This window comes from Mytilus galloprovincialis, chromosome 14 (assembly GCF_965363235.1).
Source record: "Mytilus galloprovincialis chromosome 14, xbMytGall1.hap1.1, whole genome shotgun sequence".
NCBI classification, from domain to species: domain Eukaryota; kingdom Metazoa; phylum Mollusca; class Bivalvia; order Mytilida; family Mytilidae; genus Mytilus; species Mytilus galloprovincialis.
In genome coordinates, this window is record NC_134851.1 from 14,060,207 (window position 1) to 14,328,256 (window position 268,050).

General features: G+C 32.5%; 4 protein-coding genes and 5 long non-coding RNA genes across 13 annotated transcripts in view; 4 read left to right on the top strand and 5 right to left on the bottom strand.

Annotated features, from left to right (window-relative positions):
- LOC143058460 (uncharacterized) overlaps positions 1-4,049 on the bottom strand; it is a 6,801-nt gene extending 2,752 nt beyond the window's left edge. Inside the window, exon 1 of one of the 2 annotated variants that reach the window (XR_012973072.1) lies at positions 3,970-4,049. This is a non-coding gene — a long non-coding RNA (uncharacterized LOC143058460). Of the gene's footprint in view, positions 58-3,969 lie in introns of those variants that run through there. The other variant, XR_012973071.1, reaches the window with a different exon arrangement.
- Positions 4,050-11,137: 7,088 nt separating this feature from the next.
- On the bottom strand, positions 11,138-21,019 carry LOC143058045 (innexin unc-9-like). Of its 3 annotated transcripts, none has more exons than XM_076231509.1 (3): positions 20,967-21,019; positions 13,892-13,994; positions 11,138-13,206 (listed from the first exon to the last, which is right to left on the bottom strand). In XM_076231509.1, the coding sequence occupies exons 2-3, from the start codon at positions 13,897-13,899 to the stop codon at positions 12,042-12,044; spliced, it is 1,173 nt and encodes a 390-aa protein (XP_076087624.1). In that variant the 5' UTR covers positions 13,900-13,994; positions 20,967-21,019; the 3' UTR covers positions 11,138-12,041. The 3 variants fall into 3 exon arrangements, with proteins under 3 accessions (XP_076087624.1, XP_076087623.1, XP_076087625.1); XM_076231508.1 differs by lacking the exon at positions 20,967-21,019 and adding an exon at positions 17,441-17,567; XM_076231510.1 differs by lacking the exon at positions 20,967-21,019 and adding an exon at positions 17,464-17,558.
- Positions 21,020-27,596: 6,577 nt separating this feature from the next.
- LOC143059367 (uncharacterized) lies at positions 27,597-40,497 on the top strand. Its single transcript, XM_076232853.1, has 8 exons — positions 27,597-27,893; positions 30,370-30,502; positions 32,852-32,953; positions 33,406-33,576; positions 35,294-35,466; positions 36,151-36,394; positions 37,783-37,879; positions 38,587-40,497. Exons 1-8 carry the CDS (start codon positions 27,636-27,638, stop codon positions 39,563-39,565), a joined length of 2,157 nt encoding a protein of 718 aa, XP_076088968.1. The 5' UTR covers positions 27,597-27,635; the 3' UTR covers positions 39,566-40,497.
- Positions 40,498-41,949: 1,452 nt separating this feature from the next.
- Positions 41,950-85,893, bottom strand: LOC143058409 (transcription initiation factor TFIID subunit 5-like). The gene is made up of 18 exons (XM_076231904.1): positions 85,731-85,893; positions 82,202-82,314; positions 79,888-79,966; positions 77,767-77,845; positions 77,088-77,211; positions 74,999-75,117; positions 71,845-71,922; positions 70,306-70,406; positions 69,762-69,853; positions 68,276-68,395; positions 67,738-67,883; positions 48,717-48,854; positions 47,691-47,772; positions 47,075-47,186; positions 46,144-46,257; positions 45,558-45,612; positions 44,445-44,664; positions 41,950-42,393 (listed from the first exon to the last, which is right to left on the bottom strand). The coding sequence occupies exons 1-18, from the start codon at positions 85,827-85,829 to the stop codon at positions 42,279-42,281; spliced, it is 1,986 nt and encodes a 661-aa protein (XP_076088019.1). The 5' UTR covers positions 85,830-85,893; the 3' UTR covers positions 41,950-42,278.
- LOC143059162 (uncharacterized) lies at positions 50,105-65,616 on the bottom strand. The gene is made up of 4 exons (XR_012973407.1): positions 64,956-65,616; positions 63,128-63,334; positions 54,583-54,746; positions 50,105-51,066 (listed from the first exon to the last, which is right to left on the bottom strand). It is a non-coding gene; the product is annotated as an uncharacterized LOC143059162 (long non-coding RNA).
- Positions 56,439-61,621, top strand: LOC143059849 (uncharacterized). The gene is made up of 3 exons (XR_012973633.1): positions 56,439-56,726; positions 59,878-59,940; positions 61,014-61,621. It is a non-coding gene; the product is annotated as an uncharacterized LOC143059849 (long non-coding RNA).
- Positions 85,894-86,105: 212 nt separating the features above from the next.
- LOC143058410 (uncharacterized) lies at positions 86,106-88,607 on the top strand. The gene is made up of 3 exons (XR_012973048.1): positions 86,106-86,254; positions 87,237-87,292; positions 88,060-88,607. It is a non-coding gene; the product is annotated as an uncharacterized LOC143058410 (long non-coding RNA).
- A 9,728-nt stretch (positions 88,608-98,335) lies between these two features.
- LOC143058411 (transient receptor potential cation channel subfamily M member-like 2) lies at positions 98,336-136,929 on the top strand. 2 transcript variants are annotated; one of them, XM_076231905.1, is made up of 25 exons: positions 98,336-98,490; positions 104,814-104,941; positions 105,711-105,748; positions 106,836-106,920; positions 107,831-108,014; positions 110,265-110,395; positions 110,972-111,101; positions 112,631-112,799; positions 113,280-113,418; positions 113,733-113,814; positions 114,449-114,564; positions 115,046-115,204; positions 115,828-115,899; positions 116,853-116,976; positions 118,244-118,342; positions 118,782-118,881; positions 119,430-119,655; positions 120,786-121,073; positions 122,991-123,131; positions 125,634-125,879; positions 126,812-127,016; positions 128,621-128,747; positions 129,981-130,171; positions 133,539-133,668; positions 134,916-136,929. In XM_076231905.1, exons 2-25 carry the CDS (start codon positions 104,828-104,830, stop codon positions 135,130-135,132), a joined length of 3,513 nt encoding a protein of 1,170 aa, XP_076088020.1. In that variant the 5' UTR covers positions 98,336-98,490; positions 104,814-104,827; the 3' UTR covers positions 135,133-136,929. The 2 variants fall into 2 exon arrangements, with proteins under 2 accessions (XP_076088020.1, XP_076088021.1); XM_076231906.1 differs by having other exon boundaries at positions 98,339-98,490; positions 104,794-104,941.
- Positions 136,930-201,267: 64,338 nt separating this feature from the next.
- On the bottom strand, positions 201,268-205,507 carry LOC143058353 (uncharacterized). Its single transcript, XR_012973021.1, has 4 exons — positions 205,434-205,507; positions 204,127-204,252; positions 202,005-202,172; positions 201,268-201,357 (listed from the first exon to the last, which is right to left on the bottom strand). It is a non-coding gene; the product is annotated as an uncharacterized LOC143058353 (long non-coding RNA).
- Between the last annotated feature and the right edge of the window lie 62,543 nt (positions 205,508-268,050).

Below are 268,050 nucleotides of genomic sequence, written 5' to 3' on the forward strand. Positions count from 1 at the left end.
ATCGTTATATTTAACTTACGATACTTCTAGTTAAATATTAACTAAAAGTAATAATAAATTCGATGCAATCTGTGAAACCCCAGTGATAACCCGAAATGATAGGGGTTTGTTTAAAATTCTAGAACGCATTTAAAACATTACATAACAGTTCATTAATCTTGTCATAGGTACAAATAACTAGAAAATTACAAGTATACGTTAAGATTCCTTAAATTTTATAGTACTATATTTGAAAAACTCAGCTTATGCCATAACAATACAATTGTACTAAAAGTATTCAAAATTATTCATTTATAATATTTTGGAAGTGTCCACTGTAATTGCACATTTATGTTTTCGGTAACTCTGAGCGTACAAAATAGTAATCCAAATATCTATGACATGTATGATGAGTTATTTTACCAACAGTAGAATTGACAAAATACGCCATCCAATTAAACGGGGCATTTGTTATTTACTGTTCTTAAATGTGCATGCAAAGTTATATCGAGCACGATATTTTATATTATTCAAATACAGATATTTTAAAACAATTAGAAATAAATATATTCGCTCAAGCTAACAATGCATACAAATGGTGTAAAATACATAATAATTTACGTAATTATGATAAATTTTTCGTGTTATTTTTAAAAGCGTTGTCAAAATGTATGACATACTTATTAGCAGATAACCTCTGTAAAAGGTTAAAACTGTAATATGGGAAAAATTTGATTTTACTACATGTGCTCCATTTTTAGAAGTACATGTACAAGGAAATCAAATTTGTAATTTATGTATAGACAGCTTGCAAAACTTCAAATAGAATACTATCTTATTTTCAATGCAACTGAAATAAAATCATTAATTTTCAAATCCCTTACACACGGTTGCATCTACACGGACATTACCAACCCATCAATCAGGGATCAGATACTAGAAAAGGTGTGAACTTATCAAATCAAAATGAACGTTACAAACATGTATTTATATTTATTGAGTATTTCTAGATAAGCCGAAAATAGATACGATTTAATAATTGGTCGATAAAAGGGCTATATTATAGATTACAAAGAAAATGGACATTATGGAAATTCCCGCAGGCTATCTTGAAAAATCTTGTACAACTTTAAAGTGCGCAATGCATTCGAAGTACTGTAAATAGACTTTGATCTATTGGTATCTTTTCGTCTTCATAATGCAAAATTCAATTAACAATTTTTTTATTTTTATTTAGTCGAAGTACTTCCGAGTATTCATTCAACTCTGAACTGTGGGTATTCTCTTTAATCAAATAACTCGAAGAAGAAAAACAAAAACAAGAATATGTACAACCAGAAAAGGTTAAGCCGCTAAATCTCTCTCTCTCTCTCTTTTTAAGAGTAACGATTAAAACATTTGTATTTACAACAATATATAAACACGCGTATAGACATGAACAGTATACTGGGATGAACGAAGTCTGAATAATTTTCAGTACATCTTAGTCAGCCTAATAAACATTTCATTTTAAAATATTTTTTTCTATACTAAGACATTAAAAACACATCTTGAATAATTTAATTATGACGTATTCTAATTAGAAATCGGAAGTTCGACAAAAGTCAACCAGTTTGACAAATTAAAGGAAATAGGAAAAATACTAATAAACAAATTATGAATTGAGAAGTCAAAACGTAATAAACAAAACAACTGGAATAGAAACCGAAGATGAAAAATAATATAAGTATCTCGAGATCATATAGTACGGTGACCACGTAAGGAAAAGCCTCTTATTTAAGGATTTAAATCGTCATTCGGACTATACGGCTATAAATCACAGTATTAATAGTTCAAAGGTTACACTTCACATTTTGACTTGTCGTAAAAAAATCGTAATGTGCAATTTTTGTAAAATGGGCTTTGAAGTACACTTCCTTACTTTAAAGAAAAATTGACATTCAAAAGTTTTAAGGTCTTCATTTTAAAAGAACATTCGTGATATGCTTTCTGTTATAAGAAACACTGTTGTTACACCTTATTTTAACAAATATCAAACAAAGTTTAGCAAAATAATCCGTTATTGAAAAGTTTTTGTAAAAATTGAAAACGACAAATATTTTGCATTTAAAAGAGTACGTTTCAATTCTTTTTCATCATCTATTTTTCGTTAAATGTAAAATAATCAACATTTATTTGATTTTTCAAACATTTATTAAACAACATTATCAAAATCATTTATCTCAGAAGCATTACTTCGACTTGTGCATTGAAACAAAATATACACTACAAATCGAAGATACAGGTTTTCTCTGGAAATTCGACTTGTACAAAAATGTTGAACCGGACCGATAGTATAATGTTAATCTGTAAATGATATTTCGTATCACAACGATTTTTACGGTAGGCGAAAATTAAAAAATCATTACATCCCGTGTATTTTGAAGTGCATATGTCAGCAGAATTCTTGCAGGATCTTGTGTGATCATGTAAGGAAAAATCTCCATTTAAAAAGTCATGTGTTTTTTTTTAAACAAAACCTTATACAAGTACGGAGCTTTGCTCCTTTCAAGGGTCATAATTATGTAAAAATTCCTTGACAGATGAACCAGATGATACTCCTAGATGAAATCTGTTTTGTGGATCATTTTGATTGGATTTTTTATTGTAATTGTTTTCGAGGTAATTAGTGGTTTTTGGTTGTAATGAATTACATGCAAGAGCTTTTGCAAAATAAACAATTGAAAACAACATTTATCATTTATTGCTAAGGTTGAATGTCACCCGGCAAGGTAACTACTGTAACTATACCGGAATTTGTATTGATCTTGTATAATAGAACAAGTGTTTGAAAAACGCCAGTTTTCAGAATTAATCGATTACTAAGTAATAAGTTCCTTTTTTTTAAATTTTCGAGATAATTCGTCTGGGTTTTGATATAAATGGGCAGGTAGGTAGATCTCCATAACCTGTCATTATAATATAAATTCCACTTGGTATTCTTTCCGCAAATGAAATAAACTTGTTTATTGTTTTAAATGTCTGTATCTGAAATTAAACACAAGATGATGCTTATATATATTTCAATTTTGAAAATATAGAAGTAAAAAAAAACCAGTATGTTGATCTTTGACCTTAATGTATTCAAAACTGTTACTACATTTCTTTTGGACGACATCGATATTCCAAAAGTACTCATTTTGCCGAATACAATGATATATAATATAGCCATATAGTATGTTTGACGATAAAATTAAAAAAAAATGAATCTGGTCACCGTACTTATAACTTCAATCTTGATTTCTTCCGCCTCTTTCTACTTCATTCATACTTATCTTAATATATCGTTTAATGCTAAGGGAAAGTTATAGAATGTATTATTGCACTAATAATTCAGTTGCATTATTCGCATAAATAAAACCCTCGCAATCATTCCTTGATTTACATTTGTTTCAAATGCTAACCATTATTTGTCATAAATATAAAATAATCAAACTAGAAACATATCTTACAAAAGAGAGGCGGAAGACACTAAATGAATATTCTAACGCATGAGTAGAACACAAACTGACAAAACAAAGACCAAAAACGACCAACGACCAACGAACAATCATAAGTACACAAGACAAGAAACAATACAATATCTTTATTTTCTCATAACCATTGCAGAACCATAGGTACAGAAAGGGTGCAAAATATGTACATAAATATGCATCTATTTACAAAACATATATACAATACATTGGTTTCAAAATATTATACATTTTAACCAAGAGGACCCACATGTTTATTTACACACTCATTACACTTACATAATCTTTTTAGCTATGTCTTTTTGTTCAATTTGCTCATCAATTTTCCTGGTACTTTTGATAACTAATTCCAAACTTTAGTGTATTAACACGAGCCAAATAGTACATATCACGGTATAATGTTCTACTGCCGTTAAAAAAATGGACATTCTAACAGATAATGAAACCGATGTATATACGTCATAACACATGTACTCACATGATCTCTCTTTCATATAATTTTATTCACGTTGATGTCCAGCGATACACCTTTATACTTAAATCTAAAATGGTTGTCTATCAACGAAGTATTGATAAAAAAAATATTATAAAATTATATGGTTCTACAAAACTTGAAAGAATAGTTATCTTTTTTTTATCTGGAAACCACTCTGGATAAGATAGGATTCTCGCTGAATATATTTCACACTTTGGCCATTTTGAAAATATTCTGTAATTGATACTAAAACGTTTAGGTAACACAGCTTGGATATGTGATAGAAACACCATCGTGTCGTACTTCTGAATTTATAGTATGTACAAGGTTTAGTCAAATAAAAAATGCAATTTGAAACACAGCAGTTAATTTCAAGTATGTAGAAAACAACGGGCAAAATGACAGCTTCAGTTTTTGTCAAATTTTGAGCCATCATGTAACAAAACCCCAACAAAACTCTATCTAGAGCACACAGTTAACACCCGGTTTATGAAGGGGTACGTTGTGAATCGACTTTTAGTTTTCTATGAAGTGTTTTTGTGGACTTTTGTCATTTGCGATGGCGTTGTCGCTTTGTCTTCGACTATGTAATTTTCGCCTTTTTATCAAATGTTTTCCTTTTACCTTATTTGTATATTACATACACATACATTTGGTTAATTATGTATACAACAAGGTAGACTTAATTATTCTTTCAAATGTACATACTGTAATTGTATGATACTTTTATTTGAACTAGTAAGACACGTGTTTAAAGGGTTTTAGGTGATTGTCCCACTTTTGTTTAAAAGTTTATGTCTAACAATTTGTAACTTCGCAATAATTGATATAAAAAAAAACATTGTGATATCTCATTGTTTATTATAGATATATAAATATAGATATATAAATAATATATATATTCATCAAAATGCATATTTAGTAACACCATAACAAGAGAAGTCTATACTGAACGTTTAAAAACATAATGAAATAAAAACATATACATGTGTATTGTTGATTATACACTAGAAATAGAAAAAAAAACATTTTTGTAACACTGTCTGTATCCCTCTGCTCAGCTCTTCATAAAATTGAATATCAAGGCTTTGTGACGTCACATCCGGTAACCCGGTCTTATTTATTAATAACTTTTACCTGACATATCAACGACGTCATAATGTATGAACCGACGTGGATAATTTTGACTCGAACTAATCAAGCTATATTCGTTTTTTTTTGTGAAAGAATGAAAACACATCTATTTCGATCATGCAAAATTCGCAAATAAAACCACATTATTCGATTTTCTGATCGTCTTCATATTTATATTTTAAAATATCAATACAAAGGTATCAAAATAAGTACATATAGATAACAGTATATGTAGAACAGTCGACATACTTTTGAAACTAAACGGTACATAATCATGATAATAACTGAAGTATCTAACCGGATATCCTTGTTTATTTAACTGACCGAAGTGTGTAAGTCTGTGTTGTAGTTCATTCTATTTAAATTTGTTTTTCGTTATCTCTTTAAGCATATACACAGTGTAGATACTATTCTGTACGCTATCCAAAAGTCGCGATTTTCGAAGCAATGATTTCCAACTGGCTAACAGGACGGTTTTGCCTACGGTAACTTTTCTCATCATTTGTTTACTCCTATATCTACAAAGTGCTTTGAACATCTTCAAGGTATATATAGCATCATAAATATGAGTAACTGTAACAAAAACATGCATTAGAATATAAAATATACGTGTGCATCACATCAACTTGGTAGAAAAAAGTGAAATCGATGGACAATTTTGCTCTCGTAGTACAAAGCAAATAATCTTTTATTTCAAATATGTGCATCAGTTTACAGTTAAATATATACTGTTTCAATATTCTTTTCGTATTTAAGTAGAATATTCGTATTTCCCATAAAAAATATGTTTTCGTTTAGGATCCCAAAATAAATACTGTACGATCAGTCTAGAACTGACTGTATTCTAGAAGCGATTTCAGATTTTTTGACTGTATGACCAGTCGTGATTTTGAAGAAAAAACAACAGCAGTTTGAAGGTATATACGTGTATATGTGATATTATGAACTATCCAGGGAACTATAACGTGTAATTACTTTCATCAGACAATACAAATATATTTCTGATGATTTTTTTAGACGGCAAAATAATTGTATTTTTGTTCCATCAGTCTTATTTAAAATCAAATGCCTAAAAAGTAATACATGATTCGCTTGTGGACTTTGTAATATTGTATCGTTACAGTTATCTGTGTAGCTATTACATTTTTAAAGATTATTTACACCGTCCGCCGTTGACCAATTGATGATAACATAAATCAAGCTTGTCTTTTAAAATAACAAAAAATGGATAAAGACAGCTTTGCGTAGGGGGATAATTCATGTGATATAATTTTGGTAAGTTTACAGAAATAGAAGGTCCTTAATGCATTAATCGAGTAAAAATGAAGCAATTTCAGAAAACTTTAAGGATTGGTTTAGGAAGTGTTGGAAATACCTGATGGGTGCCCCCATATAATGTAATGTTCAAGTCCGTATCTTATATAAAGTAACCCCATAAAAGATTTTTACTAAAATTCGAAATAGACGGTACACAATACAGTCATTATCATTTATGATAAGGAATCCGAATAAGATTAATTAATAGTTATATCAGAGACGGATTCAAAAAAAGGGGATCCGGCATTTTGAAACCCTTTTTTAACTATCAATTCATTTGTATGGGAACATATATTTGGAATCCCCTTTTCTCCTGGATTGGACCCCCTCTCCATTTAAAAATGGCCGGAACCCCCAATGTATATTAAGTCGTTTATGAGGAGATGCGCTTACAAAACCGGCGAAACATATTGTACCGGTCCAACGGACGAACGGAAAGACGGACTTCTTTATCACTATAACCCCCCGCTTGACAAAGTGGTGTACAATTGAGTGTCAAAAAGACAGTTTTCTCGTTTGAATTGTTTTAAATTGTCTTATCGGGGCCTTTTATAGCTCACTATGCGGTATGGGCTTTGCTCATTGTTGAAGGCCGTACGGTGACTTATAGTTGTTAATGTCTGTGTCATTTTGGTCTTTTGTGGATAGTTGTCTCATTGGCAATCATACCACATCATTTTTATATAGCTCTACATCTTAAACAAAGTGAAGGAACTTTATAGGCTACAGTACGGCCTCGAATGTGTGTAAATACATGCATTTTTATATAACAACTAAATCTGTGTGTTTGTACAATTTTTAGTATAACGGAGGACATTTCTGAAACTTATATACTAGTATACATCAAACCTTCCTCTTATTTTAGCAACATTTAAACATCCTTATACTTAATGTAGTAAGTTGAGTACACCCTATCAAGCTAAAACATGTTTCATAAGTTTTTAGGATGTGAATGTATTGAAATATATTTGTGTTATTTAGAAAAATGCCACCTTCTAATGTATCGTAAATAACATTGAAATCACCACTAGAATACAGTGACATAAAGACTGATCATACAGTTTTAAAATAAACAAGCGAGACTGATCGTACAGTGATAAATTCAAACAAGTGTAATTTTCTTATTTCTGGCTTCAAAGATCTGGTTGAAACTTTGACCACCACTTGAAATATACTTCATTGAGTTAATTAAGTCTGGTTTTTACGTTAATTTGTACACTAAGAGGGCAAATAGGTATCAAAGGTACCAGGATTATAATTTAGTACGCCAGACGCGCGTTTCGTCTACATAAAAAAAGATTGTTTTTAGGTTCGCCGACTGATTTTTCTTAGTGATTCACTTGAAAATCTCTTGATTAAGGCAAAGACACGAATATTGAATGTGCGGAATTTAATTCTAAACCATTTGAGAATATCGATGTCGGCTGAATTAATCATTAAGCAATGTACAGATGATCAACTTACCGTTTAATTCAGTATACCCATCAAATTTAAAATGTGATCTAAAAAAGTTCTCGTTTCGAAAATCGCGACTTCCGGATAGCGTACAGAATAGTATCTACACTGTGATATAGCTACTATTGGTTTTCTCGTTTAAAGGATCACCATAACAAATGGACTAAAATGACTGTTTTTGCATATCACAAATGACTCCGAGTACAAAGTTAACTGTGGAGTCTGAAAAATGTTATGGCCGTGCATTTATTAGATATATATAAGGTTTTAGTGCATTTTGTGTTTCAAAAAGATAGAATGGTTTTGGAATTGTAATGGCGATTTATTTTTCGTTCCAGCTGTTGGTGTGAAAATTAGCAAACACCTTAATTATATTTGATGCTGTCTTGTCTGTCAAACCCTTTAATTGTCTTATCATTTAGGAGATATCTATGGTTCCTCTATTGTCCATATCAATCAAGGACAAAAAATACAATATAATGCAGTTGTTATCTAAGAGGAACAATTTAAAAGATTTAATTCAACTTAGTCTATTGTAGCACCTTCAGCAAAAACAAAAATAAAATGTTCATCAAATTATAAAACAGATTGTGTATTTCTGCTTATATGTTTATTGGATGTCAGGTCTAAAAACTTCCCTAACTAGACAGCTAATTATGTTACTAGACTTTTTTTTGGTGTTTAGACACAGCCAATATGTCTATGATGATCTTTAATTGTTTCCCATTTTTTAATTCTGGCGCTTTTAAATGTTTACTATTCTTTGTTGAAAGTTGTAAGGCGACATTATTTTATTCTCAGGTGAACAGTTATTACAATTTAAATAAGTCCACTTTCCCTTTTTTTCAATATAAATAAAATTGAGAATGGAAATGGGGAATGTTTCAAAGAGACAACAACCCGACCAAATAAAAAACAACAGCAGAGGGTCACCAACAGGTCTTCAATGTAGCGAGAAATTCCCGCACCCGGAGGCGTCCCTCAGCTGGCCCCTAAACAAATATATACTAGTCCAGTGATAATGAACGCCATATTAATTTCCAAATTGTACACAAGAAACTAAAATTAAAATAATACAAGACTAACAAAGGCCAGAGGCTCCTGACTTGGGACAGGCGCAAAAATGCGGCGGGGTTAAACATGTTTGTGAGATCTCAACCCTCCCCCTATACCTCTAACCAATGTAGAAAAGTAAACGCATAACAATACGCACATTAAAATTCAGTTCAAGAGAAGTCCGAGTCTGATGTCAGAAGATGTAACCAAAGAAAATAAACAAAATGACAATAATACATAAATAACAACAGACTACTAGCAGTTAACTGACATGCCAGCTCCAGACTTCAATTATGAGAAGAACATAACCCGTGTCATGCCAACAACTGTTTTTAGAATAAATGTGTTTAGTTCCGATGCAAAGACCTTATCAGTGACTCAATATTAACGCCAAAATATGCAATATGCAATCTTTAATGACTTGACAACAGTATCGTAATTATATCCCTTCTTAATAAGTCTATTCAAAGGTTTTGTAAGTTTCTGAGGTGAATACTGACACCTTTGTGCTTTATAAAGAATATTTCCATAAAAAATTGGATGTGAAATACCTGAACGTATTAGAAAATAGCTAGTTTTGATGTAGATTAAATTGCAGTGGTTACTTCTTCTTTAGATGTTGATCTGTTTACATGTGTTGTGTTGGTAGTACTTCAGTAGTTCTATACGGATTTCAAAAAGTGATATTAAAAACTGATACGACAAAGAATAAATGACGACGACCTTCTGGTGGTACTCGTCAAGAGTTCATTGACTTATCATTATATAGTAACTTTTACTTCAGAAGTAAAACCTGGTGGCCATTGTACTATGTTTTATGTTCTAAGAAACATTTAATCATATAGGTTCGTGTATATAATGATTTTGTCGCAATAAGATAAGCTATAATTGTACCAGTGGCTCTTTTGTCCTGATCACTTCGGTTGTTTATTAAGCATAGTGAACGGAAAACCACTGGGTGATATTACCAGGAAAAACTGCGCTTGCTCAATTCTAAACATTTTAATTGGTGACAAGGTAACCACCATAGGTTTTGAGATAAATATGTTTGTGGTTGAAGTTTTATATATAGTCCACTTTAATCCTAAGGAGTAAAAATGCAATGACCTAGAATGACTATTCGCTGTAGTTTGCGTGGGTGTTTTTGACATATATTTATATATGAAATTTATCAATTTCATTTGCATGTTTCAAGTAATAATGGATCATTCTCTGTGCTCTTCATATGAGTAACTGCTATCAATTTCACTAGTTTTCTTGTTTAATGGACAATGTGTTAGCTATCATTTGCGTGTTGAAACATCTATGATATAAAACAAACATAGCATATTAGAGTATAAAAGTGTTTATGATTCTATGAATGCTTGTTTTTGTTGGTTTTTGTCTTCTTTAATGTAAGAGTCTAAGATGGACCAATTTATATTTCTGTACCTATCCAACATCGCCTCAAGATGAAGTTGCATCTATTACCTTTAATACCGTCTTATCTGCTGTGTATAACATATCTACTAATTCTTTTCTTGTTTCAAGTCAAGACTATGACAGCTGTTTTCTATTCGTTTGATGTGTTCGGGGTTTTTAGTTTGCCATATGATTAGAGATTTTCCGTTTTGAATTTTCCTTGATTTTTTTGTTTTTTAATTGGGAGTGGGGGGGGGGGGGGGGGTGGTATTTTACTTTTTTCCTTACAATTACAATGTGCCATGTGTATTTATTTTCAAAGGCTGCACGATTTCAACTAAATTTCTTTTCCTTAATGTTGTCGTCGGGTTCTTGTCTTAAAGACGTATACAACATCTTATTTTATTTATATGAAAAACGTTTATCTAATTTCAACTTACCGGAAATTTTCCCACAATACGTCGTTATGCTTTCTTTAATCACACGGGTTAAAGGTGAAGATTTATTTCCCCGAGGGTATCACCAGCCCAGTAGTCAGCACTTTTGTGTTGACTTGAGTTATCATTGATATGTTCATAATTATAAATTAATTATTAACAAAACTTTGAATTTTTGAAATACTAAGGCTTTTCTACCTCAGAAATAGATTACCTTAGCTGTATTTGGCAAATATTTCAGGAATTTTTGGTCTCAATGCTCTTTAACTTCGACCTTTATTTGGCCTTTTTAACTTTTTTGTATTCGAGCGTCACTGATGAGTCTTTTGTAGACGAAACGCTCGTCTGGCATAATAAAATTTAAATCCTGGTATCTATGATGAGTTAATTTATTAACAAATTCAAACATAGAATTGTATGTGCTATAATTTAATGATGAAATTATCGTTGTGCTAAAATCATTATATGTGCTAAATCACTTTATGTGCTAAAATCAGTTTGGTGAATGAATTAAAATGGAAAAAAAAAAAAAACCGATTGATTATTTTGTGTAGAAATGTAAACATTGAATGTGATACCCTATGCTATAATCATTATTACATGTATACTCATTGTAAAATTTACAGAATAGTGATAGATATTGACCGGTGCATTACGGTTACGCGCATTACCATTACATTTGCGTGCAAAAATCATTACGTTTGCGCACAGCTTTTCATTACAATTGCGAGCATTTATTTGATAGGTAAACTCATGTAAGCTTAGGCAAAAACTCTTATTTATCTATGAATTTATTTAATTATTTTAAGTAAAAGTACCCTTTCCGTTAGACTAAGTCACCTATTCACCCACGAGGATGTGGAAGTGAAATACAAGCAGGATAAGTTGGTTGCATTATATTCTATCAATTCGGAAATTTTAATACTCATCACCTACTGATGATTTTCTCCCCCGATTTGCTATTAAAAAAAAAACTTCAAATGTTCGTTACTTGAAAAAACTTTACAATCTAACTTACAATAGATTATTTACGAATTTTAAAGAGATAACTATTCAGGGTACTTGATCACCCTGAAAAATTCGCAATGAAGTTACAGGTATGCCTTAAGTTATAACAAAATTTATCACGCACACGTTTTGAATCGCAGCAATGTAAAGGACTTATTTCAATTTTCGCTGATTGCATTATAATCTAAAAACTTATAATTAGCGATTATGAATGGTCAATGTTTTGACTTTACGTAAATCTTTATCATGATTTTTGATTGGACGAAATCATTCTGACTGATAGTTTTTCCATAATCTGTTGACTATTTCCCCAGCTAAAACTTGATTAACTTTATTGCTCATCAACCATATCAGAAAAACACCATCCCTACGCAAGTAACAATGGATAAAGTCCCTTTGTTTTTCAAGGTCATGTTCAGGAATCTTCTGATTTTTTGACACATGCTCTTTGTCCACTTCCATGAATTTTTGAATATAGATTTCTGACCGATATGGCAGTATGGTTGAGACAAGATGGTATATAAAGTAGGTAAAGTTTAAGAATGTCATAAAAACCAGAATGAACCAGTCGATTATAAAAATCATCTCACTGTACAGGTTCATTGGCAGCGAGCACTGTACAGTCCAGCTTTGTATATTTGTCATTTGTCTTATATGAAAATCACAAAAGGTTACGATAGGAAATTGTTGATGATCAAAAATTGTTTTATCCTTATACACACGTGACAAGACATCGACACCTAAAGTTTTGAAATCTACTCCTAGTAAAATATCTACCATTACTATTTGTCCGACAGTTGAAATAACGTACAGCAATGTTGTCATCAAAAAGATAAACACCAAAAAGTTTCCTTTGTGGAATCCGTACGTTACTAAAAGTTCCCGAGGTCCTTCCCATGTTTTGTACTGTATGTTAAGTCGGTTTCGAATTTTCAGATATTTTTGTAAATACTGTACAGTCCCTTGAACTTTATCTTTTCTATCGTTTCCATATGAAAAAGTAATATTGTCGGTCATTTGAAGGAGCTTCTTGATATTTAAAGAAGAATAACCACTAAATGCTAGCCAAAACATTCGTGGCGCGTAAAAGAATAAGGCTTGAAAAACCAAGATCAAAGGTATCCATTGATAATATTGAATTGTCCTTGTCTCCTTTATGCTTGAAACTGTCGATAAACTTTCATTGAAATCTACTACATAAGTATTCCGAACCCAACAGTAGTCGTTGATGTATTTTACTTGAAAACCAGGAAACTGGGCAGGACACCAGCAACGCATAGGTGAAGTCGCCAAACCACGAGTACTTAAAAATATTGCAACACTTAAACAAATCACTAAACATCCCAATCGATTGGCCTGGTGCACCAAAGGATCGTCGGATCCACCGATTTTTATATACAAGATATTTTTTCCTGAATCGTACTTTTTAATTCTAAAAGAAAAGTAAAAGATCACATGAAATCAACGGGAATGCATTTATTTACTATACATAGACTACTGTATTAAGGTTCGTGTTGCCTATTCTTTAGTTTATTATTTGTGTCATTTGTACTATTGTTTGTCTGTTTGTCTTTTTCATTTTTAGCCATGGCGTTTTCAGTTAATTTTCGTTTTATGAGTTTGACTGTCCCTCTGGTATCTTTCGTCCCTCTTCTATTAGTGTCAATATTTAATTTTTCTAGATTTAGTTGAGTGATTATATTATCTGTGAGTCATAATCATTAGATGTATTTTACTTTTTTTTTCTTTGTTTACAATTTGCAGGAAAAAAATCTGATAGCGCAGAAGCACCGATAATATATTTGTAGAACACTGTAAGATGTGTCACCCGAAGTTGTCAATCGAAAAAGTTAATCAATGCATTTACAATTGTAAGATGATGATTTTGTATTATATACTAGTATATGAGAATAAACTGTTTGACTAACGTCCAAAACGATTATTTCTTACATATGAAGGCAGACCGAATGAAACATGAGTGCAACAGGTAGGTTCAGTAAGGTAGTAAAAAGGGTTGTGAGATTGCTGAAAACCTAGGTTATATTCGATAACAGGCATTTACCCCACAGCGAGTGTAGCAAGGAATTTTTAACTTCATAAACGAACTCAATACTTACCCTCCCATGGTACAAATGGAGTGGACAGCTTAATAACACGTGACTATTTAGGGAAACTACACAATTTAGGCAGTGACGTAGTAATCAAAACACAATTTACATCCTGAAAATTAACAGTTATACTTAATGCAATTTTAAAACATTAAAGCATACAATCAACATAATCAATATGTTTGGTTTCAGGCAATTTGCAATTACAACAATTTTGTCTCGCCTTGACGAAGCCAAAAGAAAGACATAGGTATGCTGTTTCCGGCGTCGTCGTCGGCGGCATCACCAATGTATTAGTTTTTGATTAGGTTTTGTTTATTGTGAAGCACAAGTGGTAGATCAATGATACTTGGTATGCAGTTGTATTAGCATTGGCACATCTCATTCAATGGAGAGTAGTTGGCGCTGTTTGTTCAGTCCCGGTCTATTGTCTCCGTAACTTTTGCTTAGTTAACATATATTAATGTGTGAGTGAGTCAGTTGATTGGTAACCACTAGTGGTAGGTCAATGATATTTGGTATGCAGTTGTATAAGCATTGGCATATCTCATTTCCTTGGAGATTGTTTGGCTATACCTCCTTAGGTATGTTCTAATGACTTCGAAATTTTGCTCAGTTTATGTGTACTAGTAAGTGATTATGTTGTTACAAGGGCAAACATTTGTGGTAGGCCACTGTTAATTGGTATTATCTCAACTTTGAACATGTTTGGTTTTATAAATATTTTGATTTGAGCGTCACTGGTGAGTCTTATGTAGACGAAACGCGCGTCTGGCGTACTTAATTATAATCCTGGTACCTTTGATAACTATTTACACCACTGGGTTGATGACACTGCTGGTGGACTTTTCGTCCCCGAGGGTATCACCAGCCCAGTAGTCAACACTTTGGTGTTGACATGAATATCAATAATGTGGTCAATTTTATAAATTTCTTGATTACAAACTTTTCGAAAAAACTAAGGATTTTCTTATCCCAGGCATAGATTACCTTAGCCGTATTTGTCACAACTTTTTAGAATTTTGGATCCTCAATGCTCTTTAACTTTGAACTTGTTCGGCTTTATAAATATTTTGATTTGAGAGTCACTGATGAGTCTTATGTAGACGAAACGCGCGTCTGGCGTTCTTAATTATAATCCTGGTACATTTGATAACTTCATTTGTTTAAGCCTTATCATATCTAATTGCCATTGAGAATGTTTGGCCTCGCCCTCTCAGTCATTTTCTATTGACTTTGAAACTCTTGCTTAGTTAACCTGTATATAAGTTTGTGATTAAATTAGTTTAAGATGAAATTTATTGGCATTTGCAGGTATTTATTCCATGGAGATTATATATCCCCACCCCACATTATGGTTCATTGCATTGACTTTGAAACTGTTACATAGTTTACAAGTTGATGTTTGTGTTTAGATATAAGAAGATGGTGATATGAGTGCCAACTAGACAATTCTCCATCCAAGTAACAATTTATAAAAGTAAACCATTAGAGGTCAAAGTACGGTCTTCAACACGCAGCCTTGGATCACACCGAACAGCACTTCCTATGGAAATTTACAATGAAAATGGGAGATTGATTCTTGATATTTTAGTCGTCTTTAGAGTACAACAAACAACTCTTAGTATATTTTCATATATTTTATCAAGCTACAATCTAGATGTCGTGATTTTTTAGTTGACAATTTTAATATTAAATTTTTAAATATGTCAAGGTAAAGAAACTCAAATTTATAGAAATAGTTAAGCATATATTCTCCTTTCTGTAGTTTTAAAGTTTCTTTAAACAAGGTCGATACTGGACATATGTCAACCAAAAACTGACTCATTTTTGCAGAGTTATCTCCCCTTTCTAATGTCAATATTGATTTTCAGATTTCCTCAAGTTAGATTTTATGTGGCTTTTTCTGTGTACATTTGGGGCTTTATGCTATAGATAAGAGCTAAAACATTTTCTGTTGCAACTAGTTTGGCTGAACTATTAGGAGTTTTAAAACCACTTTTCAGGTAAAAATGAACATGGGTGTGTCTTTATACATCCCGTTTGAAAAGAAGACAAATTTTGTGATGCTTTAATATGCTGATGACAAAATCGATATTAGTGCCAATATAACTATATTCAAAATTCTTATTACAACATTGGTAAGATAACCTTTACTATTAAGTTTGTTTAAAGGGAACGACCTACAATAAGTTAATTGCATTTGGTATGCAGTTGTATTAACATTGGCACATTTAATTTCCATGGAGATTGTTTATGCATGTACCTTCAGTCATGGTCCATTGACTTTGAATATTTGCATAACTTACATGTTAAAGTATTGCTATTTTAATTTCAACATTTGAAAAATTAAAATAACAAAAAGGCGAGACATATATCTGTGACAAACAGTTCATTAACATATGTATCATAGCTAAAAATAACCAACTTTGAAATATTTAAAAAAAAAACATTATGGTTGAAAGACTCGAACCGAATACAAGAAGTTACCCTAAATGAAAGAATGACTTCGTCAGTTTATAAGTGAAATTCATTGTACGAAATTTATTTGATATTCAATGTTGTATTGCGAATTTAAATTTCAAATGTGTTCTAGTTTTTATGAGATAATCAAGTGCTTCTTAAAATACAAATTAGAAAAGTTAAATTTTAAATTCATGATTAAATCAGTAGTTAAAAAGTAAAATTACAAAAATACAGAACTCCAAGGAGAAATTCAAGTGGCTTGATTAAAACTCAAACAAATAAAACGGAAGAAAACAACTGCCATATTCCTGGTTTGGTACGCACATTGCCTATGCAGAAAATTGTGGATTGATACTGGTTTTATAGCTAGCTACATATCTCGCTTGTATGACATCATTGGACTTTCCTATATAGAAATAAATGCTAGCAAACAGTAAAAACGCAAAAATACTGAACTCCGAGGAAAATTCAAAAAGGAAAGTCCAAAATCAAATGGCAAAATCAAACGTTCAAACACATTAAACGAATAGATAACAACTGTCATATTCCTGACTTGGTACAGGCATTTTTTTATGTAGAAAATGGTGGATTGAACCTGGTTTTATAGCTAGCTATACCTCTCACTTGTATGACAGTCGTATCAAATTCCATTATATTGTCAACGATACGTGAACAAAACAAACAAACACTATAGGTAAAAATGTCAACAATAGGGGTACAGCAGTCAACATTGTGTTATCATCGTAATCACTATAAAAACAACAAATGTAACGAAAAAGCACAAAAAGGCATACATTAAATTTAACATCATCTTTTTGCTTATATTATACGATTTTATTTATCTATGTAAAATTCACCCATAAAGGATGGAAGGTTTTAAGTACTGGTGTAAAATTGCTCGTTTGAAATTCGCACAGGTAGACATAAAATAATTTTGTCGTTTAAAGTATGACGGGATACATAAATACAGAGTCACGTAAAGTAGATATAACAAAAACAGACTTAACAGCAAAAGTAATAATAATAAATAAAATAATTGTGAGGTTCAAAGTATGCATCCTCAGTAGATGAAATTTTTAAGAAACTACTTACATGTTACATGCTAGTATAGTTACCATTTTGATCCAATGTACTTTTGATTTGGAAAGAATTGTTAAATTTAACATTAAGTCTTTCCAGCCATACATAGAAATAAACACTATGAAATAAGTAAAAACCCATTGATAAGCACTAAGTTTATCAACTTTATCTTTAAAATTTGCACAACGAATTTAAGATTATATAACAAGTACATTACGATATCTTTTCACAGGTATTAATAACGTGGACATATTCAATGAAGTTCATACTGTATTTGACCAATTTTGCCGTCGTCAATGGGGATTTGACAAATGCAACTCTTTACATGCTGTACTAACAATCCTATGGTAATCCAATTTAAGTTAAATTTTAGAAATTAAGCATTTATAGCATTTCGGAAACGTCGACTGCGATTGTATATTTTCGTTGCCAATAACTCTTAGCGTACAAAAATTAAAAGTATCTTTCATGAGTTGATTTCCCCGACAGTTAACAGGAGAATTGAAAACAGACGCCGTCCAAATTAAACGGGGTATCCGTTATTTTTTATTCTTAAATATTCCACCACGCAAAATAGATTGCTTGTGAAATATAAGTATTATTATACTATATAAGCTGCATCGCGTAGAAATCGACTTTAGGCAAGTGCATGTATACATGTTTAAGTATAAGACTTTAATTGATTTGAAAAATTCAAATAGGAAGTAAATGATAAACTATGATCTGCTCTGTATGGTTCTTATAACAATTCAATTTTCAAACAGTTACAGACTTTCTGAAGATATGTTCAGCCCGAGATATGTTAATAGTTATCAAAGGTACCAGAATTATAATTTAGTACGCCAGATGCGCGTTTCGTCTACATAAGACTCATCAGTGACGCTCATATCAAAATATTTATAAAGCCAAACAAGTACAAAGTTGAAGAGCATTGAGGATTCAAAATTCCCAAAAAGTTGTGCCAAATACCGCTAAGGTAATCTTTGCCTGGGATAAGAAAATCCTTCGTTTTTCGTAAAATATAAGTTTTTGTTAACAGGAAATTTATAAAAATGACCACATTATTGATATTGATGTCAACACCGAAGTGTTGACTACTGGGGTGGTGATACCCTCGGGGACGAAACGTCCACCAGCAGTGGCATCGACCCAGTGGTGTAAATAGTTATCAAAGGTACCAGGATTATAATTTAGTACGCCAGACGCGCTAAATGTTAACAGATGTATTGATTTCATTTGCAATAGTTCAATTTCTTTCCGACACAGCTTATTTATTAGTGCAAACGTACAATGGATATAAATGGTGAAAAATACAACAATGATTATTCAAAATATATTTTAGTGGTATTTTTTAAAAAAACGGTGTCAAAACGTATTGCACAATTGTTATCAGATAACCTTTTATAAAAGTTTAACTGTAGTGAGGGAACATTTTGATTTGACTACTTTATATGTGCCATTTACAGAAATCAAGGACATCGGATTAATACCTTTAAGCGTAAACAGTCATAACACTCGGAACAGTCAATTAAACAATTAAATTGAAATCATTACACAGAACATTAAATATAAATGTGTAAAAACGCTAGTTGATGTAATTTTAAAATATATGTCTGCACTAACACTTCAAATATGTAATCAGTAAAACAGGAGTTCGCCATCGATTTAGAAAGAGTTAATGTGTTGTTCAGTCTTTAGTGTTTTGTGAAGTGTTTGAGGACTACTGTTTTTTTTCGCTATAGTGTTGTCTATCACCTTGGAAATTTCCCCCATTTTGTTTTTTTAACTTCAATGAAGTTACCATAAGTTATATACTTGAAGTACAGACGGAGTTAGAGTTGTCTTCTTTCTATATCCTAAATCTCTTTACACTTTCCGAGTTTGAAAGATTTGAAATATAATATAGCTGCTAAAATATTTAGCAATGTTTGACTTTAACCGTAGATGGTAAAAAAACGACATGGCCATCCAACACACAAAAAAACACCAGCCCATCAAACTGTCAACATAATTATGAATTTTCAAATCTTTTACACGAGGATTACATCTGCGCTCACAATAATAACCCGTCAATCGTGAATCAGATACCCGAAACTGTGTGATCTTATAAAATCAAAGTGAACGTTACAAACATGTATCTATATTTATTAAGTATTTCTAGATAAGCCGAAAAGAGATACGATTTCATAGTTGGCTGATAAAAGGATATACTTTAGAATACGAAGAAAACGTATACCGTGGAAAATCCCTTAGACTATCTTGAAAAAAAAATTTCAACTTATAACTGTGCAATATTTTAATACGATGTACGTGTGAATAAAATTTCACCTGTTGGTATATTTTCGTCATCTTAAAACTAAATTTATTTTTCTAAGAGTACATATCAATCGCATTGTCAATAGTCTTGTTTTAAAATTTTGTTTTTAGAACAATCCTCCCGACAAGATGATAATCTTATATTTTCGATTACTATGAGAATGTTCTTCAATCGAAAAACATGTATAAGAAAAAAACAAACAAAAGAAATTTTACAGTCAGAAAAGGTCAAACCGCTTCATCTCTATTATTTAAGAATAACATGAATAACTGAATAACGATGAGGCAAGTACTAAAACAATTGTAATAACAAAATATGTGCACATGCGTATAGCCATGAAAAGTTAATCTGGATGAATGAAATCGCCAATAATTTAAAGTACGTTTATGTCAGAATAATATACATTCAATTTTGAAATATTTTTTACCAAATAATTTATAGGTTAAAAGACATCTTGAATAATTTAATTATGATGTATTCTAATTAGAAAACGGAAGTTCGACAAAAGTCAATCAGTTTGACAAATTAAAGGAAATAGGAACAATAATAATAAACAAATAAACTAATGAAGTAAAAGTCAGTAATGAAAAGACCTTGAATAAAAAGTAAAAATAATATATAAGTATCGGGAGAACATGACTTCAATCTTTATTATTCCGTCTCTTTTTACTTCATTCATACCATAGATGTAATCTTAATATAACGTTTAATGCTAAGAGAACTATGTAGAATTTCATGCATTTCTAGATTCCCTTTATCAGGAAATTCCAGAGAAAGCCAAATATAACAATTTACATAATAAAAATTTAAAAGCCAACATCCAATGCACAATGGAAACGAAAATTCAGAAATTATTGGCTTCATCTATTATTGCGAATTTTTAATAATGAGGAAAAATTTGGATAAGTTTTTGCGATTTCCGTAAAATCTACAAACAGATATATGCATTATCTGCAATAACAAAACATCAGAATAATTGCTGAGTTTACAATATTATGTAAAATGTTAACCATAAAATATAATACACCGTAATATTATCAAACTAGACACTTATATTATAAAGGATAAGCGGCAGATAATATGGAATATTGAAACTGATAAGTAACACACAAACTGACAATTCAATGACAAATAACGATCAACAGCCAAAGAACAACCAACAGTACACAAACCAAAACCAATTGATACTGATCGATGTTATAAATACGTTAAAATACTCACATGATTTATTTTTCTTTTGATTTTGTATCATGTTGATGATCAGTGATACACCTTTATACTTTAATCTAAAATGGTTGTTTATCAACGATGTCTTGATAATAAAAGAGGGATGAAAGAGGGAGAGGGAGAGTCAAACGCACAGATAGAAAATAAAATTGCCAGGAGCCTGTAATTCAGTGTTTGTCGTTTGTTTATGTGTTACATATTTGTTTTTCGTTCATTTTTTTATATAAATAAGGCCGTTAGTTTTCTCGTTTGAATTGTTTTACATTGTCATATCGGAGCCTTTTATAGCTGACTTTGCGGCATGGGCTTTGCTAATTGTTGACGGCCGTACGGTGACCTATAGTTGTTAATGTCTGTGTCATTTTTGGTCTCTTGTGGACAGTTGTCTCATTGGCAATCATACCACATTTTCTTTTTTATATTTGAAACGCCATGGCTAAAAATAAAAAGACAAACAGACAAATGATAGTACAGAAGACACAACATAGAAAACTAAAGACTAAGCAACACGAACCCCACCAAAAACTAGGGACGATCGCAGGTGCTCCGGAAGGGTAAAATATTATGAGATTAGATGGTTCTATAAAACTTGAAGGAATAGTTATCTTTTTATTATCTAGAAACCACTCTGGATAAGATATGTCCGTTTCCTTTATGAATAAATTTCACTTTGGGACAATTTTCAAAATTGTTTTAGTATCATTGTTTGCAATTTGCATGTATATGTGTTCATGTGTTTATACCAACATTATGTCGTATGTTAGAATATAAAGTCTGGTCGCAAATGCATAACAAGAACGTGTCCCCAGTACACGGATGCCCAACTCGCACTATCATTTTATATGTTCAGTGGACCGTGAAATTGGGGTCAAACTCTTATTTGGCATTATAATTAGTAAGATCATATCATATAGAACATGTGTACCAAGTTTCAAGTTGATTGGACTTCAACTTCATCAAAAACAACCTTGACCAAAAACTTTAACCTGAAGCGGGACGAACGGACGCACGGACGAACGAACGGACGAACGAACAAACAGACGAACGAACGGACGTACAGACCAGAAAACATAATGCCCCTCTACTATCGTAGGTTGGGCATAAAAAAGTAATTTAAGACATACATGTATTTATTTCAAGTATCTGTCAAAAACATAAATCAAAGTGAGTATTTCAGCAAAATGTAAATTGATGACAAGTCCATCTGAAGCACCAGAATTGATCCCCCTTGTATGGGGTACATGTTGTTCAGTCTTGAGTCATCTTTGAAGTGTATTGTAGACGTGGTCGTGTTTTCTGCTTTATTCAATTTTTGCGATAGTGTTGTCAGTTTGTCTTCAACTTGGTAGTGATGAATGTCCCGTCCCTTTTGTATCCCTTTTTTATGTAATGTTTGTTTTTATTGTTTTACCTTATTTTTATAATACATACACATACATTGGTTAATTATGTATACAATAAGGTAGACTTAATTATTCTTTAAAATGTACATACTGTAATTGTATGATACCTTTATTTGAACTAGTAAGACACGTGTTTCAAGGGTGTCAGGTGATTGTCCCACTTTCGATTAAAAGGTAATAACGAACAGTTTTGGAATTTTAATAGAAAACAACATTTGGATATTTCTTTTATCTTAGAGAAATAGCCATACTATATTCAATGTAATTATCAAAATGCCTACTAGGTAATGCAATGATAAGATACATAGATTATTTAAAAAAACATAACAAAATAAAAATCAATATTATAAATTATACATTAGAAACAGAAAAAAATATACAATACTATATAATAATTGGTCGACCCACTATCATTATCACTCTGTCCAGATTTAAAAACAAAATATGAATGTCACTGCCTTCTGAGGTGAAATACGTTGACCCGGACATATCACCGACGTCATAAGGTACAAACCGACGTGGATAAATTTGTCCCAGATGTTTTCAAGGCATCTTTCGGTTAGCTAGTTAAACATAAAAAAATATTTATATCACGCATAGTGCGCAAAATACGCAAATCATTTTGTTGAAATGACAAAACGTGTTAATTCTTATATTTACATCGTTTAGTGTCAATATGCAGACAACCTGATAATCGGTACATATAGATATTAGCATAGAGCCAACGACATATTTGTGAAAAATAACGGTAAGTAATCATGAAAGTAAGAATTAAACCGGATATCCTTGTTAATCTTACTGTTTCAAATGCGTCTGTCCGTTATTTAGTTCATTCTATGTAAGGGAGTAGGCAAGATAAGACTCCTTTTTGACCCCAAGATATAAAGTTTTTAAAAAGGTGTTAATTGTAAACTTTAACTCATTAATTTTACTTTTGTTACATAAATATACAGAAAATACATTTAAATTTTATATGTTAAGTCGGTCTCATTAAGTTTCCACACAGAGTAGATTTTAGGGTGAAAACACAGGCCTTTTTGTCCATCTGTTATGATTGACCTTAACTATTTCCAATGTTTTAATTAATATCCTGGTACCATTGATAACTATTAATTCCGGCGCTTTTTTGTGAATATACGATTTCGGATGTACTTTTTATTGAAAGTCCTAAGGGGTACAACAACGCATAAATTAATTTAATTTCTTCTCACGTGGATAATTGTCACAATAAAAATCATACCCCCTCTCCCTTTTTTACATATGAATAGCTGGTTTTAATGTAGATTATAATGCTGTAGTTACTTTTCTTGTTGGGTGTGATCTGTTCTCGTGTGTTGTTTGTTCAGTATTTCACTAGCTATATACTGATTTGAAAAAGGTGACATCCAAGGCTCAGAAGACGAAGAATAAATGACGACGGCCTTCAGATGGTACTCGTCAATTTTTTCATGGAATGTATCGTTATTTAAAAATCCGTGCTTTAAAGTTTTACTTCAGAAATATTACTTGTTATTCACTGTATAAAGTTTAAAAAACTATTTAAATATTGGTGTTCGTTTAATGATTATGGCGCAACAAACGTACCCCATGGCTCCATGGCTCTATTGACATGACCACTGGGGTCATATGTCGAGCAAAGTGAAAGAAGTAATTACCAGAAAAGACTGTGGTAGCTCAATTCTGAACAGTTTCATAGTTGAAAAGGTAACCACAAAAGGTATTGAGATGAATATGTTTGTGGTTTAAGTTTTTATATATAGTCCACTCTAATCCTAAGAAGGAAAAATGCAATAACCTACAATGATGTTCTGTTGTAGTTTGCGTCGGTGTTTAGCGGTTTATTTGACATAGATATATGTAGTATATCAATTATATGTGCATGTTTCAAGTGATAATGAAGTCAGCCTTTGTGCTCTTCATTTGCATAACTGCTATCAATTTCCCTAGTTTCCTTGTTCAGTGGACTAAGTGTTACTGAAACATTGGTTTGTTGAAACATCTATGATATAAAACAAGCATAGCATATATAAGTGTTTAAGTGTTTATAATTTTATGAATGCCTGTTATTTTCTTTTTTTCTTTTTTTCTTTTTCTCTATTTGTCCAAGAGGGGCAAATACTCTGCCTCAAAATTCAGTTGCATGTCATATCTTTAATCCCGTAATATCACTAAGCAAAACGTACTTATTAATTTTACTCTTGTTCCAAGTCAAAACTATGACAGTTGTTTTGCATTCGTTTGATGTGTTCGGGGTTTTATTTGGTCGTTTAATAATTTATTTCCTTTATGTTCGTTTTTTATTTTATCTATTTTAATTTACTTTTCCCCAATGTACTGTTTTCAAAGACAGCTTGTTTCCCATTAAATGTCTTTTTGTTAATGTTGTCGTCGGGGAGTTGTCTTTAAGCCGTATACAATATTTTATTTCCTTTATATGAATATCTAATATATAGTATCAGCTTATAGAAAAAATGTTGTCACTGTTGTGTTTTAAACCCATAGTTGAAAACCTCTTTTGCTTTAGAGAGACTAAAGATAATGCTTGGACATTCAAACTCATAAGTCGAAAATAAACTGACAACGCAATGACGAAATAAAGGACAAAACCAAAACATAACATAATAAAAGACTTTGCCACACGAACCCTGCCAAAAATCGGAGTTATCGCAAGTGTTCTTGTTCCCCTTGTGGTATTCGCCGTGTTCATGTTAGTTTAAAAAGAAAATCACAAAAATACTGAACTAAGAGGAAATTCAAATCGGAAAGTCCCTAATCACATGGCAAAATCAAATGATAAAACACATAAAAAACTAATGGACAAGAACTGTCATATTCCTGACTTGGTACAGGCATTTTCAAATGTGGAAAATGGTGGATTAAACCTGGTGTCATAGCGCTAAACCTCTCACTTTGTTGACAGTATCATCAAATTCCGTTATATTTACAATGATGCGTGAACTGAACAGACCAGACATAATAAATAAAATAGTCAAAATATTGGTACAGCAGTCACCATCGTCTAACAATTTAAAAAGGAACAGTTTAACAGAACATACAAACATCTATCTACAAACATACTCATTGCTTTGCGTGTCTGACGTCAGAAAATTGTATACTACGTCACACATTTTTGTCGTTTAATGTTTATACAAACAATTTTAAAAATTCACATGGGCAATGTTAGCATACAGGGTTAAAAAAATCAAAAGTATGCAAGAATTAATTTCAGAAATAGACCGAGTGATAAGTCAAATTCGGTAAGTCGCACTCGGGGGAAAGGAGGGGATTGTGGTTACGACAATCATTATTTACATTAACCACTGTAATGCTCTCGCACCTGTTGTAACGTATTGAATGATCCCAATCTCGGACACAGATTGAATATTTTTGTTGAGAACTAAATGTCAGATTTGTGATCCTAAAAAAAGAGGAGAAGGATGTTAAGGGGTTATTCCATCTCATAAGTAAAGAATACACTGACAATGTCGTGGCTGGAAAAAAGACAAACGACAGTACACAAAACACAACATAAACAAAAACTCAAGACTGAGCAACTAAATCCTATTAAAAGTGGGGGTTTTCTCGGGTGCTCTGGAACGGTGAGAATATCCTGCTCGACATGTAGCATCCGTCGTATCTATCATGCCAGTTTATGTAAATAAACTCATCATTGAAACTAGAATTGAAATTTTATAACGGCTTTCATTCTTTTAAACACTATTAAACCAAATTGTTTAAAATGATTTTTTACAAGAGAAAGAGCTGTTACAGTACCACTGTGACCTTTACACAATAATACAGATTCCTATGTTCGCACATCGATCGCGCTTAGTTAAAAATAAAAGTCCCTTGATAATAATTTCAAGAAATAAGACGATACCACAGACATGGAAAACATTGTCTACGTTGACATAGCCCGAGCTAATGATAAACCTTGCTCATGTTGTGTTCTAGTTATATAGATATATTTAATTTGTACAAGATCAAATACAATGACATAAAAAGATGTTCCGTTCTAATTTGCGTTGGTGGTTAGAGGGCGTTAATCAGTTACACAAGTGGAATATGTCAGCTTTATTTGTAATTTTCAAATTATAATGGATCCAACCTTGTGTCGTTCATTGAATAACTGTTATCAATTTCCGAAGTATTCATATTTCCTGGGCGATGACTGATGTAGGGTCGAAAACATATATAAAAATAATGTACAATTAACATATATATCAAAGTATATATCAAAGTGCTGTGTATTCCCTCAGGCAAGGCTGACCTTAGTACTATTTCGTCTATTCTTTTTATGTCACATTTTGGTCATTTAATTTCTCACGTATACAAGTGCTTGTGCATAAAAATTAATGGGTGTGAGCGTTCCTGAAAAGGTGAAGTTAGTGTCTTTCGAATCTAAAAAGTAAAATGCTAATTGAAATATAAACCTGAAAAGCATTGAAGATTCATAATTTCGACAATTATAGCCAAGGTTATCCTTCGTTTTGGCTTTTGATTGTTCTATTGTTTAACATTTTCCTTGTAGTGCGGTTTTTCTTTTGTATACTTTTTGCATTCCGATATGAAGAAAATCTAAGTATTCTAACAATTCCAAAGATTGAAAAAAAGTCATTTATATATAATATATAATTATATCTGTATAATGATCGTTATATCAGAGCGTAACGAGACGACCAGGATATTATATATATATTGAAATAAAGAATGATTTGAAACATATGCAAAATTAACTTTGTTATGTAAATCAATGCAAATCTTTCATACAAATTTATTATTTTATTCTAATTATCATAAAAATTAAATCATTGCGGTTTGTTTATCACTTGTAAATACAAATGTCTAATTGACACCATGATAAATAGAGGAGAAACAGTAACACTTGTCATGTAGAAATAACTCTTATTAAATTATGCGTTTTTAAAGGAAATGAGGTGTTCTGAAAATAAGCAATTTTAATCATGTATATAATTGACGCAATTAAATTTGTTCTCAATTGTAAGGTCATGACTTACTCAATAAAGAACCGTTCACAGACAAAGAATTAGATATTGGTGAAAAATTGTTTCAAAAGACAGAATGACCTCCTATAGATGCCTCTTTATGATCTCTTCCTCATTCCTTTGATGTAGGATAAGAGGTTATATTGACATAAAAGTAATGCGGCAGAGGTTACTAGTGATACAAGTGAATTGCAGTTCTTAAAATGGGTCTAACAGCTGTAGAAGGTAACCTGTGATATCATTGACAAATTGAAATGCATAGTGGGAAGAACATAGTTGATTTTTCGTTTTGTTTTCAATACGATAGACAATTTTGGATTCCAATTATATTTTTGTTGTTACAAGTCATTGATACAAACTGCTGGCCATCGTATCGATTTAATATTCCTAATGGAAACATTGTTCCAAATCCGTGTAATCCAACCGAAATGTGGACGGCTGTAGGACATGGAAAACCTAAAGTATTTGCTCCAAGAAATCCTTTTGGAGAAGACTTCTTACGAAGTAGAATGGTAAGTAAATATTTCAAACCGTTCAACAGATCTTTATTACTGTGGATTCATTTTTTTCGTGTGTATCCATTTTCATGGATTAAGAACATTTTGCAATTTCAGCATACACACCAATATAAATTTTGTAAATCGTTGAACATTTACATTCGTGGTTAGCCTTTACCCACAAAATCTAAGAAAATTCGTATCCATAGAATAATAATAAATCCGCCGTATTAGAAACTGGACGGATATTATCATGCAAGACTGTTATCAGTTGACACAAGAAAGGACAAATTTTTATTTTTATTTTCATCCTTCGCTTCTTTAATGAAACAGATTTTTATTTTATTTGATAAAACTTTCGATATACTTAAAACTACATTTCCACATGTTTTATTCTACATATTTTTTCAACAGAATTTCTATCTTTTTCCGGTGAGAAATGTCGTTAAAATGAAACGATTAAATAATGATAATAAGGATGAAGTTATTCATTCGAAGTGTGTGCAATTTTCAAGACAAGAAGTGAAGTAGTCTCAAATGGACATTGCACGAGGTATCATCTCGACATAAAATAGATATGTAGTTGAAGAATGTAGGTCACCTATTATCATACAAATAACAGTGATTTTTTTTATTCAACTATACATAATCATAAATATTTGTCATACCTAATTAATAACATAAAAAGAATAAAACAGAAATATGTCAATTTTTTATATTTCTGTTTTTTTTTTATATTATATATTGCTGACATGAATTATCATTTATATGGTCATAATTATAAATTAATTACAACTTTGATTTTTTGAAATACTTAGGTTTTTCCAACTCAGGAATACATTACCTTAGATGTGTTAGCAAAACTTTTAGGGATTTTTTTATCCTCAATACTCTTCAACTTCGTACTTTATTTGGCCTTTTAAACCTTATTTTTATCCGAGCGTCACTGATGAGTCTTTTCTAGACGAAACGCGCGTCTGGCACAAATACAAATTGTTACCCTTTTATTTATATCTTACTCTGCAGTTATAAAAGTATTTCATGTAAGCTTTGAAACCACTTTTCATAGAAAAAAATATACTTGTTTACCACAGAAGGATAAATTCAAATTACTATATGCATTTTGCGCATTTTGTGGTAAAGATTGGTACTGTGTCGATACTTCAAGGGGTTGGTACTTGCAGACTAGCCCGGATATTGTTATTTAAAATTTTGCGGTTTTGAAATTTTTGAAATTATTTGAATTTAAATATTTTGAATATCTGCCTCGTGTAAAGCTCTGATTCCTTGCCTGACTTTGACTAAATTTTTTTCCTTTTTGGGTTAATAAAAAGTTCTTATTTTATTAATCTTTTATAATCTGTCGATTTCAAATATATTTGCCTCGAGCATTACTAATGCGACATATGTTTTAGAAAAGCACATCTGGTGCAGAATATTGGTAACATTTTTATGTTATTTATATTTCATTTTTTATTCATTCTGTGCAGTACTGTAGAATAGCTTTATTTGTTGAAGACTGATTGTTTTTGTTTTTTTTTTATCAAAACCTATATCACAATTTTCGATTTTAAAAAAAAGAGGTTGAAATTTGTTTGCATTGTAGATTTCTTTCATCTCTTCGTTAGACATACTTGTTGTCGTCCTTTCTCAATTATGCAATGTCACATCAAATTTGATTTTTGTTGGGTTTTTTAAACGTATCTTGCATGTGTTGATTCGTTGGCAAGTTATTTTTAATTTAATGAATAAGTATATATGCAAGATATCATAATACATCAAGTTAGATTGTCAGCTAAGACTTCAAATTATCTACTTATAAAGAAAAATATGCTGATCATGCAGAAAAACGTGCCGACTGCAAACTACAACTTCCGCATAGGCGACAATAGTATCATTTTTCGAGATACAGACTTAAGAAAGTTAATTTTAGAACGAAACATAGCTAGAATGAATGAAAATATAAAAGAACAGTATGTTTATGATCTATAAGTATAGGTTCGTCAAATATATTAAACCGATGAAAAGAAATTCACAAAAATCTTTCAAAACAAAACATAATTGTTATTACCACGATTTACTAGTACTGAAAGACTTGAAAACTTGAAATGTGTTATTAATGTTTTATTCAATTTGGTTTTTCAAATGGTGGTGTTGCCATATCAGAGTAAAGCATATTTCATATGTGATGCTCATAATAATCATGAACATTGAAAAAATGAAATAACTATTGTAAGTTTCTACTTTTGGTAATGAAGGTTCATTTACCGATTGATTAGTGACAAAGTCTTTATTCATGGTTTCATTTTAAACATGTTTAAGATATCTGTAATCATTATTTAAAATGTTGACTTATATAACCCAATTGTTTATGAAAGCAAGGGACCAAATACCTTAAAGCAATATTCAACTTAAGTCATTATTTGATAATGGACATTCCATTTTGAATTTTTCTCGGAGTTCAGTATTTTTGTGATTTTACATTTTGCAGACATGGACCAGACAGCTTTGTATGATGGATTCTGATGGAGATGGTCGAACTAATGGGGAGGAGCTCGGCGATCCAACCTGTGAATGGCAACAAAAAAATCATACACCTTTATCAAAGACAGTTTCACATCCAGGTAATACATATTCTGTTAATATTTGAAGGTCTGTAATTACTTCAATTTTTAAGTCATTTTAATTATCCAATTCTTTTTATTTCAGCACCTCATTATTCTCTACTTTTTTTTTTAATTTCAGCTCCCCATTATTCTAAATTTTTTATAATTAAGCTCTCCATTATTCTATTTTTTTATAATTTAGCTCCCATTATTCTAAAAAAAAATATAATTTAGCTCCCCATTATTCTAATTTTTTTATAATTCAGCTCTCCATTATTCTAAAAAAAAATATAATTTAGCTCCCCATTATTCTATTTTTTTTTTATAATTTAGCTCCCCATTATTTCTAAAAGCTCCCAATTATTCTATTTTTTTTTATAATTGAGCTCTCCATTATTCTAAAAAAAAAATTATAATTAAGCTCCCCATTATTCTAATTTTTTTTATAATTTAGCTCCCCATTATTTCTAAAAAATTCTATAATTTAGCTCCCCATTATTCTCGTTTATTTATACTATAGCACCCCATTATTCTCAATTCTTTATACTTAAGCTCTCCATTATTCTTTATTTTTTATTCTTTAGCACCCCATTATTCTCAATTCTTTATATTTTAACTCTACATTATTCTTTATTTTTTATTCCTTAGCACTCCATTATTCTCAATTCTTTATATTTTAGCTCTCCATTATTCTTTATTTTTTATTCCTTACCACTCCATTATTCTCAACTCTTTATATTTTAGCTCTCCATTATTCTTTATATTTTAACTCTACATTATTCTTTATTTTTTATTCCTTAGCACTCCATTATTCTCAATTCTTTATATTTTAGCTCTCCATTATTCTTTATTTTTATTCCTTAGCACTCCATTATTCTCAACTCTTTATATTTTAGCTCTCCATTATTCTTTATTTTTTATTCCTTAGCACTCCATTATTCTCAATTCTTTATATTTTAGCTCTCCATTATTCTTTATTTTTTATTCCTTAGCACTCCATTATTCTCAATTCTTTATATTTTAGCTCTCCATTATTCTTTATTTTTTATTCCTTAGCACTCCATTATTCTCAACTCTTTATATTTTAGCTCTCCATTATTCTTTATTTTTTATTCCCTAGCACTCCATTATTCTCAATTCTTTATATTTTAGCTCTCCATTATTCTTTATTTTTTATTCCTTAGCACTCCATTATTCTCAATTCTTTATATTTTAGCTCTCCATTATTCTTTATTTTTCATTCCTTAGCACTCCATTATTCTCAACTCTTTATATTTTAGCTCTCCATTATTCTTTATATTTTATTCCTTAGCACTCCATTATTCTCAATTCTTTATATTTTAGCTCCAAATTATTCTTTATTTTTTATTCCTTAGCACCCCATTATTCTCAACTCTTTATATTTTAGCACCTCATTATTCTCAATTCTTTATATTTCAGCTCTCCATTATTCTCTATTATTTATACTATAGCACCCCATTATTCTGAATTCTTTATATTTTGACTCCCAATTATTCTCAATTCTTAATACTATAGCACCCCATTATTCTCAATTCTTTATAATTTAGCTCTCCATCATTTTCTATTATTTATACTATAGCACCCCATTATTCTCAATTCTTTATATTTAAGTTCCCAATTATTCTCAACTCTTTATATTTAGCACTCCATTATTCTCTATTCTTCAATTGTGCACCCCATTATTCTCTATCCTATATATTTTGACATATCATTTTTCACAATTCTTTAACTTTGCACTCCTTTATTTTCTTTATTTGTGAACACCCCATTATTATCTGTTCTCAATATTGGGTCTTTTTTTCAGCTTTTGATCTTTTATAATTTATTGCCTATTCTTTTCTATTCTGTTAACCACATTTAGACGTTCAAATATGAGACAGTGACTTCATAAAAAACAAATACAAAACAAAGAATCCCCATAACTGTCAATTAAAGTACATATTTAACATTTATGTAGACCGAAATTAACACTTTATTACTTTCTTTAAGTATCCAAGGTCTTTCACCGTCTAAAGTTAAATGTTGCATACAAATAGCATACACAAATTCGTATTTGGCGTCTTTTCTTTTAGCCGAGACAAAATATAAAAGAGAACCGAACGCACGAAGAATATCAAAATCGTGAAAAGCTATCATACAAATGTAACCAAGAAAATTTTCAAGGTCTTGTTCAGTTGAATCAATAAGAATAAAATTGAATTTTATCAGTTCATAAGTTACGGCACACTAATACTAATCAGTCTTTTGAAGACAAAACGCGCGTCTTGTGCAAATACTAAATTTTAATCCTGGTTTCTGTGATGAGTTTATTTACAACAATTAAAGAATCCTCGATTTGTATTTTAGGAGTTTGCGAACCGATAGGTAGTCCAGTATGTGCACAGAAACCCAATAGTTATGTATGTCCTGGTCAAAGAAATCTTGATTGTCCTTCGTTTGCAAGGAATGGTAAGTATCTAACCTATTTAACATATAAGGATATCATGTTCCCCTCACCATATGTTGGAAATGTTAGGTCTTTTGTTTCTGCGTGTCTATTAATTTGAGATACCTCTAGATAACTTTTGATTTGAACGCGAGCAGATTACGGAGCTCTACTTGATTGTTCATTTCTAGTGCATTTCAACAAAATAATATTTTGAAATGTCAAATGGTAAGAGAAAACAAATGTTACATCCGTGCATCATTAAACAATTTAAATTTATTTAAACTAGAGTGGGTTTTTGGTTTGTCAAGTTTTCACCGCTGCCTGATCCTTCAGCAGATTGAGACTTTAAAGACAAAAACAGAAACAAAGATAAACGTTAAGTTTTAACTTATTTGTGTCTGGTTTTACTATTTTGCATTTAATCGATGTTTTTGTTATATTTCAATTACTTGATTGTTCTTGCCTTTTACAGATACAGAAAAGTTACATATCAATATGACTAATGCGCATGTTCCAATAAAAGCATCATCATATGTATGTTTGGAAGTCAGATTACCATTTGACCAGGATTATCATCTACTTGCTGCAGAACCAATCATAGACCAGTCCAAAATAGTGGACCAAATACAGATATTTGCCTGCGGTAATCTCAATATTTTATTCACGAATTGCAGTTTGAAAATTTTATACCAAAATTGCATAGAACACTCAAAATTTAGGCAAAGTTTCCGGAGTAACATACAAACCGACTCAAAATAATGGGTTAACAAAGCTCTATTGATAAAAACTACAGTTGCAACTATTGGTCAGAATCCGTTTAAATAGTACCTAAGTTAAGTGTGCAACAACTGAAATACATTATATATGTATTGTGTTTTAAACCGAAAGATCTTTAAAAAATAGATTATAAAAAAGCATGATTATTTTTAACAGCAAACTTTCGATGCAGAATTAGTTTGAGTATATCTTGTGTAAGATCTTTCGATTCTTAAAACTTTTCCTTTTTCTGAAGTTTAATATAACCTTAAACATATTATAATAATGTATATGTTGTGCAAAAGTTTTAATTATGTACAAATTATAATTTGTACAGATTTTTTGTACAAGTTATCAGTGTTTTATGAACTGCTTAACACAAATGGATGATACAAGCACACAGTCTTGTTTCGCAGATTTCTGTCATATTTTCACAACTTCATCATACAGTCTAATACGGAGCATTGATACAAAAAACATTAAAAGACCACAAAAAGACTTTTTATGGGTTTGAATATGGTATAAGGAGAAAAATAAAATTAGAATTTAAACCATTCAGGTAACCTCATTTCCAGTTTGAAGACAATTGATTGATTGATTGTTGGTTGTTTAACGTCCAGTGGCAAATATTTCATGCATATTCAGGACGAGAACAAGTTCACAATAAATACAATAGGTAGGTCTTGTCATAATACAGATGATGGTCGGGAAAATTTAGACTGCCACTGGAAAATAAGGGTATATTGGATAGGGACAGAAATTTTGCCTTGCAACAGGCCACCTACGGGCCCTCAAAAGAGTTGTTGCAATGGTTCTTAACGTGCAAAGAGCGTGGCACTCTCTTTACACGAGACATCGGATTTAACGTCCCCATTCTGACCGGACGTGACTGCGAACTTGATACATCCCGCACAGCCAAACGGACGCCCCACTTCGGCAAGCGTTTTACTGCCGGTCGGAAGAAGACCAAGCGACCATATTTCTATTCCCCAGTCACCCTTGGGGATTTGTTTGGAGTTTGAAGACAAGGAGATCTGCACTAAATGTTAGGTTGAAGTATATAAATTTGAATTTAAAACATTAAACTAGTACATTTTAGAAGATAAACCTGCATTACCTGTTGTAAGAAGGTATGTGTAAAAAAACTTATAACTTTTACAAAAACCCTGTACAAATTAAATTTGTACAAACTAACATCTTATACACAACATATATTCAACGAGCAGTGGCAATCAGATTTGAACTAAATAATATTAAGATCTACTCCATGATCTTCAATCACATTTTTTTGCCATTTGCTTTTGTACGTTTGGTTTAGAATTTTCCTCGGAGTGCTGTATGTTTGTCCTTTCTACATTTTACTATTTTGCATTTATATCAAAACGTCATTATTGTCTTCGCTTTACACTTTAACAGTTTCCCACGCTCAATTGAAAGATCGACAACATACTCAAAGTTTTCAGTTCTTTGTTTATGTATATCTCAATTAATTGAATTTTAAAAATAAATGTGTTTGGCCTAATGTTTTTAAGCTCTGAATAAACAACCATGGCATTTAATTTTAACATTTATCATACGTTTTAGTTTTCTTGCTTTCATTACAGATTCTGGTCTTCACTCCCGAGTGTATAACCATCCATTTGAATGTGGCGAGAAACCCCGTGGCGATTGCCAAAGTCTAATAGGTGGTTACTCAAGGCATGAGAATGGAATTTGTTTCCCGCCTAAATCAGGTTATAGAATAGGCGAGAATGGGTGCAGGCAAATGATTTTCCAGGTATTGTTTTATTTCATAAGGTTGTACCCCAAATATAAGAAAAACAAAAATCACTTCGGACAGTTAAATACTTGCATTAACGATTCTCTATATTATAGTTTTGAGTAGCTAGGAAAATATTTTGTAAAATCTTTATAAGTTAAAAATTTTATTGATAAAAAAGGAAGAAAACACAAATCTTATTGTATTCTGAAAATCATTTACACCCGCTTACTTGAATTTGTGTTATACTGATCTAGGTTTTGTGTAAAGTTTTCGACAGGTGACCATATCGCATACAAATTGACAGCAATAACTAAAATGTTCGTCTTGTAAGCAAATCAATTTCAAATAAGTCGTTGTTTTACTTCGGTTGGTTAACAGGGACAAAATTAGCAAAATATTATTCAAAACAGCATTCTTGTAAAAAGTACAATGATGTAAGCAAGTTTAGAACATTTGCATTGATATCAAACGGATGACTTATGAACTAATATTTAATTTAATTATAACTTTACATGTTGAATTTTGTCCTAGCCAATATCATTTTCGATTTACATCATACATAGATGTATACAGTTTTGAAAGACAGAAGCGCGCTTGGTTAGATTAATCAATTAACATCCAATCAAAATTGAACTTAAATTTTGATTTTATCGAAACCACTTTTATGTATAACACTAATCCTTTTGACACTACTTTCAGATAAGATATAAGAACCCATATTTGAATCCAGCACTGTATGACAGCTCAGGGATAACTTTGTACTACACTAGTTACCTTCAACGTTATGAACTTGGAAATAAATTGATTTCGGTTACCCATTTTACACTACCTACTGGACAGAAAACAACCACAATAACATCTGAGTATCCTGGAGAATGTTCTACCATGCAAATGTCCAAACCAATATATATAACAGGCGCATTCATTCATATGCACAGCTATGGTAAGTGTTATTTTGTGGTAATTGTTATTAACAACATTGCTGTTGTCAATTTGCTTATATTGCAATCAAGACATTATCAGTATATTTAGTAATAAATACCAGGATAAAAATCTCATTGAGGACCTCATTGAATTCGTATTCATGTGAACTACAATTGAATTTCTTATCTAGATATGGTTTAGCAACAAACTAGGCGTGTGTCAAAAGGAAAAGTATGTCAACATTGAAAATAAAACAAGGACAAACCATTTAATTCACTGATTATATCTACAACATTTCGTTGGTATACAGGATAAAACGATTATTAACATTATTTTAACCGTTAATATGAAATCAAACAGACCTAGAAAAATCCACTTGCTCGTGTTCGCTGTCTCTTTATACATGTTCTACATTTGTGTATGTTTATATCGGGTTTATATGGCGTCTGGACTAATTAGTTATCAAGTGTACAAGGCTTATAATTTGAAATGCCAGACGCGCGTTTCGTCCACATAAGACTCATCGGTGACGCTAAGATCTACAATACACACAAATTGCTGATACATAGTTTATGCATGCCTGTATACTTTTTTATATCGTTATATACGATTTAATATGGTATAAGTCGAATAAAAGAATTTGAATCAAATCTATGAACATGATTTTTTGACAACTAGTGTCCCTTTAAGGTAGATGGGGTGTCTAAATTATAATCCATAGAATCTTTTAATAATTTGCCAAAACGTAGTTCATATCCTGCTTGTTTAAAAACATTAATAAAAAGAATGGGTCACCGGACTTATTTTCACACTTCAGGTTGTGCAAAATTGTCAAGATTTTATATAGATTATGCATGGAAAACCCATTTTTTCCGCCATAAAACGCAAACCACACCATAGAATTTTGAGATAAAATATGAAAAGATAGCTCCAATATTATGCTTTCAGATAAGAAAAAGAAAAAATGGGGTCACCGGACTCGTTTTCTTGCTACGTGTAAAAATTGGTAAATTCCTAACACATTCTATTGTAAAAGTAACACTATCTGAATTATCTGCCCTTGCATTTGAGTTGCCTCCCCTTATTTGACAAAGTTGGGAAAAAATGAATCAAACAAAAGAATTCTTATTGTTGTAAAATACAATCATAAATATGATCAAACATGGCATTTTCTATATTATAATGAAAATTCTTACACATGAATTACCTACTACTATAAAAATTTGCACATTTCATCAAAGAATTAGACCTCGTTTTCTAGTATTTCAAAATCCAAAATGGAGGAAGACACCCTATCTACCTTAAGTAAGATCTATTTCATTTGAGTTGGTATGGCTGGAAAAAGTACGTTAACGTTTACCCATTGCAACATTTAATGTCGTGAGTAAAACTTAGTTGCTGTTTCAGGCCGTCAACAGATCGTTGAATTAATAAGAGACGGCGTTCCCGTTGAAGTCATAGCCGATGGAACCGGATTCAAAGCACATAATCTAAAGGGAACACAGTAAGTAAACAAAATATCCGTCCGTCTTAAACTTCGGATATTTTTTTTTTCAAATCCTGAATAATTAGGATTTTATATCACGGGAATTTATAACCTTAGCTGAATTTGTCAAAAAGATTCGGAAGTTGGGATCCTAAATGATCTCAAACTTCGTTCTTTATCAGGTTTTTGTTTAACTTTTCTGTTTCGAAGTACACTTATGAGTTTCTTCTAGACGAAACACGTGTCTATCTTTTATGCATAACATGGTGATAATATTGGTTCTGTTAGAATACACATTTCAACTGGTTTTATACATCTACTGTTGGACTGTTAGTCGCCAAGGGTATCAACATCCCAGTATCCGAAACATCTGTACTGGCAAGCAAATAGAACAGATATTGCTTTATTGAAATTTGCTGTTATGAATTAAAGAATCATTGTTTTATGTGGAATGTTTCTCTTTCATACAAAGCTCTGATTCGATGAACCGGTTTGGCTGCATTCACCTCTTTTCGGGGTTTAATCAGCCCTTACATGTTTGCTTGGATTGGATTTTCAAATAAATTGGCAACTATCATCATTTGAGATATAAATCGTCGAAATACGCATCTAGTGCAATAGCAGTGGTATCATGAATGTTATTAACATATCCTATACACAATGGGAATTCCGCGTACAAATGATGTTTTCTGGTAAATTGTATTGTGACCTTCTTTTCATTTCAGTCTAAAAAAGCCGATTCGAATGTTTCCTGGTGACAGTATAAGGACGGTGTGCTGGTATGACACTACAACAGCGAAGACACCAATCAAGTGGGGTTTACTTTCAACCAATGAAATGTGCTCAACAAGTCTCATGTATTATCCACGAGATGATTGGTTGGATGCCACTGCTACTTCCTTCAAGCAGATTCCTCTCTGTAAGCTGCAGACGACAGGGGAAGCAAACGGTTGTCATTTTGGTCGTTTGTTTGATGCTGTTCGTCAACCAGACGCCACTTCAGTTGCCTTGGACCACTGCGCCACTGAGAAAATTTGCACCAATGCGTGTGCTTCAATAGCATCAGTTGCGTTCACTCATCCATGTCTTAGGGGAGACAACTATGAATTACTACAATCCCGACTGACAAGAAAGTTCGAAAGATTGAAAAATTTTATGGATGCTTTAAAGCTATGTCGAGTGGAATATATTAATAATACAAATGATCAGGAGACAATTACTACTACGACAGAAATTCCGCCTACCGTTCATTCAAACATTGATTTATCAAATTTTCAGATTCCAACAGGTGGAAAGACTCAGTACAACAACCCAGGTATTCCAATACCATTTCAAAAGACTAGACAAAGCACATCAAGAATGGGTTCAATGCAAAATCGACGAGTACGTCCTGTCAGGACAAATAGTCAAGTCAGGAAAAACAGTATACATCCACAACATGTTATAGAAGCAATGGAGTTAAAACAACAATCCGAAAAACGTTTAACTCTTGCTCATATACAATCAGTGCCTTCAAGACGTAATTCAGTTAGAGCAACCCCATTTCCAACGCCAGTATTTCCAAAACAAATAAATACGAGAGGGACTAGGACTTTTTCACCTCAGGGAGAACATAACGTCCCTTCTTTAGCACCCAGGGAAAATCCTTTAGTAGCAAAGTTGGCGAACTTAATCCATACAATTCACAATCCATCAAGCGCGTAATCTCTGAAACGTTTATCCTACATTTTAAACTTTGATGTTGGCTTATTATGATACTAATTGGGCTGTCTGTCTATGACTTATAGTTTACATGGGGAGTTTTATTTATTGTTTAATAAAATAGAGAAACTACAAAACAAAACGCCATATATCTACCAATGAAAACTGAAAACGAAAACTCGAAAGGACAATACCAGTTTCATAAACAAACGGAGAAAAACCAAAACAAATTACAAAAGTATTAAAGAAAATTAAAAAAGACAGGACTCAACAGAGACGTTCTATTTGGTGAGTGAAAAAAATACGATCCTGAATATGACTTTTTTTTTGCTGTTGAAAAGAAATTTAGAATTGAAATAAACTCAAATATCTGATGAAAACAAATGGCAATTAGCAAGAAATGCCAAACATTGGGTACAGCCAATTAATAGGCTATCGGCTAAAATACAATCTAAACTTTCGCAGTATAACTGTATACATGTATGATGTATTTGTTTGTACTGAAATCTGCATTAATGAATTATAAATGTGATTGTTTTCCCCTGGTCTTGTTAGTAGTACATAGTTCAAAATACAAATAAAATAAACGTATTTCCTTAGGAAATGTTAGCTTGTATTTAGTTTTAAAGTTAGGAATTAAAGATTGTCATATAGCATATATATTCAGAAATCCATATTACACACACAAACAGTGTTTTACTACTAAAACTTAACCATCTTACAATGATATCCTTATTCATTCAATGTCAGCATGCAATCCAATGTTCAAACATTAGAAAAAGAGTTCTTTAATAAATAAAATGCAACTTGCACAAAATAATAACCGACTTTCCTATTTTTCATGCGTATGTGTTACTTATCTTTCTTATAAAATAAACTTGTGAAAATCAACATGTTCTTTATATTTTAAACAATATTTAAAGCTTTCTACACTGGTTTGGATCATATTTAACAGGGTTTTAAAGTGGTATATATATATGTTACCATATGCATACTTAAAAAGATTTGTCTTTTCACAATACCATTTTGTTTAAACGTTTTACAAAATTGCGGTTCAGTTATCTTTCAAATGGAACAATATGGCAAAAATATTGGCCAATTGCTAGTGAACATTGTGAATAATGATTAAATAAAGAAATTGCAGTGAAGTAAAACTTACGAACCATTAAAATCCAGCGAATTTCACTGATTTTTTTCATACCTGTGATATGTGTACTGTGTGCAAACTTATCGATACTTTAACATGTTTAAGTAAAAAGTTCAACATTGTAATTTTATCTTTGAATGTTATTTTGGTATAAATATTGATTTCTAAAATAAAGAAACAACTAAATATTATTTTAAGATAAATATGCACATGGCTGTAGAATTATTTTCAATTCATAAATACATGATTTTTATAAGTTGTTATGAGCTTTAAACTGGCTGAAAGTAAATGAGGGTGCTCTTAGATCTGGTATCTGTGTCTTTTTGTTATTGGGATGTATAAATACAGGGTCAAGCACAGTCTGTGTTTTGTTTTGTTTTTTTCTGCTTTACATCACTCTGATGAGTCAAGCCTTTTTCAACAAATTTTTATAGTTTGTTCTTATGTTGTACTGTAACACCACTGTCCTGGGTTAGAGATTTGAAAATGCCTGTACCAAGTCAGGAATATGACAGTTCTTGTCCATTCGTTTTTGATGTGTTTTGTTATTCGATTTTGCCATGTGATTATGGACTTTCAGAATTGATTTTCCTCTAAGTTCAGTATTTTTGTGATTTTACTTTTTAGAGAAGGATTTGGTGCAATGAACTATAATTTATTTATTTGATTAACAGCTCATCATGAATCATTGAACAATAAAAATATGGTCAAGGTCATATGAATTCTGCTGGACAAACATGCAAACCTTACAATCGTTCCAAACACAATATATAATTGACCTATTGCTTAATAAAATATCTGAGAAACAGACCAAACCACAAGAACTTAAAATTGTCTAATGAACCATAAAATTGAGGTACAGGTCAGATTAAAACTGCCAGCCAGACTTGAACACTTTACAATCAAACTATACACTAAGTAAAATTGACCTAAATAAGCTTAGTTTATGAGATACTGACTTTACTTAGATACTGACTTTACTCTAACCTCGATTGCCACTCCATACAATGTTGTTGAGGTCAGACATGTGAACACTACCTGACATACATGCGGATGGTGCAAGAAACCTATAGACCAAATGTATATTCCAGTTACTCAATATAAGTGAGTATTTGGGTTGACAAAAAAAACTCATATTTTAACAAGAAGTCACTGAACCCAAAAGGTGTCAAATTACCACAACATCAGAGTTTTTGGTTTTTCACATGACTTTCGCTTGATGTCCAAAATAAGAATATAATGAACATTAGTTTGTAATCAAATACATGGTATGTGTAGTAGTAAGATAGGCATGGATTATGCATTTATTCTTCAACCTAGTGATCTACATTCAATATCTAATAAATATCAGTATGTTTTCAAAAGACTCTTTCACATTTCTCTTTCTTTTCATAAAGGTTCTCATACTTTGCACAATGTTCCTCACTTGACTGAGTGTATACCATCTCTTTTCACAAAGATCTTAACTTTTCATGAACTTCAAATCATGTCAATAATCTTTGCAACATTTCCCTCTGACAAAAATGTACTTGTCCTCAATTTTACAGTCAACAAGATGGTAGTTTAATGTCATATGGCTACAGGTCCACTTGCTAATAAAAGGTTCTTCCTTGTAAAGTGAACACATAAAACTGATGTCTGTTTTGTTGGAAAGGATCCTAGTAACAAATTAGCATTATCATTCCTGTAAATATATAAGGTAAAACTATTAATTATATACTGTCTGATTAAGACTTTTCAACAAATACAATATAAATTGATATAAAGGGTAAGGTGGTATGGGAGTCTAAATTGAAAATGATAGAATTTGTTCATATTATGCCATGCCAAAACATAGATATAAAAAATATAATAAAAATGCTGTTACCGTGCATTTTCTCAAGCTATAGGTTGTGACAAAATGACACATTTTGTATAGATTATACAGGAAAATATCAATATGTGATAAGAAGCTAAACTAAATGATAGAATTGTAAAATAAAATACAAGAAGGTAGCATTTAGAAAATGCTTTGAGAATATCAAAAGAAAAGATAGGATCACCGTCATGACCGTGCGTTTTTTCTCAGATAAAATAAAAAATATCAAATACCATGCAGATTCCTTCAGAAAATGCACTATTTCAGAGTTACCTCCCCTTTAAATGCCATTTAAACACATTAAAAATCAAGCAAAAATTAATCTACACTTGTAAAATATTTAAGGAATTAATGTAATATTTTTTTCTGTCTATGAAGAAACAACAAAAATGTGGTGAACACTATTTATTCCCTGTAGCTTATAATTTAATTTTTAATTCTAATTTAACCTGGAGTAAATTACGAAAAGGCTGTTGATGACGTCACAGTCATATGACAAAATTATGTCTAGGAGCTGATAGACAAAACAGTGTCAGCCAATCAGAAGACATGTTACATCCAAAATTGACTATTTATATTTATCATGTTTATAAAAGAGGGACGAAAGATACCAAAGGGACAGTCAAACTCATAAATCTAAAACAAACTGACAACGCCATGGCTAAAAATGAAAAAGACAAACAGAAAATACAATAGTACACATGACACAACATAGAAAACTAAAGAATAAACAACACAAACCCCACCAAAAACTAGGGGTGATCTCAGGTGCTCCGGAAGGGTAGGCAGATCCTGCTCCACATGTGGCACCCGTCGTGTTGCTTATGTGATTACAAATCCGGTAAATAGACTAATTCGGTAGGTCACATTCATGAAAGGGAAGGGGATGGTAGTTACGACATATCTGATATCATTTGTGAAACGGTTATTCCATAACGGTCAACCAACTCGTGATGGCGTCCGTAAAATTTACGAAGGGATGATTTCAACTTCACCATTTGGAACTCTTGGTTTAATAGCTTCCTTGTGAGCAGTAACCCTCTATCAAGAAAATCATGATAGGAAATGCAAGCACGGGAATATCGTATCAATTGGGAGATATATACCCCGTATGCAGGTGCTGCTGGAATGTTGCTACTTAGAAATGGAAAGTTCACAATTGGAAAGCTGAAATCATCTCTTTTGTCGTAAAGTTTTGTTTTCAACCGACCCTCATTGTCAATTTCTAGATGTAAGTCAAGATATGAAGCCGACTTAACTGTATCTGTAGTATCCTTTATCTCCAATTCGATGTGTTATAAGTGATGATCTTATTTTGTTCTTTTGAATGCAAATTCACATTAGTTATTTGCATTCTTACATCAAATTTTGCTAACTTGACAATCTGGACCTTAAATTCAATGTTTTTTTACAATTCAAGATGCTGAAAGATATCCATACCACCATAAATTACACAACTGGTGTGATTCAGATTATTCAAATTAAAAAGAAACTTGACATAGTAAACTTCTGAGTGGTTTAATTCGGGTTACTATACATGTTAAAACTATGGTGAAACTAGACACAAAATACTTCTGAGTTTCATTGGCAATCATACAACATCTGATTTTTATACATTAAAATATGTCGATTTTTATAATTCATAATAGCCTTTAACCTTATACATGTTATAATTATGATCAATTACTATCAAATAAATGAATTATGGTTCCTCATAGTTATAAAAATAAGATGTGTTATGATTGCCAACAAGGAAACTATCCATCAGGGATCAAAGGAGATTTACAACTACAGGGCAGTGTTCAGCCTTCCACAATGAGCAAAATTCATGTAGTATTTTAACCTATAATTTGTCCTGTGAAAAGGGAAATACTTACACCTGAAGTGAACTTGGTATGGTGGCATCAGAATCTGTATCGTATTCCTGTAGAACTCTGTTGACGTCCCAGATCTTAACACAACTGTCCAAACCTCCTGACGATAAAACACTTCCTTCTCGACTAAACATGAGAGAATACACAGCCTGTGTGTGTCCTTTTAACTGTGCTAACATATTACCACTTGCAATATCCCATAATAAAATCGTCTTATCAACACCTGAAAATATAACAAATACAATACAATAATTTCTTTTTTTACACCTGAAAAATATATTACGGTACATTTGCTTTGCCTTTTTTTGTTTCTACTGAAGCGAATGTTTATTTATTCAGAAATTAATGCATGCATTCATTTTTGCATATCCTTGAACACTAGCAAGAGAAGAATAAATGTGCTTGCAAAAAATAATTTAAAATAAATCACTGCTGATATTATAAAATGTTAATTTTATCATACCTAATCAGGCACTACTAAATAATTGACAATTAGAAAAAAACATGGCATTAATTTCAGAATTTACAGTATCTACATGGGTAAGGAAAGGAGGTTGTTCATTTAAGGAATGACTGTAATATTTTTTCTGTCTATGAAGAAATAACATAAAAAATTTGGTGCACACCGAATAACACGCGTAGCGTGTTATTTAACATTGTGCACCACATTTTTTATGTTATTTCAAATAGACAGAAAAAATATTACAGACATTTCTTATAATTTAATTCTAAATTCTATTTCAAACCGTAGAAAACCATGAAAAAACGTTGATGACGTCACGGTCACATGACTAAATTATGTCTATGGGCTGATAACAAAATAACGTCAGCCAATCAGAAGATGTGTTACATTCAAAACTAAATTATTACTAATTGAACAAGAATGTAAGAATTGTCATGTTTAGATATACCTTATTTGAAATTAAAAGTATTTCTGACAAATCAAAAAGTGGTAACACATTTACAACTCACCTCTATCAAGCTTTTTTGAAAATTCTGGATTATGAACCTTAATGTTGAAACTACCATGACAGAATCTAGAATCTGTATGTCACTCTAGATATACTTGTTGCAGACTCGACAAAAAGGTAATAACTGTAAACATCTATAACTTACCACCTGTGGCTATAAATCTACCATCAGGAGAAAAGCACATCTTGTGAATTGGTCCCTACAATAAACAAAAAATAAACTTCAGTAATGACAGCATGGAAGATTGGATGTGGAATACTTCATATCATCTGTTCTTTATTGCTCAGAAACACCATCTTCATATTTATCAACAAGAGAATTTATCAACAGTTTTTGCTGTCTCTTCACATTTTTTCATACATCCTTGTCAATATATTGAAATGTTATGTAACTGTCATACAAGTGAGAGATTTAGCTAGCTATAAAACCAGGTTGAATTTGCCATTTTACATATAAGGAAATGACTGTACCTTGTAAGTAATATATGACAGTTGTTCTCCATTCATTTGATGTTTTTGAGCATTTGATTAGGGACTTTCCCTTTCAAACTTTTCTCGGAGTTCAGTATTTTTGTTAGTTTACTTTTTTCTTCAACTTTGTACGTTGTTTTGCATTTAAGCATTTGTGACTCAAGAGCATCACTGATGAGTCTTTTGTAGACCAAACATGCATCTAGTGAACAAAATTTTAAGACTGTAATCTATGATAAGTTTATATACTGTAATTATACCTTGTGTCCTGTGAAAGTTCTGACACAGTTCCCGGATTGATTGTCCCACATTCTAACCACACGATCACTGGAGCCTGTTACAATGTAGTTACTGTTTGGGTGAAACTCTACACACTTAAAATAGAAAAGTTAGATCAAAAATCAATTTGTAAGGAAAAAACACCTAAACAAGAAATCAACTAGGTCTTTTTCTTATCTATTTTTTAAGAATACATATTTTATAACAACTTTGAACTTAAAAGTTTGAAAAACCAAATAATTACAAATAAATATTCATTACAAATAAGTGTAGCCTTAAATTTTTTTTCAATTATGCATTAAGAGCACCATTTAAGGTGGTACCCAACACTTTCACTAAAATTAATTTGGCTCGTTTAATTTTCATAAAATTTTGACAACGTATTTACTTTGACCCTTTGGCAAAAATATAAAAATTTCAAAAAAATTGAACCAACCAATTTATCAGAATATTACACTGGTTATATAGCAGTTTAACAAACACTAATTTTGATAATTGAGAAGCTTAATATCCCTTAACAACACAACGTAATTAAAATGTGTAGCTGATTTTACAGAGTTATCTCCCTGTAGTGTTAGGTACCACCTTAACTGGTCTTTTAAGGTTGTTACATAAATAAATGTTATGGAAACATATCCTTTTTATTTTACCATGCCCTGAATAAATTCTAGTTAATTATAATGATTATTTCTTATGGTAATTGTTATAACTGTTCAAGACTACCTATCTAATTTTACCACCACTCAACAAATTTAATAGAAGGAGCCTAGTGAAACAATACTTCATCTAACAAATCCAAAATCAGTCTCTCTTTTCATAACAAATTCATTTAAAATTAATTTAAAGATTGCAATTCAATAAAACATATATATGAAACATCAACCTCAACCTTTGCTCTCATGTTATACTCACATCAACATCTGATAGATGACCAGCATATATCCTGAGTGGCTGGTAATGATCTGTTGACCACAATCTGGCTGTTCTATCATGGCCACAGGATACAAAATAATGACCATGAGGGCTGTATATAAAGAATGAAAAATTCAAATAAACTGTTAACACAGAGATATGTTCGGCTTTTTTGTAATTTTGATAATGCAAATGTTGAAATAAAAAAAAACAATACTTCAACATGTCTTATGCAAATATCAAAGTGGATGAACCATGACTGAAGGTACATGACTGAACAATCTCCATGGAAATAAGATGTGCCAATGCTAATACAACTGCATAATAAATACCATTGACTAATCATAAGTTTTTTCCTTTAAACAAATTTCTTTTGGACTTCAAACAGTTCAGTAACTAACGAAAAGTGTTTTATTTTCCATGCTGTAAAATTGCACATTTCTAGTGCATGCTGGCTAAACCTGACCGCCAGGTAATACTTTCAGATTTCCTTGTCATTGATTCTAATGTTCATTAACTAACAACTTTACACAACTGAATATATTCACGATTTATTTTAATTATGAAATAAGCGGATGAAAATCTTACAAGAATTTTCCACTTGAAAGTATTTTACCTGAATTTAGCATCCCACACTGGGTACTGGTGACCTTTGTAACACACTAGGTTACTCCATGTCTGTAAACTCCATAATCGTACTGTAAAATATAGTGTTTTGGTCATTATTTATTATATGAGGGGAATTCATCTTTCTGGATTTTGTCTAGATCTTGTTTTGTTCATTATTTATTATTTGTAGTGAACTTATCTTTCTGCATTTGTCTAGATCTGTTAGGTGAACCAAGAACTTAAGGGTTTAATAGCATAAATATAATACAAACCATGAAGGACATTCACAAAAATAATAGTCTCCTTTTTTTGTGGAACAACAAAAACACTGCAGTTGTGAGGGGAATCCTGAACTTGTCAATTACAATGTATATAGCTAACTAGGATTATTTGTTACCAGATAATTAGTTTTCATTCAGCTTGGTCCATTTTTAAAATCTGACCTTTATGCCAAATAAAAATATATGTGTGGTTCCAGTTACCCTACCTTTCCTTCTTTTTCGCCTAAAAAATAGCCTACCCTAAAGATTTTATTGTAATTTTTTAGTAAGCACTGTTAAAGTCAGAATGTTGCTCCCATAGACTCAATGTAAAAAAAAACATAAAATAAAAAAAAAATCCCTACCTACCTACCCTAACTTTTTTTCAGATGTAACTGGAACCACACATTCTTTTTTATTTGGCCTTATGAAATAGCAAGTGTAAAAAGTGACAGTTAAAACCAAACAATAAATCAATTGATTAAAATAAATGGAGAATGTTTCCGTTGGACAAAGATGATCCCCCCATTTACATAAAACATTATAAACGGGCATAACTCCTGAACAGAAGTAGTCTTGCCACCTAAATTTGAATTTGATCTGAATTTTGTGGTAATTAGCATTGTGTATAAGTTTGATATCATCTGGTTTACACAAACTGATGTTGAAGAACAGAAACCAAGGACATATCTAAAGACAAGGGTAAATCTTAATATCCTATCCTCTGGGGCATAAAAAAAATATTTTTTACCAAATTCTGTTTGTAAACTTACCACTTCCATCCTCTGAAGATGAAATAAGAAATTTTTTGTCATGACTAATATCTGTAGCATAAACTGGGCCACTGTGACCTACTAATGACTTCACCTCTGAACTTGATCTATCATCCATCATTCTTTCTAACACATCATCTATAAATAGAAACTATACATTTTAATCAATTGTGTAAGCCTTTTACACCTTAATTATACATTAAGTACAGGTCCATGTAAGAATCAGGCAAACAGTGATAAGTCCATGTTGGCAAATTGATCAAATTTCATATTCTAGATATGGATTTACATAATTAGAACTTGAATATGAAATTCTTTTTAAAAAAAAATAATTTTTGTGTTCAAAATATTCATTTTCAAATTCCCCCTTGATGGCCCCTAAAAATGAGCAAGGAAAACTACAAAAAGGCACGTTTTTAAAGTAATTTATCTTGCTTTAATAATATAATTTTTGTTGCTAGTATATACTTTATATAGAGTTCATATGTATAGTGATATGAAAACAGATTTCAAATTGATTTCAAATATTTTCTTCCCTAGCAACCGTAACCATGGAAATGTGATCAAAATGAATTTTAGAAAAATGCAAATTTCATCTAATTTCATTTTATTTTTTTAAGAAACAGCAACAGTATACACACTTTTATTATATATTCCCTTTTAGTAGAAGCCCTATAGAATAAATCGAAACAAAAAAAAGTTCGGAAATATTTCGCTGTTGTAGGTGGCAGCACCATCAAAATCGTCAATTTTTCAGGTTTTTGTTTTATTATTTATGATTTTTACGCCCCATGTTGATCAAATTTAGGTGAAATATTCACTTATGTCATGCCAATTCCTATACATATGATATACCAGGGTTTAAAGGGTTAATATTTTTCATTTTGAGTGGAACAATATATAGCTTGTTTGTGTATGATTGGGGAGGAGGGTCGCTTGAACTATTTCCAAGGGGGAAAATGTTATGATTTACATTAGTAATGAGCCAAAGTCCACAATAACTGTGTTGTTACCTTGCAAGCATCAATGGGGTCTGAATTGATATAAATGAAGGATTTGATTTCTTAGAACCAAATAGTTTTCTCAAAATATTGCTCCAAATATCACACAGCACTTTAGTGAAGAAATTTTAGCAAACGATTACTATGTTTTGTGTCGCCCATATTGATTTTTTTCATTTAAGATGTGATAAACAGGTACTCCTACAAAATATTTGTTCAGTGGTACAAGCAGTTAAATAAAAAATAAACAGGTGTCTGTGGCACAAAAGTGTCCCCATTTTCTTCCTCAATATGTAAATATGCAAGAGTCAATGGTCTTGCATACATAATTTTTTCCCTTTAGAACAGAACATATCTAGTGAACTTACATGTATAAAGTGAAACCACCCTTATTTGCATATCGATAATATTGAACTTAAATTCAATGTTTACTACAAGGAAGAAAGTCAATTGGAGATAATGGAAGTAAAGAATAAAAAAAAAGATAGATAATAAGTTGTTCAAATGTTTAATTTTCTAAAAACTAAATAATTATATGGTCATGATGGTACAAGCAAAATTATTTTAACATATATATTTTAATAGCAATTAGTTTTCATTGATCAAATATGTATCTTAACCTTCTATTCAAAAGAGTGATTGCTTAGTACTTGAATACTATGTGACAAATACTTTTATAAAAAAATAATGAGGAAATCTTTATATTCTCCTGTCTTTCTTTAAAGCCCATCTCATATTACTTGTAGAAAATTCATTTTCAGTCCCATCTGTTGATGTTGGTTTATTTTTTGGTTGTAAATACCACTTCATTGCACAACCTGGCCCACTGGTGTCAGGTTGTTTCCTGTTGCAACTGTTAAAAATGCTTTCCTATATATATATAGCTATCAATAGATGGTTTTCAAGTCCATTTAAGGTAGCAAATCTAATGACACAGCCAACTTTTGAGCAAAAGAACAGCATTTAATCAGAACTTTCTGAGTGATGCGAGGATAATCTGGATGAGTCTTCACCATTTTCTGTTTTTATTTCTGGTCCTTCCTGGAGATTAACTGCACCAACTGTTTTAGGTGTTTTGATTTTTCCAGTTACATTAACAGGTAAATCAAATCCTGATATTAACACACATTATTCTGTTTTATTTTCCTGCCCTTTACCAAAACCTATTTGGTCTATGGATTTATTAGGAATAAATTTTACTTTGCCGATGTTGTAGGCCTTCCTCAGTAGTATACCATCTTCTTCAACTCACAACTCATTAAAATCATTTATTCCTTTTAACTTGTGTGTTATCAGTTTGTGTTATGAGGTGTCGTTAGCACATTCAGATGTTTGACATCCAGCAACACCTGTGGAAAGAAATAATAATGAGGGGAATTATAAACCGATTCGAAGGTCATGTTTTCAACTTCAACTAAATGTGTGTACATTACTACATAGGTCAACATGATATTTTGAAGAAAAGAAAATAATTTTAAACTAGAGGCTCCAAGAAGCATGTGTTGCTCACATGATATTTTTATTTACAATGGATAGATGGAATAATGCAACCGTTATACTTTTGCTCTAGTTTTAGAGATACATGTATGGACAAGTCAAAAACTGCATTTTTCACAATGTTCTATTTTTAGCCATGTCTGCCATGTTTTAGGCAGACAGGGTCACTGGACACATTTTTAAAAACTAAATACCCTAATGTTTATTTTGGGCCAAGTTTATTTAAATTCGTCTCAATTGTTTCAGGAAAGACTTTTGTAAAAGATTGCACAAATTTACAAAAAATTGTAAAATTTGACTTTAAAGGGCAATAACTCCTTATGAAGTCAATTGACAATTTTGATCCTGTTAACTTATTTGTAGAGCTTACTTTGCTGAACATTATTGTTTACAGTTTATCTCTATCCATAACATTATTCAAACTAGAGGCTCTAAAGAGCCTGTGTTGCTCACCTTGGTCTATGTGAATATTAAACAAATGAAGCAGATGGATTCATGGCAAAATTGTGTTTTGGTGATGGTGATGCGTTTGTACATCTTACTTTATTGAAAATTCTTGCTGCTTACAATTATCTCTCTCTATAATGAACTTGGCCCAGTAGTTTCAGTGAAAAATGTTAGTAAAAATTTACAAATTTTATGAAAATTGTTAAAAATTGACTATAAAGGACAATAACTCCTTAGGGGGTCAAATTGACCATTTCAGTCATGTTGAATTATTTGTAAATCTTACTTTGCTGAACATGATTGCTGTTTACAGTTTATCTCTATCTTTAATAATATTCAAGATAACCAAAAAACAGCAAAATTTCCTTAAAATTGTCAATTCAGGGGCAGCAACCCAACAACGGGTTGTCCGATTCATCTGAAAATTTCAGGGCAGATAGATCATGACCTAATAAACAATTTTACCACCCCATGTCTAATTTGCTCTAAATGCTTTGGTTTTTGATTTATAAGCCAAAAACTGCATTTTACCCCTACGATATATTTTTAGCCATGGCGGCCATCTTGGTTGGTTGGCCGGGTCACCGGACACATTTTTTAAACTAGATACCCCAATGATGATTGTGGCCAAGTTTGGTTTAATTTGGCCCAGTAATTTCTAAGGAGAAGATTTTTGTAAAGTTAACGAAGGACGCAAAGGGATGGGAAAAGCTCACTTGGCCCTTCGGGCCAGGTGAGCTAATAAACAACCAAAAACAACAAAATTTCCTTAAAATTACTAGTTCAGGGGAAGCAACCTAATAAGTTTGTCTGAATGATTTAAGGACGCATATATCTTAGCCTAATGAACATTTCTGCTTATGTCAAATTTGCTCTAAATGCTTTAGTTTCAGAGATATAAGCCTAAATTTACATTTTACCCCTATTTTCCTATGGTGGCCATCTTGGTTGGTTAGCCGGGTCATTGGACACAGTTTTCAAGTTAATACCCCAATGATAGTTATTTTCGTCAGACAATGAAAACAGACGCCAAGTGATGAGAAAAGCCTTATGGCCATGTGAGCTAAAAAAGTAAAATAAAAGTTGCAGTGCATGATGTGCTGTTTGCACTATCATTTCAAGGGTTCAGTTTAAAGTTTGATATTGAGACAGATAACATTATAAGGAAATTATGCACTAAATTTAAAACTATTCTGAGTTTTTACTATGACCAAAACCTTTACCCTGAAAAAAAACTGTTTTAACGTTGATTATATTTTTATGATATGGTCCTAATCTGGCATACAATTTGATTTGTACTAAACTTCTATTGATGTGACTTGAAACTTCAATCAAACTAACTTTGACCAAATTAAACAACCTTAGCGAGCACGATCACATAGCCCACGTCCCCAAATTATCATTAAAGAAATATAATAAGTGTAAGTAAAAAAACAAGAGGCTCTCAAGAGCCTGAATCGCTCACCTTAAATTTTTTGCTTAAATCTTCCATGAATGATTATTTTGGGTTTTCAATTTATATAAATGGTTCTTCGATTCTGTCAAATCTTTTCTAAAGCAAAAACAAGAGTGGACACACTGAAATGTCTCGTTTGTCTCGTGTTCATAATATAATTTATGATGAAAGTATAAAAAAACATTGTTTACCCCAAGCATTACATTATTGCTGTTTACAGTTTATCTACATCTATAATAATATTCAAGATAATAACCAAAAACAGCAAAATTTCCTTAAAATTACCTATTCAGGGGCGGCAACCCAACAACGGGTTGTCCGATTCATCTGAAAATTTCAGGGCAGATAGATCTTGACCTGATAAGCAATTTTAACCCATGTCAGATTTGCTCTAAATGCTTTGGTTTGTGAGTTATAAGCTAAAAACTGCATTTTACCCCTATGTTCTATTTTTAGCCATGGCGGCCATCTTGGTTGGTTAGCCAGATCACCGGACACAATTTTTAAACTAGATACCCTAATAATGATTTTGGCCATGTTTGGTTAAATTTGGCCCAGTAGTTTCAGAAAAGAAGATTTTTGTAAAAACTATTGTGTAGTTTCAGAGGAGTTGCAATGACACTTTTGCAGAAGTACATTAAAGCAAATAAGTTCAAAGGAGCGTAATTCCTAGAAAAAAAATCGAATCTTAATTTCCTGTTGATATGCACATCTACATAGTATGTCCTTATTATCTATAAGTAACATAAAATTCTGTTGTGTGGTTTCAGAGGAGTTGCGATGACAAACTGTTAAAGTAGTACATTACTGCAAATAATTTCAAAGGGGCATAACTCCTAGAAGACTAGAAAATCATAATTTCCTGTCCATATGCATAACTCCGGACTGACAGTCGGATCAAATACATTATACCCTACGCAACTTTGTTGTGTGGGGGTATAATAAGGAACAGACAGACAAACAGTCAAGAAGATGGATACACAGACCAGAAAAATTATGTTAATATAATATCACACATGGGCTTCAAACAACATGCAATGGATCATTTTAACCAATGCTTTAATTTTTTCTGTTTGATATGGGTGATGTTACATGTGCATTGGCGGATCCCGGGGGGGTCTCGGGTTGGAACCCTCCTTTTTTTGACCGAATAATGCATTTGAATGGGGACATATAGTTGGAAAAACCACCCCCCCCTTTTGTCCTGGGTTGGGAACCCCCCCCCCCCCCCCCTTTTTAAAATGGCTGGATCCGCCCCTGATGTGTATGTGAGCCTCAGCCTGTGACTCAAGTCTAACAGATTTATTTGTGAAATGAAATTTTCTTCTAAGAATCAGAGTCAGACTGTCTCTGAAACTGTGTACAGAACCAGATTTGCTTATTTTAACAGGGCACATTTAGTTCGCAGTGGGTTTGTGTTGTAATTATGTTTATTGTTTGAACAATGTACAATTTGTTAGTTTACCTGTTCTAGAGTCAAGGGCAGTTTTCATATCAGCTGCTGTTACAATGTTTTTTTTCCACTTGCAACCCAACTTTTCATCTTTTTGCGCATATTTGCCATCTTTGAATCATAGTATGACTTCCCTACATGGGCCTCAGAGTAGCAATATCCCTGAATATTGATCCCTATGAAATATAAGATATTCATTACTCTGCAATTTAAATATAAAATTGAGAATGGAAATGGGGAATGTGTCAAAGAGACAACAACCCGACCAAATAAAAAACAACAGCAGAGGGTCACCAACAGGTCTTCAATGTAGCGAGAAATTCCCGCACCCGGAGGCGTCCCTCAGCTGGCCCACAAAATAACTAAAAAGTATTGTGTATAAGTTTTGTTACATTAGATTAAGGCAAACTACAGAAAGAGGAAGAAAACTAAAAATTTTGCAATTTTACCATTTGTAAAGGGGCATAACTTTAGAACGGCTAAAGTGACGCCCCCAAAATTCAAACTTGATTGTGTTTAATGGTAATAAGCATTGTATAACAGTTTACTAATATTTGGTTAAGGCAAACTAAAAGTTATCTATAGTTGTTAATTTCTGTGTCATTTTGGTCTCTTGTGGCGAGTTATCTCATTGGCAATCATACCACGTCTTCTTTTTTGTATATAAAGTTAGAGTACAGACATACAGTGGTTGTTGTTTGTTTATGTGTTACATATTTGTTTTTCTTTCATTATTGGTTCATTTATCAGGCTGTTAGTTTTCTCTTTTGAATTGATTTTTTATGTGTCATCTGGTCCCTTGTGGAGAGTTTTCTTATTGGCAATCATACGACATCTTCTTTTTTTATAAACAAGGGTTAAACTTACAGCCCCTCCGCTATGGCAGGGGGCATAAAATAAGTTTATGAGATACATTTGTACATCTAGAATAATATCAAGGTTATAACAAAATGCACCCAAATTTCCTTTAGAAAAAGGGCAATAACCCTTCAAGTGTTGTCTGATTCATCAGAAAATTACTTGTTAGATAGCTTTTGACATGGTGAACAATTTTAATACTTTAGTTTTCCCAAAACTATAATTATATTATTTTATAGATATAAATTAAATGATATCTCTAGGTAGTTTTTTCCAAAGCAATGTCTCAAGAAACATATGTGCTTTAATAAAAATAAAGATTATAGCTAATTTCCTAATGCATGTAGAGCAAGACTTTCTTACTTTGTTCGTATACTGTGCAATAGTAATTTAGATAACATCCAATTGCTTTTAACCATTATATTTACAGGTTTAAGTTTGCCTATATTTATTGTATGAAGATGTCAGTCTTAATTACAAAGCTTGGGTTAACGTTTCAAAATCAAAATTTTACCCTACAAGCATAAAGAAATTAGCTGTAAGATAAACATTAAACTACTGTCACTTAGGGAATACATAAAAAAAAATCAATGAAGGATAATAAACTTAATTCAAATAGTTTGGGGTGGGGGTAAACATTTCTTTAATTGAAATGATTTTATACTTTCCTGTGGTCAATCATTTTTTCCCAAATTAAGTTAAGAGGAGAGTAAGGGGGTTAGTCAAAAATATATATATATATATATAAATTAGGTTTTTTATCCTACATTGAAATTTTGATGTCGTCCCTAATTCTGATATTGTTATCTTCTGCTTTTATCTTATATTTACTTAGCCCAATTTTTATTGTTTTTTTTTAATTTTTATTCAACAACAAATTGCACTTTCTGCTGTTAACAATATACCTCACCAGTCCAGCATACCAGTGAAGAGTCCCTGTTTGTTAATACCAGAAATCCAGGGTTGTTTTCTGGTAAGCATCAATATATTAAATCAACATTAGTATTATAATCTAACAGCTAAGTTATAAAATAATCAGCAATGAAATAATAAACAAGTAAATATCAGCGAGATTTATTTGTTTACCTATACATATAAATAGGAAAAAATACTATTTGGATATCATCTAGCAATATAAATGATTTTTGAGTATAGTTTCCGGAAACTTTCCATATTTTCTCCGTTAACGTGTGCATTGTTTTTCTATCGAATAACTTCCTGGTTTGAAACAAAATTGTCACACCGGTTTATGCGACTTTAAAAATAGAACAAACAGATGTGATATAGCATTATAACAGGTATGTCTAAATCAAAATTTATCAATAGTGTAAAGAAGATCAAGAGTAAGACTGGTTTCTTTTTCAAATCTTCTTTTTGTAACGGTAAATTGATATAAATAGCCTCGATATTAATCTTAACATGTGGCGGTGAACAGTAAAATTTATATTACTTCATCAGTTCCTGATGTGTAATTTTAAAAAATTTATATCTTTAATTAAGTTCTTTCATTTATTTTTGCTAGATCATATATTTCTCAAACAAACAAAAAATTATTTCAACAATTTGAAAGCTTTTTCTAGGAAACAATTACAATGTGTAGTCTTACATTTTGCCTGTAATTTGTAACTATACATAAATTCTGCTTTGAATACAGCATAAACATTTATAGCTTCTGTTTTCTGTTCAGACATGTAGTAAGCTTTATATATACAAAACATTATTAATGTAATCAAATAATTTATTTCATAATATTGTTCATCATTAATTTTATAACCAAATACTAGATTTTTCAATGTTAGAATATTATTATCAATATTCAGTTTTCCAAAAAGATTTTTAATTTTACTAAAGAAGTCATCAAGAAAATGACATTTCAGAAACATGTGATCATAATCTTCAGTGGTATTGCAAAAATTACAATTTGAAGTATTGCAGATATTCCACTGTTTTAATAAAGTTTTACAAGGTAGAATAAAGTGTAACAATTTCCAACGAAACACTTTATACTTATTTTCTTTCAAATAATGGTGAACAAATTTCAATATATTACAGACTGAACTCTTAATATACTCAATATTTAACACTGTTTTCCATCGGTTAAAACCAACAGGAATTTGAATCTCATTCTGAATGAATGTGTTATAAATTTTTTTTGTTTCTAACTTGTCTAATGTTTCTGTATAATTACAATTTCTCTTAATAAATAAAACATAATCTGTTTTTACTTGAGTTTTCTTTGAATTTTCTTGTCTTAAAATGTTTATCCATTCTTTTGGTAAAGCTTTCTTCAATTGAGAAAATTCTGACAACCAATTACATTTAATATTGAGTTTTTGTAAAATATATTTCTCTGATATGTTACCATTTTCATCTATAATGTCATTTACATATATGATTTTGCTATTTATCCAGTTTTGAAATATAAGGCTTTTTTTTTTAATCTTGATAAATTGATTTCCCCAGATTACTTGTTGTCGAATAGTTCTAAAGTTTTCTGGTTGCTCTATTTTTTTGTTTTTTACCCATGCTTTTAATATATTCAAATAAAATTCTGGCAGCTTATTTAAACCAGGAATTGAGTTAATACCATCAATGTTCATATGAAAGATAAGGAAATTCTTGCCAAATTTATTAAAATAAAATAATGGTATTACTTTCCAGTTGGCAAAATCTCCATATATTAATCTTTTAATCCACCCAATTTTTAAAGATTCTATGTATTTATCTATGTCAATCATTTTTAAACCACCATCTAGCAATTCATAGCTTAATACATTACGTTTAACTTTTTCTGTTTTGCTTTTCCATAAGAATTGAAATACAATTTTTTTAAATTTATCAATATATTCTTTTTCTATGTGAGAAACAGATGCTAAAAAAGTAATATTGGGTAGAATCAGTGATTTAATAACTGTTATTTTTCCCAATAAGGTTAGATTTCTTTTCTCCCAGTTTTTAATTATCTTCTCAGATTTTTCTAATTGTTTTTCAGCATTGAGCTTTTGACAATCATTTTTATTACAACCAAAAAAAACTCCTAAACATTTTACTGGTTTGTTTGTAAAGTTAATGTTTTCATATTTTTCTTTACAATGTTTGTGTTTTCCTAACCATATGCCTTCTGTTTTTGATCTGTTTAATTTAAGTCCTGATAATGTGCCAAAGATTTCAATCATATTTAAAACTTTTGAAATGTCTTTTTGTGATTTTAGAAAAAGTGTTGTATCGTCTGCAAGTTGGCTGACTTTTAATGAATGTGTTTTCCCATCTATCTTAATTTCAAAGCCTTTAATGTTATGGTCTTGCCTTATGTTACAGGCTAATATCTCTACTGCAATAACAAAAATTAATGCACTGCACGGACACCCTTGTCGTATACCGCGTTGAATGTTTATGGGTTCAGATATCCATCCATTATTTATTACTGAGCTTTTTATATCTGTATATAAAGTTTTAATCCATTTAAGCATAGAGTTTTGGAATCCAAATTTTTTTAAAGCTGAAAACATAAAATCCCATTCTAAAGAGTCAAATGCTTTAGAGAAATCTAAAAAAAGTAGTGCCCCCTCTATGTTAAATCTTTCTGCATAATCAATTATATCTTGGATTTGTCTAATATTATAACCTATATATCTATTTTTAACATACCCATTTTGATCCTTATGTATAATATTTGGAAGTATATTTTTAATGCGTTGAGCCAATGAATATGCAATTAATTTTGTATCAATATTTAATAAAGTTATGGGTCTATAATTATTTAAGCAAAGTGGATCATTCTTTTTATGTATTAGAGAAATAACTCCTAGTTTTTGAGAACTTGTTAACTCCCCTTTTTTATATGAATAATTAAATGTAGATACAGCAAATTCTTTTAAATCATTCCAAAAAGTCCTATAGAACTGAACACTAAGTCCATCAATTCCAGGTGATTTATTAAGTTTCATCTTGAATAACGAACTAGTACATTCTTCAATGGTTAACGTACCTTCCATTATCTCACTCTCTTGTTTATTTAATTTATGATCAATATTTATATCATTAATATATTTATCTATGGATTTTACATTTGGACATGTGCTATTATAAATATTTTGATAGAATTCTTTTTCTATTTGTAAAATTTTAGAAGACTCTGTATGTATATCTCCTTTTTCATCTTTTAAAGCAGTTATAGTCTTTCTGGTCTGTCTAGCTTTTTCTAGTCCCAAAAAAAATTTAGTATTTTTCTCTCCTTCTTCTACCCATTTAATCCTTGACCTTATTTGAGCTCCTTTACTTTTTATTTCATAAATTTTTCTTAGTTTACATTCATTATAAGTTAATTCTTCTTGATAATGTTTAATAACATCATCTTTACAGTTTCTGTTTATATTTTCATTTAATTTTTTTATCTTATTTTCCAATATATGTATTTCACTTTTATTTTTATTTGCATTTCTTTTACAGTATGCAACAGTATGTTCTCGAACTTCAATTTTGAACAGATCCCATTGATGGCCTATTTTATCAGTAAGTTTTGTTTTATTTTTATATTTCATGATAAGGCCTTTTATTATATTTTTATACTCTGTATTATCTAAGATACTGTTATTAATTTTAAAATAACCTTTCCCTTTTGATTGTGATCTCCCTTTTACCTTTAAAGATATAGCTTGGTGATCTGTATGTGAAATAAGTGCAGGTCTTATATCTGTTGAATAAATATGTGACCTTATTTCTGGACAAACAAGAAAGTAGTCTATGCGTGAAGCTTCGTTTATCTTATTTTTCCGTCTCCATGTAAATTGTATATTATTTCTATGTATGTCTCTCCAAATATCTATCAGTTTGTGTGTTTTGATTAACCCCTTTAAACTGTTGACTGGTTTTTGTTTTCTTTTATTATTTCTGTTGTTTTTTTTGTTGTCAATATTAGATAATGTATCATTCATATCTCCCCCTACTATGACCATACCTAAACTGTTTTTCTGTATCATGTCATTTACTTTTTTGAAGAAAACATTCCTATTTTTAGGTAGATTTGGTGCATAAATATTAACTAGAGTATATATACTTTCTGAAATTTCTATGTTAATCAAAATTATGCGCCCCTCCTCATCTTGAAATTTATCAATTAATTGATAATCAGTGTGATCACTTATAAAAATAGATACCCCTCTTGATTGAGAATTTCCATAACTGTGGTATGTATCACCTTTGAATTCATTTTTAAATTTTTCCTCTAAAGTAGAAGTAAAATGACTCTCTTGTACAAATAAAATATTACAATTCTGATACTTCATCCACATATGAAGCCTTTGTCTTTTATCTTTTGAACCAAGACCTTGGCAGTTTAATGAACATATATGTATTGTTTCACTCATTGTTTACCATAGATTTCTAGTTAAAAAAAGTAAAGTTTCTTATATATAATATAACCATAATTTGTTTACAACATGGTATATACAGCTAGTATTAATATTAATATACACATTGTACATAACATTGCCAATAGTGCTTACAATAATATTGCAAATAATCATTTTAACATTTATAGTATGATAACTACATTGTTTACTTTTTATTTCATTGTCTATTTTCAGACCGCATATGGCCTTGACATTACTCAGACACTGACCCAGATTCTGATTAGCAAATTGAAGTGGTATGTCTGAACACCAGATGTTATTAAAAGAAAAGTTAAACAATTTCAGTGATGGTTTTGTGATATACCATATTCCAAATATTAGCCAGAATAGAAATATATCATTATTGGATTTACCTGTGAATGTTAAAAAAACGTGGATGGCTATACATTTAGTGACATGTTCTAAAAATAGATTAGGATTTTCCTTTTCTATACATTGAAAACAAGTGTGAAGAATATTACCACTCTGGATTATAAACGTGGCATAAATGACTGATGGATTTTTTTTCACATGGAGAAAAAAATGTTGGATATAGATATGTGTATTTCTTGCAATTTCAATATCAATGATGTGGTTTTTACCAAAGATACATTCAAATTCTAATGTTCTATTTATAGCGTACCATACTAACAGGTGATTGTTTGAAACATAAACATTTTTTATGATAAACATATATTTGACATTCAAATAGTCATAATCTTTTGAAAGTATGCAATCTTGCATTGCATCACAATCATTTTTTTGTTTTTTTTTAATTAATAAAATAAAAATAATAAATTCTATGTACATATATTTATATTTGAGCATTGTAGTGTTTTAATTATTTAACAATTGCATTGTAATGGATTTACATATCGTACTGGCCCTACGGTTTAAATGTCTTTTGTGCAGGACCTGTACGTTCTTGATACTCTTCTGTTGGGGTTGTTGCATTTCTCTTATCGGTTTTATTTCTTGGAGTTTGGTTCGTTCCTTGGAAATATTGGCTTATATCTCCTAGTGTTTTCTTTTGATTATTAGTCAGTTTTTTTTTCTTCTTTTTTTTGTGCGAACCATCTATTGGAGTGTTGGTGTTTATAGCTTCCAATCCTGAGTCATGATTGTTCATGTATGTATTGTCGTTGTCTGCACTTTTGTTGGTAGAAGTGTCTGTTTGATCATTACTGAGTGGAGCTATAGCTGATACTGTTTGACTGTCATTGGGGATTGGTTGCAGTATTGATTGTGATGTCTGCACTGAGTCTTCTGTTTCTGACTTATCCTCATCTGAATTGTCGTCTTCTGTGTCGTCACTTTCACTTAGATGCGAATTACACTCTGCTTGTCTGTGTCCTTGTTTGTTACAATGAAGACAAACCCAGTCATTTGGACACTGCGAAAATTTGTGACCTTTGTTTAGGCATTTATTGCATGAGATTTCAGCTTGATTGTGATTTTCTTGTCCTTGGTGAATAACTGTTGCTCTGTATTTACCAATAAGGACAGATCTCGGTAAAGCTTTACTTAAAGGAGCTACCATTGCGATTCTGTCTCCAGTTTGGCAATTTGATAACAGGCCATCTACTCGCAATCGTTCTCTGTACATTTTAATAACCTCGCATCCGTGGTATTCTAAGCTTCGTTCAATCTGTCCGTCCTCAGCGGAACAGGGCACATTTTTTACACGTACTTTCAGGTAAGTTGGTCTTTCATTAACAATTATCCTTGGGTTTCTACTGTAAACCTGGATATATTTATTCCGAATTGTTATGCCAGACGTAATGAGGGATTCTCTATCGATATCAGAATCAAAATAGATTCTCCACAAACCTCGAACACGCTGCAACCCTTTGAGATGACTGGCTGGGCATATTGTAGCGTCAATGGTTTTGTACAGTTCTATGTGTGTTAGAAACTGGTCTCTGCTTGGTTTAGTGTTGCCAAACAAGTCAGTTTCTAATATGAAAACTGGTTTTACATCCTCAACATCATAATTGTTTTTTGTGTTTTGTTTTTGCAATATAGAAGAGTAAGTCTCGATGGTGTCCGCCATATTGTTTTTGTCATTGGTTTGGTTTACCTCTGAATTTTCAATTGTAGTATTTGTATTATTTGCTGAATTTGACATCTTACGACTGTAAAAGTTTCCAACTTCTATTACAACTTCGTCTGATTAAAAATTAGTTATCAAACCACATCTGATACACATTAAATCATACTTTTTGTGGGAGCCGTGACATAAAACCGCCTTAGCAATCAAGCCCCGGATGTCCTATCCAATTTTTATTGTAATATATATTGTATGTTACCTGTTCTTTCACTTATTTCTTGTAAGCATAACCAGATATGTCCACAGTGGTACATGTTGATGTAGCATGCTGCATTATCTGATAGAAGATCTAACTTCTTACTTTAAGGAAGTTGATCTTTCTAGTCATTATAAAATTCTCAAGAAGTGAAGCCACACAAAACCAATCCTGTTTCACAGATTTTAAAACATGGGTGAAAATTCTATGCTGAAAAAGAAATGCACAAGATAATTTTTATAGATTTTGATACTGAATTCATTCCAAATAAAAGACTACATGTAAATTTATACATATTCATTTCATAAGAATCTATTTCATTAGAATCTTTATAAATCAATGATTTTTTTGTTTTTTTATAGTCAGTGTGATACATGTAAATGTAAGTACACAATGAAAAATTATATAAAGTTGCAATTGATCATGCTTTATACATAAAAAAATTGCTAAACAGTCTCAAACTCAGAACAACCTTATACATGTTTTACAAATAAGCATATTTTGGTTTTCCTGTTTGAATGGTTTTACACTAGTAATTTTGGGGTCCTCTATAGCTTGTTGTTCGGTGTGAGCCAAGGCTCTGTGTTGAAGGCCGTATATTGACCTATAATGGTTTACTTTTTAAAACTGTTATTTGGATGGAGAGTTGTCTCATTGGCACTCACACCACATCTTCCTATATCTATATGTGGTATGATTGCAAATGAAGTAACTCAGGGTTCTCATTACAGACTTTTCAAATTTTCACGAGTCCAAAACTCACAGACTACTGAGAGTTACATGTATGAAATTTTCCACAAGAGAGCAAATCTCTTAGAGGTTAATTATAGGTCAGGGATAAATAAAATAAATAAGTTTTATTTAGAGTCGGCAAGGTATATAAACATATGGATCTCAGAATCCAGGATTGTGTACCTAATTTTTAAAAAAATGGGGGGGGGGGGCCTTACCATAGACCCCCTTTGAATGTTGCACAGGCTGATGTAACAATGTGCAGTGTGCCCTTCGAATAACCAAATTAAATGGTTTCCTCAAAGCCAATTGCAACATTTCACGAACTTTATTCCCAATTGCATGGGCCCCTTCACCTAAACTCTAGGAAAATCACTGAATAGGTAAAGGACGGTTAGCAATGAGCAAAATATTTACTGCATAGTATAAATGGCCCTGAAATACTGACTGTGATATTTTCCATATTCTGCATCATACTTTGAAAAAGGCAGGGCAGGAGTTTTGATTATCAAAAAAAATGGCAAAAATAAAGGCAGGATGACAATTTAAGTAAAAAAAGGATAACCCAATTAATATTGGCAAGACCTAATAGACATGTCGATGATAGAGTGGGGGAAAAAATGCAAGACAGAGATTACAACTAAAAAAAAATGCAAGGCAATATTTTTTATCCTACCCCCCCCTAAAACAATTAAACGGTAGCTCCCTTAACAGCTTGATGGATGGGTGCGCTGCCTATTTAGCAATAAGACTACAGTTAAGAAACCCTTTGACTGTAGTTACATTTGTAGTACGGTGGAACTGGAAAAATAACAAAATATACCAGGCACAAGGGCATGATGTAATGTGTATCATGGGTGTTATCACTTGTTCTATCTTTGTTGGTATTAATGGTATTACTCAGTGGCAGATCCAGGGGGAGGGTTCCGGGGGTTGGAACCCCCCTTTTTTTTAAACAATCAATGCATTTGAATGGGGACATATAGTTGGAACCCGCCTTGTCCTGGGTTGGGAACCCCCCTTTTGCAAATGGCTGGATCTGCCACTGTTACTTATTGTGCAAACAGAGTGTGGGGACAGAGGCAGCATATTGATTTACCTGAAAATACCACATCGCAGTGCTATCATAATAAACTATCTTTTATTGGCATTGTCCACGGCTGGATCATGTAGTCTGGCAACCTCCACGCAGTCTGAGATCTGTCAATGCCGCGGCGTTATGTCTTTATTACATTCAGCGAGCTTTCGTAAACTTTTATCTTGACTACATACAGGATTAAACCCCACATGAATGGGTTAAAACAGACTTATACTGCCCTTTATGTCCGGCGGGACCAACTCGTCTGCCATTTGTTATTGTTGTTGTGCAGACTACGCGCCTTTTTTTAAAAGAGGTAACCAAGCAAGGGAGATAAACAATACGGTAAATGACGCGTTTCGATGATTTTACTTTAGTGAATAACATTTTTTAAATAAAAATTTCCAAACTTTTTATTCATTGAAAGAGAAGATATGTATCAAATGATTTCAAATATAAAAAAAATTGTGTGCTAGGCATCTGCTGTTTACAGAAAATCAATATCGAAGTTGACCTACTTTCAATGCATTACACTGTTGTATATGCGGACGGCGAATGCATTCAATTTATTTTTTCTAGACAAATATGGCATACATCCACGTAATACTATGGTTTTGTCACTTTTAATAATGGATTACAAAGTTCACAAAATTTCACCATATTCCGTGTATATGGACTTATCAGTTTTTATTTGATTTGCCTGATTCTTACACGGACCTGTACTTAAGAGTCAACACACAAATTGTTTCATTTTCTAATCCTGTTGTTGTTCGGTTGTGACATTTTTCAACAGGCTATATTTATTTCAGATTTTCCATTGAAGTTGATCACATAATCACTAAAATGTACTACATGTATTAAAGAACAAAGTTTTAAACAAGGGTTTGATAATAACTCAGTACCAAGGTTCACGAATGGTTAATATTGGCCCTAAATTTTTGTGGTTTTTTAAATCGAGCCAAAAAATTACAAATGTAACAAAGAAATACTTGAGATAAGACTATTAATACAAAAATATTTTTGTTTTATTCATAATTATATTTGGCTGCCATCTACGATCTACAATCCGAATTTTTTTTTGTATAGATGAATTCCATATCAAAATTGGAATATTTTGGTTCCAACATATTATAGATCGTAGGCGGCAGCCAAGTTGTTTCTAAAAGCTTTTAGGTCGGAACATTGCACAAAATAATCAGATGCTGACAAAATGTCCAATATGGGCTTACTTTGGAGAATACTATGCTCGTTTATGAAAATAACTAACTTATTTAGCATTAAATAGGCTATTATTTGAACTTGGAATTATTTTTAACTATGGAATTTGCAAAGTTTCTTGTGTTTGAAATTTTTTGATAAATTCTATGTTTATTCTGTATCATAATGTTTTGAGCGGTGCCTAACACTTTCCACACAATGTATTTTGTATAGATAGTGTTATGCGCGGCACAGTACATTCTAGTGTTGTGCGTGGCACAGTACATTCTATGAAAATGTGTTATAGATAGTGTTGTGCGGGGCACAGTACATTCTATGAAAATGTGTTATAGATAGTGTTGTGCGCGGCACAGTACATTCTATTGGAAATGTGTTATCTTCTTTGTAATAGAAAGTGTTGTTTGCAGCACAGAACATTTTAATACAGAATATAAAACATAGAATTCATTAAATATTTCGATCACAGGAAATTATGAAAATTCCATCATTAAAAAAAATTCCAAGTTCAAACAATAGCCAATAATAATACTTTTGAAATAGATCCATTTACGAACCAAGTTGTGACCTTTTTGATGTTTTATGATAAAGTTGATATTTTAGGCCATTTTGTGCCATAAGTGAACCTTGTTCTTTACTGCACCAGATGTGCATTTCAAATATAAATGTTTCTTGAGTGATATTGAAGAATAGGATCAAACTTTAGAAACCATACAGAGATATTCAAATGCATGTTTTAATAATCTCTTAAGCTTACATGAAACATATAACTAAAACTTTGGAAACAGCTGATAATCATTAAAAATAGAATGTTTAAGTAGAAAATCTTTAATGGAATATCACTTGTCATATAATAGTGATGTCCAACATTGGAGACATTTTGTAATTTTTCTTTACAACTAATCAGAATGTTTTTCTCTCATGGTATTTTAATTTTTTTTTTTTCTATAAAGTTGACCTTTTCAATATTTCTAGTTGGTTTTTTTTATTTTGTCAGCTCATGTCATTTTGGATAATAATAACTCTGGATATTTCAAACTTTGGAAGGGATTTCTATTTTTTTTTTTTGTACAGTAAAATTCTACATTGCCACCCCTATATGGTTACCCAATTTTCAATGGCTTCACCTAGGTACAAAGTAAGGTTTGAATAGAACAGCCCTGGAGCTAGCATGTCAGCAACTGTTATTAGCCCTTTTTAATGTATGTATTGTTGTCATTTTGCTTAGTTTCTTTTGTTACCTATTCTTCCTTCTTTTAAACTAAGTTTTAATGTGCATATTGCTGCGTGTTTAACCACGCTGCATTATTTGCGCCTTTTCCAAGCCATGTCAGAGCCTTGTACCTTTCTTGGTCTTGTATGATTTTTAAATTAAGTTCCTTTATGTTTTGAAATTAAGAGTGACATTCATTTTCACTGAACTAGTACACAATTTTGTTTAGAGGCCAGCTGAAGCCTGCCACCAAAAACTGGATTTTTCTTCTGTGTTGAAGACCCATTGGTGGTCTCCGGCTGTTTTCTGCTTTGGTCGGGTTGTTATCTCTTTGACACATGCCCCATTTCCATTCTCAATTTTAATATTAAATACCTGAATCCTTGTCTATAATTTCCAAGTCGTCACCAGACTTCATTCCTCTTAATTTACTTGGTGTCAGTGTAAACACTCGAATAGTAGAATCAGCAAAACCAGCAGACATCAAACTGGAGTCTTCACAGACATTCACTGTGGTTACTCTATAAATATGTATGTTGTAATCAGCAGAAGGTAAATCTATAAAAGTGGCTTATTTTTTGCACAGATTACATTTCCAATTTCAAATACCCAATGTTACTCTAAAAATTGTACATTGTTATTATAATCAGTGTCAATAAGATAAAAAATGTCAAGTGGCATATATTATGCACAGAATAAATTCCAATATCAAATGCCCTTCAAGCATTTAGCTAATGCATGTAAATAACTTTGAAAAAGAAGTGAAAACAGAGCAAAACAATATTTTATTTGGTTTATATGGAAAAATTTCATAGAGAACATAATTTGCACTGCAGACAACAATAGGTTTAATTGGACTTATCCTTCAACATTTATAGATTATTATTACAATAAGCTACATTGTTTTACATACCCTTGGTGAGCATTTGTAATGGAATAAAAACAAACTGTAGGCATCTGATCTGGACCTATTCTCACTCGTTTAATAGCCTCTCGAAAAGAATTTATCTTCTCCAACTTATCTTGGTCTTTCCTGTGAACAAAGAAAGATAACCCTAGCTTCTTTAACAACACAAACTTCTAGAAAAGGAAAATTACAGGTGTTTTTTCACAATCCTATAAATAAAGAATTGTGTACCTTGCTAAACAAACTTTATACTTGTTGTTCAAACATTATTTTTTTCCTTCTATATTATGTTCTTGGGGTTAAAAATTATATGTACTGAAGTTAGCATTGTTTGTTGAAAATGTTTTATATGCATGTGTTGAAAATGTTTTATATATCATGACATTAAAATACTAAATCCCTGGGATGTGTTTTAGTTGATTTTAGTCTCTGATGCATGATTTTTTTATTATTAATTGTTTTTGGCTTTTAACTAGCTGTCAGTAACTGCGAGTACTCTCAAATTGTATTTTCTTGTTAATTCGACCTGTTGATACTGTTTATAATGCTTTTTTTTTAAATTTTATATTTATATGGATCTTGTCTATATACCAGCTTTGATTATTTGGAATATATTCTAAGTTTCACTTCTGCTTACTACATTTGTATAAACTTCAAGATTTACCTGTATTTTTTTAAAACCATTTTTTTTTTCTAAAGTGAATATTTTCGAAGGGTTAAATATTTCGCAGTGGTGACTTGCCATGGCTTTGTTTGGACTTGTTTGTTTGCTTTTTGGCCTTGAATGTTTGTCCCTAATATTTTATTAAATGCATTTGCATTCAGATATCGCAATTCAAGTTAATTCGTTTAGAGTGTAGTAATGTACGTTTTTTTATTGAGTTAACCCTGCCAATTGATATTTTACCGTGTGTTTTTCTATGTTGTGATGTTATGCTATTGTCTCAGAAAAAGGGAGAAGGTTTGGATCCATTAAAACGTTTAATCCCGCTGCAATGATTGCACCTGTCCTAAGTCAGGAATCTGATGTACAGTAGTTGTCAATTGTTTATGTAATTTATACGTGTTTCTCGTTTTTTAAAATTTTTATATAGATTAGACCGTTGGTTTTCCCGTTTGAATGGTTTTATACTAGTAATTTTGGGGCCCTTTATAGCTTGTTGTTCGGTGTGAGCCAAGGTTCCGTGTTAAAGACTGTACATTGACCTATAACGGTTTACTTTTTTGAATTGTTATTTGGATGGAGAGTTGTCTCATTGGCACTCACACCACATCTTCCTACATGTATATCTATGTGCATTGAACTGATTGATTCAATAATTATCAACAATTATTTCTGACTTGATTTGTAAGCTTTTTTCTAATTCATTATAGGACATGAGGTAAATAAATTTCAGTAGCTTATTATATTCAATTTTCAAAGTATACATGTAACTTGAACATGATTTTTTTATCATTTTTAATTCAATTGTGCTTATTTCAAATAACTTACAGTTCAGGTAATGGTATCCTGTTACTTTGTGGTGCATGTGGATCATTCTTGGACTTCCTCATTAAAAGTGGATCTTTCTTTGCTTTCTTTTTCTGAAATTCATATTAAAAAATAAAATATTTTTATATAATGTCATTAATTAATAGATGGTTCACCATAGAAACAAGGAAACAAACTGAACACAATTTGCGTCAGAAAAAAACAGTACAATAAAACAAGCTTAACTTATCAATTGTAGAAAAAAAAACATATTTTCAAAAGGCTTTCTTGAAATTCTTTGAAAAATTGTAAACATTCAAAAACTCCAGTGTTAAAACTTTTATGCTACGGTCCTCTGTTCTTCAAATCAGCACAAAATGTTAGGCTTCATATAAAAATAGGAAGATGCGGTATGATTGCAAATGTGACTACTCTCCAACCAAGACCAAATAATGTAGAAGTTGTTAAAAACAGCAATATGTCCAATATCACTATATACATAGAAATTAGTTTGTTTATGAGGCTCATTAGGGATATTGATCTAGTGATTTGTACCCAATCTAACCTTAGGTTTGTCCTCTCCTTCAGGTGCCTCATCATCATCATCTACAGGTATATTGATATCAGGCTCCTTTAGTAAACCATAAAATACTTTTGCTTTATTTGCTGAAATTAAAGTATCCTTTTAATTAAAATTAACCATTGTAAATAATATATGTTTATATTATTCTTCCAGTACATTCCTAGCCAGAGAGTCACAACATTTTTTCTTCTCAAGATGGCTAAATCTTGGATGTTGAAGTATGATATTTAAATGTGGTGATGATAACAAACTATGCGGAGTGGAGAACTATGTGAACTACTGAGATAACACATCATGAACATAGAATATATTTTTGGTCTCCCTGTGTTATAATCTTCTGCAGTAACAGCAAATGATATGCCTGTTCCCAGTAATAATTCCAAGCAATTGGTAAAGAAATTTAATGTGCTTGTTATACAAGTGAGAGATTTAGAAAGCTTTCAAACCAGATTTAATCCACAATTTTTTATAAGACTCTTTTTTTTGTTTTGCTATTTCACTGTTTAAGGAGGCTAGCGGGTACAAAAATTTCAGCAAAAAATTAAACATATATGTATTTTCCTTACAAATCTTATTTATCACACTTTGTTATTACTTTAAGATATGGTACAAAAAAAACCCAAAAAAATCGATTTGGTCCCCAGATGACTTTTAAAATGAACATATATAGTTATCAAAGGTAACAGGATTATAATTTAGTACGCCAGACGTGCATTTCATCTACATAAGACTTATCAGTGACACTCATTTAAAATATCAATGACAAAGCTCCAAATTATCTCCATTTGGTGCAAAAATGCCATTTTTTGGCATTAAAATTGAAATATCATTTTTAACTCAGCGGTGACCCATATTTTTTATTATTGTTTTCAAATAAGCTGTACATAAACAAAATAATTGTAAAATTTAAGCGATTTCTGTAATTTAGTTCTTTTTTTATTTCGTTATTACCTCTATTTCTCCTGTAAGTTCAACAGAAAAAAAGGACATTCACAAATTTGTATGCTTCTTTCGGAGGCAGATTGTGAGCTTAAATGAACGGTGACCCCATTTTTTTATTTCATTTTTCTATCAAGTATATGATAAAGTTTATTTCTAGAAAATTTAGCAAAATCTTATATTAAAAAAAAAAATTGATTTATACCCGCGAGCCCCTTAAAGTTTTGTGAACTATCTCGTACCAGACAAATGCATATTAGAATGTGTAAAGACTCTCATTTTTTCAAAGAGTAGAGTCCAATAACTTTTTGAAGCAAAAAATGTAATGAAGTATAGATTTCCCAGGTCATTAAAATTCCATTAAAAAACAGTGACTCATTTCACAAAAACTTGTACAAGAAAAAGACCCTGTAAGTCATGATTGTTTCAATATGACGTATTATCAGTCTTTTTCTAAACAAAATTGAAAAAAGAGCCCTTGGCATTAATTCTTTGCTAGAATTGCATAATTGGACCTAAAATTAATTTGCTTAGTGTTTAACTTAGCCTCTGCTTTTGAATAACTTTATCATGTATCCATACCATCTCTCTCTGCCTCTCCTAACAATCCACCACCAGTTGCTGTTATCTGTTGTTTATTTCTAGGAACTCCATCAAAAACTATAAATAGATCATAGGTAATATCATATAATGGTTTATACATTTAAACACAATTATTAAATGGCTTATACATTTACAGTTAAAATATTAAAGCATGCAATCCAAGAGTTTAAATGCCTTGCTTGCCAACTTTGTTTGGATGTTTGCTCATGTATTGTAATTTAGATTGCCACCCTAATTCAATGGGTTGGTGGAGTATTAGTGTCTGTTTACTATACACGAAGGTTTGATTGGTCAATGAATATTAAACTTGTTTCCAATATAATATCCATTGTCCAATCAACTCTTTTTTTATATAGTAAACAAACTGTTACTCCGCCTCTCCATTGAATTTAGGTGTCAATCTTAATTACAATGCATTCGCATGAGCATACAACCAAACAAAGTTGCCAAGCAAGGCATTGAACTCTTGGATTGCATGCTTTAATAGTTTAACTGTAAACACACATCATTGCAAAGGACATACTTAGGTGAAACAAAATACAAAATATTTAACACTTGTATGAGGTTCACTTATATATGTATCAAAAATGAATTTCTAATGAATAATGATTCCAGATTACTTTTGTTTCTTTATTAACCTCTTGCCGAAGACAACAAAATTACAATATGTGTCAATAGGACACCATGCCTCACTTGCTTATCATATGTTCACATTCAGTGAACTGTAACCAGATGCTCTGCAGGGCTCAGCTTTATACGACCGCAGAGGTTGAACCCTGAACGGTTGGGGCAAGTATGGACATAACATTAAAGCTGGATTCAGCTCTAAATTTGGATTATGATTAAATATTTGACACAGCATAGGTTTCTGACACAGAATGAATGTGGTCTAATGAACTTAAATTTTTTTTTTTGCCTTTGAGCATGTTGAGCAATTCACTATGCTGTTGAATATTAATCCTCTCAAAAAAATGTTTGAAGAAATTTTCTTTTTATTTATGAAATCTAAAATGAGAAAAATTGAACCCCCCCCCCCCCCAATTTTTTTTTTCACATCCCCTTTTCCCTTATTCCAAAACTGATCTCAATTCAAATTTCTAATGGAGTTTGCAACAATAACTACTCATTTAAATACATCATAAAATATTAAAATGTAAAAAAGGGCTTGTTATCACTGAATGGTAAAGATTGTTTAATTTATCAGTTGGTAGTAAAAGTGAATATACATTGTATATTGTGTAAAACAATGATTTAAGTTGATTCAACTACTATTCTGGACAAAGAAAGATAACTCCAATTGAAAATTTCTTGCTAATGTGCAATATTGTGCAATTAGATATTTCTTGCTATTGCGCAATACTGTACAATTGAAAATACTTGCTATTGCACATTACTGTGCAATTGAAGATTTCTAGCTATTGCGCAATACTGTGCAATTGAAAATTTCTTGTTACTGCACAATACTTAATATAATAATTTTGGATCCTGATTTGGACCAACTTGAAAACTGGGCCCATAATCAAAAATCTAAGTACATGTTTAGATTCAGCATATCAAAGAAGCCCAAGAATTCAATTTTTGTTAAAATCAAACTTAGTTTAATTTTGGACCCTTTGGACTTTAATGTAGACCAATTTGAAAACGGGATCAAAAATTAAGAATCTACATACACAGTTAGATTCGGCATATCAAAGAACCCCAAATAATCAATTTTTGATAAAATCAAACTTAGTTTAATTTTGGACCCTTTGGACTTTAATGTAGACCAATTTGAAAACGAGACCAAAAATTAAGAATCTACATACACAGTTAGATTCGGCATATCAATGAACCCCAAATAATCAATTTTTGATGAAATCAAACAAAGTTTAATTTTGGACCCTTTGGGCCCCTTATTCCTAAACTGTTGGGACCAAAACTCTCATAAACCTTGTGTTTAAATTTCATAGATTTCTATTTACTTATACTAAAGTTATGGTGCAAAAACCAAGGAAAATGCTTATTTGGGCCCCTTTTTGGCCCCTAATTCCTAAACTGTTGGGATCTTACCTCCAAAAATCAATCCCAACCTTCCTTTTGTGGTCATAAACCTTGTGTTTAAATTTCAATGATTTCTATTTACTTATACTAAAGTTATTGTGCAAAAACCAAGAATAATGCTTATTTGGGCCCTTTTTGGCCCCTTATTCCTAAACTGTTGGAACCAAAACACCCAAAATCAATCCCAACCTTCCTTTTGTGGTCATCAACCTTGTGTTTAAATTTTAATGACTTCTATTTACTTATACTAAAGTAATTGTGCAAAAACCAAGAATAATGCTTATTTGGGCCCTTTTTGGCCCCTAATTCCTCAACTATTGGAACCAAAACACCCAAAATCAATCCCAACCTTCCTTTTGTGGTCATAAACCTTGTGTCAAAATATCATTGATTTCTATTAACTTAAACTAAAGTTATAGTGTGAAAACCTAGAAAATGCTTATTTGGGCCCTTTTTGGCCCCTAATTCCTAAACTGTTGGGACTAAAACTTCCAAAATCAATCCCAACCTTCCTTTTATGGTCATAAACTTTGTGTTTAAATTTCATAGATTTCTATTTACTTAAACTAAAGTTATAGTGCGAAAACCAAAAATATTCCGACGACGCCAACGTGATACAAATATAAGACCAAAAAATTTTCAATTTTTGCAGTCGTATAAAAATGGGGTAAATGAAACATTGTCATATATTCTCATAAGTTTACATCAAAATGACCATGTGTAATAAGTTTCAAGTTGATGTGACCATACATTCATGGTAACTAAGATCACCCCAAGTTTCTGATGAGGTTTGTGTTGCTTTTATTTTTTGTGTACTTTTGTTTGTCTGTTTGTCTTTTTCTTTTTTAGCCATCATGCATGGCGTTGTTAGTTTTTGGTTGAATGTTTCTCTGCTATCTTTGCCTCTTTTTTCTGAATCAAATACTTTAACATGGAGAGAACAAACAGACAGTAATATGCACTATTACAGCAACATAAAAACTTGTATCATCTGGTCAAGCCTTGTAGATGTGTAATGCCCATCCACTATTAGGGGTACAGCAACATAAAAACTTGTATCATCTGGTCCAACCTTGTAGATGTGTAATCTTACCATCAATAAATAAGTGTTCCTGGATTATGGTCAGTAGTGGTTTCATCTGATTCTCCTGTAGATACCTCTTCAGATGATTGTAGGAATCACGGGACATTTTAATTATAAATCTGCTGGCCCTAAAATATTTATAGAAATGGATAGGACAAACTTTTCTATGCTAATATATTAAGTCCTTAAAATATCATGTGCAAAAATAACACAACAAATTCATTTGCATCTGGGAATGTGAGGTAATTTTTACTAAACCCCAACCACTCATAAAAAAAAAAATTTCACTTACAATTCTCATTCTTACAAAATTCTAATAAAAATACAAACAAAAATATTTTTTATATGATGTCAACTGAAATATGGGCAATACCAATGCAGGAAGAAGGTAGATGGTTAGTATTTTTTTTTCTGAGGGATATATTGAGCAATAAATTTTGTATTTCTTTATCAAACAAGAGTGCACACGCTGAAATGTCTCGCCTTTATACTAATCATTGATATTATGTTGATAGTCCTAAGTATAAAGTTAAGCTTTATAACAACTGTCACATAAACTTAACATTAACCAAGATAACTAAACAAAGACCAATGAACCTTGAAAATGAGGTCAAGGTCAGATGAACCATGCCAGACAGACATGTACAGCTAACAATGCTTCTATACAACATATATAGTTGACCTATTACTTATAGTTTAAGAAAAATAGACCAAAACACAAAAACTTAACACTGTGCAATGAACCGTGAAAATGAGGTCACGGTCAAATAAAACCTGCACGACTGACACCAAATATAGTTGACCTATAGCATATAGTATTAGATAAAAAGACCAAAACTCAAAAACTTAATATTGACCACTGAACCATGAAAATGAGGTCAAGGTCACATGACATCTGCCCGCTAGACATGTACACCTTACAATCATTCCATACAACAAATATAGTAGACCTATTGCATATAGTATGAGAAAAACAGACCAAAACACAAAAAATTAACTATAACCACTGAACCATGAAAATGAGGTCAAGGTCAGATGACACCTGCCAGTTGGACATGTACACCTTACAGTCCTTCCATACACCGAATATACTAGTCCTATTGCTTATAGTATCTGAGATATGGACTTAACCACCAAAACTTAACCTTGTTCACTGATCCATGAAATGAGGTCGAGGTCAAGTGAAAACTGTCTGACAGACATGAGGACCTTGCAAGGTACGCACATATGAAATATAGTTATCCTATTACTTATAATAAGAGAGAATTCAACATTACAAAAAATTTGAACTTTTATTCCAAGTGGTCACTGAACCATGAAAATGAGGTCAAGGACATTGGACATGTGACTGACTAAAACTTCGTAACATGAGGCATCTATATACAAAGTATGAAGCATCCAGGTCTTCCACCTTCTAAAATATAAAGCTTTTAAAAAGTTAGCTAACACCGCCGCCGTAGCCGCCGGATCACTATCCCTATGTCGAGCTTGCTGCAACAAAAGTTGCAGGCTCGACAAAAACTAAATGTTACCATATATTAATGAGCATTGACTGGCTATTGCAAACTACATTGATACCCCAATTTAAAATATTTTAACTAGCTAGAACAGTCAAGTCAACGATAAAGGAAGAAATAAGAGATGTGGAATATTGTAATTAAGACACAAAGACAAAGATCATTAGATGTAAACAATAACAGGTCACTGTACTTTTTCAACTATGCGGAAAATCAATATTGTATAGTAAGCTACAAAAAAACCTAAGATAACAAATTTGAGTTAAGTTAATTTTTTATTTAACTTGGAGCTATCCCCAGTATTTTAAGATGGCAACTTTGGAATTTGAAATAGCAAATTTCTAAAAACAAAAGCACTTTACTTAAAGTCTATTAAATGTAGAAAATAAAGATCAATTCATTTATGGTTCTATAACATGTAAAAGTCATTTGGTGAACATTGCTTGAAAAATAGTTTGAAGTTCAAAATTATTTTTATCCACAAGTGAATTTAATCTTTTTATTACACTACATAAACTTGTCCAAGAAATATTTCCTTTCAGAAACTATTGTCTAACAAATTTATAATTATTGTAACTTACTTAAAATTATCCATGAGTTGATTGCCTCTCATGTGTTCTCTTTTGGTTACTGATGATAATTGTCTTAAGTCATCTTGGTAATAATATTCTTGTTCTCCTGAAAACTTGTGGAAGAATTCCATAGCTAAAAATATAGAATACAAACATGACAAATACATAAGGTAAAACATTATCTTACCTCCTATACATTTCTAGGAATGTGATTGGTTAAAAGCGCCCTTGTGGAGACTGTGTATATTTCATATTAGGTTAGTAGGGAGGCAGGGCTTATCTCATATAAGATAAAACATTTTCAGACTTGAATATTAAAAAAAAATTGTTTCCATTGATGTTGGATGCATAAAAACACATTTCTAACAATTTTACCTATTTCTCATTTTTACATGTAGTACACTTTTTGTCTGTTTGTTGTTTTCTTTTTTAGTCATGGTGTTGTCAGTTAATTTTTCAATCTATCATGTCTATGAGTTTGACTGTCTCTCTGGTATCTTTTGTCTCTCTTTGATAAAGCAAAACATCAATGCAATCAGTAAACATCAGTTTTTTTAAGTAGATTTTGACTTGTTTTACAATCTGGATAATGGGATTCAGGACAATTTCAAGTTGAGGCATGAAAATCAGCATGATTCCGCCAAAATTTGGATAGTTGGCGAGTCTGCATTTGTTAAAGTAAACTTACCATGTCTTTCATGCTGGTTGTATACAAGTTCTAAGTACATGTGGACAAACACAGGGTACAATATCAAATACAGTTCAACCTAAAATACCAATATTTCAATGTCAGTCAATAGCCTTTACAAGTAAAAAATATTTCTTATCCATTTTCTAAAAATCACGAATTACCTCCCCTTAATTTTTTGGGCAAATTTACTTTAAAACTTAAAGTTATATATGTTTTGTTAAACCATGAAAATTTTGATAATATAAAAAATTTTATATCAGGAATTACCTCCCCTTTATTTTTCTAGAAAATTTATTTGAAACTCAATAAAAAAATTTAAATTGCAATAAATTCTTAAAATAAGTTTCTTGGGTTTATTTAATTAATTTTCATACTTTTCATCCTTATAAAATATGAAACAAGACTGTCCAAAGTACATGGATGCCCCATCTGCACTATCATTTTCTATGTTCAGTGGACCGTGAAAATGGGATAAAATCTCTAATTTGACATTAAAATTAGAAAGATCATATCATAGGGAACATGTTTACTAAGTTTCAAGTTGATCGGACTTCATCTTCATCAAAAACTACCTCAACCAAAAAATTTAACCATAACTTTAACCTGAAACGGGACAGACGGACAAACAAACAGATGGACCACAGACCAGAAAACATAATGACCATAAATAATAAATTGGGCATGAAAATAAAAAAATAATGTTTCTTATTAAAGTGTTATTGCATCAATTACATGGCCTTTTCCATATCAGCCTGGGTATCATCCCGAGACCCCCATATCAGCCCGAGACGGAGTAGAGGTGCTGATATGGGTCGAGGGATGATACCCAGGCTGATATGGAAAAGGCCATGTATTAATCGCTTTATCATATACTTCCGACAATAGTTTTATGTCATGAAGGCAAATAAACAAATGCAATAACTAAAACAGTCAAAAACTTAATAAAGAAGTTAAATTATGAATCAAATATACTATAATTGTCCAACAACAGCATCACTATCTCCATATATATGTATGGTAACATTTCCTTTAAAGGCAATTTGAAACATTGAAAATTTGGAAGAGTTTTATGATCATTATTACTCATGTTTGTTGTATTATAAAATGATTCATAATTGTCAATAGCATTTGTTAGCAAGTACTAAACTATCCCCACAAAAGTTCCCGTAAATGTTGACGTCGTCATAAAAAATATCTGACGTCACAATGAAAAAGTAAACAATCAATACCGGAAACACCGGAAGTGACTTGCACGAGAGGCACTATTATGGGTTTTGTGCACGAGATGCACCTGATATGGGTTATCAGCCCGGTTGGGAAATTATGGCTTGTGTACTTCCGCTCATTACACATATGCAAAAGCTATCATATCAATGCTAAGTATATGATAAATGTAAATAGTTAACATAGTGAAGCTTAAAATATGATAATACATGTATATCCCACTTCAAATAGTCAGGTCATTGATTCCATAGCAAAAGTATAAAGTTATATTTTTCCATATGTTGTGACCAAAAGGTAAAAAAAAATATTGGCTGAGTTATTTCCCTTAGACATTCAGATTTTTTTACTTGTAGAATAAAAAAGTCATCCTATCTTCTTTTATTGAATTCTTATAATTTCTTTGCTCTAATAGAATTTTAAATTATCTGGCCTTTGCAAATGTCTTTACTAATCATTTAAGTGTATTTTTATGGACAATGAAAATCCCATTTGTCTGTTATCTTCAGAACACTGCTCATTTACAAGCCCCCAAGGAGCAATTTTTAAAGGCCATGCGCAAATAATACTTAAGATCTTTGCGCAATCAGTTTCTTTGTTGAATTAATGAGACGAAACATTGAACTCTTATGAAAAAAATTGAGCAAAAGCTGGGAAAAATCATTAAAGGCATGAATTGACATCTCAAAACTTTTGTGGGATTGTAAGAAAAATTTACTTACACTTGTAAGTAAATTTTTGAGAAAATTAAGGGGAGATTATTTAAACATTATTTATTTACTTAATGTGTATATTTTTTTTTACTTCTTCAAGTAAATAAAAATAACTTGTACAAGTAGTACCCCTGACTGTCAGACTAACTTAGAGTGAATTTTAATTGTTTTTGTTAATATTTACCTTATGTACATCAAGACATGACTCTATAAATGTTTTCAGATCTGTGTAGTAATCTGTGTAACGCGTAGGATCATCTGAACTGAAATAATCAAATAATTCATGAGTTATTAACAATGATTAAGATACATTTTTTACACTCACTGTGTTGAAGACCTATTGGTGGCAGCAGGATATATTATGCTCTTTGGTCAGGTTGTTGTCTCTTTGACATATTCCCCATTCCCATTCTCAATTTTATGTACTTGATTTATCTAGTTGTAAATACATTTAAGTTTTGTAAAAATGTTAGAAATCAATGTAGATTTATAAATACTTTTCATCTAGAATACAGGATATTGATAGGCAATCTGTCATTTATATAATTATATAAAAGAAAAAACACATTTTTTTTCAGCAAAATGATGAGTGTGTGTATTCGTGGAATTAGGAGTTTGTCATCTGGTTTGTGTTTTCTATCCAATACAGAATGATATAGGATAGTCCTATTTATCATATACTTAGACTTAATAACATATGATTTTTACTGTATGATAATAGCAATAAATTAACGTAAATTCCATACTTTTCGAATTGGTGCTTAGCGGGCTGATATGAAAAGTTGATCACATGCTTTGATTGTTATCACATGCCTTTCCGTAACGTTATCCCATGGCATTCCGGTGATACTCGGCAAATTCCGGAAAATACACCTCAATGCTACATTTTCAGTGAAAAACATTACAAAGAAGTGCACACAACAATTATTTGGATAATGAAAAGTATATTGTGTAAAAAAATAATAATAAATAAATAAAAAACAAATTATCAAATAAATGCATTTTTTAAAAGTATAATACATAATTTAGAAAGTTACTTTGAAAAAGGTTGACTTTTCCAAACAGTGTTCATTATGCATGTTATGTATATTGTTGATTTTTTGTCTTGTCGATTCGTCCAATTAAAAAAAAAATCTTCTCTGTCGAGTCATATGGTAGAAAGATTTCATATTGAATGCACTAAATTTGGGGTCTGATGTCTGTGAACTTTTCACTATTTGAACTTCTATTTGGGAACCACGTAAAAGGATCAATATATAAATCTGTTATTTTTCTCCATTGTTGAAGCATATGATAAAAAGATCATAACATGTCATTTTTCACATCGCATGTATTATCAGCTCTCGAATCATGCAGCTCTTGGGCTGATATTGAACCTAGGGCTGATAATACATGCGATATGAAAAATGTAATAATCTGATATTATCACATATTTGTTACAAATACGTAGGGTTTTGCACATGTAATAACATCATAATTGCTCGGGGCAAAAAAATGGTTATTGGTTATTGTGCCCTGATTCCAAATGACGTGCCATAATTGCCTCCATTGTAACCAGCTGTTATCAATTTATCCCCAGTTATGCCAAATTCTCACGTTTATGTCTTGCTATACATGCTATATTCAAAAAATAAGTGAAAATGTTACAATAAATTTCTGCTGAGTAAATTAAATGATAAAAACTGAATTTGAAAATGAGATAAAGGTTTTGTGATAATTGAACATTTCCTTTCTCTTTTCTGCAGAACTTAAATATGTGATAAATAGATTATAACATATTTTCGAGAATCCAGTCCTGTCCATATTGAAAATAATAGGCAGTTATATTAAAGGGAAAATGTTCTTATTGCCTATAAATCACTGTTCCAGGTTAGGGGAGGTTTAAGCATTCACAAACATTTTACACAGCTATATACTAGTGTTTCCTTTATTTATTCACCCCTTATTTTATTGATTTTGTAGTTACATTGTTCATTGTTGTTTAATAGATCAAACTTATTCGTTCAGTGTATAGCTAGTGTTAAGATGTCTTTTGATTGAGTTACATGTAAGTCATTTCCATTGATATTTTATAGTGTGCCTTTCTATGTTGTGTATGTTGTGATGTTACACTATTGTTTTAGATAAGGGTGAAGGTTGCATTGGTACCTATTAAAACGTTTAAACCCGCTGCATTTGTTTGCACCTGTCTTAAGTCAGAAATCTTATGTTCAGTAGCTATAGTTTGTTGATGCGATTCATAAGTGTTTCTCGTTTTTGATATATAGATTAAACCATTAGTTTTCCTGTTTGAATGGTTTTACACTTATTATTTAAGGTTCTGTGCTGAAGACTCTACTTCAATCTACATTTGTTATTGGTTTACTTTTACAAATTGTGACTTGGATGGAGAGTTGTCTCATTGGAACTCTTCTTATATCTAGTAACTCTTATTTCCATAAGCAACTTATGTATTGGCAATATAATTTCACTTGCAAGGTTTTGTAGTTTGCCTTTACCTCTTATAAGCAGCTAATGCATTGGCGACATCACTTTCACTTTGCCCAGCACTTTGTGGTTTAACATCATCATCTGTGACCCCAGCCTCTTTCTTTAACAACTCTTCTGTACACTACAACAATAAAAGCGAACAACTTTGCACAACTCAGTTCAACATCTCCTTATTTTTATATAGGGTTTTTACCACTTACAATAGTAAATGTTTGTAATGTTTTACTAGTCTTGGAAATTGAACTATTTGATAACGATGCTGACTGGTAGACCAGTAAAAACCTGATATTGACCTTTGGACTGAAGGTTCACATGACGTACAATATATGCCCTGATTAATTTTTTTAAAATTTTCAGAAATCTTTCAGAAACCTTTCTTCATAGCAAACTTCCAACATTCAGGAGAATTAATGAACACATGCTAAAATAAGTGATTTATTAAACATGTTAAATGCATGTCTTTTTGTTTCTGTGTAATGTATTATAATGTCAATTTTAAAAGCTTACCAGAGCTTGTGTTTATTTGTTTGCAATGTATGGACAATAAATAAAATTTTGATTTACACAGAATGTTTACACAAATGTTTTGAACCAGGAATTATTACATTAGTGATTTTGTACAATGTACCTGGAATGATTGCGCTAGTTACTTTGAACAGGGATGTATTACACTAGTATTTTACATTCATACATTGATGCAGTGTTTTAGTTCTCGCTTTGAACACATGAAAACACAGAATAATGCTTTATTTACAAATTAAATCAAAAAAAAACAAAATCCCCTATGCAAATCCATCTTATCATATGTGCTTTTAAATTGTCACTAATTAAAATATTCATATATACTGGATTGCCGAAGTTTTTCTGAGCATTTGCATTTTGGTCATGTTGGTAGACCTACATGTAGATAAAATCATATATTCTATGTCAATATCTAATAATCAAACTGGTTCCTTGAAGATTATTCTAATTTTATTGAATCTTATTCTAATGAAAATTTCAGGGACTGAATTTTCGGCTCTCCCTTGACACCATTTGCGAGTATGATTTTAAGGAAATGATGATAATACGTCAGAAGGGGACGATAAATGGCTGACCCGTGTTAAGAGAGAGCCATATCTCTTGCACGTAAAAAGACACCCTTGTAGATTTCGAAAAAGAGCAGGCTAATACTCTACAAGGCAGCACTCGCAACCGCAAAGTGGAAAGGGATTAATATAAGTTACCATAACTTGTTTCCCAATCCACTATAAATCAATATGTTTAAACTAATATTATTCTAATTTTAGCTTATTTATTCATGTAAACAATAAACTGGTCTAATATAAACTAAAAAAGATATTAAGATCATCATAGTGACGTCACACCATATACAAGTTTTAAGAAACGTAATTTTCTTTCTTTCTCACATTTTATACCTTCAGCGTTAATTTCCGTTTATTTTCTCTTTTCGTAAGTTATATAAATTGCCGATATAAAAAAAAAACCGAGGTCATAATCAAGTACAGATTTTTTTTATATAAAACTTTAATGCAATTGAAAGGATTAACAACAACCTTTTGCTTTTTAAAACTTTTATTTTGTAATCGTAAAATGGAAATGGCGTAGACTTATTAGCATCACAGATAGTGAATAATATTTTCTTTTTTACTTGTATAAAAAACTTTGAGGCGTGTCACTTTTCTTTAAACTACCCTAATTTATTCAACGTTAGTCTCCGTTTAATGTTACACAATTATATCTCTTTTAGTAAATTAAATATTTATTTACTGATAAAAAACGGAAGTCAAAATCAAATATAGTTGTTTTTAAAAATTGATTTAAATGTACAGAGTAATTAAAAGAATTAACAACAACGTTTTGATTTTTATTTTAATCTTTCATTTGTTTCAAGCAATCAGATATAAACTGATAATCAATAGACAGGAAATACAATTGTTTAATTACATTAGAAATCTCGCATACCTTGACTGTCGCGTGCCGGCATAGATCAGAAGGATTAGGGCAATTAATTACCTGGTGTGACACCGCGTCACTCCAGACTGGGAGAGATGTCGCTAATACAATAAACAAAAGGTAACGGATTTACGCGGAAGTCGGAGGGAATACTCCCAAATTTCTCCGAGAATTTTGGGAGTGATGTCGGAGTTTCCTGGTGTCACACCATGAAAAAACTCGGTGTATGGAGTTTGGGATAGCTTTCGCGAAAATTGTACTGTATCTTACAATTGTGTATTATGTATGTGGACTTGACCTTCTTTTCGAGCTAAGTTTTGTTTACATTTGAAAATGTGCTATTTATGAACCGAGGGGATGAAGTAGGGGTTGTTTTGGGAATAAGGAAAAGTAGGCTAAAATCGGAAAATATTATTTTTACTGTTGTAAAATGTTTGAAAACTTGAAATGTTGAAATTAATGCTTGCTTGAAGCAAGTTTTATTCTGTCCTTGAAATACCCACAAATAGAAAACATTTGCGATTTTGCGTACTACTTTTATTTTAACCACGCACATACACCTTCGTGCTATTTGTCCGCCATTGCTGGATATCACACAGGTTCCCGTAAAATGTTGACGTCATAAAACAAAATATCTGACACCACAATGGAAAAGTGATTGTTGTTGACGTCAAAAGTACAAGTGGCCGGGTAAGCTGGGATTAGCGATAAGGTGTATTGCTATCCAGAAATGATTACTATCGAGAACAGTTGACTATTGTCGCCGTCACGTAAAATTGGCACCATGTTTTTTGTCAAAATTTTCTTAAATATCGACCGCGTTTACTAAAGATCATGTTTTCAATTAGCGGAATCAAATATCATTCCAAAAATCAACTACTGTCCTACCTTTTATTGTGTTTGCACTGTATAATCCTGACCTTCACATAATCCAAGATTAATTTGTATGGTGGAATCCGACATTGTTATTACCGGAAGTGTTGCCGTGGAGTTCCACGTGCTCTCAATTTTCTTGTGTCTCTCGGAGCTTTTCGTCATCTTTACGTAAAAAGCGCGGGAAATTGTATCATCAATGACAATGATATTACCGGAGAGTAACGAATGTTATGGAATAAGGGACCCTCATGGAAACCAAGATGGCGGTTATACAATGTAAATAATCTTGAAAAATGTGAAGGTCGGGATTATACAGTGCAAACACAATAAAAGGTAGGACAGTAGTGGATATTTGGAGAGGATTTTACTTCCGCTAAAAGAAAAACATCATCTTGAGTAAACACGGCTGATATTTAAAATTTTTTTAACAAAAAACATGGTGCCAATTTTACATGACGGCGACTATACACAATACTTTAGGCCTATGGCTCATCTTTTTTGTTGTGGTTTGTTTAACTGTTTATGGTAAAAAATTTAGTTCAGTTAGGATAAAAGGTAATGTACTGTTTATACCTGTATTGCCTATTCAGGCTATTGGTTTGGGAAACATACTCCAGAGTATTTTCAAGTTAACAATAACAGGGGCGAAATAGCATGCATAATTAATTATATACGAAGTTGATCAAGATATATAGATTGGTCGACCTTTAAGTTGTTTTTCTTTAGAAATTGTAAAACAGCTAATAGTGTCTGTTTGTCTGAAACATCTGATTTAGGAGAAGACTGTGATTGTAAGCTATTCATTTTAAAAGTGGTTTTCGCTTAATCTGTTAACCGTCCGCATCTTCACACACCATAGGGAAGATAGCAATATGATTGGAAGGTACCAGTCAATAGTCTTTAAACTTTTCTATAAAAATAAAATGAACAAATAAATAAACTTAAAGTAGATGCATAAAATATTTCATAAAAATATTTATTGTTTTGAATTCGCATGTGATTGATATCATTTACATGTTTATTTTATAGATTATTCCTAATGTTAAATTACCCATTTTGAACATAGGCTATGTCCTTTCTTCCGCTTTCGTGTTGCTGGTAGGTCGCATGAAATTTTTGAAAAACAAATCCATTTGAATCACTTTAACTTTTTGTCATCTTCTGTTAATTTGTTATTCTACAGTTGTATTTTCATCTCTTTCAGATAATATAGCAAGATGAGAGCAAAGGTAAGCATGTAACTTAATATTTTTTATCGAATTAGTCTTGCACATAAACATGTCGGATAACACGCATTTACGTCCGACCATTGATGTATGTTGTTTGTTACGGGGAGAAAGTTAATTTGTGACACTTAGTGAATTGCAACATACTGCAAATTAGAGTTCTAATGATGTGTGGCAAAACTGTTCGTGATGTATAAATTTGAATTTGAGGTCCTTGAACGTAAAACTTGGACCATGTGGACTGCTGGTGCAGCATGCGAAGCCGAAGTCCGTGGGTGTCTGTCAACACATCTCCCGTCTTGTAGTAATCAATTGTTCAGTAATATCTAATATATTTATTATTCATATTTACAATGCGTGTGCTTAAATTGAATACTAAGATAGCCTAGCAATTCCAGAAATTACCCCCTCCCCCAAAAATTTTCAATGGAAGCCATATAATTTACAAAGTTGAATTGTTTCACATGTTTCAAAAGTAACTGGATTCCCACCTTATTGCTGAACCAATTTTGAGTCGGGCAAGTACCAAAAAACTTCCCAAACCCAGTATCTTTCATATTGGCTGCGGAACCTTACATGTACTGTAGGCTGTAGCTCATGGACATGGGTCTGAATGTTATATTTTTACTATTAGAGCTACAGATTTTTCCTGTTCGAAACGTTTGGAATTGCACTTATTTTCCAAAATTGTATTGTTAATCCATGCCAATGAGACAACTCTCCACAAAAGACCAAAATGATGTAGCAATTATTAACTATGGGTCACCCTATGGCTTTCAACAATATAGTTTGTTTCGTTTGATATTTTTTCTAGGATATGACGTACCTATGTATGTTAAGAGTATTTATTTCCTTAACATTATCTTTTTTACATTTGTAAACCTCCGCCGATTTTGTTCAGCCACATTGAATCTCGTTATGACGTCATTTATTTGTTGAGTGGTAAAATTTTATATCAAGTTTACATTGGACTTCTCTTTTTCAGTGGCGTAAGAAGCGTATGAGGAGGTTGAAGCGTAAAAGGAGGAAGATGAGGGCAAGGTAATTATATTAGCTTGTATAAGTAGTGATTTAATTTGGTCCTGCTGAAAAAGGTTATAAATAAGAACTTGAGAAGCTGTCAATATTTCAGGTTGGAGCCTATTTCTATAATTTTGTTATAATTATACCCCCGCTTTGAAAAAAAAGGGGGTATGCTGTTTTACCTCTGTCCGTCCGTCCCATGAATATTTTTCGTCACATTTTTCTCAGGAACTACAATACAAGGATTTCTGAAATTTGGTGTAAGGGTTAATATAAGTCAGCTATACCGTGTGATGCGTTTTCAGATTCATCACTCGACAACTTCCTGTTTACCGAACACTTGCATATTTTTACACAATTAATATTATCCACTTGCGGCGGGGGTATCATCAGTGAGCAGTAGCTCGCAGTTTCACTGAAATTAGGCTCCTGACTTTGGACAGGCACTTGCAGAATAAGGCAGGTTTAAACATGCTCCCAATCATGTGACAAGTGGTTCATCAGAATAGTACAAGACATTCCTGAAAAAATCTCAAATGAAAACATCATTTTGCCTGTTCCAACCCCCAAGTTTCTTGATTTGTAGTCTTAGACCTTTAAAGTAATTGAAATGAAGACTGAACATGATTAAATTTTGTTTAACTGTACAATAATTGTGATTGAAAATATGAAACAATATTATACTCCACTCAATTGCATTCTGTTTTGTCATTGAACGCAAGATATCCATAAGTATTAACGTTCTTAGGGTGAATGGTTTATCAACTACATTTGTTTACTTTCAGGTCTAAGTAGACGTTGCCATCGTTTATTTTTAAGACTCCAATTGATGTGTTCAGCTATAGACCAAGGTATTGCAACCATGTGTTCAGTTGAGAACTCCTATTGATGATGATGAAGATGATGAAAATGATGATGATGAATTAGCGTGGTCACGTGATCAAAGTCTTAGTTTGACCAGGTACCATGCTTTCGACTGAAAACATGGCTGTTTTAACAACAATATGTTGTCATGGTGAACCAACACGACTTACAACAACAGCAACACAAAGCAACAACAACATTTTGTCATCGAGGGCTCAACTTTGGGAACTATCTTTACAAGAAGAAAGAGGAAGAAGAAGAATTGGTGTCTACTGCGTGGAAGTCTCCATGGTGACCAGGCTAGGCATCTGTATGGTAACCACTGTTGAGGCTTTGGTGGCTCCTCTATGAGAACATATTTTGTAATATCTTAGACTTGGCAATGATCCAATTTATCCAAAGACATGAAATTGCATGGATTGAATTGTTCAGTTGAGGTTTTGAAAATATTAAAAGAAAAAAATCAAAATTTGTATTTTTAGTCTGATGGTTGTTCGAGTGCTATCACTTGGCATTGGTTGTTGTAAAATCTCTGAAACTCCTGCATCAATGGCATCCATTATACGGCTGAATTATTCTTTGAAAGTTCATGAAATTAGCCATGTCGTCTGGTAAAACAGTGATAAACAGATTATTATTTCAACTCTTGCTCTTCTCATTGTTGTCTTGACAGCTTAAGAGAAAATTTCTCTTCTTGAAGGCAAATGGTAATCTAAATAGATTTCATGATTACTTGGCAGTCTGCACCAAAAGCTTTTTCAACTACTAGTCCGAAGACCAATATTCTGACATTTTTCTTATTAATCCAAACAGTTTTGCAAAAACTCGCTAGTCCAAATTAAATTTTACTAGTCTGGGGCATCAGACTAGTGGCTAACCGTGCAGACTGCTTGGTAATAATTTGTCAATTTGGGCTTTACTTCTCTTGACAGTATTATAGAAGGGTAAAACTACTGGGTTCCTCTTTCTGATGAACAGCCTAAATATGGTAAAAACCATAATAGATTATTTTATAAGGCAGTTGGGCAAATATCAGATTCATTATGGCCCTACAATTTACTTACCTCTAAAATCACCACTTGGACTATACTATAATCATTTTATTTTTGTATGCGATTCCCATTATCTTGGTCATAGTAAAGTTCTATTTCGAAGGTTTATACTATGCGTTGTATATTTGGAAGATTCTCGCTGAATACAATGCAATTGAAATTAAACTGGAAAGTGAAAAAACAAAACTCCATGGAAAGTTTGAAAACAAAAGCAAAACAACTCTTTGACTTGACCTGGTACATTTACAAGCATTTCCTTGGATAATTGTGGAATAAACATGGTTTTATAGCTAGCTTAACCTCTTGAAAGTCTCTTAATATTTCATTGATTGACCATGTTTGAATCCAGCAAAGACGATGGGTATAATAAACTATCCATAGGTACCAGGATTAAAAATGTTATTTTTATGCCAGACGCACGATTCGTCCACAAAAGACCCATCAGTAACGCTCGAATCAAAAAATGTTTAAAAGGCCGAATAGAGTAGAGGAAGTGTTAAAATGGAAATACAAGACAACAAAGAAAATTGACATTCAGTACAATAACGAGATTTGATGAATTTTCCAAAGAAATGCACTTACTTGATCAAGTAATCAACAATGAGCACAATCAAGTTATAAAAGATCTAGATGTATTGATTTTTATGCCCCACCTACGATAGTAGAGGGGCATTATGTTTTCTGGTCTGTGGCTCCGTTCGCCCGTCCAGGTTAAAGTTTTTGGTCAAGGTAGTTTTTGATGAAGCTGAAGTCCAATCAACTTGAAACTTAGTACACTTGTCCACTGAACATAGAAAATGAAAGTGGGAGTGTCGGGTTAAAGTTTTTGGTCAAGGTAGTTTTTGATGAAGCTGAAGTCCAATCAACTTGAAACTTAGTACACTTGTTGCTTATGATATGATCTTTCTAATTTTAATGCCAAATTAGATAATTACCCAATTTCACGGTCCATGGAACATAGAAAAGGATAGTGCGAGTGGGGCATCCGTCTACTTTGGACACATTCTTATTAAATTCTGTATAGTTTCGGTAATGGTGATCATGATTCAGACTGAGTATTGCAATGATTAAAAAAAAATATTTATGATTGATTGTACAGATTATGGTCTTGAAGTTACGATTTTGAATTGTGTGCCTCGTTATTGAATTGTTCTTTAAATAGTCCTACTTGATAATATTACATTTTCATCAAAAATTGAAATATTCGAAAGTTCTTTTGAAGAGTTGAATAGACCAAAAGTGGAAAAGCTGCCAGCTTTTTATTAATACACTCTCAGTTATTATCAATGTATGAATGAAATAGAATAGAATACATACATTTTTCATATTAGCCAAAAACTAACAATATCAAAATTAAACACTTACAAAAAAACCATGCATTTTTAAAGAGTTCTCTAGAAGTGGTGGTCCTACAGATTTGACCACTGCATTTTTGGAAAGGACCAACACAATGATGGTAATTGGCAATAGAAATCATAATGAGGAGCTGCATATTTTCTGATGGGACCACCAGAGAAAAAAAGATGTTGAGAACTGATAAAAAAATAAACACATAATTGCGTACTATTTGAAATATGTTGACATTGATGTACCAGATCTGAAAAGTGTATTTTGAAGGCACAAGTAGTTGGTACCTTATGGTGAAAATCACCTGTAATACAGCAGTGCTATATATAAGACAATTTGTTATAATACAAATTTGGGTCACCGTTCTTTATTGCTAGGGATTATAGACACTGGCCTACTAAATAGATATTTGATATTACTTCAACCAGATGGCATCGAATTTCTGGGGTAATCATTCCTAAAGGTCGAAAATTTCGTGTGAAACATCGAAATACAGCCAAATTCGATAAAATACGCATTGGGGCCACACACTTTCAAACCTATTATCTCGGTAGTTCTAAATGCCTAGGGATTGAATACACTGCCCTAATGAATAGCTATGATGTAATACTACAACGTGAGGGTCAAGAATTTCTGGGATAAGCATTCTTAAAGGCCGAAAATTTCGTTCGTAACACGGAAAAATGGTCAAATGTGATAAAATACGCATTGGGGTCATCCACTTGTTCAAACCCATGGCCTCGGGATTTCGGAATGGCTAAGGATTATAGACTGCTCTTACAAATAGCTATTTGATATAACTACAACGAGACTGCAAAGAATTTCTGGGTTAAGCATTTCTAAAGGTCGAAAATTTCTAGCGAAACCGGTAAATAAGGCCAAATTTGATAAAAATGCAATGCCCACCCTCTTTCCAACCAATTGTCTGGGTAGTTCTTTATGGCTTGGGATTATAGACGCCGCCTTTATAAAGAGAATTGTTGAAAAGCTTGGCACTTGTACGACATAAGCAGTGCGCATCAAGAATACGTACGGACTTGTGAATTTCATTATATTTTCTATTGAACAATTTATAATGTGAATTTAAATCATGTTTTGCAAAAAAAGGAATTCTTTGATGATATTAAACCATAGTGGGACAAATCAACACTTGTTTATAAATTAATAGATTTAACCCATGGACACTTTATTTCTATTGTTGAGAAGTATTTTGACCTATAAAAATGTTCATCCCCTTCTTTGTGACACACATTTGTACGGTAATCATTAGCTGTCTCGACTCTTGCACGAGAAATAATCTCTATTGTTTAAAGAATAATCATAGCTGTATAATAGAAAAATACCACGTGTTTCGTTCAATTTCAGCATTGTTCCCTCTCGTTATAATGAAGAATCATGTCTTCCTTATTACCATTTAATAAATAAATTTGATGTATTTACTGTCTTCTGATTGGTTAAAATAATTAGCTTTATTTTCAATGTTATCAATTTTTATGGCGACACGCCCACTCTAACCTTGTGTATTCATACGCAAACATCTGTGTACGTTGTTATTTGTATTAATATATATCTTTGAGCCTTATTTTTGATAGAAATTTATTTATAATGAATGGCAATAATTTATTTTGAATTTATTGAACCATAAAATTAATTTTTGACTCCTCACATTTAACATAATCCGCTTCGCGGATTATTCAATGTGAAGAGTCAAAAATTAATTTTATGGTTCAATAAATTCAAAATAAATAACAGCCATTCATTAAATAAGTTTTTATACGTTCGTCATGGACGTGACGTTTTATGGTATCCGTATTTCCGTCCGTTCACATGTATACGCATGCAAATTAATGCTTAAATCAAATTCATGAAACTCGTTTTAAATATTTGAATAAGACTCGTTTGGTTTAGATTTTTTACATTTTAGATCAACTTACAGGATTCAATCGTCAGATAAAAGTAACTTTTTCATGCACATCGCCCTCTAAATCAAGTATGCCGTTGAAAATTTGGACTTGTTATACATTATGTATTATAAATGTATAGATGAGATCCTACCTGGATTTTCGTTTCGGATCTAGAGTAAAAGTAAGCTATAAAAAAACTGGACACATTCATGAGTTAAGAATAACATATTTCATCAAATAGGACCTAACATTAGTTTTTGACAATGTTTAAAACAAAATGTGTTTCTATATGATATAATAGGGGATTTCCCGATACTAGACATAAGACGGTGAACGTTTCGATTTGGTGACACGTGTTCCTGTGGATTGTTACCCTGTGATAAGGTTTTATTCAGAATGTGTTTTATATAGTACAACATTACTGAAGTAGGACAACAAACTCAATGAAAACAAAACACAAAATAGAAAACAAAAAAAACAAAATATTTTCAATGGGCTACATGACGCTAATTGTAAGTTAACCCAGGTGCTTCGGATGAATAATTAAGCAGTTCATATATGTAAGCTGTTAAAACAAGACAGGAATAAATCTGAAGGTAACTGAGGTGCTTTGCACCAGTAAGAAGATCCTATATACTCTCCTATTTAAAGATATCATGATGAGGCGTAATCCGTATCACATGCCGTATCGGCACCCTCGACCAATATATTCCTCGGGCTAATATTGGTATCTGGGGATGATACGGCATGTCATATAGATTTCGCCATGTATTATTCTCTATATAATAGCACAAGTAATCAGCAAAACAAGATTAACAAATAAGTACTGATCGAAATTGTCAGTCGACGCGTTTATGGAGTTATTGCCCTTTAATAATATTTTTTACATTTTTATTTACATTTTGTTGCTTATTATCTTAAAGACTGTTAATGATTGAAAGAAAATTTAGAGGATGAAAATTGTCAGCACGATATACGATCTACAAATATGTAATTATACATCACAGAAATTGTTATTTAACTCTAAATGGAGTTGTTCCATTTAATAATGAGGGTTTTTACTAAACAGCCATGATAGATCATGATAGATGAAGATGCAGGTGAACGAAACCGGCTCTTTAAAGCCTCTTGTTTAATTCAGTAGAAGAAACGCTTTATTCTTATACTTTTTTTTAGATTGAATGCCTCGCAAGGTTTATTGGGCGATCTGGTAGAGCAACTGAATTTAAGGACTGAATTATTCTCGTTACAATTTTCTCGAACACAGAATTATCAATTGTATATGAATTGCAAATACTGAACACAAATTTCAGACTGCTAATGCCAAAATTTCAGACAAACAAGAACGTCCTGTTTCAAATATTTCATACCGTTTTCAGAACGTCCGGTGTCAAGTATTTCATACGTTTTTAGAACGTCCTATGTGAAGTATTTCATACGTTTTCAGAATGTCCTGTGTCAAGTATTTCATACGTTTTCAGAATGTCCTATGTGAAGTATTTCATACGTTTTCAGAATGTCCTGTGTCAAGTATTTCATACGTTTTCAGACTGTCCTATGTGAAGTATTTCATACGTTTTCAGAATGTACTGTGTCAAGTATTTCATACGTTTTCAGAATGTCCTATGTGAAGTATTTCATACGTTTTCAGAATGTCCTGTGTCAAATATTTCATACGTTTTCAGAATGTCCTATGTGAAGTATTTCATACGTTTTCAGAATGTCCTGTGTCAAGTATTTCATACGTTTTTAGAATGTCCTATGTGAAGTATTTCATACGTTTTCAGAATGTCCTGTGTCAAGTATTTCATACGTTTTCAGAATGTCCTATGTGAAGTATTTCATACGTTTTCAGAATGTCCTGTGTCAAGTATTTCATACGTTTTCAGAATGTCCTATGTGAAGTATTTCATACATTTTCAGAATGTCCTGTGTCAAGTATTTCATACGTTTTCAGAATGTCCTGTGTCAAGTATTTCATACGTTTTCAGAATGTCCTGTGTGAAGTATTTCATACGTTTTCAGAACGTCCTGTGTCAAGTATTTCAGACGTTTTCAGAACGTCCTGTGTGAAGTATTACGATATTCATACATGCATAACCACAACATAATTAATCCTCGGTCCGTTAAGAATCGGGAAATGCGATCAGATACAAGTTTAGGAGTGGATATCACTCAATGAATTGCTATTATTTAGTTTGAATTTATTGAACCATTAAATATTTTTCACATTGAATAATCCGCAAAGCTAAGAGTTAAAAATTAATTTTATGGTTCAATAAATTCAAAACAAATAATTGCCATTCATTATAGATTAATTTCTATCAAAAAATAAGGCTCTTGGAACTTTTTATATTATTTATATTAACAATAACAACGTACACACATGTTGGCGTATGAATACACAACGTCAGATTGGGCGTGTCGCCATAAAAATTGACAACATTGAAAATAAAAGTAATACTTTGACCAATCAGAAGACAGTATTAACTCAAAATTTATTTAATTCCTAATATGTGTAATTTTCGGTTTTGATCTTGTTCGTGATTTAAATTTGATATAAATTCACTTAAAACAGATGCCAATTTGGACATTCTGGATTACTTGTTTAGATCAATATTTTAAAAATGATTTCCTAAGAAATTTTATACCCTTTTTACTGAGAAAAAGGTGTTGAAGATCATATTGATGATAATTATTGTCTTTCGATCAAAACTAATTAACACATAATTGTTTTGCTAAATTTAAAGTGTCACGTCAACAACCGTGTAAATACAATCATTTATGTAACAATGAAGTGGAATAGAACACGGACAATAATAGTATTGATCAAGTGTGCATTGAATAATCTTGATATACAGTGAAACCTTTTAAAACCGAATCTCTTCGACACTTCAGCCAAAATCAGTTAAATGGAACCAATACCACATAAACGAGTCCAGCGCATATCGTTGATGCTTTAGATCAAATAACAAACTAGTTGGTCTAACAACGGTGTGTATTCTTATAAAATAAAAAAAATAGAAAAAAGTCCTCAAATTATGTGATATTCTGATGACAGACTAAAAAGTTATGATATTTTGAAGTTTGAAGGCCAACTCAAAACGCTGTGTCCAAAAGCGGTTGCAAAAAAGGACATTGCATGTTACGAAGCAAAGTATGATCGATAACGGTACAATTTGCGCGCTGTTTACCTTTCTACAGTTACAAAATCAGATAAAAATAGCAAGGTACGTGTATAAGTTAAAATTCCATCAAAAATAGTTTTTTATCGAATGTCCAGTCATTTTATGTGAACTACGTTACGGACATGAAGAATTCATGTCTACCATCAAATATCGCCGAGAACATTTGTCTTAAAAGAACGACATAATAGCCATATACCCTTTTAAAAACAGGTGTATCATGTAATGTGTAATATAGATATGTGTCTATATATAAACAAACTTATTTGAACATTTTTTCTTTATTTATTTAAGAATGTGAACTACGTTACGTCAATATTTCATAATAAGGTATTCACAAGACATAAAACTAACCCAGTATTTAAACAATACCATAATCCTAATAAAAAATATGTATGGTTGACATTGTTCAAGGCAATTATTCATGAAAAAAATCTTGTTCCATCATAAAATGTGAAATACGTGATGTGAACTTCGTTACCATGGCAAAACTAAATCTTTCTTTTAACCTTGTGTTTGGTGCAAAAATATTTCCTTTATTCATAACTCAAAACCGGAAACTGTAGCAGACGAAATTTGTGCTTCGGGAAAATGCAAAAACACACTATTAAAACTCAAAGCACTGAAAGTTCTGTAAGGTGATGGTTCATATTCATTTATCTAGAAAACGTAATTCACACTTCTTGTAACGTAGAAACAAGTAACATAACTTACATTTTCGTTCCTAAATCCAAATGTCAGAGCGCAAACAACGAAATGAAAGAATGGAATGCCGTTGCAGTGAAAGGCACCATGGAACTACATGCTGTTGTTCCTATTACAAGAAATTGAATAAGCATAAGAAACACCTCATGTTTCTGTCTACTTTGTTTTAGTGACGGACGCTTTCATCCTGCTTGTGACGACTGGCGATCTGTTTCTCTGGAGGGAAAACAAAAAAGAAATGCACCTGGGACTGAAACCAATGAGATTGAATTACAAGCAAATGAACCACAGGAAGAAGAAGTAGAGCGACATGTAGAAGGAGGAGAGTCATTACAAGCACAACCGCCAATAGTGTTTGAGCAGAGCTACCAAAAGGACACGTTTGTGGCGAGTGTATATGACAATGTTTGGTACATTTGTAAGGTGCTTGATTTTGATAACAATGATAATGAATATCAATTGGCATTTATAACCAAGAGCAATCCTGTATTCCACACCATGAAGTGGCCAACAAGACCTGAAGAACTGTGGGTTACAGAGACAGACATCGTTTGTCAGGTCAAAAACCCGGCTCCAGTAGGCAGAAAACCTGTCAGGATGTACAAATTATTACCGGATGATGTAAGAAAAATAGAAAGTCTACTATAAAAACAAACATTCCATGTGCTTTATTTATTAAATTGTGGTAACGTAATTCACAAAAAGTGAATGTTGATGATTATCTGTTCATTTATGAATGCTAAATTAAGTGTAATATCGACCATTTATCAAATTTATCCCTAAATACATTGAGATATTTGGCGTTTTTGCTGAATTTGTTACTATTTTGTCTAAATGAATTTGAGTGAATTACGTTACCACTGACTCACGAATATTGTTTCTGTGCATTTGTCGTATAATATAGATAATATATATGTTAAATGGTTTAAATTTTCAAATTCTATCTTATACGTTATGAATTTCATATTTTGATTGTTGATATAAAGTTTGTTTCTTGAATTTTGTTGATTAAATCAAATTAGAATACTATTTGTTTATTCATTTATGATACTGTAAAACCAGAACACATTCCAGACACCCACCATTCATTATATATTCATAAAACAAAGAATCAAACTTCATAATACATTGCTACACACACATATATATATATATATATATACTTCATTTTTGTCAAACATTGCAATTTAAAAACATTTTAGTATTCGTGTGAATTACGTTACCTGATTGATGCTTTTCCAATGCAGAATATTTCAGTTAATGCAATGAAATTATGGACAGATTTCTTTTTTAAATGGAATAAAATATATACTTATATTGATTTGAAAAATATTTCTAGCATTCAATTGCGATTATAATATTATATATTCAAACGTCAAAAATATGTATTTCAATTTCAAGAAAAACATCAGAAGATAATTTATTATGATGTCGGAAAAAACCTGGGAAAAAAATTAGAAATGCAAAATGTCTACAAAGATCGATGTTTTTCGAAAACTTATATGTGATTGAAGTTTTTAATATCTCGATTTATGATTATCTCGGATTGTCATATTGGTTATTTCTGTAGAAAGATTAGAGCAGAGCAAGTAACGTAATTCACACCACGTAATAACGTGGTTTAAGTGAGTTGCTGAAATTTTTTTCAAATAATACTATTTGGTGCTCATAATCAAGAAATAAGAAGTTGAAATATACCACTTTAAGAAAAAATAAGTTATAACTGTGAAAGTGTTAGGCTGATTCTCGCCGTTTTAGTAATTGCTATGGTCCCATTTAACTGATTTTGGCTGACTTAAGATTTTGTTCCGTTTTCGCAGATTTTTGGTTTAATTCGGTTCACGACGCATACAATTTGATACGACTGAACTTATGAACATGCTTGGTTTGAACAGGTTTTCGGTTTATGCAAGATTCGGTTTAGACAGGTTTCACTGTATTTAAATTCGTTGAGGACAAATCTACAAAGTGTGGTTATAATAGACCAATTCCAAATTACTAGTATTAGATCACAGTTAACAAGGAAATATCAAGTATATCTTTCATGGAATTTCATTGGAAAGGTTCCCAAGCATGTTACTTAGTTTTATATTTGATTGTTCTATCAAATTTTGTCCTGTTCAAGTGGGATATTAAATGAGTGACGATTGTAACAAGTAGTGAGTATTTCTTTAGTATAGGACACAGTATTTTAAATAATATGAAACTTTGAATCGGAAATAGACGTAGTAAAATCAAAAGATGTTGACTATTCATGTTCCGAAGGAAAAATTGTTTATGGTTGGGTTTTTTTTTCTGACCGCGATTTTGTTATAGTTGAGTATTTTAAAGACCTTTCCAACCGTTTGACAAAAAATATGTGTTAAGTGATGCCATGTTTTGCAGTACACACAAACCTGTGCAACAGGTAAAGTTTTTAAGCATTGCGAGGCATAGCTTAACTACGTTTTTTATATTGAGTTCAGTCATTCCAATTGATATTTTATAGTGTGTCTTTCTATGTTGTGATGTTATACTATTGTTTCAGAAAAGGGAGAAGGTTTGGTACCATTAAAACGTTTAATCCCGCTGTAATTGTTTGCACCTGTCCTAAGTCAGGAATCTGATGTACAGTGGTTGTCGTCTGTTTATGTGGTTCTAAAGAGTTTCTCGTGTCTCGTTTTTATATAGATTAGACCGTTGGTTTTCCGTTTGAATGGTTTTACACTAGTAATTGTTGGGGCCATTTATACCTTGCTGTTTGGTGTGAGCCTAGGCTCCGTTTTGAATACCGTACATTGACTTATAATGGTTTAACTTTATAAATGTAACTTGGATGGAGAGTTGTCTCATTGGTACTCATACCACATCTTCCTATATCTACAGATTTTTACTGTGTATTTCAAATGGTATATCTCCCGTAATTCATTAGAATTCAACTGAGGAAAAAATCATTCACAAAGGTTTTTTTTATTTACACTAAAGGATTATTCGAAAAAAAAGAAAAAAAAAACAAAAGGTATGCTGTTTGGGAATGCGTCATCAAGTGCCTCCTTTGATGCTCTATGGGGTCCGAATCCAGCGATCATGAGTGCATGCACAATCCATTAGTGTTTCTCTTGTCCGAATTCCACGTTGACAAAGCCTGTTTCAAACTGTCTTGGTGGAAATCCTCCGCATAAACCTGGAATACAAGCAGCAGTATTTGTTTCTGGACTAATAGCTTATTTACTATTATCTAATTATTTACACCACTTTCCCAGGTTAGGGGGAGGGTTGGGATACCGCTAACATGTTTAACCCCGTCACATTATGTATGTATGTGCCTGGCCCAAGTCAGGAGCCTGTAATTCAGTGGTTGTCATTTGTTTATGTGTTACATATTTGTTTTTCGTTCATTTTGTGTACACAAATTAGGCCGTTAGTTTTCTCGTTTTAATTGTTTTACATTGTCATTTCGGGGCCTTTTGTAGCTGACTATGTGGTATGGACTTTGCTCATTGTTGAAGGCCGTACGGTGACCTATAGTTGTTAAATTCTGTGTCATCTGGTCTCTTGTGGAGTGTTGTCTCATTGGGAATCATACCACATCTTGTTTTATTAATATATAATATACTGTAAATTCAGAAATTATTGCGATGTTTTTATTATTGCGAAACTCGAATTTTGATTTTTTTTAAATGAATTAAGCGCTATTTTTTCTCAATATCGCAAAAATTAAAATCGCATTTTTGTGTAAAATGACAAAAACCAAAAAATAAATGCACACAATAATTTCTAAATTTACAGTATGTGTTTCTTTTTTCCAAAGGAAAGATAAAAGTTGATCGCTCTTTGTGTTTCACTTTCCGGACTTTTTAACTGTTTTTCAAATGGTGTATAAATACTAAACTTAATTAGTTTAATTGAATTCGGTTACAAGTTCAATGCAGTTTTTTAAATTATAAGGTTAAAGCTTATAAGTTATGTCTTTGTTTTGTAAACAATGCCGACTACAAATAAATCTTATTTATAATATACCTATTATTGTCTTAAGTTAACAATTGTACACGATCTTGTATTTGATATGGATAACCGAGCGACAATAGAGATCTGCACAATGCCAATAGGTGTTTACAGGTGCACAATTCTAATTACGGAAAATGCAGGTTCCGCCAGGCGATCGTATTCAGCATGTTTATTACCTTGATTGAATTTACCACTCGAAGTTTCGTATTAAATATCATTTCCGTGTATTAAGTAACGAAGCATAAATGAACATAAGGCTATAAGAATTCATTAGTATATTATTACAACTCCTCGGCCAATCAAATTGATTGCATTTGCATTTTAAATTTCATAGTAAATTACTTTCTCTGTTTACTCAGAAACTATGCATAAATGGCGACAAGGGTAAGATTCCATTGTATTTTGTACAATTTTGTGTCCCATTTAAAAATGAAAATGTGTATGAGTGTTTTCACAATGATTTTTACATAAACTGCTATTGAAATTCTTAGTTTTAGAATCATAAATTTTGTGGCTCATCGTTCCGAACGAACTGTGAGCTTTTGTCATCACTTGGCGTCCGTCGTCGTCGTCGTCCGTTCAGTGTAAAATATTTCAAACATCTCCTCTGAAACTACTGAACCAATTCAAACCGAACTTAAGTGAATGGTCCTTAGAATATCTAGAATAAAGTTTGTGTTTATTTTTCTGTTTCAGAAAATCTATAGAGGCCAATGTGCTAAGCTTGCTTTCGAGATATATATGGCCATTGAAAGTTTGGCGGGAACATGTTCTCTCTTGATTTTTCATAGCTTTATCATTGACAAGTTAAAGTTCTCAAAAACTATTAAAAAATGAATAAGATTGTACAAGAATTTTACAAATGACTTATGCATGCAAAAGATTTATAAAAAGAACGGGCAAATTTTTTAAGGCATTCAAATGGATAATACCAGAGGATTCCGAAAATCTGACAAAACATCTTAAACATGACAAGCAAACATCCTTAAGGAGTTATTGCCCCTTAATGACAATTTTACACAACACAATTTCATCATGTTTTTTTAACTTTAAAAAATCTTCAACTGAACCAATTCTAACCAAACTTAAGCTGAATGATCCTTAGGGTATCTCGAATAAACTTTGTGTTTCCTCAGAAAACATGGTTGCCATTGCTAAAAATAGAACATAGGGTAAAATGCAGTTTTGGACTTAACTCTCAAAAACTAAAGCATTTAGAGAAAATCAGACAAGTACTAGTTAAAGTATTCATTAGGTCAAGGTCTACCTTAAATTATCAGCCAAATCGGGTATCTGATTTGTAGGTTATTGCCCTAAATTGTTGAGTTATTTTGCAGTTTTCGGTTATTATATTAATATAGATAAAGATAAACTGTAAGCAGCAGAAATGTTTAGCAAAGTGAGATATGTAAATAAGTTGAAATGACCAAAATTGTCAATTGACACCTTATGAAGTTTTTGCCCTTTAAAGGTAATTTTTCACAATTTGTTCATCTTGTTTTCTTGTTTTAAAATATCTTCTCCATTGAAACTGCTGAATCAATTTCAGCCAAACTTGGGCTGAATGAGTTTCAGAATATCTAGTATAAATTTTGTATTTGATTTCCTTGTACGTCAAGAAACATAACCACTATGGCTAAAATGGAACGTAGGAGAAACATGCAATTTATCTTTTGCTATTGTAGAAAATAGGACAGATACAAAAAACATTTAAATGGAATTTAAAAGCCACTCATTAATATATTATATTAAAAAGCATAAATAATCATTGATGAGATTTTAGCAAAAAATTACAGGTGAGCGATTTAGGTTCTGGGGAGCCTCTTGTTTAAAGACAAATTACTATCACGCAAGTTTACATCATTTTGTTTATGACACTAATGAGGAAAGAACAATATCCCCAGAATTCATTACAAATAGATTATCTAAGACTCTCTTAGTTTTCTTAAAATTTGCAATATCATTAATTCAAATGTGTTCTCCATTTTTTTATTTTTTTTTACAACATATATATGCAGTGTAGCGATATATTCTTCCAGACTGCTGTACCCCTATTTTGACAATTTTACCTATTATATCTGTTTTGTTCACACATCGTTGTAAATATAATGGAATTTGATGCGACTGTCATACTAGTGAGATGTTTAGCGCTATAAAACAAGGTTTAATCTACCATTTTCTACATTTGATTTTGCCTGTACCAAGTCATTCGTTTGAGGTGTTTTATCAATTGATTTTGCCATTTGATTATGGACTTTCCGTTTTGAATTTCCTCGGAGTTCAGTATTTTTGTGATTTCACTTTTTTCTTCAACATGATCCTTGACATTAGAAGAATATTGCTACAATGTACAACATTGGAGTATGTTTGTGACCAACTTTAAATGCCTGAATATGGCACCAGACTGCAATTTTTACAGATATTGGCAAATGTTGCGAAAGGTATAAGGATATCCTTAATCAAAAATTATGTTGGAAGTCAATCTTCAAATTAATAACTAAAAGTTAGAGACATCTTTCATATTCTTAAAAAAACCTGTATAGTGACTGTGTTTTAACAGCAATTTTCTTCGCTTAATAACAATTGTGTGATTATATTATAAAGGCCCTTTTATATTCGATTGTTTAATATGTGAAACATCTCGTTAGAAAAAAAAACTACCTATAAATAAATGAAATTTTTCTTTGGATGTAAATTATCCAGCAGCGCCTGCATACGAAGTATATATCTCCTAATTGATACGATATTCCCCTGCTTGTGTTTCTTATCATGATTTCCTTGATAGAGGATTGCTGCTCACAAGGAAGCTATAAGGTCCAAATGGTGAAATTGAAATCATTCCTTCGTAAATTTATTTGGACGAGTTGGTTGACCGTTATGGATTAACCGTTTCACAGAGGATATCAGATATGTTCCTTACATCGTAACTATAACCCCCTTCCCTTTTCACGAATGTGACCTACCAACTCAGACAATTTACTCGGTTTGTAATAACATGAGCAACACGACGGGTAGCACATGTAGAGCACGATCTGCCTACCCTTTTGGCGCACCTGGGATTACCCCCAGTTTTTGGTGTGGTTAGTGTTGCTTAGTCTTTAGTTTTCTATGTTGTGTCATGTGTACTTTTATCTGTCTGTTTGTCTTTTTCATTTTAGCCATGGCGTTGTCAGTATTTTTTATCTATGAGTTTTCTGTCTCTCTGGCATATTTTATGGAAGATAAACAGGGCAACAAGGAGCTAGCATAGTGCATTATTTGTGATACCCTCCCCCAAATCAAACCCATTTCTATAATGTGCATAAACAGTTAATAATCCATTTTAGGTAATCCCTTTATCACTATCAAATTAGGTTTAGTTTGAAACGGTTATTTTGATCTGAAAAGTAAAACAATAAATTAATCATCCATGTTCTGCTTTTCAGTCTATTTTCAGACGTTTCCTCTACGTTAATTTCTGTTCTGTTTAGACAGTTGATGTGTTCATATGAATAACAGATGTTAAACAGTCTAAACAATGTAAAAAATTTAATCAGTTGACTCTGGATTATGTGGTGATTGAAATTGCTTACAAATATGAGGCAAACATCCCATTAATACCGATTACTTTCCCAGATGAATACTGGAATTAAAATCGCAGCTAATAACACGAAAATTCAGTCTTGATCCATAGTTAACCGTTTTCCTTTTTAGCTCACCTGGCTCGAAGGGCCAAATGAGCTTTTCACATCACTTGGCGTCCGTCGTCCGTCGTCGTTAACTTTTACAAAAATCTTCTCCTCTGAAACTACTGGGCCAATTTAAACCAAACTTGGCCACAATCATTATTTGGGGTATCTAGTTTAAAAATGTGTCCGGTGACCCATACAACCAACCAAGATGGCCGCCACGGCTAAAAATAGAATAAAGGGGTAAAATGCAGTTTTTGGCTTATAACTCAAAAACTATAGCATTTAAAGCAAATCTGACGGCGGTATAATTGTTCATCAGGTCAAGATCTATCTGTCCTGAAATTTTCAGATGAATTGGACAACCTGTTGTTGGGTTGCTGCCCCTGAATCGATAATTTTAAGGAAATTTTGCTGTTTTTGGTTATTACCTTGAATATTATTATAGATAGAGATAACCTGTAAAGAGCAATAATGTTCAGCAAGGTAAGATTTACAAATAAGTCAACATAACCGATATGGTAAAGTCACCCCCTAAGGAGTTATTGTCCTTTATAGTCAATTTTTAACAATTTTCATAAAATTTGTAAATTTTTATTATCATTTTCCACTGAAGCAACTGGGCCAAGTTCATTTTCGATAGAGATAATTGTAAGCAGCAAGACTGTTTATAAAAATGTAAGATGTACAAACACATCACCATCACCAAAACACAATTTTGTCATGAATCCATCTGCTTCCTTTGTTTAATATTCACATAGACCAAGGTGAGCGACACAGGCTCTTTAGAGCCTCTAGTTTAATTAGTTGTATATTAAAATTAATAGATGAGATATTCTGAATGATGGACACTGAGACAAATACTAGGAGCCACATCTCAAGAAAGAACAAAGTTATTATTGACAGATGGTTAAACCATTCTTCAAAGCAACATGACACAAAAAGAAAACCGGAGGTAAATATGACGGACGTATTGCCAATGTTATTTCAACTGATCGGGCGGAGCTTATGTTTTAATTTGGACAGTCTATGTATAGATGTGTATGATAAGAATGATTGTCGTTATAATTATTAATGATTTCTAGTCACCTTTCACTGTCATCAAAGGAATTTACAAAACAATGACTGGACTTCATTGATGAGTTTATCCTAAAACACATATCTATAGATGGTTTATTGTGAGCGAATCGGTTAAACTTCGCCCATTCAAGTGAAATACATCGAGTAATAGCAGATCGGTTATTAAACCTGCTATAGCCTTCGGCGAGGCAGGTAAAAAGTAAACAAAAACAAAAGGCCATCTTTAAAACAAATTTGTCATATTTGGTGATATAGCTGTTCAACTATTTCTGTTCCTATGCTCGCACGGCTTTCGAAAATATTCGACTTTAAGCGTTCCTCATGAAAGTTAATCCAGTTAAGCATTTGTAAGACACGCATTTAAACCTTATAATTTCTTTTAAAATCCCCATTGACTAGGAGTAACAAGCAGAGTTCCAAGAAATCCGAATGGTTTAACTTTTTTTCTTAAATCTGAATGGTCATTTCATGCATTTCATCTCATAACCGGAAACAAATATCAATAAAATCTAAAGAGGAGGCCTGCAAAAAATAGATAATAAATAAATGCCTTTGCGTACACAATCAATGTAATAATTTAATAGACTATTTTATAATTCAAACTGTTTCTGCTTGTGATATTGAATTTTCGCTTTTTTTTTCAGGAAAAGTCAAAGGAAATAAGTAGAAAATATAAATACACGTAAGAAAAGTCACCTTACTTATATTGTCAATTAAAAAGCTTTATACAAGTTTGTGATATGGCAGGGCGTTCAGTTATCGCTTGGCATAACTTTTTGGAACTTTGGATCCTCATTGCTCTTCAACTTTGTACTTGTTTGGCTTTATACATATTTTGATATATGAGTGTCACTGATGAGTCATATGTAGACGAAACACGCGTCTGGCGTAGTAAATTATAATCGTGGTACGTTTGATAACTATTATGCAAGTGTATTGACACATAAGATCCAATGCACAAATCATTTAAAACCATTTTTTATTCTGAAAAAAAATCTCGTTTTTAAACATACCCATTTTCAGAATCATGATATGAAGATAATGCTTTGTAAAATTGTCAACTTTAACCTGTTTAGTTGTTTTGCAGTTAGAAAACAACTATATGAACACTTTATAATAGGGTACAAAAAGAACAAATGTATAAAACACGTTCAACATGTTCAACAATGTTACACGATATCTACTAAACCTACATGATATTTTTATGGAAATAAATAATTGAATTTAGAGAAAAAAAAAATGTTAACGAATATAACTCAATGTGCACAATAATTGTAAAAGATGCACGTGTATCTAAATATCAACTCTCTACCTCTCGCGTTCAGACTGCTTTAACCTCTTATTTAAATACGTACATTTAGACCAAAAAAATACATCTTATAAAGTCTGTTTATTTTCTTCTCACATTGGTGTCAATACAATGAAATTTTATGCGACTGTCATACAAGTTTGAGGTTTCGGTAGCTGCAAAATAAGGTTCAATCCACCATCTACATAAGAAAATGCCTGTATTAAGTTAGGAATGTGACAGTTGTTATCTATTCGTTTAATGTGTTTGAGCTCTTGATTTTGCCATTTGATTAGGGACTTTCCGTTTTGAATTTTCGTCAGAGTTCGATATTTTTGTTATTTTACGTTTAAGATAAATATTGTAAGATTCTAAATTAAGTATTGCTGTTAGCTTTTAGTATATTATGTTGTAAATTGATAGTTTTAAATACTAATCAATATAATAATAAGAAAATATCTTTTCTTTTAAAATTTGTTAGGCGTGGAGGTGAGACACAGAACAACCTTAAACATGGAATTATCAGATTGAATTCAGAAGACACCGAGGAGCAAATAAAAATTCCAGTATGTTTTTTAAAATATATTAAAATTTGTACTTTGAAAGAACAAATATGTTATGCATAGAAATCCAGTAGAGGAAATTCAACTGTACTTTCAACTTGTGAAAACATGTAGCTTTATTTTGGAATTTCTAGTACAGAACCGTTTTATACAAAAATAGAAACTGCAACTTAATTTAACCTTCCGATGTTGTTTAGTGGTAATCAAGATGCCGTCATACCATTTAGAATTAACTTTCCAAACATAATATCTCGAACAAATATATCCGTAAAATAGTAGGTTGTTATAGGAATACTGATTATGTTTACTGCAATCGTGTGGACAGATTGGATAATGGGTCTGAAACGGAAAAGATTGGAAGGGACAACCCGCTTTATGTGACTGAAAATACGAGATTTAGTGTAATGTTTTGATAATGGAAGCCATTTTTGAAAATACTTGATTCGCCACTGATCGCTTCGACGTGAAAATAAAAATAAATGTAGATAATTGTAAAATTGAGAGTGGAAATGGGGAATGTGTCAGAGAGACAACAACCCGACCAAATGCATATAGATATAAAACCAAATATATATATATATATATATATATGGGTACGAATCTCGGCGAGGGAAGAACCAAAAATTTGCGAAAGCAAATTTACAGATCTAACATTGTTGGGTTGATGTTTAGACGAGTTTGGTTTCTTTTCCAATATTACAGGATTGACATTAGGTAAACATGTCCTAATATAAGATATCTTTACGCTGATTTGAAAAAAAAACACCTTTGAAATCGTCAGTCTGAGAGAACTTATACACACTGATAATCAGTACAATTTTTAAAATCAAGAGACAATTACAAGCACGCCAAGATCGAGATCAGTCTTTCAGTTATTTTTCATATGTCCATTTGTAGTCCTATACCTTTTCAGTGTATCATAGCGCCTGCTGACACTGACTGTAAGATTTTATATGAGGAGATGCGCAAATGGGTTCCTTTTAACAAAGCACCAAAGGCAGTTCTATCCCTTACTGGAGGATCAGCACATTTTTTAAACAATGAAACACTTGCAAGTCGATTGAAAAGTGGCTTACTGGATCTTATCACCACCACAAGTAAGAAAGAATGTTGCATCCCTACGCTCTCTCTCTCTCTCTCTCTCTCTCCCGCTCTTTTTTGTTGTTTTAGACAAATGAACTTAAAAAGTAAACTCACAAAATTACTGAACTTAGAGGAAAATCAAATCGGAAAGTCCATATACAAATGCAAAATCAAATAACAAAATACACAAAAAACGAATGGACAAGAGCTGTCATATTCCTGACTTGGTACAGGCATTTTCAAATGTAGAAAATGGTGGATTAAACCTGGTTTGATAGCGCTAACCCTCTCACTTTGATGACACTCTAATCAAATTCCGTTATATTTACAATGATGCGTGAACTAAACGGACACAATAAATAAAAATAGTCGAAATATAGGTTCATAAGTCATTATCGTGTTACAATTTTTTCGTTTGTTTTCTCTTATATTTGAGTGTGAATTCACATTACTATTAGACGTGTCACGGTACTTTTCTATCCCAAATTCATGCATTTGGTTTTGATGTTATATTTGTTATTCTCATCGGATTTCGTCTAATGCTTAGTCCGTTTCTGTGTGTGTTACATTTTAATGTTGTGTCGTTGATCTCCTCTTATATATAATGCGTTTCCCCCAGTTTTAGTTTGTTACCCCAATTTTGTTTTTTGTCCATAGATTTACGAGTTTTGAACAGCGGTATTCTTCTGTTGCCTTCATTTAAAAGGGACAATTTAACAGATCACAAAAACATCTACCTACAAACACATTCATTGATTCGCGTGTCTGACGTCAGAAAATTTTATACGTCACATATATGTGTCGTTCAATGTACATACACACAATTTTAAAATTTCACATAGGCAATGTTAGTATGCAGGGTAAGAAGTATGTAAGAATAAATTTCAAAAAGAGACCGTGATTTAAAATAGTCCGAAAGTTGTAAAGAATTTATAAGAATCCACAAATAGTTAATTCCACTACTCGATTGAATGATTTTGACGTTTGTGGTTCAACGTATTTTGTAATTCATAATAGAAATATATCACAATGACTTAAAATAGAACAATATCATACTGGCGGGATCTTTTAATGTACAGAGTCACGTTATAAGAACCAAAGCGGCTCACACTCTTTTTGTTAATATAACGTAACTTCAGACAATCATCATACAAGTTGGAGATAAGCTATCGGTAAAACAAGGTTCAACTCACCATTTCTTAACAAATGCTTGTGAAAAGGAAGGTGCCAGTCGTTTTACAGGCCCGTATGCTGATTTTGTCAAGTGTTGGTTGTGTCTGTTTCTATGGGTTTTGGCCTTACCGAATTTACCTTGAAGTTCGGTATGTTTTTTGGTTCTTTTTCGCCTGACACGAGATATTTTCCCAGAAATGTACGTACATATTTTATCACTGAACGCTACGCAATAAACAATCAATAAATTAATCGATCTTTTTCCTGTTGTTGAAAAATCTTGAAGTACGTTCATTTGTTTCTCTTTTATTTGAACTTCTCCAAAGGTATCACGCCGTACGGGCTTTGAAAGCTGTCATCACCATAAAAATACACATTTAAAGATTTTTCAGCGATCCCTAAAAAATTATCAAAAAGAGAACACTTCAATAAGATTCAAACAATATCGGAAGTGGGAAATTTAATGCAAACCTCGTGGCCAAACAGATCTACTACACTATTTAGATTGTCTAATAGAGAAAGACTTTATATATATATATATATATAGAGAGAGAATTCATATGACCAGTTATCAGTTGCCAAGACATCTAAAAGGTAGTCAACAAATCAGTAAATTAACCCTTGGCACGGAGCAATATAGGAAAATAAAATAAATTCAGAAATATTGCAAGGTTTTTATTCATGCAACAAGGTAGCGTATTCTGACATCTGTTAAATAAAATTAACGGTACCAATTTTCTTGCACCAGATGCGCATTTCGACAATACATTTGTCTTCAGTGATGCTCGTGGCCAAAATATTTGAAATCCAAAGCTTATATAAAAGATGAAGAGCTCTAATCCAAAAGGTCCAAAAAGTATAGCCAAATCCGTGAAAGGAATCAGAGCTTTGCATGAGGGAGATACATTTCTTAATTTATAATAATTTCTGACATCTGTTAAAATATCAATATACAGATTTTATCGCAATAATTAAACCAGCATTTTGTTCAGTCTCCTAAGATCGCAATAATAAAACCACACAATAATTTCTGAATTTACAGTATTTTATTTGCTGCAATATTGTTATACTGTTTGGTGTATATCTTTTAGGTCTCTGGCTCATTACTGGAGCAACGAACACAGGAATTACAACTTCTGTAGGAGAAGCAATTCAGGAATACAGGGATAAACATGAAAACAAAGATCATATTCCGGCTTTTGGATTTTCCGAATGGGGCAAGGTAAGAGTATACAGTAAATAATTTACTTCGTCAAAATTATTTGTCCATTTGTACGCCATCTAATTTTTCAATTGCGATAATTGGAGACACTATAGGGATGACGCGGTATCAATTAAGTTTTATAATTTTTGAAGTATTAAGATGTTCCTCTGCCCCTGCAACCGTTGTTTCGGGAATAAATCCTCAAAATGCGTAAAAAGTTCATCGAAAAGGAGAAATCGATTCTTTATACTACTGGGAGAAGAGACCGAATTCATTAATCCGCAATTCCTCTGAAACCATACCTAAGTCGGAATCTTTTTTTCTATATGATGTATAAATGTAGTGTTTTGTTGTTCCTAATTTTGTCTTTGGAATAATATTTTTTTTCCACCGGTAACGCCAATTTTTTTGGAGAATATCCCAATTTGGAGACTGCTAACAATACGAGTATTATACACCTTTCCACACAATCAGTCGACTTTTATTTTATTTTTCATCCGTGTTAAATGGATTTTTTTCCATTTAGTTTTCCTTTTTTATCCCTATTTAACATATTTAACGTGGCTCATAAAGTTATTGTGATTGTGTTTTCAGGTTGTTAAAGGTTATTACCAAACCTGCAATGGGAAGGATTTAGAACCAAACCATACACACTTAATAATGGTCGATGGCAGCGAGGAAAAGGTATTGAAGCTAAGAACAGACCTTAGATGTTATCTTGCAAGTAAGAACAATACTTTAAGTTTAATGCCTCGTTTACACGTACATTTCTTGCAAATAGAATTTGAATCGAATTCGCTAATCGCGTTCACGCACTCTTCGTTTTTAATTCAAATTGATTTAAATCGGCTATATCACATTATCAAATTCGCAATAGAAATGCGTTTTTATTAATACGATTTAAAAGTAAACGTCGTTCGGACAGTAAAGCGAATTTGACGCGCATTGCAATTCAAATTAGAACTTACGTTTGAACTTAAAACGTTTCGTATGAGAATAAAACTAATTCGAATTAGTTAATACGATTCGAATACGAATGACGTGTAAATTGGTGATTGGTAACAGATGTTCCATAATCTTCCAGGATTTCGTTTATTCTTTTGAGTTTTGTCACGAGTAAATTGTTCTTGACTTTAAATGATGCATCTTGTACTGCTGATTTTAATCTGTTTTAAATTTTACGTAAAAAGTTGTGATATACTAATAGAATGAAATCTTGACAAAAGCAATAAAGGTATCAAATAGATTATAATAAAGGTAGTATCTGTTGTATTTATATTACGCTTACATTTTGAAGAAATAAAGAAAACCATGTTCTTTGCGTTTATATTATCTAATGCATAACCATTTGTAAAGGACAATTCATACATCTAGAATTTACTAGTCCGTTAGGCATTGATTGAACTGTTATTCGCATTAGCTTTTATAGTGATTTTTAGAGTTTGATTCGAACGTAGTTAAGGATGTACTTTGGTGAGGTTTTGGAATGCGTGTCAAATGTTCGGAATCCTTGGTGTTTTTTCATACAATTCAAAGTAAAATGTTTTGCCCCATAACACCTGATTATTTTTTTATTTAAGACTTAATAGCACATGAAAGGTCAAAATTTCAAAAGATTCTTGATTTTCTTTCTTTTGTTTCGAGACCCAAATAATACCACTGAAATATAAGTTAAAAGTCTGAGTCAGCCTTTTCCCGCCATATTCTAAATCTCAAATATCTCGAAAAGGAGGTCCATGACCTATCGATATTTTTAGCTTATTTTTATCTTTAAAGAATGCTCTACCAGATTAAAGTATCAATTTTAAATTATTAATTTATTAATTATCACCTAAACTCACCTTAGTACATCCTTAAGTGAATCATATTTTCAAAGACACTTAGTGTGATATATTTGATTTATCATGTACAAAAATATGAAGGTAAAAAATTCTGAAAAGTGTATGACAACGTATTTTAAGGTATGATTGTATAGTATTGAACTATTCTGCGATTGGCTCAAGAAATGATAAACATTGACCATTTTGGCTCAGAGATTATTAGCTATGTGTTGATCTGTTGAAATAAATTGTATTCCTATGTTTGATACACACTACAATTTGAAATGCACCATTTATAATCAAAGTTTACACATCATTAATACACTGGAAGCTATGAATGCAATTGGCTTAAACAGAACACAAACTTCGTTTTAGGTCTTTGTTTTGTCTATTTTCCCTGCATTACTCAATCTATTTCTTGTCATTCGTGTAGCACATATGCAGATTCCGGTGATACTGTTGATTGTAGAAGGTGGACCAAAAACATTTGAAATAGCATTGGAGTCTGTCAGAAAGAATATTCCTGTTTTAGTAATAGAAGGGTCGGGTAAAGCAGCGGACTTCATATCTAAAGGTTATAAATTGAGCGAGGATAAAACCAGGTTGGTGGTAAAAAGTATTATCTGATATTGTAATAATGATCACACCTATATTAGCTAAAGCTGTAATTAGTCAACGCAATATGTGCATCGGGTATAATGTTTTTGACTCGTCCGTTCCTCCGTCAGTCCATCAGCACTATTCTTGTCACCGTAACTCCGCTGAAATCACACACCAGAATTTCATGCATCTTTATAGATAATAAGGATATTCTATGTAGACATGGTAAATGTGCATATTGACAGGAAGTAGTGATTCAATTTTTCTTGTTTTTCCCCTTTGCACTGATTGGCTTGTCCACTGACAATGTGGGGGAGTGGGGTATATGAATGTAACAAAGGTTCTTTAATTGTTATTTTATGTAACTGATTATAATTAAAAGTGTTTATTTTTATATACATTCTCAATGGGATATTTTTGTTGTTTTTGGTTTTGTTTGCTTTTTCATAATTTGAAGAAAACTTTTTAATATTTTTATATAGTGAAGGAAATAGCGTTTTTACTGAAACATTTGGACCAGAAATGTTTCAGTCAGCAAAAAACATGTCAGACACAAGCAAAGATGATCCTAACAAGTATGTAAGCCAACTGAAGGACTGTCTGAAGGAAAAGAGGAAAATGGTAAGGAAACATTAATTTGGGCATTCCATAGTTGTCTAACTTTTTTACGATATCATATAATGTCGACCCGTTTTATTTATATAACTTTTATTAAATTCACATATCCTATCTGCTTCAACATTTGTTTTAAAGAATCCAAGATGAAGATCGATCTAAAACGTGCATCGAACATATCCAATTTTGTTTTTGAATATGGATATATAAAGAGATGTGAACAATTAAAGGCAATCAAAAGGTCTTCAATACTTCAACAGGTTACTTTGTTTCAATTGGATGTTAGTTTATCTAATTCTGACATTTTTTTTTTCACGTAGATATACGTTTTCTCGTTAGACGACACAAGTGAAACTTTGGACAGGCATATCCAAGATATGATTTTCACCATAAGAAATAAAGGTATATTTGTTAATAAATACTTAAACTTACTATTTAACCTTTATTTACAGAGACAAAACTGTATTCTTTGAGATCGTTTCGTTGTCTAGTATTTACCACTGTGGTAAAAAGAAAATGACAGCTAAGCGATCAGGAGTGCTGGAAAATCTTCCTTTTGCATAGTAACATTGAAATTTAGTTAATGCATGTTCTCATTTTTATGTAATGAATAAAGATCAAAACTTATTAATTTTCATTTCATTTCAATTTTAATCACTGGTAAACAAATTTGGATCTGAAACGTCATTTCGTCTGAAAGACTGAAAATTGATAATTACGGTTATTTCGTAAAATTCACTTCCAGTCAATTAATATCTGTTAAGTCTGTGTGTAGATTGTTAATATACAGTACTATTACTGAATTGTCTCAGAAACTGAAAAAAAGTGAAAGAACACACAACAAAAATTAATAACGAAACCAAACCCTCAACTATTTCATTGATATAATCTTACTTTGTTTGTTTTTCATAGTTATTTTAAATCAAAAGAGTAAGACAATGTCTTTATAGAATTCAACAGAATACTAAAACTTTACTTATGGGAATATATTTTATATAAGTATAATTGTGAATACTTTTATACATCCATTTTGCAGATAATAAAATGGATACCGAGAAAAAAATTCGTTTGGTCAATATCTGGAATAGACCTGATATAGCTGAAAACCACATTTTTAACATGCAGAATAGACAGGACATTGCGTATTTACGGGTAATAACTTACTTCAATTGACAAATTATAGTATTAGTATTAGCCAAAAAAACAGGTTCAACCCACCATTTTTTTCTTAAAATGTCAATATGAAGATATGATAAAACTGCCAATGAGACAAATTTCCAGGGGAAAATATTAAATATAAAAGCATCTGTTAGACTGACATTAAGGCTTGAAACAATCATTGTTAACAATTGGTATACAAATTTGAAATAAAAATACATATCTAAATCTATAAGAGCAATTGAATACATTAAGTAATGTTTTTTATATTTAGTCCCTTTGCTTTTCAACTTCGTACTTTATTTGGCCTTTTTAAAATTTTGATTCTAACGTTACTGATGAATCTTTTGTAGACGAAATGTGCGTCTGGCATAAACATAAATTTCAATCCTTGTATCTATGATGAATTTATTTACCATGAATTTAAACAGTTATTTTATTTAACATGTTTAAACAATTGGTTTATTATTTGCAGGAATCGTTGAAAAAGAAAGATAGTGCAGTATCAGAGCTGTTTAAAAAATCTTTGGTGAACAACAGGGTCGAATTTGTAACCCTTGTGTTGAAATACATATTAGCACCAGAATGTTATCAACAATTTGTGACAGACAATCTTTCTTTACTATACAGAGAGGTATGTTCAGAACTTGTAAATTTCATTCTGAATTTACCCGCCGAAAGTTTAAAAGATAACAGCTGGTGGATTAGCTTCAACCCCAACCTTGACAGGAATCCATCATTCATTGGAATCCAGATTCAATAAAACAAACAAAACGATTGGCAATATGAACAAAAAATACACAAAATTTAGTATTCATGCAACCAAATTTTTTGAAATTCGTTCGCAAACTAGAATTATTATTGAGTTTTTGTTCTATTTTCAAAAGAACTTTTAGTATCCCACTTCGCATTAAATAAAATTCTGAAATATATTTATACAGGCATTATCTATGATTGAGATTTTATAAAAAGTGCATATACTTGGAATCACATTTGTATTTGTACCCTTCACGGAAAGACACGCTCCCTAAAATCTTAAGATTTTCAATTTTAAATTATCTGGCATTAATTTGTTAAGGTTAATTTTGTTATATATGTATTTGATGCTGGACTCTTTGTGTGTCATTGTAGTATTCAGCTGTAATTATAGAATATGCAAAAACGAAAATACCAAGAAACAAATCTAAAATACTGATGATTTGTTATTTAGAGGATTGATTTTTTTTTACAATAATCCTTTTTTTTTTTAATTTATAGTGTATGGATCCAGAAAAGGAGAGTAGTTGTACCGCAGGACAGTTCCTACACGAGTATTTACAGTCATCAAAAGTAAGATGATATTTCATTTCATAATTGTGTTACTTCAATAATGTTGATAAAGAATAAAACGAAATTATAAAAAAGCTTGGTTTATCCTACTTGCAAACTACCGACGTTGTAACAAATACGATTTTTAATATTTAATTGCCAAATAGATATAAAAAAGGCAGTAAATATCTGACTAGAGATCAATAATGATTGTCTGGGAACATTTCATAATTGTGTTACTTTAATAATGTTGATAAAGAAAAAACAAATTATAAAAAAAAGCTTTGCTTGTCCTACTTGCAAACTTCAAAGTAACGTTATCATATGATTTCATACCGATAATATTTTTTTAATATTAAAATAAATAAAAAAATATATCTTACTAAAAATGAATAATGATCGACTGGGAAAATTTGTTTATTATTAAACATGAAACCATCTAAACCTTGAAAATGATCTGACACTGATGGAGTTTTTTTGATGTACCGACTTCATGCAGGGGCGTTTATCAAAAAGAAAAAAAAGAGCTCGCATTATCTTTTATTTCATGTTCAGCCTTATTAATTCTACCACTGAATAATTCAACATTTGGTGAATATTTTGATCCCAGCTTTCCCATTGAACTGGAAATAAAAAATAACACAAAGACATGGAAGTCTGCTTAATATCTTGAATCACATCTATGATAAGGATCGGCTTAGGACGTAAATTAATCGAAATTGTTAGGCAATTCATAACACTGGAGAAATTACCCTATTTTTTCATCGACTTGGACTGTTCCTAGATATTGGCACGACATAGTTGTAATTCTGATTTTTAAGTAGATAAGAATAAGTAAAATCAGAAAAATACTGAACTTTGAGCTATTAGTCACCGAAGTCGATAGGTGTTTTCTTTTAATGTAAAATACATTAATCTGTAAATCATACAAATGTTTGAAACACTTAAAATAATAAAATATATTTCCAAAACAGCAATCAATGTTGAAGAGAGGTAACTGGAAAAACGATCGCAGTGACCTTAAATATCTAGACGATATAAATCAAGCTGTTATACTGCTACTTGGCAATAGACAACTCAAGCCTATTGAGACTATGGGTAATTTAATCGCATTTCATGTCGTTCTTATAAAAAAAGGAGATGTGGTATGAATACTAATGAGACAACTATCCACCGAAGTTCAAAATAAGTGGATGTAAATAAATGCAACAGTATTATACTGCTGTTTGACAGCCATAATTCGATAAAACAAATACCAATCCGAGTAAAAAAATCAAATCGAGAGAAACACATAAGTAAATTATATGAGGAAAACAATGGAATAACAGAAAAACTGAACTACAACAAAAGCAAACACTAATATACATTGATACGGACTGTTGATACAATGTCTTTGATATGTTCATTTGCTGTCAATTTACTATTTTAAAATGTAAAATTATTCTTGACACTAAGTGGTATCTACGTCAGGCAGAGATTGCCATACCGTATTATCGTAATTTTCAGTTTTTTAATGCTGTTCAACTCATTTTGTTTATTTGACCTCCCAACTTAGACGATTCGATCATCATCGATGTGTTTCATGTAGACAAAACGCGCGACTGGGTTACCAAATTATATCTATATTATAGTTGTACTCACCTATGTTGCAGAACCAACAAGCGCATGGAAATTTGAGATTTTGTTTTGTCAGATCGGAATTCTGAGTACATAACTTTCACAAATGTCCAAAAACACATTTATATTTGAACAATACTTACCTCGTTATCATTGAAAAGATTAAGAAAAAAAAATAAAACTTATAACTTGTATAGTCAGTGTTGTTATGCATTTTCTGTGTTCATTTCGACAGAACGAATACGCGTTTGAATGAGGAACAAGATTAAACTTGAGAATTAAAATAGGGAATGTGTCAAAGAGAAAACAACGTGACCATAGAACAAACAGCTGAATGGTACCAATGGGTCTTTAATGCAGAGAGAAACTCCCGCACCGGAGGAGTCGTTTTATTTAAGAAGTAAACAACTGGAATATAGAAATCAGATTATGTTACCATTAACAATTCAACTGCAAAACTCCTGGGGATGAAAAAATATCATATGTCAGAGCGGTAGCTGGTATTGTCATGATAAAATTGTGACTCTCGGGGCTGCAGAAGTGTAGCAGGCCGTCTCATTATCCGAGGGCAGATAGATTCCTTTTATCAGTTTTGCTAGTTAAGTACTTATTTGCCTGAGAGCTGTGACCCCATGTATTGCTTTAAATGATATGTTGTACATTATATAAAGTATTTCAAGCAATATCGTTATGCACAGATAAAAATGATAACCTACTCATACATTTTTTATTGTGCTTTGCTTTTTAGGGACCATATTTCCCTTTAAAGCACTTTTTATTTGGGCAGTGCTTATGAATCGAAGGGAGATGGCTGAGCTATTTTGGAAAAAGGATAGTGATTTTATATGTAAGATTTTCATATTATGTATGCATGGTTTGTGTAACTTGCAACTATTTAAATTATCGTCCTTTAAATATGCGTTGCAATCATACGTTGAAATATGAAAAACAACACATTTGACTTTTTTCTGTATATACCTTCACCACGAACAATTAGAGCCGAATATTTGAAAGCCAAGGATGTATAAGAACCGAAAAAGTTAAAGAGCTTTATTACTATTAAACAGTAAAATAACAAAATTACCGAACTCCAAGAAAAATTAAATTAAATAGTCGCGAATATATGTAAAACTTGGATTTTCCAATATCTATCTACATCATGTAAGTTTGAAAATGGCGTACTTAATTCGCCGCGAAATCTATTAGATCGGGATAATCGCAGAAAAACGTATACGCGAAAATAAGTTTGCTTACAGTACATGATAGATTGAGTACATGTTATTTAGGTGCAGCGTTGTATGCAAGTTCATTGGCCAAGAAGCTAGCAGAGAGCGCTTGCTCAGAAGAAAATATGGAATTGATAACATCGTTTGCAGAGAATTCCAAGTGAGTGTAAAATGCCTCTATTAAAACAATTAAAGATTAAAAAATATCTGTCAATTAATGTACAAGACATAATTCGCTCTTCGAATATAGTATTACATTGACATCTATATCATGTATATAGATTATTATATAAAATAAGAATAGCGTGACAGATGCTGATAGCGCATATTTCTTGTCTATCTATTTGCTTAAAATGTATGCACATTTTACGCGGTATGTAAAAAGGATTCGGGGAATAAATATAGCTACGATGTAGGAAAGATAGATTAAAATGTTTATGATTTGTTATGTGTTTTCTTCCATCATTATTTTCAAATAATGACATTAATATCTACTACCATAATTGTTAAAAAAAACAATAAAGATTTAATCGAAAATGTGTGGAAAAAATTACAACAGCAACATTTACAGTTCGTGCTTTTGAATCACTTTTTCTGGATTTACCTTCATCGGGAATTTTCGGGGATATAGGTAAGCCAGAAATGTATAGATACGTAGCCCAGGTAGGAACTATCTAATCAAATTGAATTGTCAACAATATTTTACAGATATTATGAAACCCTTGCATACAATGTGATGACAGAACTGTATTGTAAAGATAAATCCAAGGCTAGACAACTGTTGGTGAAAAAAGTTGAAAGATATGGTAATGCAACAATATTTGAATTAACAGAACACAACAACCTAATGAAGTTTATTGGACACACTGCATGCCAAACAAAGTTGAATATAATTTGGAAGGGACGAATTGCTACTTATACTTCACACATGAAGGTATTTTCAAATAACTCTTATAATAGTTAACTTAAAAGATATTGTGTTTTCTTTTTTCTGTTCCGATAAGATATATATTTATATTTAGCCTTTTCCAAAACCGCGAAAATCAAGTTTTCACAAAAGAGTTTTTCTGAATGCAGGAAAACTGATACCAACAAAAAATATATGAATTAACAGTAACTAACCTCTATTAGCTTTTCTAGTGGAATACTCCTTTTGTTCAGCAACTATATTGGCAACTTTCTATGCCAGGGGTCCTATGTTCGACCAGCAGCGTGTACAGCGATATTGTTTGAAGACACATCTTGCTCTACTTTTATATTTGGAACTCACATTGTTAGAGTTGTATTAATTTGTAAAAAATTTATAAGATTAAACGATTCTGTTGAACATGTTGAAGCAGTTATGATTATTGAATGATGTACGTCTAATATAAGTTGATATATAAACAAAATGACACATTTGAATAGGAAGCGAATGTGACCGTTTTTGTGGTTAATGTTATCATTTATTATTTATATTATTTCCACTTGCTCTGTTGATTAATTAATAAGTACACGAAATATGATTTTGTCATTTTTTATGGACTTTTATGTCCTATAGGTTTTTTTGTTATACGTTTATAAAATAATGTAAACACCATCGTTTCTATGCATAGGCTAGCCTACTTTATCGTGGTCATTCTTGTAGATCATAATTGATACTGTTGGCCATAATGCAATTATAAATCGTGGAAATAGGATTGAGTTGTATTGATTAAAGTTAATCTAGTTTGGTAATTTAATCACCAAAAAATGGACGTTTGACGTTGTTTGTCAGAATAAGATAATTTTTGTGTTTATGGTAATATCATTTCCAGATTTCATCAAATTAATGATGACATAGTGTATCTTGTGTCTTATTCTAACTCGTTGTAAAAGAAATTAAGGGTATGTATGTTAATGTTTTAGGCCGTTGAAAATTCAAAACGGAAAGTCCCTAATCAAACGACAAAACCAAAAGCTAAAACACATCAAACGAATGGATAACAACTGTCATTTTTCTGACTTGGAACAAGCATTGTTCCCATTTATAAAATGGTGGATTGTTTGGTATGACTAAATTAGATTAAAATTCCTATTTTGAAGGTAATTTTTGGCGCTTTCCTACCCTTTTTGATACAAAGCATGATGATTCAAGACGACAAAGAAAAGAAATCTACTTATGAGACGCCCAAAACCCGGTATGCATTAGACATACACAAAGGTTTGCCAAACGGTATTCACAACGGGTCGACAAAGCATGGACCTGAATTTCTTACTGAGCAACACCAATCTAAACGAGCAGAAAACTGGAATGGTATAGCATTTCATAAAAGAATAAGAAATATTTATTACTTTTACAACGCACCTGCAACTAAATTCATTTTTAATGTAGTAAGTACTTTATATACATATATATTAGTAGTTGCAGTATCTAGGTGTTTCACTTTAAAAGATGAAGATGAACCACAATGTGTACCTTGCAACTGCAAGTATACTATTAAACATGTTTTAATTAATTGTATTGACTTTGCTGATATTCGTAAGAAGCATTTCAATGTCAATAATATGTATGATTTATGTAATAATGTTCCATTTACAAATATTGTTGCATTTTTAAAAGAAATTGAAATTTATTATAGAATAAAAAATGTTATTATATTTAAGTCGTTTGTTAATTTTTATCACGTTATCTTACTGTTGATTTTTATTTGTAAATAATCAATTTGCTTTAGTCTAGAATTTTAATGTATTGAAGGACTTTTTGTCTTATTTTAAAAATATGCTTTAAATTGTAAAAATATTCGAATTAGCTCTCGCCGCGATATAGCCTTTTTGTGCAAATGCGGCGTAAAGAAACCAACAATCAATCAATCATTCACTTTAAATAAAACAAATCACCGAAAAAAAAAATTCAACTGACTAAAATGGGTTTGTATAATAAACATGTTAAATGGGGTTTATCCTGTAAGTTGAACTTTGAATATGCTTAAGTAAATAATTATCTTATTTAAACTAGAGAACGGAACGTTTATAATACATTTTGATTAATTTAATGGTATGACACGCACACCATACAACCATGAACACATGCTCTTCAACAACAGACAGACAGTTGCCTTTATGATACTACAAGCTCTTAAAATAGAAACATTGTAAAGCTGGTAAATCATTTTTATCGTTTATTTGTCCATTTGTCTCCATGAATGTGTACCTTTCATTCATCCACTATCCACTTGTGTTTAAAAGAGGGACGAAAGATACCAAAGGGACAGTCAAACTCATAAATCTAAAACAAACTGACAACGCCATGGCTAAAAATGAAAAAAGACAAACAGAAAAACAATAGTTCACATGACACAACATAGAAAACTAAAGAATAAACAACACGAACCCCAACAAAAACTAGGGGTGATCTCAGGTGCTCCGGAAGGGTAAGCAGATCTTGCTCCACATGTGGCACCCGTCGTGTTGCTTATTTGATTACAAATCCGGTAAATAGTCTAATTCGGTAGGTCACATTCATGTTAGGTCACATTTAAGTTTAGTTGCAAATCTACTGAGTCAAATTCAAATTCTTTGTGATTGAATATAATCAGTTTTTCAGACATTAAAGGTTGTTTTCTAACTTGTAAATCATGCTCGGTTCTCATGTTATTTTCACAAACAGATACTCGATCAGGAGTTTGTGTTTTTTCGAAAACAAGTGATAAGTTATAACTTTTCGAATAGGGTGTATAAGGTTACACTGAATTCAGTATCAGAAACATGTGCATCATAAAAACATCATGTATAAAATTATTTTACAATATTTTATCAAGTCTTAAGGATGTACTTAGAAAAAATTAAAAAGTCAAGAATTTAAAATCAATACTGTCAGTTTAAGAGTATTAGTTAAATAACAAAATAAGCTATAAATAGTGAAAGGTTATGGAGCTCCTTTCTTTTCGAGATGTTTATTTTTAAAAAATCGCGGGAAAAAACTGACTCGGACTTTTACCTTATACTTGTATTAGTATTTTGTGGGTTTCAAATCGAAAGAAAAGAAATATAGAATCTGCTAAAATTGTGGGAAATGACCATTTAACAGCTATTGTACATGTTGAAGTCTTATATAAAAAGAAAAATGGGTGTTATGGGGCAAAACGCTTTAATGTAAAATGAGAAGTCCCAATATTTGACACAGATTCCTAAACCTCACCTCAGTACATCCTTAAACAGCCTTTTATAAATTTGTTAACAATAAAATGCATATACTGATTTGATAATACTATTTCAGTGTACGATAATACATTATGCGTTTGTTTTCAGTTGGCGTACACAGCTTTCTTAGTGGTTTTCTGTTTGTTTGTGCTGACAGATTTACATTCAATGGTTAAGGGTGGCATATCTACTTATGAATATGTCACATGGGGATGGGCAGCATCTATGATGACAGAAGAAATCAGACAGGTAAAACAACTTATTTACATGGAACTCCAATTCTTAGCCTACAGATTCCAAATCTAATACTAGTATTATGTATTGGATTGCGTACCTTACTCTAATATACAAACACTAGAACACACCCGCGAAATCGCGGGGAAATAGAGCGTATGTAAACTGTAAAAAAAAAATATACTGACTGGAGAATTTCAGGAGAGGTATCAACATTCAAAGGTACTTAGGGACCTGGCACATTTTTTTTTGCCCTCCTCCTATTTTCCAAATACCGATTTTTATACCTTCTGTTTTTCTGCACTCTATGAACATGCATATATACTTTAATTACTCAATACAGAGAATTTCAGGAGAGGTATCAAAAGTCAAAGGTACTTATATATATACATCAGTGAACGCCATGAATAGTAAAGAGTCCCCCCCCAAGATAACCATTGGAATTTATAGTAAATTATAACAAATACAGTAATTCATAGTAAATGTCTGTAAGTATATAGAAATATATCCGCAGTGACCTCCGTTAATAGTAAACCATAGGCGGATCCCAAGGGGGGGGGGGGGGGCCCTGCCCCCCATTTCGTTGAAAAAAAATTTGTTGATTATATGGGGAAGCATGAGAGTAACGCCCCCTTTTTAGGTCAGTCAACGCCCCCCTCCCTTACGAAAAGTTCTGGATCCGCCACTGTAAACTAATTGATAGTAAATAGCAAATATTATTCATTTTCGTTTTCCTCCCAAAATAACCCAAACTGAAACACGTTAAGCAAGGATGATACATGCTAGAACTCAAAATGATAGCATAAAGCAAATTCATATACTTTATTTCATAGTCTTTGTATGTTCGAAGTACAGAAAAACACAAACCGGAAGTCTAATCTGACTTAAAGTTTTGTCCAATGACGGGAAAATATCCGGACGCATTCTTTTTCGTTTTTATCCCAAAATAACCCAATCTTAATGATCATAAGAATGGATGACAAATGCGACTATACATGTTACCTATAGGACACAGAGGCAAGATGATTAATTTATTGTGAAAGGAGGAGAAGCGACACCAAAAATGAGGTCTTCTCGTTTAATAGTATAGATAATAATTGCCTGATTCGTTCATATTTAATGTAAAACCAAAACAATAGACTTACATTTGTTAATACAAGCTTTTGTAGACGCCAAATCAATTACTAGGATTTATGGCTACATGCATAATGAGAGAGAATCCCTTTTAAATTTATTAAATGTAAACGAAGAAGTGAGTAATGTTACTTTCAATACTAAATACGTTATGAAAACTGTAACCGAGAAAATCAACTTTCTTGACAATGATGAATGATATAACATACTTTTAAACAGCTATTGTTATAACCGTGGACACCCAAACGGTAATAAATTAAGCACTGATAGACAATTTAAACAGGAACGAAATATTGAACCGTATGTCTTATTGTAAATACCTAGACAACTCAAACGCGTTATGGCTCCGTTCCGCGCCGCATCACTACTGCTACATTCGGGTCTTTTTGTCCTTTTAATGGGGAAATAGGGTATGTGAGTTTGCTCAAGAAAAGAGAGGCAAAATAGATAAAAAATTGTAAACTGATAAGTCGATGATATATTGACAAAACAATGGCAAACACTAAAAACGATAGAATGAAAAACAGACCACAACAGTAAAATAATAAAAGAAACATTATCGCCTATGAGCAAGTATATATGATAGTATCTTTTTAAATCGATATTTAAAGTGCTACTGGTAAAAAAGAAATAAACAATTATGTTTAAATTAAAAATCGAATAATTCGAATCCATCTGAACACTTGATGAACGATGAGTGTTTGGAAGCAGGTGAGTCCATGTTTAGTATATCATTATCACAGGACATATGTATTAAAGAAAATACAGACGTAAAAATAATCTTTAATCGACAAGTTATTCCTTGACAACATTCTTTTTTTAACTCTAAATATGAAGGGAGATGTAGGGTAAACGTCAATGAAAATCCAATCAACGACACAAACAGCCACAAGGAGGCAAGATATAGTGTCCAACAATATACATGTGTGTGTTAAGTTTTGATAGAATCTGTAGCACAAACCATCAGTGCCTTAATATCGTATGACTCAAATACCCGTATCAAATTTACTTTTCGTGCATATACCATATTAATCCACTGATGTACAGTAGGATATAAACATTTATATTTCTCCAACAATCGGATACATTTGGAAAACATAAGTGTCTATTTCTAATTTTGCAAAGTGATATAAAAAAGAAGATGTGGTAAGATTGCCAATGAGACAACTGTCCACAAGAGACCAAAATGAGAGAGAAATTAACAACTATATATAAGTCACCGAATAGTGATGCCTTCTTTTATCAGGCAATGTCAATAACCAGAAATCTTGTACACACATTTATATTTTTTAACAAGCACGGTCAGCAAGTGACATCGCACAACTATTTGAGTTCTTTGATATCTATATAATAGAAATTAACTACACGAAACTAATTTTTCAGGCTTTAGTTATGTCAAAGGCGCCGTTCAGGTATGTGACTTGGTTCAATTTTTGGACAGTATACGAAGTAATCATGTTTTGTCTGTTTATTGCATCTGTTCTCCTTCGACTAACCTTGTCAGATGTTGATTTTAATTATGCACGTGCGATGTACGCATTGACGCTTGGATTGTATATTGTGAACATCATGCAATTTTTTCTTGTTTCGAAGACAATTGGTCCAAAGGTCATCATGTTGGGGAAATTGGTGAGTATTTGTTTTTAAATTCTTTATATTCCTATCATTTTATGTATGACCACCTGACTCTTCTTACATTTATTCTCGATAATTCAATGTTTTACCCCCTGCTGCAACCCGGAGAAGGAAAATAGACATATCATACCACCTGGTTTTTAAGCGTACTAATGTCAACATTTCCAGTTGGATTTTTATGAATTTAATATCAAATATAACATAGAAGATGTGGTATAATTGCCAATGAAACCTTGTTATACAAACTGCTTCAGTTGATGTCAACTGTTGAAAAGAATTTGAAAATTAAGATTCAAAACTACTAAGCATCGCTGACAAGCTATTGTAATTGCTGATACATGCAAGTTCAATTAACAACAGAATGTCATAAAACACACCGAAGAAACTTCTATTAGAATTATTTTTCATTAATACACACGTACATAGATTCAGTTTTAAACAGTACAGGAATTAAACTTTGGAAGCAGACGTTTTTGTTTTATCCAATCATAAAACGTAATGGATTTGGTGCCTCTGAGGCACTATACTGGGTTGACCTTTGTCAGTGTACTCATAACTAGACGATCAAAATATTTGAGCTAGGTATCGTCATCTTAATTTATAAATACGTGATGTGTGCCGTTATAATAATTGTTTTTGTAAAAAATCAGAATTTTGGATTCAAATTTTACATTCTATCATATTTTTTACCGTGCCTTTTTTTCTTAGCATACTGTATTTCTTACTGCTGAATGCCTCACATTAACCTTAGGTTGTATTCATCATGTATTCTAGGCTTAATGTTTTGTCAAAACAAAACACTATAATAAACCGCTTTGAAAACCCAAACAAACAAATAAACACACAATTTTGGTTTAAATTACTTTAGTACTGAATACACAGATAGTAAATTTTAGATATATTGAGTCATGTTTTGTCTCTTACAGATCTATGACATCATTTTCTTTGTGTTGCTATTTGCCGTGTTTGTATTTAGCTTTGGTGTCTTTTACCATGCAAACATGTACCCTAACAACTTATACCATAACAACGGTACATTGACCAAGAGAACTGCATATGGACTTTTCAAAAATATCATATATATGCCATACTGGCAGTTATATGGGGAACTGAATTTAGATACCTACGGAGGTAATGCTTTGATTTTTTTTATCAACATTAAATTCATATCACATAAAACAGATATTTTAACACGTTTCCGTTTGAATTGATCCAAGAAATGTAGGTCGTCGAATTTGTTTTCTAGGCTTTTGACCCACAGATTTTTTTCACCTATGTACATGCACTTATCCAAATAATAATCACCTTGAGAGAACTATCCAATATATATAGACGCAACTTTTAACTAAACTTATATAATAAGCAAATCTAAAATCATTCATTTTTGATAGGCATAGGTGATCGAGTAGTAGGAAGTTATTTCGGGTACAATAGCTTCTCCTCGTCATGATATAGTTGATAGCGGGAAGCGACATTTACACCAACAAGCAATCAATAATAATCATTTTCCCCTCGAACAAAACAACGTAAATCGATAATTTATTTCAATGATTGATTGATTGTCTAATCGGAAATATATCATGGCATTTCTTTCTGATTTGTTTTCTTCAAAATGTATTAAATAATAAAAAGAAACATAGTTATAGAGTTGTATCAGTTTATCTCTAAGCCATTTGCATTTTTTTTTAGTATTAGCGTATTCAACTTACTGTGTGTAACAGTTGTATAAATTTATCGTTAACACATGAAATATTTAAAAAAATAAAATAAATGAAGAATTAAAGGTATTCGTAGTAAGATTTTTGTAATAAAGGGTTTGATAGAACATTTCCTATAGACGAAAATAAAAGCATCTAGAAGGATTCATATGTCTACATTTCAGAAATATTGAAGCTCAACATTACTCAATATCTAAATTAGTCTTATTTCCTACCTGTGAATATAAATCATGGATATATGAGGCACAAGACACAAGACTTGATGGACAACTGTAAAACTAAGATCTACGCACAACCCGGTGATTTCCGTTTTCCTATCTATCGTCGACTTTATTGCGTTAAAAATATAAAAAAAAACTTTCTTTCAAAGTTTATGGCCTATACAGTCATAATTAAAATGATAAAATTGAGATGGTTTTTACTAAATCAAAAGAGGTATATTTTTTTGTGAAAAAAAAGGTAAAGAAAAGAAAATATTGAAATTTCTTTGGCCGTCTTCATGAAGTGGAAGATTGTCTCAGTGCTTGCACTCACTAGCAACATTATACTGCCATGATCGGAGATACCCTGCTACCATTGATTATAACATTTATCAAGTTCAAGTAAACATGAGTGATATGCATAGTGCTTAAGCAGATGCAGGTTGTCAGTTATTGGATACACGAATACGCAATGCATACATTGGTGAACCAAGTACCCTGAAAGATATGAAAATTAATAGAGTAACTTATAAGCCGGGGCAAATGACATGCATTTTGAAATGCATGTTAAGTTACATGCAAGCTAATGTTCCCCAGTTCACACTTGCAATAAGGAGAAAATTGCATGAAAGGCTTAAGATCAATTTTTTCCTTCACTTTTATGAAATCAATCGAATGACAAAAAATCCTAATTTAAACAAAACGTATTAAGGGTAGATTTAACAGTCACAAATAAGTCATTATTTTCAATTATTGATGTGTTTTGCAAATATCAAATTGTATGTGTTTACAATTCAATTAATGTTCTGATTAAAAGGGGGTACAGAAGAGGAAAGAGATACAGGAACTGGCCCAGAAATCAGTGAGATAAATATAGTGTTGCTAGCTCTTTACATGGTATTGACGCAAACTATTCTCATCAATTTTCTTATAGCAATGTTTTCGTAAGTATTTGATTAAAAAAAACCAAGATACATATTAAAAGACACATCTTTCAAAAACAATGTCTACACAATTCAAAACACAAATTGATCAGATATTTGTTTATTGCAAATGAGACAAGAGAGAGGCGGAGGATACACACTTAACGTAATAGAAAAACTGACAATTTTGTGTCCGATCAACTTTCCAGTGACGAAACATTTATGTGACCTACCGAATTAGACTATTTACCCGTCACATAAGCAACACGACGGATGCCACATGTAGAGCAGGATCTGCTTACCCTCCCGGAGCACATGGGATCACCCCTAGTTTTTGGTGGTGTTCCTGTTGCTTATTCTTTAGTTTTCTATGTTGTGTCATGTGTACTATTGTTTGTCTGTTTGTCTTTTTCATTTTTAACCATGGCGTTGTCAGTTTATTTTCGATTTATGAGTTTGATTGTACCTTTGTAATCTTTCGTCCCTCTTTAGACGCAATGAGATATTGTCAATTCTACAAGCGCTATAACTCCTTATATCCAATTTCCAGTTGAAGTAAGATTGGCTTAAGTTTGTATCGGACAGGCTTATATATCTATCTTGCACGTTATTGTAACGTGACTATGTAATCGACTTAACCCCGCCACATTATGTATGTATGTGCCTGTCCAAAGTCAGGAATCTGTAATTCAGTGGTTGTTGTTTGTTTATGTGTTGAATATTTGTTTTTTTGTTCATTTTTTATATAAATAAGGCCGTTGTTTTACATTGTCATTTCGGGGATTTTTATTGCTGACTATTCGGTATGGGCTTTGCTCATTGTTGAAGGTCGTACGATGACCCTACAATTGTTAATTTCTTTGTCATTATGGTCTCTTGTGGAGAGTTGTCTCATTGGCAATCATACCATATCTTTTTTTTTACATTTGCCATAGTGACCATATGATTTTGTTTAATTATAACAGATTGGTCAAGTTCTTTACTCTACATTTGAACGCGCCTATTGTAACATTTGGGAGTATTCATATATGTATGATTTATTTTACCAACGCAACAGTGGGTTTATAATGCAATATAAATGGTTCAAATTTATATGACATGAAGATAATTGTTTATCAGACTAAACATTATATATATTCGGAAATTTCTTGTGATCACTGGCCTAAAGTATTCTCAATTCAATAGCCAGCATTTTAACAATTTCACAAAAGAACAATATACTTTTCTAAACCTGTCTTGTTTTTTTTATGACAGGCACACATTTAATAAGTTTCAGGAGAACAATGAACTCGTTTGGAAATTTCACAGATTTTCGCTTGTCCAAGAGTATTACGACAGATGTGTGTTGGTGCCACCACTTATAATTATAAACCACATAAAGAGGGCCTTCTTTTATATCTTGTACAAATGTTGTGACAGTAAAACAAATCAAGTAAATGTTTTCAGTAAGTATATATCTATTAGCTAAACAAATCAATCATACACTGTTGATTCATTCATTTTCGTGGGTAATATTTTTGTGGAATGCAGAAAACTTGCCTTTTCGAGGTTTGCCAAAGTCTGCAGAAAACCTGTTGAAAATTTAAATTCGTGGTTCACCTGTAACCATGAAAACCACAAAAATTGAAATTCATGGTTTCAGAGATTACTTGAGAAGCTTAACACTTTACACGGTCTCACAAGGAAGACCCAATGTCCGTGTGGCTATATGGTAAGCACGAATTTAAATGTTCGAGGAAATGCAGATTTTAACAAAAACAAGAAAACAATATCGCATAAATACAATTGTCTTCAATCCACGAAAATAACTGAAAATTGATGATTTTTCGTATCATTATTATAAAAAGTGTTTGTCAGCGAAGAAATCGAAAACGAAATATCATCCTCTTCCATATGATATACTGTATACATGATTGATGAAAATAGTTGAACAAAAATGGCTTACAAGGAATTCATAAATCACCAAATGGTCAAGTTGAAGTTGCTCCTTTGAAATTGTACGGACGCCATCACAAGTTGATTGACAATTATAGAAAATCTGTTTCGCAGATGATGACGGATAAGTTGTAATTGTCATAATCATAACGTCGTCCTCTATATTCCTCAAATACTTATCAACGGATTTGCTGTTACACAAGCAACACAATTGGCGTCACAGGTGGAGCAGGAAAAGCTTTCCCTTTCTTGTTACCTGATATCAACCAAGGCTCTTGTGTAGGGTTATTGTTCCCCAGTAATTAGTTTTCTATAATGTGATTTGTTTTTTGATAGTTTTGCTGAGTTAATATATCCCTTATTTTTCACTCGTCCCTCTTATAGAAACTTTCAAATATATCTGTAAGCATGCAAATACCACAAAATGACGTATGACCATGTAACTTTAAAATGTATAATGTATAATATAAAAAAAAACCATACGGCCTTCAACACTAATGTATTGATATTGCAGAAAATATCAGAATGCAATCCGTGAAAAAAAGTTGTTCGTGCATCTTCTTTATGTAAAAATAGTACAGATGCATGCACGTGATGTAAAACAGAGAGATTATTTCCTTCTATACAGATAAGAATCACAGCAGTGATTGTACGTTATATCAGTACCTGTTTTGTCAGTAATAGAATTATGGTGGCGGTACCCAAAGTACACATATTTAAGGTAGATCATAAGTAAATGTTTTTTGAGACAGAATTTTCTTATAATTTGACAAAATGAAGATTTTCCTATGCTGTTTTCAAAAATATAATAAAAAGTATTGGTCACCGTGCTATTTTTCAAGCTATGAGTCGTTGAAAATTGCCTAAATTTGGTTAGTTTGTTCATGAAAAAACACATAACAGTGAATAAAAAAAATTCTATGAGATAGAATTTTGAAAAAAATTGTGAGAAGATAGGTTTTATAATATGTTTTAAGAAAATAAAAAGAAAACATGGTGTCACCGAACTTGTTTTCTTGCCACAAGTAAAAATAAAAAAAAATCCCTATTAGCCCAGTATGAATTTTGTGCTGAAAGAGTTATCTCCCCTTAAATGGCTCATTTGAAAAAAAAATGATTTTAAAAACCAAAAAGGTTGATATTTGTTAAAATATTTTGAATAATACAATAAATTAGCAAGTTTTCTTTATATAAATAAACAGTCTGACCATTAAATTGCAAATCTGTTTCCAAATTTGCTGATTTGGGCAAATAACTAGACCGATTTTGTACTGTGATTGTACAATCCAAGATGGCGGTATACCATGAATCTACCTTAATAGTTTTTTCACCTACGTGTTTTTATGATAAAGTCGAAAATTGCCATTCTGTGTTTATTTTTATAGCCGTATCCTTCTTTATTATATAGGTATACCAATTTGGTTTTTAATCCCTATTAAAAGTCATCGAAAAATGGGTTTGAATTGACCTCCAAAATATCCATGATTCCGTAATGGGGAGTACAGAAAATGCATCTATGCTTAAATTCCCTTCATTAAAAATGAAATAACTTTTAATAATTTGTTTTATTTTTTTCAAATGTTTAGAACAATTTGACATTAGAACATCGCCACTATTTTTTTTTAAATGGATGCTTGTAACATGATTTTTTTTTGTTCATTTTAAAAGATGACTTTTTGTGAACGTCGCATGGCGGCGTTTTCGTACATTTTTCTTTCCCAGTGAAAGCTTGGTCTGTAAAACGTGTATAATAATAATAACATGTATTATGTCAAATAACAAAAATAAATATTGTTAAGTCTCAAAAACAACTTTTAAGAATTTCTCAGCTGTTTATATTTAATATGTGCATTTTAGGTACCGTATCGTTAGGTATAAATGTGGTATTGTAATAGTCAGTTTTGAATTTGTTCACATATTTTTGAGACTAATTGGATACTTGAAGCTTGATGTATTGTATATATACATATGTATTGTTGAATCGATCCCGTTAATATCTTGTTGACTACGGACGTATTGTGTTGTTTGGCTTAAACTTCAAATCTAATTTTGTTCCTGATTCGAGTACACTAGAAACGCTACGTTATTATGAACAGTCAAGAACGATATTCAATTAAATCGTATTTACATTGTGGCATTCAGCGTAAATGTTGACTTTACACTGTAATAACCTATGGTAAATATACATTTACAAATAGAAACACTCATGTTACTTGAGACAAAATCCTAATCAATTGCATATGAAATATATATTAGTATTTACATTCCAGCTTGTTGTTATTTATTTTTTGTAAAAAGTTATCAAAGGTACTAGGATTATTATATAGTACGCCAGACGCGCCTTTCGTCTACATAAGACTCATCAGTGAAGCTCATATCAAATAGGTATATAGCCAAACAAATACAAAGTTGAAAAACATTGAGGATCAAAAATTCCAAAAAGTTGTACCAAATACGGCTAAGGTTATCTATTACTGGGATAAGAAAATCCTTAGTTTTTGGAAAACAATTTGTTGTATCTTTGGATATATTTATTCATCGGTCAAAATGTAACCCAATCTGATCTGACAGGATATGGGAGCGCTAATGTCACAAATAACATATACTTTTTTTGAAATGTACCTTGATTATACATATAGTAGATCTAAACATTTGGGGTATCAAATAATGTCTTTTGTCGGATCTGAACGCATTTTTTTTGCCATCACATATATAGCTCCTTTTACAGTTGGTCAAATACAAGGACTAGTCATATTCTTGTTTTTATGAGCATAACTCAATTATTATTATTATTCAAATACAAACACATTTGAATGACAAACATGATTATGTGTTAAAAAGTATGTAAGACTGTTCTAAATCAATTGTTTATTTTAGGAATCGAGATTAAAGGCAAAGAAAAGAAAAGACTGGATTTATTGGAAAAAGATGCAGTTAAAAGCTACTTGAATTCGTCAATTCGGTTACGTAGATCTCGCGCTAAGACTATATCAAGTGATGATGGAAGGTATGGGATGTTTTTATTGTATCATGTGTTCAAACTGTTTATATCATTTTACTCAGATGCTATTTGCTTATCACGGCTTTGTGATGTTTACAATGCAGGACATAACAACTTTGATCATCGATGTCATCATAAACGAACCGACATTGATAAATTTGACATATTTTTTTCGGGCAAAACAAGGAAACACACTTGTAATATCTTGTTACAAATACAATCCGATAAATTGATTATCTAACTGTCCTAAACTGTATATTCAAACACAATATGAAGCTTTTCTTTTTAACTCGATTGCTGACCTCAGTCGACAAAAAGCTTTATATTGTGACTCATATTGATATATTGATTTTGTTTGCTTAATGTCCAGTGGTCAATATTTTATGTATGCTCAGGACGATATATATTTAAGGAATACAAAATTTGGTGCACACTGAATAACGCGCGTAGCGGGTTATTTAACAGTGTGCACCACATTTTTTATGTTATTTCGAATAGATAGAAAAAATATTACAGTCATTTCTTATAATTTAATTCTAAATTCCATTTTAAACTGGGCTCATAACAAAATAACGTCAGCCAATCAGACGACGCGTTACATCCAAAATTAAATTATATATATGTATTGGGGAAACAGGAATTGTTGTACAACAGATTTAATCAGCAACCAGCACGTGATCCCGCAGAAATAAAAGACGTACCACCAAAAAAAAAGCCATAAAGAACAACATATGTCAAGATAGTTTGACTTTGTAAATGCATACAATTTAAGTAGTTTTATCAAGCTCAGAAGATCAAAAGCTTCCTCTAAACATGTACTGGTTAAATATAACTCACCTAGATACATTAGTGGTTCAGAACATTGATACTTGCATTACAATACGGATGTTTTTTTTTACATTTGCTATTATTAAACTTATAAAATCAATAATAATGAAAAACTGCATCTTCCGCATGCACAGTTCTGGTTGCTCTTTTGTTGTTTGCTATACACGTGATACATTAACTCGTGTTTTTGTTACTGGTATTAGGTTATGGTTGGTTTGATAACCCTGTTTTGTCAAATCAGTTCTTAATTAGTTTGAAACGAAAACATTTCTTTCTTAAAAACAAAAACCTTTTTACTAAGCTTTACCAGTAAACCAAAATCGGATCAAACAAATCATAAACAATTTATTACCTAATCCAGAATCTAATAAAAAGTGTGGCTGCAACAAATGTGCCCATGGATTATCATTGTTCTTATTTTACAGCTTGGAAGACCGTTATAAACACGATGCAGAACTAAGCTTACAAGAACAAGTTGAGGTAGTAACAGCTGATGTTGGACAGATCCAAAATCACCTCAAAGAGATCACACAGAATATTAAAGACATAAAAGCATATAAACAGAAAATATTGCTAGTTGAACTTCCGCGGGGTGTACAAAGCGGAACACATGTTCCAGATGAGGTGACCATGTTTGAATAGAACGCATGAACAATTAAACTTTAAATGCTTACTGGAAAACAATTTATGTAAAGTGATGTCAGTGTATATTCACTTGTTTGTGTTCATAAGTCTTTTGATTGAGTTAAGCCATTTTAATTTATTTTTTATAGTGTGTCTTGGTATAGTGTGATGTTACATCTTTGTTTCAGGTAAGGGTAATAACTTCGTTTCTTATTAAATAAAGGCAACAGTAGTTTACCGCTGCTCGAAATTCATAAATCGATTGAGATAAAAACAAATCCAGTTTACAAACTTAAACTGAAGGAAATGTCAAATATAAGAGGAGAACTACGACACAACAGAAACACACCATTATAATGTTACACATACAGAAACGAACTATATTATAACAATTTTATTCCCGCTGCATCTGTATTTTCTCAGGAACCTGATGTTCAGTGGTTGTCGGTTCTTGGTGTGGTTAATAAGCGTTCATCGCTCATATTTTTTATATATAAAATAGACAATAAGTTTTCCCGTTTGGATGTTTTACACTAGTTATTTCTGGGACCCTTTATAGCCTACTGTCCGGTATCATCCAAGGCTCTGTATTGCCCTATAATGGTTTACTATTATGAATTGTGACTTAGATGGAGAGTTGTCACAATGCCACTTATATCACATCTTCTAATATCTATTCACATTAGCAGATAAGGCGTAAAAATCTTGCATTTTACTACAGCCTCTAATCAACTTACAGTACAAATAATTGTGAAAAGAAACAGTACTTTAAATACATGAAATAAGTGACATTGAGGCATAATTCTATCTTTGGATTGCGTTTCAGTTTTGTTTAACTCGTTTGATTAATTTTACATGCAGATTTTTGTAGATTTATGTTCCTCACCTCAACACAATTTTGTTTTGTTTCCTTGAAATTGGCCGTTTCAGAAACTAAAGGACTGTGGGTAATTCAATTGTTTGTACCCCAAAATAAAAATAACGTCACGTCATTGGTTGAATTTCCATTGTTAAGGACGTGTTTAACCAATCACGATGCTTTGGTATACGCTTTTGAAAATATTACCCAGAATGCATTAGATTCTGAAAAGGCGAATTTGCATTGACATTGTTGATTGAATGATGATTATTTATACTTGTGACTGATTAGAATATAAAAATATTTTTACAACATGATTTGACAAATTTCATGATTTCTATTTGTTGCATACTATTTTGACAAATTTAATGACACTAGTGATTCAATTAAACAATTTAATTGAAACGTTTAGTAAATAGATAAGATTTTGTACATCCGTAAGCATGTTATGATAAACATAGATCCAGCTCCTGGTTGTATTTATAGGGGAAGTAGTTATTCATTTTTTCTTGCATTAGATAAGCATTTGTGTTCCCTACTAGGGTGATCGAAGTGAAGTTTGAAATGTTCGATGTTCGTGTATATTGTTGTTGACTACAGTGTGTATATTTACAAAAAGTATTTGAAACACATTTTTGTATAAGTGTTTTGTGTAGCATCACTTATCCCGTCACAGATTTGTTTTCTTTATGCAATAAAGCTCCGATAATATCAGAAGCTCTGTCAGTCTAGTATCTGTTCAGATAAAAGTGTATCTATAAATGTGATCCAACAAAAATAATAAAACAAGGCAAAATACACGTGTTAATTTGTTTAAGTTAAAGTACATTTAAACTGTGTACGGCCTGGTTTTTCGACACGACTAGACAATATATTACAGATAACAAGATAGATGGGAAGAATATGAATATTGTCAGTAGAAATCCATTCTTAATAAAATATATCATTGTCTTGGATTGATTGTTTTTTTATTGGAACTTCCAGTAAATGCAAATACTCACATATCGATTCTTTGTGTATTTGTTTCTATGTGAATTTATCATGGGGAGAGTTGGGAGCTAGCAAGTATTTAAACCATGCCATATTTGGTATGTGTCAGTCTCAAGGGTATACATTACAGTTTCGATTTGTAGGTGTATATTTTACCTAAATTAGCACACAAGCTGTTATGACGTAAATAATACAAATATGTATAAAAAATTTATATATTCATCTGATAAGTTCGGTCAAAATTTTAGAGATTTACTCAACATTTCGTGTTATAAAAGATAAACACCCGCTTGGTGGATTTTTGTAAAAACATTTGGAAAATCTTCTTTACATAAGTATGCTCGTATTACAAATGCATTATGTGTAATATTTCTTAATGATTATTTTTATCCAAGTTTAAGGAGTTTGGAATAAAGTATTGTATGTGAAGTTAGCAGCCGGTTCGTTTTCGATATTCGATATTCAATATCCAACCGGCTGCTGGCTGTCGGTTCGATATTCAAAATTATTTGAAAATCATACGAAAAAATATTTGATACCATTAAAAGGATGATTTTCATAGTTAAGAGGACTGATAAGATATGTAGGAAATCGTTTAATTATCTCTTCAAGCTATCGTCAATTCGATTGTCCTCGAATATAAACCCTTTTCTAAGTTGCATATTTGTTTTTATGTAATATAGATTTTTTATCAATACAACGACTTGAAAGATGAACTTTTATATATGATATTGTAACGTGTCTGGGGTCCGTACCCGAGTTGATTCTCGATATCTGAGACTTGTGTTTATATTTATTTAGTTTATAATTTCTCTGTAACTCTCTATCTGCTCTTTAAAGCTCCTCCAGCTCAATGATTATCCAGCCTTACTGGCTTACTGACTCTATAGGTCAATTAAATAGCAAGATCTACTTGCGCACTAACTCTGTAGCTCTTAGCTCAACAGACTCACTAGCGCTGTAGCTCCACTGACTCACAATATTGTCGCTCTTTCCGCTATATCTTTATCAACGAGGCTCTCTTAGCTCTCTAGCTCTTCTGTTTCTCTCGATGCAGCTCACTTAAAGCTTTAGGTAATTCTTCTGCTAAGCTTCAGTTATTGGAAAGACTTGAGCAGTGAATGCAATGTTTGGAACAATAAGCAGGTATTTATCTTATCACTTATACGTGTGATTTGATCGTAATACCGACCCTGACTGACTGCTGACGGCTGTTTATATACCCCTGAATGATTGGGATATACCACTATTGGACAATACCATTACCCTGTATTGCCTAGTAACGAGGGTGTATCAACCCTGGATGAGTCCACCTTTATTGGACTGTGCCATATTGAGCATATCATAGTAACAAGGGATGTCAAGTAATCAAACGATAATATCTTATCTCAAGGAAGATATTATGGTACCCGATGACCATAAAAATACCAATTATATTGTTTTTACATCTCACGCTGTAGATTCTTCATACACTTTCACTCATTTTCCAGTTTATAAAATAGTCAGAGATATGCATACATTGTTTCCTGTTTTCAATACTTTGAATTTTTCGGAAAACTAAGTATTTTCTTATCCCAGACATAGATTACCTAAGCCGTATTTGGCAGATCTTTTTGGAATTTTGGATCCTCTATGCTCTTCAATTTTGTACTTGTTTGACTTTAAATATTTTGATATGAGCGTCACTGATGAGTGTTATGTAGACAAAACGCGCGTCTGGCGTACTAAATTTGGTACCTTTGATAACTATTGTAACTCCTTGAATTGGAAAGTAAAATGTAGTCCGAAATAATGCAAGTTATCAAATGATTAAACTCACTGTAACTTTAATAAAATGTAACTTATTAATACGATTAAGTTTAATGTAAGTATTAAGACAGATAAAGAAATTGTAACTGTACCTTTTAATTCCAATGTTTTGATGTTTAGGGTTCAAATACGTAACGAAAGGGGACAGTAACTACTGACTTCGCCCTTGTTAATGCATAGTCGTCCCAAAGTTATTCGTCACAATATTTCTTAAAACAAAAAGAAAAACCGATAACTCTAGAAACATTTAGAAATATAAATAGACATATTTATTGAAAGCCCCAAAAAGAAATATATAGTGAAAACCTACCTGACACCTCTTAAATTAAAGTGAACTTGTCTTTCAACGTTCATACAATTGGAGGAAATCATAGACACTGTCTATATGAAGGTTGTATTAGAAAGATTTCCCAGAATAATGTCATATTCGATATCTACGGTGGGCTCAGATTGTCATTTTTCAACAACAAATTGTCAAAAGTTTAGGACAAAGAACACAAGGCAATTGCGAGAACCCCATGATCTCTCAATCTTTCTAATATTATGCAGAAATTTATTTAATAGGTAGATACAAATGTGACTAAAAGGAATTTGGGTAGACTTCCTGTCTTCTGTATTTACAGAGGGCCAAAAGTGCCAGTCGGATATTCAAAATTCATAGTTAAAATCTACCTGAGACCGCTTATATGAGGGTGAGACTCCACTGGTCTTTAAATGACCATAAAATTCGACTAGATCATAGACGCTGTATGTATAAAGATTGTATCAGAAGCATTTCCTAGAATAATGTCATCTTCGATATCTACGGAGGGCTTAGATTGTCACTTTTTAGCAGAAAGTTGTCAAAAGTTCAGGATAAAGGGCACAGGGCAATAGTGAGAGCTCCTGATCTCACAATCTTTCTAATATTATGCAGACATTCAGTTTATGCGTAGATACAAACGTGTATAAAAGTAATTTGGATAGACTTCCTAACTGATATATTGACGGATGGTTCAAAGTACCAGTTGTATATTCAAAATTTATAGTGAAAACCTACCTGAGATCGCTTAAGTCGAATGAAGATGACAAAGTGATATGACATCATAAAGAGTCAGAGAAAAACATGACCTTGTGCAATGCCGAGATACGGGAGTCGACAGATTGTCATTCCATGAAAGGGCATATGCATATAATAGTACTAGTAACATTTAGTTAGACGGTCTTCAATGCAAAGTGGAACTCCCTCACCCTGATGCATCCTTCAGCTGGCCTCTAAATGTGTATACTAGTTCAGCGATAATAGATGTCATACTAAACTCCTGATTATACACAAGAAACTAAAATTTAAAATCATATAGGACTAACAAAGACCAGAGGCTCCTGACTTCGGACAGGCGCAAAATTGCGGCGGGGTTAAAAATGTTTTTTTTTGAAATCACAAATCTCCCCCTATACATGAGACAATGTAGAAAAAAACCAAACGCACAACAATACGCACAGTAAAACTCAGATGAGGAGAAGTCCAAGTCCGATGTGAGAATATGAAACCAAAGAGAAAAAACAAAATGACAATAATACATAAATGACAACAGACTACTAACAGTTACTGGCATGCACGCCATTTATAGATTTGACTACAACTATTTGCACGCGTGAGTGTTGTACATGATGTTTGAAAGGTTTAAAAGATCTATATGAACTAGATATATCATAATTTTTCATTTCGTTTATAACTATCGTCCTTTTCAAGAATTTCAAAAACCTCCTGCCCATAACAATACTTTGATGAAAAGGAATATACGATATGATCACATAAACAAACGGTCCGGAATTTGAATTATTCTTTTACACTTTACAAAATCTGAACACACAATCCTTAATAGTAAAGGTGGTATATTATACAAGTATATTATACCTATAAAGTACTTTAAAATGTCATTGAGTTATTGTAATTTTGTCACGTTGTATAATCAGAAATAATTACATCATGTATATGTAATCAATTGATTTTTTCATGTTCTGTAACATATTTGTGAATAATAATGATGATTATTAATTTTCTTTATTGGCAGAAAAAGTACATTTAGCATACCACTAGAATAAAACTATACTGAAATTATGAAAAGCGATAAAGATATATTTTAAATGCAAAATCATTTCCGAAAAAAACCCCGTGATATTCAAATAGTGATTGTGTTGTTTCAAATTGTTGATTAAGGTAACCCTACAGAGAGAATTTTCTGACTCTAACCAACAGTATTTAAAGATCAATTTTCTTCTAAACATTCTCAATGGATTTTTAGACTCTTTAAATCATTTGAAAGCTGAAATAGTATTCTTTCTTTATATATAGATCTTAATTTATTTTGGTTTTATTAATCTCAAAATATAGCTCATTATGTGCCAAAAATGTCTTTCAACTTGGATAAAAATGGCACATTTAGGTCATATGGAATAAAAATTTGTTTTCATCCCTTTAATCAACCATACACAAACGAAAAAAATGTGTGTTGGATTTTTGATATCTGCCTCCATTAAGACGGAATTTTTATTTAACTGCTGGGTGCTAAACCTCATTTCACCTTATATCTTTGGAGACCTACACATTCATTTTGAAACAAAACATTCTAAAACTGGGACATAGTATTGTATTAACTTGTGGTCAGGGATAAACAGCTGGACACAGATGATTGACATATTAGCCCCTCCTAAATGTCTATATATTTAGATTATTTACCATGTGCTTTTATTTACATAAGTTCATTATCAATTTATTCCCTGTGTTATATGATAATGACTTTGTACGTTTTACAAACTGTGCAGGGTTTGGTTTATTCTTGTAATCTTCAAAATTATGTTTTAAAAAAATCATAAAAAAATCAGGGTTAGACTGTAGTGCTACCTTGTGATAAAATCAGTCTTAAGATATAACCGATTGTATCGTATACAACACGAAGGATTTACTTATAGCAGCCAATAGTGACCAGTGTCAAGCTATCTAGTAATTCATATCCCGCAGTTCTTTTATATATAAGCAACCCTGCAACTCGTCATTCTGCAATTGCGTTTGGAAAACTACTAGAGCGACAATTTCATTTTACCTCAAAGTCATAGTTTTTTTGTTGCTTTTTTTGTTCGAAAACACGATATGTGCGTCACTGATGAGTCTTATGTAGAAAAAAAAAAACACAAGGCAATTGCGAGAACCCCTTGATCTCTCAATCTTTCTAATATAATGCAGAAATTTATTTAATATGTAGATACATATGTGACTAAAAGGAATTTGGGTAGACTTTCTGTCTTCTGTATTTACATTATTATACTATGTCCCAGTTTTAGAACGTTTTGTTTCAGTAGCTTATCTCATACGATAATCTTACAGTAGCTTATCTCATAGAAAATCAGAGATTGTTCTGTGCCATGTACCCTCCCGTTGTAGTACTATCCAATAGCTATTTATTAGAGCAGAGATTTTTTATAATAGCCGTTATGTACTACCGAAAAAATGGGTCGGAAATTAAAGTGGGTACCCAATGCGTATTTTACTCCCCTTTGTAATACTATCCAGTTGATATTTATCAGAGCAGTATATAATCCCTAGCCATAATGATCTACTCAGACAATGGTTGGAAAGATGACCCTAGTGTTTTTAAATTGTTTTTTAATATCGAATTTGGCTCTATGTTCCGTGTTTCTAATGGTATTTTGAGCCTTTACGAAAGCTTACCCTAAAAATACTTGACCATCCCGTTGTAGTAATAGCTGTTTAGTAGAGAAGAGTCTATAATCCGTAGCCATTAAAAACTACCGTGACAATTTGTTGGGAAGTTGTAATCCGAATACGAATTTTATACAAAAAAAAAAAACAGGTTTCGTCTACATAAAAGTCATCAATTGCTTTAGACTGTTTGTCATAGTATGTTAACTTTTTTAACGGCAGTACGATACTTATAATTTTACTTGTTGGCAAATCGACGCCACAATGTGCATTCTACCTGTTTAGTTATGTTTGTTTGACTCTTTTTGTTTTCTAATTAACATTTACAGAATCTCGAATATAATTGCTAACTTTCTTATCATACAATCTTCATTAATGTCAAAATTACTTTAAGTGTTAATTTTTTTAATTTTCTTTTTATCAGAAAATACATTTTTACATTCATGTATTTTTCCATGGTTGTTGCATATGTTGCTTACATATTTCTATTGATATTTTGTTCATTTTGTTTTTTAATAAATTGTGCACTTCCGTGTACTTCTTGTCGAGCCATTGCAATCAAAGCGCTATTGCATCATTTTTTCTCAAGCTCAGAGACTTGTGTGCATTCAGTCTTTGAAGTATATATTAGCGAAGGTGTAGGAAATTGATAGTATTTGCTTAGTTTATATCAGCAACTTTTACGTCAGATTTTATTGTAATAAATGCTATTTTAGATTTTTTTTTAGTGTAATACTTTACATGTTTGGTTAAGTACATCATTAGATGTTGTTGCAATTTCATTGTTAAAATTTATATATTTTTTAAACGGTAGGGTATTTCTCGGCTACAGTCTCTCCACGATTGCATAACAATGGAGTATTAGAAACCTGTTTTGAAATTAACATAAATAAAACTTACGCTTCAAAACGTTAAGCTAGCTATTATCCGATATGTAATACGATCAGGTTTGGTATTCCACTAGCTGTTTTTATCGGATCGTATTTTCAACCCCTTGATTCTAAGAGGGTGTACCTGATTAGTCATGCCTGATTGACTTTTAATAAATTGAATCTCAACTGAAAGACCTACACTGGGTTAATTAGTTCGGGGTACAATAAGTAAACAAAAGAGATTCTTTCTGGAATGGGATCGTACAAGGTATCTTACATTACTATTTTGCGTTGATTTACAATAGAAAATGCACAAACAGGTTTGTAAGAGTGGGTAAAAAAAGAGAAGTTTTTTTTTTATAATTATTTTATTTTTCAAGATGAAACATGTGAAATAACATGATACAGTATTAGACACACAGTATAAAAAGTTAAGTAACACTTGTAAGATCGATTATATAATAAAAAAATGGTACAATAAGATATAAATATTACAATTCATTTCGTTAATTAAATGCTGCTTCTAACAATTGCCACTTCTGATCTATTTTTATTTTTATTTCAGGGACAGAGTATTTTTCTATATTAATCCAATACTTGAAATATTTTATCCCACCATAATTTGTGGGAAACATGTGTTGCCTATCTGTTTTTCGTTCATGTTTTTCCTTATAAATAAGGCCATTAGTTTTCTCGTTTGAATTGTTTTACATTGAATTTCGAGGCCTTTTATAGCGGACTATGCGGTATGGGCTTTGCTCATTGTTGAATGCCGTACGGTTACCTATAATTGTTAATTTCTGTGTCATTTTCACCCTCACCCTCTTGTGGAAGGTTGTATCATTTGCAATCATACCACATCTTTTTTTTTTTTTTTTTTTTTTTATTAAATTGAAAATTTTGTAAAAACGAATTTCTGGTTATTATGAAGGGCATAAATTATATAGCATTCCAATCTTCAATCATTATATTTCAATCTATTTCCAATTTATTAAAGGAATTTTATTATACTCCAAAAATAATATATAGAAAAAATTACAATATTTTGGTTCTTTTTTAACTTTATCTACTTTTGTATTTTCAATATAATCAAGTTTAGATCTACCTTCTATCATACTTTTCCAACTATTCGGAATATCACTTTAAATAACACAAAACACCACAAAATTGGTATTGATATTAAACTTAAATTTTTTATACGAGAACAATGTATTATTATTTGACACCAGATCATTGATACAAAATATACTTCCAATATATTTAGCCTTCACAATCATCTTGCAATCCCCTTTGATGTTTGGGTTTAGCCATATGGACTGGGCCAGAATATCTGTATTGTTTCAACTTTCAAACTTATTTTTCAACTTGAAAAAATGTACCAGGATATCATGCCACAAGTGATTGACTTTATTCTGGTAAATTAAGCAACCCTTTCTTACTTAAGTGTAAAATGTTGTCCCCCCCTACCCCCACCCCCTAAAAAAATTGTATATGACTAAGCAACAATTTTTCTCGAAGAGAGTAATTTTAGGGATCTAATACATTATACAGCCAGGACGACATTTTTACACTATATCAAAACTGGTAAATATTAGGCATTTTAAGATCGCCATCACAGTGATCGGACAAAACCACTGTTCTTTTCACTTTATCAGGGTTTCCTTTCCATAAAAAAAACCTAGGAATGTGTCCCAAGATGCCCCATTCGCGCTATCATTTTCTATGTTCAGATGTCAGTGGACCGTGAAAATGAGATAAAATCACTAATTTGGCATTCCAATTAGAAAGATCATATCATAGGGAACATGTTTACTAAGTTTCAGTTTGATTGGAGATCAACTTCATCAAAAACTACCTTGACCAAAAACTTTAACCTGAAGTGGAACGAACGGACGGACGAACGGACAAATGGACGGAAGAACAAACGATCGGACGCACAGCCCAGAAAACATAATGCCAATGAATGGGGCATGAAAATTAAAAAATATGTGTCTAGGGGATTAGGAAAGACAGTTAGAACTTGAACAAAAATGGGAAGTGCTTAAGTTTTAATCACTACAACCCTTCCAATATATGTTAGTTCTCTATAAGCCTATGTAGTTAATAGTGACTTGAATACAAAGCAAAATTGCATAGAGTCTTATCCATTTCCATACTTCCCCTTTTTAACCATATCCATATGGCGTCAGCTTCGACATTACAACTAAGTCCAGCACATTCTGAAAATTTATCAAACTTATTTTAACATTGATTTAGAGACTGTTTGTCATCATTTAGGACTAGCGATGAATCGTCAGTATATTGACTCAACAAACATTCTGATTAATTAATTGTTACACCAGCAACATCAGGGTAATTTTTAATAGCTGTACTGAGTAATTCCAACACGAAACTAAATACATACGGAGAGAAAGGATTCCCTTGACGAACCCATTTTTTCAATAAAAAAAAGTCTGAAATATATCCGTTGTTTAACACTGCACTAGAGGCTTCACAGTAGCATGTCCTTTTCCAACTAATAAATGTATCATAAAAGCCAAAATAAAGGCAAAGCCTCTAGTATAAAAGACCATTCGACCGTTTCGATCGAATAATAGTTAAAATCCAGAAATGTCGTCTTCTTCGATCTTATCCATCAGATCATAAATAAATGTAGTACATTTGCTTATATACTACTTTTTTGTTTTTGACTCGGGGTGTCAGGATTGCTCAAAGATAGACCCCCTACAATCGGTCTTTCGTTTAATCAATTCCGACACACCTCGGTGTGTTCTGCGAAAAGAACAATCATGCATTATCTATAACTGAAACACTCAAACAAATTAACCCATGGTTATCGGATTTAAAATCTGTGAACTCAGATTATCTATCGGTGATCTCGGATTGATTATCTGTGTTCATGAATTGCCAATATGTTCTCATAATTTGATAATTTGGTAATCCTGAACTGAATAACCATGACAATTGAATCACCTTTTTATTTGATTCATGTAATACAACTTTTAATCAAGACATATCGGGGCCTTTTATAGCTGACTATGCGGTATGGGCTTTACTCATTGTTGAAGGCCGTACGGTGACCTATAGTTGTTAATGTCTGTGTCATTTTGGTCTCTTGTGGACAGTTGTCTCATTGGCATTCATACCACATCTTCTTTTTTTTTTTATATTAAACAAATTATTTGTAGAATTAGTTGACATTGTTTCCCGCAGCTACTATCGTAAACCTTATAACGGGCTTTCATTCATGTAAATACACTAACTTTTCGTTCCCCCTTTCCCCACTCTATTGCCATAATTCAAAATAACATGTGTCTGCATTTCCAATTTAAATGGTTTTTATCCTCTCGCTTACAAAATTGAAGTGGATCTTGTATTGAGATCGTCTGTCCGTCCGTTTGTCCACTTCGTCCGTAGCACACTTGTTAACACTTTATAGTCAATCGTTCCAGGATTTTGTCAAATTTGGTAATACGTAGTTCTCATGAATATCTAAAATCCCATATTTTTTAAGCCAAATGTCAGGGTTACTGTTAGACTTGTTATTTATTTGACATCATTGCTAACACCCTGACTTGATTTTGACTTAACTTGGAATATACTTTACCCTCATGAATAACTAGAACCCATTTTCAAGTTCAGCGGTAAAAAGTCAAATGACCACAAATTAGTACACCATGTAAGAGACATCACTTACGACAGAAAACGCCGAGCCAAAATTGAAATGTAAAAATGTAAATTAAAGAACATCAGAGTGTTATGTGTATGTCGAACACGCAATGAGGCGTTTAAAAATAAACAGATTCGTTTGAAACCTTTTCGAACTAAATCAAATTGTTGAAATTTGTGCCAGACTTGTCGAGAGACAAACCCAGATAATTTCGTATTTAACCAATGTAACTGAATGCTAATGTTAATAAGCACGTAACCACAAAATTTCAAATTTGCATAAGACATAAGATATAAGAAATTTTATTTCACTGAAGCCATCACATGGGGTATGTTAGTACAACATTGTTTTTACCTTTTTAACAAACAATAAAAGTGTAAACATATTTACATTAGAACAACATGGTAAACAAAGTTGCAATTAGAGTATATATAATTAATACTGACATTTGACAGGAAGTATACATTATGGTAACCTGAGTAATCACATGTATTAAAAGGTTTTAATTACACTTTTGCAAAATTTTGCTATTCCTGTAAGTGTAAATAAATATGATGTATTAATCAGTTCTTTCAATTTTAAAATATTTGGGCTATAACATATATTTAAAGGTAAACAATTACCTCTTACATTGTTGAAAAAGGTACGTTTGAATAAGTAATGAAACTCAACACCAAGTTCATAAGCATTACAAAGATTACAAGGCTTTTCAGTACTGTCAACATTAAAAATCTGCTCGTTTTAAGGGGCAATTTATTACTAAGGCAACGGAATTAACATAAATACATTTTAAGATCAGATGGTTACACCGATATATATTTCTCAAAACAAAAATCAGAATTCTATATTCGGTATTTAAGACATTTTGCAGAATTCATAACTTTATTTATACTCCAGTTTAACATAAATGTATCACTCAAACATTTCCTGACATTCTTACTAATATTATCAGATTAAGCAATTATTTTACATCAAATTAAAACCCCATTCATATAAAGTTTTTTTAATTTCTAATTTCTTATAACTATTTTGGGTGGTTGATACCCTCTGTACTAAGCTGATACAATCTACCCAATTCTCCACAAATCATACAATGAGCAGTTCTTTTTAAACCTTCACAATTGTTTTACATAATTGCACATGTTAGTTTTTTTTTTTTTTATAATATTACAATTTTCAAAAAAACCCATACTTCTGCACCATATAACAAAATAGGTATAATCATTGTATCAAATAGCTCTAATTGCATATCAATTAGTAAATTCAACTTCCTAGTATAGACATGACTTTTCTTGCTTGCTGTACAAGATGTGCTTTGGCGTCATTGAAATTACAATTTCATGAAAATACAATACAAAGGTACTGAAAATTTGTTACACTATTTAGGCTTTCACCACTATATTTAAAGTTCATATTATCAGTGTTAAGTCTACACTTTGAAAACATAACAACTTTTGTCTTAGATATGTTTACTTGCATTTTCCAGGTTTGACAATATAAATACATGGCATTTAATGAGACTTGTAACTCTGCTGTAGATTCGGCTAAAATTACAGTATCATCTGCATACAATAACAAATATAAACGAAAATATACAGCGACTTCATCAGTATCAAGAAGATGTGATACATTACTTATATCATCTAGACCATTATATGAATGTGACATAAATTCGACCAAATCATTTAAAAAATGGCAAACATTACAGGAGACATATTTTCTCCTTGGCGTACACCAACATTGAAAAACAAGTTTGAACAAGAGTTGTCTTGTCTCACACAAGACTTTGCGTTGTTATACATACTGTTGTATTTTAGAATAAATCATCGAGCATTTATCTTGTGTAAAATGGGAAGTTGTGTCTAGTTTCCAAATTTGTTTTATTCTCATTCCTATTTTTAAATCGTTCCAGATAGTAAAACGATGTTTTTGTTTCCATTAGGAGATGTACATGTATAAGGCGGGACTGATAAAACTGTTGTTTCTTTATTTGTTGTAAGAATTTTGTGATTTTGAAAAACATGCCCCCCCCCCCTATATAATTATTTTCAATAAAAGTATCCCACGTAATTTATTTTAAAATTCACATTAAGCTATTAATGCTGGGTCTATAAAAATGATTGTTTTGCATACTATTAATAAAGTATTCCAGTGGTTATACAGGTATTAAAAACGATATAATATTTAAACTTTTGGGGATGACCTCCTCCTCATATTGTATTCATCTTCCGTCCAACACGTGCGCCAGCAGTAGTGTCGACTTTCTCTTCTATTAGAAACTAATATTCATGGTCAACATTTACCCGCAAATGATATTAAAACAAGCATGATACTCTCCATCCACGTCATCATTAGTAAAGTTAAATGTCCTTTAGTTCTTATCTGTAAAATTATTCTCTTTTGTAGATAGTTGCTGTGTAAAACTAACTCACAAGAACAATAAATCAATAATATAATGCAACGGAACAAAAGAACAGCCCTAAGAAATCAAACTTTTCAAAAAACGTTGAAATTCCCGCAGCCAGATGCGTCCTTCAGCTGGCCCCTAAACACATATGTATACTAGTTCAGTGATAATGAACGTCATACTAAACTCCAAATTAAACACAAGAAACTGAAATTAAAAAAATACAAGACTAACAAAGGCCAGAGGCTCCTGACTTGGGACACGCACAAAAATGCGGGGTTAAACAAGTTGATGAGATCTCAACCCTCCCCCTATACATCTAGCCAATGTAGAAAAGTAAATGCATAACAATACGCACATAAAAAAATCAGTCCAAGAGAAGTATGAGTCTGGTGTCAGAAGTTGTAACAAAAGAAAATAAACAAAATGACAATAATAATTGCGTATACAAACGTGCTTTACTAGTTCTAAAATTTCATGACAATAAGTATATATTAATAGTGTGGTTTAGTTGTTAGTTGAGTTTATATCACATTGACGTATATTTTTATAAAGCACACGTGTGCCGTTACGAAAGGCATAGGGATAGTTGTTATATTTTCTTAATCATGTTGTATTCATAAGATTAGTTTTACACTTAAATTTTTCTGTTATATTTTCAGAATTATGTCAAGATTTTATTGTGTTGTCGCTGTTATCTTCACCATATGTCACGTGGTAAATGCAGGAAGTAAGAAGTTTGTCATATTTCTTTACTATAAATACACAAATATGAGTCTATATATATCTCATTCCCACAACTCATATCCCGTAAGAATTGGACTTAATGTAAATTATTATTCTGTATTCTCATTTTGGTATATCCGTTTTTATGTAGCACTTTAAGAGGTCAACTAAACGCGGGTGTGTCTTATATACACAGTTTCATGTTTTTATTTCTGATAAGGATTTTCTTCTCTTAATTATTGATTTTTGTTATTAGACTTATTTAATTTAAGGCAGGATTGTTTCAAAGTAGAAATCGTCAAGATGAGAGTGGCACCACCATGAATTAAAATGGTCTGACACCCTTTACGGAATATAGATGACCACTAGTCATGATACAGTCCTTCCTTACTGTTTAACTATATCACATATTGATGGTGATTGACATTGATACACAGCAGAGGGTATTATATTACATAGTGAATGCCACTAGTGAAAGAGGAAAGGGTATTATATAACAAACTGGATGTCATTTTTGAAACTGCAAATAGTATAATATTACATATTGGATGCCACAAGTGAAACAGCAAAGGGTATTATGTTACATATCGGATGACACTAATGAAAGAGCAAAGGATAAAATATTACATACTGGATGCAACTATTGAAACAGTAAATAATATTATGATTCAAACCTTTTATATTGTAAAGGTAATTTTTTAAAGCTTATACAAAAGTCTTAATACAGTTCTGATGTAAATGAGCACAAATCTAACAAAAACAGACAAACAATAGTACTCAAAATACATGATAGAAAAATGAAGACGGAGAAACACGCATGACACAAAAAAAAAAAAGACGATCCGAGGTGCTGCAGAAGGGTAAACAGATACTCACATGTGGCATCCCTTATTGCTTATTTTGTAGTACGCACATAGTAATAAGTCTTATTTTGTAGAAAAGGGGTAGGGATTGTAGTAACGGTATAATGAACATATATGCTATTATCTTTGGAACGAACCTACAGTTTATATTTCATAATTGTATGATATATTCATCAATTTGTTTGATAACTTTCTCACCAATTGAATGTTGCGTAATTTATCAATCTGTTTAATTATCAAATTTAAATTTGATGGTAACATATTTTCTAAAGGTCTTACTCGGCAATGTCATGCTTCGAATGGAACATGCGCAAAGAAAGCATCTACTTGTGAAACGAATTTTGGATCAGGATGGAGAAATATAGGAAAATGTTGTAGAGGTGTACCCTGTTGCAAATGTGAGTATAAACATTATATATGTACTTTAGCTAATACGGTACAATTTTGAAATAGTTTCTTTCCGCCTCCAACAAGTGTCACTTTTCAATGCTTCGAAAAGTCGAAAAATTCAATTAAAGTCAAATTTGTGAATTCTAATGCCAATTTAAATGGTATTGCAATCAGTTATATACATAGTTATACGATTGATACTATATTCACCTAGTAAGAGAAATCAAATCACTGTTTTAATATATTTGAAAGTTGCATTGAATTATTCAATGTGTGTAACAGAGTTAATAAACTCATAATAGATATAAGGACTAAATTTTGTATAAACGCCAGACGCGCGTTTCGTCTACAGACGACTCATCAGTGACGCTCAAATCCCAAAAAGTTAAAAAGGCCAAGTAATGTATGAAGTTGAATAGCATTGAGTACCAAAATTCCTAAATGATAGAAAAGCCTTAGTATTTCAAAAATGCAAAATTTTGTAAACAATAAAATTTATAAATATAACCATATTAATGATAATTCTTGCCAGCACAAAAAGTGCTGAGTACTGGGTTGGTGAAACCCTCGCGGAAATAAATCTCCACCAGCAGCGGTATCGACCCTATAGTTGTAAATAAAGTTATAGACTATGTCTGAACTGTATATAATGTTTTGACGACAATTGTCCCCAACATACTTAAAATAATCTATTTGTACGATATTGACATCTATTTATATCAATATCTATGTTTACATCACTGGTATGGTCATCGAACGTCGTCGCAGGTCAACTTGATGGTAAATAATTAGGCGTCTAGATTAAAATATACATAAGACTTAACTACATCTAATTAATCCCATGCCCTGTTAATTTATTATTTTAGAATTTTTATTGTTTGGATAATAGTTATCAAAGGTACCAGGATTATAATTTAGTACCCCAGACGCGCGTGTCGTCTAGATAAGACTCATTAGTGACGATAAATGTTACACATGGTTATACATCTAATATGAGAATTAAAATCACAAAAATACTGAACTCAGAGGAAAATCAAATCGGAACGTCCCTAATGAACACGAATCAGGCAACATGTGCCCTTTAAAATCAAACGCGCGTTTACTGAAAGAAAACTGCAAGATGGTGCATAGTTTTGGGGTTCGTGTTATTTATTCTTTAGTTTTCTATGTTGTGTCATGTGTACAATTGTCTGTTTGTCCTATTCAATTTAAGCCATGGCGTTGTCAGTTTATTTTCGATTTATGAGTTTGACTGTCCCTATGGGGTCTTTTGTTTCTCATTTATGATATTGAAAAGTTATTCGGCTTTTGAAACCGACCTAGTTAAGTTTAAGACCTCTTATTGTTACTGAACACTGTTTGTATTGTCCATGTGCATGTATTTCCTCTGTTATCGTAAAAGAAAGCAATTTTTGATTGCCAAAGTGATTATATGAGAGTTATTTCCCCTTCTGTATTTTACGTAAGTTATCTATAAATGTATAACATGATTGGTAGTTAGATGAGACCGGTATTTTGGTTAGAAATCTTTGGCGCACTAATTTGAAATTAAGGTTAAGGTTCTCAGGTCAAGATCGTATACCGAATTTGGACTTTTCCTTGTTTTATGATCTACTCTGGCACTCACAAGATATAAATAAAATGGTTGGTGCAAAATATTCACCTCATTGTGATGAATATCTTACACATTTCAATTAAACGGCATCTTATAGAAGAAAGAGTCCTTAAATTGGTTAAATTTAAGGTTAATTATTTATTTCACAAACTTGGGACAAGGTAAAGTCATATAGTCTGTTGCAAGCTTTTGGGTGACATATGACCGTGACAATATCAATCGGAAAAGTTCAAAATTTTCAACTGACAGGTTGAAGCAATGTCCACTTCTTTTTATAAAAAAAGTAATAAGAAACGATGAAATTAAGGAAATTATAACAGCCAAGCTTATTTATTTGGAATCTTTGTAAATAATGCTCTAATATGATACATGAAGTCATATTCTAAAACCGGAAGTAGCAAATTAAATCCTCAATTCAGAGAAAGATATATGTATATATATCCCGTATATTTATTGAATCAATATGGAAAAATTCATGCTAGGACGCCAAAAGTAACTTTGAGTAAACCAAAGTAGCTTCTCATCAATCATTTAGAAAATGATGAGTTAAGAGCTTCAATTGTCTCTGAACAATTTTATATTTATTTTTTCTTCTTTCGCCTCGTTTTTTTAAAGTTAACAGAACCATATATTTAGAAATCAATATCATATAATATATTAAATAATCCCAAAATTGACATTGTTCAACCCGGAGTAACAAGTTGCATAACTTACTTCAAACAAAATGTAATGAAACCATTGGCGTTCAATAAGCTATAAATTCAATGACAGATTTAAAAGAGATATTAAGATTTCGATACCAAATTTCATCATCTCGAGTAGAAAAACCTTCTCCTGTTCTCTGAATAAATGTTTTTTTATTTATATTTTTTTCAATGTTATTCTGGAAAGACCTTCTATATTTTGTAAGATCTTTCCACATATCTGTAGAAATTGTTTGATGCAGTATATAGTGGTTTTGCAAGACGGTGCTTTGATATTTTGCATAATAATGATATTGAAATTTTTTTGCGTTTTTGAGACCGACCTTGTGAAGTTGAAGACTTCTTATTATTTTCGAACACTGTTTTTATTGTTTGATCTCCTCTGTAATCATTAAAGAAATCGAATAAAATATTTTACCAAAGTGACAACATAAGAGTTATTTCCCCTTCTGTATTTTACATTAGTTATCTATAAATTTATAACATGATTGGTAGGTTGAAGAGACTAGGTTAATGTTCTTGGTTCACTAATTCGAAATTGAGGTTAAGACCACAGTTCAAGATCATATACCGAATTTGGACTTTTCCTTGTTTCATGATCTACTCTGGCACTTACAAGATATAAATGAAGTGTTTAGACCAAAATGTTTACCTCATTGTGACGAATATATGATACATTTTAATTTGACAGCTTCTTATAGGTGAAAGAGTCTCAAAATTGGTTAAATTCATGATTAACTATTGTCCAACTTTGAACATAGTAAAGCCATATGGTTTGTTGCAAATTGTTGGTTGAAATATGACCCTAAAAATTTTAACTGGAAAAGACATGGAATTGACAGGTTGAAGCCATTTCCACTTATTTTTATGAAAAAGTAATAAGAAACAATATAATTTAGGAAAAAGGATACATTAACTTATCAATTGAGACAGTGAATTAGCTGCAATACACAGAAGGTACCCAAATATCCCCAATATATTTAAAATCTTTGTGAATAATGCTTTAATATTATACCGGAAGTCATATTTTAAAACTGGAAGTTGCAATTTAAAAAAAATCCTTATTTCAGAAAAAGATCTATTTATATATATATATATCCCGTATATTTTTTAAATCAGTATGAAGAAACTTATGCGAGAAGCCAAAAGTAACTTTGAGTAAACCAAAGTAGCTTCTCGTCAATCATTAAGAAAATGATGTGTAAAGATCTTCAATTGTCTGTGGACAGTCATATCATATTTTTTTCTTCATTCAATTTTTTTTTCTTCTTAGGTGCATAGTGGTTTGGAAGATGTCTTTTAGATTTTTTGCATATGGTTTCAAATAGTTATTGCACTGTTAAACCGAGCACTTATCTTAGGATAAAACTCATGGTCCCCTCCAATAGTGGAGACTAAGTGTCAATTGATTTTAAGACCTAGCTTAATAACCTCAAAATTAGGTCAAAGGTGACATTCTAGATATCAACTTTTACTATAAATTTAAATTTATATTTGAAAAACAAGTCTTGTGATCTTTTACATTCGGTGAGTAGACAAATGACATTGAACATGTAAAACAAAGGACATTTTTTAAAACCGAAAGAGGCCATTTTTTCCCTATTTCAAGCGATAGTACACAAAACTATATAAATTTTTAATATCAGGGAAAAGTATGCATTAGGTTGCAATTTATTTGACCTTGATAAAAGGAACCGAAAGTGAGCTTATGTAATCCGGAAGTATAGATTTGTTTGCACGTCTTTAATGTTGAAGTAAAAAAAAACATATAGTTTTGGAAAAGTAATAAGCGAGTATTTTTGGCAAGTTAATACTATTCAAACAGAAAGTTATAGAAACCACATATTTTTTTAAATCAGTATACAACTCTCTATAAGTTGACACTGAAAGTGAAACGTTTAACAAGATTTTACAATTTTTCATAATTTTATTAAAAATAAAAATTTTAATTAAAAAAAAAACCGAAAAAGTAGAAACACCTATTGTTTTTTTTCTCTGAAATTTATAATTTTTCTTCCACCAAAACATTTTTCCTCCGCTGTCTGTCTTTTTTGCAAGCTGTCGTTTAGTTATTTGGTATATGACATCGAACAGTTAATACGCTTTTGAAACAAATACCACTTACTTGAATACTTTTCATGTAAGAGTTATCTCTTTGAACACTGTTTTTTCTAAGACTTTGAAAAGAAAACAACAAATGTATTGTACCAAATTGCCTCTGATATCCGTAGGATGTTTTGATTTTTTTACCAAAGCGGTATAGAGATTTTAAGTTAGAGTTAATTCAATTGATGCATTTGATATAAGTGATATGCATTTGTAACTAAAAGAAACGTATTTGGGAAGGGGGAGCGTTGTCTTTTGACTTATGGTTCTTGGTCCAAAAATATTAAGAAAAAAAATCAAAGATTCAGGTCATATTCAAAATTTTAAATATTGGCTTTTTTCACTTCTTTTCAAAAACCGTAAATGATATCGACCATATGATTTTGTCGTTAGTTGCGACATGTCGTAACACATACACTTTAGTTGAAAGAGATGTCGACATTGGAAAGGTGTTTTGATTGGAGGTCTTTGACTTATGACTTTGAAATTGAGGTCGAAATCATAGGTAAACTTAACGTTCTAAATTCATTTAAGTTGTATGCAGAATAAAACTGTGGAAATGACCTTGCGTTAACCAGAAGTAGGTTGTTTTTGTACTTGTAAAAAGTATATAAAACCATACATTTTTTTGATTATTGTCAAGTAACCTATCATATAATACCAGAAATATTTTTTTTCAAACCCGGGAGAACACATTATGTTTCTTATTTAAAGTAAGCCATCATATGGCACGGGACATGATATTTGTATTCAAATTATAATATTAATCGGATCAAAATATATCGTATCTAGTGGAAAGACCTTCAGTTGTTCTCTGAAAAATTGATTAATAATTCTTAGTATTATTATTATTTTTATCATTATTATTATATAGAGTTATTGCATAAATATTGGGGAATATTGTCCCGAGTAGAATTTTATATTGCACGAGCTTGCGAGCGATATATATATATTCTACGAGGGACAATAATCTCCAATATTCATGCAATAACCCTTTAATTGTATAGAAATATAATATTTGAAAGTAAAAATTGGTTTAAACTAAGATTATGTCGTTGATGACGTCATGAATTTTGAAGATTTATTGCACAAGTACACTGTTTATTATTATTAACCAACTAAGTACATTATTGACAAAAATGACTGTTTATTAAAAATTACATATTTTCTGTAATGGCCCTATTTTCTGTAATGGCTCTGTTTTTTTCTGTATTGGCAATGTTTTTTCTGTAATGGCCCTGTTTTTCTGTAATGGCCCTGGTTTCTTTTCTGTATTGGCTCTGTTTTTCTGTAATGGGCCTGTATTAATGCCCAGTTTGTCTGTATTAAGCCCAGTAAAGGTTTTTAATTAAGTTAATAAAATTAAGTTGTTAAGAGTATAATACCTTTATTTATTAACCAACTAAGTGCGTTATTGCCAAAAGTGACTGTTTATTAAAAATTACATATTTTCTGTAATGGCCCTTTTATTTTTCTGTAATGGCCCTGTTTTTTTCTGTAATGGCCCTGTTTTTCTGTAATGGCCCTTTTATTTTTCTGTAATGGCCCTGTTTTTCTGTAATGGCCCTGTATTAATGCCCAGTTTGTCTGTATTAAGCCCTGTTAGGGTTTTTAATAAAGTTAATAAAACTAAGTTGTAAAGAGTATAATACCTTTTTGTATTTTATTTAATTTAGTAAACAGCAACCAACATTAAAGAATCATATAAAGGGATCACTGTTCATCCTGTTTTTTAACACATATCTCTTTCAACTTAATATCTTGGATATTTGGTATATTTAAAGCTTTATAATGGTGAAGTACAAATTATTTTGTTTAAACTAAACTGTCATTAAAAGAGTAAGACAGTACATCAAGTTAGCACCAACACATACACTTTAGTTCAGTTGGTTAATAAATGTATTAAGAAATGGGTGTTTTTATAATGGCCCTGTTATATTGCCTCGGGCCATTACAGACTTCCGCAACCATTAATACAGACCTTGAAAATATAACAGGGCCATTATAAAAACACCCATTCATTAATACTTTATTATTATTATTATTATTATTATTATTATTATTATTATTATTATTATTATTATTATCATGATTATAATTATTATTATTATTATTAATATTACAATTAACTATATTATTTGTATTATTATAATCATTATAATTATTACATTGGGTCTTTTGTAGACGAAACGCGCGTCTTCGTATATACAAAATTTAATCCTGGTATCTATGATGTGTTTATTTCTTACGCTTACAATTGTCAGTTCAATCAGTTCAATGTGAAGATCTTCAACCTCAACCCAATGGAATGGTTTCTGTGAATGGTAGAGACATTGGGGATGTTGCAAACTTTTCATGTAAAAGCCGATATACTTTACTGGAAAGTCAATCTCTAAGATGTACAGACTCCGGGTGGGATGGTGATATTCCGATATGTGATGGTACGTTAAACATTTAGTTAATGTTCATTCAAAGGGTTAGCTGATTTTTGTTTTATCATCTGAATGCATATGATTTAATATCGTGAACAACTATTCTCACATTTTTTCTTATCTTAATTGTGAGATTTACAGGATTATGGGACTTTAAGGGAAACAAAAGAGTGGTCAAAATCTTTTTACGTTTTAAACTATTTTTTCATTTTATTTAAAATTGTATAAACTTTCACAAGCGGGTGTATGCTGATGAACTTTATATAAAGGTTGGTAGGGAGTCTTAATCAAAATTGAATATTTTGATAACTTGTCAAAATGAAGTTTCTTTAATGCTTTTTTGCAAAAATATTGAAAAGTATGGGTCACCGGACTTTTTTCCACGCTACAGGTTGTGCAAAATTATCAGATTTTGTATAGGTTATGCATGGAACATCTTATTTTGTGTGCTAAAAAGAAAACTTTCTATCAGAACTTTTAGATAAAATGTGAGAAGATTGCTCTTATAACATGCTTTCAGATAAGAAAAGAAAAAAATGGGATCACCGATCTTGTTTTCTTGCTACATATTAAAATAGGTAAATTCATTACACTTTCTATTATAAAAATTAGTTTATCTGAGTTATCTCTCCTTATTTGGCAAAGTTGAAAAAAATCAAACCAAACACAAACGAGGTGTTTGAGAAATTACAGCTATAATTATGATAAAACACACAATTTTCTATATTGATATCAAAAGTCTTTTACATAAATTACATAAAACTCTCAAAATTTCCACATTTAAAATATTTTTTTGGGTCTATTATGGGGAAAAAAATTACACTTCAAAGTTGACTGCTGTATCCAAAGTGTTTTACATTCTAGCATTTTGTGTGTTTATTTTGCTCACATATTGTTTTCAATTTAATGTAAATAGGTGTTCTTGTAATACAGTGCGAGGCTAAGTAAAAAAATAATCTACCATTTTCTGCATAACGAAATGTATGTATCAAACCAGGAATGTGACAGTTGCTTTCCCTTTGTTGGATTTTGCCATTTGAAAATGGAATTTCCGTTTTTAATCTTAGAAAAAGAAATTTAATAAGCTCATTATGATTAATCAACAAAACGAAAGAAGATCATACAAAAAAGCGAATTTCCTTTTGGTAAATTAAACGGGAACTAAAATGTGATACGATCATACGGATAAATGGTTAATGATCTTTTTATTAATTTATCTATTATAGGATGTCCAGCTACCCAATTTTCTTTTCATGACACAATATACACTTTAATTTGTGGTCGCGCATCTATGTAGAGTGCATTGGTAAGTATTACAATATGAAATTTGTCATGCTTAACATATTAAAAGCGTGTTGAAATCAATCAAAACTAAAAGAATTAAGACAGCTATACTTTAGTAATTAGCTGATAAAACATTAAAACTTATGAAAGAATTTGAGATATCTACCTGTTTGGATTTCATAAGTTTTTTCTTGTACATTTTGGTTGAAAGTTGTTGTAATGCTTTCTAATTGTAACTGTATCACCTTATTACGTGTCTTTCATTAGTGTCAAGAGCTAATTGCACAAAAACGATGACGTCAAACAGATATGACTGCATACCAATGACTGCTTGTCGTCTGCTGTACCACCAGCTCGGAAGCCATAATAAGTTCACTTTTTTTTTACAAAAAATCATTTGAAATTCGAGGATTAACGTTCAATTATAGACTACCTAAATTTATCTGTATTTGGCAAATTTTTCGGATTTTAATGGTTCTCATCGGTCTTCAACTTCATACTTAACTTTTATCTTGTTTTCCTTGTTTTTATATGAGCGTCAAATCGTTTGTAAACAAAACAAAACATCCTGCGTAAAAATCGGTCCTGGAATCTATAATAATTTTACTGTTGTGCAATGTATATACCAACACTGTTTGGTGTAATTTTTAGACTTATAAAAATATTTGTATTAACCATTTATCTTATCACTCTGAGATCCAGTGGGTCACAAGTTGTGACACTTGAAGAAGGCCATTTGTTGAGCCGAAATATTTGTCAACACGATTTAATAACAACATTTTCGTATAATAACATCTTATATAAGTACCGTTGTGCAAATCTTTAGACTGATATATATATAGTATATATATACAACTCGTTTAAACATCAACCCAACAATGGTTGATCTGTAAATTTGATTTCGCAAATTTTTTATTCTTCCTACGCGGGGATTCGAACCCATGCTGCTGTGAGATCTGGACACTAAATTGCCTCCACTGTAGCCATCCCGCTAGACCACAAGACCACCGGGGCTTCATAAAATGAAACTTTCGGTGGCCGGGTGGTACCTTCCAACGTCAGTTTTAATCTAGCGTCGTACTACAGTACATGATATATAAGGCATGGATATGTTATTTTTACAGATCAGCTAAATTATTTATAGTACAGTATCGTACAAATTAATGAAAGATACAGTCACAGAAAATAAATATATTTATAAGTGCGTCTGAGCTAGTTACAACTATACAACAGATTTATCCATCGGACCACCAGCAGTGATGGTGGTACATGGCTGTGTGCATTATGTATACACAACTCGTCTTAACTTCAACCCAACAATGTTAGATCAGAAAATTTGCTTTCGCAAATTTTTTGTTCTTCCCTCGCCGGGATTCGAACCCATGCTACTGAGATATCTTGACACCAAATCGCATGACCTGTAGCCGTCCCGCTAGACCACATGACCTCCTGGGCTTCATACAGAAAAAGTAATGGTACCGTGTGGAAGTAAATGCCATCCTTAGCGTAAATCTAAGATTTCGATTCGCGATAAAAACTAACTGTGGCATCTATATTTGATTTTTGTATAACCTTTTTTTTTTTCTTTCGATAAAGTTTATTAATATTTGAAAAAAATACCTATATGGTCCAAATACTCATATGGTCCGGCCTGTAAATAAGCAAACTAGTATAGATGTAATACCACCAAATCATGGTACGTCACATCCGGTTGTATACAAAAGTAGGTCTAAAACATATTCCCTTGAATTTGAAAGTTGTTGAAAATTAACCCTGCATTACAATGCACTTAAATTTTTCTGAATCATAAACATGTATGTTGGATGTCTGAAAGCATTATTCTTTTTTTATTTGATGGTCTTATAAAATATTTTGGATAGTTTAGGTTACATAGTTATCAAAGCCGGTAACCAGTAAATAACAATGTAAAAATTGGGTTGTTTACTTCCGGTGATGGTTACTTCCTTATATGCAATGAAATGTTGTGTGAAATTTTCACTGTAGCACTTAAAACGATTAAACTTTATTCATGCAAAGTATTTCGTTGGTTGAAATAAAGGTAAATACTGTACAATTGTTTTTTAAATGCCAATTTAACAAAGACTAATAGGGGAAAATCAATTATTATTATTATTATATTGATATTTTGGGAGGCGACTTTCCGGATATGGAACTTGCGCCCTATTTACAATTATCGTGATTGTTTTTTGGAAGAACCAAAAAAAAAAAAATCAAAAAAATCTTAGTGTTTGTGGTTTGTTTACTACACGTGAGTTCTTAAGTTGTGAGTTTTTTTTCCCCAAAGTCTTAAATGTGTTGTGGTTTTACTTTTGTACAATAAAAGTGTTTATTTTGTCGTTCTTGCTTTTGTTTCGTTGCATTGCTAATTACATAGATGATTGCTTTGATGTGTAAGGTAGTAGTAGCTAATAAATATACACAAGTGTATAAATGAATCTTAATGTCCATCGCTGAAGATAGAGATTAGATACTGCTTCCCGATAGCCCGGTGGCAATTATTTAATGAAAAATTGCCAAAAATTATGTATGCGCCAGAAAAAAAGACTGTCGCATACTTTTGTAACCTACATTGGGATAATTAAAAGAAACAAAAATATTATATATGAAATTCCCACAGATACCAAGAGACCAGTTTGAGTCATGGTTCCTTTGTTCAGTGAGGATTGTCGTGGTCTGTGTATTGACCCCGACTGCCCTCACTGACCATGAGACCACCGAATAATCAATCTGGTAATCAAATTTTGAACTGTATCCCATTATTGACACCGTGACCTCGGGAACTACTAATACCATACGTTTTGGACCCAGAGATTGGTAGTATTATTTTCACTTATCTTGCTGCATTTTATTTTTTAAAATCTAAAATAAGTTTAACAAACATTTTATCCATTAACAAGTTTTCTTGGTTTTTTTTTGTGGGGACAGATCTCAATGAGTTCTTCCTAATGTAGGTAAACCCCTTTTATTTTATGTAAAAAAATAAAATCAAGTTATTGTACAAGTATTATAAAAGTAATACGTTTATAGTATCATTCTATCGTGCTTTTTACGTATGTATCAATTGGTAAAAAATTATATCCAGTTAGGATATTTTTTAATTGAAAATTCTGTATTTGTAATTTTCTTAAACTATCAAATAAAATAGATCGTTCTGCGTTATATAATTTGCAGTGTAGTAAGAAATGTTCTACTGTTTCTTCAACACGACACGGGGAAAATCAATGGTGGTATTACACCTTTATATACTCATACGGTCCGACCATACGCGTGCGGTCGCACCATACGCGTATGGTCGGATTATATGAGTATACGCATATGGTCATATATATAATATATATGTTCCGGACTATATGAGTACTTGGACTATACCCGTATGGTCATGACCGTATGGGTATATACTCATATGGTCGCGGTAATTAAAAAAATTATAGTTAATATACTTTAACTCTTCATAAGGTATGACCCTTCTATTTGTCACGATATTAAAAAAAACGATACCAAAGGTCATTTTATTATATGATAATGATAAAAAGAGTAACTAAATAATAATAAGCAGTTTCACACATTTGATTTTACACATTTTATACCTTATTATCGTTTTTTTTTCATTACGCTTAAATGGCAACAAGCCGACCTTTAAAGATATTTTCAGAATTTTTTTAAAAGAACCGTTATGGAATTCATCACTGCTTGAAGCTGCTAAGAAGGGTAACTTTCACTAAAAAGCAAAAAAGTGTAACTACGGAGAATCATGCATAATCAAGACGAGTTAATGCAGACAAATAATGGGACGACGAATAGTACTGTGAAGAAATAATTTCACCCTACGCATTAATATAAGAATGCGAGTAGTGATGAAAACATACGTGTCAAAATACTCATTTGTTCCGGAACATAGATATATATATATATTTATGCATTATATTTTTGTCAAAAATTAAGATAAATTATAATTTTATTTTTCACAAATGTAGATGTTTCTTGTAAAAAGATGTTTCTTCGTGGAAATCTTTCACTGAATCTAATTTACCACAAATCCAATTTCTTTTACATTAGAATATTCTTGAATTCTAATTAACAGCAACAATAACAAAAAACGATATCCGAAAATGTGCTGACATGTTTTAAAGGTAAAAATAACATGTGTCTGTACCCCTTTGTCGATAAATTGTCTGTAATAATAATAATAACTAGAATTGCCATTGCAAGCAATAGCGGATGTCACCCTTCCCCTATTGCCACTAAGCGGCAACCATTTGAAAACAATTTAACAGTGAATGCAGATCAACACATTGCGATATATCTTTCTGTAAATTTTCAGTACATTTTGAGCACTGTCAAAAGTTTCACATTTCTTCTGTTTCCATGGCAACGGCAGCCATTTTGAAAATTCTGAAGTCAAAAGTCTCATCTATACATGCCATTTAACAATAATATAAAGTTTCATTAAATTTGGGGCATTTTGAAAATATTTGACATTTCTGCAGTTTCCACGGCAACGGTGGCCATTTTGGAAATTCCAACTTCAAAAGTCTCATGCAGACTTGACAGTCAACAAATATATTAAGTTTCATCAATTTTGGACCATTTTGAAATTTTTGAAATTTTTGACATTTTGGCTGGTTTCTATGGTAACAGATACCATTCCAAATTTCAAATGGCAGATACCTTATTGGTACATGGGAGGGAACCTACCATCAAAGTTTCAATGGATTTGACCTACCATTTTAAGAAAGTAACTGCCGCTTTAGGGTTTTTGAAGCATTTTGACCATTTTTGACTTGTTTCCATGGCAACGGTGGCCATTTTGGAAATTCCAAAGTCAAAAGTCTCATCCAGACTTGCCAGTCAACTATCATATTAAGTTTCATCAATTTTGGAGCATTTTGAAATTTTTGAAATATTTGATCCTGTATCCATGGTAACAGAGTAGTTCCAATGATTGTCAAAATCAATCAAAACCTGTATATAGTGGATTACTATATTGTGTAAAAATTTGATGATTTCAAGTTCAAGCATATCAAAATTATTCACCAAACCCTGAAGTTTTTAGAGCATTTTGACACTTATGCTCAGTTTCCATGGTAACGGCAGACATTTTGGAAATTCCAACGCCAAATTCCACATCTACCAATGTTGCTCATCGTTACCATGAAGTTTCAAAAAATTTGGAGCATTTTGATATTTTTGAAATTTTTGATGCAGTTTCCATGGCAACATAGTAGTTCCAATAATTGCCAAAATCATCCAAAACCAGTATATGGCTGACACCTACATTGTATCAAAATATGATGATTCTGAGTTTAAGAATCTCCAAATTATTCACCAAAACCAAAAAACTGGAATTTTTCACAATTATTCTGTTTCCATGGAAACGGCAGCCATTTTTTATGGTCTTAGACCCACCTGCACCCCGAAATTTTTTATTCCACCTTATAGTGAACTATCATTAAGATTGGTTCCATTTCACTCCAAAAAACATGCCGGACAAAATAGGTGGAAGTATAATAATAATAATAACTAGATTTGTAATTGCTAGCAATAACGGATGGCACCCTCGTCCCCCTATTGCCAGGCGAGCGGCAGCCATTTTGAAAATTTTAAAGTCAAAGAGTGCATCTACACATGCAAGTCATCATTTTTGCAAAATTTCATTAAGTTTGAAGCATTTTGAAAATTTTGATATTTTTGCTGTTTCCATGGTTACGGCGGCCATTTTGGAAATTCCAACTTCAAAATGGAACTCCGCACATGTCAGTCACTATTCCTGTAAAGTTTCATCCAGTTTGCAGCACTTAATTTTTTTTGGAAATTTTGAACATTTGTGCTGCAACCATGGTTACAGTAGATAATTCCAAAATTCTAAAAGCGTACGTCTCATTGCCACATGTCATGTTATATATCAATACAGTTTCATTTACTTTGGTGCACTACTCTCTGAGAAAATGCAGATTTTATGCATTTTTCCATAGGGTCAATGCAAAACTGGGCCCCAGTTTCCATGACAACGGCGGCCATTTTGAACTATCCAAATATTGTCTTGACATCTTGGCATACTGGAGAACATTTTCATAAAGTTTCATCGAGCTGGATCTTATAACGAAAGAGTTAAAATTTTTGATATTTTAGCTGTTTCCATGGTAACGGCAGCCATTTTGAAAATTCCAAAGTCAAACTGGAAATCAGGAGATGCCAGTTAACATTCCTGTGGAGTTTCTTCCAGTTTGGAACACTTTGATTTTTTTCGCATTTGTGCTGTTTCCATGGAAACGGCGGCCATCTTTTACCATTCCATAGCAAGGTGCACAACTTCAAATGGGGTTCCTCATTATAGTTGAGTTCCATAAACATTGGTCCGTTCAATTCCGAGAACTCGCGCGGACAAAATGTGTGGAAGAAAAATAAAAATAACTAGATTTGTAATTGCTAGCAATAACGGATGGCACCCTCGTCCCCCATTGCCAGGCGAGCCGCATCCATTTTGAAATTTCCAAGATTAAAGAGCGCATTTACAGATGTCCATCAACGTAATTGTAAAATTTCATCAATTTTGGAGCATTTTGAAATTTTTGATTTTTGTGTTGTTTCCATGGAAACGGCGGCCATTTTGGAAATTCCAAGGTCGAATACCAACTCTTGATGTGCCACTTGACATGTCTGTCAATTTTTAGAAAGTTTGGACCAATTTGAAATTTTTGGACATTTCTGCTGTTTCCATGGTAATGGTGACCATTTCCAAAATTCCAAAGACACCCACCACATTGGCACATGATAAGGAACATACCATTAAAGTTTTAATGGTTGGATATACCATATTAAGAGTTTAAATACTACTTTAAGATTTTCCCCATAGGGTTTAATGCTAAACATATTTAGTTTCCATGGCAATAAAGTAGTTCCAAATATTCCCAAAATCATCTCAAACCTGTATATGGTGGACACCAACAATATATAAAAAATTGATGATTTTCAGTTCAGGAATATTCAAATTATTCACCAAAAACCAAAAAAATATTTTTTACATTTGTTCTGTTTCCATGGTAACGGCGGCCATCTTGCACATGCCAAAGTCTGCTGCACAACTTCACATGGTGTTCCACATTGTGGTATAATTCCATCAACATTGGTCCATTTAATTCCGAGAAATAGCGTGGACAAAATGTGTGGAAGAATAAAAATAATAAGAAAAAAAGAAACGTAGAATAACAATATGTCACCCCAACTCCGTTGAGGGTGCCATAATAAGAAAAAAAAGAAACGTAGAATAACAATATGTCACCCCAACATCCGTTGAGGGTGCCATAATAATAATACAGAAAAAGAAACAGAGGAAAAGCAATATGTCACCCGACATTGTCGATCGGGTGACATAATAATCTGTTGTTTTGTGATAATTGCGTTTCTGTGTACCTTATTTGTTGTACTTGTAGAATTTATGTAAGGGTTGTGGTGGCCATCTCCTATCTTTGGAAACGAGGGAAGAAAACAACTTTTTTAAACTACATTGATGAACAGTTCACAAGGTAATAATTAGAAAAATAAAATAACAAATATACATGGTACCGTTTCACAAAGCCTTCGTAAGTCTTCGTGTCTTCGTATGTCCATCGTAGATAAATCGTAGGTTTTACAGCCGTTTCACAAAGCCGTTGTAAGTTAAGATGATCGTGAATAATGCGTTAATCTTGGCGTAACTTCATACAACTATACCCAGTTGTATCTCCATCGTAGCTTTTCTGCGAAAATGAATTTGTTCATCTAACATGGCTGCAGCGTTCTTTATTCTTGATCAAGATGACGCAAATGTTAGAAGACGAAGAAGAATCTTTTTTAATTTTATAGAAATACACTATTTATCATGTTTATTTGAAATAACCCGAATTATGAGAGAATATAAAGCAATGTTGATTAACAAAATAACTTAACTCTTCGTTTTCTGAATATCAAATTTATTATTGATATAAGTATATCATTTTAGAATGAAATATTGCACTGGTACTTTCAGAACTGGTTCATTGATTTTAGCCAAAGCACATTATGTTCATTCGCAAGCATCGGTATTTTCCTTCAAAATCACGATTTTGCACGCGTGACAAATCTTGACTGACCATTTCGTCCACTTTTGCAGACAACGTTAACCTTACATTCTTCTCCTACATTGCGTCAGAAATTATTACAACACTGATAAAACAGTTCGTGATAGAGTTCAGACCACAATAACCTCCGACAACAAAAAACTCTGCAATAACAGAAAAACTATATCACTAGTTATAAATTTCATAGAATCGAAAAGCTATTCTCTATTCATCCATCACGCTTTGAGCCGAATATTTTGAACCAAGGATGCAAAAAAAAAAGGTAAACTTTGCCTGATGGAGTAAAAACCTTACTTTCTTTATAATGTTAAAATTTATGGTCAATTAACATAATTAAAGTTGATTTCAGAATCAATACGTCGCTTTCGTCGGAATGATTCCCAAGTTTTCACTTTTTTATATTTGTACGATCCTTAATTCATTCCAATCTAAAACAACAATTTATTGCTAAGGTCTTTAAGACGAATGCTCGATTAACAAGTTTTTTTTACTATGTATAACATGTATAAATGTTAAATGAACGTTAAAATTTCTCAATTGATTGATTGGATTTTTTTTTTCTGAATTAATATTGTTGGACAGTTCAATGATAAAATTTAGTTCTGGTGATAAAATGTTTACTTTATCCAGGAACATATATATTGACATACTGTTTCCTGCTCTATCAGATTCTAGATTACTCTCAATGTCGGATAACTAAATTAAATACTGCTGTATATGTTATAAAATTAAGAAAAAAATGATGCAAGCTATACTGTATTGCAGTTTTAACATGGATAGGCATTATATTTGTGATTATTTTTGCCAGAGCGATAGTGAGGGTTAAAATAACACGAATATAGTGCTTACCCATCTTAAAACTACAATAAAGTATAGTTTGCATCAATTATTCTGATTATGTCTATTAAGGTAATTTCTATGTCCGATCTGCATAGGTGTAGAGCGTTTGTGTAGGCTCTTCCATGAACCTCTTTTTTTTTGTTCGTAAACAAGCAAACGACTTGAAACGTCATTTTTCAGAGGGGGAGTTTTAAACAGCCAGCATGAACGGTTGTCGTATCTAGGTCAAATATGTTAATTTAGAATTGCAACACATTACACATGTGGACAGGATCTTCTTACCCTTCCGGAGCACTTGAGATCACCCATCGTTTTTGGTGGGGTTCGTGTTGTTTATTCTTTACTTTTCGTTGTGTCATGTGTACTATTGTTTGTCTGTTTGGCTTTTTCATTTTTAGCCATGGCGTTGTCAGTTTTTTTTTCGATTTATGAGTTTGACTGTCGCTTTGGTATTTTTCGTCCCTCTTTTACAGTCATGGTAAATAAACTAGTTACTGCATGTGCATCATTTAAGAGTATGGAAGTGTTTTAAGTTAATAAAATATATTAAATGCTGGCCAATTTGATTAAATTCATTATCCTGCAGTAGTCAATATACGCATGTGCAAACTTATTTTATTGGATTAAGAGCATAGATTCATTCACACAGCGAAAGAAGCATGTCATATTAGAAGTAATGCTCAACTTCGAATTCTCAGTACTATCACCTCCTATCGCAAACTAGATAAGATCAAATATAACTAATTTCATCTTATCTACTGCTTGTTATCCCATATATCTAAATTATTACAAACAAATTGAAATTATTTATATTTTTCCTTTTGGTTTCAATCAGATATTAATCAAAATTGATAAATGTGGTCACTTGTGTAGTGCAGTGACATATTCAAAAGGGACACATAATTCAAAGATTAGAATAAACATATTTCTTACTGAAAAAATAATAATGGCAAAAAAAATTATACAGAACAAAGAATTAAAGACCCCCCCCCCCTCTCGTTGCCCCAAATCCACCAGACCCTTACTGTGACGGATAGTTTTGTTTAATACATTTAACTGTTTTTGTCTTCAAATAGAGTATGTAAGTGTTGCCGTTAATATATGTAATGGACAATATATACCATGTCCACTCAGCCGTCGTAGTAATTTAATTTCAATGAAAGAAAGTATTTGATAGCATCCCTCCCTGTGCAATATGTTATTAAACTCGTTAGGCATCTATTAAAAAAGTGTCATATCTTGATTATTGAAAAGGAGCTGCTATTCCTTACTTGCATTTATATTGATATAAAAAACATCGTCACAATTCGCCATCGTCACAATTCGCCATCCGTAATAATTTATTTATAATGTTTAATTGGCATGCCATACTCGATAAAAGTGCGGACGTGAGAGAAAGCACTCTACCTGGTTTACGATACACTTACGATGATACACAGGACGTAACTTGAAATCAACTTGTTGGTTCTTTTGTGAAACACACTAACATGATCGTAGAACCACACGTAAACAGATCGTAAACTGATACGATGGTCGTAAGTTAAGAAGGCTTTGTGAAAAGGTAGCCAGACCCCTAAGGATTATTTCAAACCCAAGGTTCCTTATCAAATCACAAAAATCAAAATCAGATTCATCAAAAGAGTAGAAAAAATCTGTGATATGCCCGAGTACGGACATTCCAATATGTATAAATATGTTGCTTAACATTCGTAGTTTAGTATTTATGTGATTTCACTTTTTATAGCTAACTAAACCTTTCACTTGTATGACAGCCATAAAAACAGAAAACAGAAACAAAGAGGAAAGACAATAATACCATAAATTACAATAATTACTGCCAAATTATTCAAGATCAGTATGTTAAACTACCGAGCTAGACCACAAGGATTTTACTAATAACATGGACTAAACGGTAAAGGTTAAAAACGAACAAAGACAAACATGACAAATAATTACTTTGTTGAATTAGTTATAACCAGTTAGGGAAGTTTGCCTGGCAATTTCCCCACGGCAATGTCAGTTTTTGTCTTATGTGTTTTAAAGTTTGTAATGACATCTGTCGCCTCTTCATTTTTAAGCAAAGTGCACGTATGTTCGAATATGTTTTTTTTCTATCTCGTTTTCATATATTTCACATTATATAGAAATTTTGCAAGTCAATTACTTTTAATAGACTGGTGGATAGGTCTCCAAGACAATAATACTGAAGGCATGTTTAATTGGGTTTCTGGTCAACCTTTGACATACACTGACTGGTATCAAGGAACACCGATTCAACCAGATAATAAGAATATAGCTGGAGCTGGACCTGCTAATTGTGCTGCATTAGTTTTTTCTTACCAATATCAATGGGGTGATGAAAACTGTGATTCCATAAAATAAATAATTTGTGAATCTGGGCAAGTATTCAATACAGCCTTTAATTTATTCTATTGTACCATTTATTTTATCTAAATATTATTGGTTACATAGTGTGCTAGTGACCTAATCCGGTATATATGGGGTCAGTAAATTTCATATGGGGTAAGAGCGAAGCCCGAATCCCCATTTGGAATTTACTAACTCCATATAGACCGTTTTATGTCACTAGCACACTATATAACGAATGTATCTTATCGACTATCTTAACGGGTGAAATTTAGACTAGTGACCTATCAAAATAAGCAAGTCTTCAAGCATTAAGAAACTATTCCATTTATCCTACAAAAACAGATGTGAACAATAACAACTTGTTAGATTAAAATGTGTTTAATGAATTTATTTCAATCGTAATCTTCAATTTCTTCGTCTGTTGAAATCTTTAAGATTCTTTCTCAGTACCCGTTTTGTTTTTATAAAGGGACGTAACACCACTACTAACCGTGAAATGAGCCCCGCCTCCCTTCTTATCTGATCTGGAAAATAAAGGGACGTAAAACCACTACTGACCGTATATGAAATAAGCCCCGCCTCCCTACTTATATAGTATGAAATATACAAGGTTTCAAACTTTTTGTTGTTAAAAATTTTTCATCTTAATCTTAATTATGAAACATATACTATCAAAGATCATAAAAATTCAGAATAAATCTAAAATAGGAAATTATTTTATGCAAACAAAATCATGATAATCATATGGGTAAATCAACAAAAGAAAACTGACGTGTTAGCATGGGGACCGCTTGAACATTTTATGTGAGGTTAAGAAACTTATAAATATAAGGCATTGGTCAAATGGTGTAAATTTTCACTTTGTTTTTAAATGTCCTGTACCAATTCAGGAATATGGCAGTTGTTATCAAATATTTCCGTTTCTTTGTACGTTTCATTGACGTTTGTTTTTGTAGGACTTATGTGTTTCTATTTTTCCGTTGTTTTATGACTTTTGAACATCGGTTACTTCTGTTGCCTTTTTCATGTTTTTTACATTTTTAAACATGCATTTTATTCAGGGTGTGTTCTCAATTAATACATGTTTTGTTAAAATCCAAGCGCTACGACATACCAATAATGTTAAAAATCATTTCGTGAAAGCAAATAAACTCATCATAGATACATGTACCAGGACTAAATTTAGTACATACGCCAGACGCGCGTTTCGTCTACAAAAGACTCATCAGTGACGCTCGAATCCCAAAAAGTTAAAAAAGGCCAACTAAAGTACATTGAAAAGCATTGACAACCAAAATTCCTAAAAGTTTTGCCAAATACAGCTAAGGTAATCAAATGATACATTTTTCATTTAAAACCTAGCAACAATTGGAATTTTCAGAAATTGCTATTCTAAATTATTTTATGAACACTAAGTTTTAACACAATTTCGTGAAAGGAAACAAATTGGTATGCATATATAATACATCAAATTTTATAAATGTTCATTACTTTGCAGTTTGTAGTGAATAAGTTTCCATCTAAATATGTTCAGTCTATTATCATTGAGATATTAAAAAAAAAAAAAAAAGCGAAGGTATTTTTCAATTTTAAATTCAAATGTTTCTTTAATATTTTTTCTCACATAAGAAAACCATTTAATTTATCACTACTTTCTTTAAGTGTGAATATTTTATAGAGTTATTTTGTGCTCAACTTAAGTTTTAATTGAATCTTCAGTACGAAGAATTGTTTAGGTAAGATGATAGTTTCAGAGATATTACCCTGTTCATCAATTATATCATTTGTTTTAATAATGTCTATAAATGTCTAGTGAAAAGGGGGCATTTTTGTATATATAAATTACAGATATTTAACCAAATTTCTGAATGTTAGACAGTTCTCCTTTTTTATAGCAGTAATTGAAAGTAGAGACTATACAAGATTTAAATTCATCCCAAATTGTTCTGTAAAATTCCACATTTACGCTGTCAAGCCCGGCCGCTTTATTAAGTTTAAACATTGCAGCTGTACATTCATCAACTGTTATTTCCCCTTCACTATCAAGTATTACATTCACAGTTATTTAATTTCTTATATTTCTCGAGAGGATTTAAATACTTTTTGTTGCTTCTATTTCAGAGACTTTGATGATTATTACTATGATTACTGAGAACAACTTATGTAAGCATTGTAAAAAAGGAAGACTATGAACATTGTTTTGTCAATTGCTCATATAATATGACTTTTAAAAAATAGAATGGCATTAATGTAATCTCTTGGTATTGAAAAAGACATTTCGACATGAGAAAAAGATCAGTAGATAAATCAAAAAAGTTTAAATACTCACCAAATATAATTACAAAAGTTAAATCCTGTGGATAAAAATAATATTTTTCCGACACACATTTAAGCTATAGCCGATAACGCACATGTTTTGGGAAACAACACTGTGCCCAATATTAATGGCAACACGGATCATAATGATAAAAAAGAGAGAAAGAAAAGAAAAAGAAAAAAGAATGTGTTTGTGTAATAGCAATAATTTATCAAATATATTTTGTGAAATGAAATATGTTATGAATACTAATATAATGAAGAAATAATATCTAACCAAATCAATAGTGCTTCTCTTAACTTTTATGTAAGCTAACATAAGGGATACTAATTTAAAAGCTGTAAACTTAGTAAATTGTTACACCAACATATTGTTGGAAAACAATCTTTTTTTTTTCATACTACAGAAGATTCTTCTCAAATATGTTATCTTTCAACAAAAGTAAGCATAAACCGGTGACCTAGTTGTTAATGTCTGCGTCATTGTTGTTTCTTGTGGACATTGGCAATCATACCACGTCTTCTTTTTTTATATAACATTCCTTTGAAATTGTCAAATCTTTCAATCACGTTGCAATAACGTATAATTTTTAATTTTTTACGTTTACATACGACATTTCTCATAATTTATGACTATTTTTACCAAATATTACCCATATTTGCAAATTCAAGAGCTAAATGTAACCATGGTATAATATACACATCTATATATTATGCACTTTAATTGAACAAAATTTTATTTGCCTTTTTGCGTTTACAAAAGACAATTTAAAAAAAATGTATTTTTACAAAATTTATGCTATGAATATCGTGAAAAAAATTAACTGCACATCTACATTTGTAAATATGATGCACAACAACTGTGCAAAGTTTTATTGGCCTCCTCTATATGTATACTTAGTCATTTTCCCCGTTGCAATTCTCAATAATTATTTCGTTTTTAGCTTTTCCCCTTATCAAAACTGTTGTCGAACAAACAACGAACAATTAGACAGTCAGACATAGTAGACACTGTAGAGTTTCCATATTTTTGATGCGGGGTCATTATTTAGAGATGATACATGTATTTATAAAATGAATTGATTGTTTTACCTTAACGTGGAATTTTTATAAATGTCCTTTATGAAAATGTATCTTTAAGATCTAAAATACTTTGGACCAATCTAATCATTTGTCTTGTGACTTTTTGTTTTAATAAAAACAATATTGCATACAACCAATAAACTCCATTTTATAATCTTTATAAAAAAAGTATGTAGGATATACAACATTGTATACTAAGTTTTTGACTACACAAATAGGTGTCATCACTTCAACAATCCAGAAATAATTAATGTTCACGTGTAACTTAATGACTATCATTTTATTGTTTTATTTAGTTTCAACTTGATATTCCCCTACGTATCCTTCAAATGTGTTTACTATTATATTGATTTAAAGAATTTTAGGTTAAACATTAAAATATTTTTTTTTGTAATAAATTGTATTTTAGGTGCGAACTCGCATACACTTGATAAATGTGTAGTTATTTATATATCTTTTGTATTATTATGGATTATGAATGATACGTCTTTTCAGTTACGATTGTTTTGTCTTTTTGTAGATAACTTTATCACAGACTAACGTTGATGCCACGCTGAAAGATTTTGAAATATTTCAATGTAATTTATGTAATTTACAATAAAAAAAAAATCGCAAATTGTATTTCATTTAAGTCTACCGAATATATACAAAATTAATACATCAATAAGTCAGACTGAGCAACTCACAAACACAAACACAGTTAACTAGATGAAATAAAATTGTTAAGGAAAATAAATCTACACATAAGGCTGCTTTTACACCAAACTTTGCTTACTGTTTAAATTGAGAATGGATATGGGAATGTGTCAAAGAGAAAAAAACGCCGAAATAGCAGAAAACAAGAAAACGGAGAGATCACCAATGGGACTTTAATACAGCAAGAAAATCCCCACCTGAAGGTGAATATAAGTTTACTTGTATTGTACGTCTTATTAAACTCCGATTATATATAAACCGGTGCTTTATACATAAATGAAATGAAACGAAAAATCATGGAGTCTGATGTAAGAATATGTAACAAACAAAACTAAACAAAATGACAATAATACATACATTAACAAATGACTACTAGCAGTTGCTGACATGCCAGCTCCAAACCTCAATTTAACTAATTGAAAGATTATGTCTTCATCATATAAATAACAAGCACAATCCCTCCCGTTTGGGGTTAAGTATCAAACTATCATAAAAGAGGAACATAGCCCGTATCATGCCAACAACTAGATTTAGAATAAATGTGTGTATGTACGAGGCAAAGCCACTATGAATGAATCAAAAGCAAAGACAAAATAGGCCATCTTTAATTACTTATGGCAGTGTCGTAATTTTATCCCGGCTAAGTATTTTTCTAGGATTTTGATTGCTTAACGCAGGTAGTTACAAAACCAATAGCCCCGGGTATGGTTATCAATTTTCCCCGGGATGTCACGCGCGTTTTTACGAGGTAAGCGTCCAAATTGCAAATGGAAAAGCCATTTGCTTTTCACAGGGAGAATGAAATTCTTGACAATTCAAGAGATAAAACATTGCTCTCATCAAAAGAAAAAGCAAACATTAAAAGGCCTGGTAATTAATTACGATAATATCTATCTGTTAAAAATGAAGACACACACTCTTAACAGTATATATAAAAAGATGTGGTATGATTATTAATGAGACAACTGTCCACAAGAGACCAAGATGATATAGAAATTAACAACCACAGGTAACCAGACGACCTACAACAATGAGCAACTCATACTGCATAGTCAGCTATAAAAGGCCCCGAAATGACAATGTTACCGAATTCAAACGAGAAAACTAACGGCCTTAGTTATATAAAAGAAATCGAACGATTGGTTAAATAATGCTCTGAAATATTGTGGCCTGTAAACCTAATGGAGAAATGTATACAGTCAATTCGCTTGATTCATTCTCTTAGCAGGTATCTCAAGGTTGAAATCTCGTTCTGGAATTATTTCGAAAACATGTGATATAAGGGAAAATTATCAATGAATTTTCAAAATGTTATAATCAAACGTCATTCTCGGAAAAAAATGGCTAATTACAATCAGTAGTTTTTGAGTTATAAATTTTTGAAATATAATTACCAATCAAGTCTTTTGAGCCAACAAAATGGAAAGGGCTACATGTAATGATTTAATCAGAGACATGTACATCTTATATCACTTTTTTCTTTTCAAATTTCTCAAATTACAAATTTACAAAATTGTCAGCACGGTAAATTTGATACAAAAAAAACTGTAAGATATGACAAACCTTTATCATTTTAACACATACCTTTAGTTAAGTTAAATTTTATCAGATTGGTCCACTTAAGGTAACACGATACCGAATGGCATATCTACCGATTTCCAAACTTTTTGGCACACGTGTTCTTTGAATCGAGTTACATAGGAATATGTAATAAAATATGGGGGTTACCATTTTTGTTTTCTTGGTATTTTCGTAGGAAAACGTCAACTTTGGCGACAAATTTCCATAGGTATATAGGGGAAATGCCTATTTTTCGGCTTACCTTTCTAGATTCTCCAATGGATGGCTATGTTCTTATATACGAAGAACAACAAAAACTAACATAATATCCAGGATTGCAAGCTGAATCCATACACGTATAGAAACTCATATGTCACCATCCTTGTTTTTTTTTAGATAAATGGCTTTACAGTTGATTGATACCCTTAGAATTTGACAGAAAACGTGTGACGTTATTTAATACAGAATGTAACGTTATTCCTTCTCAGAGATATGGAAAACAAAATATGTGCCGGGATCTGAATAGTGTTTATTTTATTTTCATTTCCCATTACGGGTTTCATAAATTTCCTAGTAATGCAATATAGAATTCTACTGATATAATTTATTTCGTCCTTTACATGGACATTTCACTCACATGAAATAACATTAATCTCGTCTGATTTTCACACCAAACGAGCATATACTTGAAACTTTCTGGTTGGTTCCACGTGAATCTTATGATAATAATTGATGAATAAATCACCGGAATTTAGTACACGTTAAATTCACGTAAATTTTTAAAATAAGATTATTCAAATAATATGTTTATTCTAAAATTTAATTAAAATCATGAAAAATACCTTCATATTTGTGTAAAGGACACGTGAAAATAACATGAAAAATACCTTCATATTTTTGTAAAGTTCACGGGAAAATAACATGATATATATATATATTTCGTGTGATTCATTTGAATTACTGAGTTTTAACTCCTCACTTTAAGACAATGGTGGTATCATTGCTTCATCCATGCAGAAATAGAGTATACTCTAAAAATTTGATTCAGTTAACAGTTGCTCTGTTTTTGATGGTCGTTTAACGTTCAGTGGCAAATAGTTCATGCATGTTCGGGAAGATACATTACAATTTTGAAAACAGTTGTTTATAAAAGACACATTTGATGCACCAGTAAAAAAAGGTTTAACATTCTGTTAGTTGCGAAACTTATATGAGGGAAAAAAATGATCCTGAAAAAATACACATTCTAAAAAGTGAAATAACAAACTCAAAGAAAAATTCAAAACTTATATTCTAGACTTGCTACGTACATTAGTATAGTGTACTCTGCGTGGTGTAAATGTGTGAGTTGGTTGCTCAGCAAGTCGGACAAACAGTGCAAACTGTATGCAAAATTTCACAAAGTTCAACAATCTGTCATTTGTGGAAAATTATTTACAAAAGAAATCTTGAGATCATATATGCATTCTTTAAAGTAAAAAAAAACTGCGAAATAGAAAAGTTCCAGCTTGAAATTTCACATGTTGGAGATGTAAGCCGGAGTCTGTACTCTGCGTGCCTATTTTATTTCATTAAAATGCCTAATCCAGCAACCTGTCATGAACAAAAAATAAAGAAAATCCAGACGATATGCGCACCTTTGATATGAGTAGTAACACCAGGTACATAATCTAACCTGCAGCAAAAAGACTACGAAGTGCGGGATTGACGATCGAACGGACATGGGTGAACCTATATGATGATACGTGCTCTATTAGGATTTTGGTGACTAAACATTTTTTTGAATATGCAGTTCATATAATGGAAAGGTAATTTGGAGATCTATAATGAAGTAGCAATGTAAGCAAGCGAACATTTCAGTCATTTTGTCTTTGGTCGAAAGTTGATTAATTGGAATTTTACCGCTCCTCCTTATTTCATTATGGCTTGAATTTTCTCCAGAAGAATAAAAAGTTTTAAGACTTAAACAAATATGTACTAAGAGACTGAAATGTTACTGTGATAATTATACTCCACATACTTATCAAAACTCTCCAATTTAAGGGCCCAATGTTTACTAAACCTACAAATTAGAAGTAAAAAGATTCTCGTCCAATTAGCATTAGTCACAATTTGCTTGATGTCTTTGGTTTTGATGTCGTTAAATGTACAGATGTTGCTTTCTTATTTTATAATTGCATACCCCAAATCTCCATTTATCATTCTAACAGCCAACTGTTGTACATATATCATATTCCATATATATTTTTTTCTTTGTATTTGTACGATTACAAATAAAGTCTCAAGTTACCCCACTTTCATAATGAGCAAGCGGTAACGTAGATATTTCTGTGTGCGTAAATGGTCGTAAACTTTGTCGATTTCTTTGAAAAAATTAAAGTCAATGATCTAAATTTTAACAACTAAAGTTGCAAGTGACGGTTGTAAATTGTAGGATTGATTGCTGATTGCTTAACGTCCAGTTGTAAATATTTTATGCATGTTTAGGACGATAACAAGTTAACAATAAATAATACATCCCGAACAGCCAAATGGACGCCCACTTTGGAAGCATTTTACTGCCGGTTGGAATTTCTATCTGTAGTCACCCTTGGGGTGTAAATTGTAGGATTTAAACAAAATATAAAAATTATGAACATTGTCAAAAATATAAAATGAATTTGTACTCACTACGAAATAAGTGAAAAACTCGGCGAGTCTCGTTTTTCATGGTGTTTCTAATGCTAGTGCAAATACATTTTATATTACAATGTACATGTATATATATATATATATATATATAGTATATTTATCCACATAAAGAAATGCATACAGTTCTTTTTTACATGTATATAGATCAACATGAAAGTTGCATACTTGTTCTAAAAGCTCCCTTTGAGACTGTAAAACTCCTCGGGCTTTTCCCGACGCCTAGAATATGAGCACTATGCCCCTCAGGGCCTAAAACGGCAACTATGTAAATTATCTTCCAGTCGTTTTGTCTTCGAACTTGTACATGTCTTCCTATATCTATGTATATTATTTCCAACTCTAATCACACATAAAAAAAAAAAAAAAAATACACTACCGCCGAATACCCATGCAAGCGTAAATGAACACGAATATAAAATCTGAATGATTTCAAGATCCAGCTATTTCAGTCTCTTTCTGCCGTTTGAATAATAATTAGTCAGTCGTTTGCTTATAAATTGCGAGAGAAATATTTGTAACGGAACTAGCCTGATTAGAGCCAGTCCCGACTATCAACTTGCGTTTATAGATACTTGGGGTTGGCTTTAATCAGACTGTAACTAACGGGACCTGATTTTTTCTTATTTTTTTTTTTTGCCGAATCAAGTTACCATGTATTTCTCAGGCTACGCTTACTTTTCAGGCTTCACTCCGATGTTGTTGTCTATCCCGTGTAGCATTTGTCTATAGGATTACAGATCTAGCACTTTAATTTAAAAATGTTTCCGAAACTATATCGGATTTACTCTGTACAAACCAATGAATTTCAGAGACTGTTTACACAAACACAGAGAAAGTTATTTGACAAAATTAGCAAGTTAAAGTTAAACCATTTCTTTACATTCCATACTAACAAACTATTTTCTGTATAAGTTTCGAAGTCTGCTTGTATTGTGCTTTTTCGCCTTATTCTATCCGTATTCTCATCCAAATAAATTTCCTTTTTCCATTTTGCCCGTGCGGTGTTTTAAAAGACCCTTTCAACACGAATTAATAGATGTAAAATTGCCTGTGTTTTTTACACATCATACTAAGTTTTTACTGATTAGATTTCTATCTTCAAAACAAATTTTGATAGTGATACGGCGTTTATCATGAATAAGTGCAAAAATAAATCAAGAATAAAATAAAGTGATAAAACTCAGTCTATTATGCATAAGAACATATATAGATAAATCAAGCAGATGCTTAAATATTAAAGAAACAGAATATCTAAAAGTAAAGTAATACATTTTTAAAGTAGTAGAATTGCCGGAAAACTATATTTAGCGAATACGTTAACCGTTATATATTGCATCAAAACTCTCGGCACTCTGCATTTAGAAAAAGTTACCGTTAAAATGTCACATAGTGACCTAAAATCTTTTTTTTTATTATTTAATCACTTTGTGATAGCAATACCTGCTGCATTGGCTTGTATGTGTGAACGGTATTCGATAACGTCAGAAACGGTAACCCGTGGCGTAACGTCATTCGGTATTGTGTTTGTGTTATCTTAAGGAAGCTGGCTTGTCACGTTTTAGATTTTTTGTCAGATTTTCAGAATCGTATGATTTTAACCATTTGAATGCCTTGGAAAAATTTGACCGGTGACCCTCATTTTTCTTTTTGCTAATCTGATACATGTATAATGATAAGCCATTTGTAAAAGTCTTATAAAATTTTGATTACTTTTTAACAGTTTTTGAGAACTTCAACTTGTCAATGAAAAAGCTATGAAAAGTCAAGGCAGAATATTTTTTCGCCACAATTTCAATGGCTCATATCTTGAAAATAAGCACGGTGACCTATATATTTTTTTTGCTCTTTGGATTCCTTTATTAATCCCCTATCTATATACATTTTTTTTTAAAGTTAATTACTTTGAAACTGAGAAGCAAACTCCCCTAATCGTTATTGAAATTATGTAAAATAGTTTAACTATTTTATTTTCACATTAATTGCAAAACAAAATGGGTACAAATTACGAAAAAACAGAAAAATCATCAAAATTGGTTTCTTTCAAAAGGTCGGAGCATAAAAGAAGTGCTCCAACATATTATGTTTTCTTAACCATTTTATTTAAAGTCATATCAAACAAAAAAGCAGGTTAACAAAACAAGTTTAGTTCTAAAAATGTTTGGCTCCTCAGAGGTGTACACCCTTAAAGAATTTGACATAATGAAGCTTGACGACTTCGATGAACGAAACCAGGTATGTATAACCACCCTTATATAATTAAAACCCAACGGAAAAGGAGCCAAACACTTCCAAATAATGTCAGAAATTAACAGGGCCAAATTGTTCTTTTCAATGTTGATGTATACAAGCTACCCTTCTGGTTTATTAAATAATGTACAATTTGACACAAGAATGAACTTCTTTAGACGAACAGCTGAAAATATTGATTAAATAACATAACGCTCCTATCGTCAAAACAGATACAAAAACAAAGTAAGTAACAAAAGAAATTTAGGAACTTACCCCAAGAATCATCGCTTCAATGACAAGGAAAATGTCACTTAAATTATGTCAGAGCAACCTGAGAGTTCATCTTGTCCAGAGGCAGTTTTTCAGAAAAAAGTATTTCAAAATTGCATCCCAAATGCAAAAGAGCATGACAAAGACCACCGGGATCCTTTTAAGGAGATTATTCTACTTGGTACTGTAATTCACCAGTTGGTCGTAACATTTTTTGGCTCTTCTTGGAACAATTTATAAATCAGTTTAGTAAAAGAGGGACGAGAGATACCAGAGGGACAGACAAATTCATAAATCGAGAACAAACTGACAACGCCATGGCTAAAAATGAAAAAGACAAACAGACAAATAATAGTACACATGACACAACATCGAAAACTAAAGAATAAGCAACACGAACCCCACGAAAAACTAGGGGTGATCTCAGGTGCTCCGGAAGGGTAAGCAGATCCTGCTCCACATGTGGCACTCGTCGTGTTGCTTATGTTATAACTAATCTGGTAAATAGTCTAATTCGGTAGGTCACATTCATGAAAGGGAAGGAGATTGTAGTTACGACGAAAGGAACATATCCGATATTATTTGTGAAACGGTTATTCCCTAACGGTCAACCACCTCGTGGTGGCGTACGTAAAATATATGAAGGGATGATTTCAACTTCACTATTTGGAACTCTTGGTTTAATAGTATATAAAAGAGAAGATGTGGTATGATTGCCAATGAGACAACTATCCACAAAAGACCAAAATGACACAAACATTAACAACTATAGGTCACCGTACGGCTTACAACAATAAGCAAAGCCCATACCGCATAGTCAGCTATAAAAGGCCCCGATAAGACAATGTAAAACAATTCAAAAGAGAAAACTAACGGCCTTATTTATGTAAAAATTGAACGAAAAACAAATATGAAACACATAATTAAACAAACGACAACCACTGAATTACAGGCTCCTGACTTGGGACAGGCACATACATAAATAATGTGGTGGGGTTAAACATGTTAGCGGGATCCCAACCCTCAACTAACTCCTTGTGAGCAGCAACCCTCTATCAAGAAAATCATGATAGGAAATGCACGCACGGGAATATCGTATCAATTGGGAGATATGCAGGTGCTGATGGAATGTTTCTACTTAGAAATGGAAAGTTCACAATTGGAAAGCTGAAATCATCTCGTCGTAAAGTTTTGTTTTCAATATATGAGGCCGACTTAACTGTATCTGTAGTATCCTTTATCTCTAGTTCGATGGGTTAGATGCGTTCCAAATAGTCACCAAACTTTGAATTATTTAGTGAAAGAACATCATCCATATAGCGGAAAGTAGAGTTAATGGATATCGCTAACTTCTTAACTTACTTCCTAAGAAGTTCCTGCATGGAGTCAGCCTCATAATGATAAAGAAACAAGTCGGCAAGAAGAGGGGCACAATTTTTTCCCATTGGAATGCCGAACATCCGTTGAAAAACATGTCCTCCTAACGTAACAATTAGGTTGTCAATTAAGAAATCAAGCATCTTGATAATGTCAGTTTCAGAGAATTTTTTATTAGAATCAGAGTAATCCTTTACAAAGTATGATTAATCCCTCCATAAGACAAGATATTTGTATCTACGTTGGCTATTCTTTTTTATGAAACAAAGCAATACCAACTTTTACAATTTTTCTTTTAAGTTGGAATGTGGAATACTTGTGTAAAGTGTAGAAAAGTCAAATGTAATACTATTACAAGTTGAAATAGAGTTAGATTGTAAATACTATAAAAGATCTTTGGAATTTTGAAGTATCCACATCTGATTCACGCCTCCTCTAGAATAGGTGTGAGTAAACTTTGTTCGTTATCGCAAGTTTAAACAAATTATTCAATCCGAGCGACTAGTGCAATTTTTCTAAAATAAAGAAGGTACCTTGCAAATGCTATAATCATGTTTATTATTAGCCACACAAGTGTCTCGATTTGGCAAATATATAAAAAACTTCTGACAAGGCAAAATTTGAATTGGGACAAATTATTGTTGCTGAAATGAAGGAAAGAAATCCAGATGCAAATGCATTGCCGGTCCCAAGTCAAGAGCTAACATTACCTCCGCCTGCTCCTAATAAACAGCTAACACTACCTTCTCCTGCTCCTAATGAATAGCTAACATTACATTCGCCTGTTCAACAAATCAACAGCTAACATAACCGTCACCTGTTCAACAAATCAACAGCTAACATTTCCGTCGTCTGTTCAACATATCAACAGTTAACATTAACCTCGCCTGTTCAACAAACCAACATCTATCATTACCTTTGCCTGCTCCGCATCAACAGTTAACATTACATTCGCCTGCTCGACATCAACAGCTAACATAACCATTACCTGCTCCAAATCAACAGCTTACATAACCTTTACCTACTCCAAATCAACAGCTATCATAAACTTCGTCTTCCCCAAATCAACAGCTTACATTACCTTCGCCTGATACAAATCCACAGCTAACATTACCTTCGCCTGTTCTACAATCGACAGCTAACATTAATTTCGGCTGCCCCATATCAACAGCTAAAATTACTTTCGCCTGTTCAACAAATCAACAGCTAACATTACCTTCGCTTGCTCCAAATCAAGTTATTACATTACCATCGCCTGCTCCAAGTAAACAGCTAACATTGCCTTAGCCTGTTCAACAAATCAACAGCTAACATACCGTCGCCTGCTCCAAAACAACAGTTAATATTACCTTTGCCTACTCCAAATCTACAGCTAACATTACCGTCGCATGTTTAACAAATCTACAGCTAACATTATCTTCGCTTGTTCAACAAATCAACAGCTAACATTACCATCACCTGCTCCGAATCAACAGCTCACATTACCTTTGCCTGCTCCAAATCAACAGGTAACTTTACCTTCGCTTGTTCAACAAATCAACAACAAGCATTACCGTCACCTGCTTCAAATTAATAGCTAACATTCCCATCGTCTGTTCAAGTAATCAACAGCTAACATTATTTTCACCTGTTCATCAAATCTACAGTTGACATTACATTCGCCTACTCCAAAAGCTTACATAACCTTCGCCTGTTAAAGCAATAGACAGAAAGCATTACATTCGCCTTCCCAAAATTGAAAGCTAACATTACCTTTGCATGTTCAACAAATCAACAGGTAACGTTACCTTTGCTTGCTCCATTACAACAGCTAACATTACCTTCGCCTGCACCATATCATCATCTATTTTTACCTTTCCCTGCTCCAAATAAACAGCTTGCATTACTCTTCCCTGCTCCAAATCAACAGTTGACATAACCATCAACTGTTCCTAATCAACAATTTACATTACCTTCGCCTGCTCAACAAAACCACAGCTTACATTACCTTCGACTGTTAAACCGAAATCGAAAGTTAGCAATACATTCGCTTGCCCCAAATTGACAGCTAACATTTCCTCCGCCTGCTTAAAATCAACAGCTAACATTAACTTCATCTGTTCCAAATCAACAGCTAACATACCTTCCCCTGTTCAACAAATCAAATGCTGACATAACCTTCTCCTGCTCCAAATCAACAGCTCACATTACCTACGCCTGCTCCAAATCAACAGATCACATTAACTTCGCCTTCTCCAAATAAAAAGCTCACATAACCGTCGCGTGCTCTAAATCAACAGCTAACATTATCTTCACCTACTCTTAATCAACAGCTATTATTAACTTGGCCTGCTCCAAATCAATAGCTAACATTACCCTCACCTGTTCCAAATAAATAGCTAACACTACTTCGCCTGTTCAGCAAATCAACAGCTAACATAACTTTCGTCTGCTCCAAATCTACAGCTATTATAACCGTTGTCTGCTCCAAATCAACAGCTAACATTACATTTGCCTGCTCCAAACCAACAGTTAACTTTACCTTCGTTTGTTCAACAAATCAACAGCTAACAGTACCTTCGCCTGCCCCAAGTCAACAGCTGACATTACCTTCGCCTGCCCCTATCAAAACAGCAAACATTACCCTTGCCTGCTCCAAATCAACAGCTAACATCGTCTACTCAAAATCAACAGCTAATAAAACCTGCATGTGTTCAAAATCAACAGCTAACATAACATTTGCTGCTCCAAACCAACAGCTAAATTTACCTTCGCTTGTTCAACAAATCAATAGCTAACAGTACCTTCGCCTGCCCCAAGTCAAAAGGTGACACTACCTTCGCCTGTCCCAAATCACCAGCAAACTTTACCTGTGCCTGCTCCAAATCAACAGATAACATTGCCTTCGTCTACTCCAAATCAACAGCTAACATTACTTCCCCCTGAACAACAAATCAAAAGCTGACATTACCTTCGTCTACTCCAAATCAACAGCTAACATTACCTTCTCCTGTTCAACAAATCGACAGCTAACATTACCTTCCCATGCCCCAAATCAACAACTATTATTACCTTCGCCTGCTCCAAATCAACAGCTAACATTTCCCTCGGCCGTTCGAAATCCACAGCTAAGATAACCTTCGCCTCCTCCAAATCAACAGCTAACATAACCGTCGCCCCTCCAAATCATCAGCTGCTAGCATTAACACTGCCTGCTCCAAATCAACAGCTAACAGTACCTTCGTCTGCCCCCAATCAACAGCTAACAGTACCTTCGTCTGCCCCAAATCAACAGCTAACAGTACCTTCGCCTGCCCCAAATCAACAGTTACAGTACCTTCGCCTGCCCCAAATCAACAGCTAACAGTACCTTCGCCTGCCCCAAATCAACAGCTAACAGTACCTTCGCCTGCCCCAAATCAACAGCTAATAGTACCTTCGCCTGCCCCAAATCAACAGCTAACATTACCTTCGCCTTTTCCAAATCGACAGATAACATTACCATGTTCAACCGTTTCACTTTCCACTCCGGATAGATCCATTGTCAATGGCGTCCAAATAACAAGTTACACAAATGACATAGAGTGGAAATCAACTCTCTGGTATCAACATAAAGGTGTTGTTCAGCAACTGTGACACTGCTCCACAAATTCCAGTATTTTATGGTTGAAACATTTGGTGCATCAGCATATATATGAGCAATATATAAATAATTAAAGTCCGTGTGATATAAAATTGATTAACGTTTACCGGCCATTCAAAACAATAATGTTTTTCTTGATTTCGTGTTGTTCCGGTAAAAAACAACGCTGTTGTCATTTGATTTTGCCATGTGATTATGGACTTACCGATAGGATTTCCTCTGAGTACAATATTTTTGTAATTTTACTTTTTAATAAAACTATGAATATCTGTGATTAAATATGTAAATATTTAAGGATTGTATCTAATTATTCCAAAAAGGTAGTATCCTACACTCCATAAGAAATAAATTAATTTCCAATGAGTAGTTCCGGTAAGACCCCTTTTTGGCCCCAAAATATAGGAGTTTTACAAAATTGTTAAAATGTAAAGTTTTAGTTATTTACTGGAAAGTATAATGCTTCTGCTACATAAATATGGGCTGTTTTTGACAATACAATGCACATATATCGGGTACTAGCATCACTAAGGCATGCTAAATTACTAAAAATCTTCACTATTTTAGCATGTAAGTTAAATTTTAGACGTCTTAAATGAAAATGGACGCATTTGCGTTCATTCTTAATATTGAAATGTAAGTTGTATTTGATGATAATACATAACATATATAAAGGTTGGAGATGAACACGGATGCGGCCACTTTCATTGTTGACAAAAAACATCTGAAAAGTGACATTGTTTTGGCATATTTGATAGATTTTTCATATTTAAGCTTGAATTTGAGCTTTTTGAATGACTAAATCAGTTAAAATCATTCACATTAACTAATTGAATCAACTGAAATAGACACTTAAGTGTTTAAAAAGTGTCCAAAATCTTTCGTTAGATGTATCTGAAATTTGACAGCTTTGAGGATCTATCCAATGTGCGAAGTGCATAGTGAAATTGATGCTATTGACAATGTTTAGGAACTAGCCAGATTGGGAAGTGCAAAGTAAAGTTGATGACATTGACAATGTTGATTCATAGATTGAGTCAAAGTGTCACGACCAACTGAAGAATTACAGTGCCAAGTAGAAGAATCTTTATAAAAGGATCCCAGTGGTCTTTGCCATAACCAGTTGCGTTTGGGATGCACTATTGAAATGTTTTTTTGTCTGAAAAGATGTTTGTGGACAAGACGGACTATCAGGTTGCTCTGGCATCATTAAAGTGACATTTTCTTTGTCATTGAAGTGGTGTTTCTTGGTAAGTTCGTCCATTTCTTTTGTTAATTACTTGGTTTTTGTATCTGTTTTGATGATTTTATCAATATTTTCAGCTCTTCCTCTAAAGAAGTACATTCGTATGTCCGATTGTACTTTATGTAATACACCAATAGGGGAGCTTGTATACATCAAAATAAAAGAGAAAAAATTGCTCCTGTCAATTTCTGATATAATTTGGAAGTGCTGTGTGGAATTTAATTATGTAAGGGCGGTTTTAAATCCTCGATTTCATTAATCAAAATCGCCAAGCTTCATTATGTCGAATTCCTTAAGAATGTTGATATGACTCTTCAAAAATGGCAAAGAAAACATCTTAGGGTGGTGCACTTCTTTTTGTGTTCCGACTTTTGAAAGAACCCAATTTTGATGAATTTTCTTAATTTTACCCATTTTTGAGATAATTAACGTTAAAAAATCACAGTTTCAATTGAACTTTTTTTCTTAATATCAGTAAAGATGAAGAGGACCAATCTAAATAAATAAAATTGAACTAATGCGTTTTCGTATCAAATAAACCAGGCTAATAATTTTGTAATTTTTTTTTCTATTTTTAAAAACAAAATGCTTATTACTCAACAACTACTGATTGTTAATAGATATTGGTTTTTCCGAGAGCGAAGTTTGATTATAGCATTTGCAAAATTAATTGATATTTTCCCCTTGCATCACATGATTTTGAAAAAAAAAATCAGATCGAGAAGAATTGAGAACAGCATTTAGTCAATCGTTCATTTTTTATATAACTAAGGTCGTTTGTTTTTCTCGTTTGAATTCTTTTACATTGTCATTTCTTGGCCTTTTATGGCTGACTATGTGGTATGGGTTTAACGCATTGTTAAAGGCCGTACGGTGAACTATAGTTGTTAATGTTTGTGTCATTTTAGTATCTTGTGGACAGTTTATATTTTATATTTATATGGATCTTGTTTATATACCAGCTTTGATTATTTGGAATATCTTCAAATTTTCACTTCTTCTTAGTAGTAATACTACATTTGTATAAACTTCAAGATTAACCTGTATTATTAAAACCGTTTTTTTTTCTAAAGTGAATTTTTTCGAAGGGTTAAATATTTCGTAGTGGTGTCTTGCCATGGCTTTGTTTGGACTTGTTTGTTTGCTTATTGTGCCTTGAATGTTTGTCCCTAATATTTTATTAACTGTGCATTTGAATTCAGATATCGCCGATCAAAATTATTTGTTTATAATGTATTAATTTACGTTTTTTGATTGAGTTAAGCCTGCCAATTGATATTTTAGCGTGTGTTTTTCTATATTATGATGTTATTACATGTTTTAGAAAAAGGGAGAAAATTTAGATCCATTAAAACGTTTAATCCCACTGCAAATGTTTGCACCTGTCCTAAGTCAGGAATCTGATGTACAGTAGTTGTCGTTTGTTTATGTACTTTATACGTGTTTCTCGTTTCTCGTTTTTTTTATATAGATTAGACCGTTGGTTTTCCCGTTTGAATGGTTTTACACTAGTAATTTTGGGGCCCTTTATAGCTTGTTGTTCGGTGTGAGCCAAGGCTCCGTGTTGAAGGCCGTACATTGACATGATTGACCTATAATGGTTTACTTTTTTAAATTGTTATTTGGATGGAGAGTTGTCTCATTGGCACTCACACCACATCTTCCTGTATCTAGTTGTCTCATTGGCAATCATAAAAACATCTTTTTTATATACTGTTCAAAGAGTGTGTCCTCATTTTTTACAGATATATATTATCGTAATGATTACATTACCAGGCTTTTTAATGTTTGCTCTTTCTGTTGATGACGCAATGTTTAAGATCTTTTGTCAGGAATTTCATTCTCCATATGAGAAGCACATAGTTTTCCCCTTTTCAATATATACGCATGCCCCGTATAAACGCGCGTGACATCCCCGGGGAAGATTAAGAGCCATACCACGGGGCTATTTATTTTTTAACGACGTGCGTTGTTCGGTGTGAGCCAAGGCTCCGTGTTGAAGGCCGTACATTGACCTATAATGGTTTACTTTTTGAAATTGTTATTTGGATGGAGAGTTGTCTCATTGGCACTCACACCACATCTTCCTATATCTAGTTGTCTCATTGGCAATCATAAAAACATCTTTTTTATATACTGTTCAAAGAGTGTGTCCTCATTTTTTACAGATATATATTATCGTAATGATTACATTACCAGGCTTTTTAATGTTTGCTCTTTCTTTTGATGACGCAATGTTTAAGATCTTTTGTCAGGAATTTCATTCTCCATATGAGAAGCACATAGTTTTCCCCTTTTCAATATATACGCATGTCCCGTATAAACGCGCGTGACATCCCCGGGGAAGATTAAGAGACATACCACGGGGCTATTTATTTTTTAACGACGTGCGTTAACCAATCAAAATCCTAGAGATATACTTAGCCGGGGTTACAATTATGATACTGGTATTATGTAGTTAAAGATGACATATTTTGGCTTTGATATTGATTCACTCATAGTGTGTTTACATCGGAAATAAACACATTTATTTTAAATCCAGATGTTGGCATGATACGGGCAAGGTTCTTAGTTTATGATAGTTTGATACTTAACCCCAAACGGGGAGGATTGTGCTTGATATTCATATGAGGAAGACACTATCTTTCAATTAGTTAAATCAATATATGTTAATGTATGTATTATTGTCATTTTGTTTTGTTTCATTTGTTACCTGAACTGACATCGGACTGGGACTTCTTTTGAACTAAGTTTTCCCCATATCGGATAGAGGTATATCTGGAGGGTTGAGATATCAAAAACATGTCTGACATCCTGCATAATTGCGCCTGTCTAAAGTCAGAAACCTTTGGTTTTGTTAGTCTTGCTTGATTTTTCATTTCATTTTGTATATATTGGGTAAACTTAAATAAATTACAATTTGCGATTTTTTTTATTGTAATTTGTATAATACATAAATTACATTGAAATAATTTAAACTCTTTCAGCGTGGCATCAACATCAGTCTGTGATAAAGTTATCTACAAAAAGACAAAATAAACGTAACTGAAAAGGCGTATCATTCATAGTCCATAATAATACAAATATATGTTATTAACTACACATTTATCAAATTTCGGCGAGTAATAGATCATTTTTCACAGCTATTTCGTATAATAGAGGGGGCAGGACCTTTTACGGGACGTCGGGATCGTTTTTTAAGCTCGGGATTTCGGTATTGACCCTTTTTGGATCCGTTCTAATTTTGGGAGGTCTGGATATAATTGGTTTTAAATTCGCGACCTCGGGATTTCATATTTTTAAACCCGGGATTTGGGTATCAGGACACCTCCGACCTTCCCATCATAATATGAAGAAGCGCAAATTATATTTCGGTGAATTTCGTTAAATCAGGTTCGGAACAAACTTCGTTAAAGAAATTATTTGGAAATATATGATAAGATTTGAACAAAAAACTGATGTATTCAAATGCAGCTGTATTAAGTTATTTCAAATTGATTGACTGATTGACAATTGTAGAATAATTTTGTGCTTACTTTTGTTGGAAGACAACATATTCAAGAAGAATTTGTTGTAGTATGATGTTATAAAAATTGATGTATAATATGTGCATACCAATTTATTTCCCCTAAACGAAATTGTGTTCATAAATTTTCATAAAATAAATTAAAACGGTAATTTCTGGGATTTTGAATTGTTACTTCGTTCGAAAAATGTATCATTTGCTTTCACGAAATGATTTTCAGCATTGTAAGTTGCCAACAAATGCTTACCAGAGTACATGTCGTAGCGTTGGATTTTCAGAAAACATGTATAAATTGAGAACACACCCTGAATTAAATGCATGTTTAAAAATGTAAAAAGGCAACAGTAGTAACCGATGTTCAGAAGTCATAAAACAACGGGACAACAGAAACACTTAAGTGCAACAAAACAAACGTCTCAAAGAAATATAGTTTCCTACATTGCAATACGTGTATTACGATATTTCTCCACTAGAGACAGTTATTTTATTTAAAGCGCGAGGCTTGCCGAGTGTCTCAATAATTAAAATCTAAATTTCGAGAGTTGCAGTGTAGTATCGGAGTCTGTTTCTCTGATGATTTTTATCGTTCTTTTTCACCGATTTTCAGAAATTTTTCTAAATCGTGACCTCACAATTGGAAAATTCAGAAGAAAACAAAACATTTCAACTTCATAATCAAATTTCAACTTATCATTTGCCGAACACAGATATTTCATTAGTGAAGAAAAATATTTTTCTCTCACCGATCAAGAATTGTCAAAATAGCACAAACATTAGAGAAACGAAAATATTTGATAACAACTGCCATGTTCTTGACTTGGTACAGGACATTCAAAGAAATGTTAACATGTGTCTAATATTCATCTGTTTTTTTACTTAACATAAACTGTTCAAGTGGTGCTCTTGCTAACACGTTAGTTTTCTCTGCTTGCTTTACCCATGAGATTATCATGATTTTGTTTGCATTACATAATTTCCTATTTTTGATTTCTTCTGAATTTTTATGATCTTGGATAGTACATTTAGCATAACTGGTTACGATGAAAAAAAAATTTAAAACCAAAATAATATTCACAGTTCGATATTACACATAAAGCACATAAACAGATGACGTTATCATGAAATCAAATGGTAAAATATAATAACATAAAGGCTGTTTTGAATACTTGCCAAGATTCACAAATAATTCGTTTGTAGTCATTACAGTCTTCATCACCCCATTGATATTGATAAGATTTAACCAATGCAGCACAATTGGCAGATTCAGCTCCAGTTGTTTTCTTATTATCTGGTTGAATCGGTGTTCCTTGATACCAGTCAGTGTATGTCAAAGGTTGACCAGAAACCCACACGAACGTGTCTTCGGTATTGATGTCAGTGAGACCTATCCACCAGTCTTTAAAAAAACAATTGACTAACTGCTATGAAACATATGGAAACAGGATTTTCAATAAACATATTCGAACATACATCGATATAGGAAGATGTTGTGTGAGTGCCAATGAGACAACTCTCCATTCAAAAACAATTTATAAAAGTAAACCATTATAGGTCAATGTACGGCCTTCAACACGGAGCTTTGGCTCACACCGAACAAAAAGCTATGAAGGGCCCACAAATTACTAGTGTAATACCATTCAAACGGGAAAACCAACGGTTTTATCTATATAAAAAACGAGAAACGAGAAACACGTGATCTAGGTGTTTTTACATCCCGATCTTGAATAATTTGGTGGTTGTAACGTTTGGTATTCTTGTCTTTCGTTTTTGTTTTTTTTTTTGACTGTCATACAAGTTCAGTTAGCTATAGCAAGTAAAATCTCATAAAAACTGTTCTACGAGTTTTAAGCAACATGTTTATACATATTGGAATATGTAAGTCGGTTTAAAATATTTCATAGGGTCCTGTTTTATTCATGTAATTTTTTTCCTGACATGATCAAAATGTTTTATTAAGGGACACAAGTTAATAGTTTTTACCATTTGTACTTGGGATTAATGAAACTATACGTTTCAAAAAGATGCTTTCTTCCCTGGTTTCCACAGATATAGGTGTTTGACCTCGTCGTTCACATAAATCCTACAAGTACAACATATTAGGTAAACAGAAACGTAATTATCAAAAAACACAAATTTCACTCTTACAGACAATATATCAATAAAATGTTACAGACATATGTTAATTTTACCATTGAAACATGTCGGCACATTTTAAGATATCGGTTTTTTGTTTTTGTTTTTTATAAGTATGTAAGAATATTATTTCGTGAAAGTAATCAAATTTGTGGCAGATTAGATAAAGTACAATATTTTTACGTGAAAACATCTTTTTACAAGAAACATCTACATTTGTGAAAAATCAACTTATAATTTATTTAAATTTTAGACTGAAATATAATGCATATATATCCGATGGATAAATCTGTTGTAGAGTTGTCACTGGCTCAGACGTACTTATAAATATAATTATGTTCTGTGACTGTATCTTACATTAATTTGTAGGATCCTTTACAATAGATAATTGACCTGATCTGTAACAATAATATCTCCATGCGTTATATATCATGTACTGTAGTACGACGATAGATTAAAGCTGACGTGGAAAGGTAACACACGGCAACTGAAAGCTTTATTTTTTGTAGAGCCCAGGTGGTCGTGTGGTCTAGCGGGACGGCTGCAGTGCAGGCGATTTGGTGTCACAATATCACATTAGCATGGGTTCGAATCCCGGGGAGGGAAGAACAAAAAATTTGCCAAAGCAAATTTACAGATCTAACATTGTTGGGTTGATGTTTAGACGAGTTGTATATACATAATGTACACAGCCATGTATCACCATCATTGATGGCGATCCGATGGATAAATCTGTTGTAGAGTTTTCACTGACTCAGACGTACTTATAAATATAATTATTTTCTATGACTGTATCTTACATCAATTTGTAGGATCCTTTACTATAGATAATTGAGCTGATCTGTAACAATAACATCTCCATGCCTTATATATCATGTACTGTAGTACGCCGCTAGATTACAAATGACGAGGAAAGGTAACACACGGCCACTGAAAGCTTTATTTTTTGTAGAGCCCAGGTGGTCGTGTGGTCTAGCGGGACGGCTGCAGTGCATGCGATTTGGTGTCACGATATCACATTAGTATGGGTTCGAATCCCGGCGAGGGAAGAACACAAAATTTGCGAAAGCAAATTTACATATCTATGATTGTTGGGTTGATGTTTAGACGAGTTGTATATACATAATGTAGACAGCCATGTATCACCATCATTGCTGGTGATCCGATGGATAAATCTGTTGTAGAGTTGTCACTGACTCAGACGTACTTATAAATATAATTATTTTCTGTGACTGTATCTTGCATTAATTTTTAGGATCCTTTACAATAGATAATTGACCTGATCTGTAACAATAATATCTCCATGCGTTATATATCATGTACTGTAGTACGACGATAGATTAAAGCTGACGTGGAAAGGTAACACACGGCAACTGAAAGCTTTATTTTTTGTAGAGCCCAGGTGGTCGTGTGGTCTAGCGGGACGGCTGCAGTGCAGGCGATTTGGTGTCACAATATCACATTAGCATGGGTTCGAATCCCGGGGAGGGAAGAACAAAAAATTTGCCAAAGCAAATTTACAGATCTAACATTGTTGGGTTGATGTTTAGACGAGTTGTATATACATAATGTACACAGCCATGTATCACCATCATTGATGGCGATCCGATGGATAAATCTGTTGTAGAGTTTTCACTGACTCAGACGTACTTATAAATATAATTATTTTCTATGACTGTATCTTACATCAATTTGTAGGATCCTTTACTATAGATAATTGAGCTGATCTGTAACAATAACATCTCCATGCCTTATATATCATGTACTGTAGTACGCCGCTAGATTACAAATGACGAGGAAAGGTAACACACGGCCACTGAAAGCTTTATTTTTTGTAGAGCCCAGGTGGTCGTGTGGTCTAGCGGGACGGCTGCAGTGCATGCGATTTGGTGTCACGATATCACATTAGTATGGGTTCGAATCCCGGCGAGGGAAGAACACAAAATTTGCGAAAGCAAATTTACATATCTATGATTGTTGGGTTGATGTTTAGACGAGTTGTATATACATAATGTAGACAGCCATGTATCACCATCATTGCTGGTGATCCGATGGATAAATCTGTTGTAGAGTTGTCACTGACTCAGACGTACTTATAAATATAATTATTTTCTGTGACTGTATCTTGCATTAATTTTTAGGATCCTTTACTCTAGATAATTGAGCTGATCTGTAACAATAACATCTCCATGCCTTATATATCATGTGCTGTAGTACGACGATAGATTAAAACTGACGAGGAAATGTAACACACGACTACCGAAAGCTTTATTTTTGTGAAGCCCAGGTGGTCGTGTGGTCTAGCGGGACGGCTACAGTGCAGGCGATTTGGTGTCACGATATCTGAGTAGCATGGGTTCGAATCCCGGCGAGGGAAGAACAAAAAAATTTGCGAATTTACAGATCTAACATTGTTGGGTTGATGTTTAGACGAGTTGTATATATACAATATATATATAAGTGCCTATAAATAGCAGCACATGACATACAAATCTATGGGAGTGTGGATTAATCAGTACAGAGATTAATTCAATTACACAAATAAAATTATAGATTGCCTAACAATGTAATTTTAACACACTATTTAGTATGTAAATATAAGAATGTTTAAAATATTTACAAAATGATGAAAATAAACGCAATATTTCGCTAGACCAACTAGCTTTATCAAGCGTGCATCTATACAGGTGAAATCGGATGTAGATGATTAGAAACTTTTGCAGCTCAACGTCTGTGTTGCACTGAACTGCCTTCAAAATAAGAAAATTTTGCAGCTCAATGTATATGACCTCTTGCATTTAGCTGCTTTGAAAATAAGAAAATTTTGCAGCTCAATGTACATGTTGCACTTGGATTTAGCTACCTTAAAAATACATAATTGGTAGTTGAAGTTAGCAACGTCCATTGGCCAATATTACGGGATAAAAAGGACGATGCTTTGTTTTAAATTATTCTTTATCTTTCCTGTATCTTTTTTCGTCTTTTTCGTTAAGACCATCAGGTTCTAAAGTGTGGAGTTGGTGGATCCAAAAGTTTTCTCTTCTCCTTCTCGCCGTGGTGTCCCATTCGGTGTTGACTTCTATAATTTGGAAAGTGACATTATCAAAAGGATGTTTCGTTGAACGAAGATGTCTTGTGAGAGGACAGTTTTTGTTGGTTTTGTACGATGAACGATGGTTATTGAGCCGAATATTAAATTTGTCCATTGTTTCTCCCACATACTGAATGCCACAAGTGTCACATGTTAATATATAAATTGAGTTCTCCGTTTTACAGTTGGAATTAGAGTAGATGGTATAATTTTGTTTAGTAACGGAGCTGATGAAAGAACTGCTTGTATTGGCAGCTTTACAACACAAACAATTCCTTCGACCACATTGTTTGTAGCAACCGGGCGATGGATTAGGCTGCTTGGTTAATACAGATGTCACTAATTTGTCACGGATGTTTTTAGGTCTTCTGAAGGCCATGACTGGTGGTGAAGAAAATACTTTTTTTAGATTTAAATCATTTTCTATAATTTTCCAATGCTTCTGAACAATGGATGACACATTTTTAAAATCAAATTATAGAAGTCAACACCGAATGGGACACCACGGCGAGAAGGAGAAGAGAAAACTTTTGGATCCACCAACTCCACACTTTAGAACCTGATGGTCTTAACGAAAAAGACGAAAAAAGATACAGGAAAGATAAAGAATAATTTAAAACAAAGCATCGTCCTTTTTATCCCGTAATATTGGCCAATGGACGTTGCTAACTTCAACTACCAATTATGTATTTTTAAGGTAGCTAAATCCAAGTGCAACATGTACATTGAGCTGCAAAATTTTCTTATTTTCAAAGCAGCTAAATGCAAGAGGTCATATACATTGAGCTGCAAAATTTTCTTATTTTGAAGGCAGTTCAGTGCAACACAGACGTTGAGCTGCAAAAGTTTCTAATCATCTACATCCGATTTCACCTGTATAGATGCACGCTTGATAAAGCTAGTTGGTCTAGCGAAATATTGCGTTTATTTTCATCATTTTGTAAATATTTTAAACATTTTTATATTTACATACTAAATAGTGTGTTAAAATTACATTGTTAGGCAATCTATATATATATATATATATATATATATATATATATATATATATATATATATATATATATATATATATATATATATATAAAATGACTGAATAAATAGTCAACGATCAATCTTACAGGGCGATGGATCATGTAATATGATTCTGTACACTACAAAATATAATATATAACAAGTCAAAAAGGGTACAACATCACCATTAAATAACTATAAAATATACAAATATTAGATATTTCGGATAACAGATATCCTTCTTCAATAATAGCACGATGTCAAATGAATCATGTCAATATATTCAAACTGAGATACTTTATCTAAATCTTGAATTTATACAATTTAAGAGAACACCACAGACGCTGATAAAATTTTAAAATTTCCAAACACGGCGCAAAGATTACAAAGATATGCCAAATGAAAATAGTTATTTTCGTTGTGAACTGGCACAACTCTAGATTTCCAAAGGTTGTGACAGTTTAGACGCGCTAACAATAACAGCCGCAATGACCTCTTACAGTACAAACGGAAGAGACGCAGCAAAATAGTCCCGTTTGTTCTTACATACAATCCAGCCTTTAATAACCTTTCACGTTTGATCCGTGCCAAGTGGCAAACTATTGCCAAACACCCTAAATTATCCAAGATCTTTCCCAATCCTCCTGTCTTAGCTTTTCGGAGACCAGCAAGTCTGAAAGACTTATTTGTTAGAGCTGACGTCTCCTCAAATAAAAGCTGTTCAATTGCAGGATGGTGAAAGTCATGTGGTAACAGACGTTGCCTGACTTGTCAACAAATACTGAATACTCAAACATTCACTTGCCACTCGACTGGGTCTGTGTACACTATATATTGCAATGTAACTTGCAAAACCCAGAATGTTGTATACATCCTTCAGTGTCGATGTGGCATGCAGTATGTTGGCGAGACAGAGAAGCCATTCAACAAACGCATGAATGGTCATCGAAGTGACTACACTTGCAAGCCCGAACTACCAGTAAGTCGTCATTTGAGATCACCTGGACACACACAAGCTGATCTCAAAAACCTTACCATCACAATCATAGACCACAACGAGGGTTGGTCGAAGGTCGACAGAGTCGCTCGGGAAAGATTTTGGATCAGAAAGTTACGGACAGTTTCCCCAGAGGGCATAAATGAAAAAACATAGAACGAGTCCCTCATTTTCCTGTGACCACCTGTTTCAAACAATGCCGGATTTAGTACTGGCTTTACAGTTCGAAATTATTTTTAAAAATAACAGTTTAAATTGCAGGTTTCCATTGATTCGGGATGATGTATAAGTACGTTGCCACGTTCAATTATTTTACTTCATTATATAAAACTTATTTTTTCAATCATTATTAGACTGCTATTCGTTTGGGAGGCTTAAATATGTAGTTTCTGTTGTAATTGCCCTACCGTTGTCTAATTTATACCATCCTGGATCGGTTAGGACATTTTTTATTTTTTTGTTTGAGGACTGCCCTCAATGCAGTTATAACATCTCAACTGTCACAACCTTTGGAAATCTAGAGTTGTGCCAGTTCACAACGAAAATAACTATTTTCATTTGGCATATCTCTTTGTAATCTTTGCGCCGTGTTTGGAAATTTTAAAATTTTATCAGCGTCTGTGGTGTTCGCTTAAATTGTATAAATTCAAGATTTAGAAAAAGTATCTCAGTTTGAATATATTGACATGATTCATTTGACATCGTGCTATTATTGAAGAAGGATATCTGTTATCCGAAATATCTAATATTTGTATATTTTATAGTTATTTAATGGTGATGTTGTACCCTTTTTGACTTGTTATATATATATATATATATATGTATATTTGTCAGTAGAAAATCTAACCCTAACACTGTTTGGTGTAATTTTCAGACTTATATATATATAATTGAAGGCATAAATTGCACTACTAGTACTTCAGTTTAATGTCCCTTATGCAATAAATAAGTTTATTTTAGTAGTTTCAAATATTTATTCAATACCGGAAAAGTTGCACTTAGTGACTACTTCAGCCGATTTCATTGAGTGTGAAGCCAAATATGTATTATCGTGTTAGCTTGGTTGTAAGCTGAACCGTGAAGTCATTGTTAGGTCAGGTGAACTACCCTCCTTTAAGAAAAAAGATTAGTCCAGCAGATTACCAATTTATCAGTCTAAAGGACTAGGCTACTTCGAAAGGAGGGTAGTAAACCCGACATAATAATGACTCCACGGTTCAGCAAACAAGCAAGCTTACCACAGATTTACCGTTTGGCTTAACATTCAGTCCTGCAAGTGAAGACATTCAGAATGAAAATAATAAATAGATCAACATTAATTGAAAGGATAAATTAAGGCTGAAAATGAGTGCACCCGCACGAGCGGGGATATAACTCACAACCTCAGTGTTGACTAGTTAGTGATTACAGAAGTATTACTTAGACCAATCGGCCACCGAGACCCTCTTATAAATGTTTCTAATCAAATTCAAATGTTTTGGGGTTTCATTAAATACTACTAATCAATAACTGTTTTGTTAAAAAAAGGCATAACATTTTGGATAAGATCAGGAGATGTGGTATGATTGCACATGATACTATACATGGGCGATCAGTGTGTTAATTTCAGGATATATATCGTAGAGATAATTAATATTTAGAGAAATTTGAAGATGTTCATGCCTCTGTCATCTACACATCTTCATGAGTGTTTTTAACGTCTTAACCCCTGACCTCATCGAAAACTTTAAACTTTGTTTTCAGTATTTCTTTCTTTAGAATATTATGTTGAGTGTTAAAAAGTTCACAGTGTACAATTCTGAAAGTGACAAACAATGGCATTGCACAAGATATGTACATTTGCTATACATACTGTATAAATCTGATATTGAATATCGTCAATAGAAGTTTTAATCCATTTAAGTTTTTTAATGTACCTGTAATCATCATGTGAATGTGAAATACTATATTCATAACTTCCACTATTATTTATGAATTAAAAATGTGCCACTTATTGTATAACTAAAAGCATAAATAGTTGAAATTTAGTGGAGAAATATCATAATACACGAGTTAAAGTGGTGGAATCTGTTTCTCTAATGATTTTTATCCTTCTTTTTCAAAGATTTCAGGAAAGTTGTGTACGTTTTATGTGACGTCATAAGGCAGGGGATCGCCTTTTTCCATGACGTCAGAATAGGAAAATTCAGAAGAAACAAAACATGCAAAACAAATTTAACGTCCCAATAAAATTTCGACCAATCTTTTGCTGAAAACAAATTTTTCACTAGAGATTAAAAATATTTTTCTAACACCGGTCAGGAAATGTAAAAATTGCATGAAAATTAGAGAAAAAGCATTACAACAACTTTCAACCAAAATGTACAAGAAAACTCTTATGAAATCCAAACAAGTAGATATCTCAAATTCTTTCATAAGTTTTAATGTTTTATAGATAATTACTCAAGTATATCTGTCTAAATTCATTTAGTTTTGTGGTTTGAATGATTTGAATGTCTCCCCTCAGGCTTTTAAAATGTAAAGCACGAAGAATTTCAATTAGTAATACTTACCAATGCAAATTCATAATATATGATGGTACAAGTTATCGTGTATATTTTGTCATTAAAAGAAACTTGGTTGTCGCCTACTGTCGGACATACTATAATAGATAAATTAATAAAAAATCAATAATTATTTATCCGTATGATAAGGTTACATTTTAGTTCCCGTTTACCAAAAATGGAATTCGCTTTTTTGTGTGCTCATTCATTTTGTTGTTTCATCATTATGAACTTATTTTAATTTCTTTTTCTAAGATTGCGGTTAAATATTTCCTAGTTAGCTTTGTGAAATAACAAAAATACTGAACATCAAATGAAATTAAAAACTGAAAGTCCATTTTCAAATGGCAAAATCGAACAAAGGGAAAACAACTGTCACATTCCTGATATGGTACATGCATTTCCTTATGCAGAAAATTGTGGATTATTTTGGTTTACTTACTTAACCTCTCACTGTATTACAATCGCACATAGTTACATTAAATTGAAAGCAATGTATAAGAAAAATTAACAGATCATAAAGCTTGAATGTAAACAACTTTGGGTACAACAGTCAATTTTGTAGTGTTATCTTTATCCCAATAATAGAACAAAAAAATATTTGAACAAAGAATAAGAAAACAGCATATGACACGTTTAATATAAAGTACATTAGCATACACCCGCTTGTGAAAGTTTACACAATTTTCAATAAAATGACAAATGTTTACCTTCTGAATAAATATTTACTAAATGTTTCACTTACCATAACATATTGGAATGTCATCATCCCACCCAGAGTCTGTACATCTGAGTGATTGACTTCCTCGTAATTCATATGGACTTTTACATGAAAAATTGGCAACATCCCCAATGTCTCTACCATTCATAGAAACCATTCCATTTGGTTGCGGTTGAAGATCTTCACATTGAACTGACAATTGTAACCGTTAGAAATAAACTCACCATAGATACCAGGATTAATTTTTGTATATACGCCGTACGCGCGTTTCGTCTACAAAGACCCATCAGCGTCACTCGAATTAAAAGAGTATAAAAGGTCAAATAAAGTACGAAGTTGAAGAGTATTAAGGACCAAAATTCCAATAAGTTTTGACAAACAGCTTAGGCAATATATTCCCCAAGTAGAAAAGGCTTAGTAGTTCAAAAATTCCAAAGTTTTGTAAACAGTTGATTTATAAATATGATCATATCAATGATAATCCATGTCAAAACAGATGTGCTAACTACTGGGCTTGTGATACTCTCGGGGAATTAAAACTCCACCAGCAGTGGCATCTACCAAGTGGTTGTAAATAAAGTCATCATAGATACAAGGATTACGTTTTGTATATACGCTAGACGAGCGTTTTGTTAACAACAGACACACTGTTATAATTATAATGATGATAATAATAATAATAATAATAATACTAAAAAAAAGTAATAATAATAATAATAATAATAATAATAATAATAATAATAATAATAATAAAAAAAGTAATAATAATAATAATAATAATAATAATAATAATAATAATAATAATAATAAAAATAATAATAATAATAATTATAATTATAATTATAATAATAAAGATAATGATTATTATAATTATAATTAAAAATAAATTTTTCAGAGAACAACTGATGATCTCTCCACTAGAAACGATATATTTTGATCCCATTAATATTAAAATTTGAACACAAATATCATTTCCTGTGCTTACTTTTAGCTAATTTTAAACATATATATGGTTTATGTACACATTTTTATAGATAATGTGTTATTCACGGTTTGAAACATTTCCTTTCTGGTATCATATGATAACTTAATTGACACTTATTCTAAAAAAAGAATGATTTTCTATACTTTTCACAAGTACAAAAAATAAGCTACCTCCGTTTAACACAAGGTCACTTCAATACCTTTATCTTGCATACAATTTAAATTAAAGCATCGATAAAAAAAATTAAAACGTTAAGTGTACATATAACATTGACCTCAATTTGAAAATAAGTAGCCAAAGAACTTCAATCAAAACACCTTTCCAATGCCAAAGTATCCTTCCTACTAAAGTGTATGTGTTACGACAAAATTCTGTGGTCGATAACTTTATCGGTTTTTTAAAAGAAGTAAAAAAATCCAATTAAACGTTAGAACACGACCTCCGTCTTGACCTTTATTCTCTAAATTTTTTTTAGGACCACGAACCTCAAGTCAAAAGACCCCAGGATGTAAAACTTACATTTCTTAGTTACAAATGCATGTCACTTATATCAAATGCATCAATGAAAATAATTCTCACTTGAAATCTTTATACTGCTTTGTCAAAGTAAATGAAAACATTAACAGTATGACAGAGACAATTTGGAACAATACATTTGTTGGTTGCAAAGGTTTCTTAGGTAGAAAAGCCTTAGTTTTTCAAATATTACAATTTTTGTAAACAATTAATTTATGAATATAGCCATATCAATGATAATTCATGTCAGCACAAAAAGTGTTGACTACTGGGCTGAAGCCATCTTATCGACCATCGAACTGACTTGCGACGACTTCTGAAGAAAATAACAGAAAATTAAAAATCGATATTGATATAAATAGATATCAACATCATGCAAATATATTGTTTTAAGTATTCTTGACATTAGTCGTGAAAACATTATAACCAGTTCAGACATAGTTTTGTACTCAGGTAAATATAGTATCAACCGTTTAGCTTTGTATAACTGATTACAATACCATTTAAATTGGCATTATAATTCACAAAGAACTTAATTGAATTTTTCGAATTTCATAAGCATTGTAAAGTGACAATTGTTGGAGGCGGGAAAAACTATTTCATAATTGTACCGTATAAGCTTCAGTACATATATAACATACTTACATTTGCAACATGGCCCACCTCTACAACATTTTCCTATATTTGTCCATCCTGATCCGTAAGCCGTTTCACAAGTATTTCCTCTCTTTGCGCATGTTCCATTCGAAGCATGACATTGCCGAGTAAGACCTTAAGAAAATGTGCTACCATTAAACTTAAATTTGATAATTGAACAGATTAATAAATTACGCAACATTGAATTGGTAAGAAAGTTATCAAATAAATTAATCAATATATCAATATAAACTGTAGGTTCGTTCTAAAGATGAAAGCATATATGTTCATAATACCGTTACTACAATCCTGACGACTTTTTACAAAATAAGACTTGTTACTAGGTGCGTTCTATAAAATAAGCAACAAGAGATGCCACATGTGAGTATATGCTTACGCTTCTGTAGCACCTCGGATTATCAATGCTCTTCAACTTTGTACTTGTTTGGATTTATAAATATTTTGATATGAGCGTCACTGATAAGTCTTATGTAGACGAAACGCGCGTCTGGCGTACTAAATTATAATCCTGGTACCTTTGATAATATTATCCTATCTTTTTTGTGTGCGTCATTCATGTTTCTCGGTCTTTAGTTTTCTATCTTGTATTTTGTGTACTATTGTTTATCTGTTTTGATTAGATTTATTCTCTTTTACATCAGAACTGTATTAAGACTTTTGTATAAGCTTAAAAAATAACCCTACTGTCTTTACAATATAAAAAGGTCAAACATCACTATCTATTATACTTTTATTTGAAGTTAAACATTAATATTGAAATTAATTGAAAAGCTATTCTACTTAATATTATTTCAAACTTTTTCTCGTTTCACACAATAACACATGACACACTATTATATAATAATCTTTTGAAATTGATAAGTAGAAAAGAAGGTGAAAAACAAACATATTAATCAAAATTGAAATAAGTCTAACGACAAGTATATCATGACTCGTGGTCATCTACATTCCGTGAAGGGCGATCAGTTTAATCCATGGTAGTGCCACTCCCATCTTGACGATTTATACTTTGAAATAAACCTGCCTCGAACATTTATTGATTAAGTCTAATAAACAAATCTATAAGGTCAGGGAATCTGTATAAGAAAGCATGAAATTGTGTAAACAAACATCCGTGTTTAATTGAGCTATAAACATGATAAAGGTGCTACATAATAAAGGAAATATTTAAATGGGAACACAGAATAATTATTTATTTTAATTAAAATTCGTTTTTTAGGGGATATGAGTTCTATATTGAATGATTGACTGATCCTTGTGTTGTATGGAAAATAAATATGAAAAAAACTTCTTACTGCCTGCATTTACCACGTGACATATGGTGAAGATGACAGCGACCACACAACAAAATGTTGACATAATTCTGAAAAAATATAAAGAAAAAATTTCAGTAGTTTTAAACTAATCTTATAAATGAAATAAGATATAGAAGATATACCAACTGCGTTCATATATCAAAAGAAAATATTTGATATATATCCATGCAATGACTTTTTTTTCACTATTTCCCCTGTAAGAATAACTTAAACAAAATGTTCGTGCATATAATGAACACTGAGAATGCTAAAAATTTGTCTAAAATGTACAAAACAAACCTGTGTCTTCCAAGAAGTAAATCTATAACTGAAAGATAATAACAGTGATTTATAATAAATTGATCTTAAATTGAAACACGCAACAGCTGTCTAATTGCACACCTTCTATTGTGAATAATTACACACCTTTTTTGAATAATTACACACCTTTTTTGAATAATTACACACCTTCTTTTTTGAATAATTACATACATTACGCATTGAATCGATTGCATTATAGACATATGTGTCTTCAACGCATCTGTTTCAATTTTTCCATTTTATATGATATTTTTCTTTAATAATTTTCTTTCTGATAAACACTATTTGAAAATTTTGATTCCTTTGGGCCGTTCGCCAATTCATTTGCATTATATTATTTATTTACTGTTCTAAGATATAGGAAGATTTGGTGTGAGTGCCAGTGAGACAACTCTCCATCCAAATAACAATTTATAAAAGTGAACCATTATAGGTAAATGTATGGCCTTCAACACGGAGCTTTGGCTCACACCGAACAACAAGTTATAAAGGGCCCAGAAATTACAAGTGTAAAACCATTCAATCAGGAACTTAGGACAGCTGCAAACATTTGTAGCGGGATTAAACGTTTTAATGGTACGAAACCGTCTCCTCTCTTTTTCTGAAACAATAGCATAACATTACAACATAGAAAAACACACGATAAAATATCAATTGGCATGCTTAACTCAATCAAAAAACGTAAATTAACACTTGTCAGTTAGTATTACACAATTAATGTCTACAAAAGAGAATGTTGTTAGAGTTAAGAGGAAAAGGACATTAATATTTTACTAATTGTGACGTGGATGAAGAGTATGCTTGATTTTTATTTTAATAGGATTGGACAAGTAAATGTTCATCATGAGAAAAAGACCCAGACAAGCTGCATAAAAACAGTGAGATCATCAACAAAAACATTATTTACTTCATCCTTATAATACATGTACTTGTATCAAAATTAAATCCCCAATATACTGTAGATATATACTTTATACAGAGTTCTTCTTCGTCGAAATTATCTCCCCGTTACACCACCTTATCTTAATATCCGTGAACATTAAACCCTTGAAGTAATGACGCGTTGTCAATTCACATGATTTACCTCTAGAAATTAGATAAATTCCTCCGCAGAGTATCATTGCTAGTATTATATACCAGTTGTATTGTAAAACGTTAAATCACAAAAATACTGAACTTCGAGGAAAATTCAATCGGATAGTCCCTAATCAAATAGCAAAATCAAATGAAAAAAACACATCAAACAAATTGACAACAAATGTCATATTCCTGACTTGGTCCAAATGTAGAAAAACGGTGGATTAAACATGGTTTTATAGCGGTAAACCTATCACTTTTATGACAGGCGCATCAAATTCCGTTATATTCACAACGATGCGTGAACTCAAAAGACATGATAATAAATACAATAGTCAAAATACGGGTACGGCAGTCATCACTGTGTTACAATTTCAAAACAAAAAGTCATTTACAAAAAAGCACAAAAGCATCTATCAAATTAAAAAACAAATGCATTGCTGCGCGTGTCTGACGTCAGAAAATATAAACGTCACATAGGAAAAAAATTGTCGTTCAATGACCATTAAAAAAATTATAATTTCAATGGGGAATGGTGGTAAACAGCTTGTTGAAAAAATCAAAAGTTATGTTATAATTCATTTCAGAAATAGACCGAGATTTAAAATTGTCCAGAAGTTGTTTAGAATATTTTAGAATCCAGATATGGTTAATACCACCCACTACGAGATTAAAATAATTAAGGTTCGGTATCATTATAACGTTTTAATCCGATGCAATAGTTTGGACCTGTCCAAACTCAGTAATCTGATGTTCAGAAGTTGTCATTTGTTGATGTGGTTCATTAGTGTTTCTTGTTTTTTATATAGACTTAGCCGTTGGTTTTTACCGTTTGAATTATTTAACACTAGTAGTTGTTTGGGCCCTTTATAGCTTGGTTTTTAGTGTGAGATCCGTGGTGAAGACCGTACTTTTACCTATAATTTTTTTTTTATAAATTATGACTTGGGTAGAGAGTTGTCTCATTTGGCACTCCAATCACATCTTCGTATGTCTAACACAATTTCAAAAACCAAAACACGGCGGAATGACAACACAACGGTCTACTAAACACAACTGGAAAGCTAAAATCTGATCAACATGAACCAAACATTATACAAAAATACCTTGAACAAAACGAAGGAATAATTTCAAATATCCTACATTCATTGATGCTGAAGCTTCTAGAAATTGAATTGCTTGATATATACTTGTTGTAACATGTAAACAATTTTCTACGCACAAAGAAGATGCGTGTAAATAACTAGTTTTCAATAAAGTTGGCTTTGCATTTAGGTAAAATACATTTGTATGATCTAACATATTCGAAAAGTTAGTCTAACATTGTGTCATTCTGACATCTCGAGAGCGGTGCTGAATGATAACACTGTATTTCCGTAATCTAACATTTGAAATGTTAGTATAAAAAAAAGTAAAGTCTCAAAAATATTCAACTATTACAAAAATTCAAAACGGAAAGTTCCATCTCAAATGGCAAAATCAAAAGCTCAAACACATCAAACGAATGGATACCAACTGTCATATTCCTGACTTAGAACAGACATTTTCAAATGTAGAAAATTGTTGATTGAACTTAGTTTTGTACCTAGCTCAACCTCTCACTAACAGTCGCTTCAAATGCCATTATATATACAACGATGAGTGAAAAAACCAAAACAGACATAATAGGATGTCATATTGTTATTCTAACGTTTTGAAAGCAGACATGAATGAGATCACTGCAAAGTCTCAATCTTACTTTCAACTCCCGCATCCAATCATATGTCTTTCTGTACTGCTTTCACACTCAAACACGTGTACATAAGGGTCAAATTGTTGCATGGTACAGTTGGAAATTGATGAAAGTCACACACTCTTGTTTTATCTGCTGTCTTAATTCGAATGAATCAGTTTTGCATCGTCCTTGCATTCAGACAGTCATGGATAATAAGGCATAAAATAATGTGTTTTCAGGTTTAATTTGAAAGACGAGTTGTTCACCATACTTCTACATGTCTTCGGCATATTGTGTTTGTACCTCCTAAATATATGGACCTCTACACTGGAGATTAATATGAAAAGGGGCAGATAACTCAATCCATGAAAACCGTTAGAAATATTTCACAAAATACAAAATTATTGTTTGATACTATAAAGTAATTGTGTTTCTAGGGTAAAAGTTATTAAAACTAACAGCTAAAACAAAATAGAGTGAAAAATCAATTTAACAAGTGAAATAACAAAAGACTTGGATACCCATGAAAATTCACTTCTTGAACAAAATTATTTTATATGAAAAAAGTATATGACAACAGTAAATTTTTTATTCTATATTTCAGTTGGCGATATGTACTAGTTGTGATAAAGTTTAAAACAAAACAATCCTCGCTTCACAATACCCCTAATTAAAAATGGCAAAAGACAATGTACGATAAGGGCTGTTTTTATAGCCCTCGTATTTTCTCATGTTCCCCTAAAATGAAAAAAAGGGGGATGTAAAAAAACGGGCCTTATCGTACCTTGTCCTTTTGCTTTTTCAATAACACTGGATTTTTACGGAAATGATATATATGGTGAGGACAATATACTATTCATGAGTGCATGTATGTTGCATCAATAACATTCATTATAAACCCCTTTATAAGTTTTTGTAAATACAGCTGTTTCTCAAGACACGTCTTTTTTGGGAAAATCTTGAATATTCATAGAAAATTATTTTTGTTTACATATTGGTTCCCAGTTATTCTGTGTTTCATCTCACAGAGACATAATTTGGGAATGTTACCAGTACATTTTCATGTGCATATTGTTTACATTGAGATCTGTGATAACCTTTCATTTGCGGTAAGGGTAGTTAAAAAAAAATAGTGTTAGTTTAAACTCTGAGAAATTCAGGGCATGTAAACGTTGAAAATATGCCGCACAGCCCTATATTTTGACCTTTGAAAAAAATGGTGGTGCAAATGAACTTTCAATCCTAGGATAACAAAAATTTCAAAACTTCAAAGTAAAAGTGGTACAGTTTGAGCCGTAAAAGGAGTTCCTATGGGAAATTGCATTGTCAATATTTACAGAAATGCAACCTTAAATTGACATAATTTGTTTTTAAGTTTAAACACCGTTACACTATAAAAAGACAATCATATGGAGGCATGTATTTTTTAGTAAATTGACACTTTTTATTAACTCGAGGTCCATTTTATGCAAATTATCTGTTTCTTAAAATAAAAGCAACAAGGCTAAAAAAGAACATGTATTTTCCATTTCCTATTGTTGTGTAGATTCTTGGAACATATTAAACATACATTTTCTTTGACTGCTTCTTGACAATATATCATATTTTTCTTAGTTAAGACTGAGCAAGCTTCTTATGGGGGGATCGGGACTATTCGACTGTACATAAATTAATTTCACGCTTGAATTATCATGCACATGAAAAGTGTGTGTCGTACATTCACTGTTATTTGTTTGATATTTCGATTGATTTAAAATGGTGATATATTGTATTTTTGTCACAACAAAATATTATCGTTAGTATGTGTATCTGTGAATGGCTCAAAATGACATTCCACCAAATTTCTCCATTTTCCGGCCAATATATTTTGTTTTTAAAAAAAGACAAAAACATATTTTCCTTATCGGTGACCTATATTTTTTAATTGCTTATTCTTTGAAGCTATATTTAAACTTTTTATATCACAGTTTAAGACCATGTGTCGCAGTCACCTATTTTTATAATCCAATAAAATTATGTAAACATCTCTATTTTCCCTATCATTTCATTGAAAAAATTGTCCCTTTAACATATATATTTTAAAGTAATATTTTGAGCTTGAATGGTTTGGGACCCCCTATTTTTTCGACGAATTTGAATCTTTCTCTGTAAAGATTAAACTAACAAATACACGGCACTTCTGACAAAAACTTCGAACTCAGAGCCACCTTTACAAAGCTGTAGCCGATGCATAAAAAAAAAACCACAAGTGTTTGGAGCAAATCCGCTACTTTAAGATGGAACTGACAACAAACGCCGTGTACAGTTTACATGTTTACAATTAGTTTAATGTAATGGACACTGGTTCCACATTAAATGTGTTCACACCTATACACCTTGTTTAGCTACCTATACATCAGATTTGTTCACACTTGTTAAATTGTTCATTACGTAGAACCGAATGCAAAGTTTTCGGACAACTTTTCCAGCAGTAAGGGAACGATCATTTGATTTTAAAAATGGGGGATCGAAATATTTCGATCCCCAATTTGATAAAAAAAATCTGGTCATACAGATTATAAAAAAATTGTTCTGAATGAAGAGTTTCCAAATACATTTTAGTTTTAAATATTGAGAAAAAAAAGGATTTTGATCACCAGCATCGAACAAAAAATCTGACTCAGATAAAAAAAAAATACCCCCCCCTTTTTTTAAGTTAAGTTGTTGCTCCTTTATGAAAGCAATTTGATGATTTGCAGTAATTAGATGTACAAAAGATGTCTCGATAATGCACAAGAACACGTAAGCTGCAGCAGTGTGCTTACAGACGAAAAAAAGGATTGAGATGTTAGGGATCACTACATTTTTATCTTTTCTGTTTGTTTTAAATGGTATTTCTTCTCCAAGGAGTATTTGGGGGCAGGACTCTTAAAAAATAACATTTAAAAAATAGTTCATCGAAGCCATTTATTTGGTGTAAATTTACACATGGTCTGGGTGGTGATAATCGAATTTTATCCTGAGCGTTAAAATGAACGAATATCACGGCCCAACCCATGTGTAAATTTACAACAAGTCTATGGCTTTTTTTTTTATTCAAGTAGAACAAATACTGTCATTAAGAAAACTGAAGTGTGGGGGTTGGGGTATGCCATGTGTGGCTGTTCTATTTTACTCACTGTTAGATAAATGTACAAAATAGCTAATAAATATATAGCTTGCGTAAATCATTTATTAGATATCCGTTAGACAAAATGTGATCATACCAAATATTTGCCATTTTAATTTTTATATATTTTACGTTAGATACCCTCGAATTTCCTATTGACAGTTTGTCACAATGAGCCGCCATGTTGACCTACTGAAATCCGAAAATGTGTGAATAATGCAATACAATAGAAAAAGCAGCATCTACCTCCATATTTTATTTTAATGCAATATTATTCGAGTTTAGAAGGTAAAGGCAACGATAAAACCTTCAGCTTTGTCCTTTTCATTCGTATGACGTCATGTTTTGAAATGACAATAATGCGCCAAATAAATTAAAAGAATTTCGTGGAATTTTTATTTATTTTGATTTTCTTCATTTTTCAGAAGTATTATGCACTAATTCTTTTTGTTATGCCTCAGAATTAAGATAGCGTTTGCAAATAGGTTACGATACCTGTGAATTTACATAAGATGTATATTGTATCAGCCATTAGTATGTGCAACCCAGAGTCTGCCCTCGTATAGTTATATCGAGATTTTTATCTCGGTGTTGTTCACAAAGCAGATTAAGCACGTCATATTTGACTTTCTATTACATAGATTTGTTCTGATATTTCACTGCTGTCCAATGGGTTTGTTACTCATCTTGTTTTAAATGGAGAATTCACCACAATTGTTTTTATTGGCTTTAAATTCAAAAGAAGCATGAAGTTTAAAAGATTGATGAGCCCCCTGTGCTAAGTTCTAAAGACAGTTTTATAAAGGAGCCAATTATATATAATTAAACACTGGAATGTTGTGGTAGAAGGTTTACTGAACAGAAAATTTTTATATGATTTAGTGATTTATTGGGGAAATATGTTATTGTCCTTCATTAAATCACATTTATAAAGTAGCGATTTTATAAAAAGAAAATTTTCTTATTCAATTTTTTTTTCAAACATCCGGACCATTTGTCTTAAAACCCTGACAATATCAAACACTGATTTTTGGGGTTGAATACAAGGAGATTGTGCTTCATTTTTATTAAACATGCAATGTATTCATACTAAGATAGTTAGTCATGTGAAAAACTTTTAAAATAATGAAATAGCAGTAAATTGTCCTGATCGCAGGTTGTATCACTCTAAAACGAAATCGTGGACACATTCACACGATCCTATAGCTAACTCAAATGAAAATGAATTAATTGGATAATAACTAGATGATATTGTTTACGTAGGTGCTATGAGTTATTTATTTGCTACGGTTTACTATTCAAGGCAACACTAAAATTTCTTCGTTCATATATCAAAAGAAAGTTCTCTCTATAATTGACATTTTTCACTATTTCCCTTTACAAAATGAATAAAACAAAATGTTTATGTATATAAAGAAACACTGAGAATATTCAAAGTTTGACCAAAATGTCCAAAAACAAACCTGCGTCTTTTTTGATCAAGAAATGAATCTGGGACTGAAAGCAAATCCCAGTAATTGATAATAAAATTGATTTTAAATTGCAACACGCAACTGCTGTATAATAGCGCACCTTCTATTTTGAATAATTGCATATATACATTACTTATTGAATCAATTATTGTATAGACATATGTTTTCATAAACACAATCTTGTTCAGTTTTTCCATTTTAATATAATATTGTTCTTCAATTAGTTTTCTTTATGATTAATGCTATTTGAAAATTTAGATTTCTTTGTTCCGTTCTTTGGTTCCTTTGCATAACATTATTTAATTTTTGTTCTTGTCAGTTATTTTTACACATATACTGTCTACTAAAGAGACTGCGTTTACAGGTTAGAAGAAAAGGACATTTACTTTTTACTAATTGTGACTTATACAATATGAGTTATGACCACTCTATATTGAAATTGAAAAATACGTTGGTATTGAAATCACTGGAGCTGAAAAAAACTAATAAACAAATAGACTGGAAAGAATTCTGTACGCCAAGAGAGGACTCGTGAAGATTTTGCTATTCCAAGCAAATACAAAAAGAGCAGACTTAGATATTTGCGCTGGTTATCAGCCGTTTTATGAAAGCATAAAATTGTTCCATGTTAATGAAGGCCATGTAATGGGAAAACACTCCAGAACCACAAGGCAAAAGGTGCAAGTTCTATCAAAGCATATCTCATATCTTAAGATCAAAATATATTTTTTCAGGAACGAAAAAAGTCTAGGATGATTCATTGATTAAAATACCAGTAAAATAACCAGTCACAGTTGTGATGAATCAACAAGAACAATGATTGCAGGGTTTTTTTGTTCTTTCTTTGTGACGGGGTATCTGACTATCATCATGAAGCATTGACAATTATGATCGACAATAGAGTATTTGACTGTCATTTGAACTACTAATTACTGTTGCTCTTTTAGCCAGACTTTTATGCTGCTCATTGTTGAAGGCCGTGCGGTGACCTATAGTTGTTAATGTCTGTGTCATTTTGGTCTTTTGCGGATAGTTGTCTCTTTGGCAACCATACCACATCTTCTTTTTTATATATCAGTGCTGGAGATTAATAATTCAGGAGCAGATATCATGCTAACTGTTTGTTAAAACTGTACGACAAGGCAATTAGACAGAATTTGAGACACAGAAAGAAAGTCAAGAATCTGGAATGGGGCTTACCAAAATGAAAAAAACCAGTGACTGCTCACAGTCTGGACAGATAATGTTTTATTATTCGAAATTACTGATATCGGTGAAATGTACAGTATACATTCTTAGTGAATATGAGTTGTTATGGAATAAAGAATTAATACAACACTTTTGATAATTTGAAAAATTGAATAATAGCTGCCAAAAGTAATATTCAAGCATATAGATATAGGAAGATGTGTTGTGATTGACAATGAGACAACTCTCCACCCAAATAACCTCCCAAATAACCTAATACATGATTAACATTAACGGTACCAATTTTTCTGCACTAGATGCGCATTTCGACAATAGATGTCTCTTCAGTGATGCCCGTGAAGGGTTGCGACTCTCCAGGCCATGTCTTATAGTCGTGATGGTGGAGGCATCTCAATAGTCAAGGTAACTAGAATAGTTTGGAGAGCTATGCTTGCTACAAAAAAAGGTAGATACATTCAATGTGACATTCAAATTGAATCAGTTCCATAATATTTGAGACATCTTACTCTCTATCGGAGGACTGATAAGTTGCAGTTGTATCCTTTCGAAGATGAGTAGCACAATTGAACTTTTGTTGCTGAGAAATGGTTAGTGTTATCTGTCACTTAAGGATATCACAGGACTGTCTCTCGATGTTTGGTCATTCTGTGTCTCCATTCTTGGAGACTCGTGTCTGTTGAATTGATTGTGTTAACAATTGTTATTAAGTGTCCCGGAAAAGCTATTATTTGTATCTAGCAGACATATTTTGCCTGCTATGACTATGGTGATACCTTCCGTTTACCTTTTATTATGAGGTCTGTTCCAGAGCTTCACGAATACCTTCGTTGAAAGTCAAAAAAACTAAATTACCTTGCTTGAAGGCATGCATATATCCCACTGCAGATACATTTCAAATTTATATTTGCATTGTATCAATTTTTCCTTCCATGATAAATGCAAATTATTCTAGGCGTTCAATGTAGAATTTAGCGTGTTGTGCAAGCTTGGAGATTAGTACAATATCTCTTCCAGACCGTTTGCCGAAATGTATTTCATAATTTCGGAAACACAACTCCAAATATGATGGATTTCTGACTTTCTTTATGTGTCTGTCTTTTTGCTATGTTGTCAAGTTGTATCAATCATCAATCAAGATACTAGTGATTTGAATCTTCAGCACTCACTTTGCCTAAGAGAATATGTCTTGTAGTACAGATGCGCAGTCATGCCTTTTTTCCGATTTGAAAACGAGTTTATGTGTCATAGTGATCTTCAGATACATCACCACAGAAAAAAAATACATTGCTGTCATAGTTTTTGTGTTTGACAAAACATGTACATTTAATTTATTGTGAGAAATGTTTTAGCGTCAATTGAGATCATTTGATCAATCGATGTTCATATAACATTACTTGTATGATATGAAACTCATATGTCTGTAATCAAGGTTTTTGAAAGTTGTTTTATATAAATACTAGGCATTGTACTTTTTCAACAAATTTTGCATTGAAAGAAAGTTTATAATTATCATTATTATTCATTTGTTACAGAACATTTACGGTAGATTGATGGTATACCGCCATCTTGGATTGTACAATTACAGTACAAAATCGGTCTAGTTATTTGTATAAACCTGCAAATTTAGAGACAAATTTGCAATTCAATAGTTAGACTGATTTTTCTATTTGAAGAAAACCTGTTAATTAATCGTATAATACAAAATATTTTAACAAATAGAATTTTTTTTTAAATCATTTTTACAAATAAGCCATTTAAAGGGAGATAACTCTTTTAGTACAAAATTTATACTGGCCTAATAGGGATTTTTTTTTATTTTTACTTGTAGCAAGAAAACAAGTTACGTGACACCAAGTTTTCTTCTCATTTTTTTAAAACATATTATGAAACCTTTCTTCTCACAATTTATTTTAAAATTCTATCTCATAGACTTTTTTTTATACACACTAATGTGTTTTTTCATGAACAAACTAACCAAATTTTGGCAATTTTTTAACGACTCATTGCTTGAAAAATAGCACGTTGACCCATACTTTTTATAAAATTTTTGACAAGAGCATAGTAAAATCTTCATTTTGGCAAATTATAAAAAAATCTGTCTAAAAAAATATATACTTGTGATCTACCTTGAAAGTTCTATTGATAACAATAACTATTTTCATTTGTACAACGTGACTAAATTAAAAAAAACTCAATTAATTTCAAAGTACATTTTAGGTACAATGTATCACTTTCACCAATATCAACAAAACAAATAATCCTATAATCAGCCAACTATCATAAATCACAGGTATACAAACTCTTTTTTGCTTTAGTTGTACTTGTAAAATAAATTTCTCCTGTTATTTTATGTTTAACAAGCGGAAGTATGAATATTGATTTCACCGTATTAAATCATTTTAATATCCTTTTCGTGGTCCGCGTTTTAACTATGTCGATAACTTTTAAGCTTTCAAGACCATGATTTAGATTTTAACCTTTTAAGTGTTGGCTTTGAACTTTTATAAAAACAATAAAAGTTCATTGTCGGAAAATAAAAAGTTATTTGTACCTGCTGCAAAACAGAATTAAAACTCGAGAAAGGGGAGGAAATAGGCTCGTTTTTTTGTCCTGTTTATATAGACCAAACAATCAAATTTGTATATTGTTGTCAATGTACATATAATGCATTTGTTTTTATTTTTATCGAAAAATGACTACCTATTTCATTGTATTTGGTCCGTGAATATTTGCGTCCATTCGTTTTTCATTTTGAAATATTTAAAACAAAACAAAAAACACAAAAAAACGGAAGTATTTTCATTTTTATTTTTTGATTTCTCGTTTTTAAGTAGTTTTCCACTCACAAACACAATAATATTTTCAACATTTATTAAAATATTTTTTTTTTTACTTTAATGTTGATTTAAAATATCAATTTGACTTGAGTTTGGGATCCCGCTAACATGTTTAACCCCGGCACATTCAAAATGTATGTGCCTGTTCCAAGTCAGGAGCCTGTAATTCAGTGGTTTTCCTTTGTTTATGTGTTACATTTTTGTGTTTCGTTCAATTTTTGTGCATAAATTGGGCCGTTAGTGTTCTTGTTTGAATTGTTTTACATTGTCATTTCGAGGCCAGTCAGCTTATATTTTTATTTTTCGTCTGACTATACGAAAGGCGAGGAGGGTTAATTTGATAGATCAGGTTGACCGATATGCTGTCTATATAAAGTAATGGGACAATGCATGGCATGAAGACATCACCAAATAACCGTTTGCAATAGTCAAAAAGACATCCAGAGCTTACCATATAGTCATCAACTACCCACCAACAGGCCGTGAGCTTTGGTTGGCTCTTAACTCAAATCCAAGAAGTACAGCAAAATGTCAAAATATCCTATTCAAACTGGGTGACCTGGGAGAAAAAAAATAGAAATTTTCCAAAGTAATACACACACCCCACAACTTTTAATAAGGAGATTTGGTATAAATGCAAATTAGTCAACTATCCCACAAAGTTCAAATGTAGTGGATGTAAGCAATTATTTATAGGCAACAATATAATCTTCAACAATGAGAAAACAAAACGGCATTGTCGGCTCCAATAGTTCATGAATTGAAAAATATGAAACAGTTCAATTGAGAAAAATAACGGCCTATTTTAAAACAACACAAATAACGAAAAACACATATAAAAGACATCAACAAACGAAAAACACTGGACTACATGCTCCTAAGTTGGAGCAGGCACATGCAATATACTGTAGCGTTTAACATGCTTGTAAACAGCTGGGACAGTATTGTTACATCACTGCATAAGAACAAACTATACAAATCAGTGGAAAATGGCTTAACGTATGAGATCGATACAAAACAGAAGAAAAAAAGGTCTAACAAAAACACATAACGAATGTGGCAGGGTATTTTTATCTCGTTTTCAAACAATCAAAGTTCTGAAGTACTGAACATCGAATGACTGCAAGTTCTTTTAGATTGTCACAAGCACTTGTCTCAGAAAAAAAATCACATCTCTAAACTTGAAAGTGAAGTTAATGTACAGATATCTTTTTTTTGAAACTCAGTACACATATTCTTTATCATATGATCTTTTTAATTTAAAAGCCAAATATAGAGTTCTGACCCACTAGACATGGAAAATGATAGTGCGAGTGGGGCAATTATGTGGTATGGACTCATTCTTATTCAAATCCTTTATTAAAGAAGTCAGTAAATTTACTAAAGATAATACTTCATTTGTAAATTAGACGAACTGATCTAATTAAAAGGTATATCTCTGATTTCGTTATACTTATGTGCATGAGAAAATTAATATATATAATAAGTTTAATAAGATTGTTGAACGAACGCGTTTAGTATTCGGATTTTATTCTTGTCAATTTTTCCGAGCAGAGCGAGTCGAAAACAATTAAATAGACGTCTTTCAAGCCAAAGTTAATATGTTTGCTACGCACACATATGATTTTATTAAACTTGGTAATCAATTGAAATATTTGGTCTAGTAATAAAAAAATCACACAAAAAACAGTAGTTGTCGTTTGTTGATGGCGTTCTCGCTTCTCGTTTTTTTAGCTCACGATGACACGTAGACTTACGAAGGCTTTGTGAAACGGTGGCTTGCCCCCGAAGTGTCAAGTGAACTTTTCTCATATCTTGGCGTCCGTCGTCCGTCATGAAACTCTGAAACTACTGAGCTAAATTCAACCAAACTTAGCCACAATCATCATCGGGGTATCTAGTATAACAGATGTGTCCGGTGACCTGGCCAACTAACTAAGATGGTCGCCATGGATAAAAATAGAACATAAAAGTAAAATGAAGATTTTGGCTTATGTCTCAGAAACCAAAGCATTAAGAGCAAATCTGACAGGGATTAAATTGTTTATTAGGTCATTATCTATCTGCCCTGAGTTTTTCAGATGAATCAGACAACCTGTTGTTATGTTGCTGCCCCTGAATTTGTAATTTTAAGAAAATTGTGCAGCTTTTTGTTATTTTCTTGAATATAATTATAGATAGAGATAAACTGTAAACGACAATAATGTACAGCAAAGTAAGACCTACAAATAAGTCAACATGACCAAAATGGTCAATTGACCCCTTAAGGAGATATTGCCCTTTATAGTCAATTTTTATCAATTTTTATAAATTTGTACATTTTTACAAAATATTTTCCACTGAAACTACTACATTGTACTAGGCTGAGTTCATTATAGATAAAGATAATTGTAAGCATAAAAAATGTTTAGTAAAGTAAGATCTCCGAACACATCACCATCACCAAAACACATAGACCAAGGTGAGCGACACAGGCTCAATATATCCTCTAGTTATATATAGAGTTTAGACCTTTGGTTTTTACCGTTTGTATGGTTTTACACTAGTCATTTTGGGGGATCCTTATAACTTGCTATTCGGTGTGAGCCAAGGATTCGTTTTGAAGAGGGTACTTTTAACTACAATAGTTTCCTTCTACACACTGTGACTTGGATGGAAAGTTGTCTCATTGGCACTCATACCGCATCTTCTTATATCTATACACTCTTTCGATATGTTTGATTGGGGTCTAGAGCGGGTTAGTCATTTACTGCTAGTAGTGCTTTGTTAATCTATGATTCATATTCATTTTGTGTAGTTTCTTTTGTTTACTATTTTGTCATCGGACTCGGATTTCTTTTAAACTGAGTTTCTCTGTGCATATTGTGGTGTGTTTGTTTATTCTACATGAGCTAGATATGGTTATTTAGCGGGAGGGTTGAGATCTAAGAAAGCATGTTCAAACCCGCCGTATTTTTGCGCCTGTCCAAAGACAGAAAACTCTGATCTTTGTTAGTATTTTTATGTTTTTTTTTATCTAAGTAAAGTGTGACGTCCATTTTCACATTACTAGTATATATTTTCATTTAGAGACCAGCTGAAGCCCGACTCTGGTTGCGGGATTTTCTCGTTTTGTTAAAGACTCATTGGTGGCCTTCGGCTGTGCACTTTGGTTAGGCTGACACACTTTTTTTCCATTCTCAATTTTATTGATTGATTGATTGATTGATTGATTGATTGATTGATTTATTGATCGATCGATTGATTGATTATTTTAAAACAAGCAAAACATTCATCTTATGTTATTATTAGTTATATAAAGGTAAAATCAATCGCTTTCGATATATTACACAGCGTACTACCCACTTTACATTTTAAATAGTCAACACTTTGAGTGTTTATAGATTCGTAAATAATTATGATTTTTTTTAATGATGGCAAAATTGCACTATTAGGTAAAATAGCTTTCCTTATTATCATGATTATCGGCATCATGTCAAATAGTTCATAAAAAGTAATAATAATTCTGCATTACAAGAAAAGAAAGTTGCACTCGTGCTTTAACTTTTTTTGCCACACCAAACAGTTTTTACAAAACATTCTACCTCTGAACTGGTGGATTTCGCTTAAAGTGAATGGACAAAAGGTTTATTTTATGTATTCAAAGTATGGTGGGCAAGTAAATTATTTATTAGCTTAAAATAGATTGATCCGTGCTATCAATTAACTTGTAATTTTGATCAAGTAGGCCCTAGATCTCTAGCTTACGTTATCACCTAGTGCAGATAAAAGTATTACTGCAGAATATTTTTATTAACTGTCTGGTAAGGGTTTTTGTAGGGTATGCGACCTCAACTTTAGACCTACTTTAGAAAGAAAAATTAGCAGAACAACACCCTTGATTTTTCTACTGTAGACTCCAGCTACCCAGCTTGCCTTTACGTCTAGTGATGACAATGTTTATTACATTTTCGGTAAGGGTGGGGTCGGGTGTTCGACCCAAACTTTGGACCTATCTTTGAAAAAAAATAAGCTAAACAGCAACCTTGATTTTTGTCTCCGGCAGACATCAGTAACCCAGCTCCCCTTTACACTTTGTGCGGACAGAAGTATTTCCGTAGACATTTGTTTATTAACTTTTATGTAACGATGGCGTAGGTTGGGTAACTGAGGTCCCCTTAAAAAAAAATTACAGGGACACCAATTTGGTGTGGTCTATGCAACACAATTACCGGAAATCTATGGTATTTTGCAAAATAATAGCCATTTTTATAATGTGATATGTAAAATGTTGGCAAATAATGAAAGCACGCTTCTCAATTAATAGACATAGAAATAAAGAGAAATTGTATGATAACCAATAACAATATCCCTGAGAAAAACTAACGTTCATTAAGGCAACTAGTATGATGGTCTGGATTCGGGGTTCTTAATTTCTGTATTCTTTGATATTTTAGGCCATATTTCTCTATTCTTTATACTTTTTGACAATTATTCTCTTATCATTACATTTTAACACCATTATTCCAGCTATTTTATTTATTTCTTGGTCCATTGTCTCTATTATTTCTATTTTTTATCCACTATTCTCAATTCCATAACACCCCCATCAACGGCCTCTAGTTAATGTCACCTTATAGTCTTTTCAAATAAGCAAAAGTAATACCTTATCATAATAGGCTTATTATGGCAAACCAATTGAAGGCTTTAATATCCCAGTTTGAATTGTGAAATTGCGGAAATTTGAAAATTTGATCAAGCAAAATACACTATCGTCCTCGTAGTTCGCAAAATACTGCCTGATGGATGGATCTTGGTCATCAATTCTAATAATCTTGGATCGACCTTTCTTAACTTAAAAGTTCACGCACCCATATTGTTTCCATTGCTAAAGACTTTTGCAATCGTCGACATTATCTTCGATTAAAGTAGTATTGATCTGACATCCGCTGTGCATGTATACTTTAACGACCTCTAAATGAATGACAGATAACAACATTGTCAATTTTTGAATGACAATTAAACAGTGATGAAAATAAAATAAATACACTTTCGTTTTTCGTTTTTTGTTTTTGTGAAATCAAAAATGAAAAATGAAATACTTTTGTTTTTCGTTTTATGTTTTGTGAAATCAAAAACGAAATATGAAAACACTTTCGTTTTGGTTTTTAAGAAATCAAAAACGAAAAATGGAAACACTTTCGTTTTTCGTTTTGGTTTTTAAGAAATCAAAAACGAAAAATGAAAACACTTTCGTTTTTTGTTTTTTGTTTTTGATATTTCAAAACGGAAAACGAATGGACGCAGATGTACACGGACCGTTTTCCTCTAAATATATTTCCAATGTGAAGACCGCGTTGTTCTTTCAACATAATGTAGACAAAATAGACCGCATGACTTCTGAACTGAACTACGGTGATAAAGTAATCAAAGACTTTCAAATTACCTTGTTTATATCTTTGATAAAGAATACATTAGTATATTTAAATATAAAACGAATCACAAATTTAAATTGTACAATATGTAATCTATAATAGTAAAATTACGAGGTCCAATTTGTCAGCCGTCATCACGTAAAAACGATGAATCAAAGAATTCAACTTGATATATAACATATATAGTACAATGGTGTTGATTAAAAATTACACCACTCCAGACCAATTTGTTTTCCACATAATTAATATTGCCAATAATTTAGAAGTTCTGGGTCGAATCCGATACCGATACCAATAGTATATTCACCTGTTACCTATTACTTTATCTGTACATTCCGCATCTGACAGGCGCACCACCAAACGCTGTATTGAGGATTTTGCTACACACGGGTCGTAATCACAGGGTTGACACTACTAAATTCAATCATTGTCACATTGTTCCCGATTGTAGTATTTTAATCAGTATGACTTTCTAAGATGACAATACGAATAAAAAAAATCTGGACTTAAAATAAGGTGTATAGGTACAGCATGTACAGTTTTCAATTTGTTAGCCGGAATGACGTAAAACAGCGAATCAAAGAATTCAACTTTATTTATAACTCATAATGGACAATGCTGTTGATTAAAAATACTACTTTCCAGGCCCTTTTGTTTTCCAAATAAAATTAATAATACCAATAATTGATAAGTTCCAGGTTGTTCAAACAGAAAAATGTTGAAAGCAGAGAAAACTGTGCATCTTATAATCAGCAAGACTTTATCAGATGACAATACCAATACTAAAATAAGGCTTACGCATAGTTATATTCTTTAATTCAGTCACAGACCCGTGATATCACGGGTGTGTTCTAGTATTATATAAAGATGGTACAAATCAAATTGATGACAACATCACACTAACAAGGGAGCTAACTACTATTTAAACTGACAAAAAACCTAGCCCGGTCGTTAAAGTATACATGCACAGCGGTTGTCAGATCAATACAACTTTAATCGAAGAAAATGTTGACGAATGCAAATATCTTAAACAATTTGAACAATAAGGGTGCTTGAACTATAATTTTAAGTTAAGAAAGGTCGATCTTAGATCATTATAATTGATGACCAAGGTCCGCCTGCCAGAATTTTACGAACAATTTTGCTTGATCAATAGATTGAAAAACAAAATTCCGTAATTTCATAATTCAAACTGGGATAAGCATTCAATTATGTTGCCAGTTGGGGCCTATTCGGTATAAGTTTTACTCATTTATAAAGGTTATATGGTACTTTAATTAGAGCTAGGGCTTTGATTGGGGATTATGGAATTGATAATAGTGGACAAAAAATATAAATAATAGACCAAGACATAAATTAAATAGCGTTATTAAATATAAAAAGAAGAGGATAGTTGGCAAAAAGTATAAAGAATAGAGAAATATGGCCTAAAATATCAAAGAATACAGAAATTAAAAACCCTGAATCAAGACCATCATACTAATTGCCTTAATATACGGTAGATTGTCTCTAGGAGATTTTTGTTAGTTATCATACAGTTTCTCTTTATTTCTATGTCTATTAATTAAGATGCGAGCTTTCATTTTTTGACAAAATATTACATATCACATTATAAAAAGACTATTATTTTGCAAACTACCATAGATTTCCGTTAATTTTTCTGCACATAACCACATTGGAGTCCCTGTATTTTTTTTTTATATTAGCTACCCACCCTACCCCATCATAGCAGAAAAGGTGATAAACAAATTTCTACGGCAATACTTTTGTCCGCACAATATGTTATCGTGTAGAAGGGGGGTTGAATAGCTGATGTCTACTAGAGAATAAAATCAAGGCTGCTGTTCGGCTTATCTTTTTTTAAAGATAGGTCCAAAGTTGGGGTCGGACACCCAACCCCATCCTTATCGAAAATGTAATAAAATTTTTCCGCACTAGGTGCAAAGGGAAGGTAGGTAGCTGAGGTCTACAGTAGAAAAAATACAGGGTGTTGTTCTGCTTAGTGTTTTTTTTCTAAAGTAGGTCGGATACCCTTCCCAACCCGACCGTTAAAGTTACTTGATCAAAATTACAAGTTAATGTATATCACTTTTTTAAGCTAATAAATTATTTCCTTGCCCACTATACTTTGAATACAAAACATAAACCTTTCGTCAAATCATAATTAAGCGAATTCTAATTCAGATGTAGAATGTTATGTGTGTGACAGAAAAAAAACCATAAAGTTAATGCACGAGTGCAACTTTCTTTTCTTCTCATGCAGAACAATTATAATTTTTCATGAAATATTTTACAGGATGCCGAAAATATTAAAAGCTATTTTACACAATATTGCAATTTTGTCCTCATTTTAAAAAAAATCATATTTATTTACGATTTTATAGGTTGCACTTTGTAAATACAGCTGTTTCTGTAAGCACGCCTCTTTTGGGGAAAAATTGAATATTCATAGAAAATTGATTTTGTTTACATACTGGTTCCCAGTTATGCGCTCTATGTTCCATATCGCAGAGACAGAACTTGGGAATGTTACCAGCAAATAAACACGTGCATATTGTTTACATTAAAATCTGTAGTAACCTTTCATTCGAGGTAGTGGTAGTTCAGAAAATTAGGGTAAGTCTAAACTCTGAGAAATTCTGAGAAAATAAACGTTGAAAATATACCGAATAGCACTATGTTTTGACCTTTGAAAAAAATTGTGGTGCAATTGAACTTTCAATTCTAGGATAAGATTTTTTTCAAAACTTCATAGTAAAAGTGGTCAAGCTTTAGCCGTAAAAGGAGTTTCTATGAGAAATTGCATTGTCAATATTTACAGAAATGCAACCTATAAACCCACAAAAGTGTTTAAGATTTAAAATGTAAAACGTGCAGCGCGCTGTGTAATATATTGAAAGCGATTCGTATTGCCTTTATATAAGTAATGAACCAGAAATGAAGTTTTAAAAGTCATTAAATAGTGTCTTTGGCTGTTTAATTATATATTAAAAACTGATATCATAGTGGTTATATTTTAATAAAAACATTTGAAGTACGTTTGAGTCTAAGGTACCATTTGTGTTTATATAGATATTTGAAAATTGGCTGCTACCAACTGACTGCTTGAGCCTGGTCTCACATTTTTTTGTATTTGTGAAGTAATTATAAGATAAGTAATACTACCCTCCAGTAGAAGAAGCCTAGTCATACAGACATATTGATTGGTTAACCTCAGCTCTTTAAAATAAAAAGCATGCATTCATCAATAAATTTAAATAATCATAACAAATTTTCACACGGGTGAGTACATGTGATGAGCTAAGAGAGGGACGAAAGATACCAAAAGGGACAGTCAAACTCATAAATCTAAAACAAACTGACAACGCCATGGATAAAAATGAAAAAGAAAAACAGAAAAACAATAGTACACATGACACAACATAGAAAACTAAAGAATTAACAATACGAACCCCACCAAAAACTAGGGGTGATATCAGGTGATCCGAGAGGTATAAGCAGATCCTGCTCCACATGTTGTACCCGTCGCGTAGCTTATGTGATTACAAATCCGGTATATAGTCTAATTCGGTAGGTCATACGGTAATTGGAAAAAGGTTCCGATTTAAATATTCCTTTGTTAAGTGCAGACTTAAGTAAGTTAATGCATACCATTTAAAAATTTGACTTAACTAAGGAAATACTTAGTGAAATCTAACTTTAAGGAATACTTTAGTTAAGATGTTTTATGCATACGGCCCCAGTTCGGCAAAAACAATCAAAGTTAGACTCTAAGGTGTCCGATGAAACAAATAGAATTGAGAAAAATAATCCTGAGTGACTTTAACGATTTTTCCTACCACAAAAAAAATATCTGGGACAGTATTCCTAATGCGCCTTGAAATGAGGAAATCAAAAGTCACGTGTAAACAAAAATTCTCTGTGTAGTGATATTTGACACGTTTCCATGATAAACAGATGACTGAGCTGAACCAATTGTGTCAATTTAAACAGTGAGGGAACACAGAATAAATATGTAAAAACTACGGAGCTATTTTCTGTGTTCAAAGTATTAAATTTTCAAAGAACTTATTGTGTTAAAAATGGGATTTTTTTACAATGAGGAGCCATATCGCAAAAGGATACTCGGGGTTTGCTAGTTTACGGAAAAATGAATCACACTTTGTACCCCCGAAAATTTAACCACATGACTGAGTAAAAATGTCTCAGCTTTGAAAGAATCCATCATACATATACAAGTTTACGATATGGGCTGAGCAATAGAAGAAAACGTTACCATTACGGCCTATGTAGAAACAATTGCGCATATTGCCCCATCTTCCTAGAAAAATTCAAGAGATATCTTAAGATAATTTCACCTTGTACACCACAGAAAGTTGTGAAAATGATTGTAAGTAATCTTATTGTATACCTTGTTATCATAAATGGTTTGAGATAAATATTATTGATTGAGATCGGCAAAAAGTCAATGAAATTTTCGGTTTTAAAATGCATTACTGGCACGGGGCTGTACACTTTTTTTAGGCACAATCATTACTTTGTTTACCCTCGAGAGATCCGAAAGGAATTGTTTATTTAATTGAAAAAGGCAAGAAATAACTTATATGTCATATTATTAAATTGTAAGTAAACATGACACAACATAGTCTTTTTTATGTAATTATCACTCTGGTCTACAGGAATAACTGATAATCAAGGGAGATAACACACTTCACACGAGTAAAGTGAGATACATAATCACATGTGCTTTTATCCAATGATTTGACCCCGGTCAGTAGATATCATATGCAAATACACAGAAAAAAAACATGTACATTTATTAAGAAAATCATGAATTACTATTGTTAATGCACACGAGCAAAACACAAGATATTGCCATTTCTCAGTGAAAAAGGGGGAGGGTCAAACCTTCTTCAAAACAATATTGCTATTCAACTATTAAGCTAGTTAGCTACATGTACTTTTGAAAAAAAGGGTTTAAATGAAGTTGGCTAGGCCACAAGGGAGAAGCATTTTTCTTTCTTTGTGATAAAACTTTCAAGAATTATATTTTTCTCTCTTAATAATACTTATGTATTTAAATTAAATGACGACACAGCATGAGTATTTTTTTTGTCTTATTTCAGTTCCAGACATATCAGTACTGTTAAACATGAGATAGCAAACTAAAGGTTTTAAAAATTCCAGAATAACTGGTAAGCATTTTGTTTTGTTAGGCAAGCTCTAAATTATTTATTTATGATATTTGTGCAAATGAAATTATAGTCGGTATTCTATAATATGCTAATATGAAAACTGTTGCTATGGTCTTGATATTAAATGAAAAGGCTTGGTTACTGATCTTTTCGACTTAATATTTCGAGTTAAATCTTGCGGCAACTGTTTCTAATGTAACATTGCAAACTATATTTAGCGCTATTTTGATCTGCCGTTATTTAATGACGCCATAATACATGTGATGTCACAATATTTCATTTAATAACTCATTTGGATTTCTAACTGATAAAAGGTTTTCACTAAAATACATGTAAAAAGCATTTTTTTCTCAAATACAATTATGTGAATGGGCAAGTTTTGAGAATTTGCACTTCATTGCCCTCTAATTACATGATAAGAATGACTTTTCCAGTAGTTTTTAGGGCTTTCTACAGTATAAGATACCAGATGTCCACTAGTAAGAATAAATGTGTAAAAACTCTGGAGCTATTTTATGTGTTCAAAGTATTAAATTTTCAAAAGACTTATTGTGTTAAAAATGGGATTTTTTACCATGAGGAGCCATATCGCAAAAGGATACTCGGGGTTTGCTAACTTACGGAAAAATGAATCACACTTCGTACCCCGAAAATTTAACCACATGTATAAAAATGTCTCAGCTTCGAAACAAGCCATCATACATATACAAGTTTACGATATGGGCTGAGCAACAGAAGAAAACGTTACCATTACGGCCTATATAGAAACAATTGCCCCACCTTTCTTTTTCTCCGATGAAAATCATTATTATTTATATTAGAACAAGTCAAAAGTTGCCGGATCTTGATTTTATATGATGTATACAAAGCTTGAATGAATGATTATCGTTTGTATTTTTCAAAATAGCTATTTCATCCGATAAAAATCGAAAAATAAATCTTTAAGTAAAAACTACCGATTTTTATGAGACAACATTTATCCTTAGTGGAGTCAAATTTTCAATATGGATTCATAAAGGACAAAACATATCCTCAGTAACGGAAGAAAACATACACCATGGTCAAAATAAAATCCGTAATTCTTTGAGAGCAGACATAGAAATTTAACATATCATGTAGCGACTCGGTGGGATTGCGACGTATTAGACGTTTGTAATAGGAAATACAAAATCTGAATTAAATAATGCATCTAATTTTATTTAGTTTTTTTAATTTAATTACGTCAAATTAAAGTATTCGAAAAGATATGAACCAGTCCATGCGAACAGACTTGTTGAAGCTTGTACGGCGACCTATAGTTGAAAGCTTCTAGGTCAATATGTCTCTGGTGGAGAGTTGTCTCATTGGCAATCAGACCAATCTTCTCCTTATTATATATAACAACTTCCACCAATATTTATTTAAACGCGGTAGAACAAGGCTATGTAGTTTTATAATGGCATTGCATTGTACATATATATCAGGATCCGGGTGGGGTTTACTGTATAGGGAATTGTCGATGAAACGTGCGTAATACAACAGAGGATATACATATACATGTAGGACTCAAAATAAAAGAATAGAGGAAAATAAAATAAACTATTGAGTACAGGTGTAGAGAATAAAGGAATAAAAAATAGAGAAAAATAGCTACATGAACATAATAAATAATACAAAATTATTGAAACAGCCACCGCCCCGCCCCCCCCCCCCCCCCCCCCGAAACCAATACGGATTCTCGTACGTGTATATGGCTTTCTGTGCTGTTTATGACTTTGTAGTTCTAGGCATTTTCTTAAAAGTGCAATTACTGTTACTAGAGTATTCGCAGCATATCATTCTGTAATAAGTAAAAGAACGAAATTTGTAATCTGTGGTTTGAATTTTCGTCAGATGTGTCTTAGCATTAACATTGGATTTACTGACATAATGGTTGTCTTATGCGTGAAATATTTGCCACTAGACGTTAAGTAGAAAACATTCAAATTCACATCTAACCGCTCTTTTTGATGCGAAAGAAACGTGACAGACAGTGCTATCAGATATATATGATCAGGTTTTTTTTTCAGCCATCAGTGCAAACGATAAGTGTTGCACGAAAAAAGGGAGATGTAAGGTATACGCAAATGAGACAGCAACCGGACTACAGAAATAATCGAAAGACATCTATAGGGAGACGTGTCGACTTCAACAAAAGACAATTGTCTAACATTATGTCTAATAAGTGCTATCAATTAGTGTTTCGGCCAGAACTCGGACATCTTAGAGTCTATACATGTGTACCATATTGGACTTTCATATTACATATTGAATTGAAATAGAACGCGGACCTCGATGCGAACACCTGGATTGAAAGTTTGCAAACTTTCCGATCAAGGAAATTCATTTTAATATGTAATTCAAAATATAATAATATGCGAATTTCAACGAGAGCACCTAGATAAAATATTAGTTTTTATAATGAAATTACCGCAAAAAAAAAGCTAATAAAATAATATGAGAGCAACATTGCAGAATTGTTTCTTTTCCAAAATTACAATTTAACACAGTTTTAAAAGTTCATTTATCTATTACTTCATTTACAATTTTGAGCAAGACTTATCTGTTTATTAAATTCATCCAATGCTAAAATTATCTTCATCAATTTTATCATTTAACAAAATATTTATCAAAGGTACCATGATTATAATTTAGTACGCCAGACGCGCGTCTCGTCTGCATAAGACTCATCAAAACATAGTTTTTCATTAAAAGCAATCTCGTATATTAATATACAACTAGTGCATATGTGTTTTTTACCGAAAATATAAGATTTGAATTATATACGCAATGAATAATTTCTGTTATTCTTTTACTTCCCTGACAAATTCAATATACGAGTACAATATAATCCAGAAAAACAGAAACGGTAAATATACGGGAATACTTAAAGTTTCCAATTGCAAGGAACCACACGTTACTTACTATATACGAGTTTTCATAGCACTTAGCAATTTTAAAACGAATATGTGAGATAAATATCCACTGCATTTTGCAAATTCAAATTATGTTATACATGTTACAATTTTATTTTCAACACATTCAAATTTTTAAAGCTTGCATCAATATTTTAATGTTTTTCTTTAAATTTCTTAAATGTCACGTGTATTGTTTATTCATCTGATGAAAACCATGAAGCATGTGACTTCACTAAGAATACACGCATTTAACTGAATTCGATAAAATTTTGAAAAAAAATAACAAAACATAAATCAAGGTTGTTTTGCTTGAGTGATTTACTTGAACAAAGCTCGGGTCTCAACGATGTTTAAAACGAATTGATGCCAGTTTGAAATAGTTAAACGAGGGCGTGTCCTATTAGTTTGACGTACATTACCGCAAGTTTGATTTCAATTGATTGACCGCAAAGAAATCTATTTGACTGCCGTCAAAATGAATTGAAATGAATTGAAATGAATTAAAAATAATTTTTAATTTTTGTCAATCTTATTTGAATAGCGTTAACACGTTTTTGTCCGTTGAAGCTTAATTTGGGTTTCTAGTGCGGAATGGTAAGTGCAAAGTAAAGTGGAAGCTATTGGTAATATTGAGGATCTAGCCAGAGTGGGAAGTACAAAGTTAAGTGAACTCTGTTGGCTATGTGGAGGATCTAATTGGAGTAGGAAGGGCAAAGAAAAGTGGACGCTATTAACAATGTTGAGGATCCAGTCCAAATGGGAAGTGCAAAGTAAAGTGGACGCTATTGACAAGGTTGATGATCCAGCCAGGGTAGGTAGTGCAAAGTTAAATAGATACCTTCAATAATGTTGAGAATCTAGCCGGAGTGGGAAGTGTAATGTGAAGTGAACTTTATTGACAACGTTGAGAATGTAGGGTGTGGGAAGTGCAAAGTGATGTGGACGCCTTTGACAGTACTGAGGATTTAGTATGAGTGGGAATTGCACATTACAGTGAAAGCTATATATATATACAATGTTGATGATTTAGCCGGAGTGGGTAGTGCAAAGTACAGTGGACGCTATTGACAATGTTGAAGATCCAGTCGGAGTAGAATATGCAACGTGATGTGAACGCCTTTGACAATGTTTATGATCTAGCCGGAGTAAGTAGTGCAAAGTAAAGTGGACGCTTTTGACAATGTTCAAGATCTAGTCGGAGAAGAAAGTGCAAAGATGTGTGAACGCCTTTGACAACGTTTGGGATCTAGCCGGAGTAAGTAGTGCAAAGTAAAGTGGACGCTTTTGACAATGTTCAAGATCTAGTCGGAGAAGAAAGTGCAAAGATGTGTGAACGGCTTTGACAAAAGTTGGGATCTAGCCGGAGTGGGTAGTGCAAAGTAAAGTGGACGCTATTGACAATGTTGACGATCTAGCCATAGTGGATAGTGTGAACTTAAGTGGACGCTATTGGCAATGTTGAGGATCTAGTATGAGTAGAAAGTGTAAATTAAAGTGGACGCTATTGGCAATTTTGATTATCTAGCCGTTGTGGCTAGTGCAAAGTAAAGTAGACGCTAATGACAATAATGAGGATCTACTTTGAGTAGGTAGTGCGATGTAAGTGGACGTTGTTGACAATGTTAAAGACCTATCTGTAGTGGGAAGTGCAAAGTAATGTAAAAAAAAAAAGTTGAGGATACAGCCGGATTGGGAAATTCAAAGTAAAGTGGACGCTATTGGCAATGTTGAGAATCTTGTCAGAGAAGGAAGGACAAAGTGAGAAGGACGCCTTCATCAATGTTGAGGTTCAAGCGGAGAGTGCAAAGGAAAGTGGATCTAGCCGGAGTTGGAAGTGTGAAATTAAGTTTACGTTTTTGGCAATGTTAAAGAATTATGCAAGAGTGGGAAGTGAAAGTAAAGTGGAACTATTGATAATATTGAGGATCAAGCCGGAGTAGAAAGTGCAAAAAGATGTGGACGCCTTTGACAATGATGAGGATCTAACCGGAGTGGCTAGTGCAAAGTCAAGTGGACGCTATTGACAATGTTGAGGATCTAGCCTGAGTGGAAAATGCAAATGAAAGTGGACGCTATTGGCAATGTTGATGATCTAGCTGTAGTGGCTAGTGCAAAGTAAAGAAGACGCTAATGATCTAGATGGAGTAGGAAGTGCGATGTAAGTGGACGTTATTGACAATGTTGGAGATCTAGCCGGAGTAGGTAGTGCAAATTAAAGTTGACGCCTTTAAATAAAAGTTGAAGACTTAACCCAAGTGGGAAGTGCAAAGTAAAGTGGACGCTATTGGCAATGTTGAGGATCTAGTCAGAGAAGGAAGAACAAAGTGAGAAGGACGCCTTTATCAATGTTGAGGTTCTAGCCGCAGTGGAGAGTGCAAAGTAAAGTTTGGAGAATTTGCAATGGAGTGGTGATTTTTTGGCTTCACCGAGGTCAAAGATTTATTAACTTGTTGTTTTTCGACAACAGCATTGCGACATTAACAATATCTTCATACATGACCATTGTTCCCTTGAAAACTTACAGTTTTAAGTAAGAAAATCGCCAAAAACTAAGATTCATCAACGTCAATGTTTAGCTTGTCACGTCACAGTCATTATCATCAGCTGTTGAGCACCTTGTCACAGAAGTCGGCACATGAAAATCACAATGGAAAGGTTGATTTTGCATACATTTTGAGGTAAATACGTTGTAAATTGTAACTCTTTATCACCGGTACCCATTTCTTCTTATTGAATTTGTTGAAGTGAATCAAACCATTTATAATTCGTCATTTATTTCGATAACCGACGACGAAAACCGTTAACCTATGAATCAATCAATAAAGTTTTTTTGTTGTAGCTAAATGGAAACAATGCTCGGAGAAAGATTGTTTTAATATTAGTTATATTAGACTTGATTTTTCCCAAGCTTACTGTTACATAATAATTACAACCCCTCCCCCCTTAATTCCCCCTTGGTTTGGTGTATGCAATAAATTAAAACTATTCATTTTTACGTTGGTAGTAGGGGGTGCACCCCCTATATTGTCATATATACCCAGTCTACCTATCCTTAGGCTTAGTCATTTTTGTTTATACTTTTATACACCACCCACGCAAATGAACAGTGTTGGTGTTTTTACATCTTAAACAGATAATGACATTGTTTCAATTCAAAATTTATTTTTTTCATTGTGATTTAAGCATGAATTTTATAAAAATAAAACATTGATTTGTTTCACAAATAATATTTATATATCCATTGTCATTTCTAAGTTTATAAAAAAATACCAGAAATTATAAATGCATGTACAAACAAATAAAATGTACTTTTAAGTTATATTTCAGTTAACAGGCTACTGAGATTTTACAAAATGAGAGAATTTGCTCATCTCAGTTAATATATTATCCAATTTAATTTTTAGTAATAGACATGAAAATTTTAAATTGATCACCACTTTCATTCAATTGACATAAAGACTATTGATTACTTGTAGGATTTGCTTGATATTTTACTATTAAAATGTTATAATCCAAATAAGTGACGTTAAAAGGTGTCAATCTACATTGATGTAAATATTTCAATATCATACAGATCAAATACCTAACATTTTAATTTAAGTATCTCCTTTATTGCCTATGTCCTACATGTTTTAAAAAAAACTTTTGGTGTGTTTATAGCTTTTAAAGTTTTGATTATGCAATTTTATACTTGTCTTTTGCAGAATTTGTATTCACTGGGGTTTTTTTTGCTTGCAAGTGAGTTGACATGTAGGAAGTCTGCATTATCATGTAAGCATTCAAGTTTTATGTTATTGTTATTGACACTTTAATATTTTATAGTCACATGAAGTGATATGAAAGCTATTAAAATATTAATTGCTTATGAGGTAAGATTACTCTGTCTATTATATTTATGTGTTAAGAAAGTAAACAACCATGGCCATTATTTTATTACAAACATGTAAGTTTACTATTAGTTTAACCAACCACTGCTGATACTAAGGGCTATAGATATTAAGCTTACTAAAATTTGATTATATTGAAGTTCTCTTTTTGTATCAGAATAAGAATATAAATAAGATAAGTGTTATGTTCAAAATATTAATATCAGTGCACATTAAGAGCATATAAATTAAGTGGGGCTTATAAATTAATCATATGGTGTATAATAATATCATTGTTGCAGGATTTTAAGATGAATGAGAAACAATGGCTACTTCCATTACAATAGCACATTTGATAAAATGAAGAAGACACAAGGACTGCACTTTTCATTCTAATGAAGATCAACAAATGAAACCCAAACAAGGATATTATTTTCATATCAGATTCCTGTACATGAGATATAAAGAAACAATTAATTTCCCTGAAAGGACAACTCTTTACTTTATACATATGTGTGACAAAATGAATGGAATTAAGACTGTTTTAACTGTGCTAAAGGGAATACAAATTAGAAGTTAATTGACTGTATTAAAAAAAAGTGAGAAAAAAAATTTAGTGTATGAAACAGCAGGTTCAGCAAAAGGAAATATGTTGAAATGAATGAATAACTAACTGCAATGATTCTGGAACATGTGTTAGTTCATGATCAAACAAAGGAAAAATTTATAAGAAAGTGGAATACATACTAGTATGTGATATTATGTCCTAATTATGATCACTGAGGAGAGGATATTTCACAGAACATTTACTTCATAAATGTATCACTGTGTACAAATTCTGATTTCATTCGGCGGATAAATTATATTTAGCTGTGCTCCATGGAATATTAAAATCAAAATCATTAATAGTGTTTATTAATAATAATGTGAAACAAAAGCAAAAGTGTTAGGAATGATGAAATGTTTCCACATACAAATTAGCATATAGATTCATCAATAGGAACACTCATTCCCTAATTTCAATGATTGTGAAACATGTTTTATAACAAAAACAATGTTATTTGGTTATGATGGTAAGTTGTCACACATTGAAAAACATACCACATGAAGTAAAATAAGTCATGTTGGCTGTATTTAATACACAATTTAAAATCAAGCAATCAGTGAATGTATATTTTAAATTACTTGGATTAAATGAAACAACTTTGAGATTGCCCTGTAGTGTTTTCTGTCAGACACTGATCATATTTTCCCTTACAAAAACATTCACTCCCCCTTTTCAGAAAGTACCAAATAATGCTTATTGAGGAGCAGTTATCAATATTAATTCAATTATCTAATTACATGAAGCTTTAAAAGATGATAAATATTATAATAACTTTTTTTATTCAGTTCAACATGATTTAAACTGATGTCTGCTAGTTTTATGCTGCTTTATCCTTAAAAATAAACATATCATTGACGGTTAGCATTGTAATTATAAAAGATAATATATGATATTGATATTAATAAAAAAAGATAATCAAAACAGTTGTCCAAGTTCATGATTTTTCTAATTTATACAGATTTAGGTCACAGATACATTAATTGGGGTATGAACTGGGAGGAGGGGGTTGTCAATTAGATGCTATGAGAATTTTTCTCTATTATCTTTATTCAAATAGCATCTTTTCTTTACCCTGCAAAATTAATATGATATATTCTTTAAATAAACTTTACACCCTATATATACCTATATTATTGTTTCCTGTACCTTCAAAAGAGATTACAGCTAATTTCCTAAAGCATTTAGAGAAAGACTTTGGTTACCTTGCTTGCTTTGTTTGTATATTGTACAATAATAATTTAGATAACATCCAATTGAATTTCACTATAATATTTACAGGTTTAAGTTTGCCTATATTTATTGTTTTAAGTTGACAATCTTAAGTGCTTTAAGCTTGGGTAAATGTTTACACAAACAAGACAAGCACGCCAACCAAAGTTTTACTCCACAAGCTTTAGGGAATTAGCTGTAAAAGAAAATATTCTGCAGTTTTTGAATATTTTATTCTCATAAACTAAATACAACAAATTTATAAGTTACAGAGATAATGGTACATATATACATACATAGAATAAATACATATTTTGGACTTTTAAGTATGCTTGAATGAGACACAGGATATTCATTGAATGTGTACATGGTGTATAAAGGGTATGTGTGAAAAAAATTATGCCGGATTTGAAATATAATTAAATTTCCATTAGCTCTTGCACTGAAATATTTGGTATACATTGATGTAATAGTCCCATACTTACTGACCACGGCACCATACGTTTTTTTGTTATTTTGTAATGAAATCATCATCTATTTTTCTCAAAGTATGTTTTCCATCAGCATGTGGTAATTAAATTTATTGAGAGAGAAAACAAAGCAGGACATTGAATATATATTTCAAGCTGTCATTATATATGGTGTGATTGCCACTGTGACCAACGACTGAATGATGTACAGTGTATGGGTCTGTATGATTTATGAAGAATGAGCAAGATTCAAGATTTAATTGTACACTCTAAAAGTTTACACTGTTACAAGTGGCAAAACCCAAACATTAAAGGCACCTCATCTGACATAACAGAAAACACAAATCAAAGAACTATCGGATTGATTGAATGGTGTTTAACGACACTTCCCACACTGTTGTGCAAATACACGGAGGTCATGTATTATTGGTAGATAAAGCTACAGTGTCCGTAGAAAAATTCAATACATAATTTGTTTGCCACAAGATACCAAACAGAAAGAAAAGGAGCTTCATACCCCTAGCCGATGTGTAATCAAAATCATTCTGAATAAATTGAACGCTATTGACAATGTTGAAGATCTAGCAGGAGTGGGAGGTGCAAAATGGAGTGGAAGCTTTTGACAATACTGCGGATCTTGCCGGAGCTGGTTCTGCAAAGTAAAGTGGACCTCATTGACAATATTGAGGATCTAGCCGGAGTAGGATGTGCAATGTGATTTTGACGCTTTTGACAATGTTGATGATATAGCCGAAGTTGGAATAGCAAAGTAAAGTGGACGTTTTTTGATTTTTTTATTATTTATTATTTATTTTAGTGGGTAGTGCAAACTTAAGTGGACGCTGTTGACATTGTTGAGGATTACGTCGAAGTGGGAAGTGCAAAGTTATAAGGGCTCTTTCACAATTTTGAGCATCTAGCCGGAGGGATTAGTTCAAAGTAAAGTGGACGCTTTTGGAAATGTTTAGAATCTAGGCGGAGTAGGAAGTGCAATGTAATGTTGACAACTTTGACAATATTGAGGATCTATATAACTAGCAGGAGTGGGTAGTCCAACGTGATGTGGACGCCTTTGACAATGTCAAGGATCTTGCCGGAGTGGGAAGTGCAAAGTAGTGTTGACGCTATTGGTAATGTTTAGAATCTAGACGCAGTGGGTAGTCAAAAGTGAAAAGGACGCTATTGGCAACGTTGAGAATCTAGTCGGAGTAGGAAGTGCAGTGTAATGTTGATGCCTTTGACAATATTGAGGATCTAGCCAGGGTAAAAAGTGCAAAGTTGTCAGTTTGTTTTGGATTTACGAGTTTGACTGTCCCTTTGGTGTCTTTCGTCCCTCTTTTGTAGCTATGTTGAGGATCTAGCAGGAGTGGGAAGTCCAAAGTGATGTGGACACCTTTGACAATGTTGATGATCTAGCCGGAGGGGGGAGTGTAAACTAAAATGGACGCTTTGACAATGTTTATGATCTAGCCGGATCGGGAAGTGCAAAGTAAAGTGGAAGGCATTGGCAATGTTGATTCATAGATTCATTCAAAGTGTCAAGACCAATTCGAGAACTACAGTGCCAAGTAGAAGAATCTCTATAAAAGGATCCCAGTGGTATTTGCCCTAACCAGTTGCATTTGGGTGCAATATTGAAATGGTTTTTTTTTGTCTGAAAAGCTTTTTGTGGACAAGACGGACTATCAGGTTACTCTTGCATCATTGAAGGAATATTTTCTTTGTCATATTTTTGTTAGTACTTTGTTTTCGTATCTAATTGGATGTTTTTATCAATATTTTTAGATCGTCTAAAGAAGTACAATCTTATTGTATTCAATTGAATAAACCAGTTTTACTTTTTTGGTGACAATTAACTTTAATAAATCACAGTTCCCAAAATTTAACTTTTTTTCTTAATTTCAGTTATGATGAAAAGGATCAATCTAAATAAATTTAATTCAACTAGTGCTTTTTCATATCAAATATAATTTAGTAATTCGTAATTTTTAAAAACAAAATGCCTATTATTCATTCTTTATTGTGAATAATTGAAATGGATTATATATTAATATGTCTATGAAATTTGAAAAGAGAAAAATGATAAAGTATGTTCATGGCTCTGATAAAATTATTACATGATGTCCTTACCAATTTTTTTGGCTTAAAAGATTACATAAATATGTAATAAAATTTCGAGAAAAAAAAATATTACTCAAAAACTACTGATTGTTAATAGACATTTATTTTTCGAGAGCGATATTTGATTATAATATATTCAAAATTCATTGATATTTTCCCCTTGTCTTACATGATTTGGAAAACAAATTTTGAACGAGATTTCAACAAGACTGAAACGTCAGAAGTACAAATTTTAAAAGTGGAAGCCTTGAGATACCAACTCAGACAGTACCGGAATGAATCAAGTGAATTATCTTGTACATTTCTCTTCGGGTTTTTAGGGCATCAAGATAGAAAAAGATTTCAGAACATCATTTAGTCAATCGTTCATTTTTTTAAATAAATAAGGCCGTTAGTTTTCTCGTTTGAACTGTTTTACATTGTCATTTCGGCGCCTTTTATAGCTGACTATGCGGTATGGGTTTTGCATATTGTTGAAGGCCGTACGGTGACCTATAGTTGTTAATTTCTATGTCATATTGGTCTCTTGTGGACAGTGGTCTCATTGGCAATCATACCTTTTTTTATTTATATTTATATACTGTTCAAAGTGTGTGTCTTCTTCAAGTCAGGAACATTTGGCTTTGTTATGGCTCTTGCATGATTTTACATTTAAGTTCATTTATGTATAAAGCACCGGTATATGTATAATCAGAGTTTAATATGACGTACAATACAACTAAGCAAATATTCAGTTTTGTTTAAGAACCAGCTTAATCACTCCTTCGGGTGCGCATTTTTCTTGCTGTATTAATTTCCAATTGGTGACCTTTAGTTGTTTTCTGCTCTTTGGGCGAATTTTGTCTCTTTGACATATTCTCCATTTCTATTCTTAATCTAAATAGCAAGCTACATTTGGTGTAAAACAGCCTTATGTGTAGATTTATTTTTCTTAACAATGTTATGTTATCTAGTTAATTGTTTTTGTGTTTGTGAGTTGCTCAATCTGATTTCTTGATGTATTAATTCTGTATATATTCGGTAGACTTAAATAAAATACAATTTGCGATTTTTTTATTGTAATTTGTATAATACATAAATTACATTGAAATAATTTCATCTCTTTTGGCGTGGCATCAACGTCAGTCTGTGATCAAGGTATCTACAAAAAGACAAAATAATTATAACTGAAAAGACGTATCTTTCATAATCCATAATAATACAAAATATATATAAATAACTACACATGTATCAAGTGTATGCGAGTTTGCACCTAAAATGCCATTTGTTACAAAAAAAATATTTCAACTTTTAACCTAACATTCTTTAATTAAATATACTAGTAAACAGTTTTGAAGGATACTTAGTGGAATATCAAGTTGAAACTAAATAAAACAATAACATGATAGTCATTTAGTTACACGTGAACATTAATAATTTCTAGATTGTTAAAGTGACGACACCATTTGTGTAGTCAAAAACGTAATATACAATGTTGTATATGCTTCATATTTTTTTTATGAAGATTATAATATGGAGTTTATTGGTCATGTTGGTTGTATGCAATATTGTTTTTATTAAAACAAAAAGATATAAGACAAATGATAAGATTCGTCCAAATTTATTTAGATCTTAAAGATATATATTATAAGGGACATTAATAGAAACTCCACGTTAAGATAAAACAAATCAATTTATTTTATAAATACATGTATCATCTCTAGATAAGGACCCCGCATAAAAAACATAGGAAAACACTACAGTCTGTCTGTCTGTCTGTCTTATCATTCGTTTTGTTGTCTGTTTGGAAGAGCTCAAAAGCTGAAAATGACTAAGTATACATGGTTTACTTTTCAAATTGTTATTTGGATGGAGAGTTGTCTCATTGGCACTCACACCACATCTTCCTATATCTATACACATGGAAAAAAGTATTGCAACACCAAATTAAAATTGAAATTAACAAACACTCTTTATTTTTTTTTATATAACTTGGTAAAATAGAACTAGTTAAACTTTATTCAAGTATCACCTGAGTTTAATCAATACATATCGACTCGATAAGTTTTTATCTGCACATGCAGCTACTGTATCCGTAAACAGCAAAACAGATGTTTGTATCCTCATTGTTTTCAACACTTTAAATAACCAATTTTTAAAGTTATGTGAATGACACCTTGTAATGGGTCCTTGACAACTCTTAACTGTGGCAAGATGGCAGATTATCAGTTTAAGAGAAGCAGGGATGTCGCTGTTACAACTGTACGTATTGTTGGTCATTACCATTCCACTATAAGTCGTTTTGAGATTAAAATCAGGCAATAAACGCTGTTAAAGACCTTCCAAGATAATGAAGACCCCCTATACCATTTGCTAGGGAAAATCAAGCATAAGGAAGGTTATTCAGAAGGAAACCCATTGCATACAAGACAATCCTAAAAAGAGAGCGGTGGCCATACATGAGCCTTTTAACAAGAACTGTTCGAGATCGACTCATCGCTACTGGTTACCGTGCGACAAGACCATTTCGGAGACCTTTGCTAACGAAAAGACAAACAGTTTTCCGTATCCAATGTAGTGCAGAGCTCGCCAAATAGGAAATTAGCATCGTGGAGAAAGATCCAATGTTCAAATGGAATTCGGTTCATCTTCCTTGGCCGATCGTAGCCCGGATTTGAACCATATCGAGCATATTTGGGACACTATTGGGAGAAAAAAGCGAAAGGACACCCCAGTTCAAACACATCATGAAATAAACAATGCCCTTCATCAGAAATGGTTGCTGCTACCTTAGCAACAACTTAGTCGATTTATGGTTGGAATCAGAAGACGTTTAGATGCGGTTGAATAGAGGCTGCGCACAAAGTACTATTCTTTGGCGTTTAACAATCAACCATGATGTGAACAGTCATCTGAAGATTAATTTTGAAATGTCTGACATTGTAAAGTTCGAATACAGTGATAGTTGTAAAATGCATTTTTTTTGTACAAAACACACTTCATTTTGTCATTAAAATTGTGGTTATATAAATCATTTTTTTCTGAAACTTTTTATGTTCGTTTTAATGCCAATGTTATCATCAACTATGTTTCAATAATATTATGCACATATTTTATCATATTTCATCCAAAAAATGAGGCCGATTTTTCAAGTTTTAAAAAAGGTGTCGCAATACTTTTTTCCATGTGTATCTATATAAGGAGACCATTAAAACTTTGCACAGTTGTTTTGCAAGATATGTACAAATGAAGATGTGCGGTTAGTTTTTTCGTGATATTTATAGCATAAAATTTGTAAAAATACATTTTATAAATGGTCTTTTGTAAACGCCGAAAGGCCAATAAAATTTTGTTCAATTAAATGGCATAATATATAGATGTGTATATTATACAATGGTTACTTTTAGCTCTTAAATTTTCCAAATTTAGGTAATGTTAAGTAAAATAGACATAAATTATGAGAAATGTCGTATGTAAACGTAATAAATAAAAAAAACAACTATACGTTATTGAGAGAATTGACGATTGCAAAGGAATTGTATCTTAGAAGAGAATACGTGGAATTATAGCCAATGTCCACAAGAGACAACAATGACACAGACATTAACAACTTTAGGTCACCGGTTTATGCCTACTTTTGTTGAAAGATAACATATTTAAGAAGAATCTGCTGTAGTATAGTGTTATAAAAATGGGGGTCTTTTTTAACAATATCTTGGTGTAACAATTTACTAAGTTTACAGCTTTGAAATAAGTATCCCTGATTTTAGCTTACATACAAGTTAGGAGAATTACTTTTGATTTGGTTAGATATTATTTCTTCATTATATTAGTATTCATAACACATTTCATTTCACAAAATATATTTGATAAATTATTGAGATTACACAAACACCCTCTTTTTTATTTTTATTTTTCTTCTCTCTGTTCTATCATTATCATGATTATGATTCGTGTTGCCGTTTATATTGGGTAAAGTGTTGTTTTCCCAAACATGTGCGTTATCGGCTATAGCTAAGATGTGTTTTGTCTAAATAATACTTTTATCCACAGGATTAAACTTATGTAATTATATTTGATGAGTAGTCAAACTTTTCTTATTTATCTAATGATCTTTCTCTAATGTCGAAATGTAAATGTATTGCAGAATGAAGTAAAGCTTTTCGTGTTTTGGTCAAACAATCACCCGAGAACAGACATTATTTTTCCACAAAAAATTAATAAACGCAAGGATACATTTATGCCGTATTAGTTTTATTTATATTTAGTAAATACACAATTCAAAATATGAAAAATACAGTATATTTGACATTTGGAAACTCGTGCATGGCTTGACGTTCTTACAAACATACATTGTGTATCTAGGACATGCATGGTTAAACCCGATCATAAATATAACCATATTAGGCATGTGTACAAGAAACAATTGTTCTAACCTTCGTGCAAAGACTAATCCTGAGTCAAATGATTCTTTTTGATGCATCTAATTGTTTTTAAAATTATCTTATTATTTTTTAAATTTTTTTTAAAATTTTTTATTTCTATATTTGTTTTCATTTCGTTTAGAATTTTATGAAATGTTTAAATCTTTCGGGTTTTTTTCTGAGACAAAATGTTATATTATAGTTTATATGTAATTAATATCAAAGTGTGATGTAATTTCTTTCTTTTGTATCATATTGCTAAATTATCATGTCTTTTTGCAATACCAAAAGATTTCATTAATGCCATTCTTTTTTTTAAAAGTCATATTATATGAGTAATTGACAAAACAATGTTCATAGTCTTCCTTTCTACAATGCTTACATCAATTACGTCCCAGTCCCAGGTAGCACCACAGTTATCACCAAAGAAAAAATCATAGAAATCATCATAGTAATCAACAGAACTGTAAAATTCTCTGAAATAGAAGCAACAAACAATGAAATTCTCTCGTTAAATTACATCTTAACAGTGAAGGGGAAATAACTGTTGATGAATGTACTGCACTAATAAAACTTAAAACGCCCAGGCCTGATAGCCTTAATCTTGAATATTAGAGTGATACTTAATAAAGCGCGAGGACTTGACAGCCTTAATGTGGAATATTACAGTGCTACTTAAAAGCGCCCGGGCCTGACAGCCTGACTGTGGAATATCACAGTGATATTTAAAATTGCGCCCGAGCCTGACAGCCTAAATGTGGAATATTACTGTGATACTCAATAAAGCGCTCGGGCCAGACAGCCTAAATGTGGAATAATACAGTGATACCTAATAATGCGCCCGGGCCTGAAAGCCTCAATGTTGAATATTAGAGTATTACTTAATAAAGCGGCAGGGTCTAATAGCCTCAATTTTGGAATAATACATAGATACCTAATTAAGCGCCTGGGCCTGCCTACCTACATGTGGAATATTACAGTGATACTTCTTAAAGCGCACGGGCCTGACAGCCTAAATTTGGAATAGTACAGTGATACTTAATAAAGTGCCCGGGCCTAAGAGCCTCAATGTAGAATAATACAGCGATACTTAAAAAAGCGCCCAGGCCTGACAGCCTAAATGTGGAATATTACAGTGATACTTAATAAAGCGCCCGAGCCTGACAGCCTAAGTGTGGAATATTACAGTGATACTTAATAAAGCGCCCGAGCCTGACAGCCTAAATGTGGAATATTACTGTGATACTCAATAAAGCGCCCAGGCCTGACAGCCTCAATGTTGAATATCAGAGTGATACTTAATAAAGCGCCCGGACTTGACGGTCTAAATGTGGAATATTACAGTGATACTTAAAAAGCGCCCGGGCCTGACAGACTGAATGTGGAATATTAGTGAGATACTCAATAAAGCGCCCGGGCCATACAGCCTAAATGTGGAATTTTACAGTGATACTTAATAAAGCGCAAGGGCCTGACAGCCTCAATTTTGAGTATTAGAGTGATACTTAATAAAGCGCCCGGACTTGACAGCCTCAATGATGAATATTACAGTGATACTTAAAAATGCGCCCGAGCCTGCCTACCTACATATGGAATATTACAGTAATACTTCATAAAGCGCAGGAACCTGACAGCCTAAATTTGGAATAGTACAGTGATACTTAAAAAAGCGTCAATAACTGACAGCCTAAATGTGGAATATTACAGTGATACTTAATAAAGCGCCCGGGCCTGACAGCCTCAAGGTTGAATATTAGAGTAATACTTAATAAAGCGCCAGGACTTGACAGCCTAAATGTGGAATAATACAGTGATACTTGATAAAGCGACCGGGTCTAATAGCCTCAATGTGGAATATTACAGTAATACCTAATAAAGCGCCCGGGCCTGCCTGCCTACATGTGGAATATTACAGTGATACTTCATAAAGCGCACGGGCCTGACAGTCTAAATTAGGAATATTACAGTGATATTTAATAAAGCGCCCGAGCCTGACAGCCTAAATGTGGAATATTACAGTGATATTTAATAAAGCGCCCAGGCCTGATAGCCTGAATGTGGAATATTACAGTGATCCTTAATAAAGCGCCCGGACTTGACAGCCTTAATGTGGAATATTACAGTGATACTTAATAAAGCGCCCGGGCCTGCCTGCCTACATGTGGAATATTACAGTGATACTTCATAAAGCGCACGGGCCTGACAGTCTAAATTAGGAAAATTACAGTGATAATTAATAAAGCGCCCGGGCCCGACAGTCTAAATGTGGAATATTACAGTGATACTTAATAAAGCGATATAATAAGTTTCACTGAAATATTCCACATTTAGGTTGTCAGGCACGGGCGCTTTATTAAGTATTACTGTTATATTCCACATTCAGGCTGTCAGGCCCTGGCGCAATATAAAGTCTCGCTGTAATATTCCAGATTTAGGCTGTCAGGCCCGAGTACTACATTAAGTAAATGTGGAATATTACAGTGAAACTTAATAAAGCGCATGGGCCTGACAGCCTAATTGGGGAATATAATAGTGATAATCAACAAAGCGCCCGGGCCTGAGAGCCTAAATGTGGAACATTACAGCGATACTTTCAAAGCGCCCGGGCCTGACAGCCTAAATGTAGAATATTACAGTGATACTAAAAAAAGCGCCCAGAACTGACAGCCTAAATGTGGAATATTACAGTGATACTTAAAAAAGCGCCCGAGTCTGACAGCCTAAATGTGGAATATTACAGTGATACCTAATAAAGCGCCCGGGCCTGCCTGCCTACATGTGGAATATTACAGTGATACTTCATAAAGCGCACGGGCCTGGCAGTCTAAATTAGGAATATTACAGTGATATTTAATAAAGCGCCCGAGCCTGACAGCCTAAATGTGGAATATTACAGTGATATTTAATAAAGCGCCCAGGCCTGATAGCCTGAATGTGGAATATTACAGTGATACTTAATAAAGCGCCCGGACTTGGCAGCCTTAATGTGGAATATTACAATGATACTTAATAAAGCGCCCGGGCCTGCCTGCCTACATGTGGAATATTACAGTGATACTTCATAAAGCGCACGGGCCTGACAGTCTAAATTAGGAAAATTACAGTGATAATTAATAAAGCGCCCGGGCCCGACAGTCTAAATGTGGAATATTACAGTGATACTTAGTAAAGCGATATATTAGGTTTCACTGAAATATTCCACATTTAGGTTGTCAGGCACGGGCGCTTTATTAAGTATTACTGTTATATTCCACATTCAGGCTGTCAGGCCCTGGCGCAATATAAAGTCTCGCTGTAATATTCCAGATTAAGGCTGTCAGGCCCGAGTACTACATTAAGTAAATGTGGAATATTACAGTGAAACTTAATAAAGCGCATGGGCCTGACAGCCTAATTGGGGAATATAATAGTGATAATCAACAAAGCGCCCGGGCCTGAGAGCCTAAATGTGGAATATTACAGCGATACTTTAAAAGCGCCCGAGCCTGACAGCCTAAATGTAGAATATTACAGTGATACTAAAAAAGCCCCCGGGCCTAACAGCCTCAATGTGGAATAATGCAGCGATACTTAAAAAAGCGCCCAGGACTGACAGCCTAAATGTGGAATATTACAGTGATACTTAAAAAAGCGCCCGAGTCTGACAGCCTAAATGTGGAATATTACTGTGATACTCAATAAAGCGCCCGGGCCTGACAGCCTAAATGTGGAATTTTACAGGGATACTTAATAAAGTGCCCGGGCCTGACAGCCTCAAGGTTGCATATTAGAGTGATACTTAATAAAGCGCCAGGACTTGACAGCCTAAATGTGGAATAGTACAGTGATACTTGATAAAGCGACCGGGTCTAATAGCCTCAATGTGGAATATTAATGTGATCCCTAATAAAGCGCCCGGGCATGACAGCCTAATTGGGGAATATAATAGTGATACTCAACAATGCGTTCGGGCCTGAGAGCCTAAATGTGGAATATTACAGCGATACTTAAAAAGCGCCTGGGCCTGACAGCCTAAATGTGGAATATTACAGTGATACTTAAAAAGCGCCGGGGCCTGACAGCCTAAATGTGGAATATTTAAGTGATACTTAAATATGCACCTGAGCCTGACAGCATAAATGTGGAATATTACAGTGATACTCAATAAGGCGCCCGGGACTGACAGCGTAACTGTGGAATTTTACAGTGATACTTAATAATGCAACCGGTCATAACAGCCTCAATGTTGAATATTAGAGTGATAATTAATAAAGCGCCCGGACTTGACAGCCTTAATGTGGAATACTACAGTGGTACTTAATAAAGCGGCCGGGTCTAATAGACTCGATGTGGAATATTACTTAGATACCTAATAAAGCGCCCGGGCCTGCCTGCCTGCATGTGGAATATTATAGTGATACTTCATAAAGCGCACCTGACAGTCTAAATGTGGAATATTACAGTGATATTTAATAAAGCGCCCGGGCCTGATAGCCTTAATGTGAAATATTACAGTGATACGTAATAAGCCGCGGTCTGCCAGCCTAATTTTGGAATAATACAGCGATACTTAAAAAAAACGCCCAGGCCTGACAGCCTAAATGTGGAATAAAACAGTGATACTTAATAAAGTGTCCGGGTCTAAGAACCTCAATGTGGAATGATACAGCGATACTTAAAAAAGTGCCCAGGCATGACAACCTAAATGTGGAATATTACAGTGATAATTAATAAAGCGCAATATTAGTATCACTGAAATGTTCCACATTTAGGTTGTCAGGCCCGGGCACTTTATTAAGCATCACTGTGATATTCCACATTTAGGCTGTCAGGCCCTGGCGCTTCATAAAGTCTCCTTGTAATATTCCAGATTTATGCTGTCAGGCCCGAGTACTACATTAAGTAAATGTGGAATATTACAGTGAAACTTAATAAAGGGCATGGGCCTGACAGGCTTATTTGGGAATATAATAGTGATACTTAACAAAGCGCCCGGGCCTGAGAGCCTAAATGTGGAATATTACAGCGATACTTAAAAAGCGCGCGGGCCTGACAGCCTAAATGTGGAAAATTACAGTGATACTTAAAAAGCGCTCGGACCTGACAGCCTAAATGTGAAATATTTAAGTGATAAATAAAAAAATGCGACCGAGCCTGACAGTCTTTATGTGGGATATTAAAGTGATGCTCAATAAAGCGCCCGGGCCTGACAGCCTAAATGTGGAATATGAGAGTGATACTTAATAAAGCGCCCATACTTGACAGCCTTAATGTGGAATATTACAGTGATGCCTAATAAAGCGGCCGGGTCTAATAGCCACAATGTGGAATATTACATAGATACCTGATAAAGTGCCCGAGCCTGCCTGCCTACATGTGGAATATTACAGTGATACTTCATAAAGCGCACGGGCCTGACAGTCTAAATTAGGAATATTACAGTGATATTTTATAAAGCGCCCGGGCCTGACAGCCTAAATGTGAAATATTACAGTGATATTTAATAAAGCGCCCGGGCCAGATAGCCTTAATGTGACATATTACAGTGATACTTAATAAGCCTGGGTCTGCCTGTTTACATGTTGAATATAATGGTGATACTTCATAAAGCGCACGGGCCTGACAGCCTAAATTTGGAACAGTACAGTGATACTTAATAAAGTGCCAAGGCCTAAGAGCCTCAATGTGGAATAATACAGCGATACTTAAAAAAGCGCCCAGGCCTGACAGCCTAAACGTGGAATATTACATTGATACTTGATAAAGCGCCCGAGCCTGACAGCTTAAATGAGGAATATAACTGTGATAGTCAGTAAAGCACCCGGGCCTGACAGCCTTACTGTGGAGTTTTATAGTGATACTAAATAAAGCACACGGGCCTGACAGCCTCAATGTTGAATATTATATTGATACTTGATAAAGCGCCCGGACTTGACAGCCGAAATGTGGAATATTACAATGATACTTAACAAAGCGGCCGGGTCTAATAGCCTCAATTTGGAATAATACAGTGATACCTAATAAAGCGCTCGAGCCTGCCTGCCTACATGTGGAATATTACAGTGATACTTCATAAAGCGCACGGGCCTGACAGTCTAAATTAGGAATATTACAGTGATACTTAATAAAGTGCCCGGGCCTGACAGTCTAAATGTGGAATATGACAGTGATATTTAATAAAGTGCCTGGGCCTGATAGCCTGAATGTTGAAAATTACAGTGATACTTAATAAAGCGCCCGGACTTGACAGCCTTAATGTGGAATATTACAGTGATACTTAATAAAGCGCCCGGGCCTGACGGACTAAATGAGGAATATTACAATGATTCTGAATAAAGCACCCGAGCCTGACAGCTTAAATGTTGAATATTACAGCGATACTTAAAAAAGCGCCCGGGCCTGACAGCGTAAATGTAGCATTTTACAGTGATACTTACTAAAGCGCTTGGGCTTGGCGGACTTAATGTGAAATATTACAGCGGTACCTAATAATACGCCCGGGCTTGACAAACAAAGTGTGGAATATTACAGTGATACTGACTTAAGCACCCGGGCCTGATAGCCTAAATTCGAAATATTACAGTGATACTACATAAAACACCCGGGCCTTAGATCCTTCATGTGGTATATTATAGCGATACCTAATAAAACGCACGGGCCTGACAGCCTAAATATGGAATATTACAGTGATACTTAAAAAAGCGCCCGAGTCTGACAGCCTAAATTTGGAACAGTACAGTAATACTTAATAAAGTGCCAAGGCCTAAGAGCCTCAATGTGGAATAATACAGCGATACTTAAAAAAGCGCCCAGACCTGACAGCCTAAACGTGGAATATTACAGTGATACTTGATAAAGCGCCCGAGCCTGACAGCCTAAATGTGGAATATAACTGTGATAGTCAGTAAAGCGCCCGGGCCTGACAGCCTTACTGTGGAGTTTTACAGTGATACTAAATAAAGCACCCGGGCCTGACAGCCTCAATGTTGAATATTAGATTGATACTTGATAAAGCGCCCGGACTTGACAGCCGAAATGTGGAATATTACAATGATACTTAATAAAGCGGCCGGGTCTAATAGCCTCAATTTGGAATAATACAGTGATACCTAATAAAGCGCTCGGGCCTGCCTGCCTACATGTGGAATATAACAGTGATACTTCATAAAGCGCACGGGCCTGACAGTCTAAATTAGGAATATTACAGTGATACTTAATAAAGTGCCCGGGCCTGACAGTCTAAATGTGGAATATTACAGTGATATTTAATAAAGTGCCTGGGCCTGATAGCCTGAATGTGGAAAATTACAGTGATACTTAATAAAGCGCCCGGACTTGACAGCCTTAATGTGGAATATTACAGTGATACTTAATAAAGCGCCCGGGCCTGACGGACTAAATGAGGAATATTACAGTGATTCTGAATAAAGCACCCGAGCCTGACAGCTTAAATGTTGAATATTTCAGCGATACTTAAAAAAGCGCCCGGGCCTGACAGCGTAAATGTTGAATATTACAGCGATACTTAAAAAAGCGCCCGGGCCTGACAGCGTAAATGTAGTATTTTACAGTGATACTTACTAAAGCGCTTGGGCTTGGCGGACTTAATGTGAAATATTACAGCGGTACCTAATAATACGCCCGGGCTTGACAAACAAAGTATGGAATATTACAGTGATACTGACTAAAGCACCCGGGCCTGATAGCCTAAATTCGAAATATTACAGTGATACTACATAAAACACCCGGGCCTTAGATCCTTCATGTGGTATATTATAGCGATACCTAATAAAACGCACGGGCCTGACAGCCTAAATATGGAATATTACAGTGATACTTAAAAAAGCGCCCGAGTCTGACAGCCTAAATGTAGAATATTACTGTGATAGTCAGTAAAGCGCCCGGGCCTGACAGCCTTACTGTGGAATTTTACGGTGATACTAAATAAAGCACACGGGCCTGACAGCCTCAATGTTGAATATTAGATTGATACTTGATAAAGCGCCCGGACTTGACAGCCGAAATGTGGAATATTACAAGGATACTTCATAAAGCGGCCGGGTCTCATAGCCTCAATGTGGAATAATACAGTGATACCTAATAAAACGCCCGGGCCTGCCTGCCTACATGTGGAATATAACAGTGATACTTCATAAAGCGCACGGGCCTGACAGTCTAAATTAGGAATATTAAAGTGATACTTAATAAAGTGCCCGGGCCTGACAGCCTAAATGTGGAATATTACAGTGATATTTAATAAAGCGCCCGGGCCTGATAGCCTGAATGTTGAAAATTACAGTGATACTTAATAAAGCGCCCGGACTTGACAGCCTTAATGTGGAATATTACAGTGATACTTAATAAAGCGCCCGCGCCTGACGGACTAAATGGGGAATATTACAGTGATCCTGAATAAAGCATCCGAGCCTGACAGCTTAAATGTTGAATATTACAGCGATACTTAAAAAAGCGCCCGGGCCTGACAGCGTAAATGTTGAATATTACAGCGATACTTAAAAAAGCGCCCGGGCCTCACAGCGTGAATGTAACATATTACAGTGATACTTACTAAAGCGCTTGGGCTTGGCGGACTTAATGTAAAAAATTACAGCGGTACCTAATAATACGCCCGGGCTTGACAAACAAAGTGTGGAATATTACAGTGATACTTACTAAAGCACCCGGGCCTGATAGCCTAAATTCGAAATATTACAATTATACTACATAAAACACCCGGGCCTAAGATACTTCATGTGGTATATTACAGCGATACCTAATAAAACGCACGGGCCTGACAGCCTAAATATGAAATATTACAGTGATACTTAATATAGCTTCCGGGCCCTGATAGCCTAAATATGGAATACTACAGCGAGACTTAACAAATCGCCTTGGTCTGACAGCCTAAATGTAGAATATTACATTGATACTTAATAAAGGGCATGGGCCTGACTGCCCAAATGTGGAATATTATAGTGATACTTAATAAAGTGACCGGGTCTAATAGCCTCAATGTGGAATATTACAGTGATACCTAATAAAGCGCCCGGGCCTGCCTGCCTACATGTGTAATATAACAGTGATACTTCATAAAGCGCACGGGCCTGACAGTCTAAATTAGGAATATTACAGTGATACTTAATAAAGTGCCCGGGCCTGACAGCCTAAATGTGGAATATTACAGTGATATTTAATAAAGCGCCTGGGCCTGATTGCCTGAATGTGGAAAATTACAGTGATACTTAATAAAGCGCCCGGACTTGACAGCCTTAATGTGGAATATTACAGTGATACTTAATAAAGCGCCCGGGCCTGACGGACTAAATAAGGAATATTACAGTGATTCTGAATAAAGCATCCGAGCCTGACAGCTTAAATGTTGAATATTACAGCGATACTTAAAAAAGCGCCCGAGCCTGACAGCTTAAATGTTGAATATTACAGCGATACTTAATAAAGCGCATGGGCCTGACTGCCCAAATGTGGAATATTATAGTGATATTTAATAATAAAATTAACGGTACCAATTTTCTTGCACCAGATGCGCATTTCGACAATACATGTCTCTTCAGTGATGCTCGTGGCCAAAATATTTGAAGTGACCGGGTCTAATAGCCTCAATGTGGAATATTACAGTGATACCTAATAAAGCGCCCGGGCCTGCCTGCCTACATGTGGAACATCACAGTGATACTTCATAAAGCGCACGAGCCTGAAAGTGTAAATTAGGAATATTAAAGTGATACTTAAGAAAGCGCCCGGGCTTGACAGCCTAAATATGGAATATTACAGTGATATTTAATAAAGCGCCCAGGCCTGATAGCCTGAATGTAGAATATTACAGTGATACTTCATAGAGTGCACGGGCCTGACAGTCTAAATTAGGAAAATTACAGTGATAATTGATAAAGCGCCCGGGCCTGACAGCCTAAATGTGGAATATTACAGTGATATTTAAAAAAGCGCCCGGGTTTGATAGCCTGCATGTGGAATATTACAGTGATACTTAATAAAGTTCTATATTAAGTATCACTGAAATATTCCATATTTAGGTTGTCAGGCCCGGGCGCTTTATTAAGTATTACTGTTATATTCCACATTCAGGCTGTCAGGCCCTGACGGTTTATAAAGTCTCGCTGTCATATTCCAGATTTAGGCTGTCAGGCCCGAGTACTACATTAAGTAAATGTGGAATATTACAGTGAAACTTAATAAAGCGCATGGGCCGGACAGCCTAATTGAGGATTATAATAGTGATACTCAACAAAGCGCCCGGGCCTGACAGCCTAAATGTGGAATATTACAGTGATACTTAAAAAGCGCCCGGCCTGACAGCCTACATGTGGAATATTTAAGTGATACTCATTTAGGCGCCTGGGACTGACAGCCTAAATGTGGAATTTTACAGTGATACTTAAAAATGCGCCCGGGCCTGACAACCTCAATGTTGAATATTAGAGTGATACTTAATAAAGCGCCCGGACTTGACAGCCTTAATGTGGAACACTACAGTGATACTTAATAAAACGGCCGGGTCTAATAGCCTCAATGTGGAATAATACAGTGATACCTAATAAAGCGCCCGGGCCTGCCTGCCTACATGTGGAATATTACAGTGATACTTCATAAAGCGCTCTTCACATTCAGGCTATCAGGCCCAGGCGCTTTATTAAATATCACTGTAATAATCCACATTTAGGCTGTCAGGCCCGGGCACTTTATTAAGTATCACTGTAATATTCCTAATTTAGACTGTCAGGCCCGTGCGCTTTATTAAATATCACTGTAATATTCCTAATTTAGACTGTCAGACCCGTGCACTTTATGAAGTATCACTGTAATATTCCACATGTAGGCAGGCAGGCCTGGGCGCTTTATTAGGTATCACTGTATTATTCCACATTGAGGCTATTAGACCCGGCCGCTTTATTAAGTATCATTGTAATATTCCACATTTAGGCTGTCAAGTCCGGGCGCTTTATCAAGTATCAATCTAATATTCAACATTGAGGCTGTCGGGCCCGGGCGCTTTATTTAGTATCACTGTAAAGTTCCACATTTAGGCTGTCAGGCCCGGGCGCTTTATTGACTACCACAGTAATATTCCACATTTAGGCTGTCAGGCCTAGGCGCTTTTTTAAGTATCACTGTATTATTCCACATTGAGGCTCTTAGGCCTTGGCACTTTATAAAGTATCACTGTACTGTTCCAAATTTAGGCTGTCAGGCCCTTGCGCTTTATGAAGTATCACTATAATATTCCACATGTAAACAGGCAGACCCAGGCTTATTAAGTATCACTTTAATATGTCACATTAAGGCTATCAGGCCCGGGCGCTTTATTAAATATCACTGTAATATTCCACATTTAGGCTGTCAGGCCCGGGCGCTTTATTAAGTATCACTGTAATATTCCTAATTTAGACTGTCATGCCCCTGCGCTTTATGAAGTATCACTGTAATATTCCACATGTAGGTAGGCAGGCCCGGGCACTTTATTAGGTATCTATGTAATATTCAACATTGTGGCTATTAGACCCGGCCGCTTTATTAGACATCACTGTAATATTCCACATTAAGGCTGTCAAGTATGGGCGCTTTATTAAGTATCACTCTCATATTGCACATTTAGGTTGTCAGGCCAAGGCGCTTTATTGAGTAATACTTTAATATTCCACATTTAGGCTGTCAGGCTCGATCGCATTTTTAATTATCACTTAAATATTTCACATTTAGGCTGTCAGGCCCGGGCGCTTTTTAAGTATCACTGTAATTTTCCATACTTAGGCTGTCAGGCCCGTGCGCTTTTTAAGTATCGCTGTTATATTCCATAGTTATGTTCTCAGGCCCGGGCGCTTTGTTAAGTATCACTATTATATTCCCAAATTAGGCTGTCAGGCCCATGCCCTTTATTTAGTTTCACTGTAATATTCAACATTTACTTAATGTAGTACTCGGGCCTGACAGCATAAATCTGGAATATTACAGCGAGACTTTATAAAGCGCCAGGGCCTGACAGCCTAAATGTGGAATATAACAGTGATACTTAATAAAGCGCCCGGGCCTGACAACCTAAATATGGAATATTTCAGTGAAACATATATAGCGCTTTATTTAGTATCACTGTAATATTCCACATTTAGGTTGTCAAGCCTGGGCGCTTTTTTAAGTATCGCTGTATTATTCCACATTGAGGATCTTAGACCCGGGACCTTTATTAAGTATCACTGTTATATTCCACATTCAGGCTATCAGGCCCAGGCGCTTTATTAAATATCACTGTAATATTCCACATTTAGGTTCTTAGGCCTTGGCACTTTATTAAGTATCACTGTACTGTTCCAAATTTAGGCTGTCAGGCCCGTGCGCTTTATGAAGTATCACTGTAATATTCCACATGTAAGCAGGCACGCCTTAATGTGAAAAATGGCAGCGATACTAATAAGCCTGGGTCTGCCTGCTTACATGTGGAATATTATAGTGATACTTCATAAAGTGCACGGGCCTGACAGTCTAAATTTGGAATAGTACAGTGATACTTAATAACGTGCCCGGGCCTAAGAGCCTAAATGTGGCATAATACAGCGATACTTGAAAAAGCGCCCAGGCCTTACAGCCTAAATGTGGAATATTAGAGTGATACTTAATAAAGCGCTATATTAAGTATCACTGACCCGGGACCTATATTAAGTATCACTGTTATATTCCACATTTGGGCTATCAGGCCCAGGTGCTTTATTGAATATCACTGTAATATTCCACATTTAGGCTCATAGGCCTTGGCACTTTATTAAGTATCACTGTACTGTTCCAAATTTAGGCTGTCAGGCCCGTGCGCTTTATGAAGTATCACTGTAATATTCCACATGTAAGCAGGCACGCCTTAATGTGAAAAATGGCAGTGATACTAATAAGCCTGGGTCTGCCTGCCTAAATGTGGAATATTACAGTGATACTTAATAAAGCGCCCGGGCCTGACAGCCTAAATGTGGAATTTTAAAGTATTACTCAATAAAGAGCCCGGGCCTGACAACCTAAATGTGCAATATGAGAGTGATACTTAATAAAGCGCCCGGGCCTGACAGCCTTAATTATTAGGAATATAACAATGATACTTAATAAAACGCCCGGGTCTTACAGCCTAAATGTGGAATATAACAGCGATACTTAATAAAGCGCCCGGGCCTGAAGCCTAAATGTGGAATATTACATTGATACTTAATAAAGCGCCCGGGCCTGAAAGCATAAATGTGGACTATTACAGCGAAACTAAATAATCACCTGTGCCTGACAACCAAAACGTGGAATATTACAGTGATTTTTAATAAAGTGCCCTGCTTGACAGACTAAATGTGGAATATTACAGCGATACTTAATAAAGCACCCGGGTTTAACTGCTTAAATGTGGATTATTACAGTGATACTTAATAAAGCGACCGGGACTGACAGCCTAAATTTGGAATATAACCGTGATACTAAATAAAGCGCCCAGGCCTAACAGCCTAAATTTGGAATATTACAGTGATACTTAATAAAGCGCCCAGGCCTAACAGCCCTTTTGTGGCATATTACAGTAAAAATTAATAAACACCCGAGCCTGACAGCCTACATGTGGAATATTACAATGAATTTTAATAAAGCACCCGGTCCTGAATGCCTTAATGTTGACTAATACTGCTATAGTAATAAAGCGCACGGGCCTGACAGCCTTAATGAAGAATATTACAGTGATACTTAAAAAAGCGCCCGGGCCTGACAGCCTTAATATGGAATAGTACATTGATACTTAATTTAGCGCAAGGGCCTGACAGCCTAAAATAGGAATGTTAAAGTGATATTTAATAAAGCGCCCGAACCTGAGAGCCTAAATGTGGAATATTACAGCGATACTTAATAAAGCGCCCGGGCCTGACAGCCTTAATGTGGAATATTACTGTTATACTAAATAAAGTGCCGGGACCTGACAGCCTAAATGTGGAATCATACAGTGATACCTTATAAAGCGTTCGGGCTTGACAGCCGAAATGCGGAATATTACAGTGATACTAAATAAAGCTCTCGGGCCTGAGAGCCGAAATGTGGAATATTACAGTGATGTATGTATTATATATGCATACCAATTTGTTCCCTCTAAACTAAATTGTGTTAAAACTTAGTGTTCATAAAATAAATTAAGATATCAATTTCTGACATTTTCAATTGTTGCTAGGTTTCAAATGAAAAATATATCATTTGATTACCTTTTGCAAAGCTTTTAGGAATTTTGATTCGCAATGCTCTTCAACGTACTTTATTTGACCTTTTAAATTTTTTTGATTCAAGCGTCACTGATGAGTCTTTTGTAGACCAAACGCGCGTCTGGCGTATGTACTAAATTTAGTCCTGGTATCTATGACGTGTTTATTTGCTTTAACGAAATGATTTTTAACATTGTTAGTTGCCAACCAATGCTTACCAGAGTACATGTCGTAGCGCTTGGATTTTAACAAAATATGTATTAATTGAGAACACACCCTGATAAAATTCATGTTAAAATAAAAAATAAAAAAACAGTAGTAATCGATGCTCAAAAGACATAAAACAACGGAAAAATAGAAACACATATTAAGTCAAACAAAAACAAACGTCAATGAAACGTACAAAGAAAAGTAGATATTTGATAACAACTGTCATATTCCTGAATTGGTACAGGACATTTAAATAAAAAGTTAAAATTTACACCATTTGACCAATGCCTTATATCTATCAGTTTCTTAACCTGACATAAAAATGTTTAATCGGTCCCCATGCTGACAGTTCAGTTTTCTTTGGTTGATTTAACCATATGATTATCATGATTTCGTTTGTATAAAACAATTTCCTATTTTTGATTTATTCTGATAATTTTATCTTTGATAGTATATGTTTCTCAATTAAGATTAAGATGACAAATTGTAAACAACAAAAATGTTTGCAAGTTAAACAGTTTGATATTACATATAAAGCACATATTCATATGACGTTTTATCTTACCTCTTTTATTTTTTTCGGAATATGATTGGTTAAACGCGTCCGCTTGGAAACCTTGTATATTTCATACTATATAAGTAGGGAGGCGGGGCTTATTTCATATACGGTCAGTAGTGGTTTTACGTCCCTTTATTTTTCATATCAGGTTAGAAGGTCGGTGGGGCTTAATTCACGGTTAGTAGTGGTGTTACGTCCCTTTATAAAATAAAACAGTACTGAGAAAAATGTTAAAGATTTCAAGAGACGAAGAAATTGATGATTACGATTAAAATGAATTCATTAAACACATTTTAACATAACAAGTTTTTATTGTTGGCATTTGTTTTTATAGGACCAATGGAAGTAGGTTCTTAATGCTTGAAGATTTGCTCATATTGATAGGTCACTAGTCTAAAGTTCACACGTTAAGAAAGTCCGTAAGATACATTCGTTATATAGTGTGTTTGTGACATAAAACGGTATATATGGAGTAAGAAAATTCCAAATGGGGATTCGGGCTTCGCTCTCACCCAATATGAAATTTGCTGACCCCATATATACCGGATTAGGTCACTAGCACACTATGTAACCAATAATATTTAGATAAAATAAATGGTAAAATAGAATAAAAAAAGGATGTATTGAATACTTGCCTAGATTCACAAATCATTTGTTTTGGGGAATCACAGTTTTCATCACCCCATTGATATTGGTAAGAAAAAACTAATGCAGCACAATTAGCAGGTCCAGCTCCAGCTTTATTCTTATTATCTGGTTGAATCGGTGTTCCTTGATACCAGTCAGTGTATGATAAAGGTTGACCAGAAACCCAATTAAACGTGCCTTCCGTATTATTGTGTTGGAGACCTATCCACCAGTCTATTAAAAGTAATTGACTTGAAAAATTTCTATTTAATGTGAAATATATGAAAACAAGACAGAAAAAAACATATTCGAACAAACGTGCACTTTGCTTAAAAATGACGAGGCGAAAGATGTCATTAGAAACTTAAAAACACACAAGACAAAAACTGACAATGTCATGGGAAAGTTGCCATGCAAACTTTCCTAATTGGTTATAACTAATTGAACAAAGTAATTATTTGTCACGTTTGTCTTTGTTCGTTATAAACATTGACCATTTAGCCCATTTTTTTTAGTAAAATCGTTGTGGTGTAGCTCGGCAGTTCAACATACTGATCTTTAACAATTTGGCAGTAATTAATGGTATTATTGTCTTTCCTCTTTGCTTCTGTTTTCTATTTGTATGGCTGTCATACAAGTGTAAAGTTTAGTAAGCTATAAAAAGTGAAATCACATAAATACTAAACTACGAATGTTAAGCAACATATTTATACATATTGGAATGTCCGTACTCGGGGATATCACAGCTTTTTTCTACTCTTTTGATGGATCTGATTTTGATTTTTGTGATTTCGTAAGGGACTTTGGGTTTGAAATACTCCTTAGAGTTCTGGCCACCGTTTCACAAAGCCTTCTTAACTTACAATCATCGTATCAGTTTACGATCTGTTTATGTGTGGTTATACGTTCACGTTACGTGTGTTTCACAAAAGGACCACTAAGTTGATTGCAAGTTACGTCCTGTGTTCCATCGTAAGTGTATCGTTAACAAGGAAGAATGCTATCTTTCACGTCCGCACATTTTTCGAGTATGGCATGCCAATTTCACATTTTAAATAAATTATTACGGTTGGCGAATTATGACGAATTTTTTATTTATATCAATATTAATGCAAGTAAAGAGTAGCAGCTCCTTTCCAATAATCAAGATATGACACTTTTTTTAATAAATGCTTAACGAGTTTAATAACATATTACACAGGGAGGGATGCTATCAAATACTTTCTGTTATTGAAATTAAATTACTACGACAGCTGAGTGGACATGGTATATATTATCAATTTCATATATTAACGGCAACACTTTGAACACATACTCTTTTTGAAGACAAAAACAGTTAAATGTATTTAATAAAACTATCCGTTTGGTGGATTTGGGGCAACGAGAGAGAGAGAAAGGGGGGGGCCTTATTTCTTTGTTCTATATACTTTGATTGGCCATTATTATCTGTTCAGTAATAACTATGTGTATTCTAATCTTTAAATTATGTGTCCTTTTGAATGTGTCACTGCACTACACAAGTGACCACATTTATCAATTTTGATTAATATATGATTGAAACCAAAAAAGACAAACAGACAAATAATAGTACACATGACACAACATAGAAAAGTAAAGAATAAACATCACGAACCTCACCAAAAAATCAATGATCTCAGGTGCTCCGGAAGGGAAGGCAGATTCTGCTCCACATGTGTAATGTGTTGCAATTCTAAATTAAAATATTTGACCTAGATACGACAACCACTCATGCTGGCTGTTCAAAACACCCCTTCTGAAAAATCACGATTCATGGTTGCACTTTGTAAATACAGCTGTTTCTGAAAACACGCCTCTTTTGTGGAGAAATTGAATATTCAAGGAAAATTAATTTTATTTACATACTGGTTCCCAGTAATGCTATCTGTGTTCCATATAGCAGAGACAGAACTTGGGAATATTACCAGTAAATAAACACGTGCATATTGTTTACTTTGAAATCTGTGGTAACCTTTCATTCAAGGTAGTTCAGAAAATTATTGTAAGTTTAAAGTCTGAAAAGTTCAGGGCATACAAACGATGAAATCATGCCGCACAACCCTATATTTTGACCTTTGAACAAAATTGTGGGGCAAATGAACTTTCAATTATAGGATAAGATTTTTTTCATAGTGAAAGTGGTACAGTTTTAGCCGTATTAGAGTTCCTATTGGAAATTGCATTGTCAATATTTACAGAAATGCAACCTCAAGTCGTTTGTTTGTTTACGAACAAAACAAAAGAAGTTCATGGAAGACCCTATACAAACGCTCTACACCTTTGCAGCTCAGACATAGAAATAACATTAATTGACACAATAAGTATCGAAATAATTGATTCAAGCTATACTTTATTGTAGCTTTAAGATGGATAGGCACTATACTTGTTTTATTTTAGCCCTCACTGTCGCTCGGGCAAAAATTATCACGAATATAATGCCTACTCATGTTAAAACTGCAATAAAGTATAGCTTGCATCAATAATTTCTTAATTTTATAACATATACAACAGTATTAGAGACATGGAGAGTAATCTTGATTCTGATAAAGCTTGGAACAGTATGTCAATATATATGTTCCTGGATAGAGTTACATTTTATCACCAGAACTAAATTTTATCATTGATCTAGGAAAAAAAAACAATCAATCAATTGAGAAATTTTAACGTTCATTTAACATTTATACATGTTATACGTATTTAAAAACTTGTTTATCTGGCATTCGTCTCCAAGACTTTAGCAATGCATTGTTGTTTTAGATTGGAATGAATTACGGATCGTACAAATACTGAAAACTAAAACCTTAAAAATCATTCCGACGAAAGCGACTTTTTGATTCTGAAATCATCTTTAATCATGTTAATTTACCATACATTTTAATATTATAAAGATAATAAGGTATTAACTCCATCATACAAAGTTGACCTTTTGTTTTGCATCCTAGGTTCAAAATATTCGGCCCAAAGCGTGATGGATGAAAAGAGAATAATTTTTCGATTGTATGAAATTTATAACTAGTGATATGCTTTTTCTGTTATTACAGAGTCTGTTGTTGTCGGAGGTAATTGTGGTCTGAACTTTATCACGAACTGTTTTATCGGTGTTGTGATAATTTCTGACACAATGTAGGAGAAGAATATAAAGTTAACTTTGTCTGCAATAGTGAACGAACTGTTCAGTCAAGATTTATCAACTCTTGCAAAATCGTGGATTTGGAGGAAAATACCTATGCTTGTAATTGAACATAATGTGCTTGGCTAAAATCAAGGAACCAGTTCTGAAAGGACCAGTTCAACATTTCATTCCAAATGATATACTTATATCAATAATAAATTTGATATGCAGAAAACAAAGAGTTAAGTTATTTTGTTAATCGACTTTGCTTTATATTTTCTCATAATTCGGGTTAATTCAAATAAATACAGTCCGACTGTGTGCGTATTCTAAAAAAGTACGTATACGGTCCGGACCGTACGCGTACTGTCCAAATACTCATATGGTCTGGAAAATAGACATTATCTATATTGTTGAAAATTATTATATTTTGCTCTCAAGATGTCTTTAGTTTGTCTTTGTTATTTGATTTGTTTGCTGTCTTATTAACGTATAACCTACATCTCCAACAGTTTTCTATAACTAAAACGGTTATTGTGTTTCTTTCCCTCAATGATATGCTTAAAGGATGAAGAACCGAAGAGAGATTTACACAGGCACATGTTTCTATCAGGTAGGTCGACTTTTGATATGTATTACACGTTGAAAGTCAACCTTGGTGCCTGCGGGCGATGTCCCTAAATAAACAATTGTAAACAGAACAAAATTTGCTTCACTTTTTCATCTTTAAATTCTCCTCCCCTTCCAATTTTTTTTCTACTGTATTAATTTTTGAAGACATATCTTAAAAAAGTATAATGGATCTTCAGCTTAACCCCTTCCCCCGCAGTTTTCGTATATATTGTACACATTAGATTCGATCCTAAAATAACCACTAGAAAGACATACAGGTATAACTAAATAGTTGCAAAAAATTCAATTGACCACGAAAATAATCCCAATAAGGTTTTATATGTTTCGATATTCTGATTAGAATACATTTTTTTTTTTGGAAAAATTACCAAAAAATAATCATTATCTGATTTGACTGTAAACAACTGTTTAGATTTAAACGTTTTTATCAATTACCACTGTGCCTGTAGTGATATAATCATAAAGAGATATCAGAACGCGGACGTGACAGAAAGCCTATTTATCAAATTGTTAAGACGGACGCCGATAGGAAATAAAATGAGCACAAAGTGATTAAAACCTTAGCTTTGCTATATGAAAGTTGATTGCCTATTCAAATAATCAAACGGCTTTGTGAAACGGCTGTAACATGTGTAAGATCTACGATTTATTTACGATGGATATACGATGAGACGAACTTTGTGAAGGCTTTGTGAAACGGTACCATGTATATTTGTTATTTTATTTTTCTAATCATTACCATGTGAACTGTTGATCAATGTAGCTATACGTTTCAGATAGTTGCTTTCTTCCCTAGTTTCCAAAGATGGAAGATGGCCACCCAAATCTCTACATGTGCTCTATAAGTACAACATGAACGGTAAATAGAAACGCAATTATCTCAAAACAACACATTATTATTATTACTATTATCACAGACAATATATCGATAAAGGTTACAGACACATGTTATGTTTACCTTTGACATATGTCGGCACATTTTTGTCAGTTTGTTATCAAGCGTCGTAAAACATAACATGATATATAAGGCATGAAGGTAAAATATATCTATATACATAATAAAGGATCCTACACGTTAATGTAAGATACAGTTAAAAAATAGTTATATTTATAAGTACGTCTAAACCAGTGACAACTCAACAACAGATATACATTGCACAACAGTAAAATGATTAAAGATACTAGGACTAATTTGACGCTAAAAAAACAAGGAAAACAAGATAACAGTTATGAAGTTGAAACCCGTTGATAACCATTAAAATCCGAAAATTTTGACAAATTCAGATAAATTAATGTAGTCTATAATTGATAGATTATCCTCAGAATTTTAAAATAAATGTTTGTAAAAAAGTGAACTTATTATTTCTACTGGGCTTGTGACTTCATTGGTATGCAGTCCTATCTTTGTAATGTCATCTTTGTTGTGCAATTCGTTCTTGACACTTAGGAAAGACGCATACGAAGGTTATACAGTTACACGTAAAAATCATCACAACAACTTTCAACCAATATGCACAATATTTAGATATCTCAAATTTTTTCATAAGTGTTAATGTTTTATCAGATAATTACTAAAGTATAGCTGTCTTAAGGTAACACGATACCGAATGACGTTACGCCACGAGTTATCGTTCCTGACGTTATCGAATAACGTTCACACATTCAAGCCAATGCATCAGTATTTGCAATCACAAAGTGATAAAATTAAAAAAAAAATATTGGGTATTTATTTGACATTTTTAATGGTAACTTTTTCTGGATACTTGATGGATCAAAGACTTATGGCCTGACCGATGAAGAAAATGTTAATAATTTTTTTTTATTATTGCTCATTGTTTTAAAATCTTTAAAAATGTATTACTTTACTTTTAAATATTCTGTTTCTTTAAAATTTAAGCATCTGAACGATTATTTACATATAATAGACTGAGTTTTATCACAAGTCTTTATTCTTGGTATATGTTTGCAATAAATATTTTTTCTTGATCATGATGAACCATGAAATTTTGTTTTGAAAGTAGAAATATAATCTATAGAAACTTAGGATGATGTGTAAAAAAACACGGGGAATTGTTGGTACATCTATTAATTCTTGTTAAAATGGTCGTCTAAAACACCGCTCTGGAAAAATGGAAAAATAAAATTTATCTGGATGACAATACGGATAGAATTAGGCGATAATGCACAATACAAGCAGACTTTGCAACGCATACAAAAATAGTTTGTTTGTATGAAGGCGGGAATTTCAAAATTGATAATTGTAAAATATTGATTTATTTCATAACGGTACACTTTTTTAACACAAACGTTGTTACAAATATATTAATATAATAATTTTCTATTAATTTATCCAGTTTTTTTTTGGTTTCCTTCTCCTTTAAGAAAGGGGTTTACTTGGTTATTTTGCCGAATATATATCTTTCTCTATGTCCCAGTATAAAAGGTCTCTGAAATTCATTATTCTGTACAGAGTAGATCCAATATCGTTTCGGAATTATTTTGAAAATAAAGTGCTAGATTTGTAATGCTATAGACCAAGTCTACACGGGATATACAGCAACATCGGAATGAAGCCTCAAAAAGTTAACGTAGGCTGAGAAATACATGGGAACTTGATTCGGCAAAAATAAAATGAAAAAAGCAGGTCTCGTTACAGTATGATTAAAGCCATTCCCAAGTTGCTACTTGCGCCAATAAACGCAAGTTGATAGTCGGGACTGGCTATAGTCAGACTGGTTTCGTTACAATTTTTTTCTCTCCAAATTTACAATCAAACGACTGACTAATTATTATTCAAACGGAAAAAAGAGACTGAAATAGCTAAATCTTGAAATCCTTTAGATTTCATTTTCGTGTTAATTACGCTTGCATGGGTATTTGGTGGTAGTGTGTTTTTTTTGTGTGTTATTTGAGGTGCAAATAGTGTACATGTACAAGTTTGGAGACAACGCGACTGAAAGAGAATTAACATAGTTGCTTTTTTAGGCCCTGAGGGACATATTGCTCACATACTTAGGTAGCAACCATTTGATTTTCGGGGGGGGGGGGGGGGGGGGGGGGGGGTGGCTATGGATTTTTTTCTAAACAAACTTCTTTTATCGGCTTTGGCGAAAGACAATCTATTTTTTTGGCGACAAGTCGAAAACAATTTTTTTCTTTCAATTTTAGCATTACATATAGTTGCAGCTGAGGGTGAAACAAACAATTTTTTTTCTCAGGGTCAAAAACACCCCCCCCCCCACCCTCCCCGAAAATCAAATGGTTGCTGCCTTGTCGTCTGGAAAAGTCCGAGGAGTTTCATAGTATTGAAAGGAGTTTTTAGAACAAGCATGCAAAAGAAGAACAAGTTTTTAGAACAAGCAAGCATGCACAAATATATATATATTTATTAGGGTTGAGATCTCACAAACATGTTTAACCCCGCCGCATTGTTGCGCCTCTCCCAAGTCAGGAGCCTCTGGCCTTTGTTAGTCTTGCATTATTTTAATTTTAATTACTTGTGTACAATTTGGAAATTAGTATGGCGTTCATTATCACTGAACTAGTATATATTTGTTTAGGGGCCAGCTGAAGGACGCCTCCGGGTGCGGGAATTTCTCGCTACATTGAAGACCTGTTGGTGACCTTCTGTTGTTGGTTTTTTTATTTGGTCGGGTTGTTGTCTCTTTGACACATTCCCCATTTCCATTCTCAATTTTATATAAAAAAAATCATATACATGTATGCATATTGTAATACTAGTATAAAATGTATTAGCATGAGTTTTAGAAACACGATGGAAAGCGAGACTCGCCGAGCTTTCCACTTGTTTCGTAGCGAGTGCAAAAACCTTTTATAATTCTGACAATGTATATTGCACATAATTTTATATTTTGTTTATATCCTACAATTTACACCCCAAGGCCTAGGGTGAATAGGGATAAAAATATGGTCACTTGGTCTTCTTCCGACCGGCAGTAAAATGCTTCCAAAGTGAGGCGTCCATTTGGCTGTGCGGGATGTATTATTTATTGTAAACTGCGTCTTGAACATGCATAAAATATTTGCCACTGGACGTAAAGTTACCAGCAATCAATCCTTCAATTCAAAATCGCCACTTGAAACTAATAGAGCACGCAACATCATATTGTTTCACCCGTGTAAATTCGACCGTCAATCCCACACTTGATAGTCTTTTTGCTTCAGGTTTAAATTGTGCACCTGTTTTTTAAAGGTACGCATACCGTCTGGACTTTCTTTTTTTTTTGTTCATGACAGGTTGCCTGATAAGGCATTTTGATAGATTATAAAGGCCCGCCCAGTACAGACTCCGGATAACATCTCCTGCATGTGGAATTTCAAGCTTGAGCTTTTATGTTTCGCAGTTTGTTTTACTTATAAAGAATGCATATATAATCTCAAGATTTGTTTTATAAAATAATTTTCCACAAATGCCAGACTGTTGAACTAATAGTGAAATTTTGCATACAGTTTGCAATGTTTGTCCGACTTGCTTAGCAAGCAACTCGCACATTTACACCACGCAAAGTACACTATACACATGTACGTAGCAAGTCAAGAATCATGAAAAGTTTTGAATTTTTCTTTGAGTTTTGTTATTTTATTTATCATGCATGAACTATTTGCCACTGAACGTTTAACAACCATCCAAAACAGAGCAATTATATCACTGTCAACTAAATCGAATTTTTAAAGTACTATTTTTCTACATGGATGAAGCAATGACAACACCATTGTCATAAAAGATGGAGTTAAAAACTCAGTAATTCAAATGAATCACACGTAAAACATTTTATGTTATTTTCACTCGAATTTTACAAAAATAAGAAGGTATTTAATATGCTCGTGAAAATCAGACGAGATTAATGTTAAATTCATGTTAGTGAAATTTCTATGGGTAGGACGAAATTAATTATATCAGTAGAATCTCATCACTAGGAAATTTACGGAAACCTGACAGGGGAAACGAAAATAAAATAAACACCCTTCAGATCCCGACACATTTTGTGTTTTCCATTTCTCTGGAGAATAACGTTACATTCTGTATTCAATAACGTCACACGTTTTCGGTCAAATTCTAAGGGTATCAATCAATTTTGAAGCCATTTATTTCAAAAACAAGGATGGTGACATATGATTTTCTATACATATATGAATTCAGATAGTAATTTTGAATATTATGTTAGTTTTTTGTTGTTCTCCGTATATAAGAACATAGCCATCCATTGGAAAATATAAAAAGG

What these genes read in the sequence shown, in the direction of transcription:
- LOC143059367 (XM_076232853.1), top strand. Translation starts at nt 27,636, where the DNA reads ATGCATAGTGGGAAGAACATAGTTGATTTTTCGTTTTGTTTTCAATAC. An exon ending in TCCTTCGTTTGCAAGGAATG is followed by an intron (nt 32,954 to 33,405) that starts GTAAGTATCTAA and finishes TGCCTTTTACAG; the next exon opens with ATACAGAAAAGTTACATATC. An exon ending in CATAATCTAAAGGGAACACA is followed by an intron (nt 37,880 to 38,586) that starts GTAAGTAAACAA and finishes TTTTCATTTCAG; the next exon opens with TCTAAAAAAGCCGATTCGAA.
- LOC143058409 (XM_076231904.1), bottom strand. Translation starts at nt 85,829, where the DNA reads ATGAATAGCTTACAATCACAGTCTTCTCCTAAATCAGATGTTTCAGAC. An exon ending in TAGATTTATAGCCACAGGTG is followed by an intron (nt 44,665 to 45,557) that starts GTAAGTTATAGA and finishes TTATATTTTCAG; the next exon opens with GTGTTGATAAGACGATTTTA. An exon ending in ATACCAAGTTCACTTCAGGT is followed by an intron (nt 42,394 to 44,444) that starts GTAAGTATTTCC and finishes ATATATTTACAG; the next exon opens with GAATGATAATGCTAATTTGT.
- LOC143058411 (XM_076231905.1), top strand. Translation starts at nt 104,828, where the DNA reads ATGATGGACACTGAGACAAATACTAGGAGCCACATCTCAAGAAAGAAC. An exon ending in GAATTTAGATACCTACGGAG is followed by an intron (nt 127,017 to 128,620) that starts GTAATGCTTTGA and finishes TCTGATTAAAAG; the next exon opens with GGGGTACAGAAGAGGAAAGA. An exon ending in TTTCTTATAGCAATGTTTTC is followed by an intron (nt 128,748 to 129,980) that starts GTAAGTATTTGA and finishes TTTTTATGACAG; the next exon opens with GCACACATTTAATAAGTTTC.